The sequence below is a fragment of the Oncorhynchus mykiss genome, chromosome 4, assembly GCF_013265735.2.
Source record: "Oncorhynchus mykiss isolate Arlee chromosome 4, USDA_OmykA_1.1, whole genome shotgun sequence".
Lineage (NCBI taxonomy): Eukaryota > Metazoa > Chordata > Actinopteri > Salmoniformes > Salmonidae > Oncorhynchus > Oncorhynchus mykiss.
In genome coordinates, this window is record NC_048568.1 from 42,844,636 (window position 1) to 43,132,993 (window position 288,358).

At 45.4% G+C, this 288,358-nt stretch overlaps 5 protein-coding genes, 1 long non-coding RNA gene and 1 other non-coding gene across 9 annotated transcripts; all 7 read right to left on the bottom strand.

The window, feature by feature from the left end:
• Window positions 1-9,847: 9,847 nt before the first annotated feature.
• LOC118964503 (retinitis pigmentosa 1-like 1 protein) lies at window positions 9,848-14,035 on the bottom strand. The gene is made up of 2 exons (XM_036976488.1): window positions 13,954-14,035; window positions 9,848-13,713 (listed from the first exon to the last, which is right to left on the bottom strand). Exons 1-2 carry the CDS (start codon window positions 14,033-14,035, stop codon window positions 9,848-9,850), a joined length of 3,948 nt encoding a protein of 1,315 aa, XP_036832383.1.
• Window positions 14,036-47,416: 33,381 nt separating this feature from the next.
• On the bottom strand, window positions 47,417-47,499 carry trnal-cag. The gene has a single exon. It is a non-coding gene; the product is annotated as a tRNA-Leu (tRNA).
• A 21,182-nt stretch (window positions 47,500-68,681) lies between these two features.
• LOC110522657 (SRY-box transcription factor 7) lies at window positions 68,682-72,310 on the bottom strand. Its single transcript, XM_021601136.2, has 2 exons — window positions 71,742-72,310; window positions 68,682-69,984 (listed from the first exon to the last, which is right to left on the bottom strand). Exons 1-2 carry the CDS (start codon window positions 71,971-71,973, stop codon window positions 68,861-68,863), a joined length of 1,356 nt encoding a protein of 451 aa, XP_021456811.2. The 5' UTR covers window positions 71,974-72,310; the 3' UTR covers window positions 68,682-68,860.
• Window positions 72,311-92,696: 20,386 nt separating this feature from the next.
• pinx1 (PIN2 (TERF1) interacting telomerase inhibitor 1) lies at window positions 92,697-164,540 on the bottom strand. Of its 3 annotated transcripts, XM_036976395.1 has the most exons (8): window positions 163,626-163,767; window positions 163,425-163,534; window positions 163,040-163,132; window positions 162,659-162,740; window positions 158,451-158,549; window positions 133,694-133,782; window positions 94,904-95,233; window positions 92,697-94,729 (listed from the first exon to the last, which is right to left on the bottom strand). In XM_036976395.1, the coding sequence occupies exons 1-8, from the start codon at window positions 163,750-163,752 to the stop codon at window positions 94,256-94,258; spliced, it is 1,404 nt and encodes a 467-aa protein (XP_036832290.1). In that variant the 5' UTR covers window positions 163,753-163,767; the 3' UTR covers window positions 92,697-94,255. The 3 variants fall into 3 exon arrangements, with proteins under 3 accessions (XP_036832290.1, XP_021456812.2, XP_036832289.1); XM_021601137.2 differs by lacking the exon at window positions 163,626-163,767 and adding an exon at window positions 164,388-164,540 and having other exon boundaries at window positions 92,697-95,233; XM_036976394.1 differs by having other exon boundaries at window positions 92,697-95,233.
• Window positions 164,541-176,009: 11,469 nt separating this feature from the next.
• LOC118964484 lies at window positions 176,010-178,117 on the bottom strand. The gene is made up of 2 exons (XR_005051555.1): window positions 176,646-178,117; window positions 176,010-176,565 (listed from the first exon to the last, which is right to left on the bottom strand). It is a non-coding gene; the product is annotated as an uncharacterized LOC118964484 (long non-coding RNA).
• Window positions 178,118-179,067: 950 nt separating this feature from the next.
• Window positions 179,068-204,953, bottom strand: tdh (L-threonine dehydrogenase). The gene is made up of 9 exons (XM_036976396.1): window positions 204,778-204,953; window positions 199,074-199,269; window positions 196,961-197,003; window positions 193,485-193,555; window positions 184,929-185,078; window positions 184,628-184,800; window positions 184,314-184,404; window positions 181,837-182,106; window positions 179,068-181,224 (listed from the first exon to the last, which is right to left on the bottom strand). Exons 2-9 carry the CDS (start codon window positions 199,255-199,257, stop codon window positions 181,085-181,087), a joined length of 1,122 nt encoding a protein of 373 aa, XP_036832291.1. The 5' UTR covers window positions 199,258-199,269; window positions 204,778-204,953; the 3' UTR covers window positions 179,068-181,084.
• A 59,555-nt stretch (window positions 204,954-264,508) lies between these two features.
• Window positions 264,509-266,917, bottom strand: xkr6b (XK, Kell blood group complex subunit-related family, member 6b). Its single transcript, XM_021598543.2, has 2 exons — window positions 266,514-266,917; window positions 264,509-265,503 (listed from the first exon to the last, which is right to left on the bottom strand). Exons 1-2 carry the CDS (start codon window positions 266,824-266,826, stop codon window positions 264,533-264,535), a joined length of 1,284 nt encoding a protein of 427 aa, XP_021454218.2. The 5' UTR covers window positions 266,827-266,917; the 3' UTR covers window positions 264,509-264,532.
• Window positions 266,918-288,358: the final 21,441 nt, after the last annotated feature.

Genomic DNA, 288,358 nt, shown 5'->3' on the forward strand with positions numbered 1-288,358 from the left:
CAAATTCCCCATTTGAATGTACAGCTAGATATAAATGAAGAAATAACTGTATGTGTATACAGTAAGCCTTTTTAAACTTCCAACATCAGGGTGATCAAATTAAGATCCTACACCTGTACATAGTTCTATATACTATGAGATTCCATAGTGTTACATGGTTCTATATGCTATGAGATTCCAGAGTGTTACATGGTTCTATATACTATGAGATTCCATAGTGTTACATGGTTCTATATACATGATTCTATTTACATGGTTCTATATACTATGAGATTCCATAGTGTTACATGGTTCTATATACATGATTCTATTTACATGGTTCTATATACTATGAGATTCCATAGTGTTACATGGTTCTAAATACTATGAGATTCCATAGTGTTACATGGTTCTAAATACTATGAGATGCCATAGTGTTACATGGTTCTATATACTATGAGATGCCAGAGTGTTACATGGTTCTATATACATGATTCTATTTACATGGTTCTATATACTATGAGATTCCATAGTGTTACATGGTTCTAAATACTATGAGATTCCATAGTGTTACATGGTTCTAAATACTATGAGATGCCATAGTGTTACATGGTTCTATATACTATGAGATGCCAGAGTGTTACATGGTTCTATATACATGGTTCTATATACATGGTTCTATATACATGGTTCTATATACATGGTTCTATATACATGGTTCTATATACATGGTTATATATACATGGTCCTATATACATGGTTCTATATACATGGTTCTATATACATGGTTCTATATACATGGTTCTATATACATGGTTCTATATACATGGTTCTATATACGATCAGATTCCATAGTGTTACATTGATTGATGTGATAGTCCATATTATTAATGGGTTACTGATTTTCACCTTGAAGGTTTTCTAGAAGGCCTTATTGATTGGTTCATGGATGTCATAGAGGGATGTACAGTATTGAATATTTGGAGTGTTTTGTAGCTGTGTGATCCTTTTCTCTTGAAAAATTAGTCATAGGACAACAATAGGAAAACCATAGGTCACCCATAGGACAACCATAGAACAACCATCGGTCAGCCGCAAGACAACCATAGGACAACCATAGATCAACCATAGGACAACCATAGATCAACCATAGGTCAATCATTGGACAACCATAGATCAACCATAGGTCAACCATAGATCAACCATAGGTCAATCATTGGACAACCATAGATCAACCATAGATCAACCATAGGACAACCATAGATCAGCCGTAAGACAACCATAGATCAACCATAGGTCAACCGTAAGACAACCATAGATCAACCATAGGCCAGCCGCAAGACAACCATAGATAAACCATCGGTCAACCATAGGTCAACCATAGATCAACCATAGGTCAACCATAGGCCAGCCGCAAGACAACCATAGATCAACCATCGGTCAACCATAGATCAATCATCGGTCAGCCATAAGACAACCATAGATCAACCATAGATCAATGATAGATCAACCATAGGCCAACCATAGGACAACCATGGGTCAACCATAGGTCAACCGCAAGACAACCATAGGACAAATAAGACAAATTATTGAATGAGTAAAGTGAAAAGGACAAGAAATGAATTAATATTTGAATTAATTAATAAAAAAAGGAATCAAGAAATGAATAAAGAAAGGCTTTTTCTTAAATATATTTTATTTCATAAACCATATCAGTACATGATTAACCATCCTCAACTGTACAACTGAGAAAATATATTTTCATACAGGATACATACAGCACAGAAGAAGACACGGGGAAACATACAATAACTGAATTTGATACAAACGCTTTACAAACTATATTATATTTATATTTTAAAATATATAGATATGTATTGTGCCACTTGGTTTCTGATATCCGGTAGGTGCCGTGCCTTTTGGCTTTTCTACAATGGGAGAATCTTGGACTCAGGGTGGTGTTGCTTCTCTAGGTTTTTCTTAATATCTATCATGGACTCAGGGTGTTGTTGCTTCTCTAGGTTTTTCTTAATATCTATCATGGACTCATGGTGTTGCTTTTCTAGGTTTTTCTTAATATCTATCATGGACTCAGGGTGGTGTTGCTTCTCTAGGTTTTTCTTAATATCTATCATGGACTCAGGGTGGTGTTGCTTCTCTAGGTTTTTTAATATCTATCATGGACTCAGGGTGTTGTTGCTTCTCTAGGTATAACTTCTATTTGACGCTGGTGTTCAGTCTTGTGCAGTGAATGAATGGAAAATGGTGGTTTAAGAACCTTTCACTGATGTTAAATCAGAAGCATCTATGTTTTCAGTTTGTAGAACGCATCCAATGTGTGTATTTAATAGGTTTACACCTAAAGTGGCAATATATTATTTTAACCATAGAGTTATTCATGTCAGGGAGAATTGACAAAGATCATCATCATCATCAAGATAATCAAGTTAAACGGTCAACATTCTGGAATGGAGATGAAGTGACAAAAACAATCTGTGGGTCAACAACCTGTTTCCACTAAAAATACAAATAAAAGTGATTGTAGTTTAAATGATTAAGTATTGTAGACTATCATCAAAGTGTCTGTTAAAATATTAGGTGCAATTCCATCTCGTAAAATACATATTATCCCAAACACATGATGTTCATTTGATCATTTAAAGCCAGAGCAATCTGATTAAAATAAAACTTTAATTTAGATTAACTACATACAGTCAGCTAAAGACATATATTATTTCTTTCATACATACATACATACATACATACATACATACATACATACATACATACATACATGCATACTGTACATACATACATAGTGTACAAACATACATACATAAATAAATACTGTACATACATACATACATACATACATACATACATACATACATACATATACATACTGTACATACATACATACATACATACATACATACATACATACATAGTGTACAAACATACATACATACATACATACATACATACATACATACATACATACATACATACATACATACATACATACATACTGTACATACATACATACATACATACATACATACATACATACATACATACATACATACATACATATATACATACTGTACATACATACATACATACATACATACATACTGTACATACATACATACATACATACATACTGTACATACATACATACATACATACATACATACATACATACATACATACATACATACATACATACATACATACATACTGTACATACATACATACATACATACATACATACATACATACATACATACATACATACATACATACATATATACATACTGTACATACATACATACATACATACTGTACATACATACATACATACATACATACATACATACATACATACATACATACTGTACATACATACATACATACATACATACATACATACATACATACTGTACATAAATACATACATACATACATATATACATACTGTACATACATACATACATACATACATACATACATACATACATATATACATACTGTACATACATACATACATACATACTGTACATACATACATACATACATACATACATACATACATACATACATACATACATACTGTACATACATACATACATACATACATACATACATACTGTACATACATACATACATACATACATACTGTACATAAATACATTTGGAATGTATAGCTTCACGCTACATGATATGTGTTCAAAGTCATAGACAGGCAACAAAGATTGTTGCAAAAAAATAATTATATATATATATATATATATAATCCTGAAGTATCTACAAAATATATTTATTGTGCTTGAGGTACTTCCTATTGCATTCAGGTTTCACATAGACAGTACATAATATATATATATATATAACTATTTCTCCATTTGCAGTTAATTACGAGTAGCTCCTTAGGGCCAAGGCTTTTAATAGTGGGGTAGAATAAAAACATTTATTTGAACAATTCATTATTCTATTCATTACAATTATAGTTGATTAGTGCACTAAATAAAACCACTCAAACGTAAACTCAGCAACAAAAAAAAAGTAAATAATTGTATGAACAGATCAAGATTCAACAACTGAAACATAAACTGAGCAAGTTCCACAGACATGTGTCTAACAGAAATTTAATAATGTGTCCCTGAACAAAGGGGGGGGGGGGGGGGTCAAAAGTAATAGTTAGTATGTGGTGTGGCCACCAGCTGCATTAGGTACTGCAGTGTATCTCCTCCTTATGGACTGCACCAGATTTGCCAGTTCTTGCTGTGAGATGTTACCCCACTCTTCCAACAAGGCACCTGCAAGTTCCCGGACATTCCTGGGGGGAATGGCCCTAGCCCTCACCCTCCGATCCAACAGGTCCCAAACGTGCTCAATGGGATTGAGATCCGGGCTCTTCGCTGGCCATGGCAGAACACTGACATTCCTGTCTTACAGGATGAGCAGTATAGCTGGTTGCATTGTCATGCTGGAGGGTCATGTCAAGATGAGCCTGCAGGAAGGGTACCACATGAGGGAGGATGTCTTCCCTGTAACGCACAGTGTTGAAATTGCCTGCAGTGACAACAAGCTCAGTCCAATGATGCTGTGACACACCGCCCCAGATCATGACAGACCCTCCACCTCCAAATCGATCCCGCTCCAGAGTACAGGCCTCGGTGTAACGCTCATTCCTTCGATGATAAACGTGAATCCGACCATCACCCCTGGTGAGACAAAACCGCGACTTACCAGTGAAGAGCACTTTTAGCCAGTCCTGTCTGGTCCAGCGACGGTGGGTTTGTGCCCATAGGCGATGTTGTTGCCAGTGAAGTCTGGTGAGGACCTGCCTTACAACAGGCCTACAAGTCCTCAGTCCAGCGTCTCTCAGCCTATTGCGGACAGTCTGAGCACTGATGGAGGGATTGTGCGTTCCTGGTGTAACTCAGGCAGTTGTTGTTGCCATCCTGTACCTGTCCTGCAGGTGTGATGTTCCAATGTACCGATCCTGTGCAGGTGTTGTTACACGTGGTCCTCCACTGCGAGGACGATCAGCTGTCCGTCCTGTCTCCCTGTAGCGCTCTCTTAGGCGTCTCACAGTACGGACATTGCAATTTATTTCCCTGGCCACATCTGCAGTCCTCATGCCTCCTTGCAGCATGCCTAAGGCACGTTCACGCAGATGAGCAGGGACCCTGGGAATCTTTCTGTTGGTGTTTTTCAGAGTCAATAGGAAGGCCTCTTTAGTGTCCTAAGTTTTCATAACTGTGACCTTAATTGCCTACCGTCTGTAAGCTGTTAGTGTATTAACGACCGTTCTAGAGGTGCATGTTCATTAATTGTTTATGGTTCATTGAACAAGCATGGAAAACCGTGTTTAAACCCTTTACAATGAAGATCTGTGAAGTAATTTGGATTTTTACAAATTATCTTTGAAAGACAGGGTCCTGAAAAAGGGACGTTTAATTTTTTTTGCTGAGTTTAGTTTATATAAAATAAATAATATAAACAAGTTTCGATATTCTTCCAGAAAAATATAGATGTTCTGTTCTGTGAAAATAACAGAGTATTCGACTAATTTCAGTTTGCCTATTTCAAGTTTTAAAAGATTCCTTTTTTTGTGGCATAACTTTCTTGTACCATGTGACGTGTGCAATCACAGTAGTAGTTCGGAAATAAAGTGCTTTGATCATTATTTAATCAAGTGATGGATATCATTATCAACAATTCTATCATCCCTTTCAAACCAAGACGTTTTTCTGCCGACTTTACCATACAGCAACTGTGTTTTTCAGCTTTTCCATAAAGGTCATTGCCGATATCGAAGCCCAAAAGTTTTATTTGCTCCTAATGACCTAGTAATAATTTCTGTTCAAATTCTGCCTACGGCTTAGTATGAAATGTAGCCTTAATGCTGAGGCGGTATTGGCACGCACTACGCTCTAAAACGTTTGATAGTTGCAAGGCAGTGAACGTTAACCATCCTAACCTTTGCAAGGCATGTCATTTCAACCATCTCTTCACATGGCCCATCACTAAGCATGCACTGTTTTCTTAACCACAACGGGATGGATTCATAAATAATTACTGTGGGGATAAATCTCACTGAATGGCAACAATAATGGAATGAAGTAGGCTAAATCAATAGAAAGGCGTGTATCAAATTGTTGCTCACTAAAATCTCCCCAAAGTCATCCAATCCTTATAATACATTTAACTAGATACAGTGCATTTGACTTGTCTCTCTTGATTGGTTTGTTTAAATCCTTGACATTCCAGGAAGAAAATGTAAGCCCCGCCCTCCTCTCGTTTGTAGTTCCTATGGTGGCCTGCATAACGGGCAACTCAATAAAAAAGTATGAAAGCGCACTAAACCATCAAGAGCAGCATACAGTGCCTTCGGAAAATGTTTGTTACGTTACAGCCTTATTCTAAAATTGATTAAATATTTTTTTGCCCTCATCAATCTACACACAATACCCCATAATGACAAAGCAAAAACAGGTTTATAGATTTTTTTGGGCAAATGTATTAAAAATGAAAAAATGAAATATCACATTTACATTAGTATTCAGACCCTTTACTCAGTACTTTGTTGAAGCACCTTTGGCAGCGATTACAGCATCGAGTCTTCTTGGGTATGACGCTACAAGCTTGGCACATCTGTATTTGGGGCGTCTCTCCCATTCTTCTCTGCAGATCCTCTCAAACTCTGTAAGGATGGACGGGGAGCGTCGCTGCACAGCTATTTTCAGGTCTCTCCGGAAATGTTTGATCGGGTTCAAGCCTGGGCTCTGGCTGGGCAACTCAAGAACATTCAGAGACTTGTCCCGAAGTCACTCCTGCATTGTCTTGGCTGTGTGCTTAGGGTCATTGTCCTGTTGGAAGGTGAACCTTCTCCCTAATCTGAGGTCCTGAGCGCTCGAGAGCAGGTTTTCATCAAGGATCTCTCTGTACTTTGCTCCATTCATATTTCCCTCGATCCAAACTATTCTCCCAATTCCTGCCGCTGAAAAACATCCCCACAGCATGATGCTGCCGCCACCATGCTTCACCGTAGCGATGGTGCCAGGTTTCCTCCAAATGTGATGTTTGGCATTTAGGCCAAAGAGTTCAATCTTGGTTTCATCAGACCAGAGAATCTTGTTTCTCATGGTCTGGGAGTATTTTAGGTGCCTTTTGGCAAACACTAAGTGGGCTGTCATGTGCCTTTTACTGAGGAGTAGCTCCTGTCTGGCCACTCTACCATAAAAGCTTGATTGGTGGAGTGTTGCAGAGATGATTGTCTTTTTGGAAGGTTCTCCTATCCCCACAGAGGAACTCTGGAGTTCTGTCAGAGTGACCATTGGGTTCTTGGTCACCTCCCTGGCCAAGGCCCTTCTCCCCCGATTGCTCTGTTTGGACGGGCGGCCAGCTCTAGGAAGAGTCTTGGTGGGTCCTAACTTCTTCCATTTAAGAATGATGCAGTCCACTGTGTTCTTGGGGACGTTCAATGTTGCAGACATTTTTTTGGTACCCTGCCCCAGATCTGTGCCTTGACAAAATCCTCTTTCTGAGTTCCACGGACAATTCCTTCGACCTCATGGCTTGGTTTTTGCTCTGACATGCACTGTCAACTGTGGGACCTAATATAGACAGGTGTGTGCCTTTCCAAATTATGTCCAATCAATTGAATTTACCGCAGGGGGACTCCAATCAACTTGTAGGAACATCTCAAGGATGATCAATGGAAACCGGATGCACATGAGCTCAATTTCGAGTCTCATAGTAAAGGACCTGAATAAGTATTTAAATAGAGTTTTTTAATTCGTAATAAATGTACAACCATTTTTAAAAACCTGTTTTCGCTTTGTCATTATGAGGTATTGTGTGTTGATTGATGAGGATATTTTTAAAATCATTTTTCGAATAAGGCTGTAATGTAACAAAATGTGGAAAAAAGTCAAGGGGTCAGAATACTTTCCGAATGTACTGTATCTAGTAACTCACATTCGAATGCACTTTAGTTCCAGCACCGTTTTGATTAGGACAGTGCCAACGCATTGCTTTGAGACATGCGTTGGGATTCGTCTTGATAAATCAGTCAATGTCAGATTTGTGTTTTCACTGAATCTCCGTTTGGATATTGGTTAGGCTACCATTAGGCTGGAAAATGTTAGCTAAATTGAGGTGAGTGATGCTCATGATCCTCTAGTCTAGTTGACTGATTTATTAGGACATTTAGTCTAGTTGGCTGATTTATTAGGACATTTAGTCTAGTTGATTTATCAGAACATTTAGTCTAGTTGGTTGATTTATCAGAACATTTAGTCTAGTTGGCTGATTTATCAGAACATTTAGTCTAGTTGGCTGATTTATCAGAACATTTAGTGTAGTTGGCTGATTTATCAGAACATTTAGTCTAGTTGGCTGATTTATCAGAACATTTAGTCTAGTTGGCTGATTTATCAGAACATTTAGTCTAGTTGGCTGATTTATCAGGACATTAGTCTAGTTGGCTGATTTATTAGAACATTTAGTCTAGTTGGCTGATTTATCAGAACATTTAGTCTAGTTGGCTGATTTATCAGAACATTTAGTCCCCAATTGGCTGATTTATCAGAACATTTAGTCTAGTTGTCTGATTTATCAGAACATTTAGTCTAGTTGTCTGATTTATCAGAATATTTAGTCTAGGTGGCTGATTTATCAGAACATTTAGTCTAGTTGGCTGATTTATCAGAGCATTTAGTCTAGTTGGCTGATTTATCAGAACATTTAGTCTAGTTGGCTGATTTATCAGAGCATTTAGTCTAGTTGGCTGATTTATCAGAACATTTAGTCTAGTTGGCTGATTTATCAGAGCATTTAGTCTAGTTGGCTGATTTATCAGAGCATTTAGTCTAGTTGGCTGATTTATCAGAACATTCAGTCTAGTTGGCTGATTTATCAGAACATTCTGCCAGCATGTTATTCAGGATATGTAGTTTATCAAGTGGATTATTTTGCTCCTCACTCCTGGCCCCTAGTAGCCTTACACCCAAACAAAAGCCTGTTACTTCACTGACTTGTATCGATCAATGTGATCTGGTTGATTCTCTGGCTGGGCAAATAAGTGGAAATATAGCTCATCTATCCCTGATCTACATTTAGCATCTAATAATGTCGCCTAAATCAAGAGTAGACCTGTTACCTTGCTCGATCGCCTAAAGCCTATACGCTTTTAGAATTGTGAAATATGAACATGAGACTCACATTGCTTTTGAAAATAGGTATGCTATTATTTTCTATTGGTATCATGATGCAGATACTCTCAAGGTAAGCCCCTACGCCCCCTAACAACGTGGAGTGAGGGTAGGAAAGAGACGATGAACAAAAAGGCTTGGGCTCTGCTTCAAAATATCACTTATTTTATACCCATGACTCAAGTTGTGTGGGGGTAAATATTATTATTATTTTATTCTGTTATATTCCATTACATTCTTACCATAAAATGTGTGTGTGTTGACTGTGATCAGGTACGTGTGTCTTTAAATAACAAAATAATGAACTATTGATTTCATTAATTTGGAGGTAATTCAACTCAAAATATGCTATTCTATTCTCTTTTTTTTTAGATGTTATTAATCGTATGATATTTCTTAGTACCTACCTGAACGAATTAATAATGGATTTATTTTTGATGGTGTATATTCAATGGATTTAATAAAATAACCACCCACATCTGCACACCACTACTACCACTCATCACCGGCATTGCACACAGGAGGTATAAAAGGCATATGCAGGCAAGAATGTGGTAAAAATGGGGGGGGGGGGGGTATTTAAACATTGGCCAATTTTCTTTTCACAAGCAAAATACCGTAAATTAAGTTTGAATGGGGAAGTTTTAGAAATCAAGATCGTCTTGATCAATATCACTCTCTTTGGCCTTGCTTGACTTGACAGATCTTGCCGGAGACTTCTTTGGAGTCTTCTTCTTTGGGGAGACGACTTGTCGCTCGAGAACCTGGCTGACTCTGTGACTTCTGACACTCTGCTCTCGTTCTCTTTGTCCATGAGGTACATCTGCCTTCTCTTCACAGAGAGATGGTGGCCCGAGCCCATCTCCGACCCTGTCTGTGAACTCTTCTCGCTTGTTGGACTCTCTCTCTGCCTCTTCGTCCAGGATTTCGTCCAGCGAGCCTGGTTGGGATTCCATGGAAGATTTGGTTGGCTGGCTATGTAGGCTCGTCTCAGATGTCCCAGACGGTCCATTGCCATCACCGTCGTCTTCAGACTGTCCTTTGCTTGTGACATCATCCACCTCATCGGCTGGCTCTTCCTCAGGAGCAGCATAGTTTTCAGCCGTATCCTCATCTTCCTCCTGTTCCTCATCAGCTTCTGTCTGGTCCTCCTCAACTTCCACTTCAGCTTCCTCCTCCCCTTTCTCCTTCAGCTCCTCAACTGGAGTCTCTTCAACTGGGGTATCCTCAACGTCCTGCTCCTCTTCAGCTTCCTCTTCCACCTCCGCCTCCTCCTCAGCTTCTGCCTGCTCCTCTTCAGCTTCCTCTTCCACCTCCACCTCCTCCTCAGCTTCTCCCTGCTCCTCTTCAGCTTCCTCTTCTGCCTCCGCCTCCTCCTCAGCTTCTGCCTGCTCCTCTTCAGCTTCCTCTTCCACCTCCGCCTCCTCCTCAGCTTCTGCCTGCTCCTCTTCAGCTTCCTCTTCCACCTCTGCCTCCTCCTCAGCTTCTGCCTGCTCCTCTTCAGCTTCCTCTTCCACCTCCGCCTCCTCCTCAGCTTCTGCCTGCTCCTCCTCGGCTTCTTCTTGCTCCTCCTCCCCTTCCTCCACAACAGTAGTCTCCTCAACCTGAAGCTCAGCCTCAGCTTCTGCTTTGTCCTCTTGGGCCTCTGACTCCTCATTGTGTCGTTCAGTCTCTGAATCCTCATCGTCGGAGTAAGCACCGTCTTCAGAGTATTCTGCTCTGGCAAAGGCATCGAATGAGGTCACTGGAGTTTCCTTAACCATTTCCTCCACGTTGTCTTTCCTGATAGCTGTCTCCTCGATGTTTGACTCAACTATTGGCTCTATTTTCATTTCTTTTTCAGCTTCCTCTTTTTCTACATCCTCCTCAGCTTCAGCTTCAGCTCCATTTCCTGCTCCTTCATCTTCAGCTGCCTCTGCTTCGGCAGTCTCTTCTTCGTCTGCTGTTACAGGTTCTGGCGACTCTTCTCCTGCGTTTTCAGTCTCATCTTCTCCTGTTTCATCTCTGACTGTCTGCTCTTCTCCCTCAGCTGTCTCAGCTTCAGCACTCTCTTCCTCTCCTGCTGATTCGTCGTCAGCTGTCTCTTCCCCTGCAGTTTCAGCTTGTGCTGTTTCTTCTCCTGCAGTTTCAGCTAGTGCCAACTCATCACCGGTTATTTCAACTTCAGCTTCCTCCTCTCCTGTAGTTTCATTTTGAGCAGTCTCTTCTTCTGCTGCTTCTTCTGTTTCTTCGTCAGCTGTCTCTACTTCAGCAGTGTCTTCTTCTCCTGCTGTTTCGTCATCAGCTGCTGTCTCTGCTTCAGAAGTTTCTTCTTCTCCTGCTTCCTCTTCTACTGTCTCAGCTTCTGCTGTTTCTGCTTTAGCTTCCTCCTCTTCTTCTACTGCTTCATCTTCTGGAGTTTCTGCGTCAACAGTTTCTTCATCTTCAGCAATATCAGCATCCTCTTCTTCTCCTGCTTCATCTTTAGCTGTCTCTTCTACTGCTGCCTCAGCTTCATCAGCCATTTCATCATCCTGTTCATCATCCTCCTGTTCTTGTGATTCATCCGCCTCTTTCTTAGCCCCGTTGATAACGTTTCCAACAAGAGTTTCCGCTGCTTTTGCTTCATCTATACCTCCAGCCTCATCTGTAACATCGACTTCTTCCTGTATCTGTGGAGGATTGTCCTTTTTCAACTGGAGAATTGACTTTAAATCAAATGCATGTATAATACTAGTTTTCACTACTGTGGCTTCATCCGTAGTTTCAGTGTCGTTGGTTGCATCAACTGCTTGTGTCTTTGGAGCAGGGTTCTTTTTCAACTGGAGGATTGACTTTAGATCAAAAGCCATCATGACAGGAGCAATATGCAAAACTTCTGCAGGAAGCAGTGGTCCTAATTCCAGTTTCTTTTTTATACATGTTTCACAAGGGCAATATTCATCATCACTCCGTTGGTCGCTGAAAGAAGTGTCGGTTGCATCGTCGCTTTTCTCCTCTCGGTAATCAATAGACTGGTTGCGCACGACCTTCAGTCTTCTTCTCCTCGTCTCAGTTTGCGCACCTGATTCTCGTGACAATTCTTCTTTGGGTGGCCTAGGTCTTCCACCTCGACCGTGGATCTTCCTGAGTTCTCTGTCAATGCTTAATTGTATCCTGCTATGCACATCGTCTTTCAGTTCGGCTATCATGGCATCGAGCTGTTCGCTGTCGTCCAAATTCCAGCGAACCTTGAACTCTGCCATGGCATCCACATAATGTGTCATGAACTGCTTCTCTAGTTTGTTCAGTAACTTCAAGACCCAGACAGGATCAGGATCTAGGGAAACTTTTTTGGCTAGTTGTGCCCTTTGGACAGATGGAGGAGAGCCAGAGGTTGTGTCCTCTCGAGGGTCTGAGCTCTTGTTGGAAGACGGGGGTGTTTCTGGTAATTCTCTCACACTTTCATTTCTAATGGTGTCATCAGACGCTGGGACGTCTTCGTCTTTTTGTTTCTCTTTCTCCACTGCTGTTCTTCCTTCTCCTTCTCCTTCCTCTGTGGTCCATTGGACCTGACTGGCTACGTACGGGGTGGCTGGATCAGACATAGGGATTGAGGACTCTGGGCTTTCCTGTTCCTCTGCAGTTTCGTCAACTTCTTGTACCCTCAGCATTGCTTCCCCCTCTGCGTTCGGTGCCTGAGCCAAACCACCTGAGCCTGTTGAGCCACTGCTGACGTCCACCCCAGAGGAGGACCTTGCTTTGGTGTCACCGTCCACAGAGTGTTGATCACAGCCGTTCTGCTGTTGCTTTCCACCTTCTGCTGGGTCACACAACCAGAGTGACTGGAGGATGTTCATTAGCTCTCTGTACCTTGTGTCCTTGGCGTTTGCATCGTCGTTGGGATCAAAGTCTATCAACTGCAGCTTTGCGAGGCAATCCAGGAGACCTCTGGCTGAGGTGCTCAGTTTACGTCCGTACACCGGGGAAAATTCAGGTAAGCTGTGACACCGGTCAAGCTTGGGACTCAACAGTACTTTCATCACCTGCACTGAGGAGTGAAAGCTCTTTGATATGTACTCGTGTGGAGCGGTGCCCTCAGGTGGGGTCTCAGGTGGGGTCTCAGGTGGGGTCTCAGGTGGGGTCTCAGGTAGGGTCTCAGGTGGGGTCTCAGGTGGGGTCTCTGCTGGCTCCTCACCATCAGCCTCATGGTTGGCTGCTGTCTCTTTAGGTTCTTCCTTTTCTTTTGGAGTGTCACGCACAGAGGTGACATCGTTCCCATTCGTTTTTTCCTTTGGTGCCAGCTCCGGTGAATGGCCTCTGTCACTGAATTCGTCCCCAATGTCGTACATGGCACTGTCGGACGGTATTTTCTTAAGCCACTCATTCACCACCTCTGTTGGAGAGGCGTTAGGTAGATTGGAGGGAACCAGCTCAGAGACTTCTCCTTCCGGCAACTGTAGGGAGGAACTGCGAGAGGAAACCCCTTTCCTGTGTTTGCGCTTGCCGCTCTTGTCACTTTTGTTGTCACTGACATTCCGGTCTATTGCTTCTAAAGGACCATCACATAAGATGTTAGAGCTCTCCTTCTGAGGATCAACTGTGTTTAACTTGTTACTGTCACTCGAAAAACCAAGTAGAATAACAGGTTGTTTAATTTTTCTAGGGGTTGGAGGGCAGTGTGGTAGAGTAGGAGTGAGATGAATGTCTGATGCAATAGAGTTAGGTCTGGGAGTGTCTACATGATCTCTAATGGCAGTCTTTGATCTGTTTGTCTTCGTTGAAATATCACTCCCTTTGTCGCTTTTGGCGTCATCCGTATTGTTTTTGTCTTTTTGTCCTTTCACTTGCAGGTGGGACGACACATTGGACATCTTGCTTTTAGGTCTCTCAGTCACTTCAGCAGTTATGCTATCTGCGTGGGTTCTGTCTGATGCGTGGGTTCTGTCTGATGCGTGGGTTCCGGCTGATGCGTGGGTTCCGTCTGATGCGTGGGTTCTGTCTGATGCGTGGGTTCTGTCTGATGCGTGGGTTCTGTCTGATGCGTGGGTTCTGTCTGATGCGTGGGTTCCGGCTGATGCGTGGGTTCTGTCTGATGCGTGGGTTCCGGCTGATGCGTGGGTTCTGTCTGATGTGTGGGTTCCGGTTAATCTTGGAGACTTAGCTGACACAGCACTTGTTGCTTTTTCCACATGTTCCTCTACCTGCTCTGCAGCCTTTTCTTCGGCAGCAACTTCAGAAACTTTGGACTTCCTTGATCTTGCAGATACATGTGACTTAGCTGATAGAGTGCTGGATGCTCGCTCCTCTGTTCCATGGTCAGGTTTCTTAGATCTTTCTGAGATATTTGATTTCGCAGACATAGCGCTCGGTGCTCTCTCCTTCGTTTTCTCTTTTGAGGCTGCTGTTTCCTCAGCAGAAGCTTCAGAAAATTTGGATTTCCCAGATTTTGCAGAGACATTGGACTTAGCAAATATAGCTCTAGCTGTTATTTCGGTTTGATCCTCTTTTTTAACAGGGACTTCAGACACTGTTGACTTCCTGGATCTTGCAGAGATATGAGCGCTTGTTGCACTCACTTCAGTTTCTTCTACTTCTTCTGCATTTTCCTCAGCTGGAAATCCAGAAACTTTAGATTTTATAGATCTAGCTGAAGAATTTGACATGGCTGACTTAGCTGACATCGCACTAGCTGCTCGCTCCTCCTCTGCAGCAGGATCATCTGAAAAGTCGTATTTCTCGTGTCTTGCTGACATATTGTACTTAGCAGACATAGCACTGGGTGCTCTCTCAGGTTCTTGAAGACAAAATTCAGGCTCCTTGGACTTCTTTGATCTTGCAGGAACATTAGACTTAGCTGACTTAGCAGACATGGCACTGGGTGCTCTTTCTTCAATTTCTTCCAATTCCTCGACTCCATTTTCTTCAGGAGGAACTTCCGAAGCTTTAGACTTTGCCGATCTTGCAGAAACATTGCATTTTTGGTATCTTGATGAAACATTGGACTTAGCAGACATAGCACTGGGAGCTCGTTCCTCTGTTTCATCCTCTGGTTCAGCAGATTCCCCTACATCCTCTTCTGCATTTTCTCCAGCAGGAATTTCTGAAGCTTTAGATTTATTGGATCTTGCAGAGACATTGGACTTAGCTGACTTAGCTGAGATAGAACTAGCTGCTCTCTCCTCTTCTGCAGCAGGATCATCTGAAAAGTCGTATTTCTTGTGTCTTGCTGACATATTGTACTTAGCAGACATAGCACTGGGTGCTCTCTCGGGTTCTTGAAGACAAAATTCAGAATCCTTGGACTTCTTAGATCTTGCAGGAACATTTGACTTAGCTGATTTAGCAGATATGGCACTGGGTGCTCTCTCTCTAACGTCTTCCAATTCCTCGACTCCATTTTCCTCAGGAGGAACTTCCGAAGCTTTAGACTTTGCCGATCTTGCAGAAACATTGGACATAGCAGACATAGCACTGGGAGCTCGTTCCTCTGTTTCGTCCTCTGGTTCAGCAGAGTCCCCTACATCCTCTTCTGCATTTTCTTCAGCAGGAATTTCTGAAGCTTTAGATTTCTTGGATCTTGCAGAAACATTTGATTTTTGGGATCTTGATGAAACGTTGGACTTAGCAGACATAGCACTGGGAGCTCGTTCCTCTGTTTCGTCCTCTGGTTCAGCAGATTCCCCTATATCCTCTTCTGCATTTTCTTCAGCAGGAATTTCTGAAGCTTTAGATTTATTGGATCTTGCAGAGACATTGGACTTAGCTGACATAGTGCTCGGTGCTCTCTCTTCAGTTTCCCCTACTTCACATTCGATGGTTTCTTCAGCAGGAACTTCTGAAGCCTCCACTTCCACTTCAGGAGGAACTTCCGGAGCTTTAGACTTTGCCGATTTTGCAGAAACATTGGATTTTTGGGATCTTGATGAAACATTGGACTTAGCAGACATAGAACTGGGAGCTCTCACCTTAGCGACCTCCACTTCCTCTTCTGCGTTATCATCAGCTGAAGCTAGAGTTTCATTCTCAGGTTCAGCAGGAGCTTCAGACTTAGCAGACATGGTACTAGGTGCTCTCTCAGTTTCTTCTACTTCTTCTGCATTTTCCTCAGCTGGAACTCCAGAAGCTTTAGATTTTATAGATCTAGCTGAAGAATTTGACATGGCTGACTTAGCTGACATAGAACTAGCTGCTCGCTCCTCCTCTGCAGCAGGATCATCTGAAAAGTCGTATTTCTTGTGTCTTGCTGACATATTGTACTTAGCAGACATAGCACTGGGTGCTCTCTCAGGTTCTTGAAGACAAAATTCAGGCTCCTTGGACTTCTTTGATCTTGCAGGAACATTAGACTTAGCTGACTTAGCAGACATGGCACTGGGTGCTCTCTCTTCAATTCCTATAAATTCTTTGTCTCCATTTTCCACAGGACAAACTTCTAAAGCTTTAGACTTTGCTGACCTTGCAAATACATTGGATTTCTTTGATTTTGCAGAAGCATTAGATTTAGCAGACATAGCACTGGGTGCTCTTTCTTCAGTTGGATCCTCTCCTTCAGCAGGAACTTCAGAAGCTCTGGATTTCTTGGATCTTGCTGAAACATTAGACTTAGTTGACTTGGCAGACATAGCGCTCGGTGCTCTTTCCTCAGCTTCTACTTTTTCTTTAGCGGTTTCCTCAGCAGGAACTTCTGAAGCCTCTACTTTCACTTCAAGAGGAACTCCAGAAGCTTTTGATTTTGTCGATCTTGCTGAAACATTGGACTTAGCTGACATCGTACTAGCTGCTCGCTCCTCCTCTGCAGCAGGATCATCTGAAAAGTCGTATTTCTTGTGTCTTGCTGACATATTGTACTTAGCAGACATAGCACTGGATGCTCTCTCGGGTTCTTGAAGACAAAATTCAGAATCCTTGGACTTCTTTGATCTTGCAGGAACATTAGACTTAGCTGATTTAGCAGACATGGCACTGGGTGCTCTCTCTTCAATTTCTTCCAATTCCTCAACTTCATTTTCCTCAGGAGGAACTTCCGAAGCTTTAGACTTTGCCGATCTTGCAGAAACATTGGACTTAGCAGGCATAGCACTGGAAGCTTGTTCCTCTGTTTTGTCCTCTGGTTCAGCAGATTCCCCGGCATCCTCTTCTGCATTTTCTTCAGCAGGAATTTCTGAAGCTTTAGATTTCTTGGATCTTGCAGAAACATTGGATTTTTGGGATCTTGATGAAACATTGGACTTAGCAGACATAGCACTGGGAGCTCTCTCCTTAGCGACCTCCACTTCCTCTTCTGCGTTATCATCAGCTGAAGCTGGAGTTTCATCTTCAGGTTCATTAGGAGCTTCAGACTTAGCAGACATGGTACTAGGTGCTCTCTCAGTTTCTTCTACTTCTTCTGCATTTTCCTCAGCTGGAAATACAGAAGCTTTAGATTTTATAGATCTAGCTGAAGAATTTGACATGGCTGACTTAGCTGACATCGCACTAGCTGCTCGCTCCTCCTCTGCAGCAGGATCATCTGAAAAGTCGTATTTCTTGTGTCTTGCTGACATATTGTACTTAGCAGACATAGCACTGGGTGCTCTCTCAGGTTCTTGAAGACAAAATTCAGGCTCCTTTGACTTCTTTGATCTTGCAGGAACATTAGACTTAGCTGACTTAGCAGACATGGCACTGGGTGCTCTCTCTTCAATTCCTATAAATTCTTTGTCTCCATTTTCCACAGGACAAACTTCTAAAGCTTTAGACTTTGCTGACCTTGCAAATACATTGGATTTCTTTGATTTTGCAGAAGCATTAGATTTAGCAGACATGGCACTGGGTGCTCTTTCTTCAGTTGGATCCTCTCCTTCAGCAGGAACTTCAGAAGCTCTGGACTTATTGGATCTTGCTGAAACATTAGACTTAGTTGACTTGGCAGACATAGCGCTCGGTGCTCTTTCCTCAGCTTCTACTTTTTCTTTAGCGGTTTCCTCAGCAGGAACTTCTGAAGCCTCTACTTCCACTTCAAGAGGAACTCCAGAAGCTTTTGATTTTGTCGATCTTGCTGAAACATTGGACTTAGCTGAGATAGAACTAGCTGCTCTCTCCTCCTCTGCAGCAGGATCATCTGAAAAGTCGTATTTCTTGTGTCTTGCTGACATATTGTACTTAGCAGACATAGCACTGGGTGCTCTCTCGGGTTCTTGAAGACAAAATTCAGAATCCTTGGACCTCTTTATTCTTGCAGGAACATTAGACTTAGCTGATTTAGCAGACATGGCACTCGGTGCTCTCTCTTCAATACCTGTCAATTCCTCGTCTTCATTTTCCTCAGGAGGAACTTCCAAAGCTGTGGATTTAGTTGACATAGCACTAGGAGCACGATCCTCTGTTTCCTCTGCTTCTGTGTCTTCTTCCGGTATATTTTCTGCTGTTTGTTCTACCTCCTCTCCTGCATTTTCTTCAGTTTTTCCTTCAGCAGGAGCATCTGACATTGCACTAGCTGCTCTCTCAGGTTCTTTCACTTCTGCGTTGTCTTCAGCATTGGAAACATTGAACTCAGCAGACATAGCACTAGATGGTCTCTCGTCTGTTTGATCCTCTTCTCCATCAGAAACATTGTATTTCTTGTATCTCGATAACCGGTTGTACTTAGAAGACATAGCGCTGGATGTCCTCTCAGTGTCTTCTCCAACACAAATTTGAGAAATCTTGGTCTTTTTTGATCTGGTAGACACATTGGACTTAGCAGACATGGCACTTTGTGCTCTCTCCTCAGCTTCTTCTTTCTGTTTTACATTTTCCTCGGGTGGATCATCAGAAACATTGGATTTCTTAGACCTCGCGGAAACATTACACTTAGCTGACATAGCTCTCGGTGATCTCTCCTCAGTTTCCCCCACATCATCTACTGCTGTAGACTTTCTTGATCTTGCTGAGGTATTAGATTTAATAGACATAGAGCTGGATGCTCTCTCTTCAGTTTGTTCTGCTTCTGCCTTTTCTTCAGCGGGAACAACTATGGATTTCTTGCATCTTGCTGAAACGGCAGACTTACCAGACAAGGCACTGGCTGCTCTAAATTCTTCTTCTGGACAGAGTTTAGAAACATTGGACTTCTTTGATTTTGCAGAAACATTAGGCTTAGCAGACTTACCAGACGTAGCACTGGGTGCTCTCTCTTTAGTTTCCCCTGCTTTGTCTCCTGCATTTTCTTCAGCAGGAACGTCTGCAGCGGGATCGTCAGAAACGTCGTATTTCATCAGTAACATCGTGTTTCCTGCTGACATATTGTATTTAGCAGACGTAGCACTAGCTGCTCTCTCCTCCGCTTCATCCAATTCGTCTTCAGCGTTGTCTTCAGTAGGAACATCAGAAACTTTGGACTTCCTGGAGGCATTCGATTTAACTGACAAAGCACTTGAAGTTGTTTTTGCGTCTTCTTCTGGTGTAACGCTTTCTTCAGTTGCCACTTCTGACATTTTGGACTGACATCTTGTTGAGACATTTGATTGAACTGACATGGCACTTGAGGATCTTTTGTCTGTTTGATGTTGCTGTACTTCTACATCTTCTACAACTGAAACATTGGACTTCCTTGACTTTGCTGAAGCATTGGATTTGACTGACATGGCACTTGATGACCACTCTCCCTTCTCCTCCTGAACTCCTGAATCCCCAATTTTGGACCTCTTGGATCTGGTAGAGACATTTGATTTGACAGACAGTGAGCTCATTGCTCTCTCCTCTGATTTGGTGTGTTTGGTTTCAGTGATCTCTGAAGGGATCCCTTCTTGACCCGCTTCCTTTTCAACTGCAGTCTTAGCATTTCCGTCATCAGCGTCCGTAGAATCTCCTGCTACATCAGATGCTTCACATTTACAGTTGTTTGATTTTTGGTCATCTTGTCCTTTTGCTGGTGCCGGAGACATAGCCTTAACTGACTTAGAGCGTACAGAATATGCCTTACTACTAGGAGGCCTGGGAGATAAATGTTGCATTGGTGTTGCTGCTGTGTTCAAAACACCACTTCTGTTGGGCTCCTCCTCCTCCTCTTCGGCGTTACTATTCTGGGAACACGAACACGCTCTCGAAGCACTTGGTGGAAGGTCGTCGTCCTCATCGTCCTGGTCTTCCCTGAGCGATGCCAGGATCTGAGAGGAAAGACTAACAGCAGACACGGGTCGCTCGTCTTCTTCCGCATCAGTGATCTTGACGCTAACCTCGCTCTGAGACTCCTTAGAAGGAGCAGAGGAAGAACTATCAGCCATAGCCCCGTCGTTATCCGATGCCTGGGCTGTAATGTCAATGCTCTCGCTCTTGCCAAGGATCTCGCTCTTATCCTGGGTGGAAGCCCTACTCTTAGACTTGCCGGACGTCGTAGTCAAGCTCATCTCGCTCCTGCTGCAGCCGCGGTTGAAGGTGCAGTACTCCACAGTGGTGTCGCCCCCTTCCTCCACAGTCTGTTGGAAGCAAGCAGCCTTCTCCACCACGTACTCGGTGATCTCCTCACTGGACATGGTCTCCACCGAACCTTTTTTATGGACAATGGTGTGTGACGAGGCACTGGAGCTGGAGGAGGTGACGTGGCGGACAGTCCTCTGCCCCGCCGAAATATGGGTCTTCCTGATCTCATAGTCCTGGCAGTGGCCACAGCAGTGCTGACAGTGAGGGACGTCCAGATGCTTCTGGTGCAGTTTGGTGATGTAGGCATCGTCAGCCTCGCCTGGTGAAAGGAGCTCCGTCTCTGAACAGCTTTCCACACTACCTTGCTGAACAAAGCAATTGTCGTGGTATCCTTGGAGGTATTCGTTGGTCGTTCCTACCGACTTCTTTATTTCTGTGGACCAATGTAGGGTCTCGTCGTTCAGTAGTCGGAAACGCACTTTCATTTCCATTGACAAGCTGCCATCTTTGTTGACTAGCACCCTTTTCTCAATGTCGTCGTCCATCAAGCCTTCACGACCAACATGGGCCGGGGATGTAGAGTTGATTGGTGGGAGTGATTTGTCAGATGATATGGAGTGCCTTGCTGACTGGTTGGATTCAGATCTCGGGTGGATGACGCTTTTCGTTGTCTCAAGTCCTAAGCTGCCTGTATTAGTGAAAAGGAGAGACAAATGAATGATCAGTTAGGTTTATAAGAAGATTGACACTGACAATATTTATTTATTTTGATAATTTAAAAAAGTTTCAGCAAGTTCAATAACTTTCTTTTACAAGAATTATCAGATTTTTTTTGGGTTGAAGATTGATGATGATATTGATATCTATGATGGCCATGATACTGACAGTTCCAAACAAAATGTTTTGCGTAACACAGTAGTAGAATTGATCAAAAATTTCTTGTAATGACAGTGTAAGACGATGTTGAGTTATATTTATACCAGTTTTCCCTGATTCCTGTCCTTCACTGGCTGTGTTGGAGAGTCCAAGAGACTTTGGACTCAGTCGTGGAAGTTTGGCATCAGAGTTTTTCCGGAAGTTCTCCAGAAGGACGGTGTGGGAGGGCTCATGGCCCACACAAATCAACACACTGGGGCACTGTAAGAGACTCTGAACACTGTCGATCTGAGGAACACACAGATAGATAGGTGAGAAGAATGTTTCCGGAAAGATTCCTAGATGAGGAAACGGACAAAGAGAGAGTTAAGTCAAAATCAGTTGTGATCTAAACTAAGATTGGTAGGTCTCTCTTGCAAGAAATGATTTATCTCAATGCGACAAACCCTGAATAATGTTTACATAAAGAGTTGAAGAATTATAGAGTGTTAAAAGGATGCCTGATGATGATTAAGACCAAACAAATGGAATGGATATGGATTCAAAGTCGTTATGGATTACAGCCATCAACAACATGAAGATGTTAATGAGTTCAGGAAACATAAACATCTGCCATCTTAACTTTCCCACGCTAACATTAAGGCTAATCATTAAAACAGCATCACTTCCTTTAACTCCTGCTCCTGTTCCCACCCAAAGCCCCTCTGATATGATTAGCTTGAGTTAATTAGCCTACCATGAGAGGAAGTCTGATATAGAAAATATGTTTTAGGCATACTGCATACTGCATGCTGATTTGCCTCCATAAGACTGTAGCCCTTTCCCTGGAGTCAGTGACCAAAAAGTGCTCCCTCTTTGACCTCACAGGCGGAATGTTATTCATATTTTTCATCATTTCATAATTCATTTGAGATTATTTATTAAAAACAGACAAAAAAATCCGGTGTTTCTATGTCAAATAGGTTTTTTATATTTCAGTCTTCTGTGATTTATATAAAAGTGTAATATTGGGATGCAAACTCAAAATGGAATAAATGTCAACTCTATATCTGACATGGTACATGTGTCTTCTTCTTCTTTAAGTCCATGCGTATGAGGTGTATACGTTTGTTTAAGACTACCAATAATCACTCTGTGGTGCATTTTCCCCCCTATGGAAACGCTTTGAGCATCTGTAAAAGCATTATAGAAAATTCAAAACAATTATTTAACTTAAAGCAGTCAAATATAACGCGACTTTTGAAAAAAAAAAAAAAATCCATCTGCCTAAATTGCATCCCAATGATTACAGTAAAAAATAAAAAATAAAGATATCTTTTAATTATTTCATGTCATTGCAAACAAGTGGATTTGTTTCACCAGACAGAGCTCCTATTGTCACTAGGCAAAGAGCACCAAGCATGGCTCAGCAGCCCTAGGAGTTTTCTGAGTTTGGGTCAGAGCAGGAAGGAACTACAACAGACAAGGAAGCAGAGGTCTAGGTAGTGTGCAGTTGGCACCAAACCAGGGGGGTGGAGGGGTGGAGGGATACAGAAAACTGTGTGGAACTACTTGGATTTGTCCAATAGGAATTGGTTATTTGAGCTTTCCGTCTATTTTGTCCGTTTCCAGCCCTAGGAGTTTGCTGAATGGGCGAAAGCAGGAACCAGAGAGAGTTGTGATCACTGTAATGATCACTGTAATCCATTACAGATAGCATAATGACCTAGTGATTTATCTGCTCGGGTAACAAACTATTCTCTTCATTCTGTGTGCTGCGTGGTTCGGGTGGAATCTCCATATTATACGCTCATTGAACTTAAAATTAAGTAGTTCCAATTTACAATCCACAAATCTAACACAAATTAATCAACATGTTTTTTTTCCCTCCCCCCCACCTTTCTCTAGTTTGCAGAATAAGGTGTTCATTTGGTGAATATTTTTTAAACTTTGATTAAATATTAAATATTAAAGGTGCTATCAGAAAATAATGTACCAATGGTTTAAGTTTGGTCAGGAAACACCAGACATCAAACATGAGAAAATACATAACAGATGAAAGCTGAAGTCATACTTGGCTGATTGCCAGTGAGAGTCATCAAACTACTTATTTTATACCTTTATTTAACGAGGCAAGTCAGTTAAGAACAAATTCTTATTTTACAATTAGAGCCTAGGAACAGCAGAACGACAAATTTTGACCTTGTCAGCTCGGGGGGATTTGAACTTGCAACCTTTCGGCTACTAGTCCAACATTCTACCCACTAGGCTACACTGCTGCCACCCTCTTAGATGTAGGCACTTCTGATGTTTTGTCATCTGGTAAAACAATCGGGATATTCCCTCACACACACACACACACACACACGCACACACACACACGCACACACACACACACACACACACATTTAGACTGCAGGGATGTTTCAGTCCTCCTGCGTAACTATTAATCCTTGTTGAAACAGAGCTATTTTGAAAGACTAGAAGCAGGTCAGTGTTGAGAATACACAGGCTATTTGAAACCAAGAGTCGCTCAGAAATATGTCTTCCACTACAGCAACGATTAATTATCTTCATCCAGGCTACGTGTGACTGCGGATAAAAGCCATTTATCTGGTTCAACTGCCAGTGTGCTTTTTTACAGTTGGAAAAATAAAAAAATGCACTGTAAGCAGTAAGTACAACTGAATGAACAATAGAACAAATAAAACATTCAGAGAAATCTTGAAGTGACTCATTTGACCTTTCAGATATATGATTTTTTTGGGGGGGGGGGGGGGGGGGGGGGAGTTGCCGGTTTTGATAAACTATCTGAGGATAATCAACGGGCATGCACAGAATTTTTGGGGGGAATTCAACTATGACGGTGCCAACTTTTGCTGGAACTTTTAACTTTTAACTTGATCCATTATCACCCTATGTCTGTAGGGGTTCTGATCCATTATCACCCTATGTCTGTAGGGGTTCTGATCCATTATCACCCTATGTCTGTAGGGGTTTGGTTCTGATCCATGATCACCCTATGTCTGTAGGGGTTTGGTTCTGATCCATTATCACCCTGTGTCTGTAGGGGTTTGGTTCTGATCAATTATCACCCTGTGTCTGTAGGGGTTTGGATCTGATCCAGTATCACCCTGTGTCTGTAGGGGTTTGGTTCTGATCCATTATCACCCTATGGCTGTAGGGGTTTGGATCTGATCCATTATCACCCTATGTCTGTAGGGGTTTGGTTCTGATCCATTATCACCCTATGGCTGTAGGGGTTCTGAGCCATATCACCCTATGTCTGTAAGCGTTTGGTTCTGATCCATTATCACGCTATAGCTGTAGGGGTTCTGATCCATATCACCCTATGTCTGTAGGGGTTTGGTTCTGATCCATTATCACCCTATGTCTGTAGGGGTTCTGATCCATTATCACCCTATGTCTGTAGGGGTTCTGATCCATTATCACCCTATGGCTGTAGGGGTTCTGATCCATTATCGCCCTATGGCTGTAGGGGTTCTGATCCATTATCACCCTATGGCTGTAGGGGTTCTGATCCATTATCACCCTATGTCTGTAGGGGTTCTGATCCATTATCACCCTATGGCTGTAGGGGTTCTGATCCATTATCGCCCTATGTCTGTAGGGGTTCTAATCCATTATCGCCCTATGTCTGTAGGGGTTCTGATCCATTATCACCCTATGTCTGTAGGGGTTTGGTTCTGATGCATCCTTGGGGAGTTTCAGTAGCGGTGTTAGCGCCACTAACGGAGTGAAGTAGAGAACAGTACAGCATGTTACCTTACAGTATGTTCACCCTGGGTAGAATAGGGCAGGAGGACAGGTAGCCTAGTGGTTAAGAGCATTGGGCCAGTAAACAAAATATCACTAGTTTGAATCCACAAGCTGACAAAAGCAACAAAAATCTGTCTAAACCCTTGAGCAAGGCACTTAACTGTCATTGCTCCTGTAAGTTGCTTTAGATAAGCAAGTCTGCTAAGTTACATAAATTACTAATCGGACTGGTACAAAACAAGCCAGAGTGATCTCTGCCTCTTAAAGAGATAGGCTTTTCCTAAACAAAAGATGAAGGTTCTCGTACTGTAATTAATACAAATCGGTTTTGAATAGAAAAAATTGAATCTTAGCATATCAGGGTTGACGGGGCTTTGGTAAAGATAAAGTATTCAAAACTCCTGCCACTAGAGGCCTCTCTTTCACGCTCACATTTCCAGGCCTCTCTCACAGGCAATTGGAGAAAACTGCTCTCAAATCTCCACACTGTTGCGTAACATTTTCCAAACCAAATTATTCATGTGATGAGTAAAAACAATTCTTACACATTCTGTTTATTTCCTGGTTATTATGTCTTGTGATATATGTTATTTCATATGGTATGTATGACTGTACTTTGTGACAAAGCAAATGTCTCTACGAGATATTGAATTATTCTATTCTATTCTGTTCTATTCCATTCTGTTCTATTCCATTCTGTTCTATTCCATTCTGTTCTATTCTATTCTGTTCTATTCCATTCTGTTCTATTCTATTCCATTATATTCTGTTCTATTCCATTCTGTTCTATTCCATTCTGTTCTATTCCATTCTGTTCTATTCCATTCTGTTCTATTCTATTCTGTTCTGTTCTATTCCATTCTGTTCTATTCCATTCTGTTCTATTCCATTCTGTTCTATTCCATTCTGTTCTATTCCATTCTATTCTGTTCTATTCCATTCTGTTCTATTCAATTCTATTCTGTTATATTCCATTCTGTTATATTCCATTCTATTCTGTTCTATTCTGTTCTGTTCTATTCCATTCTGTTCTATTATATTCTGATCTATTCTGTTCTATTCTGTTCTATTCCATTCTGTTCTATTCTATTCTGATCTATTCCATTCTATTCTGTTCTATTCCATTCTGTTCTATTCTATTCTGTTCTATTCCATTCTGTTCTATTCCATTCTATTCTGTTCTATTCTGTTCTGTTCTATTCCACTCTGTTCTATTCTATTCCGTTCTATTCCATTCTGTTCTATTCTATTCTGTTCTATTCCATTCTGTTCTATTCTATTCTGTTCTATTCTATTATGCTCTATTCCATTCTATTCTGTTCTATTCTATTCTGTTCTGTTCTATTCCATTCTGTTCTATTCCATTCTGTTCTATTCCATTCTGTTCAATTCCATTCTGTTCTATTCCATTCTGTTCTATTCCATTCTATTCTGTTCTATTCCATTCTGTTCTATTCAATTCTATTCTGTTATATTCCATTCTGTTATATTCCATTCTATTCTGTTCTATTCTGTTCTGTTCTATTCCATTCTGTTCTATTATATTCTGATCTATTCTGTTCTATTCTGTTCTATTCCATTCTGTTCAATTCTATTCTGATCTATTCCATTCTATTCTGTTCTATTCTATTCTGTTCTATTCTGTTCTGTTCTATTCCATTCTGTTCTATTATATTCTGATCTATTCTGTTCTATTCTGTTCTATTCCATTCTGTTCTATTCTATTCTGATCTATTCCATTCTATTCTGTTCTATTCCATTCTATTCTGTTCTATTCTGTTCTGTTCTATTCCACTCTGTTCTATTCTATTCCGTTCTATTCCATTCTGTTCTATTCTATTCTGTTCTATTCCATTCTGTTCTATTCTATTCTGTTCTATTCTATTATGCTCTATTCCATTCTATTCTGTTCCATTCTATTATTTTCTATTCCATTCTATTCTGTTCTATTCCATTCTATTCTGTTCTATTCTATTCTGTTCTATTCCATTCTGTCCCATTCTATTCTGTTCTATTCCATTCTGTTCTATTCCATTCTGTTCTATTCCATTCTGTTCTATTCCATTCTATTCTGTTTTATTCTATTCTGTTCTATTCCATTCTATTCTGTTCTGTTCTATTCCATTCTGTTCTGTTCTGTTCTATTCCATTCTATTCTGTTCTATTCTATTCTGTTCTGTTCTATTCCATTCTGTTCTGTTCTGTTCTATTCCATTCTATTCTGTTCTATTCTATTCTGTTCTGTTCTATTCCATTCTATTCTGTTCTATTCCATTCTGTTCTATTCCATTCTATTCTGTTCTATTCCATTCTGTTCTATTCTATTCTGTTCCATTCCATTCTGTTCTATTCCATTCTGTTCTATTCCATTCTATTCTGTTCTATTCTATTCTGTTCTATTCCATTCTATTCTTTTTCTATTCCATTCTATTCTGTTCTATTCCATTCTATTCTGTTCTATTCTATTCTGTTCTATTCCATTCTGTTCTATTCCATTCTGTTCTATTCCATTCTGTTCTATTCCATTCTATTCTGTTTTATTCCATTATGTTCTATTCCATTCTGTTCTATTCTATTCTGTTCTATTCCATTCTATTATGTTTTATTCCATTCTGTTCTATTCCATTCTGTTCTATTCCATTGTATTCTGTTTTATTCTATTCTGTTCTATTCCATTCTATTCTGTTCTGTTCTATTCCATTCTGTTCTGTTCTGTTCTATTCCATTCTATTCTGTTCTATTCTATTCTGTTCTGTTCTATTCCATTCTGTTCTGTTCTGTTCTATTCCATTCTATTCTGTTCTATTCTATTCTGTTCTGTTCTATTCCATTCTATTCTGTTCTATTCCATTCTGTTCTATTCCATTCTATTCTGTTCTATTCCATTCTGTTCTATTCTATTCTGTTCCATTCCATTCTGTTCTATTCCATTCTGTTCTATTCCATTCTATTCTATTCTATTCTATTCTGTTCTATTCCATTCTATTCTTTTTCTATTCCATTCTATTCTGTTCTATTCCATTCTATTCTGTTCTATTCTATTCTGTTCTATTCCATTCTGTTCTATTCCATTATGTTCTATTCCATTCTGTTCTATTCCATTCTATTCTGTTTTATTCCATTCTGTTCTATTCCATTCTGTTCTATTCTATTCTGTTCTATTCCATTCTATTCTGTTTTATTCCATTCTGTTCCATTCCATTCTGTTCTATTCCATTCTATTCTGTTTTATTCCACTCTGTTCTATTCCATTCTGTTCTATTCTATTCTGTTCTATTCCATTCTGTTCTATTCCATTCTATTCTGTTTAATTCTATTATGTTCTATTCCATTCTATTCTGTTCTATTCCATTCTATTCTGTTTTATTCTATTCTGTTCTATTCCATTCTATTCTGTTCTATTCCATTATATTATGTTCTATTCTATTCTGTTCTATTCCATTCTATTCTGTTCTATTCCATTCTATTCTATTTTATTATATTCTGTTCTATTCCATTCTGTTCTATTCCATTCTATTCGGTTCTATTCCATTCTATTCCATTCCATTCTGTTCTATTCTATTCTGTTCTATTCCATTCTATTCTATTCTGTTCTATTCCATTCCATTCTATTCTATTCTGTTCTATTCCATTCCATTATATTCTATTCTGTTCTATTCCATTCCATTCTATTCTGTTCTATTCCATTCTATTCTGTTCTGTTCTATTCCATTCCATTCTATTCTATTCTGTTCTATTCCATTCCATTATATTCTATTCTGTTCTATTCCATTCTATTCTGTTTTATTCTATTCCATTCTATTCTATTCTGTTCTATTCCATTCCATTCTATTCTATTGCAACAGACAGCCGGTCCCTGGTGTCACCTTGTGTCCCTCCAGAGTGTACAGCTTCCTGATGTGGTACTGCATGAACTCAGACAGCTCCTCCAGAAACAGGCTCAAGCTGCGGAGAGTCCTGCGATGGAGCACGATGGTCCTCTGAACAGAGAGGTCGCTATTCTTCACCAGCACCACCTTCTTGTTGTGCCTGGTGAGGTGCTGGTGGTCAGAGGCCTCAGCAGTGGGCTCGTCAGGCCGGGCAGGTCTCCTGCGGACATACTGCTGGGGGTGGTGGTGTGGGTGGACCGGAGGGAGGTACCAGGCTGAAGGCTCTCTCTGGACCTCTCTCTGGGCCTCTCTCTGGGCCTCTCTCTGGATCTCCTGTTTGGCCTCCGTGGCCTGAGCACACAGGTAGCACCCTCGGTCCTCCAGGGGCTCCTGGTAAGTGCTACCCCCACTATGGGAAGATCTGCTGGGGGACGGCGTGGGGGCAGAACGCAACACAAAGGGGAGTGAGAGTTTGGGGTGGTGGTGGTGGTGGCCATCGTCGTCCAAGATGGCATCGAAGCACTGGAAGCTGCGCTTATAGGAAGACATCTTTATTACTTCCTGTCCAACGGCTGTTACTTCCTAGTCAGTCCCCGTCACTGGATGAAGTTATCTCAGTCGAGAGAAGGTGAGGGGCAGGTGGGTGTTGTCATGGTTACGCTGGCTGGTTGTCTAGGGGCAGGTGGGTGTTGTCATGGTTACGCTGGCTGGTTGTCTAGGGGCGGGTGGTTGTTGTCATAGTTACGCTGGCTGGTTGTCTAGGGGCGGGTGGTTGTTGTCATAGTTACGCCGGCTGGTTGTCTAGGGGCGGGTGGTTGTTGTCATGGTTACGCCGGCTGGTTGTCTAGGGGCGGGTGGTTGTTGTCATGGTTACTCCGGCTGGTTGTCTAGGGGCGGGTGGTCCACACAGTGTCTGTGTTCCTCTTATTGGCCCAACACTGGAAGAGAGGGAGGAGAGAGAAGGTTAACGATTAGCTAATGATGATGCAATCAAAAAACGTGATTCCCCTGTGTTTTATATATTTCTACAAACTGTGAGGTTGGAATAATACTGTGAAATTGTGAACATTTTGATAGTGCACTTTTAATGTAAGAGCTGTTTGAAAAGACCACCTGAAATGTCAAATAATTTAGCTGGGGGGGGGGGGGGGGGGGGGGGGGGTTGGACCTGACAACATCACCAGGTGGTATAAGTGAATAGACCAATAACAAAGAGAGTTTCTCTGCCAACAACAGCTAGTTTTCAGGTTACGTTAGACTCTTCCAATGAGGCCCGTCACTCAGACCACTCCCAGAAACAGTCCTAGCAAAAATTCTTGCTTGAGAATTTTTTTGCTAAGAAGCTATTTTTTTGGGGGGGGGGGGTTTCATTTTGACCATTTTTATTGAAAACATTCACAGTACTGGTACTTAATCGCTACGCAGAACATATGTTATATCGAAATCCAACTGGCTTCATTGAACCTTTCAAACTGGAGTCCTTCATTGATGAAACTGACACATCCATTTGGAAGTTACTGCAAAACAACGAACACAGTTTGTTTTCTTCCCCCCCCCCCTCAGACATTATTGCATGTATGGTAGAACAACAGTACTTCATTCTTGTACTTCTTGTACTTAAAAGTACTTCTCCCGTTCGGTGTTCACTGAAACGTTACGCACTGAACATATTCTGCATTAAACAGATGAATACAAAGGAAGGAGTCATACAACATACAACATACAACATACAACATACAACCACAACATACAACATACAACATACAACATACAACATACAACAACAACATACAACATACAACATACAACAACAACATACAACATACAGCATACAACAACAACATACAACATACAACATACAACAACAACATACAGCATACAACATACAACATACAACATACAACATACAACATACAACAACATACAACATACAACATACAACATACAACAACAACATACAACATACAACATACAACATACAACAACAACATACAACATACAACATACAACATACAACAACAACAACAACAACATACAACATACAACATACAACATACAACATACAACATACAACATACAACAACAACATACAACATACAACATACAACATACAACACGCCTAGTTAAATAATGGTTACATACGAGAGAGCTTGGCAGTAGGCCTCATCTCAGGTATAAACCCATTTAAATAGAGGTATTTATATTTACTGTCATTCATAAGGAACAATTGCAGGACAATGTCAAGGCTTGATACTGTGCTTGAATATGATCATGTTCATTTGTAACTTTGTCTAAAAAAACTGACAGCGTTGTTGACAACATTGGCCTTAAGTTGTTACATGAGACTGAAGCAAAGCTCAAGGACTGAAAAGGATTTTGAAAGGAACCAATAGGAAGTGACTTTGCTTTGGGATCTTTTAAGGAATGCTGTGATTTTTGCATAACATTCATGGAGGGTGAGGACAGACAGGTAGAGAGGACAGACAGGTAGAGAGGACAGACAGGTAGAGAGGGCAGACAGGTGGAGAGGACAGACAGATAGAGAGGACAGACAGGTGGAGAGGACAGACAGGTAGAGAGGACAGACAGGTAGAGAGGACAGCCAGGTAGAGATGACAGACAGGTAGAGAGGACAGACAGGTAGAGAGGACAGACAGGTAGAGAGGACAGACAGGGAGAAAGAGGACAGACAGGGATAAAGAGGACTGACAGGTAGAGAGGACAGACAGAGCTAAAGAGGACAGACAGGGTTAAAGAGGACAGACAGGTAGAGAGGACAGACAGGTAGAGAGGACAGACAGGTAGATAGGACAGACAGGTAGAGAGGACAGACAGGGTTAAAGAGGACAGACAGGGATAAAGAGGACAGACAGGGATAAAAAGGACAGACAGGGATAAAGAGGACAGACAGGTAGAGAGGACAGACAGGGATAAAGAGGACAGACAGGGTTAAAGAGGACAGACAGGTAGAGAGGACAGACAGGGATAAAGAGGACAGACAGGGTTAAAGACGACAGACAGGTAGAGAGGACAGACAGGGATAAAGAGGACAGACAGGTAGAGAGGACAGACAGGGATAAAGAGGACAGACAGGGATAAAGAGGACAGAAAGGGATAAAGAGGACAGACAGGTAGAGAGGTCAGACAGGTAGAGAGGACAGACAGGGATAAAGAGGACAGACAGGGATAAAGAGGACAGACAGGGATAAAGAGGACAGGTAGATGGAGACCAGGACAGAGAGAGTTAAAGAGGACAGACAGGTAGAGAGGACAGACAGGGATAAAGAGGACAGACAGGTAGAGAGGACAGACAGGGATAAAGAGGACAGACAGGGATAAAGAGGACAGACAGGGATAAAGAGGACAGACAGGTAGAGAGGACAGACAGGTAGATAGGACAGACAGGTAGAGAGGACAGACAGGGATAAAGAGGACAGACAGGGATAAAGAGGACAGACAGGTAGAGAGGACAGACAGGAATAAAGAGGACAGACAGAGATAAAGAGGACAGACAGGTAGAGAGGACAGACAGGTAGAGAGGACAGACAGGGATAAAGAGGACAGACAGGTAGAGAGGACAGACAGGGATAAAGAGGACAGACAGGGATAAAGAGGACAGACAGGTAGAGAGGACAGACAGGGATAAAGAGGACAGACAGGGTTAAAGAGGACAGACAGGTAGAGAGGACAGACAGGGATAAAGAGGACAGACAGGTAGAGAGGACAGACAGGAATAAAGAGGACAGACAGGGATAAAGAGGACAGACAGGGATAAAGAGGACAGACAGGTAGAGAGGACAGACAGGTAGAGAGGACAGACAGGGATAAGGAGGACAGACAGGGATAAAGAGGACAGACGGGGATAAAGAGGACAGACAGGGATAAAGAGTACAGACAAGGATAAAGAGGACAGACAGGGGTAAAGAGGACAGGTAGATGGTGACCAGGACAGAGAGAGTTAAAGAGGACAGACAGGTAGAGAGGACAGACAGGTAGAGAGGACAGACAGGGATAAAGAGGACAGACAGGTAGAGAGGACAGACAGGGATAAAGAGGACAGACAGGGATAAAGAGGACAGACAGGTAGAGAGGACAGACAGGGATAAGAGGACAGACAGGTAGAGAGGACAGACAGGGATAAAGAGGACAGACAGGGATAAAGAGGACAGAAAGGGATAAAGAGGACAGACAGGTAGAGAGGTCAGACAGGTAGAGAAGACAGACAGGGATAAAGAGGACAGACAGGGATAAAGAGGACAGACAGGGATAAAGAGGACAGGTCGATGGAGACCAGGACAGAGAGAGTTAAAGAGGACAGACAGGTAGAGAGGACAGACAGGTAGAGAGGACAGACAGGGATAAAGAGGGCAGACAGGTAGAGAGGACAGACAGGGATAAAGAGGACAGACAGGGATAAAGAGGACAGACAGGGATAAAGAAGACAGACAGGTAGAGAGGACAGACAGGTAGATAGGACAGACAGGTAGAGAGGGCAGACAGGGATAAAGAGGACAGACAGGGATAAAGAGGACAGACAGGTAGAGAGGACAGACAGGAATAAAGAGGACAGACAGAGATAAAGAGGACAGACAGGTAGAGAGGACAGACAGGTAGAGAGGACAGACAGGGATAAAGAGGACAGACAGGTAGAGAGGACAGACAGGGATAAAGAGGACAGACAGGGATAAAGAGGACAGACAGGGATAAAGAGGACAGACAGGTAGAGAGGACAGACAGGGATAAAGAGGACAAACAGGGTTAAAGAGGACATACAGGTAGAGAGGACAGACAGGGATAAAGAGGACAGACAGGTAGAGAGGACAGACAGGGATAAAGAGGACAGACAGGGATAAAGAGGACAGACAGGGATAAAGAGGACAGACAGGTAGAGAGGACAGACAGGTAGAGAGGACAGACAGGGATAAGGAGGACAGACAGGGATAAAGAGGACAGACGGGGATAAAGAGGACAGACAGGGATAAAGAGGACAGACAGGGATAAAGAGGACAGACAGGGGTAAAGAGGACAGACAGGGATAAAGAGGACAGACAGGTAGAGAGGACAGACAGGGATAAGAGGACAGACAGGTATAGAGCAGGACAGACAGGGATAAAGAGGACAGACAGGTAGAGAGGACAGACAGGTAGAGAGGACAGACAGGGATAAAGAGGACAGACAGGGATAAAGAGGACAGACAGGTATAGAGGACAGACAGGGATAAAGAGGACAGACAGGTAGAGAGGACAGACAGGGATAAGAGGACAGACAGGTATAGAGCAGGACAGACAGGGATAAAGAGGACAGACAGGTAGAGAGGACAGACAGGTAGAGAGGACAGACAGGGATAACGAGGACAGACAGGTAGAGAGGACAGACAGGGATAAAGAGGACAGACAGGTAGATGGAGACCAGGACAGAGAGGGTTAAAGAGGACAGGTAGATGGAGACCAGGACAGACAGAGTTAAAGAGGACAGGTAGATGGAGATCTGGACAGACAGAGTTAAAGAGGACAGGTAGATGGAGACCAGGACAGGCAGGGATAAAGAGGACAGGTAGATGGAGACCAGGAGAGACAGAGTTAAAGAGGACAGGTAGAGATCAGTAGAGACAGAGTTAAAGAGGACAGGTAGAGAGCAGGAGAGAGAGATTTAAAGAGGACAGTGGTAAAGAGCAGGAGAGAGGGATAAAAAGGGCAGGCAGCAACAGAGGTAAGCTTCATGTGACTTTATGTAAAGAGCTTAGGCCTGGCGAGCCGACCGCTTCAAGAACAGAGAAAGTGGACCTGACCTTGGCTTCATCTACTCTAAGTCACTGTGCTAAAGATGAAAGCATTACAAGTTATTGTTCAATATATACATTTTCCCCATAATGCCAATATCAACCAGTTCAACAAATTGTATACAATACACAAATACAGCACAGTGTATAGTACACTACATAAATACAGTACACTACATAAATACAGTACTGTGTACAGTACACTACATAAATACAGTACACTACATAAATACAGTACTGTGTACAGTACACTACATAAATACAGTACACTACATAAATACAGTACTGTGTATAGTACACTACATAAATACAGTACACTACATAAATACAGTACACTACATAAATACAGTACACTACATACATACAGTACACTACATAAATACAGTACTGTGTATAGTACACTACATAAATACAGTACACTACATAAATACAGTACACTACATAAATACAGTACACTACATAAATACAGTACAATACATGAATACAGTACAATACATAAATACAGTACACTACATAAATGCAGTACACTACATAAATACAGTACAGTGTACAGTACAATACACAAATACAGTACACTACATAAATACAGTACACTACATAAATACAGTACTGTGTACAGTACACTACATAAATACAGTACACTACATAAATACAGTACACTACACAAATACAGTACACTACATAAATACAGTACACTACATAAATACAGTACTGTGTACGGTACACTACATAAATACAGTACACTACATAAATACAGTACTGTGTACAGTACACTACATAAATACAGTACACTACATAAATACAGTACACTACACAAATACAGTACACTACATAAATACAGTACACTACATAAATACAGTACACTACATAAATACAGTACTGTGTACGGTACACTACATAAATACAGTACACTACACAAATACAGCACAGTGTACAGTACACTACATAAATACAGTACTGTGTACGGTACACTACATAAATACAGTACACTACACAAATACAGCACAGTGTACAGTACACTACATAAATACAGTACACTACATGAATACATTACTGTGTACGGTACACTACATGAATACAGTACACTACATAAATACAGTACAGTGTACAGTACACCAAATAAATAGAGTATTAATTCAGTATAGTGAAGAGACAGAATGATTGTCTCCTGCAGAACTCATTCAGTATAATGAAGAGGCAGAATGATTGTCTCCTGCAGAACTCATTCAGTATAATGGGAAATGATGTAAATATATCACTAGCCACTTTAAACAATGCTACCTTATATAATGTTACTTACCCTACATTATTCATCTCATATGCATACGTATATACTGTACACTATATCATCGACTGTATCCTTATGTAATACATGTATGACTAGCCACTTTAAACTATGCCACTTTGTTTACATACTCATCTCATTTGTACATACTGTACTCGATACCATCTACTGTATCTTGCCTATGCTGCTCTGTACCATCACTCATTCATATATCCTTATGTACATATTCTTTATCCCCTTACACTGTGTACAAGACAGTAGTTTTGGAATTGTTAGTTAGATTACTTGTTATTACTGCATTGTCGGAACTAGAAGCACAAGCATTTCGCTACACTCGCATTAACATCTGCTAACCATGTGTATGTGACAAATAAACATTTGATTTTATTTGATTTGATGAAGAGACAGAATGGTTGTCTCCTGCAGAACTCATTCAGTATAGTGAAGAGACAGAATGGTTGTCTCTTGCAGAACTCATTCAGTATAGTGAAGAGACAGAATTGTTGTCTCCTGCCGAACTCATTCAGTATAATGAAGAGACAGAATGGTTGTCTCCTGCAGAACTCATTCAGTATAATGAAGAGACAGAATGGTTGTCACCTGCAGAACTAATTCAGTATAGTGAAGAGACAGAATGGTTGTCTCCTGCAGAACTCATTCAGTATAGTGAAGAGACAGAATGATTGTCTCCTGTCGAACTCATTCGGTATAATGAAGAGACAGAATGGTTGTCTCCTGCAGAACTCATTCAGTATAGTGAAGAGACAGAATGATTGTCTCCTGCCGAACTCATTCAGTATAATGAAGAGACAGAATGGTTGTCTCCTGCCGAACTCATTCAGTATAATGAAGAGACAGAATGGTTGTCTCCTGCAGAACTCATTCAGTATAATGAAGAGACAGAATGGTTGTCTCCTGCAGAACTCATTCGATATAATGAAGAGACAGAATCGTTGTCTCTTGCAGAACTCATTCAGTATAGTGAAAAGACAGAATGATTGTCTCTTGCAGAACTCATTCAGTATAATGCAGAGACAGAATGGTTGTCTCCTGCAGAACTCATTCAGTATAGTGAAGAGACAGAATGGTTGTCTCCTGCCGAACTCATTCAGTATAGTGAAGAGACAGAATGGTTGTCTCCTGCAGAACTCATTCAGTATAGTGAAGAGACAGAATGATTGTCTCCTGCAGAACTCATTCAGTATAATGAAGAGCCAGAATGATTGTCTCCTACAGAACTCATTCAGTATAATGAAGAGACAGAATGATTGTCTCCTGCCGAACTCATTCAGTATAATGAAGAGACAGAATGGTTGTCTCCTGCAGAACTCATTCAGTATAGTGAAGAGACAGAATGGTTGTCTCCTGCAGAACTCATTCAGTATAGTGAAAAGACAGAATGGTTGTCTCCTGCAGAACTCATTCAGTATAATGAAGAGACAGAATGATTGTCTCCTGCAGAACTCATTCAGTATAATGAAGAGACAGAATGGTTGTCTCCTGCCGAACTCATTCGGTATAATGAAGAGACAGAATGGTTGTCTCCTGCCAAACTCATTCAGTATAATGAAGAGACAGAATGGTTGTCTCCTGCCGAACTCATTCAGTATAATGAAGAGACCGAATGGTTGTCTCCTGCAGAACTCATTCAGTATAATGAAGAGACAGAATGGTTGTCTCCTGCAGAACTAATTCAGTATAGTGAAGAGACAGAATGGTTGTCTCCTGCAGAACTCATTCAGTATAGTGAAGAGACAGAATGTTTGTCTCCTGCAGAACTCATTCAGTATAGTGAAAAGACAGAATGGTTGTCTCTTGCAGAATTCATTCAGTATAGTGAAAAGACAGAATGGTTGTCTCTTGCAGAACTCATTCAGTAGTGTGAAAAGACAGAATGGTTGTCTCTTGCAGAACTCATTCAGTATAGTGAAGAGACAGAATGGTTGTCTCCTACAGAACTCATTCAGTATAGTGAAGAGACAAAATGATTGTCTCCTGCAGAACTCATTCAGTAGTGTGAAAAGACAGAATGGTTGTCTCTTGCAGAACTCATTCAGTATAGTGAAGAGACAGAATGGTTGTCTCCTGCAGAACTCATTCAGTAGTGTGAAAAGACAGAATGGTTGTCTCCTGCAGAACTCATTCGGTATAATGAAGAGACAGAATTGTTGTCTCCTGCAGAACTCATTCAGTATAGTGAAGAGACAGAATGGTTGTCTCCTGCAGAACTCATTCAGAAAACAAACCTTGTCCATTAAATCCACGTCAGTCTGTGTAAATGAAAAGGAAAAAACAGATCAAAGAAGGATTTTCAAGCCTTGAGACAAACAAGACAAGGTTATTTATTAGTATTTTATAGTATTTTATAGTATTTTTAAGCCTTGAGACAAACAAGACAAGGTTATTTATTAGTATTTTATAGTATTTTATAGTATTTTTAAGCCTTGAGACATGGATTGTGTATGTGTGCCATTCAGAGGCTGAACAGGCAAGACAAAATATTTAAGTGCCTTTGAACGGGGTAGGGTAGTAGGTGCCAGGCACAACGGTTTGAGTGTGTCAAGAACTGCAACGCTGCTGGGTTTTTCACGCTCAACAGTTTCCCGTGTGTATCAGGAATCATTCACCACCCAAAGGACTTCCACCCAACTTGACATAGCTGTGGGAAGCATTGGTGTCAACATGGGCCAGCATCCCTGTGGACACCTTGACACCTTGTAGTCCATCGCTGTACGAATTGAGGCTGTTCTGAGGGAGGGCAAAGGGGGGTGCAACTCAATATTAGGACGGCGTTCCTAATGTTTGGTAGACTCAGAGTAGATCAACAAATTTACACCTGGTTCGGCTTAAAATACCTATTTTCTTAATTGTTCACAATCTAGTATCCTGTGATTGTTCACTCCTGTTGTGCATTCAGCATGAGGGAAGCTCCCTCCATTCTTAAAGAGTCACCTCTGTCACCTCCACCTAGAGTCACCTCTCCACTGTGATCACTGATGTGATTAAAAATGGCTGCCGCAAAATGGCTGCCGCAAAATGGTTGCCGTGCATCACACCCTGCTTTTTGCTACTGCTTTTAACATCTGGTAAAGTACTAAACCAATCCATTGTAAAAAAATAAAAATTAATGCCATTTTTTTTAAATGATCTCAAAATGGCCTCCTGGGGTGCTGCTGACAATAACATTCCATTGCACTTGTTTAATGTTCAAGTTAGGCATTTAGTATACACCCTCTTACCTTTCTATTAAAGATGCTATTAGATTGAAGATGACCAAGATAGCGTTCTCCTCGCCTTTCACTTTGATAACACATTAATAAAGACGAGGAAAAAAACTAAATCATTCTTGATTATCTCATCTGGCCCCACGAGATGTCACGGCTGACGATCTTGGGTCCCAGAAGGAGTGAGGGGAGGAAATTTCAAACAACGTCCTCCGACCTGGTAAAGGTCAGGAACGAAGACAGCCTTATCTATTGTAGTTTGTGACACAAATAGCACCCCTATCCCCCCTATGTAGTGCACTTCTTTAGGACCAGTGACCGTAGAGCTGGTCGACTTTCCTGCAGCCGAACGATGATGATGTGGGCTCTCGTCCAAAGTAGTGCACTGTTTAGGGAATAACTGCTATTTGTGGCCCTGGGTCTTTTCCTTTTCTGCTCCTGACCAGATCATCCATATTGTCAACATCAAGGGCACATCCACACATTATTTCACCTTGTCACCTCGGCTATCCGCTAGGTTACCTGCCACTGCCTTCGCTGCAATGAACATTGAATAAATGGAACCAGTGAAAAGAGAACAGATTGCATTGTAGCTGCAGCTAATACGTTCTATTGATTTCACCGATAGTTAAAATTGTGCACATTTTTTTACAACGTATTTTATACTATGTCTTTTCTTCAACAAAAAAACGTTGTTCTTTTGATAGCAACATTTGGTCTTTACTGAACCAATGACCAATGAGGCCATTCCCTCAACCTTTTGAGTTCTTCTCCCAACAATCTTAACTTTTGCTGCCCTGCAGATAACAGGTCATCGCTGTGTGCAACAGATAGTCTTAGTCCCAGATTTACACTACTAAGCATCTGCACCAGGTACGACGTTTAGATTACTATTTCAGTAAGGGATTTAACACCAACACAACTATCTGTGTTAGTAAGGGATTTAACACCAACACAACTATCTGTGTTAGTAAGGGATTTAACACCAACACAACTATCTGTACTAGGAAGGGATTTAACACCAACACAACTATCAGTACTAGTAAGGGATTTAACACAGAGACACCAACACAACTATCTGTACTAGTAAGGGATTTAACACAGAGACACCAACACAACTATCTGTACTAGTAAGGGATTTAACACCAACACAACTATCTGTACTAGTAAGGGATTTAACACAGAGACACCAACACAACTATCTGTGTTAGTAAGGGATTTAACACCAAGACAACTATCTGTACTAGTAAGGGATTTAACACCAACACAACTATCTGTACTAGTAAGGGATTTAACACCAAGACAACTATCTGTACTAGTAAGGGATTTAACACCAACACAACTATCTGTACTAGTAAGGGATTTAACACCAAGACAACTATCTGTACTAGTAAGGGATTTAACATCAACACAACTATCTGTATTAGTAAGGAATTTAACACCAAGACACCAAGACAACCATCTGTACTAGTAAGGGATTTAACACCAAGACAACTATCTGTACTAGTAAGGGATTTAACACCAAGACACCAAGACAACCATCTGTACTAGTAAGGGATTTAACACCAAGACACCAAGACAACCATCTGTACTAGTAAGGGATTTAACACCAAGACACCAAGACAACTATCTGTACTAGTAAGGGATTTAACACCAAGACACCAAGACAACCATCTGTACTAGTAAGGGATTTAACAGCAAGACACCAAGACAACCATCTGTACTAGTAAGGGATTTAACACCAAGACACCAAGACAACCTTCTGTACTAGTAAGGGATTTAACACCAAGACACCAAGACAACCATCTGTACTAGTAAGGGATTTAACACCAAGACACCAAGACAACCATCTGTACTAGTAAGGGATTTAACACCAAGACACCAAGACAACCATCTGTACTAGTAAGGGATTTAACACCAAGACACCAAGACAACCATCTGTACTAGTAAGGGATTTAACACCAAGACACCAAGACAACCTTCTGTACTAGTAAGGGATTTAACACCGAGACACCAACACAACTATCTGTATTCATACCTTCCCTAACATCTTGTTCTTTCTCCTAACATTTACTGTAAATATTTTGTTCTATCTTCAATGTTTAATTCCCTTTTTGAAAAAGACAGGTGCAAACTCTGGGCCCAAGTATTACCGGTATAGATGCATCAGATGATAATACTCACGCTTCCAACACTCATGATAACCAATCTCGGGAGACAGGAGACCCAAACTGCTTGAAAAACCACAAAAGGCAGGTAGGTACCAACCTGATCAACCAGATCCCTACATATAGACTCCCAACATGACAACAAACCATCAGTCTGCACGCTGTGAGCAATACCAAAGCGATCAGAGGACAGAAGGAAGTGTCAAGTCTGAAGCACCACACCTCCCCCCCCCCCCCCCCCCCCCCCCCCCATCCCATGCTCTCTCTCCTCCCTCCCTGTGAGGTCTCTTCCGCTACCTGCTAATCTGGTTGTCGTGGGTTCGGACCAGGCTAAGGATAGAACGGAAAGCCTCTCTAATCGCTAACCCTCAGATCGCTACCAAATCTGCTGAGGCTTTCGGCAGACACATGGCCAGGACTTCGGCATTGCATAATCCCAGGGGGAAACAAATTTAGCAGGTTTTCAACGGTACGCCACAGGGAGTCAATGGATGTCCATGACTAGGCATTATCTGGGGAAGCCAACCCTGTCCACGTGGGGTCTTGTGGGGTTATGCTGTTTCAGACTGATCTACAGCTAGACAACCAACATTTGCACATCTGGACTGAAGGAGAGGGTGAGGGGCATTGGAAGTGAAATCATTGTCATCATGGGCATAAGTCATAAGGCCGTCTTCAGAGAGACTTCAGAGCGACTTCAGAAAGACTTCATATAGACTTCAGAGAGACTTCATATAGACTTCAGAGAGACTTCAGAGAGACTTCCAAGAGACTTCATATAGACTTCAGAGAGACTTCATATAGACTTCATATAGACTTCAGAGAGACTTCGTATAGACTTCATATAGACTTCGTAAAGACTTCATAGAGACTTCATAGAGACTTCAGAGAGACTTCAGAGAGACTTCAGAGAGACTTCAGAGAGAATTCGTAGACTTCATAAAGACTTCATATAGACTTCAGAAAGACTTCAGACTGCCTGCTGTTTTTAGTTTTTAGTTTTTAAACGCAACAGAGACAAATCAAATGCTTCCATACGAGCTCTTTCCCAGCAATGCAGTTAAAAAGCAAGAACATTTACAAATGTAAAAATGTAAAAATAGTAAGACAGTAAAATAACAATAATGAGGCTATTTACATGCTATTTACATGCTATATACATGCTATATACATGCTATATACATGCTATATACATGCTATTTACATGCTATTTACATGCTATATACATGCTATATACATGCTATTTACATGCTATATACATGCTATTTACATGCTATATACATGCTATATACATGCTATTTACATGCTATATACATGCTATTTACATGCTATATACATGCTATATACATGCTACATACATGCTATTTACATGCTATATACATGCTATATACATGCTATTTACAAGGAGTACCGGTAATGAGTCAGTGTACTGGGGGGCGAGGTAGTTGGGGTTGGTGATGGAGGTGATTCACATGTAGGTTTGGTTTGGTAATTGATTAGAGTACTGTGTACATGTAGGTTTGGTTCGGTGATTGATTAGAGTACTATGTACATGTAGGTTTGGTTCGGTGATTGATTAGAGTACTATGTACACGTAGGTTTGGTTCGGTGATTGATTAGAGTACTATGTACATGTAGGTTTGGTTCGGTGATTGATTAGAGTACTATGTACACGTAGGTTTGGTTCGGTGATTGATTAGAGTACTATGTACATGTAGGTTTGGTTCGGTGATTGATTAGAGTACTATGTACATGTAGGTCGGGGGTGAAAAGCAGAATGTCCGGGTAGCCATTTAATTAACTGTTCAGCAGTCTTATGGCTTTGGAGAAGAAGCTGTTCATTGGCTTTTTGGTCCCAGACTAGGCGCTCCGGTACAGCTTGTAGTGTGGTAGCAGAGAGAACAGACTGTGACTTAGGTGGCTGGAGTCTTTGACAATTTTCAAGGGCCTTCCTCTGACACCGCCTGGTATAGAGGTCCTGGATGGCAGGGAGCTCGGGCCCCAGTAACGTACTGTGCCAAACGCACTACCCTCTGTAGCGCCTAAACAAGCAGTGACGCAGCCAATCAGGATGCTCTCGATGGTGCAGCTGTATACTTGTTTTTGGAGGATCTGAGGACCAATGCCAAATCTTTTCAGCCTCCTGAGGGGGAAGAGATGTTGTTGTGCCCTCTTCACGACTGTGTTGGTGTGTTTGGACCATGATTGGTCCTTAGCGATATGGACACCGTGGAACTTGAAGAACTTGTAGCTCTCAATTATTTGTTTATCAGAATCCATTCGGGTCCCCTCCCTCTGTTGGGGATATGGAGCCACACAAAATATGAAGTGGTTTTGTGGAAATATTCACATAAACTTCACCACCCCACGTGCAAGTATTAAATATGGTTTGACAGGAAACTGTTGGTAGGGTAACAACAACAAAAAAGTCCAATCATACTGCACAATCATTTTTAAAAAATGTGCACAATATAACCTATTTTCACTATAAAAATTTACACTAATCCACAGACAGTTCCAAGGAAGTTTGTCCTGTGACCAGGTTCTGTAAATACTGGGCTTAACAACGACATGGTGGGAGGATTACCAGGATGCTTAGAAAGGACGTTCTAGTCATGGTGATACTGGGACGGGGGTTCCTCGATCTCCTGTTCATTGATTTCTGATGATTCATGTATATATATATATACACAAACACCTGATCTAAAAGCTTCAAGCAGGTGACGGAGGTACAAATATGAAAATGAATGAATTTCCATCGTTCCTTTAGTCGTGAATAGACAGGGCTGGGCTCTCAATCTTTCCATATTTGATTTCTGATGATTCAGTCAGTATGAAAAGGGAGTGTACTTACTGTTCGAACAGGTGCTGGAGGTCTAAACATGAACGAATGTCCATCTACCCAATAGTGATGAATAGACAGGGGCTGAGCTCTCCATCACTCCGTCTCCGATTATACAAGTAGGCCTATGCAAAAGGGGTAGTATATCACCCTTACAGTGGCTAACATTGAGAGTTAAGTAACTGAATAGGTTATTCAACTAATTGAATAAGTAGACTAAAGCTCATCCAATCAAGTCCTTGCATCACAGAAGTCAGTTAGCCTACATGTGATTAGCATACAGGTTTGACTGCTACAGTAATGTTAGCATACAGGTTTGACTGCTACAGTAATGTTAGCATACAGGTTTGACTGCTACAGTAATGTTAGCATACAGGTTTGACTGCTACAGTAATGTTAGCATACAGGTTTGACTGCTACAGTAATGTTAGCATACAGGTTTGACCGCTACAGTAATGTTAGCATACAGGTTTGACTGCTACAGTAATGTTAGCATACAGGTTTGACTGCTACAGTAATGTTAGCATACAGGTTTGACCGCTACAGTAATGTTAGCATACAGGTTTGACCGCTACAGTAATGTTAGCATACAGGTTTGACTGCTACAGTAATGTTAGCATACAGGTTTGACCGCTACAGTAATGTTAGCATACAGGTTTGACTGCTACAGTAATGTTAGCATACAGGTTTGACTGCTACAGTAATGTTAGCATACAGGTTTTACTGCTACAGTAATGTTAGCATACAGGTTTGACTGCTACAGTAATGTTAGCATACAGGTTTGACCGCTACAGTAATGTTAGCATACAGGTTTGACTGCTACAGTAATGTTAGCATACAGGTTTGACTGCTACAGTAATATTAGCATACAGCTTTGACTGCTACAGTAATGTTAGCATACAGGTTTGACTGCTACAGTAATGTTAGCATACAGGTTTGACTGCTACAGTAATGTTAGCATATAGGTTTGACCGCTACAGTAATGTTAGCATACAGGTTTGACTGCTACAGTAATGTTAGCATACAGGTTTGACTGCTACAGAAATGTTAGCATACAGCTTTGACCGCTACAGTAATGTTAGCATACAGGTTTTACTGCTACAGTAATGCGCTGCTGAATCTACAATGGAGGAATCAAGTCCTTGCATCGCAGAAGTCAGTTAGCCTACATGTGATTAGCATACAGGTTTGACTGCTACAGTAATGTTAGCATACAGGTTTGACTGCTACAGTAATGTTAGCATACAGCTTTGACTGCTACAGTAATGTTAGCATACAGGTTTTACTGCTACAGTAATGTTAGCATACAGGTTTGACTGCTACAGTAATGTTAGCATACAGGTTTGACTGCTACAGTAATGTTAGCATACAGCTTTGACCGCTACAGTAATGTTAGCATACAGCTTTGACCGCTACAGTAATGTTAGCATACAGGTTTGACTGCTACAGTAATGCGCTGCTGAATCCACAATGGAGGACGTCAGTCTCTGACTCGACAAGAGATTTACATTTTGGAGCTTTAGTGAACACTCTTATCCAGTGTCTTACAGTTAGTGCATTCAACTAAGCTTAAGGTACAGTGGATATATAATTTTAATTATTATATTAATATATTATATTTTTATAATTATATTTTTTATATTTTTTATAAAGAACACGGCCCCCCAAAAAAAGAAAATGACATTCAGTCATTGCTGTAAAACGTTACATACTGCTAGGCCCTCCAGCGCCTGCAGGAAGAAAAAGACAAAAAACACCACAGGACGAAAGGGCTAGCAGACGGTAGGTAGGACCACCCCTGTCCCGCTCCTTTCTGGTGGCTGTGTGTTTCTGCTAAGAGAAGAAAGAGCACGTGCTTGATCGTCACCGGGCTGCCCACACCCACTCTCACTCCTTAACACAAACAAACTCTCAAAAAGATCTGCCTCCTGTCTCCTGTCTTAAGTAGCTTGTCCGGGTCGGCGTGGGGTTGGGGTGTGAGTGTGGGCTGCTCTGACTCATTGGAGACCCCTGTTGAGCCTCACTGGTTAGTCAAAGGAACTGGTGATGATGTCATCCACCCACGTCCACTGAGAAGGCTTTCCTGAGCCAATCACAGCGGAAATGGAAATGAGTGAGCAAGTTCCAGACTCCAAAAGACATTCTAACCCTCTCACCATTACAACAACACGATGAGGGAGAAAGTTCCAGACCCCAAAGACATTTTAACACGATGAGGGAGAAAGTGTTTAGAAACCTATTCTATTCTTATTTACAATCAAATTGACTCCAAAATGACACAATACATAATTTCACATTAATTTATATTGGGCGAATGCATCCAACATATTTGTAGAACACAAGCTTGATGTAAACATTGCCTGCTATGAATGTGGAACCAAATACTTCAGTTTTTACTACTTTAATACACATATAAGTGAATTTGTCCCAATACTTTTGGTTCCCTAAAACGGGGGGGGGGGGGGGGGGGGGGGACTATGTACAAAAAAATGCTGTAATCTCTAAATGGTCTAACATCACAGTCGTTGTATAATTTCAAATCCAAAGTGCTGGACCACATAGCCAAAACAGCAACAGCAAAGTCCTGCAGGCTATACAGCAACTAACAAAATCATGATCCCACAATCAAAGGTGGGAAAAAAAAAGGGCCTAAGTATGATCCCCAATCAGAGACAACGATAGACAGCTGCCTCTGATTGGGAACCATACCCGACCAACAAAGATATAGAAAAACTAGAATGCCCAGCCAAATCACACCCCGACCTAACCTAATAGAGAAATAAAAAGGCTCTAAGGTCAGGGCGTGACACCATGATAGATTAAAAAAACAAACATTCATAATAAACTTAAATTAATTAGACCAAGGTGCAGCATGGTAGGCGAACATCATACTTTTATTTAAAATGAACAACCAAAAAAAACAGGCTATAAGAGATCAATTGAAACGTTCAATTAAAATGAGTATTTTACATGTATGGTTACAGTTTATGCTTTATTAATAGGTTGAGTATAAAGGAAATGTTTACTATCACGGATTTTAGGTGAAACGGAAAGGGGGGGAAAAAAAGTATTGTCAGAAGTGGGATTCGAACCCACGCCTCCAGAGGAGACTGCGACCTGAACGCAGCGCCTTAGACCGCTCGGCCATCCTGACTTCATAGACGAAAGTGTAGTTTCATCGGCTTTTAAAGGGTTATATCGATAAAATAATCTGGAGGACATTACTTAAATACAGATTTAACAGCTAACCCTAAAATTGTTTAACACTAGCTTGCGTTAGCTTAGCTGCTATAGCATATCAATTTAGCATGCCATCTAACTAGTCATTTTAACAGGAGCTTCAGCTTGCCTGAACCACCGTGACGAATCCTTACTTTTGTCGTTGCGTATTTGTGATAAAAGGCAGCTTTCTTTAACGAAGCAGGTAAATCTAAGCAGAAATTGGTCAGAAGACGAATAAAACTATAAGGACCCTGGATTTATAAGCGCGGATATCGACTCTCCCATTCGAAAATTATTTTGTAGCCCACCCAGTCAATAGCGCGCTGGACTTCGAGCTAGAAGGTCCAGGGTTCGAGACCTGCTCCCTGCCTGTTTCATTACAATACTGTCATAAACGGCATGACCGTTGTGTCATTCTGAAGTTTTAAAAAAAAGTCCACGTAGAATAGTTTCTAAAGCCCCAGGGCGAGCTTCCTGGCCTTTTAAAAGAGCAACCCCTGTCCAAAGAAACTGTAGTTCATAAGGTGTTTTAATTGTTCCTCTTTAATTGCAATACAAGCCCATTCCATAAATCAAATATTCCCAAACTTTAATAACTATAAAATAAGTGGACTTCAGGATAATTTGGTATTGACACTGTATTACTATTACTAAACAGAGAGAGCTGAGAGTATTACTAAACTGTGAGAGTATTACTAAACTGTGAGAGTATTACTAAACTGTGAGAGTATTACTAAACTGAGAAAGTATTGCTAAACTGTGAGAGTATTACTAAACTGTGAGAGTATTACTAAACTGTGAGAGTATTACTAAACTGAGAAAGTATTGCTAAACTGAGAGTATTGCAATTCACAATATCAGACAGGGAGATGCTGTAGCAGTAACAGTCGACAACAATTCAAAGATGTCTGCCTGCGTATCACACACTCACAGACACACACACACACTCCCAGACACACACACACACTCACAGACACACACAGACACACGCACACACACACATACACACACACACACACACACACGTCCAGACACTCACAGACACACACACACACACACGCACACACACACACACACATGTCCAGACACACACAGACACACACACACATACACACACAGACACACACACACACACACACATACATACACATACACACGCACACACACACACACAGACACACACACACATACACACACATATACACACACTCACAGACACACACAGACACACACACACACACATACACACACACTCACAGACACACACACACATACACACACATACATACACACGCACACACACACACACACACGTCCAGACACACAGTTGCCATTACCATGCTGTTAAAAATAGGCTGTGCCTCTCTCACTGCAAGTCTTTTTTGCAGTGAAAAAAAAACTGGATGGTTTTTGCCATATGTTTCACTGGGATATTTCTGATTAATGAACTGGTCAGCTCCGCAGAAAATAAATGTGCCTTAAAAGACTGCTGTTACATCAGAAAATGAATCCTCTAGAAGCACAGAACTATAATTGAATTAAATTGTTATTATTACTGAAGTTATAACTTCAAGCTTTGGGGCGATTTATAATCTATAAAACAAGACAATCATGGCAAGAACATTGTTCTTCAAAACGTATTGAAAAACCAAGTCTGTTCAGCCCTAATTACATGTGAACAAACAGACCACTGCATTAGGGAGCAGCTGCTTTGCATTGTGGGGTTTGGAATCAGCTTCCTGTTATGGGTCAACGGAAGCCTAAATGACCCACTATTTCCTGTGTAGTCCGCTACGGTCCCTGGTCAGAAGTAGTGTACTGAATAAGGTTCCGTTTGGAATGCAAACAGTATTCCTTCCCTGGACTGGCAGTCATGCAGGCGTTCTTCTCTGGACTCTGGACAAACACACACACACACACAGACTAGACTCCCTCTATGTTGCTAATGACTCCAGTCTCTCTGTCTGTATCTGTTGAGAACAGGTGTGGGACCTCGTTCAGCTGCTGCATTCAGCCGTAGGTAAAGGTGGGTGGGCGCTGGCTTGCTGCTCCTAGACACAGCGCTGCGCTCCGTCCCCCAACGTTCTTCCAGGGGTCCCCATCTGTCTCCCTCCGCTCCTCCTGCCACATGGCAGCCGTCCCTCGCCGAGTCTGGTCCATTCTTCGTCCGGGCGTCGCTCACGCCTGCTCGCCACCGCATGCTGTGTCTGTTGTCTCACCACAATGAGGTCAGAGAATAGCTGCACCCATAATCCTCAGCTGTACAGGTTTTTTTTTTTGGCGAGGGTGGAAGCCAAGTACAAATTGTAAACAGGTTATTATTTCGCTGTAATGTTAGCGTTAACACACTCCAACTGGAAATGTGAAATGTACCTCAGCTCCTGCACACGTTTCATGTGGCTAGAGGTTTTATGGTGCCCCGATGGAAGGGTCTGTCTATCTTACTCCTCTTGTTCTCTGACCGACTTGACTGTTTTAAATTGTCTAGAAAGTTCATTGCACGATTAGATGCTTGCATTTGTGTCCTCCTTGTGGAAGGGTGCCACTCATCCATAAAAACAGATCTCATTCATTATGTAGTACATGGCACATTTTTTATTGTCTTTTTTTTATTAAACTTTTATTTAACCAGGTAGGCCAGTTGAGAACACCTTTATTTAACCAGGTAGGCCAGTTGAGAACACCTTTATTTAACCAGGTAGACTAGTTGAGAACACCTTTATTTAACCAGGTAGGCCAGTTGAGAACACCTTTATTTAACCAGGTAGGCCAGTTGAGAACACCTTTATTTAACCAGGTAGGCCAGTTGAGAACACCTTTATTTAACCAGGTAGGCCAGTTGAGAACACCTTTATTTAACCAGGTAGGCCAGTTGAGAACACCTTTATTTAACCAGGTAGACTAGTTGAGAACACCTTTATTTAACCAGGTAGGCCAGTTGAGAACACCTTTATTTAACCAGGTAGGCCAGTTGAGAACACCTTTATTTAACCAGGTAGGCCAGTTGAGAACACCTTTATTTAACCAGGTAGACTAGTTGAGAACACCTTTATTTAACCAGGTAGGCTAGTTGAGAACACCTTTATTTAACCAGGTAGGCCAGTTGAGAACACCTTTATTTAACCAGGTAGACTAGTTGAGAACACCTTTATTTAACCAGGTAGGCCAGTTGAGAACACCTTTATTTAACCAGGTAGGCTAGTTGAGAACACCTTTATTTAACCAGGTAGGCCAGTTGAGAACACCTTTATTTAACCAGGTAGGCCAGTTGAGAACACCTTTATTTAACCAGTTAGGCCAGTTGAGAACACCTTTATTTAACCAGGTAGGCCAGTTGAGAACAAGTTCTCATTTACAACTGCGACCTGGCCAAGATAAAGCATAGCAGTGCAACACAAACAACACCACAGAGTTACACATGGAGTAAAACAAACACAGTCAATAATACAGTAGAACAAAATCTATATACAATGTGAGCAAATGAGGTAGGATAAGGGAGGTAAAGGCAATAAATAGGCCATAGAGGCGAAATAATTACAATTTAGTAATTAAACACTGGAGTGATAGATGTGCAGAAGATGAATGTGCAAGTAGAGATACTGGGCTGCAAAGGAGCAAAAAAAATAACAATTTGGGGATGAGGTAGTACATGAAATTATTTCTGTTATGTAAGTAGATCCGGGAATAGAAACCTAAATGTAGGCGTATAGTGTGACAGGTAGTGCTTCCCAGGCTCACTTTCGCCCTGTGTACATTAATGTATGTTAACAGTCATGTAGTTCAAATTAGCCACTTCTCCTTTACCCTACAGACTAGAACGCAACACACGTCATCTGTCCCACATTCACCACAGGCCTTTAGCCAACCCAAGCTGCGACGTGATTGACTCGTCGGTCGTTGTCCACACACCTAACAACGTGACCAGACAGACAGTAAGTCTCCTGCACACCTCCGGATGTGTTCTCTGGTCAACAGTAGTGCCCTACTTTAGGGCTCTGGTCAACAGTAGTGCCCTACTTTAGGGCTCTGGTCAACAGTAGTGCCCTACTTTAGGGCCCTGGTCAACAGTAGTGCCCTACTTTAGGGCTCTGGTCAACAGTAGTGCCCTACTTTAGGGCTCTGGTCAACAGTAGTGCCCTACTTTAGGGCTCTGGTCAACAGTAGTGCCCTACTTTAGGGCCCTGGTCAACAGTAGTGCCCTACTTTAGGGCTCTGGTCAACAGTACTGCCCTACTTTAGGGCTCTGGTCAACAGTAGTGCCCTACTTTAGGGCTCTGGTCAACAGTAGTGCCCTACTTTAGGGCTCTGGTCAACAGTAGTGCCCTACTTTAGGGCCCTGGTCAACAGTAGTGCCCTACTTTAGGGCTCTGGTCAACAGTAGTGCCCTACTTTAGGGCTCTGGTCAACAGTAGTGCCCTACTTTAGGGCTCTGGTCAACAGTAGTGCACTACTTTAGGGCTCTGGTCAACAGTAGTGCCCTACTTTAGGGCTCTTGTCAACAGTAGTGCCCTACTTTAGGGCCCTGGTCAACAGTAGTGCCCTACTTTAGGGCTCTGGTCAACAGTAGTGCCCTACTTTAGGGCCCTGGTCAACAGTAGTGCCCTACTTTAGGGCCCTGGTCAACAGTAGTGCCCTACTTTAGGGCTCTGGTCAACAGTAGTGCCCTACTTTAGGGCTCTCGTCAACAGTAGTGCCCTACTTTAGGGCTCTGGTCAACAGTAGTGCCCTACTTTAGGGCCCTGGTCAACAGTAGTGCCCTACTTTAGGGCTCTGGTCAACAGTAGTGCCCTACTTTAAGGCTCTGGTCAACAGTAGTGCCCTACTTTAGGGCTCTGGTCAACAGTAGTGCCCTACTTTAGGGAATTGGGTGCCATTTTGGACATAGATGTGACTTACAAAGATCACCACCAGACCCAGGCCTCATCCACTCAACACAGCTGTCCTGGACCAGACCCAGGCCTCATCCACTCAACACAGCTGTCCTGGACCAGACCCAGGCCTCATCCACTCAACACAGCTGTCCTGGACCAGACCCAGGCCTCATCCACTCAACACAGCTGTCCTGGACCAAACCCATACCTCATCCACTCAACACAGTTGTCCTGGACCAGACCCAGGCCTCATCCACTCAACACAGCTGTCCTGGACCAAACCCATACCTCATCCACTCAACACAGTTGTCCTGGACCAGACCCAGGCCTCATCCACTCAACACAGCTGTCCTGGACCAGACCCAGGCCTCATCCACTCAACACAGCTGTCCTGGACCAGACCCATGCCTCATCCACTCAACACAGCTGTCCTGGACCAGACCCATGCCTCATCCACTCAACACAGCTGTCCTGGACCAGACCCAGGCCTCATCCACTCAACACAGCTGTCCTGGACCAAACCCATACCTCATCCACTCAACACAGCTGTCCTGGACCAGACCCAGGCCTCATCCACTCAACACAGCTGTCCTGGACCAAACCCATACCTCATCCACTCAACACAGTTGTCCTGGACCAGACCCAGGCCTCATCCACTCAACACAGCTGTCCTGGACCAGACCCAGGCCTCATCCACTCAACACAGCTGTCCTGGACAAGACCCAGGCCTCATCCACTCAACACAGCTGTCCTGGACCAGACCCAGGCCTCATCCACTCAACACAGCTGTCCTGGACCAGACCCAGGCCTCATCCACTCAACACAGCTGTCCTGGACCAGACCCAGGCCTCATCCACTCAACACAGCTGTCCTGGACCAAACCCATACCTCATCCACTCAACACAGTTGTCCTGGACCAGACCCAGGCCTCATCCACTCAACACAGCTGTCCTGGACCAGACCCAGGCCTCATCCACTCAACACAGCTGTCCTGGACAAGACCCAGGCCTCATCCACTCAACACAGCTGTCCTGGACCAGACCCAGGCCTCATCCACTCAACACAGCTGTCCTGGACCAGACCCAGGCCTCATCCACTCAACACAGCTGTCCTGGACCAAACCCATACCTCATCCACTCAACACAGCTGTCCTGGACCAGACCCAGGCCTCATCCACTCAACACAGCTGTCCTGGACCAGACCCAGGCCTCATCCACTCAACACAGCTGTCCTGGACCAGACCCAGGCCTCATCCACTCAACACAGCTGTCCTGGACCAAACCCATACCTCATCCACTCAACACAGTTGTCCTGGACCAGACCCAGGCCTCATCCACTCAACACAGCTGTCCTGGACCAGACCCAGGCCTCATCCACTCAACACAGCTGTCCTGGACCAGACCCATGCCTCATCCACTCAACACAGCTGTCCTGGACCAGACCCATGCCTCATCCACTCAACACAGCTGTCCTGGACCAGACCCAGGCCTCATCCACTCAACACAGCTGTCCTGGACCAAACCCATACCTCATCCACTCAACACAGCTGTCCTGGACCAGACCCAGGCCTCATCCACTCAACACAGCTGTCCTGGACCAAACCCATACCTCATCCACTCAACACAGTTGTCCTGGACCAGACCCAGGCCTCATCCACTCAACACAGCTGTCCTGGACCAGACCCAGGCCTCATCCACTCAACACAGCTGTCCTGGACAAGACCCAGGCCTCATCCACTCAACACAGCTGTCCTGGACCAGACCCAGGCCTCATCCACTCAACACAGCTGTCCTGGACCAGACCCAGGCCTCATCCACTCAACACAGCTGTCCTGGACAAGACCCAGGCCTCATCCACTCAACACAGCTGTCCTGGACCAGACCCAGGCCTCATCCACTCAACACAGCTGTCCTGGACCAGACCCAGGCCTCATCCACTCAACACAGCTGTCCTGGACCAAACCCAGGCCTCATCCACTCAACACAGCTGTCCTGGACAAGACCCAGGCCTCATCCACTCAACACAGCTGTCCTGGACCAGACCCAGGCCTCATCCACTCAACACAGCTGTCCTGGACCAGACCCAGGCCTCATCCACTCAACACAGCTGTCCTGGACCAAACCCATACCTCATCCACTCAACACAGCTGTCCTGGACCAGACCCAGGCCTCATCCACTCAACACAGCTGTCCTGGACCAGACCCAGGCCTCATCCACTCAACACAGCTGTCCTGGACCAGACCCAGGCCTCATCCACTCAACACAGCTGTCTTGGACCAGACCCAGGCCTCATCCACTCAACACAGCTGTCCTGGACCAGACCCAGGCCTCATCCACACAACACAGCTGTCCTGGACCAGACCCAGGCCTCATCCACTCAACACAGCTGTTAGCCTGGCGAAGGAGTGGAAAGGACAGGGTGGTGTTTGTTTGTCCGGGAAGGTGATGAGACAGAGGGGGAACAGGAAGTAGATCAGACTACCAGACAGGTAGGCTCCATACTGCTGATCTGGGACCTGTAGCTAAAAAAATAAACTAGAATGGACAACCTGACAGAGTAATTCTCCAGTACTGATCTAAGAGCTGTATGGGAGAGGAACAAGAACAGACTACCTGCCAGGCTGTTTCCTTAGACTGAGGCTCAAGCTGGAGCAAGTTCAGGGAGCGAGCAGAGAGGAAGGACATGAAAGACGCTGTTATTCCAGCTTATATCCTGTAATATCTTAAATAAATCCCCCTGCGGATGCTGATCGTCAGCTTGATGTGGAAAGGAATTAGCGATGATGTCATAGTAGCCATCAAAGCATCTTATTTAGGAGACTTTGAGTGGTTCTGGACCGGTTCCGACAGACATTTCTGTGTACAGCTCGCTCTGTGAGTGGCACAGCATTCATTCCTGTGCCACTCTGTGAAAGGTCTGGTTGTCCTGCTTCTTTACACAGTCTCTCCAACTCTTGGCTGTCACTAGTTAACACACACAGCCACTAAGTCAACATTGGCTATTGTAAAAAATGAATGAGAACAACAACAAAAAAAATAGCATTTTTCATCTTAATTTAAGGTTAGGGTTAAAGTGGAAATATGTTAACTTTTTGGGGGTGACAGACCAAATTTACATAGAAATGTGAGTTATAGCTCTTTTATTCTAACTGAAAGCAAGTCTAAGAAGCTGTCGATTTGTTCTATATGCGTTATTTCTAAGCTTCCTGTTCTTAAGTTTTGTTTTTGCATCTTATACTTTCGGTTTTGTACACCAGCTTCAAACAGCTGAAACAACAGTATTTTTGGATGAAAATATTTCATATATATATTTCAATGATTCTCTACACTATACTAGAGGATTTTGTCACATAAACTGAATTTTAGACCAACTATTTGAGTTGTAGTAACCAGGAAATTGCGGAGCGATTTCTGCATTGTGCAACTCGAAGGTTAGAAATAATCATGACTTTGTGGTTGCGGTAACGGGACGAATTTGGCCCGCGGGTGGTTTTTATTTATTTATTAAATCAGCTCCAATTGATTTTAAGTTAAGAGATCTGGTCCCAGGTATTCCCACGGATAATAGAGAGACACGACGTGATTGTATACCAATGTACACACGATTTAATTGTTGTAGTCAAACATTATATCTGTTGGGGATTCTTGCGGTCAAATTGCAGTCTACAAATTATTAGTAATTATGTTCCGGCAACCGCGATCATCCACTCAAGAATAAATCGACAAAAGTAGCCGAATCTAGTTGATGATTCCTGGTCTAGCGATTACATTAAAACCCGTCTCATCTCGCTGGATTTAGAGCTCTTAAAATATAAAATAAATACAAAATAATTGAGTATAATTGAAACAAGACCACTTTCTCTTGGTCACAGACAGACAGACAGACAGACAATCAACGTTGTGCTTAAAAGCTGACGTTGTAACGAGTCTGCAGACATTTGAATGTTGTCTCTCTCTGTCGCTTTAGAGGACGTTTGGCAGGAAACTCTCTCGTTGCCAGTCAGTCACTATGTATTTATTTTACAGTTCTAAGAAATGTGTAATCTTATAGTAAATCGTTTGTAATTTCATTGTTACTCTATTTAGAAAGCATTTGAATATTGCTTGAATAATAGAAATATATATATTGAATATTTTGATATTATTTGTTTATTGACCTTGCATCCTCTAAAGTGACTACACCTCAGAAATGTACAACGGTTTGTTTTTTAACCAGAAAAGTGAGATTTTAATCCTTCTAGAACTATGCAGCATTACTAGTTATTGTTTATGGCCATCTTGATTTTTTTTAAAACATTTGGGTATATCTAATTTAGGCAGAAATCTACATTTTGCCCACTAATGTTTTAAAACTAGTGTACCTGACATACAATCTTTCATACCCCTGAGCCTGACTAACAAGCCATGTCACACAGTATAGACAACAGGTTTTAGGACGTTTAGGGAAGATTTTAAACACAGAGCACTCTGAACTGCTGTTGGGCTGGTTTTGTTTTTTTGGTTTTTTTTTTACATCAGAGGACTGTGAACAAAGGTTGTGTAGTAAATACATCCTATAAATACATCCTATCCTAGTTATGGTGTAACACTCCTCTGCTTTAGGTCACACAAAGGGAATATTTGATGTATGATAAATATGGTAGTGCAAGAAAGAAGAGTGTATTTGTATGGGAACAAGTACACAAGAAGAGTGTATTTGTATGGGAACAAGTACACAAGAAGAGTGTATTTGTATGGGAACAAGTACACAAGAAGAGTGTATTTGTATAGGAACAAGTACACAAGAAGAGTGTATTTGTATAGGAACAAGTACACAAGAAGAGTGTATTTGTATAGGAACAAGTACACAAGAAGAGTGTATTTGTATAGGAACAAGTACACAAGAAGAGTGTATTTGTATAGGAACAAGTACACAAGAAGAGTGTATTTGTATAGGAACAAGTACACAAGAAGAGTGTATTTGTATAGGAACAAGTACACAAGAAGAGTGTATTTGTATAGGAACAAGTACACAAGAAGAGTGTATTTGTATAGGAACAAGTACACAAGAAGAGTGTATTTGTATAGGAACAAGTACACAAGAAGAGTGTATTTGTATAGGAACAAGTACACAAGAAGAGTGTATTTGTATAGGAACAAGTACACAAGAAGAGTGTATTTGTATAGGAACAAGTACACAAGAAGAGTGTATTTGTATAGGAACAAGTACACAAGAAGAGTGTATTTGTATAGGAACAAGTACACAAGAAGAGTGTATTTGTATAGGAACAAGTACACAATAAGAGTGTATTTGTATAGGAACAAGTACACAAGAAGAGTGTATTTGTATAGGAACAAGTACACAAGAAGAGTGTATTTGTATAGGAACAAGTACACAAGAAGAGTGTATTTGTATAGGAACAAGTACACAAGAATAGTGTATTTGTATAGGAACAAGTACACAAGAAGAGTGTGGAAGTGGAAGTGGAAGACAGAGTACTGCTAACACTGAACAGAGGTGTAGCTGTTAGGTACACCACAGGGAGTCTTCGATTGGAGTAGGATATAGGAGACTAGAGTTAGGCTGGGGTTAGGCTGGTGATAGGCGGGATTAGACTAGAGTTAGGCTGGGGTTAGACTGGATTAGGCTGGAGTAGACTGGGGTTAGGCTGGTGTTAGGCTGGTGTAGGAAGGTGGTTAGGCTGGTGTTAGGCTGGGGTAGGAAGGAGGTTAGGCTGGTGTTAGGCGGGATTAGACTAGAGTTAGGCTGGGGTTAGGCTGGAGTAGACTGGGGTTAGGCTGGTGTTAGGCGGGATTAGACTAGAGTTAGCCTGGGGTTAGGCTGAAGTAGGAAGGTGGTTGGGCTGGAGAAGGCTGGGGAGGCTGGACTGGGCTGGGGTTAAACTGGGGTTAGGCTGGAGTAGGCTGGGGTTGGGCTGGAGTAGGCTGGGGGAGGCTGGAGTAGGCTGGGGAGGCTGGACTGGGCTGGGGTTAAACTGGGGTTAGGCTGGAGTAGGCTGGGGTTAGGCTGGAGTAGGCTGGGGTTAGGCTGGAGTAGGCTGGGGTTAAACTGGGGTTAGGCTGGAGTAGGCTGGGGTTAGGCTGGAGTAGGCTGGGGTTAGGCTGGAGTAGGCTGGGGTTAGGCTGGGGTTGGGCTGGGGTTAGGCTGGAGTAGGCTGGGGGAGGCTGGAGTAGGCTGGGGTTAAACTGGGGTTAGGCTGGAGTAGGCTGGGGTTAGGCTGGAGTAGGCTGGGGTTAGGCTGGAGTAGGCTGGGGTTAGGCTGGAGTAGGCTGGAGTAGGCTGGGGTTAGGCTGGAGTAGGCTGGGGTAGGCTGGGGTTAGGCTGGAGTAGGCTGGGGTTAGGCTGGGGGAGGCTGGAGTAGGCTGGGGGAGGCTGGGGGAGGCTGGAGTAGGCTGGGGTTAGGCTGGGGGAGGCTGGAGTAGGCTGGGGGAGGCTGTTACGGAGCCGAGCCCTACACTCTTAGAAAAAAAAGGTGCCATCTAGAACCTAAAAGGGTTATTTGGCTGTCCCCATTGGAGAAAACTTTGAAGAACCCTTTTTGGTTCCAGGTAGAACCCTTTCCACAGAGGGTTCTACATGCAACTGAAAAGGGCTTCACCTGGACCCATAAAGGTTTGTCCTATGGGGACAGTCAAATAAACCTTTTTTTCTAAGAGTGTGTGCTCTGACCCTGTTGGTGCTGAGGCTGAGGCTGCAGTTACAGACTCCTGCCTGGGGCCAACCGTCTCCCCCGAACACAGCCGTAACGGACCTTTGACAGAGCAAAGCGAGCCTGCAGGAAGGACATCTCATGATCCCAATCCTGACAGAGGGAGCACAGTGGCCCTGCAGCTGTAAACTCTGGCATTTGATGAATGTTGTCATTCCATTGGACTTAATCAGATTCACCAGGGGCAACGTGCTGTAATGTAGTGTAGTGTAGTATAGTGTAGGGTACTGTAGAGTACTGTACTGTAGTATAGTGTAGGGTAGGGTACTGTAGTGTAGTGTAGTGTAGGGTAGTGTAGTGTAGGGTACTGTAGAGTACTGTACTGTAGTATAGTGTAGGGTAGGGTACTGTAGTGTCGTGTAGGGTAGTGTACTGTAGTGTAGGGTACTGTAGTGTAGTGTAGTGTAGGGTATTGTAGTGTACTGTAGTGTAGGGTAGGGTACTGTAGTGCAGTGTAGGGTAGGGTAGTGTAGTGTACTGTAGGGTAGTGTAGGGTGGGGTAGTGTAGTGTAATGTACTGTAGTGTACTGGAGTGTAGTGTACTGTAGTGTAGGGTTGTGTAGTGTAGTGTAGTGTAGGGTAGTGTAGTGTACTGTACTGTAGGGTAGTGTAGTGTAGTGTAGGGTAGGGTATTGTAGTGTACTGTAGTGTAGGGTACTGGAGTGTAGTGTACTGTAGGGTAGGGTAGCGTAGTGTAGTGTAGGGTATTGTAGTGTACTGTAGTGTAGGGTAGTGTAGTGTAGGGTAGTGTAGTGTAGTGTAGTGTAGTGTAGTGTAGTGTAGGGTAGGGTACTGTAGTGTAGGGTTGTGTAGTGTAGTGTAGTGTAGGGTAGTGTAGTGTACTGTACTGTAGTGTACTGTAGTGTTGTGTAGGGTAGTGTACCTTAGTGTAGTGTACTGTAGTGTAGTGTAGTGTAGGGTACTGTAGGGTACTGTAGTGTAGTGTAGTGTAGGGTATTGTAGTGTACTGTAGTGTAGGGTAGGGTACTGTAGTGTAGTGTAGGGTAGGGTAGTGTAGTGTACTGTAGGGTAGTGTAGGGTGGGGTAGTGTAGTGTAATGTACTGTAGTGTACTGGAGTGTAGTGTACTGTAGTGTAGGGTTGTGTAGTGTAGGGTAGTGTAGTGTACTGTACTGTAGGGTAGTGTAGTGTAGTGTAGGGTAGGGTATTGTAGTGTACTGTAGTGTAGGGTACTGGAGTGTAGTGTACTGTAGGGTAGGGTAGCGTAGTGTAGTGTAGGGTATTGTAGTGTACTGTAGTGTAGTGTAGTGTAGTGTAGTGTAGGGTAGGGTACTGTAGTGTAGTGTAGGGTAGTGTAGGGTGGGTTAGTGTAGTGTAATGTACTGTATGTACTGTAGTGTACTGTACTGTAGTGTAGGGTAGTGTAGTGTATGGTAGGGTAGGGTAGGGTACTGTAGTGTAGTGTAGGGTAGTGTAGTGTAGTGTAGTGTAGTGTAGTGTAGGGTAGTGTAGTGTAGTGCAGTGTAGGGTAGTGTAGTGTAGTGTAATGTACTGTAGTGTAGTGTAATGTACTGTATGTACTGTAGTGTACTGTACTGTAGTGTAGGGTAGTGTAGTGTATGGTAGGGTAGGGTAGGGTACTGTAGTGTAGTGTAGGGTAGTGTAGTGTAGTGTAGGTTAGGGTAGTGTAGTGTAGTGTAGTGTCGTGTAGGGTACTGTAGTGTACTGTAGTGTAGAGTACTGTAGTGTACTGTAGTGTAGTGTAGAGTACTGTAGTGTAGGGTAGTGTAGTGTAGGGTACTGTAGTGTAGTGTAGAGTACTGTAGTGTAGAGTACTGTAGTGTGTAGAGTACTGTAGTGTAGTGTAGTGTAGGGTACTGTAGTGTACTGTAGTTTAGTGTAGTGTAGGGTACTGTAGTGTAGTGTAGGGTACTGTAGTGTAGTGTAGTGTAGGGTACTGTGGTGTTGTGTACTGTAGTGTACTGTAGTGTACTGTAGTGTAGAGTACTGTAGTGTAGTGTAGGGTACTGTAGTGTAGTGTAGGGTACTGTAGTGTACTGTAGTGTAGAGTACTGTAGTGTGTAGAGTACTGTAGTGTAGTGTAGTGTAGGGTACTGTGGTGTTGTGTACTGTAGTGTACTGTAGTGTACTGTAGTGTAGAGTACTGTAGTGTAGTGTAGGGTACTGTAGTGTAGTGTAGGGTAGTGTAGTGTAGGGTACTGTAGTGTACTGTAGTATAGTGCAGTGTACTGTAGTGTAGGGTAGTGTAGTGTACTGTAGTATAGTGTAGTGTACTTTAGTGTAGTGTACTGTAGTGTAGTGTAGGGTAGTGTGGTGTAGTGTACTGTAGTGCAGTTTAGTGTAGTGTAGTGTACTGTAATGTAGAGTAGTGTAGTGTAGTGTAGTGTAGTGTAGGGTACTGTAGTGCAGTGTAGTGTAGTGTACTGTAGTGTAGTGTAGTGTAGTGTAGGGTAGTGTAGTGTAGGGTAGTGTAGTGTAGGGTACTGTAGTGCAGTGTAGTGTAGTGTACTGTAGTGTAGTGTAGTGTAGGGTAGTGTAGGGTACTGTTCTGTACTATAGTGTAGTGTACTGTAGTGTAGTGTAGGGTAGTGTTCTGTACTGTACTGTAGTGTAGTGTAGGGTAGTGTAGTGTAGGGTACTGTAGTGTAGTGTAGTGTAGGGTACTGTAGTGTAGTGTAGGGTAGTGTAGGGTGGGTTAGTGTAGTGTAATGTACTGTAGTGTACTGGAGTGCAGTGTAGTGTAGTGTACTGTAGTGTAGTGTAGGGTATTGTAGTGTACTGTAGTGTAGGGTAGTGTAGTGTAGTGTAGGGTACTGTGGTGTAGGGTAGTGTAGTGTAGTGTAGGGTAGTGTAGGGTACTGTACTGTAGTGTAGTGTACTGTAGTGTAGTGTAGGGTAGTGTTCTGTACTGTACGGTACTGTACTGTAGTGTAGTTTAGTGTAGTGTAGGGTAGTGTAGTGTAGGGTACTGTAGTGCAGTATAGTGTAGTGTACTGTAGTGTAGTGTAGGGTAGTGTAGGGTACTGTACGGTACTGTACTGTAGTGTAGTTTAGTGTAGTGTAGTGTATTGTAGTGTAGTGTATGGTAGTGTAGTGTAGGGCAGGGTACTGTAGTGTAGTGTAGGGTAGTGTAGGGTTGGTTAGTGTAGTGTAATGTACTGTAGTGTACTGGAGTGTAGTGTAGTGTAGTGTAGGGTAGTGTAGTGTAGTGTAGTGTAGGGTAGGGTAGTGTAGCGTAGTGTAGGGTAGTGTAGTGTAGTGCAGTGTAGGGTAGTGTTGGGTAGTGTAATGTACAAGGAGAGTCCTAACTAGTTTGTTGTACTGGGAAGGAGAGTCCTAACTGGTTTATTGTACTGGGTACTGGGAAGGAGAGTCCTAACTGGTTTATTGTACAGGGAAGGAGAGTCCTAACTTGTTTATTGTACTGGGAAGGAGAGTCCTAACTGGTTTATTGTACTGGGTACTGGGAAGGAGAGTCCTAACTGGTTTATTGTACTGGGTACTGGGAAGGAGAGTCCTAACTAGTTTGTTGTACTGGGTACTGGGAAGGAGAGTCCTAACTGGTTTATTGTACTGGGTACTGGGAAGGAGAGTCCTAACTGGTTTATTGTACTGGGTACTGGCAAGGAGAGTCCTAACTGGTTTATTGTACTGGGTACTGGGAAGGAGAGTCCTAACTGGTTTATTGTACTGGGAAGGAGAGTCCTAACTGGTTTATTGTACTGGGTACTGGGAAGGAGAGTCCTAACTGGTTTATTGTACTGGGTACTGGGAAGGAGAGTCCAACCTGGTTTATTGTACTGGGTACTGGGAAGGAGAGTCCTAACTGGTTTATTGTACTGGGTACTGGGAAGGAGAGTCCTAACTGGTTTATTGTACTGGGAAGGAGAGTCCTGACTGGTTTATTGTACTGGGAAGGAGAGTCCTAACTGGTTTATTGTACTGGGTACTGGGAAGGAGAGTCCTAACTGGTTTATTGTACTGGGTACTGGGAAGGAGAGTCCTAACTGGTTTATTGTACTGGGTCCTGGGAAGGAGAGTCCTAACTGGTTTATTGTACTGGGAAGGAGAGTCCTAACTTGTTTATTGTACTAGGAAGGAGAGTCCTAACTGGTTTATTGTACTGGGTACTGGGAAGGAGAGTCCTAACAGGTTTAATGTACTGGGTACTGGGAAGGAGAGTCCTAACTGGTTTATTGTACTGGGTACTGGGAAGGAGAGTCCTAACTGGTTTATTGTACTGGGAAGGAGAGTCCTAACTGGTTTATTGTACTGGGAAGGAGAGTCCTAACTGGTTTATTGTACTGGGTACTGGGAAGGAGAGTCCTAACTGGTTTATTGTACTGGGTACTGGGAAGGAGAGTCCTAACTGGTTTATTGTACTGGGAAGGAGAGTCCTAACTGGTTTATTGTACTGGGAAGGAGAGTCCTAACTGGTTTATTGTACTGGGTACTGGGAAGGAGAGTCCTAACTGGTTTATTGTACTGGGTACTGGGAAGGAGAGTCCTAACTGGTTTATTGTACAGGGAAGGAGAGTCCTAACTGGTTTATTATACTGGGAAGGAGAGTCCTAACTGGTTTATTATACTGGGAAGGAGAGTCCTAACTGGTTTATTGTACTGGGAAGGAGAGTCCTAACTAGTTTGTTGTACTGGGAAGGAGAGTCCTAACTGGTTTATTGTACTGGGTCCTGGGAAGGAGAGTCCTAACTGGTTTATTGTACTGGGAAGGAGAGTCCTAACTTGTTTATTGTACTAGGAAGGAGAGTCCTAACTGGTTTATTGTACTGGGTACTGGGAAGGAGAGTCCTAACAGGTTTAATGTACTGGGTACTGGGAAGGAGAGTCCTAACTGGTTTATTGTACTGGGTACTGGGAAGGAGAGTCCTAACTGGTTTATTGTACTGGGAAGGAGAGTCCTAACTGGTTTATTGTACTGGGAAGGAGAGTCCTAACTGGTTTATTGTACTGGGTACTGGGAAGGAGAGTCCTAACTGTTTTTTTGTACTGGGAAGGAGAGTCCTAACTAGTTTATTGTACTGGGTACTGGGAAGGAGAGTCCTAACTGGTTTATTGTACTGGGAAGGAGAGTCCTAACTAGTTTATTGTACTGGGTACTGGGAAGGAGAGTCCTAACTGGTTTATTGTACTGGGAAGGAGAGTCCTAACTGGTTTATTGTACTGGGTACTGGGAAGGAGAGTCCTAACTTGTTTATTGTACTGGGAAGGAGAGTCCTAACTGGTTTATTGTACTGGGTACTGGGAAGGAGAGTCCTAACTGGTTTATTGTACTGGGAAGGAGAGTCCTAACTGGTTTATTGTACTGGGTACTGGGAAGGAGAGTCCTAACTGGTTTATTGTACTGGGTACTGGGAAGGAGAGTCCTAACTGGTTTATTGTACTGGGTACTGGGAAGGAGAGTCCTAACTGGTTTATTGTACTGGGAAGGAGAGTCCTAACTAGTTTATTGTACTGGGTACTGGGAAGGAGAGTCCTAACTGGTTTATTGTACTGGGAAGGAGAGTCCTAACTGGTTTATTGTACTGGGAAGGAGAGTCCTAACTGGTTTATTATACTGGGAAGGAGAGTCCTAACTGGTTTATTGTACTGGGAAGGAGAGTCCTAACTGATTTATTGTAATGGGAAGGAGAGTCCTAACTGGTTTATTGTACTGGGTACTGGGAAGGAGAGTCCTAACTGGTTTATTGTACTGGGTATTGGGAAGGAGAGTCCTAACTGGTTTATTGTACTGGGAAGGAGAGTCCTAACTAGTTTATTGTACTGGGTACTGGGAAGGAGAGTCCTAACTGGTTTATTGTACTGGGAAGGAGAGTCCTAACTGGTTTATTGTACTGGGTACTGGGAAGGAGAGTCCTAACTGGTTTATTGTACTGGGAAGGAGAGTCCTAACTAGTTTATTGTACTGGGTACTGGGAAGGAGAGTCCTAACTGGTTTATTGTACTGGGAAGGAGCGTCCTAACTGGTTTATTGTACTGGGTACTGGGAAGGAGAGTCCTAACTGGTTTATTGTACTGGGAAGGAGAGTCCTAGCTGGTTTATTGTACTGGGAAGGAGAGTCCTAACTGGTTTATTGTACTGGGAAGGAGAGTCCTAACTGGTTTATTGTACTGGGAAGGAGAGTCCTAACTGGACACATGTGTTTAACTATAAGTCTTGTGTTCTTGGATACCAACATTCTTTCTTTTCAGAGGCCAGTTCAGACTGGGTAATAAGCCAGTGTCCGGCAAGCCGTGTGTCCACGTCCGTGTGTGTGTCTCTTTGCCTGTGTGGCTGAGGGCTGTTTAGCCAGCCAGGTCGACAAGGCACCCCGATAAACACATTGGGTGTAAGAAGGTCCTGTTTCCTACATACCGACCAATGGGTTCCCTTCCCCTCCCCTCCACTCCCCTCTGCTCCCCTGTGTGTGTGTGTGTGTGTGTGTGTGTGTGTGTGTGTGTGTGTGTGTGTGTGTGTGTGTGTGTGTGTGTGTGTGTGTGTGTGTGTGTGTGTGTGTGTGTGTGTGTGTGTGTGTGTGTGTGTGTGTGTGTGTGTGTGTGTGTGTGTGTGTGTGTGTGTGTGTGTGTGTGTGTGTGTGTGTGTGTGTGTGTGTGTGTGTGTGTGTGTGTGTGTGTGTGTGTGTGTGTGTGTGTGTGTGTGTGTGTGTGTGTGTGTGTGTGTGTGTGTGTGTGTGTGTGTGTGTGTGTGTGTGTGTGTGTGTGTGTGTGTGTGTGTGTGTGTGTGTGTGTGTGTGTGTGTGTGTGTGTGTGTGTTCCCCTCTTCACTGCAGTGGCCCAGCCGACCCAGCCAACCCCAAACATCCTGATACTCAGGTCTTATCAGTCAGGAAACACCGCTCCGCAGTCACATCCTCTTCACAGGAGCACGACTCAGCTGGTCCCAAAAAAACAACAACGTAGGAAGACCCGCCGAGCTAAAGTGCCAGACTTCAGGATTTGTCAAAAGCCCCCTGAATTCCTTTTATCATAAAGAGAGAGAAGAATTCAGGGGGGGAAACAAAAGCAAAGGGCAGAGAAATGAGGAACGTTTTAGAAACAGTCAATGATCAGAGAAATGAGGAACGTGTCAGAAACAGTCAATGATGCAGAGAAATGAGGAACGTGTCAGAAACAGTCAATGATGCAGATTTATTTGTTTATTAATTTCACTGTACAACTACAGTTTATAAAGAAGAGGGTGGGGGGAAGAGAGAAAAAGATGGATAGACAGAGGGAGGAGAAAGAGGGACAGAGAGAGGGAGAGAGAGAGGGAGGAGAAAGAGGGACAGAGAGAGAGAGAGAGAGAGGGAGAGAGAGAGGGAGGAGAAAGAGGGACAGAGAGAGGGAGAGAGAGAGGGAGGAGAAAGAGGGACAGAGAGAGGGAGAGAGAGAGGGAGAGAGAGAGGGAGGAGAAAGAGGGACAGAGAGAGGGAGGAGAAAGAGGGACAGAGAGAAAGAGAAAGAGAGAGAGAGAGAGGAGGAAAAAACAGAGAGAGAGGGGACCGAGTAACAACGAGGCTTCAGGCTTCTTGCCTGGGGCCCAGCATAGTCCGAGCAGGCATTGGTGACGCACTCCTATCAACATCACAGACCAAATAATATTACCAGTAAACAGTTTTCCTCTTGGTTACGACTTGGCAGCAAAAGAAAAACAATGCTGAGATAATTTCATAATTCACAATGCTGTTTTTTTTGTTGTTGCCCTCAATGAAATAAAATGCTTAATATAAGCAAACAGTTGTCTTTTGAAAAGTCGACGTCTTTCTCTCCTTCTTTCTTAATTAGAATATAATATTTTTAATACCAGTCAAAAGTTTGGACACAAAGTTTTTCTTTATTTTGACTATTTTCTACATTGTAGAATAATAGTGAAGACATCAAAATGATGACATAACACGTACCTTCATGACCTTCATGTCTTAAAGTAAAGATGGACTGTCGTTTGTCTTTGCTTATTTGAGCTGTTCTTGCCATAATATGGACTTGGTCTTTTACCAAATCTTCTGTATACCACTCCTACCTTGTCACAACACAACTAATTGGCTCAAACGCATTAAGAAGGAAAAGAATTCCACCATTTTTTACTTTGAACAAGGCACACCTGTTAATTGAAATGCATTCCAGGTGACTACCTCATTTAAAAAATGTTTTATTTATTTCACCTTTATTTAACCAGGTAGGCTAGTTGAGAACACCTTTATTTAACCAGGTAGGCTAGTTGAGAACAAGTTCTCATTTGCAACTGCGACCTCTGGCCAAGATAAAGCAAAGCAGTTCGACACATACAACAACACAGAGTTACACATGGAGTAAACAAGACGCCCCACTCATGAAGCTGGTTGAGAGAATGCCAAGAGTGTGTAAAGCTGTCATCAAGGCAAAGGGTGGCTACTTTGAAGAATCTCAAATATAAAATATATTTTCATTTGTTTAACACTTTGTTGGGTTACTACATGATTCCGTATGTGTTATTTTCATAGTTTTGATGTCTTCACTATTATTTTACAATGTAGAAAATAGTAAAAAATAAAGAACAACCCTTGAATGGGTAGGTGTGTCCAAACTGTTGACTGGTACTGTATATTTGAGTATTATGCAGTATAATACCAAAACTATAAAAAATATTTAGATACACCTTGATGTTAGTCTGTGCATGTCGGCGCGTGGTTATATACAAGTTGCAAATATTTTTATATAAAAGTGGAACTTTTATTTTAAATTAATTCAATTTCACAAACCATAAATCAGCATACAGTAAATAGTTATCATCGTTGCTATTTTCATTGTAAAGATTATGATTATACATGAAGTACTTCAAAAATAAAAAAAGTATATAAAGTATTTTTCTTCATGATACACTGTGGTGGCGTCCCAAAATGGCACCCTATTCCTCTTTATAGTGCAATACTTTTGACTAGAGCCCAATGGTTCCTGGGTAAACGTAGTGCATTATTTTTGGGAGCAGGGTACCATTTGTGACACCAGACAATGTTGTCTAGGAGAATTGGATAAGAAATATCCATCTAATCATCATTTTCTACTCAACTACTGAGGTAAAAACTCACCAACTAAATGTTGGGTAACAAATAATAAACATTCAAAACAGAAATAATTCATAATAACAGCATTATAATAAAGTGAAGGTGAAATTTAGGTGAAACATCAAAGTACTTCGACAAGAGATGAGAGCTCCTGAGCCTTACTGGCAACACGTTAAGACATTTTCCCTCAACGACTCAAACTGTCCCGATTGTTATTCTGTTTTGGAAATAGACAGATAGAAGTGACAAACGAGTGCTCGATGTGAGCATCCCTGAGGTCTCTTGCTCTCTCTCTCTCTCTCTCTCTCTCTCTCTCTCTCTCTCTCTCTCTCTCTCTCTCTCTCTCTCTCTCTCTCTCTCTCTCTCTCTCTCTCTCTCTCTCTCTCTCTCTCTCTCTCTCTCTCTCTCTCTCTCTCTCTCTATATATATATATATATATATATATATATATATATATATCTTTCTCTCTCTGTATCTCTCTCTCTCTCTCTAGAGGGGGGGGGGGGGGGGGGGGGGCTGATCCTAGATCATAATGAATCAGATTACATGGACCGGGGGGGGGGGGACCTGATCCTAGATCAGCACTCCTACTCTAAAACGCTTGAGACATATGTCCCCTGGTCAGTTCCAGGTGTGACGACGAGAGCGGCGGGCGTAGGCATGGCGACCAGGTAACTCGACAACCCGTCCTGTCTAAGAGATGCCGTAGTTGTTGTAGTATGCTGCCGTGGCGTCCGCCAGCACAGAGATCAGGCTGGTTTCCCCGACGACGCTGCTTTCAGAAGACGGAGCTGAGGCCGATGTCACCTGGATGTGACCGGTCACCGTCATCGTTCCTCCTCCTCCTCCTCCTCCTCCTCCCTGTTCGGAACGGAACACCCCCACCCCTGCTGCTGCAGCGCCTGCCACCGTCGAGTTCAGGTACTGGTCGAACTCATCGCGGTCGACCTCCCCTAGAAGCTCTACCTGACTCAGCTGGTCCAAAGTCTCCAGGTGACTGTGGTTCTGCTCGGGAGGAGGGGATAGCTGACCCAAGTGGTGCTGTTGGTGGTGACCTGGGGAAAGGTGCCTTAAGTGAGGGTGATTGAGGCCCGGGTGGACCTGGAGCTGGGAGGACCAGGAGGATGGGTTGTAGTAGGACAGAGGATGCCCAGGGATGAGGCCTCCGGACTGGGTCTGGGACAAGTGGGAGAGGTGGGTCAGGTGGGAGTGGGAGCCACCACAGTGAATGGAAGTCTGAGTTGGGGTGTAGTCAGGGTGGTAGGATGAAGGACTGAGGCACATGGGACCCCCACCTCCACCTCCGGGGGTCTGACCCTGACGGTGCTGGTGGCGCTCCTCGGGGGAAGAGACGGACGAGGAGGAGGAAGAGGAAGAAGGGTAGTAGGAGGGGTGGTCGTGATCCAGAGGGGACATCTCAGGCGGGGTGGGGAGGCCGTAGGGATAGGTGTCGAAGCTGTTGGAGCTGGACGGTACGTCTCTGAAGGATCTAACCCCAGGTAGAGGTCCTGGGCTGCGGGAAGAGAGGGACGAGAACCCAACACCTCCGTCACCACCACTAATCCCATCCTCGTCCTTATCCAAACCCAAGGGGTGGCAGAGGCCCCGGGGGTCGGACAAGGCATTCTGGTCGGGGCCCGCCAGGCTGCCCAGCAGGAAGCCGGGGTCCACGCGTTTACAGATGCGTTTTAGCTGCTTCTTGCGACGAGGGCGATACTTGTAGTTGGGGTAGTCCTGCATGTGTTGCACGCGCAACCTCTCGGCCTCCTCCACGTAGGGACGCTTCTGAGAGGGGGTCAGCGCCTTCCACGACTTGCCTGGCATGAAGAAACAACAGGACATAGATTCATTTATTATCTACAATAGTCTTATCAATCAATAATAATCTATCACTTATTTAATGTTGGATGGAAGATAACTTTAAAGACATATTAGTTGACTGAAACATTAGTGAAGAAAACACATAGCTGCTATTAGTTTTTAACAGCAACAAAAAGGGCTAATTGTTAAACGTAATTTGTAATCCGTTAAAATGTTTTTGGAACGGTCGAGATCAGAGAGCCACAGCTGTAACCAATGGTTACATGGTGTGTTTTGTTCATGCGTTATTACAGTTATGACACGGTCGCGTTTAAATGAAAAGCACCTTCAAATTGTTGAGAATTATCTTGAAGATAATTTATGAACGTCTAAGTGATGTCAGATCTAATTTCCAAAAGATGTCTTTACTGAAGGGCCATTTTCTTCTTTTGAAGGAATTTAACAGAAAAACATTTACCTTCCCATGGTTTATATATAAATAAAGTATAAACTCTCTCATGTTGATCAGTTAAACTCTCTCATGTTGATGATGATTTGTATATGTGTTTAATGGAAAAGGTAGTCTCATTGGTTTTGTCAATTTGAGTCCACACCAAAAAAAACTCACTGAAGAACTGGTTCCCTTAAAAATGATAAATATTTATTTTAAATCTAAAACATCACATTTTCTCAGAAGGATGGAGACTTCTAGCAGCCTAACATTGAGAAGAAAAAAATTCATAGTTTAATTCAATCTGGTTGAAACTAAATTATTCACCCTATTCCGTGGTCGGAGAGATTTGTACTAACAGAAAATAATAGCATCATAATAGCAAAGGGGATTTTGCGATAGGATACCTTATCCTGAAAACATATATTTATATAAGTCCATGTAAAAACGTGTTTTATTAACGGAATTTATTTTTTTTTAAAAAAGGAATACTGCTTTAGGGGAAAACATATTCTCTGTGTTCACACTAATACGGGCTACAATTTTTGTTGGCAAAGAGGAAAATAAAATGACTCATTCAATAATTTGAACGAAATAATGAACTACCCGCTATACCAAAAGGTAACCCAATTTTAACGAAAAGGCAACAAATAAGTCAAAATGAAAGTCTTTATTTTGAGCCTTAAAAGCTCATCCCCGCCAGTTCAATAGGAATGGATAGGGCTATGCTTTCAAAATGTATCAAAATCAGCAAATATATATTTACATTTTAACTGGCTAATATAGTTTGTCTGTTTTGATGTATTTTATGAGCGAAATATAGTTGTGAGTGACGGAAAACAGACAATAACGAAGCGCAAGGGCGCACGTTGAGATTTACGCACTAATCCAAGTGACCCACGGGCCTCTTGATAAACTACCTCAATTTAAGACAACTTTGTGCAATGAGATTGATTGCCTATAAAATCGAATTAGCGACGTCCACTCATTAATTTACTGCCACTTAAAGTTTTCGTGAGGAGTTTATTTTTAATTTATTTTAGGACATAGCCTATATAACCAATATGCTCAAGAAACTAAGAAGTTTATATATATATTTTTTTTTTAATCGATTATAGTTTCTTTATATACTTCAGGCTAAAATTGAATACATAATTTCTCATCTCAATTACCTTGAAAAGTTGTAGGCTAGGAATAGCTCTGATTTGACATAGCCCAACTGTTGGCAGAGCATGGGTATTGCGTAATAATGATAATAATAATATCATAAATATTGTATCTATAAATATTAAATATTTCCGTAAACATAAACGTTAATCTCACCTAGCATTTTACTGAGCTCTGCGTTGTGCAGGTCTGGGTTTTGGACAGCCAGGCGCTTCCTCTCATCTTTGGCCCAGACCATGAACGCATTCATGGGCCGCCTGATGCGCGGCTCCGACGCCTTGTCCACGGGAGTTCTGTGTGAGCCATGTCCGTCGGGCACGTCTCCATCTCCCGCCGAGCACTCAAAGCTCTCCGGCCAAGACGAGTACGCGCTGATCAGTGCAGCCATCCTCGCTCTCTGCGCTCTCTCCTCTCTCAACAAAACTTCACTTGCTCTCAATTTACTAGACTCTATTACAATGGGATGCGCCTTAAGAAATACGTTCCATAAGATATTTATCACTTTTTTTTAAGAGTAAAGAATTTGGGTTTGTAGCGACCTGACTCATCAACTGACTAAATTGGTTGAGCTGTAGGCTAGAAGTCTAAGCTAGACTGGATGCCACTTTTGGTTATGAGAAGCACCGTGTGTATGTGTGGTTTCTGATCTCCTCCTATGAGGTTGTGATTCAGTGTTTGCGATTCAGTGTTTGCTTGCGGTCGGGAGGCAAAACAGCTCTTTATATTTGGGCAGCAGGTTCCAACAGCAACCACAGAGGACTCTCAGCTCCTCCTTGACTGCAACTCGAAACCTGCCTTCGAGAAAAAAAAATAAGGGGGAGAGGGACATTTCAGCACCATTTACTAATAAATCACGTCATACAACAAAAACAGCTTTAATAGGCTAGGCCTAATGACAGTAATAAAAGAAGAAGTCCTAATTGGTTCTTAGCTGTCATCTTAACTGTCATTTTATAGAATATAATAACTTTTATTTTCCCCCCAATGGTATTACATTGCTTTAGATTTTTTTTTACATTATTTTTTTTCGAATTATTATATTTTTCATATTATCTTAATGTAGATTGTCTTGACAAGTGATATATTTTTCTTTAAACCTGTAAAATAAGTAATAAGACACACGGAAAAGTTTCCAACACAAGTGTGTATTTACTTTTCCACCATTGGTCTATTTATTGCCTTTACCTCCCTCATCTCACCTCATTTGCACACACTGTATATAGACTTTTTTTCTTCTATTGTAATGTTGACTGTATGTTTTGTTTATTCCATGTGTAACTCTGTGTCGTTGTTGTGTGTCGCACTGCTTTGCTTTATCTTGACCAGAGGTCGCAGTTGTAAATGAGAACATGTTCTCAACTGGCCTACCTGGTTAAATAAAGGTGTTCTCAACTAGCCTACCTGGTTAAATAAAGGTGTTCTCAACTAGCCTACCTGGTTAAATAAAGGTGTTCTCAACTAGCCTACCTGGTTAAATAAAGGTGAATTAAATAATAATGCCGAAGACACATTTCAGTTGAATGCATTCAGTTGTACAATTTACTAGGTACCCCCCCCCCCCCCCCCCCCCCCTTTCCCTTAGAAGCTTGACGCATGCACGATGATGGGGAAAGACCTATATTAGGCTGTAGGAAAGACCCTTTCCGTTCATTTTGACTTTCATGACTTCAAATGACGTAGTAAAAGGTGATCTGTCAATTTCTCCAGCCTGGTTTCTAAGGATATACCGCTGGTTTCTAAGGATATACCGCTGGTTTCTAAGGATATACCGCTGGTTTCTAAGGATATACCGCTGGTTTCTAAGGATATACCGCTGGTTTCTAAGGATATACCGCTGGTTTCTAAGGATATACCGCTGGTTTCTAAGGATATACCGCTGGTTTCTAAGGATATACCGCTGGTTTCTAAGGATACACCTCACCTGAGGACGTGTATGTAGACTAATCATACCTGCTCTTCTTCATGGCCTAAGAGACAGTTTATGCTTGATCGGAAAATGTGGTCGGAGGCGCATTGTGATGTACAGGTCATCTACAAGTCTCTGCTAGGTAAAGCCCCGCCTTATCTCAGCTCACTGGTCACCATAGCAGCACCCACTCGTAGCACACGCTCCAGCAAGTATATCTCACTGGTCACCCCCAAAGTCAATTCCTACTTTGGTCGCCTTTCCTTCCAGTTCTCTGCTGCCAATGACTGGAACAAACTGCAAAAATCACTGAAGTTGGACACTCTTATCTCCCTCACTAGCTTTAAGCACCAGCTGTCAGAGCAGCTCACAGATCAGATCTCATAGCCCATCTGTAAACAGCCAATCTATCTACCTCATCCCCATACTGTATTTATGTATTTATCTTGCTCCTTTGCACCCCAGTATCTCTACCTGCACATTCATCTTCTGCAAATCTACCATTCCAGTGTTTAATTGCTATATTGTAATTACTTCACCACCATGGCCTATTTATTGCCTTAACTCCCTTATCTTACCTCATTTGCACTCACTCTTTATAGACTTTGTTTTCTTTTTTTCTACTGTATTATTGACTGTATGTTTTGTTTATTCCATGTGTAACTCTGTGTTGTTGTTTGTGTCAAACTGCTTTGCTTTATCTTGGCCAGGTTGCAGTTGTAAATGAGAACTTGTTTTCAACTAGCCTACCTGGTTAAATAAAGGTGTTCTCAACTAGCCTACCTGGTTAAATAAAGGTGTTCTCAACTAGCCCACCTGGTTAAATAAAGGTGTTCTCAACTAGCCTACCTGGTTAAATAAAGGTGTTCTCAACTAGCCTACCTGGTTAAATAAAGGTGTTCTCAACTAGCCCACCTGGTTAAATAAAGGTGTTCTCAACTAGCCTACCTGGTTAAATAAAGGTGTTCTCAACTAGCCTACCTGGTTAAATAAAGGTGTTCTCAACTAGCCTACCTGGTTAAATAAAGGTGTTCTCAACTAGCCTACCTGGTTAAATAAAGGTGTTCTCAACTAGCCTACCTGGTTAAATAAAGGTGTTCTCAACTAGCCTACCTGGTTAAATAAAGGTGTTCTCAACTAGTCTACCTGGTTAAATAAAGGTGTTCTCAACTAGCCTACCTGGTTAAATAAAGGTGTTCTCAACTAGTCTACCTGGTTAAATAAAGGTGTTCTCAACTAGCCTACCTGGTTAAATAAAGGTGTTCTCAACTAGCCTACCTGGTTAAATAAAGGTGTTCTCAACTGGCCTACCTGGTTAAATAAAGGTGTTCTCAACTAGTCTACCTGGTTAAATAAAGGTGTTCTCAACTAGCCTACCTGGTTAAATAAAGGTGAAATATATATATATTTTTTAAATGTAATTGAGGAGCCTCCGGAGGCAGCAGAGGCCAAATTGAGCTCTGTACCTTCATCATCTCTCAAATTTTGCAACAATGCAGAGGATTCTGTATAGCTCCACATTGACATGATCGGTTGACAGTACGTGAGGACGGACAGTCCTGTAATAAACACAAACTCACTTCCTTGACAACAGTTCTGTGCTGCTTCAGTGAAGCTCAAGAAGAATGAATGCCCTGACCGTAAATGTTGTATCAACGTAAATGTTGTATCAATGTAAATGTTGTATCCCCGTAAATGTTGTATCACCGTAAATGCGGCATCACCGTAAATGTTGTATCCCCGTAAATGTTGTATCAACGTAAATGTTGTAGCAACGTAAATGTTGTATCCCCGTAAATGTTGTATCACCGTAAATGCGGCATCACCGTAAATGTTGTATCCCCGTAAATGCTGCATCACCGTAAATGTTGTATCACCGTAAATGTATCAACGTAAATGTTGTATCAACGTAAATGCTGCATCACCGTAAACGTTGTATCACCGTAAATGTATCAACGTAAATGTTGTATCAACGTAAATGTATCAACGTAAATGTTGTATCAACGTAAATGTATCAACGTAAATGTTGTATCAACGTAAATGTTGTATCAACGTAAATGTTGTATCCCCGTAAATGTTGTATCAATGTAAATGTTGTATCACCGTAAACGTTGTATCACCGTAAATGTATCAACGTAAATGTTGTATCAACGTAAATGTATCAACGTAAATGTTGTATCAACGTAAATGTATCAACGTAAATGTTGTATCACCGTAAACGTTGAGTGATAATTAATTATTCAAGTGACATCAGCCTAGTAAAATTCTGGTTCTCTCTGTAGTGCCAATAGGTCTCCCTATTCCTGTCTCAATGTCCTAAAGCCCTGGTTTAGAAACTCACATTCATTACACATTTATCACGTTGAAAGAATCCCTATAAAAAAAATATATCACTCAAGCAAAGAAGTCTACAATCTCCGACCTACACCCCAGTAGCCCCTAGAGGTAATGAAGATCGATGCGGTAAAGAGGTCAATGTGATGCAGACCGTTGGGGGGGGATAGAAGGACACAGGATTGACCTCTTATCGCATATCTATCCTCATGTACCTCTCCGATCTCTTTCCAGGAGTTCAAATACATTTTCTTGTCTACAAGGGTAGACTTCGTATATAAAGATGTCTTTTTTTTTGTGAACTTGTTCTGATAGCCTTTCATCAGAAGTTCTCCATGTTTGTTGTCAAGGATGTTTAAAGGAAGGGAGTTTGTGGTTATACAGGATGTACCCCCCCCCCCCCCCCCCTCACCTACTGTCAACCAATCATGTCAATGCGGAGATATGTGGAGGACTCAGCATTGCAAAAACAAAATGGGAGGCACAAGGCAACGTCGTACGCTCGGTTTGACCTCTGCAAGCCTCTGGAGGCTCTGCAATCGCATCACACCTTCCGTATGGAGAATCCAGATCGCATTTTCAGATGAAGAAACCATTGTCTACAAGGGAGAGATAACCTGAGGGAGAAACAGAACGTACAATGTAATTGTAAAGGACAAAATGTAAGTACACTACATGACCAAAAGTATGTGGACACGTGCTTGTCAAACATCTCATTACAAAATCACGGGCATTAATATGGAGTTGGTTCCCCCTTTCTGGGAAGGCTTTCCACTAGATGTTGGAACATTGCTGCGGGGACTTGCTTCGGTTCAGCCACAACAGCACTAGTGAGGTCGGGCACTGATGTTGTGGGTGATTAGTCCTGGCTCACAGTTGGAATTCCAATTCATCCCAAAGGTGTTCGATGGGGTTGAGGTCAGGGCTCTGAGCAAGCCAGTCAAGTTCTTCCGCACAGATCTCCACAAACCATTTCTGTATGGACCTAGCTTTTTGCACGGGGGCATTGTCATGCTGAAACAGGAAAGGGCCCTTCCCCAAACTGTTGCCACAAAGTTTGAAGCATAGAAGCATCTAGAATGTCTTTGTATACTGTAGTGTTTAGAGTCCCCTTCACTGGAACTAAGGGGCCCGAACCATGAAAAACAGCCCCAGACCATTATTCCTCCACCATAACCAGATTCGTCTGTTGGACTGCCAGATGGTGACACGTGATTCATCACTCCAGAGAACGAGTTTCCACTGCTCCAGAGTCCAATGGCGGCGAGCTTTACACCACTCCTGACGAAGCTTGGCATTGTGCATGGTGAACTTAGTCTTGTGTGCGGCTGCTCGGCCATGGAAACCCATTTCCTGAAGCTCCTGAAGAACAATTATTTTGACGTTGCTTCAAGAGGCAGTTTGGAACTCTGTAGTGAGTGTTGAAACCGTGGACAGGCGATTTTTACACCCTACACGCTTCAGCACTCAAAGGTCCCGTTCTGTGAGCTTGTGTGGCCTACCACTTCACGGCTGAGCCGTTGTTACTCCTAGACGTTTCCACTTCACAATAACAGCACTTACAGTTCACCGTGGCAGCTCTAGCAGGGTAGAAATATGACAAACTGACTTGTTGGAAAAGTGGCATCCTATGACGGTGCCACGTTGAAAGTCACTGAGCTCTTCAGTAAGGCCATTCTACTGCCAATGTTTGTCTATGGAGATTGCATGGCTGTGTGCTCGATTGTATACACCTGTCAGCAACGGGTGTGGCTGAAATAGCCGAATCCACTAATTTGAAGGGGTGTCCACATACTGTACAGTGGGGCAAAAAAGTATTTAGTCAGCCACCAATTGTGCAAGTTCTCCCACTTAAAAAGATGAGAGAGGCCTGTAATTTTCATCATAGGTACACTTCAACTATGACAGACAAAATGAGGAAAAAAATCCAGAAGATCACATTGTAGGATTTTTAATTAATTTATTTGCAAATTATGGTGGAAAATAAGTATTTGGTCACCTACAAACAAGCAAGATTTCTGTCCCCACTGTATATATAGTGTAAATGAGCCCAGGGTTCACATATTTCTCAAACTGGATTCTCCTCTTATTACTATGAACAACGCCACCACATTCACTAACATAGGCCTCTCTAATTACTATAAACAACACCACATTCACTAACATAGGCCTCTCTAATTACTATGAACAACGACACCACATTCACTAACATAGGCCTCTCTTACTACTATAAACAACAACACATTCACTAAACTAGGCCTCTCTAATTACTATAAACAACGACACCACATTCACTAACATAGGCCTCTCTAACTACTATAAACAACAACAACACATTCACTAAACTAGGCCTCTCTAATTACTATAAACAACGACACCACATTCACTAACATAGGCCTCTCTAACTACTATAAACAACGACACCACATTCACTAACATAGGCCTCTCTTACTACTATAAACAACAACAACACATTCACTAAACTAGGCCTCTCTAATTACTATAAACAACGACACCACATTCACTAACATAGGCCTCTCTAACTACTATAAACAACAACAACACATTCACTAAACTAGGCCTCTCTAATTACTATAAACAACGACACCACATTCACTAAACTAGGCCTCTCTTACTACTAGCCCTACGATATTACACCAAAGTCCTGTTTAAAAAAACAAAAACAATCTGTGGTTCAGAACCAAAAAGGGGGCAGGTCTTGACTGTTGACCAATGAATGACCAGTCATCAGCATTGGAGTGAAAAGGACACAAATCCAGATCATTGACCAAAAAGCTTGAATTTTTCTCCAGTTTTTTTTCCAACCTGGCAAAAACAAGAGCAGCCAAATTACATTCATAATATCCCGTTTAGCAATCTGCTCCGGGACGCATCTTTGCCAGAACAATAGGCTCCCTGGTGAATTCATTGATAATTTTCATGTTTCAGACAGGCCTAGTTCGGGTGGGATATAATTACATACAGTAGGTTCTACGTCAACGGTGGGTCCTGGCTATACTCTATGTCTTACAGCTGTTGCATTCCACTACCTTCAATAGTGGAATGTTTATTTCATTTTCCTAGTTAGATAAAAAAAACAAATATGGGATGAAGATGTAAAATATTCAGAGGAATTAATTAATTCAGATTTTTGTGAAGAAGAGAAGAGGCTACACGTTTTAAATCCGATCCTGGAACATCCACTGCATTTTATTTATTTATATTTAAACTTTATTTAACAAGTCAGTTAACAACAAATTCTTATTTTACAATGACGGCCTTGTTCAGGGACAGAACGACAGATTTGTACCTTGTCAGCTCAGGGATTTGATCTTGCAACCTTCTGGTTACTGGCTCATGGCTCTAACCATTAGAATACCTGCCTCCTCTAACCATTAGACTACCTGCCTCCTCTAACCATTAGAATACCTGCCTCCTCTAACCATTAGACTACCTGCCTCCTCTAACCACTAGACTACCTGCCTCCTCTAAACATTAGAATACCTGCCTCCTCTAACCATTAGACTACCTGCCTCCTCTAACCATTAGAATACCTGCCTCCTCTAACCATTAGACTACCTGCCTCCTCTAACCATTAGACTACCTGCCTCCTCTAACCATTAGACTACCTGCCTCCTCTAACCACTAGACTACCTGCCTCCTCTAACCACTAGACTACCTGCCTCCTCTAACCACTAGACTACCTGCCTCCTCTAACCACTAGACTACCTGCCTCCTCTAACCACTAGACTACCTGCCTCCTCTAACCATTAGACTACCTGCCTCCTCTAACCATTAGACTACCTGCCTCCTCTAACCATTAGAATACCTGCCTCCTCTAACCATTAGACTACCTGCCTCCTCTAACTATTAGACTACCTGCCTCCTCTAACCACTAGACTACCTGCCTCCTCTAAACATTAGAATACCTGCCTCCTCTAAACATTAGACTACCTGCCTCCTCTAACCATTAGACTACCTGCCTCCTCTAAACATTAGAATACCTGCCTCCTCTAAACATTAGACTACCTGCCTCCTCTAAACATTAGAATACCTGCCTCCTCTAACCATTAGAATACCTGCCTCCTCTAACCATTAGACTACCTGCCTCCTCTAACCATTAGACTACCTGCCTCCTCTAAACACTAGACTACCTGCCTCCTCTAAACATTAGAATACCTGCCTCCTCTAAACATTAGAATACCTGCCTCCTCTAAACATTAGAATACCTGCCTCCTCTAAACATTAGAATACCTGCCTCCTCTAACCATTAGACTACCTGCCTCCTCTAACCACTAGAATACCTGCCTCCTCTAAACATTAGAATACCTGCCTCCTCTAAACATTAGAATACCTGCCTCCTCTAACCATTAGACTACCTGCCTCCTCTAACCACTAGACTACCTGCCTCCTCTAAACATTAGAATACCTGCCTCCTCTAAACATTAGAATACCTGCCTCCTCTAACCATTAGACTACCTGCCTCCTCTAACCATTAGAATACCTGCCTCCTCTAACCATTAGACTACCTGCCTCCTCTAACCACTAGACTACCTGCCTCCTCTAAACATTAGACTACCTGCCTCCTCTAAACATTAGAATACCTGCCTCCTCTAACCATTAGACTACCTGCCTCCTCTAAACATTAGAATACCTGCCTCCTCTAAACATTAGAATACCTGCCTCCTCTAACCATTAGACTACCTGCCTCCTCTAACCACTAGACTACCTGCCTCCTCTAAACATTAGAATACCTGCCTCCTCTAAACATTAGAATACCTGCCTCCTCTAACCATTAGACTACCTGCCTCCTCTAAACATTAGAATACCTGCCTCCTCTAACCATTAGACTACCTGCCTCCTCTAAACATTAGAATACCTGCCTCCTCTAACCATTAGAATACCTGCCTCCTCTAACCATTAGACTACCTGCCTCCTCTAAACATTATAATACCTGCCTCCTCTAACCATTAGACTACCTGCCTCCTCTAACCATTAGACTACCTGCCTCCTCTAACCATTAGACTACCTGCCTCCTCTAACCACTAGACTACCTGCCTCCTCTAACCACTAGACTACCTGCCTCCTCTAACCACTAGACTACCTGCCTCCTCTAACCACTAGACTACCTGCCTCCTCTAACCACTAGACTACCTGCCTCCTCTAACCACTAGACTACCTGCCTCCTCTAACCACTAGACTACCTGCCTCCTCTAACCACTAGACTACCTGCCTCCTGTAACCACTAGACTACCTGCCTCCTGTAACCACTAGACTACCTGCCTCCTCTAACCACTAGACTACCTGCCTCCTCTAACCACTAGGCTACCTGCCTCCTCTAACCACTAGACTACCTGCCTCCTCTAACCACTAGGCTACCTGCCTCCTCTAACCACTAGGCTACCTGCCTCCTCTAACCACTAGGCTACCTCCCTCCTCTAACCACTAGGCTACCTGCCTCCTCTAACCACTAGGCTACCTGCCTCCTCTAACCACTAGGCTACCTGCCTCCTCTAACCACTAGGCTACCTGCCTCCTCTAACCACTAGGCTACATGCATTCTCTAACCACTAGGCTACCTGCCTCCTCTAACCACTAGGCTACCTCCCTCCTCTAACCACTAGGCTACCTGCCTCCTCTAAACATTAGAATACCTGCCTCCTCTAACCATTAGACTACCTGCCTCCTCTAAACATTAGAATACCTGCCTCCTCTAACCATTAGAATACCTGCCTCCTCTAACCATTAGACTACCTGCCTAATCTAAACATTAGAATACCTGCCTCCTCTAACCATTAGACTACCTGCCTCCTCTAAACATTAGACTACCTGCCTCCTCTAACCATTAGACTACCTGCCTCCTCTAACCATTAGAATACCTGCCTCCTCTAACCATTAGACTACCTGCCTCCTCTAACCATTAGACTACCTGCCTCCTCTAACCACTAGACTACCTGCCTCCTCTAACCACTAGACTACCTGCCTCCTCTAACCACTAGACTACCTGCCTCCTCTAACCACTAGACTACCTGCCTCCTCTAACCACTAGACTACCTGCCTCCTCTAACCACTAGACTACCTGCCTCCTCTAACCACTAGACTACCTGCCTCCTCTAACCACTAGACTACCTGCCTCCTGTAACCACTAGACTACCTGCCTCCTCTAACCACTAGACTACCTGCCTCCTCTAACCACTAGACTACCTGCCTCCTCTAACCACTAGGCTACCTGCCTCCTCTAACCACTAGACTACCTGCCTCCTCTAACCACTAGGCTACCTGCCTCCTCTAACCACTAGGCTACCTGCCTCCTCTAACCACTAGGCTACCTCCCTCCTCTAACCACTAGGCTACCTGCCTCCTCTAACCACTAGGCTACCTGCCTCCTCTAACCACTAGGCTACCTGCCTCCTCTAACCACTAGGCTACCTGCCTCCTCTAACCACTAGGCTACCTGCCTCCTCTAACCACTAGGCTACCTGCCTCCTCTAACCACTAGGCTACCTCCCTCCTCTAACCACTAGGCTACCTGCCTCCTCTAACCACTAGGCTACCTCCCTCCTCTAACCACTAGGCTACCTCCCTCCTCTAACCACTAGGCTACCTCCCTCCTCTAACCACTAGGCTAGCTGCCTCCTTTAACCATTAGACTACCTGCCTCCTCTAAACATTAGACTACCTGCCTCCTCTAACCATTAGACTACCTGCCTCCTCTAACCATTAGACTACCTGCCTCCTCTAACCATTAGAATACCTGCCTCCTCTAACCATTAGACTACCTGCCTCCTCTAACCATTAGACTACCTGCCTCCTCTAACCATTAGACTACCTGCCTCCTCTAACCACTAGACTACCTGCCTCCTCTAACCACTAGACTACCTGCCTCCTCTAACCACTAGACTACCTGCCTCCTCTAACCACTAGACTACCTGCCTCCTCTAACCACTAGACTACCTGCCTCCTCTAACCACTAGATTACCTGCCTCCTCTAACCACTAGACTACCTGCCTCCTCTAACCACTAGACTACCTGCCTCCTCTAACCACTAGACTACCTGCCTCCTCTAACCACTAGACTACCTGCCTCCTCTAACCACTAGACTACCTGCCTCCTCTAACCACTAGACTACCTGCCTCCTCTAACCACTAGGCTACCTGCCTCCTCTAACCACTAGACTACCTGCCTCCTCTAACCACTAGACTACCTGCCTCCTCTAACCACTAGACTACCTGCCTCCTCTAACCACTAGACTACCTGCCTCCTCTAAACATTAGAATACCTGCCTCCTCTAACCATTAGACTACCTGCCTCCTCTAAACATTAGAATACCTACCTCCTCTAACCATTAGACTACCTGCCTCCTCTAACCATTAGACTACCTGCCTCCTCTAACCATTAGAATACCTGCCTCCTCTAACCATTAGACTACCTGCCTCCTCTAACCATTAGACTACCTGCCTCCTCTAACCATTAGACTACCTGCCTCCTCTAACCACTAGACTACCTGCCTCCTCTAACCACTAGACTACCTGCCTCCTCTAACCACTAGACTACCTGCCTCCTCTAACCACTAGACTACCTGCCTCCTCTAACCACTAGACTACCTGCCTCCTCTAACCACTAGACTACCTGCCTCCTCTAACCACTAGACTACCTGCCTCCTCTAACCACTAGGCTACCTGCCTCCTCTAACCACTAGACTACCTGCCTCCTCTAACCACTAGGCTACCTGCCTCCTCTAACCACTAGGCTACCTGCCTCCTCTAACCACTAGGCTACCTCCCTCCTCTAACCACTAGGCTACCTGCCTCCTCTAACCACTAGGCTACCTGCCTCCTCTAACCACTAGGCTACCTGCCTCCTCTAACCACTAGGCTACCTGCCTCCTCTAACCACTAGGCTACATGCATTCTCTAACCACTAGGCTACCTGCCTCCTCTAACCACTAGGCTACCTCCCTCCTCTAACCACTAGGCTACCTGCCTCCTCTAACCACTAGGCTACCTCCCTCCTCTAACCACTAGGCTACCTCCCTCCTCTAACCACTAGGCTACCTGCCTCCTCTAACCATTAGACTACCTGCCTCCTCTAAACATTAGACTACCTGCCTCCTCTAACCATTAGAATACCTGCCTCCTCTAACCATTAGACTACCTGCCTCCTCTAACCATTAGACTACCTGCCTCCTCTAACCATTAGACTACCTGCCTCCTCTAACCACTAGACTACCTGCCTCCTCTAACCACTAGACTACCTGCCTCCTCTAACCACTAGACTACCTGCCTCCTCTAACCACTAGACTACCTGCCTCCTCTAACCACTAGATTACCTGCCTCCTCTAACCACTAGACTACCTGCCTCCTCTAACCACTAGACTACCTGCCTCCTCTAACCACTAGACTACCTGCCTCCTCTAACCACTACTCTAACCACTAGGCTACCTGCCTCCTCTAACCACTAGACTACCTGCCTCCTCTAACCACTAGGCTACCTGCCTCCTCTAACCACTAGGCTACCTGCCTCCTCTAACCACTAGGCTACCTCCCTCCTCTAACCACTAGGCTACCTGCCTCCTCTAACCACTAGGCTACCTGCCTCCTCTAACCACTAGGCTACCTGCCTCCTCTAACCACTAGGCTACATGCATTCTCTAACCACTAGGCTACCTGCCTCCTCTAACCACTAGGCTACCTCCCTCCTCTAACCACTAGGCTACCTGCCTCCTCTAACCACTAGGCTACCTCCCTCCTCTAACCACTAGGCTACCTGCCTCCTCTAACCACTAGGCTACCTGCCTCCTCTAACCACTAGGCTACCTCCCTCCTCTAACCACTAGGCTACATGCATCCTCTAACCACTAGGCTACCTGCCTCCTCTAACCACTAGGCTACCTGCCTCCTCTAACCACTAGGCTACCTGCCTCCTAAATCAAGTCAGGTACATATACACATACACATATATGCCTGACTTGATTTACTCTTAAAATGCTCGATTTGGACTTGACTAGAAACTCGACCCGTTCTACTTGGGATTACAGAGGGGCGTGATGGTTAATCTCAGCCAGGTTACAGAGGGGCGTGATGGTTAATCTCAGCCAGGTTACAGATGGGCGTGATGGTTAATCTCAGCCAGGTTACAGAGGGGCGTGATGGTTAATCTCAGCCAGGTTACAGATGGGCGTGATGGTTAATCTCAGCCAGGTTACAGATGGGCGTGATGGTTAATCTCAGCCAGGTTACAGATGGGCGTGATGGTTAATCTCAGCCAGGTTACAGAGGGGCGTGATGGTTAATCTCAGCCAGGTTACAGAGGGGCGTGATGGTTAATCTCAGCCAGGTTACAGATGGGCGTGATGGTTAATCTCAGCCAGGTTACTGAGGGGCGTGATGGTTAATCTCAGCCAGGTTACAGATGGGCGTGATGGTTAATCTCAGCCAGGTTACAGAGGGGCGTGATGGTTAATCTCAGCCAGGTTACAGATGGGCGTGATGGTTAATCTCAGCCAGGTTACAGAGGGGCGTGATGGTTAATCTCAGCCAGGTTACAGATGGGCGTGATGGGTAAAAACAGTGAGCAATTGATGGGAGCCACATTTTATTGGGATGGGAGCCACACTTTCTTTAACAAATTCTTATTTTCAATGACGGCCTACCAGGGAACAGTGGGTTAAACTGTATATACAGTGCCTTGCGAAAGTATTCGGCCCCCTTGAACTTTGCGACCTTTTGCCACATTTCAGGCTTCAAACATAAAGAGATAAAACTGTATTTTTTTGTGAAGAATCAACAACAAGTGGGACACAATCATGAAGTGGAACGACATTTATTGGATATTTCAAACTTTATTAACAAATCAAAAACTGAAAAATTGGGCGTGCAAAATTATTCAGCCCCCTTAAGTTAATACTTTGTAGCGCCACCTTTTGCTGCGATTACAGCTGTAAGTCGCTTGGGGTATGTCTCAATCAGTTTTGCACATCAAGAGACTGACATTTTTTCCCATTCCTCCTTGCAAAACAGCTCGAGCTCAGTGAGGTTTGATGGACAGCTTTTTTGAACAGCAGTTTTCAGTTCTTTCCACAGATTCTCGATTGGATTCAGGTCTGGACTTTGACTTGGCCATTATAACACCTGGATATGTTTATTTTTGAACCATTCCATTGTAGATTTTGCTTTATGTTTTGGATCATTGTCTTGTTGGAAGACAAATCTTCGTCCCAGTCTCAGGTCTTTTGCAGACTCCATCAGGTTTTCTTCCAGAATGGTCCTGTATTTGGCTCCATCCATCTTCCCATCAATTTTAACCATCTTCCCTGTCCCTGCTGAAGAAAAGCAGGCCCAAACCATGATGCTGCCACCACCATGTTTGACAGTGGGGATGGTGTGTTCAGCTGTGTTGCTTTTACGCCAAACATAACGTTTTGCATTGTTGCCAAAAAGTTCAATTTTGGTTTCATCTGACCAGAGCACCTTCTTCCACATGTTTGGTGTGTCTCCCAGGTGGCTTGTGGCAAACCTTAAACGACACTTTTTATGGATATCTTTAAGAAATGGCTTTCTTCTTGCCACTCTTCCATAAAGGCCGGATTTGTGCAATATACAACTGATTGTTGTCCTATGGACAGAGTCTCCCACCTCAGCTGTAGATCTCTGCAGTTCATCCAGAGTGATCATGGGCCTCTTGGCTGCTTCTCTGATCAGTCTTCTCCTTGTATGAGCTGAAAGTTTAGAGGGACGGCCAGGTCTTGGTAGATTTGCAGTGGTCTGATACTCCTTCCATTTCAATATTATCGCTTGCACAGTGCTCCTTGGGATGTTTAAAGCTTGGGAAATCTTTTTGTATCCAAATCCGGCTTTAAACTTCTTCACAACAGTATCTCAGACCTGCCTGGTGTGTTCCTTGTTCTTCATGATGCTCTCTGCGCTTTTAACGGACCTCTGAGACTATCACAGTGCAGGTGCATTTATACGGAGACTTGATTACACACAGGTGGATTGTATTTATCATCATTAGTCATTTAGGTCAACATTGGATCATTCAGAGATCCTCACTGAACTTCTGGAGAAAGTTAGCTGCACTGAAAGTAAAGGGGCTGAATAATTTTGCACGCCCAATTTTTCAGTTTTTGATTTGTTAAAAAAGTTTGAAATATCCAATAAATGTCGTTCCACTTCATGATTGTGTCCCACTTGTTGTTGATTCTTCATAAAAAAATACAGTTTTATATCTTTATGTTTGAAGCCTGAAATGTGGCAAAAGGTTGCAAAGTTCAAGGGGGCCGAATACTTTCGCAAGGCACTGTATATATATATACATACACTGCTCAAAAAAATAAAGGGAACACTTAAACAACACAATGTAACTCCAAGTCAATCACACTTCTGTGAAATCAAACTGTACACTTAGGAAGCAACACTGATTGACAATGCATTTCACATGCTGTTGTGCAAATGGAATAGACAACAGGTGGAAATTATAGACAATTAGCAAGACACCCCCAATAAAGGAGTGGTTCTGCAGGTGGGGACCACAGACCACTTCTCAGTTCCTATGCTTCCTGGCTGATGTTTTGGTCACTTTTGAATGCTGGCGGTGCTTTCACTCTAGTGGTAGCAGGAGACGGAGTCTACAACCCACACAAGTGGCTCAGGTAGTGCAGCTCATCCAGGATGGGACATCAGTGCGAGCTGTGGCAAGAAGGTTTGCTGTGTCTGTCCACACTATTTTTTTTGTAAGTAGTTATTCCTAACTGTCCTCTCCAAGTTCAGCTTCAGTGTATAACGTGTTCACGTTGGAACTAAGAAACTCTGAAAATGTCCGACCTGAACGTGGCACGTGTAACACTACAACCGGTTAGTTATTTTGAGTTTCCTAGTTCCAACTAGCACTTGAACAGGGCTTAAGGATTTGAGAAATGTTATTGGTTGACGATAGACCAATGTCATAAGCCTACGTCTCGCCTTGCTCATAGGATCAGATCTCAACAACGATTGGAGAAGTGTTTAACATCCTGATGATATACACACCGGACAGTTTGAGGTACAGCCATCCTAGTACCGGGCCGGGCCGGACCCCCCTCCCAGAACAGCCTCCAGAACAGCCTGAATTCTTCAGTGCATGGATGTACAAGTTGTAAACGCACTACATGGATTTTGGTTCTTGCTGACGCGATACCATCACACAGGTGCTTCAGATTGGATGGACCTACACCACCGTCAACAGCCTGTACCGTTGACACCAGGCAGGATGGGGCCATGGACTCATGCTGTTTACGCCAAATCCGGACTCTGCCATCAGCATGACGCAACAGGAACTGGGATTCGTTGGACCAGGCAGTGTTTTTCCAGTCCTCAGTTGTCCAGTGTGGGTGATGGCGTTGCCCACTGGAGCTCCGACTTGTTTTTAGCTGAGAGGATTGGAACCCGGTGTGGTCGTCTGCTTCAATAGTCCATCCGTGACAAGGACAGACGAGTTGTGAGAGTTGTAGTAAGACGCCCTTCTGCACACCACTGTCGTACTGGGCCGTTATCTGCCATTTCCCTTCGATCTCTATCATCAAGGACGGCCATGTCTGAGATACTGGAAACGGCGTGCCTGGCACCGACGATCATACCACAGTCGGTCACTGGTTTTGCCCATTCTAACGTTCAATGGAACAGTAACTGAATGCCTCGATGCCTGTCTGCCTGCTTTATATAGCAAGCCACGGCCTCGTGACTCACTAGCTGTTGGAGCGATCCATTTTCGAGAACGGGTAGAGTAAACTGTTACGGTGTAAAGTACTTAAGTAAAAATACTTTAAAGTACTACTTAAGTAGTTTTTGGGGGGTATCTGTACTTTACTATCTATATTTTTTGACAACTTTTACTTTTACTTCACTACATTCCAAAATAAAATATGGTCGAATTCACACGCTTATCAAGAGAACATCCCTGGTCATCCCTACTACCTCTGATCTGGAGGACTCACTAAACAGAGAACATCCCTGGTCATCCCTACTGCCTCTGATCTGGTGGACTCACTAAACAGAGAACATCTTTACTGCCTCTGATCTGGAGGACTCACTAAACAGAGAACATCCCTGGTCATCCCTACTGCCTCTGATCTGGAGAACTCACTAAACAGAGAACATCCCTGGTCCTCCCTACTACCTCTGATCTGGAGGACTCACTAAACAGAGAACATCCCTGGTCATCCCTACTGCCTCTGATCTGGTGGACTCACTAAACAGAGAACATCTTTACTGCCTCTGATCTGGAGGACTCACTAAACAGAGAACATCCCTGGTCATCCCTACTGCCTCTGATATGGAGGACTCACTAAACAGAGAACATCCCTGGTCATACTGCCTCTGATCTGGTGGACTCACTAAACAGAGAACATCCCTGGTCATCCCTACTGCCTCTGATCTGGAGGACTCACTAAACAGAGAACATCCCTGGTCATAACTACTGCCTCTGATCTGGAGGACTCACTAAACAGAGAACATCCCTGGTCATCCCTACTGCCTCTGATCTGGAGGACTCACTAAACAGAGAACATCCCTGGTCCTCCCTACTACCTCTGATCTGGAGGACACACTGAACAGAGAACATCCCTGATCATCCCTACTGCCTCTGATCTGGAGGACTCACTAAACAGAGAACATCCCTGGTCATCCCTACTGCCTCTGATCTGGCAGACTCACTAAACAGAGAACATCCCTGGTCATCCCTACTGCCTCTGATATGGAGGACTCACTAAACAGAGAACATCCCTGGTCCTCCCTACTGCCTCTGATCTGGTGGACTCACTAAACAGAGAACATCCCTGGTCCTCCCTACTGCCTCTGATCTGGCGGACTCACTAAACAGAGAACATCCCTGGTCATCCCTACTGCCTCTGATCTGGAGAACTCACTAAACAGAGAACATCCCTGGTCCTCCCTACTGCCTCTGATCTGGTGGACTCACTAAACAGAGAACATCCCTGGTCCTCCCTACTGCCTCTGATCTGGCGGACTCACGAAACACAAATGCTCTGTTTATAAATCATGTCAGAGAGTTAGTGGCTATCATTAAATAAAAAATTAAAAAAGATTAAATTGTGCCGTCTGGTTTGCTTAATATAAGGAACTTGAAGTATATTTAAAACCAAATACTTGTAGACTTTTATTCAAGAGGTATTTGGCTGGGTGACTTTCACTTTTACTTGATTCATTTTCTATCTTTACTTTTACTCAAGTATGACAATTGGGTACTTTTTCCACCACTGATAAACCATCTGGTGAGTGTATATATTTTCAAGAGCACAATGTGACGAGTTGGAAAGTCTAACTTAAATACGGGACAAAACCTCCCCCACAAAAAAAAATAGTGGTGTTTGAATTTGTTGATAAAATGCAGGACATTTATTGTTTGGTTGTAGGATGTGAGGCAAAGGGCCAACATGCAGGACTGTTTTCGCACAATCTGGGACAATGGTGGTCACCCATTCAACTGATTTAATAAACAGCTGGAGAAATGTTATACACACACACACCTCTCAAAAAAAGCTCATGAGGCATTTATAAATTATATTCTTCAAGAATCAATGGGTATACAGTACATCATTCGTTGAAAAGTCCCAAAATGGATGTAACAACCACAGATTGTATATTTAAGGTGCCAGTGTGGCTGTCAAGTTGATGACTGCTTATTGTTTAAAATCAAACTGCACATCAACTTTTACCACCCTAACGGCTAGATGGTTTCGGTACGGTGTTACGGTAGATGGGTACGGGTAGATGGTTACGGGTAGATGATTACAGGTAGATGGTTTCGGTACGGTGTTACGGTAGATGATTACGGGTAGATGGTTACGGGTAGATGGTTTCGGTATGGAGTTACGGTAGATGGTTACGGCTAGATGGTTTCGGTACGGTGTTACGGTAGATGATTACGGGTAGATGGTTTCGGTACGGTGTTACGGTAGATGGTTACGGGTAGATGGTTACGAGTAGATGATTACGGGTAGATGGTTACTGGTAGATGGTTACGGGTAGATGGTTACGGGTAGATCGTTACGGGTAGATGATTACGGCTAGATGATTACGGGTAGATCGTTACGGGTAGATCGTTACGGGTAGATCGTTACGAGTAGATGATTACGGGTAGATCGTTACGGGTAGATCGTTACGGGTAGATGATTACAGGTAGATCGTTACGGTAGATTGTCACGGGTAGATCGTTACGGGTAGATCGTTACGGTAGATGATTAAGGGTAGATAGTTACGGGTAGATCGTTACGGTAGATGATTAAGGGTAGATGATTAAGGGTAGATTGTTACGGGTAGATCGTTACGGGTAGATCGTTACGGGTAGCTATTGATGACGCCTGTTGTTTCAACGACTAGACAAACACAGACCGCAGTGAAACGGCTGATTTTTAATGGAATATCTACATAGATGAACAGAGGTCCATTATCAGCAACCATCACTCCTATGTTCCAATGGCACGTTGTGTTAGCTAATCCAAGTTTATTATTTTAAAAAGGTTAATTGATCATTAGAAAACCCTTGTGCAATTATGTTAGCACAGCTGAAAACTGTTGTGCTCATTAAAGAAGCAATAAAACTGGCCTTCTTTAGACTAGTTGAGTATCTGGAGCATCAGCATTTGTGGGTTCGATTACAGGCTTAAAATGGCCAGAAATAAATAACTTTCTTCTGAAACTCGTCAGTCTATTCTTGTTCTGAGAAATGAAGGCTATTCCATGCGAGAAATTTCAAATAAACTGAAGATCTGGTACAACGCTGTGTACTACTCCCTTCACAGAACAGCGCAAACTGGCCCTAACCAGAATAGAAAGAGTGGGAGGCCCCGGTGCACAACTGAGCAAGAGGACAAGGACATTAGAGTGTCTATTTTGAGATACAGACGCCTCACAAGTCCTCAACTAGCAGCTTCATTAAATAGTACCCGCAAAACACCAGTCTCAATGTCAACAGTGAAGAGGCGACTCCGGGACGATGGCCTTATAGGCAGAGTTGCAAAGAAAAAGCCATATCTCAGACTGGCCAATAAAATGAAAATATTAAGATGGGCAAAAGAACACAGACACTGGACAGAGGAAGATTGGGAAAAAAAGTGTTATGGACAGACAAATCTAAGTTTGAGGTGTTCAGATCACAAAGAAGAACATTCGTGACACAGAAAAAATGAAAAGATGCTGGATGAGTTCTTGACACCACCAACATGGTGGAGGCAATGTGATGGTCTGGGGGTGATGGTCTGGGGGTGCTTTGGTGGTGGTAAAGTGGGAGATTTGTTCAGGGTCAAAGGGATCTTGAAGAAGGAAGGCTATCACTCCATTTTTCAACGCCATGACATGCCCTGTGGACGGCGCTTAATTGGAGCCAATTTCTTCCTACAACAGGACAATGACCCAAAGCACAGCTCCAAACTATGCAAGAACTATTTAGGGAAGAAGCAGTCAGCTGGTATTCTGTCTATAATGGAGTGGCCAGCACAGTCACCGGATCTCAACCCTATTGATCTGTTGTGGGAGCAGCTTGCCCATCAAGCCAGTCCAACTTGTGGGAGGGGCTTCAGGATGCATGGGGTGAAATCTCTTCAGATTACCTCAACAAATTGACAACTAGAACACCAAAGGTCTGCAAGGCTGTAATTTGATGAAAGCAAACGTTTGAAGGACACAATTATTATTTCAATTAAAAATCATTATTTATAACCATGTCAACGTCTTCACTATATTTCCTGTTCATTTTGCAACTCATTTCATGTATGTTTTCATGGAAAACAAGGACATTTCTAAGTGATCCCCAAACTTTTGTCACGGTAGTGTACATATAGACAAGTCATGTCCTGTTCAACAAGTTACACCCTGACACGTGTTTAAACTATTTATTTTAGTAGCCAACTGAAAGACAACTGTAGCGGATCAATATAAACACGAGACGAGGCAGTTCATGGATTGATAAGGTGATTGGAGTTTCAGAGAAATCAGTAGAAACACTACATACATACGTTAATGTCCTAGGTTCTGGATGTATTTCATGTCAGATTGATTGGCAAAAAGCCAATCTAGAAATTCTTCAACAGATAAAAAATAAATAAAAAAAAAACAGTTTTCATTTGAGTTTGATTTATTGATCGGGAACATTGACAGCTTGATTTCATCTGATTAAAAAGAGAACACGTTATTATGAAATCAAACACACATCAATTCATTTCTACAAGACCCCCTGTCCTGTTTTAGAATGGCCCCCTGTCCTGTTTTAGAATGGCCCCCTGTCCTGTTTTAGAATGGCCCCCTGTCCCGTTTTAGAATGGCCCCCTGTCCTGTTTTAGAATGGCCCCCTGTCCTGTTTTAGAATGGCCCCCTGTCCCGTTTTAGAATGGCCCCCTGTCCCGTTTTAGAATGGCCCCCTGTCCCGTTTTAGAATGGCCCCCTGTCCTGTTTTAGAATTCGCCCCCGATCCTGTTTTAGAATGGCTGTCTAATACCAATTCATCAAAGATCATCATACACAGACTACAGGGAGACTTTAGGGAGACTACAGGGAGCAGAGACTACAGGGAGACTACTGGGAGACTACAGGGGGCAGAGACTACAGGGAGACTTTAGGGAGACTACAGGGAGACTACAGGGAGCAGAGACTATGGGGAGACTACAGGGAGACTACAGGGAGACTACGGGGAGACTACAGGGAGCAGAGACTACGGGGAGACTACAGGGAGCAGAGACTACAGGGAGCAGAGACCACAGGGAGACTACAGGGAGACTACAGGGGGCAGAGACTACAGGGAGACTTTAGGGAGACTACAGGGAGACTACGGGGAGCAGAGACTACGGGGAGACTACAGGGAGACTACAGGGAGACTACGGGGAGACTACGGGGAGACTACAGGGAGCAGAGACTACGGGGAGACTACAGGGAGCAGAGACTACAGGGAGACTACAGGGAGCAGAGACCACAGGGAGACCACAGGGAGACTACAGGGAGACTACAGGGGGCAGAGACTACAGGGAGACTTTAGGGAGACTACAGAAGGCAGAGACTACAGGGAGACTACAGGGGGCATCCAGAGAACATAGAGTCACAATGATCATTCTAAAAGTGTATCTCTGGGAAAGCACCAAACTCATCCTGAATGGCTCCAGAAACGTAGGACCACCTAGATTCTTTACAGCAGATATTCAGTCCAAAACTACCCGATGAGAATCACTCTGTGCATAGACCCAGTTCTTTCATGTATGAACAGAGGCCTACTGTACTGTAACACAGAAACCCGAGGACTATTGTGCATCCCAAACGGCACCCTATTCTCTCTCTATAATAATATATAGTGCACTACTTTGTATCAGAGCCATATGGGAGTAGTGCACTACAAAGGGATTAGGGTGCCATTTGAGACGACCGTTCAAGAGAAGACGGTTCTAATAGTTCTACAAAGAATGTAGATCTGTTCTCTTCTTCTTCTTCTTCTTGTCCTTTTTAGATTTCTTCTCTTTTACCGCGATCACCTCATCCTCCACGACAACCACCTCCTCCCCCCATTTCTTATTTACAACCTCACACTCCGTTGTTAAGTCTACTATTTGGCGGTCCTGGTAGTTCTGCTCCACGCCAGTGGTGGCGCTGCAGTCTTCAGCCAACACCTCTTTCTCCGCCCGCTTTCTCTGTCTCTTCTTCTCGCGCCCCTCCGACACGGGAGCTACGACACACTCTTCCTTCACCACCACCACCACGTCATCCTCTTCCCTCTCCCCCTTTCTCTTCTTCTCGCGCCCCTCCGACACGGGAGCTACGACACACTCTTCCTTCACCACCACCACGTCATCCTCTTCCCTCTCCCCCTTTCTCTTCTTCTCGCGCCCCTCCGACACGGGAGCTACGACACACTCTTGCTTCACCACCACCACGTCATCCTCTTCCCTCTCCCCCTTTCTCTTCTTCTCGCGCCCCTCTGACACGGGAGCTACGACACACTCTTCCTTCATCACCACCACGTCATCCTCTTCCCTCTCCCCCTTTCTCTTCTTCTCGCGCCCCTCCGACACGGGATCTACGACACACTCTTCCTTCACCACCACCACGTCATCCTCTTCCCTCTCTCTCTTTCTCCTCTTCTTCTTCTTCTTCTTCTTTGACGTGAGTTCCTCTGTGTGGTCAGGGACAAAATCAGCCGGGACTTGCTGCGTATCACTGGTCTCTGGTGATGAGGTTGCAGTGGGAGCCTCGCCACGACCCCTTTTCAGCTGAGCCATCCGCTGGGCAAAGTACTCCTGCATGGAGAGGTTGCTGGTGACTGTCTTGGTGATGGCCTCTACATCAGGTTCAGGGGTCGTAACCTTTGTAGCTGGTGCTGTAACTGCCCTGGTCTCCTTCTCGTTCATTCCCTGGGAGTCTGGCCCACTGCTCTCCTACAGATACAGAGACATATAGAAACACATTAGAAATGTAAAAGTAAGAATAGTTTTATGTCCCCCTACTGTCTACCACTTTACATAATCACTGGTATGTCTAATAAAATCACTGTGTGCATTTATTTCATGAAAAATAACAAATAAATATATACTTGTAATAATAGATTTCCCCTGAGCCACCTTTTGCCATTAAATGCTCAGGTCTGATTGGGTGAGAGTGTTGACACAAATGTAAATATATTTACATACACGGCCCTGATTGGCGGATAGCATTGTGTAGACTCTAAAAGCAGACTCTTCATTTTGACGAGATGAAAACATAAGTTATTTGTTGAAGTGAAATGGGGGGGGGGGGGGGGGGGGGGTCATTAGAATTAAAAAATGTTTGAATACAACTGTTCTAGTAACTACCACCCGTCATATGCAAATTAAAGATGACTGGTCATTCATTGGTCAGAATAATCCGATTGTGATGTCATGCTCTGGTCCAAAAACTCCATCCCACCTGCCCAGGCTGAAATTACAACCTTTTCCCACCCCACCAAAAAAGCTCTTACACTAAAAAGGCCCTGACAATAATTTCCACAATTTCAAAGTGTTGTTTTCAACCTCCGGGTGGAAATATATGTATATTTTTAAACAGGGGGGGAAAAAAAACAAGTGTTTGTCTGCACTGACCCTTTAAAACAGTCAACACCTCCCCAGTCTCTACATCTCACCTCCACAACCACTGACGGTCAATGAACTGGTCTTCTGTACATGTCCCAGTGACATCGTCACATTGCAGCACTGTTGGGCTTTCAGAACAGCTCACCAGTGTACAACACAAATAAAATAGAGAATGTGAGATCTTGACAGTATAGTTCCCTGAAGCTTTCGGCTTCTATTGGTTTCAATTAGAAGACAAGTTTTTTTTTTGGTGTTGCTAAGGGAGTTGCTAAGGGAGTCTTTGCACCCCGTCTATGGTAGGTGCCAGGCACACCGGTTTGAGTGTGTCGAGAACTGCACCTCTCCTAGGGTTTACACAATCAACTGTTTCCCGTTTGTATCAAGAATGGTCCACAACCTGAAGTACATCCAGCCAATGGGACACAACCTAAAGTACATTCAGCCAATGGGACACAACCTAAAGTACATCCAGCCAATGGGACACAACCTAAAGTACATCCAGCCAATGGGACACAACCTGAAGTACATCCAGCCAATGGGACACAACCTAAAGTACATCCAGCCAATGGGACACAACCTAAAGTACATCCAGCCAATGGGACACAACCTAAAGTACATCCAGCCAATGGGACACAACCTAAAGTACATCCATCCAATGGGACACAACCTAAAGTACATCCAGCCAATGGGACACAACCTAAAGTACATCCAGCCAATGGGACACAACCTAAAGTACATCCAGCCAATGGGACACAACCTAAAGTACATCCAGCCAATGGGACACAACCTAAAGTACATCCAGCCAATGGGACACAACCTAAAGTACATCCAGCCAATGGGACACAACCTAAAGTACATCCATCCAATGGGACACAACTGCGAGAAGCATTCGAGTCAACGATGGGCCACTACCCCAGTGGAACGTTTGACACCTTATAGAAGTCCCCTGACGAATTGAGTCTGTCCTGGAGGGCAACGCAATATCAGAAAGGTGTTCCTAATGTTTTGTAACCTCACAGGGTTCTTTCTCCTCTGATATTTGCAGGGGGGGGGGGGGGGGGGGGGGAATGACATTCCCATTTCCTCTGGCTCTGAAGTCAGCTTCACTCCCTTATGTTAATGTATTCATATACATACAGCAATATATATTATCCGTGTCTCAATCCCAAATAGCACCCTATTCCCTAAATAGTGTACTACTTTTGACCAGAACCTGGTGCACTATATAGGGTACAAGGCCAGTATGGTTATTTTTTCTTTCTTCGCTCTTTGTTCATGCAGCTGGTTAACTTAAGCAATTCGGGAATATTGCAAGATTTACAGATACCTCTTGGTTAGGCCACATGGGATTAAAGCAAGCATTCTACTGGTCATTAATCTCTGTCCTCGACCAACCAGAACACAGATTATGGTCGATACTATCCCACACAGGAAAGGGAGGGTAGTGTTCTGAGGACGTATACATTGATCCAACGGACAAAAACAAATAAATGATTTGAGCTGAACAATGGGATGTTTGATTTTTTTTGGGGGGTTGGTATTTTGATATTATGTAAATCGGGATGAGTCCTGAGATGATTAAATATTTAAAATCATTAAACCTCTCACTTAAAGCTTCACCCTATACAAAAGTCCCACTTCAAACCAAAACGATTCTCCAGTAGATTACTAAGAAACGCCGATTCCTTGTTCAAAGTATCTCTCTTTCTCAAACATGCAATTTTATTTATTTTATCTTTATTTAACTAGGCAAGTCAGTTAAGAACAAATTCTTATTTTCAATGACGGCCTAGGGAACAGTGGGTTAACTGCCTGTTCAGGGGCAGAATGATAGATTTGTACCTTGTCAGCTCAGGGATTCGAACTTGCAACCTTTCGGTTACTAGTCCAACGCTCTAACCACTATGCTACCCTGCCGCCTCTCCACTCTAACCACTAGGCTACCCTGCCGCCTCTCCACTCTAACCACTAGGCTACCCTGCCGCCTCTACACTCTAACCACTAGGCTTCCCTGCCGCCTCTACACTCTAACCAATAGGCTACCCTGCCGCCTCTCCACTCTAACCACTATGCTACCCTGCCGCCTCTCCACTCTAACCACTAGGCTTCCCTGCCGCCTCTACACTCTAACCAATAGGCTACCCTGCCGCCTCCACACTCTAACCACTAGGCTTCCCTGCCGCCTCTACACTCTAACCAATAGGCTACCCTGCCGCCTCTACACTCTAACCAATAGGCTACCCTGCCGCCTCCACACTCTAACCACTAGGCTTCCCTGCCGCCTCTACACTCTAACCACTAGGCTACCCTGCCGACTCTACACTCTAACCACTCGGCTACCCTGCCGCCTCTACACTCTAACCACTAGGCTTCCCTGCCGCCTCTACACTCTAACCACTAGGCTACCCTGCCGCCTCTACACTCTAACCACTAGGCTACCCTGCCGCCTCTACACTCTAACCACTAGGCTACCCTGCCGCCTCTACACTCTAACCACTAGGCTACCCTGCCCCCTCTACACTCTAACCACTAGGCTACCCTGCCGCCTCTACACTCTAACCACTAGGCTACCCTGCCGCCTCTACACTTTAACCACTAGGCTACCCTGCCCCCTCTCCACTCTAACCACTAGGCTACCCTGCCGCCTCTCCACTCTAACCACTAGGCTACCCTGCCGCCTCCACACTCTAACCACTAGGCTACCCTGCCGCCTCCACACTCTAACCACTAGGCTACCTGCCACCTCTACACTCTAACCACTAGGCTACCCTGCCGCCTCCACACTCTAACCACTAGGCTACCCTGCCGCCTCCACACTCTAACCACTAGGCTACCCTGCCGCCCCTCCACTCTAACCACTAGGCTACCCTGCCGCCTCTCCACTCTAACCACTAGGCTACCCTGCCGCCCCTCCACTCTAACCACTAGGCTACCCTGCCCCCTCTCCACTCTAACCACTAGGCTACCCTGCCGCCTCCACACTCTAACCACTAGGCTACCCTGCCGCCTCCACACTCTAACCACTAGGCTACCCTGCCGCCTCCACACTCTAACCACTAGGCTACCCTGCCGCCTCCACACTCTAACCACTAGGCTACCCTGCCGCCTCTACACTCTAACCACTAGGCTACCCTGCCACAATAAAGAGCTGGTTACAATTGTTTCAATATCATCCACTAGAAAAGACAGAATAAATATTACAACAAATATTATGGTAGAACTCAAAATGTTGATAAAATACCTGCGTTTATGGGAAATACGTTTGAAATAGGTACTTTCTTTTTAAATGATATTGTAAATTGTAGAGTGACAGAACCTTCAGAAAGTATTCAAACCCCTCGACGTATATACAACAGAACAGGACTGTAGGTGAGTTAGACACAACAGAACAGGACTGTAGGTGAGTTAGACACAACAGAACAGGACTGTAGGTGAGTTAGACACAACAGAACAGGACTGTAGGTGAGTTAGACAACAGAACAGGACTGTAGGTGAGGTAGACACACCATAACAGGACTGTAGGTGAGTTAGACACAACAGAACAGGACTGTAGGTGAGTTAGACAACAGAACAGGACTGTAGGTGAGTTAGACAACAGAACAGGACTGTAGGTGAGTTAGACACAACAGAACAGGACTGTAGGTGAGTTAGACACAACAGAACAGGACTGTAGGTGAGTTAGACAACAGAACAGGACTGTAGGAGAGTTAGACACAACAGAACAGGACTGTAGGAGAGTTAGACACAACAGAACAGGACTGTAGGTGAGTTAGACAACAGAACAGGACTGCAGGTGAGTTAGACACAACAGAACAGGACTGTAGGTGAGTTAGACACAACAGAACAGGACTGTAGGTGAGTTAGACAACAGAACAGGACTGTAGGTGAGTTAGACACAACAGAACAGGACTGCAGGTGAGTTAGACAACAGAACAGGACTGTAGGTGAGTTAGACACAACATAACAGGACTGTAGGTGAGGTAGACAACAGAACAGGACTGTAGGTGAGTTAGACACAACAGAACAGGACTGTAGGTGAGTTAGACACAACATAACAGGACTGTAGGTGAGGTAGACAACAGAACAGGACTGTAGGTGAGTTAGACACAACAGAACAGGACTGTAGGTGAGTTAGACACAACAGAACAGGACTGTAGGTGAGTTAGACACAACAGAACAGGACTGTAGGTGAGGTAGACACAACAGAACAGGACTGTAGGTGAGTTAGACACAACAGAACAGGACTGTAGGTGAGTTAGACACAACAGAACAGGACTGTAGGTGAGTTAGACAACAGAACAGGACTGCAGGTGAGTTAGACAACAGAACAGGACTGCAGGTGAGTTAGACACAACAGAACAGGACTGTAGGTGAGTTAGACAACAGAACAGGACTGTAGGTGAGTTAGACAACAGAACAGGACTGTAGGTGAGTTAGACACAACAGAACAGGACTGTAGGTGAGTTAGACACAACAGAACAGGACTGTAGGTGAGGTAGACACAACAGAACAGGACTGCAGGTGAGTTAGACAACAGAACAGGACTGTAGGTGAGTTAGACACAACAGAACAGGACTGTAGGTGAGTTAGACACAACAGAACAGGACTGTAGGTGAGTTAGACAACAGAACAGGACTGTAGGTGAGTTAGACACAACAGAACAGGACTGTAGGTGAGTTAGACACAACAGAACAGGACTGTAGGTGAGTTAGACAACAGAACAGGACTGTAGGTGAGTTAGACACAACAGAACAGGACTGTAGGTGAGTTAGACACAACAGAACAGGACTGTAGGTGAGTTAGACAACAGAACAGGACTGTAGGTGAGTTAGACACAACAGAACAGGACTGTAGGTGAGTTAGACACAACAGAACAGGACTGTAGGTCAGGTAGACACAACAGAACAGGACTGTAGGTGAGTTAGACACAACAGAACAGGACTGTAGGTGAGTTAGACACAACAGAACAGGACTGTAGGTGAGTTAGACACAACAGAACAGGACTGTAGGTGAGTTAGACAACAGAACAGGACTGTAGGTGAGTTAGACACAACAGAACAGGACTGTAGGTGAGTTAGACAACAGAACAGGACTGTAGGTGAGGTAGACAACAGAACAGGACTGTAGGTGAGGTAGACACAACAGAACAGGACTGTAGGTGAGTTAGACAACAGAACAGGACTGTAGGTGAGTTAGACAACAGAACAGGACTGTAGGTGAGGTAGACACAACAGAACAGGACTGTAGGTGAGTTAGACACACCAGAACAGGACTGTAGGTGAGTTAGACACACCAGAACAGGACTGTAGGTGAGTTAGACACAACAGAACAGGACTGTAGGTGAGTTAGACACAACAGAACAGGACTGTAGGTGAGTTAGACACAACAGAACAGGACTGTAGGTGAGTTAGACAACAGAACAGGACTGTAGGTGAGGTAGACAACAGAACAGGACTGTAGGTGAGTTAGACAACAGAACAGGACTGCAGGTGAGTTAGACAACAGAACAGGACTGCAGGTGAGTTAGACACAACAGAACAGGACTGCAGGTGAGTTAGACAACAGAACAGGACTGTAGGTGAGTTAGACAACAGAACAGGACTGCAGGTGAGTTAGACAACAGAACAGGACTGCAGGTGAGTTAGACACACCAGAACAGGACTGCAGGTGAGTTAGACAACAGAACAGGACTGTAGGTGAGGTAGACACAACAGAACAGGACTGTAGGTGAGTTAGACAACAGAACAGGACTGTAGGTGAGTTAGACACAACAGAACAGGACTGTAGGTGAGTTAGACACAACATAACAGGACTGTAGGTGAGTTAGACACAACAGAACAGGACTGTAGGTGAGTTAGACACAACAGAACAGGACTGTAGGTGAGTTAGACAACAGAACAGGACTGTAGGTGAGTTAGACACAACAGAACAGGACTGTAGGTGAGTTAGACACAACAGAACAGGACTGTAGGTGAGTTAGACAACAGAACAGGACTGTAGGTGAGGTAGACAACAGAACAGGACTGTAGGTGAGGTAGACACAACAGAACAGGACTGTAGGTGAGTTAGACAACAGAACAGGACTGTAGGTGAGTTAGACAACAGAACAGGACTGTAGGTGAGGTAGACACAACAGAACAGGACTGTAGGTGAGTTAGACACACCAGAACAGGACTGTAGGTGAGTTAGACACACCAGAACAGGACTGTAGGTGAGTTAGACACAACAGAACAGGACTGTAGGTGAGTTAGACACAACAGAACAGGACTGTAGGTGAGTTAGACACAACAGAACAGGACTGTAGGTGAGTTAGACAACAGAACAGGACTGTAGGTGAGGTAGACAACAGAACAGGACTGTAGGTGAGTTAGACAACAGAACAGGACTGCAGGTGAGTTAGACAACAGAACAGGACTGCAGGTGAGTTAGACACAACAGAACAGGACTGCAGGTGAGTTAGACAACAGAACAGGACTGTAGGTGAGTTAGACAACAGAACAGGACTGCAGGTGAGTTAGACAACAGAACAGGACTGCAGGTGAGTTAGACACACCAGAACAGGACTGCAGGTGAGTTAGACAACAGAACAGGACTGTAGGTGAGGTAGACACAACAGAACAGGACTGTAGGTGAGTTAGACAACAGAACAGGACTGTAGGTGAGTTAGACACAACAGAACAGGACTGTAGGTGAGTTAGACACAACATAACAGGACTGTAGGTGAGTTAGACACAACAGAACAGGACTGTAGGTGAGTTAGACACAACAGAACAGGACTGTAGGTGAGTTAGACAACAGAACAGGACTGTAGGTGAGTTAGACACAACAGAACAGGACTGTAGGTGAGGTAGACACAACAGAACAGGACTGTAGGTGAGTTAGACAACAGAACAGGACTGTAGGAGAGTTAGACAACAGAACAGGACTGTAGGTGAGTTAGACAACAGAACAGGACTGTAGGTGAGTTAGACAACAGAACAGGACTGTAGGTGAGTTAGACACAACAGAACAGGACTGTAGGTGAGTTAGACAACAGAACAGGACTGTAGGTGAGGTAGACACAACAGAACAGGACTGTAGGTGAGTTAGACAACAGAACAGGACTGTAGGTGAGGTAGACACAACAGAACAGGACTGTAGGTGAGGTAGACACAACAGAACAGGACTGCAGGTGAGTTAGACACACCAGAACAGGACTGTAGGTGAGTTAGACAACAGAACAGGACTGTAGGTGAGGTAGACACAACAGAACAGGACTGTAGGTGAGTTAGACACAACAGAACAGGACTGTAGGTGAGTTAGACACAACAGAACAGGACTGTAGGTGAGGTAGACAACAGAACAGGACTGTAGGTGAGTTAGACACAACAGAACAGGACTGTAGGTGAGGTAGACAACAGAACAGGACTGTAGGTGAGTTAGACACAACAGAACAGGACTGTAGGTGAGTTAGACAACAGAACAGGACTGTAGGTGAGTTAGACACAACAGAACAGGACTGTAGGTGAGGTAGACACAACAGAACAGGACTGTAGGTGAGTTAGACACAACAGAACAGGACTGCAGGTGAGGTAGACACAACAGAACAGGACTGTAGGTGAGGTAGACACAACAGAACAGGACTGTAGGTGAGTTAGACACAACAGAACAGGACTGCAGGTGAGGTAGACACAACAGAACAGGACTGTAGGTGAGGTAGACACAACAGAACAGGACTGCAGGTGAGTTAGACACAACAGAACAGGACTGTAGGTGAGTTAGACAACAGAACAGGACTGTAGGTGAGTTAGACACAACAGAACAGGACTGTAGGTGAGGTAGACACAACAGAACAGGACTGTAGGTGAGGTAGACACAACAGAACAGGACTGTAGGTGAGGTAGACACAACAGAACAGGACTGTAGGTGAGGTAGACACAACAGAACAGGACTGTAGGTGAGGTAGACACAACAGAACAGGACTGTAGGTGAGTTAGACAACAGAACAGGACTGTAGGTGAGTTAGAGACAACAGAACAGGACTGTAGGTGAGGTAGACAACAGAACAGGACTGTAGGTGAGTTAGACAACAGAACAGGACTGTAGGTGAGGTAGACAACAGAACAGGACTGTAGGTGAGTTAGACACAACAGAACAGGACTGTAGGTGAGTTAGACACAACAGAACAGGACTGCAAGTGAGGTAGACACAACAGAACAGGACTGTAGGTGAGGTAGACAACAGAACAGGACTGCAGGTGAGTTAGACACAACAGAACAGGACTGTAGGTGAGTTAGACAACAGAACAGGACTGTAGGTGAGTTAGACAACAGAACAGGACTGTAGGTGAGTTAGACAACAGAACAGGACTGTAGGTGAGTTAGACACAACAGAACAGGACTGTAGGTGAGTTAGACAACAGAACAGGACTGTAGGTGAGTTAGACAACAGAACAGGACTGTAGGTGAGTTAGACACAACAGAACAGGACTGTAGGTGAGTTAGACAACAGAACAGGACTGTAGGTGAGTTAGACACAACAGAACAGGACTGTAGGTGAGTTAGACACAACAGAACAGGACTGTAGGTGAGTTAGACAACAGAACAGGACTGTAGGTGAGTTAGACAACAGAACAGGACTGTAGGTGAGGTAGACACAACAGAACAGGACTGTAGGTGAGTTAGACACAACAGAACAGGACTGTAGGTGAGGTAGACAACAGAACAGGACTGCAGGTGAGTTAGACACAACAGAACAGGACTGTAGGTGAGTTAGACACAACAGAACAGGACTGTAGGTGAGGTAGACACAACAGAACAGGACTGTAGGTGAGTTAGACAACAGAACAGGACTGTAGGTGAGTTAGACACAACAGGACTGGACTGTAGGTGAGTTAGACAACAGAACAGGACTGTAGGTGAGGTAGACAACAGAACAGGACTGTAGGTGAGGTAGACAACAGAACAGGACTGTAGGTGAGGTAGACAACAGAACAGGACTGTAGGTGAGTTAGACACAACAGAACAGGACTGTAGGTGAGTTAGACACAACAGAACAGGACTGTAGGTGAGTTAGACAACAGAACAGGACTGTAGGTGAGTTAGACAACAGAACAGGACTGTAGGTGAGTTAGACAACATAACAGGACTGTAGGTGAGTTAGACACAACAGAACAGGACTGTAGGTGAGTTAGACACAACAGAACAGGACTGTAGGTGAGTTAGACAACAGAACAGGACTGTAGGTGAGTTAGACACAACAGAACAGGACTGTAGGTGAGTTAGACACAACAGAACAGGACTGTAGGTGAGTTAGACAACAGAACAGGACTGTAGGTGAGTTAGACACAACAGAACAGGACTGTAGGTGAGTTAGACACACCAGAACAGGACTGTAGGTGAGTTAGACACAACAGAACAGGACTGTAGGTGAGTTAGACACAACAGAACAGGACTGTAGGTGAGGTAGACAACAGAACAGGACTGCAGGTGAGTTAGACACAACAGAACAGGACTGTAGGTGAGTTAGACACAACAGAACAGGACTGTAGGTGAGGTAGACACAACAGAACAGGACTGTAGGTGAGTTAGACACAACAGAACAGGACTGTAGGTGAGTTAGACAACAGAACAGGACTGTAGGTGAGTTAGACACAACAGAACAGGACTGTAGGTGAGTTAGACAACAGAACAGGACTGTAGGTGAGGTAGACAACAGAACAGGACTGTAGGTGAGGTAGACAACAGAACAGGACTGCAGGTGAGTTAGACACAACAGAACAGGACTGTAGGTGAGTTAGACACAACAGAACAGGACTGTAGGTGAGTTAGACACAACAGAACAGGACTGTAGGTGAGTTAGACACAACAGAACAGGACTGTAGGTGAGTTAAACACAACAGAACAGGACTGTAGGTGAGTTAGACACAACAGAACAGGACTGTAGGTGAGTTAGACACAACAGAACAGGACTGTAGGTGAGTTAGACACAACAGAACAGGACTGTAGGTGAGTTAGACAACAGAACAGGACTGTAGGTGAGTTAGACACACCAGAACAGGACTGTAGGTGAGTTAGACACAACAGAACAGGACTGCAGGTGAGTTAGACAACAGAACAGGACTGCAGGTGAGTTAGACACACCAGAACAGGACTGCAGGTGAGTTAGACAACAGAACAGGACTGTAGGTGAGGTAGACACAACAGAACAGGACTGTAGGTGAGTTAGACAACAGAACAGGACTGTAGGTGAGTTAGACACAACAGAACAGGACTGTAGGTGAGTTAGACACAACATAACAGGACTGTAGGTGAGTTAGACACAACAGAACAGGACTGTAGGTGAGTTAGACACAACAGAACAGGACTGTAGGTGAGTTAGACAACAGAACAGGACTGTAGGTGAGTTAGACACAACAGAACATGACTGTAGGTGAGGTAGACACAACAGAACAGGACTGTAGGTGAGTTAGACAACAGAACAGGACTGTAGGAGAGTTAGACAACAGAACAGGACTGTAGGTGAGTTAGACAACAGAACAGGACTGTAGGTGAGTTAGACACAACAGAACAGGACTGTAGGTGAGTTAGACAACAGAACAGGACTGTAGGTGAGTTAGACACAACAGAACAGGACTGTAGGTGAGTTAGACAACAGAACAGGACTGTAGGTGAGGTAGACACAACAGAACAGGACTGTAGGTGAGTTAGACAACAGAACAGGACTGTAGGTGAGGTAGACACAACAGAACAGGACTGTAGGTGAGGTAGACACAACAGAACAGGACTGTAGGTGAGGTAGACACAACAGAACAGGACTGCAGGTGAGTTAGACACACCAGAACAGGACTGTAGGTGAGTTAGACAACAGAACAGGACTGTAGGTGAGGTAGACACAACAGAACAGGACTGTAGGTGAGTTAGACACAACAGAACAGGACTGTAGGTGAGTTAGACACAACAGAACAGGACTGTAGGTGAGGTAGACAACAGAACAGGACTGTAGGTGAGTTAGACACAACAGAACAGGACTGTAGGTGAGGTAGACAACAGAACAGGACTGTAGGTGAGTTAGACACAACAGAACAGGACTGTAGGTGAGTTAGACAACAGAACAGGACTGTAGGTGAGTTAGACACAACAGAACAGGACTGTAGGTGAGGTAGACACAACAGAACAGGACTGTAGGTGAGTTAGACACAACAGAACAGGACTGCAGGTGAGGTAGACACAACAGAACAGGACTGTAGGTGAGGTAGACACAACAGAACAGGACTGCAGGTGAGTTAGACACAACAGAACAGGACTGTAGGTGAGTTAGACAACAGAACAGGACTGTAGGTGAGTTAGACACAACAGAACAGGACTGTAGGTGAGGTAGACACAACAGAACAGGACTGTAGGTGAGGTAGACACAACAGAACAGGACTGTAGGTGAGGTAGACACAACAGAACAGGACTGTAGGTGAGGTAGACACAACAGAACAGGACTGTAGGTGAGGTAGACACAACAGAACAGGACTGTAGGTGAGTTAGACAACAGAACAGGACTGTAGGTGAGTTAGACACAACAGAACAGGACTGTAGGTGAGGTAGACAACAGAACAGGACTGTAGGTGAGTTAGACAACAGAACAGGACTGTAGGTGAGGTAGACAACAGAACAGGACTGTAGGTGAGTTAGACACAACAGAACAGGACTGTAGGTGAGTTAGACACAACAGAACAGGACTGCAGGTGAGGTAGACACAACAGAACAGGACTGTAGGTGAGGTAGACAACAGAACAGGACTGCAGGTGAGTTAGACACAACAGAACAGGACTGTAGGTGAGTTAGACAACAGAACAGGACTGTAGGTGAGTTAGACAACAGAACAGGACTGTAGGTGAGGTAGACACAACAGAACAGGACTGTAGGTGAGTTAGACAACAGAACAGGACTGTAGGTGAGTTAGACAACAGAACAGGACTGTAGGTGAGTTAGACAACAGAACAGGACTGTAGGTGAGTTAGACAACAGAACAGGACTGTAGGTGAGTTAGACACAACAGAACAGGACTGTAGGTGAGTTAGACAACAGAACAGGACTGTAGGTGAGTTAGACACAACAGAACAGGACTGTAGGTGAGTTAGACACAACAGAACAGGACTGTAGGTGAGTTAGACAACAGAACAGGACTGTAGGTGAGTTAGACAACAGAACAGGACTGTAGGTGAGGTAGACACAACAGAACAGGACTGTAGGTGAGTTAGACACAACAGAACAGGACTGTAGGTGAGGTAGACAACAGAACAGGACTGCAGGTGAGTTAGACACAACAGAACAGGACTGTAGGTGAGTTAGACACAACAGAACAGGACTGTAGGTGAGGTAGACACAACAGAACAGGACTGTAGGTGAGTTAGACAACAGAACAGGACTGTAGGTGAGTTAGACACAACAGGACTGGACTGTAGGTGAGTTAGACAACAGAACAGGACTGTAGGTGAGGTAGACAACAGAACAGGACTGTAGGTGAGGTAGACAACAGAACAGGACTGTAGGTGAGGTAGACAACAGAACAGGACTGTAGGTGAGTTAGACACAACAGAACAGGACTGTAGGTGAGTTAGACACAACAGAACAGGACTGTAGGTGAGTTAGACAACAGAACAGGACTGTAGGTGAGTTAGACAACAGAACAGGACTGTAGGTGAGTTAGACAACATAACAGGACTGTAGGTGAGTTAGACACAACAGAACAGGACTGTAGGTGAGTTAGACACAACAGAACAGGACTGTAGGTGAGTTAGACAACAGAACAGGACTGTAGGTGAGTTAGACACAACAGAACAGGACTGTAGGTGAGGTAGACACAACAGAACAGGACTGTAGGTGAGTTAGACAACAGAACAGGACTGTAGGTGAGTTAGACACAACAGAACAGGACTGTAGGTGAGTTAGACACACCAGAACAGGACTGTAGGTGAGTTAGACACAACAGAACAGGACTGTAGGTGAGTTAGACACAACAGAACAGGACTGTAGGTGAGGTAGACAACAGAACAGGACTGCAGGTGAGTTAGACACAACAGAACAGGACTGTAGGTGAGTTAGACACAACAGAACAGGACTGTAGGTGAGGTAGACACAACAGAACAGGACTGTAGGTGAGTTAGACAACAGAACAGGACTGTAGGTGAGGTAGACAACAGAACAGGACTGTAGGTGAGGTAGACACAACAGAACAGGACTGTAGGTGAGTTAGACACAACAGAACAGGACTGTAGGTGAGTTAGACACAACAGAACAGGACTGTAGGTGAGGTAGACAACAGAACAGGACTGTAGGTGAGTTAGACACAACAGAACAGGACTGTAGGTGAGGTAGACAACAGAACAGGACTGTAGGTGAGTTAGACACAACAGAACAGGACTGTAGGTGAGTTAGACAACAGAACAGGACTGTAGGTGAGTTAGACACAACAGAACAGGACTGTAGGTGAGGTAGACACAACAGAACAGGACTGTAGGTGAGTTAGACACAACAGAACAGGACTGCAGGTGAGGTAGACACAACAGAACAGGACTGTAGGTGAGGTAGACACAACAGAACAGGACTGCAGGTGAGTTAGACACAACAGAACAGGACTGTAGGTGAGTTAGACAACAGAACAGGACTGTAGGTGAGTTAGACACAACAGAACAGGACTGTAGGTGAGGTAGACACAACAGAACAGGACTGTAGGTGAGGTAGACACAACAGAACAGGACTGTAGGTGAGGTAGACACAACAGAACAGGACTGTAGGTGAGGTAGACACAACAGAACAGGACTGTAGGTGAGGTAGACACAACAGAACAGGACTGTAGGTGAGTTAGACAACAGAACAGGACTGTAGGTGAGTTAGACACAACAGAACAGGACTGTAGGTGAGGTAGACAACAGAACAGGACTGTAGGTGAGTTAGACAACAGAACAGGACTGTAGGTGAGGTAGACAACAGAACAGGACTGTAGGTGAGTTAGACACAACAGAACAGGACTGTAGGTGAGTTAGACACAACAGAACAGGACTGCAGGTGAGGTAGACACAACAGAACAGGACTGTAGGTGAGGTAGACAACAGAACAGGACTGCAGGTGAGTTAGACACAACAGAACAGGACTGTAGGTGAGTTAGACAACAGAACAGGACTGTAGGTGAGTTAGACAACAGAACAGGACTGTAGGTGAGGTAGACACAACAGAACAGGACTGTAGGTGAGTTAGACAACAGAACAGGACTGTAGGTGAGTTAGACAACAGAACAGGACTGTAGGTGAGTTAGACAACAGAACAGGACTGTAGGTGAGTTAGACAACAGAACAGGACTGTAGGTGAGTTAGACACAACAGAACAGGACTGTAGGTGAGTTAGACAACAGAACAGGACTGTAGGTGAGTTAGACACAACAGAACAGGACTGTAGGTGAGTTAGACACAACAGAACAGGACTGTAGGTGAGTTAGACAACAGAACAGGACTGTAGGTGAGTTAGACAACAGAACAGGACTGTAGGTGAGGTAGACACAACAGAACAGGACTGTAGGTGAGTTAGACACAACAGAACAGGACTGTAGGTGAGGTAGACAACAGAACAGGACTGCAGGTGAGTTAGACACAACAGAACAGGACTGTAGGTGAGTTAGACACAACAGAACAGGACTGTAGGTGAGGTAGACACAACAGAACAGGACTGTAGGTGAGTTAGACAACAGAACAGGACTGTAGGTGAGTTAGACACAACAGGACTGGACTGTAGGTGAGTTAGACAACAGAACAGGACTGTAGGTGAGGTAGACAACAGAACAGGACTGTAGGTGAGGTAGACAACAGAACAGGACTGTAGGTGAGGTAGACAACAGAACAGGACTGTAGGTGAGTTAGACACAACAGAACAGGACTGTAGGTGAGTTAGACACAACAGAACAGGACTGTAGGTGAGTTAGACAACAGAACAGGACTGTAGGTGAGTTAGACAACAGAACAGGACTGTAGGTGAGTTAGACAACATAACAGGACTGTAGGTGAGTTAGACACAACAGAACAGGACTGTAGGTGAGTTAGACACAACAGAACAGGACTGTAGGTGAGTTAGACAACAGAACAGGACTGTAGGTGAGTTAGACACAACAGAACAGGACTGTAGGTGAGGTAGACACAACAGAACAGGACTGTAGGTGAGTTAGACAACAGAACAGGACTGTAGGTGAGTTAGACACAACAGAACAGGACTGTAGGTGAGTTAGACACACCAGAACAGGACTGTAGGTGAGTTAGACACAACAGAACAGGACTGTAGGTGAGTTAGACACAACAGAACAGGACTGTAGGTGAGGTAGACAACAGAACAGGACTGCAGGTGAGTTAGACACAACAGAACAGGACTGTAGGTGAGTTAGACACAACAGAACAGGACTGTAGGTGAGGTAGACACAACAGAACAGGACTGTAGGTGAGTTAGACAACAGAACAGGACTGTAGGTGAGGTAGACAACAGAACAGGACTGTAGGTGAGGTAGACAACAGAACAGGACTGCAGGTGAGTTAGACACAACAGAACAGGACTGTAGGTGAGTTAGACACAACAGAACAGGACTGTAGGTGAGTTAGACACAACAGAACAGGACTGTAGGTGAGTTAGACACAACAGAACAGGACTGTAGGTGAGTTAGACACAACAGAACAGGACTGTAGGTGAGTTAGACACAACAGAACAGGACTGTAGGTGAGTTAGACACAACAGAACAGGACTGTAGGTGAGTTAGACACAACAGAACAGGACTGTAGGTGAGTTAGACAACAGAACAGGACTGTAGGTGAGTTAGACACACCAGAACAGGACTGTAGGTGAGTTAGACACAACAGAACAGGACTGCAGGTGAGGTGCCATTAGGACAAAACTTTCCAACTTCCAACCCAGAGAAAATCTATTCAGTCTGTTACTGGACAATGGTCTCTCTCTTCTCTGGTCTATAGACAGGCTTAGTGTTACACAGGTGATAGAGTCTAACTACATGACGGCTCGCCGGGACTGGGGGATGACGGCTCGCCGGGACTGGTGGATGACGGCTCGCCGGGACTGGGGGATGACGGCCATCTGGGACAGGTGGATGACGGCCACCTGGGACTGGTGGATGACGGCCACCTGGGACTGGGGGATGACGGCCACCTGGGACTGGGGGATGACGGCCACCTGGGACTGGGGGATGACGGCCACCTGGGACTGGGGGATGACGGCCACCTGGGACTGGGGGATGACGGCCACCTGGGACTGGGGGATGACGGCCACCTGGGACTGGGGGATGACGGCCACCTGGGACTGGGGGATGACGGCCACCTGGGACTGGTGGATGACGGCCACCTGGGACTGGTGGATGACGGCCACCTGGGACTGGTGGATGACGGCCACCTGGGACTGGTGGATGACGGCCACCGGGGGTAGGTGGATGACGGCCACCGGGGGTAGGTGGATGACGGCCACCTGGGGTTGGTGGATGACGGCCACCTGGGGTTGGTGGATGACGGCCACCGGGGGTAGGTGGATGACGGCCACCGGGGGTAGGTGGATGACGGCCACCTGGGGTTGGTGGATGACGGCCACCTGGGGTTGGTGGATGACGGCCACCTGGGGTTGGTGGATGACGGCCACCTGGGGTTGGTGGATGACGGCCACATGGGGTTGGTGGATGACGGCCACCTGGGGTTGGTGGATGACGGCCACCTGGGGTTGGTGGGGCCACTGAGATGACTCTCAGGAGAGAGATGGAGGGAGAAGGAGATAAGTAAAGTCATGATGGTGTGTGGCTCTTCTCTCACCACGCCTGGGGACCACCATTAGGCTCATCTCTGTTACTACTGCTGCGCCGAGCAGACTGGACACACACACACACACACACAGGAAAACTTCTCCGTCACAACCCAACAACAACAGTGGCAGAGAAAGGCACAACACCAACAGACACTAGCCTGCAACACCAACAGACACTAGCCTGCAACACCAACAGACACCAGCCTGCACCACCAACAGACACGAGCCTGCAACACCAACAGACACTAGCCTGCAACACCAACAGACACTAGCCTGCAACACCAACAGACACTAGCCTGCAACACCAACAGACACTAGCCTGCAACACCAACAGACACCAGCCTGCACCACCAACAGACACGAGCCTGCAACACCAACAGACACTAGCCTGCAACACCAACAGACACTAGCCTGCAACACCAACAGACACTAGCCTGCACCACCAACAGACACTAGCCTGCAACACCAACAGACACTAGCCTGCAACACCAACAGACACTAGCCTGCAACACCAACAGACACTAGCCTGCAACACCAACAGACACCAGCCTGCACCACCAACAGACACGAGCCTGCAACACCAACAGACACGAGCCTGCAACACCAACAGACACTAGCCTGCAACACCAACAGACACCAGCCTGCAACACCAACAGACACCAGCCTGCAACACCAACAGACACCAGCCTGCAACACCAACAGACACCAGCCTGCAACACCAACAGACACCAGCCTGCACCACCAACAGACACGAGTCTGCAACACCAACAGACACAAGCCTGCAACACCAACAGACACGAGCCTGCAATAGTTGACTTGCAATTGTCAACTCTTTTTCACGTTGTGTGTTCATGATTAAATGCTGGATACAGGAGAACATACGAGAGGGTCTGAGGAGGAGGGTTTTGAAGACAACGCCTATAGCCAACGACCAGCTCCTCCACAGAGCCACAGGAAGAGGATGTGATGTGTGCAGTCCTGAGATAAGGCTCCTTCTGCAGAGGAGCAGTCTGGCAGGCTATCAGCCCTCTTCCTGCCCTCTCCGTCTGCTCTCCCCTGGCGAGGCCAGGGAACACTGGGAGGTGAACAGAGAAACAGAGAAAGAGAGAGGGGGGAGAAGAGTGAGAGAGGGGGGAGAAGAGAGAGAGGGGGGAGAAGAGAGAGAGAGAGGGGGAGAAGAGAGAGAGGGGGAAAAGAGTGAGAGAGAGGGTGAGAAGAGTGAGAGAGAGGGTGAGAAGAGAGAGAGGGGGAGAGAAGAGAGAGAGGGGGAGAGAAGAGAGAGAGGGGGAGAGAAGAGAGAGGGGGGAGAGAAGAGAGAGGGGGGAGAGAAAAGAGAGGGGGGAGAAGAGAGAGGGGGAGAGAAGAGAGAGAGGGGGAGAGAAGAGAGAGAGGGGGAGAAGAGAGAGGAGGAGGAGAGAGAGTGGGAGAAGAGAGAGAGAGTGGGAGAAGAGAGAGAGAGTGGGAGAAGAGAGAGAGAGTGGGAGAAGAGAGAGAGAGTGGGAGAAGAGAGAGAGAGGGGGAGAAGAGAGAGAGAGGGGGAGAAGAGAGAGAGGGGGAGAAGAGAGAGAGTAGTAGAGGGGTAAAGGGACAGTGGGAGAAGAGAGAGAGGGGGAGAAGAGAGAGAGAGGGGGAGAAGAGAGTAGTAGAGGGGTAAAAGGACAGTGGGAGAAGAGAGAGAGGGGGAGAAGAGAGAGAGAGTAGTAGAGGGGTAAAGGGACAGTGGGAGAAGAGAGAGAGGGGAGAAGAGAGAGAGAGGGGGAGAAGAGTGAGAGAAGAGTGAGGGGGAGAGGTGTAAAGGGACGGGTGGAGAAGAGAGAGAGAGAGAGAGAGAGAGAGAGAGAGAGAGAGAGAGAGAGAGAGAGAGAGAGAGAGAGAGAGAGAGAGAGAGAGAGAGAGAGAGAGAGAGAGAGAGAGAGAGAGAGAGAGAGAGAGAGAGAGAGAGAGAGAGAGAGAGAGAGAGAGAGAGAGAGAGAGAGAGAGAGAGAGAGAGAGAGAGAGAGAGAGAGAGAGAGAGAGAGAGAGAGAGAGAGAGAGAGAGAGAGAGAGAGAGAGAGAGAGAGAGAGAGAGAGAGAGAGAGAGAGAGAGAGAGAGAGAGAGAGAGAGAGAGAGAGAGAGAGAGAGAGAGAGAGAGAGAGAGAGAGAGAGAGAGAGAGAGAGAGAGAGAGAGAGAGAGAGAGAGAGAGAGAGAGAGAGAGAGAGAGAGAGAGAGAGAGAGAGAGAGAGAGAGAGAGAGAGAGAGAGAGAGAGAGAGAGAGAGAGAGAGAGAGAGAGAGAGAGAGAGAGAGAGAGAGAGAGAGAGAGAGAGAGAGAGAGGTTTGGGGCTCTGAAGGCCTCTCCTTCAAAACATTCCATCTCTAGCCTCTGAACAGAGCCAACAGTGAGACGTGGCTGCTGAAGCCAGGACATTACCGTAGATGCCAAGCCAGTTCAGTGTATGAATCAATCAAGCCAGGAATGGATGGCGGTTCAACAGAATGCATTAGCCACCTTTCCACTTGTCCTGCGGTAGACTAGTGTTTGGTCCAGGGTGTGTACTCACAACGCCTTCGGGAAAGTATGCAGACACCTTGACTTTTTACACAATATGCTACAGCCTTATTCTAAAAATAGATTTTTTAAACACAAATCCTCAGTAATCAACACACAATATCCCATAATAATTTGTTGTAGTAAAAATGAAATAAATACCTTATTTACCTAAGTATTCAGATCCTTTTGCTATGAGACTTGAAATTGAGCTCAGGTGCATCCTGTTTCCATTGAACATCCTTGAGATGTTTCTACAACTTGATTAGAGTCCACCTGTGGTCAATTCAATTGATTGGACATGATTTGGAAAGGTACAACACCTGTCTATATAAGGTCCCACAAGTTGAAAGTGCATGTCAGAGAAAAAACCAAGCCATGAGGTCGAAGGAATTGTCCGTAGAGCTCCGAGACAAGATTGTGTCGAGGCACAGATCTGGGGAAGGGGTACCAAAAAAATTCTGCAGCATTGAAGGTCACCAAAAACACAGTGGGCTCCATCATTCTTAAATGGAAGAAGTTTGGAACCACTAAGACTCTTCCTAGAGCTGGCCGCCCGACCAAACTGACCAATCGGGGTAGAAGGGTCTTAGCCAGGGAGGTGACCAAGAACCCGATGGTCACTCTGACAGAGCTCCAAAATTCCTCTGTGGAGATGGGAGAACCTTCCAGAAGGACAACCATCTCTGCAGCACTCCACCAATCAGGCCTTTATGGTGGAGTGGCCAGACAGAGGCCACTCCTTAGCAAAATGCAAATGACAGCCCTCTTGGACTTTGCCAAAAGGCATCTAAAATACTCTCAAGGCCATGAGAAACAAGATTCTCTGGTCTGATGAAAACAAGAATGAACTCTGACCTGAATGCCAACCGCCACGTCTAGAGGAAAACTGGCACCATCCCTACGGTGAAGCATGGTGGTGGCAGCATCATGCTGTTGGGATGTTTTTCAGCGGCAGGGACTGGGAGACTAGTCAGGATCGAGGCAAAGATGAACGGAGCAAAGTACAGAGAGGTCCTTGATGAAAACCTGCTCCAGAGTGCTTAGGACCTCAGACTGAGGAGAAGGTTCACCTTCCAACAGGACAACAACCCTAAGCACACAGCCGAGACAACGCAGGAGTGGCTTCGGGACAAGTCTCCGAATGTTCTTGAGTGGCCCAGCCAGAGCCCTGACTTGAACCTGATCTAACATCTCTGGAGACCTGAAAATATCTGTGCAGCGACGCTCCCCATCCAACCTGACAGAGCTTGAGAGGATCTGCAGAGAGGAATGGGAGAAACTCCCAAAACAAAGGTGTGCCAAGCTTGTAGCGTCATGCCCAAGAAGACTCAAGGCTGTCATTTCTGCCAAAAGTGCTTCAACAAAGTACTGAGTAAAGGGACTGAATACTGATGTAAAAGTGATATTTCAATTTTTTTTCCTTCGTTATGGGGTATTGTGATGTCATTATGGGGTATTGTGATGTCATTATGGGGTACTGTGATGTCATTATGGGGTACTGTGTGTAGATTGATGAGGGGAAAAAAACATTTAAATCCATTTTAGAATAGATCTGCAAAATTTGGGTAAAAAAAAAAAAATCAATGGGTCTGAATACTTTTCTCAGGCTGTAAACAGTGGGGCAAAAAAGTATTTAGTCAGCCACCAATTGTGCAAGTTCTCCCACTTAAAAAGATGAGGCCTGTAATTTTCATCATAGGTACACTTCAACTATGACAGACAAAAATGAGAAAAAAAATCACATTGTAGGATTTTTAATGAATTTATTTGCAAATTATGGTGAAAAATAAGTATTTGGTCACCTACAAACAAGCAAGATTTCTGGCTCTCACAGACTTGTAACTTATTGTTTAAGAGGCTCCTCTGTCCTCCACCCGTTACCTGTATTAAAGGCACCTGTTTGAACTTGTTATCAGTATAAAAGACACCTGTCCACAACCTCAAATAGTCACACTCCAAACTCCACTATGGCCAAGACCAAAGAGCTGTCAAATGACACCAGAAACAAAATTGTAGACCTGCACCAGGCTGGGAAGACTGAATCTGCAATAGGTAAGCAGCTTGGTTTGAAGAAATCAACTGTGGGAGCAATTATTAGGAAATGTGAGACATACAAGACCACTGATAATCTCCCTCGATCTGGGGCTCCACGCAAGATCTCACCCCGTGGGGTCAAAATGATCACAAGAACAGTGAGCAAAAATCCCAGAACCACACGGGGGGACCTAGTGAATGACCTGCAGAGAGCTGGGACCAAAGTAACAAAGCCTACCATCAGTAACACACTACGCCGCCAGGGACTCAAATCCTGCAGTGCCAGACGTGTCCCCCTGCTTAAGCCAGTACATGTCCAGGCCCGTCTGAAGTTTGCTAGAGAGCATTTGGATGATCCAGAAGAAGATTGGGAGAATGTCATATGGTCAGATGAAACCAAAATATAACTTTTTAGTAAAAACTCAACTCGTCGTGTTTGGAGGACAAAGAATGCTGAGTTGCATCCAAAGAACACCATACCTACTGTGAAGCATGGGGGTGGGAACATCATGCTTTGGGGCTGTTTTTCTGCAAAGGGACCAGGACGACTGATCCGTGTAAAGGAAAGAATGAATGGGGCCATGTATCGTGAGGTTTTGAGTGAAAACCTCCTTCCATCAGCAAGGGCATTGAAGATGAAACGTGGCTGGGTCTTTCAGCATGACAATGATCCCAAACACAAACGCAAAGAAGGAGTGGCTTTGTAAGAAGCATTTCAAGGTCCTGGAGTGGCCTAGCCAGTCTCCAGATCTCAACCCCATAGAACATTTTTGGAGGGAGTTGAAAGTCCGTGTTGCCCAGCAACAGCCCCAAAACATCACTGCTCTAGAGGAGATCTGCATGGAGGAATGGGCCAAAATACCAGCAACAGTGTGTGTGAACCTTGTGAAGACTTACAGACAACGTTTGACCTCTGTCATTGCCAACAAAGGGTATATAACAAAGTATTGAGATAAATACTTATTTTCCACCATAATTTGCAAATAAATTCATTAAAAATCCTACAATGTGATTTTCTGGATTTTATTTTCTCATTTTGTCTGTCATAGTTGAAGTGTACCTATGATGAAAATTACAGGCCTCTCTCATCTTTTTAAGTGGGAGAACTTGCACAATTGGTGGCTGACTAAATACTTTTTTGCCCCACTGTATATCAAACTGTCTCTGGCTCGGACAAGGCTTACATACCTTTTCAATAACTAAACTACATCAGAACACTTTCCCTGTACACTACACTGCTGGTGATCAAAGTTTCTCAGAGAGTGAATAGTTATTTAGGGAAACCAAACTAAAAGCAGGTGTTCTTAAGTTTTAGATAGTCTCCCATATTTCCAGTACTACTTTTTATTTCTGCTTGGGGGGGGGGGGGGGGGGGGGGTAAAAAAAAAAAATCCCTATCAAACAATTACTCCGATCAGAAGTCAACATTGGAATAATATTCAAATCAATATTTAATGTACAGTACCAGTCAAAAGTTTGGACACACCTACTCATTCCAGGGGTTTTCTTTATTTGTACTATTTTCTACATTGTAGAATAATAGTGAAGACATCAAAATGATGAAATATCACACATGGAATCATGTAGTAACCAAAAGAAAGTTAAACAAAATGTAAATCTATTTTATATTTGAGATTCTTCAAAGTAGCCACCCTTTGCCTTGATGACAGCTTTGCACACTCTTGACATTCTCTCAACCAGCTTCATGAGGTCAGTCACCTGGAATGCATTTCATTTAATGTGTGCCTTGTTCATTAAAAGTTAAAAATGGGGGATTTTTTTCCCTTCTTATTAATGCGTTTGAGCCAATCAGTTGTGTTGTGACAAGGTAGGGGTGGTATACAGAAGACAGCCCTATTTGGCAAAAGACCAAGTTCATATTAAGGCAAGAACAGCTCAAATAAACAAAGGAATGACAGTCCATCTTTACTTTCAGACATTACTTTTTTCCCCAACTCCTCCATCCTTCTTCTGTCTCCTCCTCCTGCCACCCCGCCCCTCCTCCTGCCCCCCCCGCCTCCTCCTGCCTTTCCTCCCCCCCGCCTCCTCCTGCCTTCTCCCCCCCGCCTCCTCCTGCCTTCTCCCCCCCCTCCTCCTCCTGCCTTTTCCCCCCTGCCTCCTCCCGTCTCCCCAACCGCCTCCCTGTCTCCTCCTCCTACCTTCTACCCCCCACCTCCTCCTGCCTTCTCCCCCCTGCCCCCCTCACTCGCTTCCTCCTGCCTCCACCCCCCCCTGCCTCCTGCCTTTTCCCCCTGCCTCCTGCCTTCTCCCCCCTCGCCTCCTCCTGCCTTTTCCCCCCCTGCCCCCCTCACCTGCCTCCTCCATCTTCCCTCACCACAAGAGAAATCACATGCTCTTGCTTCTGGTATCATAGAGGACTTCTGGTCACTTCTAAATGAAGGTGCGTTGGCTGCTGTAATGTAGCTTCCAGTTCTCCCCATCCTCCCGTCTCTCACCCACCCCAATGCTCCCTGTGCTTTTCAGCAGGCAAGCAGTGCCCCTGGCACCCCCCCTCCTCCTCTACCCCACACCACCAAGACCACCACCCCCAGCCTCTCTCTTCTCTGTCCATCTCCCCAGCCTGGTTGATTTATTTCTCCTTCCCCTCCAGCCACTCTGCCTATCCCCCTCCCCGCCTGGCCCCCTCCCCGCCTTGCCCCCACCCCGCCTGGCCCCCTCCCCGCCTGGCCCCCTCCCCGCCTATCCCCCACCCCGCCTGGCCCCCTCCCCGCCTGGCCCCCACCTGGCCCCCAGCCAGTCCAGTCCCGGTCACTACGTAAGCGTGAAATAGCCGACGAGGCTGCAACGACTCCAGTGGCTACAGAGCCACACGGCATTAGCTGGAGTAAACCTTCCTGCCGCTGTCGTCGCCCGGCGACCGGTGAAAAATGTCCTGTGATTGGCTAATTAATCAGTCAAAAGGGGGAGCGATGCGGCCTGTTACTTGTGGGACCGGAGCGGGTGCCCGCAGAGGGCCTGCTGATAAATAGTCTCCCTGCCGATTCATACATCAACAAAAGTTAGTCATTTTTCTAAAGCCCAAGGCTGGCTGTGAAAGGTAGGGGAAGGAAGAGGTATCGCCGCCGAATCATACCAAACCAGTTTTCATTTCTCTCTTTCGCTCACTTTATAGATTTTATTTTTTTTTGATTGTGGAAAAAAGGGGGCTTCTCTACTCGACAGACAATTTTGTTTTGAAAATGTCTCACTTTTTTAAATCTTGTGTCATTTCTCTCTTTGAAGAGAGCGCTCTCCTTTTTTTTTTGCTGAGCCTAGTCTTGGAATAAAAAAGCCTGCTGAATGGAAAATCTCCAGGATTTCATCTATGTGTGGGAAACCAGCCCCGTGTGGTTCATGCAGATTAGGGGAGGCAGGTAGCCTAGTGGTTAGAGTGTAGGGGAGGCAGGTAGCCTAGTGGTTAGAGTGTAGAGGAGGCAGGTAGCCTAGTGGTTAGAGTGTAGGGGAGGCAGGTAGCCTAGTGGTTAGAGTGTAGGGGAGGCAGGTAGCCTAGTGGTTAGAGTGTAGGGGAGGCAGGTAGCCTAGTGGTTAGAGTGTAGAGGAGGCAGGTAGCCTAGTGGTTAGAGTGTAGGGGAGGCAGGTAGCCTAGTGGTTAGAGTGTAGGGACGGCAGGGTAGCCTAGTGGTTAGAGTGGAGGGGCGGCAGGGTAGCCTAGTGGTTAGAGTGTAGGGGAGGCAGGTAGCCTAGTGGTTAGAGTGTTGGGCCAGTAACCGAAAGGGTTGCTAGATCGAATCCCCGAGCTGACAAGGAAAAAAATCTGTTGTTCTGCCCCTGAACAAGGCAGTTTATTTAACCCACTGTTCCCCAGTAGGCCGTCATTGAAAATAAGAATTTGTTCTTCACTGACTTGCCTCGTTAAACTAATAAAAACATGTCTGGGATGTATTTAAACTGCCTTTTGACTGTTGTTGATCTACCTGCAGGTGTCTTACAGACCCGTTGGTTGTTTCAGCGCGGGGGGTAAACAGTACACCCCCATAGGGTCATGAATAACACAAAGAAACCCTCACTGCTCTGTCTGAATTCATTTAAAAAACAAATGAGGGTTATAGAGTCTTGGCTAGGCGCCTGCATTCCCATATTCATTCTGGCCTTGTTTTCCTCAATCAGCAAACTCCTCCAGCATTATAGAAATGGTCATCAAGAGATAGATATATATAGCTTGTATACAGAACAGGTTAGAATTGACACGGTTGATGGCACCCCCCCCCCAAAAAACAAAAAAAAAACTAAACATCATTGGACTTTGAAACGGCGAACCCATCCATCATTTCGGACTCATCTGTATTTTTGAGGTAAACAACTACCTGGCAATATCAACGTTTTATCATCATGTAACAGAATATAGAATGCCCATGGTCGATGGTAATGAATAGGTCTAGCAGTTAGTTAGTTAGTTAGTTAGTAGGCTGGCTGCGTGCATTGGCCTGGTTCCTAGGGTCAACTAGGTTCCAGCCAGGCGGCCGGTACGGAGTACTTCTCTTGGGGTTGAGTCGACCTCCCTGCCCTCTCCCACTCCCACTCCCTGCTCCGCCACAACGAGGCCAGGCTCCAGCCCTGTCGCTGGTCACCTGTTGGCTGGTTATTCTGCCCACGCCTGTCCACATGACGGATCACGCGTCAGCGTGGAGGGGAGGGGTCCCTGGTGACGTTGTCTTCAGAAAAAAGGAGGATAAGGACCGGATGGTGTAGGGGTGTGTGAGGCAGAGCAGGTTGGGGGTTCAGGGACTACGGGCAGAGCGGGAACAGGGTACGGGGCATTTGGCAGATGCTGTCGGTGTGGCATGCAGGGCGTCTGGGAACGGACAGGCGGAGTCTACAGAGACGCAGAGCTGCTGGGAACGGACAGGCGGAGTCTACAGAGACGCAGAGCTGCTGGGAACGGACAGGCGGAGTCTACAGGACAGGCGGAGTCTACAGGACAGGCGGAGTCTACAGAGACGCAGAGCTGCTGGGAACGGACAGGCGGAGTCTACAGGACAGGCGGAGTCTACAGAGACGCAGAGCTGCTGGGAACGGACAGGCGGAGTCTACAGGACAGGCGGAGTCTACAGAGACGCAGAGCTGCTGGGAATGGACAGGCAGAGTCTACAGAGACGCAGAGCTGCTGGGAACGGACAGGCGGAGTCTACAGGACAGGCGGAGTCTACAGAGACGCAGAGCTGCTGGGAACGGACAGGCAGAGTCTACAGAGACGCAGAGCTGCTGGGAACGGACAGGCAGAGTCTACAGAGACGCAGAGCTGCTGGGAACGGACAGGCGGAGTCTACAGGACAGGCGGAGTCTACAGGGACGCAGAAGCCTTTGTCTTTTTCCTCCACTACAGCAGAACTACCCAGAGTCCTCCACTACAGTAGAACTACCCAGAGTCTTCCACTACAGTAGAACTACCCAGAGTCATCCACTACAGCAGAACTACCCAGAATCCTCCAATTCAGTACAACAACCCAGAGTCTACCACTACAGCAGAACTACCCAGAGTCCTCCACTACAGTAGAACTACCCAGAGTCCTCCACTACAGTAGAACTACCCAGAGTCTACCACTACAGCAGAACTACCCAGAGTCTACCACTACAGTAGAACTACCCAGAATCCTCCACTACAGTACAACAACCCAGAGTCCACCATTACAGTAGAACTACCCAGAGTCTACCACTACAGTCTACAGCATAACTACCCAGAGTCCTCCACTACAGTAGAACTACCCAGAGTCTACCACTACAGCAGAACTACCCAGAGTCCTCCACTACAGTAGAACTACCCAGAGTCTACCACTACAGTCTACAGCATAACTACCCAGAGTCCTCCACTACAGTAGAACTACCCAGAGTCTACCACTACAGCAGAACTACCCAGAGTCCTCCACTACAGTAGAACTACCCAGAGTCTTTAGTCCGTCTGGTCCGGTCCAGGGTTCAGTCCAGGGTTCTGTCCGTCCGGTCCAGGGTTCAGTCCAGGGTTCTGTCCGTCCGGTCCAGGGTTCAGTCCAGGGTTCTGTCCGTCCGGTCCAGGGTTCAGTCCAGGGTTCTGTCCGTCCAGTCCAGGGTTCTGTCCGTCCGGTCCAGGGTTCAGTCCAGGGTTCTGTCCGTCCGGTCCAGGGTTCAGTCCAGGGTTCTGTCCGTCCGGTCCAGGATTCTGTCCGTCCGGTCGAGGGTTCTGTCCGTCCGGTCGAGGGTTCAGTCCGTCCGGTCCAGGGTTCAGTCCAGGGTTCTGTCCGTCCGGTCCAGGGTTCAGTCCAGGGTTCTGTCCAGGGTTCAGTCCAGGGTTCTGTCCGTCCGGTCCAGGGTTCTGTCCGTCCGGTCCAGGGTTCAGTCCAGGGTTCAGTCCAGGGTTCTGTCCGTCCGGTCCAGGGTTCAGTCCAGGGTTCTGTCCGTCCGGTCCAGGGTTCTGTCCGTCCGGTCCAGGGTTCAGTCCAGGGTTCAGTCCGTCCGGTCCAGGGTTCAGTCCAGGGTTCTGTCCGTCCGGTCCAGGGTTCAGTCCAGGGTTCTGTCCGTCCGGTCCAGTCCAGGGTTCTGTCCGTCCGGTCCAGGGTTCAGTCCAGGGTTCTGTCCGTCCGGTCCAGGGTTCAGTCCAGGGTTCTGTCCGTCCGGTCGAGGGTTCTGTCCGTCCGGTCGAGGGTTCAGTCCGTCCGGTCCAGGGTTCAGTCCAGGGTTCTGTCCGTCCGGTCCAGGGTTCAGTCCAGGGTTCTATCCGTCCGGTCCAGGGTTCTGTCCGTCCGGTCGAGGGTTCTGTCCGTCCGGTCGAGGGTTCAGTCCGTCCGGTCCAGGGTTCAGTCCAGGGTTCTGTCCGTCCGGTCCAGGGTTCTGTCCGTCCGGTCGAGGGTTCAGTCCGTCCGGTCCAGGGTTCAGTCCAGGGTTCTGTCCGTCCGGTCGAGGGTTCAGTCCGTCCGGTCCAGGGTTCAGTCCAGGGTTCTGTCCGTCCGGTCCAGGGTTCAGTCCAGGGTTCTGTCCGTCCGGTCCAGGGTTCAGTCCAGGGTTCTGTCCGTCCGGTCCAGGGTTCAGTCCGTCCGGTCCAGGGTTCAGTCCAGGGTTCTGTCCAGGGTTCAGTCCAGGGTTCTGTCCGTCCAGTCCAGGGTTCAGTCCAGGGTTCTGTCCGTCCGGTCCAGGGTTCTGTCCGTCCGGTCGAGGGTTCTGTCCGTCCGGTCGAGGGTTCAGTCCGTCCGGTCCAGGGTTCAGTCCAGGGTTCTGTCCGTCCGGTCCAGGGTTCAGTCCAGGGTTCTGTCCAGGGTTCTGTCCAGGGTTCTGTCCGTCCGGTCCAGGGTTCTGTCCGTCCGGTCCAGGGTTCAGTCCAGGGTTCAGTCCAGGGTTCTGTCCGTCCGGTCCAGGGTTCTGTCCGTCCGGTCCAGGGTTCAGTCCAGGGTTCTGTCCGTCCGGTCCAGGGTTCTGTCCGTCCGGTCGAGGGTTCAGTCCGTCCGGTCCAGGGTTCAGTCCAGGGTTCTGTCCGTCCGGTCCAGGGTTCAGTCCAGGGTTCTGTCCGTCCGGTCCAGGGTTCAGTCCAGGGTTCTGTCCGTCCGGTCCAGGGTTCAGTCCAGGGTTCTGTCCGTCTGGTCCAGGGTTCAGTCCAGGGTTCTGTCCGTCCGGTCCAGGGTTCAGTCCAGGGTTCTGTCCGTCCGGTCCAGGGTTCTGTCCGTCCGGTCGAGGGTTCTGTCCGTCCGGTCGAGGGTTCAGTCCGTCCGGTCCAGGGTTCAGTCCAGGGTTCTGTCCGTCCGGTCCAGGGTTCAGTCCAGGGTTCTGTCCGTCCGGTCCAGGGTTCTGTCCGTCCGGTCGAGGGTTCAGTCCGTCCGGTCCAGGGTTCAGTCCAGGGTTCTGTCCGTCCGGTCCAGGGTTCAGTCCAGGGTTCTGTCCAGGGTTCAGTCCAGGGTTCTGTCCGTTCGGTCCAGGGTTCTGTCCGTCCGGTCCAGGGTTCAGTCCAGGGTTCAGTCCAGGGTTCTGTCCGTCCGGTCCAGGGTTCTGTCCGTCCGGTCCAGGGTTCAGTCTAGGGTTCTGTCCGTCCGGTCCAGGGTTCTGTCCGTCCGGTCCAGGGTTCAGTCCGTCCGGTCCAGGGTTCAGTCCAGGGTTCTGTCCGTCCGGTCCAGGGTTCAGTCCAGGGTTCTGTCCGTCCGGTCCAGGGTTCAGTCCAGGGTTCTGTCCGTCCGGTCCAGGGTTCAGTCCAGGGTTCTGTCCGTCCGGTCCAGGGTTCAGTCCAGGGTTCTCTCCGTCCGGTCCAGGGTTCTGTCCGTCCGGTCGAGGGTTCAGTCCGTCCGGTCCAGGGTTCAGTCCAGGGTTCTGTCCGTCCGGTCGAGGGTTCAGTCCGTCCGGTCCAGGGTTCAGTCCAGGGTTCTGTCCGTCCGGTCCAGGGTTCAGTCCAGGGTTCTGTCCGTCCGGTCCAGGGTTCTGTCCGTCCGGTCCAGGGTTCAGTCCAGGGTTCTGTCCGTCCGGTCCAGGGTTCAGTCCGTCCGGTCCAGGGTTCTGTCCGTCCGGTCGAGGGTTCTGTCCGTCCGGTCGAGGGTTCAGTCCGTCCGGTCCAGGGTTCAGTCCAGGGTTCTATCCGTCCGGTCCAGGGTTCAGTCCAGGGTTCTGTCCGTCCGGTCCAGGGTTCTGTCCGTCCGGTCCAGGGTTCAGTCCAGGGTTCAGTCCAGGGTTCTGTCCGTCCGGTCCAGGGTTCAGTCCAGGGTTCTGTCCGTCCGGTCCAGGGTTCAGTCCAGGGTTCTGTCCAGGGTTCTGTCCGTCCGGTCCAGGGTTCAGTCCAGGGTTATGTCCGTCCGGTCCAGGGTTCAGTCCAGGGTTCTGTCCGTCCGGTCCAGGGTTCAGTCCAGGGTTCTGTCCGTCCGGTCCAGGGTTCTGTCCGTCCGGTCGAGGGTTCTGTCCGTCCGGTCGAGGGTTCAGTCCGTCCGGTCCAGGGTTCAGTCCAGGGTTCTGTCCGTCCGGTCGAGGGTTCAGTCCGTCCGGTCCAGGGTTCAGTCCAGGGTTCTGTCCGTCCGGTCCAGGGTTCAGTCCAGGGTTCTGTCCGTCCGGTCCAGGGTTCAGTCCAGGGTTCTGTCCGTCCGGTCCAGGGTTCAGTCCGTCCGGTCCAGGGTTCAGTCCAGGGTTCTGTCCAGGGTTCTGTCCGTCCGGTCCAGGGTTCAGTCCAGGGTTCTGTCCGTCCGGTCCAGGGTTCTGTCCGTCCGGTCCAGGGTTCAGTCCAGGGTTCTGTCCGTCCGGTCCAGGGTTCAGTCCAGGGTTCTGTCCGTCCGGTCCAGGGTTCTGTCCAGGGTTCTGTCCGTCCGGTCCAGGGTTCAGTCCAGGGTTCTGTCCGTCCGGTCCAGGGTTCTGTCCGTCCGGTCCAGGGTTCTGTCCAGGGTTCTGTCCGTCCGGTCCAGGGTTCAGTCCAGGGTTCTGTCCGTCCGGTCCAGGGTTCAGTCCAGGGTTCTGTCCAGGGTTCAGTCCAGGGTTCAGTCCGTCCGGTCCAGCGTTGAATTTGTGTGTGTGTGTGTGTGTGTGTGTGTGTGTGTGTGTGTGTGTGTGTGTGTGTGTGTGTGTGTGTGTGTGTGTGTGTGTGTGTGTGTGTGTGTGTGTGTGTGTGGCTGTGATAAGCTGAAATACATGGGAACATGGCTGAGAGTGACTGGTAGCAGGAATATAGAAATACTAATGGTAATATTTACAGTTGAAGTGGGAAGTTTACATACACTTAGGTCATTAAAACTCGTTTTTCAACCACTCCATGCATACTTTACAACTATACAACTATAGTTTTGGCAAGTCGGTTAGGACATCGACACATTTTTTCAACAATTATTTCACTTATAATCCACTATATCACAATTCCAGTGGGTCAGAAGTTCACATACACTAAGTTGACTGTGCCTTTACACAGCTTGGAAAATTCCAGAAAATTATGTCACGGCTTTAGAAACTTCTGATAGGCTAATTGACATAATTTGAGTCAATTGGAGTTGTATCTGTGGATGTATTTCAAGGCCTACTTTCGAACTCAGTGCCTCTTTGCAAGACCTCAGAAAAATAATTGTAGACCTCAAGTCTGGTTCATCCTTGGGAGCAATTTCCAAACGCCTGAAGGTACCACGTTCATCTGTACAAACAATAGTACGCAAGTAAAAACACCATGGGACCACGCAGCCGTCATACCGCTCAGGAGGGAGACGCGTTCTCGCTCTCCTAGAGATGAACGTACTTTGGTGCGAAAAGTGCATATCAATCCCAGAACAACCGCAAAGGACCTTGTGAAGTTGCTGGAGGAAACAGGTACAAAAGTATCTATATCCACAGTAAAACGAGTCCTATATCGACATAACCTGAAAGGCCGCTCAGCATGGAAGAAGCCACGGCTCCAAAACCGCCATGGGGACAAAGATGGGCACATGGGGACAAAGATTGTGCTTTTTGAGAGAGGCTTGCAAGCCAAAGAACACCATCCCAAACTTGAAGCATGGGGGTGGGAACATCATGTTGTGGGGGTGCTTTGCTGCAGGAGGGACTGGTGCATCAAGAGGAGGAAAATTATGTGGATATGTTGAAGCAACATCTCAAGACATCAGTCAGGAAGTGAAAGCTTGGTCGCAAATGGGTCTTCCAAATGGACAATGACCCCAAGCATACTTCCAATGTTGTGGCAAAATGGCTGTGCGAGCAACGAGGCCTACAAACCTGACTCAGTTACACCAGCTCTGTCAGGAGGAATAGGCCACAATTCACCCAACTTATTGTGGGACGCTTGTGGAAGGCTACCCGAAACATTTGACCCAAGTTAAACAATTTTAAAGGCAATGCTACCAAATAGTAATTGAGTGTATGTAAACTTCTGACCCACTGGGAATGTGATGAAAGAAAAAGCTGAAATAAATAATTCTCTCTACTATTATTCTTAAAATAAAGTGGTGATCCTAACTGACGTAAGACAGGGAATTCCTACTAGTTCTAACTAGGATTAAATGTCAGGAATTGGGATAAACTGAGTTTAAATGTATTTGGCTAAGGTGCATGTCAACTTCCGACTTCAACTGTACACGGAAACAGGGCTGATCGTGACAGGTAGCAGGAAATATAGAAATACTTCAAAGTACTTAAAAGTATTTAAAAGTAATATACTAAAAACCGTCCTACCTCACTGCTACCAACACATCTCCTGGCCACTAGGGGGAGCTAAAACTTTAGACCACTTTTATTCGACCCACAGAAACACATACAAGCCCCTCCCTCCTTCCTCGCTTCAGCAAATCTGACCAGGACTCCATTCTCCTGCTTCCTGTTTTACAAACCAAAAGTTCAAACAGGAAGTACAGAGTGATGCGCTCAATACGGAAGCAGTCGGACAAAGCAGACGCGAGGCCACAAGTCTGTACCGACTGGGGATATTTCCTGGGATTCATCCGATAACGAATTTCATCAATAGACGATGTCGTCCCCACAGTGACTATAAGAACGTATCCCAACCAAAAACCATGGATCACAGGCAATATCCGCGCTGGGCTAAAAGCTAGCGCTACTGCTTTACAAGGAACGGTACTAGGGCTGACCCCAATTAGTCGACTGGTCAATTGTTTGGACACCTCTACTCATTCAAGGGTTTTTCTTGCTTTCTATATTTTTTACTTTTTACCCTGCCTTCGTGTACACATCTATCTCAAATACCTTATTATTATTATCTATCCTGATGTCTAGTCACTTTACCCTGCCTTCGTGTACACATCTATCTCAAATACCTTATTATTATCATCTATCCTGATGTCTAGTCACTTTACCCTGCCTTCGTGTACACATCTATCTCAAATACCTTATTATTATCTATCCTGATGTCTAGTCTCTTTACCCTGCCGTCATGTACACATCTACCTCAAATACCTTATTATTATCTATCCTGATGTCTAGTCACTTTACCCTGCCTTCATGTACATATCTACCTCAAATACCTTATTATTATCTATCCTGACACCTAGTCTCTTTACCCTGCCTTCATTTACATATCTACCTCAAATACCTCGGTAACAGGATAAATACGGTCATATTTACAGTAATCAATAGAGAGCAGTGTAGGTGTGTGTGTGTGGGGGGGGTGTATGTGAGTGTGAGTGAGGGTTTATGTGAGTGTGAGTGAGGGTTTATGTGAGTGAGGGTTTATGTGAGTGAGGGTTTATGTGAGTGTGAGTGAGGGTTTATGTGAGTGAGGGTTTATGTGAGTGTGGGTTTATGTGAGTGTGAGTGAGGGTTTATGTGAGTGTGAGTGAGGGTTTATGTGAGTGAGGGTTTATGTGAGTGTGGGTTTATGTGAGTGTGAGTGAGGGTTTATGTGAGTGTGAGTTTATGTGAGTGTGAGTGAGGGTTTATGTGAGTGAGGGTTTATGTGAGTGTGAGTGAGGGTTTATGTGAGTGAGGGTTTATGTGAGTGTGAGTGAGGGTTTATGTGAGTGTGGGTTTATGTGAGTGTGAGTGAGGGTTTATGTGAGTGTGAGTTTATGTGAGTGTGAGTGAGGGTTTATGTGAGTGAGGGTTTATGTGAGTGTGAGTGAGGGTTTATGTGAGTGAGGGTTTATGTGAGTGTGAGTGAGGGTTTATGTGAGTGAGGGTTTATGTGAGTGTGAGTGAGGGTTTATGTGAGTAAGGGTTTATGTGAGTGTGAGTGAGGGTTTATGTGAGTGAGGGTTTATGTGAGTGTGAGTGAGGGTTTATGTGAGTGTGAGTGAGGGTTTATGTGAGTGAGGGTTTATGTGAGTGTGAGTGAGGGTTATGCGAGTGACAGTGAAGGTGTGTGTCTGACCGGGTAGAGACTTGTGGATAGGCAGAGTCAGGTAGACAGTGTGTATAGTCTGTGGGAGAATGAGCGCGACACTTCTTAGCCATTTAACTTACAGCCAGGGGGGACAGAAGCTGTTTAGGGGCCTGTTGGTCTGAGCACCAGGTCCATGTTCTGTTACTGTAGAACGGCTTACTGGATCGGGGTGTTTTGCCCCGTTGGCTGTGTTAGGAATTTGTTATGTAATTCAGACGAAAATGCCCAATGTACTGTAGTTTCTGTTTGGGGTTAGTAAAGCAGGCGATGCTTGTGGTGTGGACTGCATTGTTAAGCAGCCAGTGTGTGTGTGTGTGTGTGTGTGTGTTTGGGCAGTGTTGTGTTTGTTGTGAAGGCTAGGAGCTCTAATTTGCTCTCAGATTGCAACTAATTGCGTGAAACAAAAGGACAGCCTCTCCCGAGTGTGTCCATTGACAGGGCCCTCCGAGCACCTCGGAGAACAAGAGCCTGTGACCCCCCCCCCACCCACCCACCCACCCACCCACCACCACCAGCTCTCTCGGTGGCACCCACCAAACTGAGCCAACTCTCTGACACATACAGATTAGCCCCGGGGTAAAAGAGAGAAAGAGAAAGCGTTTGTCTCTTGGTTACTGGTCTAAAATGTAATGCAAAGGGGGTAAGGTAATTACAGACACGGAGATGCAGCGAACAGCCTAACGACGATCATCGAGATCCCATTGGTTGGTTACACACACACACACACACACACACACACACACACACGTCTAATCACTGCCTTTTTGATGTAATCAATCACAGAGGGTAATGTAAACACTGGGGAGTATTTTTTTTGTCTGTGCCCTATTTGTGGGGGAAAACTCATCCCGACCTGCTGGACCTGGCTCCCCAGTGTCTGCGCTTAGGCCCTCCCAGGCCCACCCGTGGCTGCGCCCCTGCCCAGTCATGTGAAATCCATAGATTAGGACCTAATGAATTTATTTCAATTGACTGATTTCCTTATATGAACTGTAACTCAGTAAAATCTTTTAAAATTGTTGCGTTACATACAGTAGCAGTCAAAAATTGACACACCTACTCATTCAAGGGTTTATTTTTTTAAACTATTTTCTACATTGTAGAATAATAGTGAAGACATCAAAACTATGAAATAACACATATGGAATCATGTAGTAACCAAGAAAGTGTTGAACAAATCTAAATATATTTAAGATTCTTCCAAGTAGTCACCCTTTGCCTTGATGACAGCTCTGCAGACTTGGCATTCTCTCAACCAGCTTCATGAGGTAGTAACTACCTCATGAAGCTGGTTGAGAGAATGCCAAGAGTGTGCAAAGCTGTCATCAAGGCAAAGGGTGACTACTTGGAAGAATCTTAAATATATTTAGATTTATTTAACACTTTCTTGGTTACTACATGATTTCATAGTTTTGATGTCTTCACTATTATTCTACAATGTAGAAAATAGTAAACATTTAAAATAAACCTTGAAATGCACTCGGAACCTCAAGAGTTAACCAATCCTGTCAACGGGTTAGGTAACTCAGGTGTCCCATCCGGTCAACGGGTTAGGTAACTCAGGTGTCCCACCCTGTCAACAGGTTAGGTAACTCAGGTGTCCGATCCTGTCAACGGGTTAGATAACTCAGGTGTCCCACCCTGTCAACGGGTTAGGTAACTCAGGTGTCCCACCCTGTCAACGGGTTAGGTAACTCAGGTGTCCCATCCTGTCAACGGGTTAGGTAACTCAGGTGTCCCACCCTGTCAACGGGTTAGGTAACTCAGATGTCCCATCCTGTCAACGGGTTAGGTAACTCAGGTGTCCCATCCTGTCAACGGGTTAGGTAACTCAGGTGTCCCATCCTGTCAACGGGTTAGGTAAGTCAGGTGTCCCATCCTGTCAACGGGTTAGGTAACTCAGGTGTCTCATCCTGTCAACGGGTTAGGTAACTCAGGTGTCCCACCCTGTCAACAGGTTAGGTAACTCAGGTGTCCCACCCTGTCAACAGGTTAGGTAACTCAGGTGTCCCACCCTGTCAACGGGTTAGGTAACTCAGGTGTCCCACCCTGTCAACGGGTTAGGTAACTCAGGTGTCCCACCCTGTCAACGGGTTAGGTAACTCAGGTGTCTCATCCTGTCAACAGGTTAGGTAACTCAGGTGTCCCATCCTGTCAACAGGTTAGGTAACTCAGGTGTCCCACCCTGTCAACAGGTTAGGTAACTCAGGTGTCTATACTTTAACAGCCAAGGTCCCATTCTAAATTCAAATCTGCTGCTGATGGACCTTATGAGCTGGACTGGTCTGACTGGTCCGACTGGTCCGACTGCTCCGACTGCTCCGACTGGTCCGACTGGTCCGACTGGTCTGACTGGTCAGACTGGTCAGACTGCTCTCTGTGTTTTGATATGAAATCCACATCACCCACTAAATGAACTTATCATTTTTTTCATGTTTCAAGCTAGTAATGTATAAATATTTATCTTTAAAATGTAATTATGACATAGCCAATGAATATATAGCACCATTTTGGATTTCACCTCCCCCCATCTCATAACCAAATGGTTTTGACCGTTTAGAAGTTTGCACGGAGTGAGGAAGTCTCCCCCCCCCCACCCCCCCCCGCAGTGGTTTTACCCAATCATCTTCCAGAGGACACAATCATATTTCTCACCAGAAACGGATTCGTGGCAAAAGAAGCAAATCCCATACACTGTGTAGGTCTAACTGAAGGAGAAGGGGCGGGGTGGGCGCAGGTTTTCCTGTCCTCCCACGCCAGGCCTATGAGGGATGGGCTGGCGACCCTTCTCTCCTCTCCCGGCGACCCTTCTCCACTCATCAGGGACAGACAGCTGGGCCGAGCGGCTCTGATCCATACGCCACGGCTATCGCCAGATTTATTATCAGGACAGGACAATGAGGCCACAGTCACATAATTAACCAACCTCCCCAATATTGGCCAGACATTATTGGAAAATGACCCGTACTGCTGGCTTCTTATTATTTATTTTTTTTAAATACAAAAAAATAACTAAATTTGTCAGTCTTTTAACTGACCTGGGACCAACAGGCAAATTGGGGGAATTCAGAATTAACTGAAGGCCGTCTGCATTGAGGTTGGGACTGATGGAAATCAGAATAGAAGACAGTTCTCATTAATTAATTAATTAACCATTAACATCATCGCTAACGGCGACACAAAGTGGAGAGACAAGCGCGCGCGCACACACACACACACGCACGCACACACACACACACACACACACACACACACGTTCCAGAAAGTTGGAGGTAAATATTATATCACTGATGCATTTTTGTCATGCCTTATGATTACCTCGAGCAAAAAAATAAAAAGTTCAATACATATTTGTCGACTTCTGTTTTTAAATGTCTGGATTCAGTGAGTCCACGTTCTCCATAAAGCAGATTTTATAGGGTCCTTATTAGCGCGCTATATAGCGAATACGTTTTCATTTAGGGCGGGCCTCTACCGACCTGGCCTTGGCTCTAGGAGGGGTCACGGGACATGGGGAGGAGACGGTGGTGGTGTTGCCGGTGAGTTTTAGGGTTAGATGTAGATACGGGCTGGTTAGGGTTTCAGTCACAACGCTGTAGCTGTATGTATCTGTATCTGTGAGGTGGATGACTTATTGGGACTATATAGGGTCTTACCTCTTCCTGGTCCTCGGCTATGCGCTTCGTCCCCCTCTTCCCAAAGATACAGGCCAGGTCTGTCTGGCTGCGGCTGGACAGGTCCTTCCCTAGAAGGAGCAGGTTAGGGTTAGATACAAAGAGACAGAGATACACAGAGAGACAGAGAAAGAGACAGAGATACACAGAGAGACAGAGAAAGAGACAGAGATACACAGAGAGACAGAGAAAGAGACACACAGAGAGACAGAGAAAGAGACAGAGATACACAGAGAGACAGAGAAAGAGACAGAGATACACAGAGAGACAGAGAAAGAGACAGAGATACACAGAGAGACAGAGAAAGAGACAGAGATACACAGAGAGACAGAGAAAGAGACAGAGATACACAGAGAGACAGAGAAAGAGATACACAGAGAGACAGAAAGAGACAGAAAGAGACAGAAAGAGACAGAAAGAGACAGAAAGAGACAGAGAGAGAGAGAGAGAGAGAGAGAGAGAGAGAGAGAGAGAGAGAGAGAGACCGAGAGACCGAGAGACCGAGAGAGGTAACGTCCACAAAGCTGTGAACGATCTGAGAGATAAGGCAAGAAGGGCCTTTATGCCATCAAAAGAAACATAAATTTCAACATACCAATTAGGATCTGGCTAAAAATACTAAAATCAGTCTTAAAGCCAATTGCCCTTTATGGTTGTGAGGTCTGGGGTCCGCTCACCAACCAAGACTTCACAAAATGGGACAAACACCAAATTGAAACTGCATGCAGAATTCTGCAAAAATATCCCCCGTGTACAACGTAGAACACCAAATAATGCAGAGCAGAATTAGGCCGATACCCACTAATTATCAAAATCCAGAAAAGAGCCGTTAAATTCTATAACCACCTAAAAGGAAGCGATTCCCAAACCTTCCATAACAAAGCCATCACCTACAGAGAGATGAACCTGGAGAAGAGTCCCCTAAGCAAGCTGGTCCTGGGACTCTGTTCACAAACACAAACACACCCTACAGGACAGCAACACAATTAGACCCAACCAAATCATGAGAAAACACAAAGATAATTACTTGACACATTGGAAAGCATTAACAAAAAACAGAGCAAACTAGAATGCTATTTGGCCCTAAACAGAGAGTACACAGTGGCAGAATACCTGACCACTGTGACTGACCCAAACTTAAGGAAAGCTTTGACTATGTACAGACTCAGTGAGCATAGCCTTGCTATTGAGAAAGGCCACCGTAGGCAGACCTGGCTCTCAAGAGAAGACAGGCTATGTGCTCACTGCCCACAAAATGAGGTGGAAACTGAGATGCACTTCCTAACCTCCTGCCCAATGTATGACCATATTAGAGAGACATATTTCCCTCAGATTACACAGATCCACAAAGAATTCGAAAACAAATCCAATTTTGATAAACTCCCATATCTACTGGGTGAAATTCCACAGTGTGACATCACAGCAGCAAGATTTGTGACCTGTTGTCACGAGAAAAGGGCAACCAGTGAAGAACACACACCATTGTAAATACAACCCATATTAATGTTTATTTATTTTATCTTGTGTCCTTTAACCATTTGTACATCGTTGCAACACTGTATATATATATATAATATGACATTTGTAATGTCTTTATTGTTTTGAAACTTCTGTATGTGTAATGTTTACTGTTCATTTGTATTGTTTATTTCACTTTTGTTTATTATCTACCTCACTTGCTTTGGCAATGTTAACACGTTTTCCATGCCAATAAAGCCCCTTGAATTGAATTGAGAGAAAGAACACAGTGAGAGAGAGAGAGAGAGAGAGAGACAGACAGACAGATACAGAGAGAGAGAGACAGAGAGAGACACAGAGAGAGAGAGAGAGAGAGACACAGAGAGAGAGAGAGAGAGAGAGAGAGAGACAGAGACAGAGACAGAGAGACAGAGAGAGAGCGAGAGAGAGCGAGAGCGAGAGAGACAGAGAGCGAGGGAGAGAGAGAGCGAGGGAGAGAGAGACAGAGAGTGAGAGAGAGCGAGGGAGAGAGAGAGAGAGATAGCGCGAGGTAGGGAGAAAGAGACAGAGAGAGAGAGAAAGAGAGCGCGAGGTAGGGAGAAAGAGACAGAGAGAGAGAGACAGAGAGAGCGAGGGAGAGCGGTCGATAAGGCTGAGGCATTACATTAGACAGAGGAGAGGTGTTTTATAAGGCTGAGGTATTACATTAGATAGAGGAGAGGTGTTTTATAAGGCTGAGGTATTACAGACAGAGAGAGGAGAGGTGTTTTATAAGGCTGAGGTATTACATTAGACAGAGAGAGGAGAGGTGTTTTATAAGGCTGAGGTATTACATTAGACAGAGAGAGGAGAGGTGTTTTATAAGGCTGAGGTATTACAGACAGAGAGAGAGGAGAGGTGGTTTATAAGGCTGAGGTATTACAGACAGAGAGAGAGGAGAGGTGTTTTATAAGGATGAGGTATTACAGACAGAGAGAGAGGAGAGGTGTTTTATAAGGCTGAGGTATTACAGACAGAGAGAGAGGAGAGGTGTTTTATAAGGCTGAGGTATTACAGACAGAGAGAGGAGAGGTGGTTTATAAGGCTGAGGCATTACAGACAGAGAGAGAGGAGAGGTGGTTTATAAGGCTGAGGTATTACAGACAGAGAGAGAGGAGAGGTGGTTTATAAGGCTGAGGTATTACAGACAGAGAGAGAGGAGAGGTGGTTTATAAGGCTGAGGTATTACAGACAGAGAGAGAGGAGAGGTGGTTTATAAGGCTGAGGTATTACAGACAGAGAGAGAGGAGAGGTGGTTTATAAGGCTGAGGTATTACAGACAGAGAGAGAGGAGAGGTGGTTTATAAGGCTGAGGTATTACAGACAGAGAGAGAGGAGAGGTGGTTTATAAGGCTGAGGTATTACAGACAGAGAGAGAGGAGAGGTGGTTTATAAGGCTGAGGTATTACAGACAGAGAGAGAGGAGAGGTGTTTTATACATTTCATATGCATATACCAGGGCCATTATTCTAGCTATTTAGTCTGACTTCTGACTCCCTTCCCTCCAAAGTGTCTTGTTTTGCTAAAGGCGTTTGAGAAAAACACAAGTCAAATATAGATGCTACTCTCGTTGATACGGCCAGATCCTTTCCTGTTGTCAGGAAAACACGGACGACATTCCTCCCCCTCCCCCCCTTTACCTCACCTGGCTTGGGAGCGTCGTCTGTCGTCACCCAGTACCTACTTCCTGTTTTCTCTCCTCTAGCCTCCATCTGACACCCTACTTCCTACATAAGTGCACATTACCCATAGGGAATCTTGTCAAAACAAGTGCACTACGTAGAGAATAGTGTGCCATTTTCATTTTCGTAGCCACACTTACGTCAAATCAGGAGCTACTTCCTATTTGGTCCATCTGGCATGTCCATTTACAGCCCCCCCCACCCCTTTACACAACCCTACCTAATAACACCAGACCCTAATCTCTCCACCAGGCCCCAAACGCTCCCAAATGGCACCCTAACCTCTGTATAGTGCACTATAGAGTCAAAAGAAGTGCACTATGTAGAGAATAGGCTACCATTTGGAATATAAACCCCATTTACTCCCGTTGAGCTCCTAATATAGCCGCGAGCGGAAGGCCGTGCTCCTGATAGATAAAAGCGGGGAGATGGATAGGATGGAGCAGATTGGGAATGCGTCCACAGTAGTACCACGTTCCAAATATATAGTGCACTACTTTATCAGATCAGAACCTTTATAATCAGTGCACTACAAAAGGAATAGGGTGCCATTTTGTACATAGCATGGGATGCTCTCCCATAGCCGCCCCCCCCCCCCCCCCCCCCCCCAGACAGCCTGTTGCTGTTGTTGACCTTTCACCCCAGTTCTTAAAGAAGAAACTCATTAACCCTCAGACGGAGATGGAAGAACGATCACACAATTCTTCCAACATGCTGTTGTTTCCTCCTCAGTCCTCAGGACAACCTCGTTGACCCCAGATGAACCATCAGAGTTTACCCTCCTCTTCCTCCTCCTGTCTGATGAACAGTTTGCCAAGCGTGGAACAACTGGTTAACGATTTCATTTAACCGTTTAGTAATTAAGAATTGAGGCTGTGTTACCTAACCACTTGTTAGTTGGCTCAATCCATGAGTGCCCGTACACACACACACACACACACACACACACACACACACACTAAGCTTAACAGCAGCTATAATGTGCAGCAGGAATGTTGACCCGAGTGTGTTGCCATGGCCACCTGAGGGACGCTCTCCTGTCACTGGCTGGACCACATGCTCCTCCTACAAAACACCGCCTCTCTGAAACGTGATAGGTCCATTCCGAACCTGCCTGCTTGAATTGACGCTTGACGGGTATGTTACTGGCTGCATCAAGCTGCCTCTCAATAGAAACAGGAGACAGACTAGTGTCCTGTCCAGGGGGTGTCCTGTACAACAAGCTGTCTCTCTACAGAAACAGGAGACAGACTAGTGTCCTGTCCAGGGGGTGTCCTGTACAACAAGCTGTCACACTGCAAAAACAGGAGAAAGACTAGTGTCCTGTCCAGGGGGTGTCCTGGTACATCAAGCTGCCTCTCAATAGAAACAGGAGATAGACTAGTGTCCTGGTACATCAAGCTGTCTCACTACAGAAACAGGAGATAGACTAGTGTCCTGTCCAGGGGGTGTCCTGTACAACAAGCTGTCACACTGCAAAAACAGGAGAAAGACTAGTGTCCTGGTACATCAAGCTGTCTCACTACAGAAACAGGAGATAGACTAGTGTCCTGTCCAGGGGGTGTCCTGGTACATCAAGCTGTCTCACTACAGAAACAGGAGACAGACTAGTGTCCTGTCCAGGGGGTGTACTGGTACATCAAGCTGCCTCACTACAGAAACAGCAGACAGACTAGTGTCCTGTCCAGGGGGTGTCCTGGTACATCAAGCTGTCTCACTACAGAAACAGGAGATAGACTAGTGTCCTGTCCAGGGGGTGTCCTGGTACATCAAGCTGTCTCACTACAGAAACAGGAGATAGACTAGTGTCCTGTCCAGGGGGTGTCCTGGTACATCAGAAACAGCAGATAGACTAGTGTCCTGTCCAGGGGGTGTACTGGTACATCAAGCTGTCTCACTACAGAAACAGGAAATAGACTAGTGTCCTGTCCAGGGGGTGTCCTGGTACATCAGAAACAGGGGATAGACTAGTGTCCTGTCCAGGGGGTGTCCTGGTACATCAAGCTGTCTCACTACAGAAACAGGAGATTGGCTCATATGGGCTGCTGTGGCTCAGACAAGGCTACTAGGGGTTGGGGACAGAGCTGGACCAATCACAGACCTAGCTTGCACCAAATGGCACCCTAATACCTATTTAGTGCAGTACTTTGACAAGGGCACAGAAAGAATATGGTGCTATTTGGGACGCTCAGTCAGTTTGGATCGCCAAGACGATCGCCACGACGATCCAGACATCGAGCCACACCTCTTTGCATGTTACTGGTTTCTCTTTGCCTGTGGAAGCGTCCTCTTGTCAGGGGTTTGAAACATTGGCAGCTTAATGTTAAGGCTAGGTAATGGATTAGGAAGAGTTGAGCTGTTTATATCTGAAGTTGAAAAGGTTGCTGCTTCCTTCCTGCCTGCCTTCCTGTCTGCCTTCCTGTCTGCCTTCCTTCCTGCATGCCTTCCTTGCTGCCTTCTTTCTTTCCTGCATGCCTTCCTTCCTTCCTTCCTGCATGCCTTCCTTCCTTCCTTCCTGCATGCCTTCCTTGCTGCCTTCCTTGCTGCCTTCTTTCTTTCCTGCATGCCTGCCTTCCTGTCTGCCTACCTTCAAGTAAGCCTTCATGTCTGTCTGTCTGTCTGCCTACCTTCATGTCTGTCTGTCTGCCTACCTTCATGTCTGTCTGTCTGTCTGCCTTCATGTCTGTCTGTCTGCCTACCTTCATGTCTGTCTGCCTGCCTGCCTTCATGTCTGTCTGTCTGCCTGCCTTCATGTCTGTCTGTCTGCCTACCTTCATGTATGTCTGTCTGCCTTCATGTCTGTCTGTCTGTCTGCCTTCATGTCTGTCTGTCTGTCTGCCTTCGTGTCCGTCTGTCTGTCTGCCTTCATGTCTGTCTGTCTGCCTACCTTCATGTCTGTCTGTCTGCCTACCTTCATGTCTGTCTGTCTGTCTGTCTGTCTGCCTACCTTCATGTCTGTCTGTCTGCCTGCCTTCATGTCTGTCTGTCTGCCTACCTTCATGTCTGTCTGCCTGCCTACCTTCATGTCTGTCTGCCTGCCTACCTTCATGTCTGTCTGCCTGCCTACCTTCATGTCTGTCTGCCTGCCTATCTTCATGTCTGTCTGCCTGCCTACCTTCATGTCTGTCTGCCTGCCTACCTTCATGTCTGTCTGCCTGCCTACCTTCATGTCTGTCTGCCTGCCTACCTTCATGTCTGTCTGCCTGCCTACCTTCATGTCTGTCTGCCTTCATGTCTGTCTGTCTGCCTGCCTACCTTCATGTCTGTCTGCCTACCTTCATGTCTGTCTTTCTGCCTGTCTGCCTGTCTGTCTGCCTGCCTGCCTGCCTACCTTCATGTCTGTCTGTCTGCCTGCCTTCATGTCTGTCTGCCTACCTTCATGTCTGCCTTCATGTCTGTCTGTCTGTCTGCCTACCTTCATGTCTGTCTGTCTGTCTGCCTCCCTTCATGTCTGTCTGCCTGCCTACCTTCATGTCTGTCTGCCTGCCTACCTTCATGTCTGTCTGCCTGCCTACCTTCATGTCTGTCTGCCTGCCTACCTTCATGTCTGTCTGCCTTCATGTCTGTCTGTCTGCCTGCCTACCTTCATGTCTGTCTGCCTACCTTCATGTCTGTCTGTCTGTCTGTCTGTCTTTCTGCCTGTCTGCCTGTCTGTCTGCCTGCCTGCCTGCCTACCTTCATGTCTGTCTGTCTGCCTGCCTTCATGTCTGTCTGCCTACCTTCATGTCTGCCTTCATGTCTGTCTGTCTGTCTGCCTACCTTCATGTCTGTCTGTCTGTCTGCCTCCCTTCATGTCTGTCTGTCTGTCTGCATACCTTCATGTCTGTCTGTCTGCCTACCTTCATGTACGTCTCTGCCTTCATGTATGTCTGTCTGCCTTCATGTCTGTCTGTCTTCATGTCTTTCTGTCTGCCTACATGTCTGTCTGTCTGCTCACATGTCTGTCTGTCTGCCTACATGTCTGTCTGTCTGTCTGTCTATCTACCTTCATGTCTGTCTGTCTGTCTGCCTGCATTCATGTCTGTCTGTCTGCCTACCTTCATGTCTGTCTGCCTGCCTGCCTTCATGTCTGTCTGCCTGCCTACCTTCATGTCTGTCTGCCTGCCTGCCTATCTTCATGTCTGTCTGCCTGCCTACCTTCATGTCTGTCTGCCTGCATACCTTCATGTCTGTCTGCCTTCATGTCTGTCTGTCTGCCTGCCTTCATGTCTGTCTGCCTGCCTGCCTTCATGTCTGTCTGCCTGCCTGCCTTCATGTCTGTCTGCCTGCCTGCCTTCATGTCTGTCTGTCTACCTTCATGTCTGTCTGCCTGCCTACCTTCATGTCTGTCTGCCTGCCTACCTTCATGTCTGTCTGCCTGCCTACCTTCATGTCTGTCTGCCTTCATGTCGGTCTGCCTGCCTGCCTTCATGTCTGTCTGTCTGCCTGCCTTCATGTCTGTCTGTCTGCCTGCCTTCATGTCTGTCTGTCTGCCTGCCTTCATGTCTGTCTGTCTGCCTGCCTTCATGTCTGTCTGCCTGCCTTCATGTCTGTCTGCCTGCCTACCTTCATGTCTGTCTGTCTGTCTGCCTGCCTATCTTCATGTCTGTCTGCCTGCCTACCTTCATGTCTGTCTGCCTGCCTACCTTCATGTCTGTCTGCCTTCATGTCTGTCTGCCTGCCTGCCTTCATGTCTGTCTGTCTGCCTGCCTTCATGTCTGTCTGTCTACCTTCATGTCTGCCTGCCTGCCTTCATGTCTGTCTGCCTTCATGTCTGCCTTCATGTCTGTCTGCCTACCTTCATGTCTGCCTTCATGTCTGTCTGCCTACCTTCATGTCTGTCTGTCTGTCTGTCTGCCTACCTTCATGTCTGTCTGCCTACCTTCATGTATGTCTCTGCCTTCATGTATGTCTGTCTGCCTTCATGTCTGTCTGCCTACCTTCATGTCTGTCTGTCTGTCTGCCTGCCTGCCTTCATGTCTGTATGTCTGCCTTCAGGACAAATATGGGATTTCAGGACCCCTATGGCGACGGACTGGTCGGGGCGTTGAACAGAGAGACGGACTGGTCGGGGCGCTGAACGGAGAGACGGACTGGTCGGGTCGCTGAACAGAGAGACGGACTGGTCGTTGAACAGAGAGACGGACTGGTCGGGGCGTTGAACGGAGAGACGGACTGGTCGGGGCGTTGAACGGAGAGACGGACTGGTCGGGGCGTTGAACGGAGAGACGGACTGGTCGGGGCGTTGAACGGAGAGACGGACTGGTCGGGGCGTTGAACGGAGAGACGGACTGGTCGGGGCGTTGAACGGAGAGACGGACTGGTCGGGGCGTTGAACGGAGAGACGGACTGGTCGGGGCGTTGAACGGAGAGACGGACTGGTCGGGGCGTTGAACGGAGAGACGGACTGGTCGGGGCGTTGAACGGAGAGACGGACTGGTCGGGGCGTTGAACGGAGAGACGGACTGGTCGGGGCGTTGAACAGAGAGACGGACTGGTCGGGGCGTTGAACAGAGAGACGGACTGGTCGTTGAACAGAGAGACGGACTGGTCGGGGCGTTGAACAGAGAGACGGACTGGTCGTTGAACAGAGAGACGGACTGGTCGTTGAACGGAGAGACGGACTGGTCGGGGCGTTGAACAGAGAGACGGACTGGGCGTTGAACAGAGAGACGGACTGGTCGGGGCGTTGAACAGAGAGACGGACTGGTCGGGGCGTTTCTCTCCTAGCTGGGCCGTTGAGGCCAAACACAATTTTTTATGATTATTTACGCAATACTGACCAAAATACTGACCATTTCGAATCCCACCTTCTCTGTATATATCTATGATCTCGCTCTTGCTGCTGGTGATTCTCTAATTCACCTCTACGCAGACGACACCATTCTGTATACATCTGGACCTTCTTTGGACACCGTGTTAACTAACCTCCAAACGAGCTTCAATGCCATACAACACTCTTTCTGTGGCCTCCAACACTGCTCTTAAATTAGAGCTAGGGTCTATTTTCCTGAATTTCCGCCTGACTGACGTGCCCAAAGTAAACTGCCTGTTACCCAGGCCCAGAAGCCAGGATATGCATATAATTCGTAGCATTGGATAGAAAACACCTTGAAGTGTCTAGAAATGTTAAAATAATGTCTGAGACTATAACACAATTGATATAGTTAGTTCAAACCACCGAGCTGACAAGGTACAAATCTGTCGTTCTGCCCCCTGAACCAGGCAGTTAAACCCACTGTTCCTAGGCCGTCATTGAAAATAAGAATTTGTTCTTAACTGACTTGCCTAGTTAAATAAAAGGTAAAATCAATTAAAATAAATTAAAAATAAATTAGAATATGGCAGGGGAAATTCCAAAGCAAAACCAACCACAAATGTTTTGGGGGAGGGGGGGGGGGGGGGTGGGCTCCCAGACTCTTGTAATGGAAAGCTATGTAATTCCAGCTCCCAGATTGCAATTCCTATGGCTTCCACTAGATGTCAACAGTCTTTGTTCATTGTTTCAGGCTTGTTTCTTCAAAAATGAGTTTTGAAGATGTTTTGGTACAAAGACTCCCGGTTGAAAATCAGTCTTGTTGGCGCGCAGTGAAGAGCGCTTACTAATTTTACTTTTCTATTGAACATACTTCTTTCCGTATGAAATATTATAGTTAATTTACATTTTAGGATACCTGAGGATTAGATAGAAACATAGTTTGACTTGTTTGAACAAAGTTTAGCGGTAGCTTTTTGGACTCCTTTGTCTGCATGTTGAACGAGTGGATTACTGAAATCGACGGCGCCAAGTAAACTTTTTGGGATATAAAGACGGATTTTATCTAACAAAACTAACCATTCATGTTGTAGCTGGGACCCGTGGGATTGCAAACAAAGTGATTTATTTAATCGCCATTTGTGATTTTATGAAAAATTTGTTGATGTGGAGCGCCGTCCTCAAACAAAGGGCAAATAAAAATGAAATAAAAAATAAAAAAAAACAGTCCATAATAAATTGCTATCTGGGTCAGTTGGGCATCATTTGAAAGCTTGTTCCACTGCCAACATGACTAGTTAAGTTATAAAATACGATAGTGTTCGGTTTTCACAATACAATTCCGGGAATCATCAATTGCGGTGCGCATAGAAAGGTCATAGTCAATCAAATGTATTTATAAAGCCCTTCTTACATCAGCCGATGTCACAAAGTGCTGTACAGAAAGCCAGCCTAAAACCCCCAAACAGCAAGCAATGCAGATGTAGAATCACGGTGGCTAGGGACAAAAAAAATTAAATTTAACTACAAAAGCTGGAAGTTAGGAAGAAACCTAGAGAGGAACCAGGCTCTGAGGGACGGCCAATCCTCCTCTGGCATTCAGGTGTGTGTGTGTGGTGCTACAAATGTCCTTCACAGTAGACAAACAGGCTCATTCTGCTCAGAATAACCCGGGGTATGATGCCCCGTCATCCATGTTTTATGATATGGAAATGTGAAGTGCGCATTTGAGCGGGTGTTTGGCTTGTTTGTATGACATCACCGCACTATTTATTACAATCTTCAACGTCTAAATCTTTCAGAATACACTTAGTCCTATTAAATTTATAACATTTTCCTCATTTAGTCAACAATTATTTATTTATTTTTTGCAAAAAATTCTGATCAAATACTTATGTCATGCAATAAAATACAAATTAAAAATGCTAATTAATTAATTTTTGCTTTTAATTCCGTCTCTCACAGTTGAAGTGTACCTATGATAACAAATCACAGACCTCTACATGCTTTGTAAGTAGGAAAACCTGCAAAATCGGCAGAGTATCAAATACTTGTTTTCCCCACTGTATTTGGCTGCCAAAACTGCACATTCTGGCTTTTCACCCAATAAATCACAGTGTAATAGGAAATGCAGCTCTGTCTCTACCCTGGTGCAGAGCGAGCACAGACTGTCCTCTCTGGGCAGCCAGGTTGGTCTGTGACAACCGGTCTCTATAGCCAGACTGTCCTCTCTGGGCAGCCAGGTTGGTCTGTGACAACCGGTCTCTATAGCCAGACTGTCCTCCCTGGGTAGCCAGGTTTGTCTGTGACGACCGGTCTCTATAGCCAGACTGTCCTCTCTGGGCAGCCAGGTTGGTCTGTGACAACCGGTCTCTATAGCCAGACTGTCCTCTCTGGGCAGCCAGGTTTGTCTGTGACGACCGGTCTCTATAGCCAGACTGTGCTCACTGGGCAGCCAGGTTTGTCTGTGACGACCGGTCTCTATAGCCAGACTGTCCTCTCTGGGCAGCCAGGTTTGTCTGTGACAACCGGTCTCTATAGCCAGACTGTCCTCTCTGGGCAGCCAGGTTTGTCTGTGACAACCGGTCTCTATAGCCAGACTGTCCTCTCTGGGCAGCCAGGTTGGTCTGTGACGAACGGTCTCTATAGCCAGACTGTGCTCACGACCGGTCTCTATAGCCAGACTGTGCTCTCTGGGCAGCCAAGTTGGTCTGTGACGACCGGTCTCTATAGCCAGACTGTGCTCACGACCGGTCTCTATAGCCAGACTGTCCTCTCTGGGCAGCCAGGTTGGTCTGTGACGACCGGTCTCTATAGCCAGACTGTGCTCACGACCGGTCTCTATAGCCAGACTGTCCTCTCTGGGCAGCCAGGTTTGTCTGTGACGACCGGTCTCTATAGCCAGACTGTGCTCACGACCGGTCTCTATAGCCAGACTGTCCTCTCTGGGCAGCCAGGTTTGTCTGTGACGACCGGTCTCTATAGCCAGACTGTGCTCACTGAGTCTGTTCCTAGTCAATGTTTTCCTCAGTTTTCTATCAGTCACAGTGGTCAGATAGTCTGCCACCATGTACTGTCTGTTTAGAGACAAATAGCATTGAAGTTTACTTTGATTTTTTGTGGTCTCTCTCATCACCATACTTGTGCAGATATATGCATTGTGATTCTCATGATTCTATATGCATTGTGATTCTCATGATTCTATATATATAGTGATTCTAATGATTCTATATGCATTGTGATTCTCATGATTCTATATGTATTGTGATTCTATATATATAGTGATTCTCATGATTCTATATGCATTGTGATTCTCATGATTCTATATGCATTGTGATTCTCATGATTCTATATGCATTGTGATTCTCGTGATTCTATATGTATTGTGATTCTATATATATATATATATATATATATAGTGATTCTAAATGCATTGTGATTCTCATGATTCTATATGCATTGTGATTCTCATGATTCTATATGCATTGTGATTCTCATGATTCTATATGCATTGTGATTCTATATATATAGTGATTCTAATGATTCTATATGCATTGTGATTCTCGTGATTCTATATGTAGTGTGATTCTATATATATATAGTGATTCTAATGATTCTATATGCATTGTGATTCTCATGATTCTATATGCATTGTGATTCTCATGATTCTATATGCATTGTGATTCTCATGATTCTATATGCATTGTGATTCTCGTGATTCTATAAGTATTGTGATTCTATATATATATATATATATATATATATAGTGATTCTAATGATTCTATATGCAGTGTGATTCTCATGATTATTTTTGTATTGCGATTCTCGTGATTCTATATGCAGTGTGATTCTCGTGATTCTATATGCAGTGTGATTCTCGTGATTCTATATGCAGTGTGATTCTCGTGATTCTATATGCAGTGTGATTCTCATGATTCTATATGCAGTGTGATTCTCGTGATTCTATATGCAGTGTGATTCTCGTGATTCTATATGCAGTGTGATTCTCGTAATTCTATATGCAGTGTGATTCTATATGCAGTGTGATTCTCGTGATTCTATATGCAGTGTGATTCTCGTGATTCTATATGCAGTGTGATTCTCGTGATTCTATATGCAGTGTGATTCTCGTGATTCTATATGCAGTGTGATTCTCGTGATTCTATATGTAGTGTGATTCTATATGCAGTGTGATTCTATATGTAGTGTGATTCTATATGCAGTGTGATTCTCGTGATTCTATATGCAGTGTGATTCTCGTGATTCTATATGCAGTGTGATTCTCGTGATTCTATATGCAGTGTGATTCTCGTGATTTTATATGTAGTGTGATTCTATATGTAGTGTGATTCTATATGTAGTGTGATTCTCGTGATTCTATATGTAGTGTGATTCTATATGCAGTGTGATTCTCGTGATTCTATATGCAGTGTGATTCTCGTGATTCTATATGTAGTGTGATTCTATATGCAGTGTGATTCTATATGTAGTGTGATTCTCGTGATTCTATATGTAGTGTGATTCTCGTGATTCTATATGCAGTGTGATTCTCGTGATTCTATATGCAGTGTGATTCTATATGCAGTGAGATTCTCGTAATTCTATATGCAGTGTGATTCTCGTGATTCTATATGTGGTGATTCTCGTGATTCTATATGTAGTGTGTTTCTCGTGATTCTATATGCAGTGTGATTCTCGTGATTCTATATGTAGTGTGATTCTATATGCAGTGTGATTCTCGTGATTCTATATGCAGTGTGATTCTATATGTAGTGTGATTCTCGTGATTCTATATGTAGTGTGATTCTATATGCAGTGTGATTCTCGTGATTCTATATGCAGTGTGATTCTATATGCAGTGTGATTCTCATGATTCTATATGTAGTGTGATTCTATATGCAGTGTGATTCTTTATGCAGTGTGATTCTATATGCAGTTTGATTCTATATGTAGTGTGATTCTATATGTAGTGTGATTCTATATGCAGTGTGATTCTATATGCAGTGTGATTCCATATGTAGTGTGATTCTATATGCAGTGTGATTCTATATGCAGTGTGATTCTATATGCAGTGTGATTCTATATGCAGTGTGATTCTCATGATTCTATATGTAGTGTGATTCTATATGCAGTGTGATTCTATATGTAGTGTGATTCTATATGTAGTGTGATTCTATATGCAGTGTGATTCTCATGATTCTATATGCAGTGTGATTCTATATGTAGTGTGATTCTATATGTAGTGTGATTCTATATGCAGTGTGATTCTCATGATTCTATATGTAGTGTGATTCTATATGTAGTGTGATTCTCATGATTCTATATGTAGTGTGATTCTATATGTAGTGTGATTCTATATGCAGTGTGATTCTCATGATTCTATATGCAGTGTGATTCTATATGTAGTGTGATTCTATATGTAGTGTGATTCTATATGCAGTGTGATTCTCATGATTCTATATGTAGTGTGATTCTATATGTAGTGTGATTCTATATGTAGTGTGATTCTATATGCAGTGTGATTCTATATGCAGTGTGATTCTATATGTAGTGTGATTCTATATGCAGTGTGATTCTATATGCAGTGTGATTCTATATGCAGTGTGATTCTATATGCAGTTTGATTCTATATGTAGTGTGAATCTCATGATTCTATGATTCTATATGTAGTGTGATTCTATATGTAGTGTGATTCTATATGCAGTGTGATTATCGTGATTCTATATGTAGTGTGATTCGTTACTGTGATTTAAAATGTGATGTTCAACATATTGTTCACATTCATGGAGAGATAAAAGACCTGAAAACATGTTGGCTCACTATTTAAAAAGATGGAGAACAATCTATAGGATGAAAAATACCAGCGTTTTGGCGCAGTTACATCTGAACTAGCGCTAGCTAACGCTGCCTACAGTAGAAAAACGTATCTTGCTGGTCTGTTGTTGATGCCCTGTCCTGGCTGAGCTGGGCTGGATTGTCCTGGCTGGACTGCCCTCCCTCACGGTTTCAACCCAGTGTTCAGGATCAATGGCCTTTGTTTCATTTGTGGGGAAAGGTACCGGCGCGTCTCTGCTATATCAACCGAGCCTCTACTCACATCCAGGCACAGTGTATCTGAGCCCACAGGCTACGGAGAGATTCTTTATGACTACACTCCCTGGCTTCAAAAAGCTGTCTCTCCGGTCTGTTGTTATTGATGTCTTGTCCTTGTTCGGGATTGATGGCCTTCGTTAGCGGAGAAAGGCAGCGGCCACTCCTCTCCTCTGCCCAGACCCAGGCTCTCTGCTGCACAGGCCATTTAGGACACTCCAGCTCCAGGCCTAGTGTGTCCGACCCCACAGCATAAACCAGTAACCCACTTTTATCATTTGTCCAACCATTTATCAGCTGTCAGGCTGTGGAGGTGACTGATATGAGAGTGTAACTGCAATACTGGCTTCACCTGGCCTGGCTTCACCTGGCCTGGCTTCACTTGGGCTGACCTGGCTTCACGTGGCCTGGCTTCACCTGGCTTCACTTGGCCTGGCTTCACTTGGCCTGGCCTGGCCTCACCTGGCTTCACCTGGCTTCACCTGGCCTGACCTGGCTTCACCTGGCCTGACCTGGCTTCACCTGTCCTAACCTGGCCTCACCTGTCCTGACCTGGCTTCACCTGTCCTGACCTGGCTTCACCTGTCCTGACCTGGCTTCACCTGTCCTGACCTGGCTTCACCTGGCCTGGCTTCACCTGGCCTGGCCTGGCTTCACCTGGCCTGGCCTGGCCTGGCTTCACCTGGCCTGGCTTCACCTGGCCTGGCCTGGCTTCACCTGGCCTGGCCTGGCTTCACCTGGCCTGGCCTGGCTTCACCTGGCCTGGCCTGGCTTCACCTGGCCTGGCCTGGCTTCACCTAGCCTGGCCTGGCTTCACCTAGCCTGGCCTGGCTTCACCTAGCCTGGCCTGGCTTCACCTAGCCTGGCCTGGCTTCACCTAGCCTGGCCTGGCTTCACCTAGCCTGGCCTGGCTTCACCTAGCCTGGCCTGGCTTCACCTAGCCTGGCCTGGCTTCACCTAGCCTGGCCTGGCTTCACCTGACCTGGCCTGGCTTCACCTGACCTGGCCTGGCTTCACCTGACCTGGCCTGGCTTCACCTGACCTGGCCTGGCTTCACCTGACCTGGCTTCACCTGACCTGGCCTGGCTTCACCTGACCTGGCCTGGCTTCACCTGACCTGGCCTGGCTTCACCTGACCTGGCCTGGCTTCACCTGACCTGGTCTGGCTTCACCTGACCTGGTCTGGCTTCACCTGACCTGGCCTGGCTTCACCTGACCTGGTCTGGCTTCACCTGACCTGGCCTGGCTTCACCTGACCTGGCCTGGCTTCACCTGACCTGGTCTGGCTTCACCTGACCTGGCCTGGCTTTACCTGACCTGGCTTCACCTGACCTGGTCTGGCTTCACCTGACCTGGCCTGGCTTTACCTGACCTGGCTTCACCTGATCTGGCTTCACCTGACCTGACCTGGCTTCACCTGACCTCACCTGATCTGGCTTCACCTGACCTGGCTTCACCTGACCTGACCTGGCTTCACCTGGCCTGGCCTGGCTTCACCTAGCCTGGCCTGGCTTCACCTAGCCTGGCCTGGCTTCACCTAGCCTGGCCTGGCTTCACCTAGCCTGGCTTCACCTAGCCTGGCCTGGCTTCACCTAGCCTGGCCTGGCTTCACCTAGCCTGGCCTGGCTTCACCTAGCCTGGCCTGGCTTCACCTAGCCTGGCCTGGCTTCAGCTAGCCTGGCCTGGCTTCACCTGACCTGGCCTGGCTTCACCTGACCTGGCCTGGCTTCACCTGACCTGGCCTGGCTTCACCTGACCTGGCCTGGCTTCACCTGACCTGGCCTGGCTTCACCTGACCTGGCCTGGCTTCACCTGACCTGGCCTGGCTTCACCTGACCTGGCCTGGCCTCACCTGACCTGGCTTCACCTGACCTGGCTTCACCTGACCTGACCTGGCTTCACCTGACCTGACCTGACCTGGCTTCACCTGACCTGACCTGGCCTGGCTTCACCTGACCTGACCTGGCCTGGCTTCACCTGACCTGACCTGGCCTGGCTTCACCTGACCTGACCTGGCCTGGCTTCACCTGACCTGGCCTGGCTTCACCTGACCTGGCCTGGCTTCACCTGACCTGGCCTGGCTTCACCTGACCTGGTCTGGCTTCACCTGACCTGGCCTGGCTTCACCTGGTCTGGCTTCACCTGACCTGGCCTGGCTTCACCTGACCTGGCCTGGCTTCACCTGATCTGGCTTCACCTGATCTGACCTGGCTTCACCTGACCTGACCTGGCTTCACCTGACCTGACCTGGCTTCACCTGACCTGACCTGGCTTCACCTGACCTGACCTGGCTTCACCTGACCTGACCTGGCTTCACCTGACCTGACTTCACCTGACCTGGCTTCACCTGACCTGACCTGACCTGACCTGGCTTCACCTGACCTGACCTGGCTTCACCTGACCTGACCTGGCTTCACCTGACCTGACCTGGCTTCACCTGACCTGACCTGGCTTCACCTGACCTGACCTGGCTTCACCTGACCTGACCTGGCTTCACCTGACCTGACCTGGCTTCACCTGACCTGACCTGGCTTCACCTGACCTGACCTGGCTTCACCTGACCTGACCTGGCTTCACCTGACCTGACCTGGCTTGGCTGCCTAGTTGACAGACACACAGTGTTGTAGAGGAGGCTATACGCTGTATACCCACGTATCCTCCTTAAACCCCACGGGTGCGTAGCGAAGTAGTGTGTCCAATAATAATGTTTAGAAATAATCCTCTACGGAAACCAAAATGGTCCAAACCTCATGTCTCGATCGTAATCCGTCCAAAAGTTAAGAGTTTAACCCTTGTAGGGGTTAAGACAACTACAATCAATGGAGGCCAGAGGAATTTTAATTTAATTATTTAAAAAAATATAAAAAAATAGGAAACCAATTAGTTTTCGAGCACTTTTATTTCCATGATTGTCGACTCATTTTCTCATGGCTCGCGTCCCAGAAGACAAATGGTAAGCTATACGTTTGGACCATCGAATCGCAATACATATCGTATCGCCAAGTATCGTGAGCTCCCTGAAAATTCCCAGCCCTTCTGGATTCTGTGGATCAATAATTAAATTAAATGAAAGGAATCCTTATTAAGAACACAACTCTCTCCAGCCGCACACTGTCTTCGTGTTAAAATGTGTGACAACACCTGGGGCTCCATCCTAAATGACACCCTATTTTGGGAGGTAGCCTAGTGGTGAGGGCATAGAGCTAGTAAACCGCAAGGTTGCTGGATCGAATCCCCGAGCTGACAAGGTACAAATCTGTCGTTCTGCCCCCTGAACAAGGCAGTTTATAGGCCGTCGTTATAAATAAGAATTTGTTCTTAACTGACTTGCCTCGTTAAATAAAAGACTTCATGTCATCCGGCCATTAATTTGTTAGTTGTCAGATTAGTCCATCTGTCTGGGGGTAAACCCATGGTGATTGGCTGAGTGGTTTAAAGCCATGGTGATTGGCTAATCTGTTTCTTTTTTTGTTGGCAGGAGTCACTCTGATTGGCACTCAGCTGTTTCCATATCGACAGTGACCTTGGCACCCACTAGGTATTCCATAACACTTCCTTGGCAACCTGCAGTACCTGCCTAACGATAGATCCTGCCATGATGTTGAAACATTTAGAAAGGGAGTGGAAAAATAGAAAACTATAAATATTTTTCTTTATCTCAACTAAGGGGCTACTTCCCAAATAGCACCCTTTGCCCTATACAGTGAACATTATTTGACCAGGGCAGGGCTCATAGGCCCAAAAGCAGTGTACTACGTAGGGAAATAGGGCGTGATTTTAGTCTAGGTCTCACACGTGTCTTTTTGTCGAGCAAAAGGGAAGGTACTAAGCGGTGCACAGACCCCCTTACGCAATCAACTTCGTGGAGATACGGTGACTTTTCTTGTAGGCCTATTTGGCAGGGGAACTGTGAAGCCAGCTGTTTAACCTGTTGTCTGAGTCTTTCATGAAATCAAGTTATTTTCATGAAATCACGTTCTTTTCAGGAAATCACGTTCTTTTCATGAAATCACGTTATTTTCATGAAATCACGTTCTTTTCATTAAATCATGTATAGCTAGCTATATGACCAATTCAGAATATTATTTATATATTATATCTATATATATAGATAATATATAGATATCTATATATATATATAATTTGATCAGTTCTGAAAATGAACCATTTAATGTGGTGGGGAAAACATCTGGTAAAAGGCTCGACGTTTCAGTTAAAACCAACTGTCAAATTATTACAAAATGGAACCGTTGTGATTTATATAGAGACACAAAGGTAACAACAGCCTCTGACTAAAGGGCTCTCTACTGGGCCACACTGGGCTCTCAGTCATCATTATTCACAGAATTCCAGATTCAAATCAAGGCACAATTATCAGCTTTGGTATTGACATCAGTGAGCAGGCTTTCCCATTGGAGGAGAGAGCAGGCTTTCCCATTGGAGGAGAGAGCAGGCTTTCCCATTGGAGGAGAGAGCAGGCTTTCCCATTGGAGGAGAGAGCAGGCTTTCCCATTGGAGGAGAGACATGGGTAGGCTTACCAACAGAAAACATCTATAAAACAAAAATTATGAAAATTTGGACCACGCAAATCCAACGTTTATATAAAATGTCTGCCATTTCCTCCTCTACATTTTAACAGTCTAAGTAAATGTAATATAGGACAACATTACAAAATCCATTTGTCCTATGTCGTTTCATTTAGTCTCATTATCATACGGAAAATGCAGGCCATTACAAAAGAACAGAATACCACATTGTAAGTTGACTGTGTAGGCTATTCTATTAAAGATAGGCTATTCTATTAAAGATAGGCTATTCCATTAAAGATAGGCTATTCTATTAAAGATAGGCTATTCTATTAAGGTCAAAGGGCATCTTTTAAAACTATTTTTGATACTCTCCTCATGTCTTGATAATTATGAATGAGAATGTAGTCTGTTTGAATGATGAAAATATTATAGTATTTGTCCATCTCTCCCATTGGCTCCCATTTTCATTCCAAAAAAAAGATGCACCAGAGACTCACAAGACCATAACAGTGGAATGACGCAACGTGCTGCTTCGCCCTACCTGGCGAGGACACAAGACCATAACAGTGGAATGATGCAACGTGCCGCTTCGCCCTACCTGGCGAGGACACAAGACCATAACAGTGGAATGATGCAATGTGCCGCTTCGCCCTACCTGGCGAGGACACAAGACCATAACAGTGGAACGATGCAACGTGCCGCTTCGCCCTACCTGGCGAGGACATAAGACCATAGCAGTGGAATGAGCCTGTATAGTTTTGGACTATCCTTTTCGTAATGTATGAGACTTCAAAACCCTCTAGAAAAACCTTGTACCTAAACTTTGCTGGACTCCAGGAAGAGTAGCTGCTTAATGTGGATCCATAATATATACAACAGCTGTTCACTTTACCGTCACTCCTCCCCCCCTCCCTAAATCTGAATCTCCTGATTGGGTTCAAGATCAATGTCTAATTTCACAGGTAAATACTTCTTATATTGAAACACTGTCCTTAATACAGGGAACGAAAAGTTTGTGTCACATAATTTTGGACAAGTAGAATGTTAATAAAATAATTTTTTTTTTTTTAAAAGGTGCAATACGCAGAAATCTCTCAGCTATTTCCTGGTTGCAAAAGTTGTTATTAGTTTGCCTAATCAAAGTGTACAGAATCGTCGTACCATCTAAACCACTGTGAAATATCTTTTCACTAACTAAAAATATTGTATTTTCAGCTGTTTGAAGCCAGTGTACAAAACCCAAAGTAAAAAGAAGCAAAAAAACAAACAAAAAAATTATGGGAAGCATAGAAATAGAGTATATAGAACAGATCTATCGCTTCTTAGACTCAATGGAGTGACGGATCTAAAAACTCACATTTCTATGTGAATTTGGTCAGGTGGCAGCTTTAAAATACTGCAGCTTTATTGCAGCTTCAAAAAATAAAAATTAACAGTGACACCCAAAAGACAGTTCTAGTTTTAGGTCATACTTAAAATGTCAAATAAAAATAGGCACACAAACTAAAAAGTATGTTGCTAATGAACAATAACTAGGCCCAATGGATTGTCTTTGAACTGCCGGATCTGAATAAATACGTTGGATGGATGGCTTCGACAGCCTTTTAAGTCTTTAATATGCCAAATCATACAAACATTCTGCTTAAAAATGATTATGCATTGCTACCCCTCTTGCTCTTAGAGGAACAAGCTAGTTAGCTGGTAGTTGATCAACGGCGCTGGTCCCAGATTTGTGACAACGTTGTCTTAACCTGTATATTAGCGACCTAGCTCTAACCGTGGCAATTTGACTGGTGAAACTCATGGGCACATTCCCAATGGCTGCCTGGTATTGTGATGCAATCATTTCCTGGGTCATTTTGGAATGTTCATTCAAATGATGCGGCTCATGCAACGGAATGTTTATTCAAATGATGCGGCTCATGCAACGGAATGTTTATTCAAATGATGCGGCTCATGCAACGGAATGTTTATTCAAATGATGCGGCTCATGCAACGGAATGTTTATTCAAATGATGCGGCTCATGCAACGGAATGTTTATTCAAATGATGCGGCTCATGCAACGGAATGTTTATTCAAATGATGCGGCTCATGCAACGGAATGTTTATTCAAATGATGCGGCTCATGCAACGGAATGTTTATTCAAATGATGCGGCTCATGCAACGGAATGTTTATTCAAATGATGCGGCTCATGCAACGGAATGTTCATTCAAATGATACGGCTCATGCAACGGAATGTTTATTCAAATGATGTGGCTCATGCAACGGAATGTTTATTCAAATGATGCGGCTCATGCAACGGAATGTTCATTCAAATGATGTGGCTCATGCAACGGAATGTTCATTCAAATGATGCGGCTCATGCAACGGAATGTTTATTCAAATGATGCGGCTCATGCAACGGAATGTTCATTCAAATGATGCGGCTCATGCAACGGAATGTTTATTCAAATGATACGGCTCATGCAACGGAATGTTATTTTTTTTTGTAGTGTCAGTTGAGCTGACTGAACAAATCACAGCACAGATGGAATGGTACACTTCCTGCTTTTACTTCCTGGCATGGGTCTAGGTCGAAAATATACAGGTTTAGATAACGCCGTCACAAATCTGGGACCAGCGTCGTTGCAAACTAGCTTAGCTGGTCCGCAGACACGCTCGCAGACACGCTCGCACTCGCAGACACGCTCACAGGAGTGTTTAGCGTGTGTGTCTTGAGAGCAGGCCTGATGGAGGCTTTGAAAGCCAGGACAGGAGGGGAAAGGTTTAAAGCAATAAATAACCAGTGTTATCAGGAGCCTGCTGGAGGAAGAGGATACAGCTGTAGGAACATAAATGGAATGGGGCCTGAGACGGCCAACTGGAGGGGAGGTAGCTGTAGGAACATGACTGGACTGGGGCCTGAGACAGCTGTCTTGGGGGGGGGGGGTGTAGCTGTAGGAACATGACTGGACTGGGGCCTGAGACAGCCAACTGGGGGGGAGGAGGGGAGGTAGCTGTAGGAACATGACTGGACTGGGGCCTGAGACAGCTGTCTAGGGGGGGGGGGGTAGCTGTAGGAACATGACTGGACTGGGGCCTAAGACGGGCCAACTGGGGGGTAGGAGGGGAAGTAGCTTTACTTTAGGAACATGACTGGACTGGGGCCTGAGACAGCTGTCTGGGGGGGGGTAGCTGTAGGAACATGACTAGACTGGGGCTTGAGATGGTTGGGGGAGGCACGAGGGACGCATGAAGAGGCTAGGCGGGGAGGAGGTAGCTGTAGGAACATGACTGGACTGGGGCTTGAGATGGTTGGGGGAGGCACGAGGGACGCATGAAGAGGCTAGGCGGGGAGGAGGTAGCTGTAGGAACATGACTGGACTGGGGCTTGAGATGGTTGGGGGAGGCACGACGCATGAAGAGGCTGGGGGGGGGGGGGGGGGAAGCTAGTTGGGGGGGGGGGGGGGAGCTAGTTGCTCCTGAAGGCTTTGAGCCTGGAAAACCGTCTGGGAACCCAGAGGCGTGGCAGCGACAGGTCCAGCAGTTGTTTATTTATCTTAGCTGTTTGGTCTTCTTATCCCGACGCAAACGTCCTTTTGCTCTTTCACTACTTCAATAAAATGTCCCCCCCCACCCCAGCCCCCGCTCTCAACCTCCTTGGCAGGGGCTCAAAACAGTGTTCTGATGTTATCAATGTTTTAGTCTGATAAATAAATAAAAAATATAGTTTTTGTAAGGTCGGGACTGTTAAGAAATGCGAGTTGTCATTCTTCTGAGAACCTGCATCTTTTGGACATCTGATCAGTTTAAGTTAGCCGAAATACGAATAGATATCGGATCGGATTAAATGCAAAGAAATGGAATGAATAGAACCCCCCCACCCCCCATTCAAGTCAATGATTTGTCCCTTCTATTCACTGTATTTCTATGTATTTAGTACAACACGAAAGATCAAGTCCAGATAAATAACTGGCGCCTGGACACGTTTGGAAACTGCGTTAGTGTCAGAATAATATGTCGGGCTGTATAACGGTACGCTTCGGGTTTCCTGTTCAAATGTTTAAGAGACGAGTGTGTCGGTCTGCCGGACACTAAAACCCATCTAAAACGTAACATGGTCACCAAACGCATTCTCAAATTACTTTCTTTCTACCTGAAAATACCTCTCGTCTTTCGGTGACCACTGTCTCCTCTCCTTCCGTGTTGAACTAAGCATGTCGTCTAATTATACTGCCGGTCATTGGTCGTCTAATTATGTTGCCGGTCATTGATCGTCTAATTATGTTGCCGGTCATTGATCTAGAAGTCATTCTGAATGCTGGACAACTCCAACGAGACGATCTCTGCAAACTGCACAGGTGCGTGACGCGATGCACCGACTAATGAGAGGTAGGCCTAGATTATTTCCTGGCAACATAATTAGGCGACATGCTTAGTTCAACACTGGAGGACACAGTGGTCACCAAAACAACAACAACAAAAAGTTATTTTCAGAAGGCAAGAAGAACGTAATTTGAGCTTAAATTATTAGGCGGCGATTCGTACCGTTGGAATCGATTTCCTGGTCGACCCCCCATGTAACCTTCAGCCTCCTGGACCACAGGCAATTTGACTGTCATGTGACAGGGTCTGACATTGCACCCTATTCCCTATATAGTGGTACTACTTTAGACCAGAGCCCTAATTCCCTACATAGTGCACTACTTTAGACCAGAGCCCTAATTCCCTACATAGTGCACTACTTTAGACCAGAGCCCTAATTCCCTACATAGTGCACTACTTTAGACCAGAGCCCTAATTCCCTACATAGTGCACTACTTTAGACCAGGGCCCTATTCCCTATATAGTGCACTACTTTAGACCAGAGCCCTATTCCCTACATAGTGCACTACTTTAGACCAGAGCCCTATTCCCTACATAGTGCACTACTTTAGACCAGAGCCCTATTCCCTACATAGTGCACTACTTTAGACCAGAGCCCTATTCCCTATATAGTACACTACTTTAGACCAGAGCCCTATTCCCTATATAGTGGTACTACTACAGACCAGAGCCCTATTCCCTACATAGTGCACTACTTTAGACCAGGGCCCTATGGGGAAGGGAAACAACGGAGGTGAAAACGCCACTCCATCAGTGTTATCACTAGGATGCCTTTTCAGATGAAACCATGTCCATCTCAAAGTGACTTCTCTGGTTAAATAAAACATTTCATAAAAACCTTTGGTGAACTTCATGTAGTGGACCCTCTTCCTGGACGTCTTTGACTTCTCCTCCAGGCTGAAGGACTTCTCCTGCTGTTTCTCCTCCGATGGGGCTTCTACAAACAAAACGACAACGATCAAAACCTTTAAAACCTCTTAGATGTTAGGTCTCCTACATTTATTTTTCTTTCATTTTTACCTTTATTTAACTAGGCAAGTCGGTTAAGAACAAATTCTTATTTTACAATGACGGCCTAGGAACAGTGGGTTAAACTGCCTTGTTCAGGAGGCAGAACGACAGATTTGTACCTTGTCAGCTCGGGGATTCGATCTGACAACCTTTCGGTTACAAGTCCAACGCTCTGACCACTAGGCTACGCTGCTACCTGACGTTGAGCGGTTCTGACTGACATTTTAGTGTACAAAGTGCTCTGTGAACATCGTAGAGTCCCGGTCCTTTGTAATGCCAGAAAGACCCATTGTGTCTGCTCTGAAACTCACAGCGACGCTGGCAAAGAGCAAACGAAAACAGGAGAGTACAGTAGTTTCATCTTAATGTGATGTTCTCAGTCAGATTTAGGGGTGCTATCAACAGGAAGAAGAAGAACAAAAATACCAAATAATTTTATGGGATTGAAACAAAACCCACTCTCTCTTGGTCACATACGAACGAAAGCACTTTGTGATTAAAACTGTGATGAGTTTGCAGACATGGTGTTTCTGTGCCGCTCAGCGGACATATAGAATTTTCTTCTATGTTGTCAGTATATGAAAAAGTGCCAACATTGTACTGTCACTAAGTATATATATATATATATATATATATATATATATATATATATATATATATATATATATATATATATATATATATATATATATATATATATAATTATTTTTAAGCATTTGTCATTTCAAGCCCTATTTCCACTTTTGTTGAGTAGGGGAGAAAAAAAAAATCTTATAATTATTTTTATTTTTTTTTCATAGTATTTGTACTGTATACTTGAGCTTGTGTTCTCACAAGTGACGACACCTCAGCAATTTACAACGATTTTTACCAGAAAGTTCCAGACCTTTATAAAAGTACGCAACATTACCAGTTGTTTATGGCCATCTCATGAAAAATAAAGTTGTTTGGGTATGTCTATTTAGGCGGAAATCTATATTTTGGCCGACCATTCTAGCTTGTCTAGCCAACCATAACTACACTAGCTTCTGTACGTGGCTTTAGGTACACATGTCTGCTAAATATGGCTTACATTAACTATTTTATGTAATGAATGGTGTCAACATGTGCCAAGGAATCTACAATCTCACTCTTCTCATCCATCTCTGCACCCAATTGACCAGTTAAAAGTGGATTGAAAACCAATAGCCCCATTGTCTTACAGTGACATTTAACCTCAACTACCTTTCTGTGAATGGTGCAATAGCACCCCCTAGTGGGCTACTACTTCCCAGTGAATGGTGCAATAGCACCCCCCAGTGGGCTACTACTTCCCAGTGAATGATACTGGGGGCTACATGTGGGCTACATCTATCCTGTAAGTGTTACAAAGGCACAGTAGCACCCCCTATGTACATAATCACGGAACACCTGGTCACTTTTCCAGCAGTATATCCCACGGTTGGCTTGCCTCTGAAGCTAAGCAGGGTTGGTCCTGGTCGGTCCCTGGATGGGAGACCAGATGCTACTGGAAGTGGTGTTGGACAGCCAGTAGGAGACACTATTTCCACTGGTCTAAAATAAAATATCCCAATGCCCCAGGGCAGTGATTGGGGACATTGCCCTGTGTAGGCTGCCATGTTTCGGATTAGACGTTAAATCCCCCTCTCCCCTGTAACTACTCTCTGTTTATTTTAAACTAGGCAAGTCAGTTAACAAATTCTTATTTACAATGACAGCCTACCCCGGCCAAAACCTATGTGATACAGCCTGGATTTGAACCAGGGCCTGTAGTGACGCCTCTAGCACTGAGATGCAGTGCCTTAGACCGCAGCGCCACTCGGGAGGCCTTTCATATGTATATACCTGTACATATCTAGTCAAGGCCTATTGCTGTATGTACACTACTCTATCCTACAGATACACTACATTTTCTATCTACATACTGTCCATAATATATACTAGAGGGTGAGCGATTAATTGGAATGGCTGATTAATTAGGGCCGATTTCAAGTTTTCATAACAATCGGAAATCGGTATTTTTGGAAACCGATTTGGCCAATTTTTATTTTACACCTCTATTTAATCTTTATTTAACTAGGGTGAGTCAGTTAAGAACACGCTCTTATTTTCAATGACAGCCTAGGACTGGTGGGTTAAATGCCTCGTCCAGGGGCAGAACGACAGATTTTCACCTTGTCAGCTCGGGGGATTCAATCTTGCAACCTTATAGTTAACTAGTCCAACGCTAAAACCACCTGCCTCTCATTGCACTCCACAAGGAGCCTGCCTGTTACGCGAATGCAGTAAGCCAAGGTAAGTTGCTAGCTAGCATTAAAATGATCTTATAAAAAACAATCAATCATAATCACTAGCTACTACACATGGTTGATGATATTACTAGTTTATCTAGCGTGTCCTGCGTTGCATATAATCGATGCGGTGCGTATCGTTGCTCCAATGTGTACCTAACCATAAACATCAATGCCTTTCTTAAAATCAATACACAGAAGTAGATATTTTTAAACCTGCATATTTAGCTAAAAGAAATCCAGGTTAGCAGGCAATATTAACCAAGTTAAATTGTGTCACTTCTCCTGCGTTCATTGCACACAGTCAGGATATATGCAACAGTTAAAACGCCTAATATGCCAGAATTTTACGTAATTATGACATAACATTGAAGGTTGTACAATGTAACAGGAATATTTAGACTGATGGATGCCACCCATTAGATGAAATACAGAACAGTTCCGTATTTCACTGAAATAATAAACGTCTTGTTTTTGAGATGATAGTTTCCGGATTCGACCATATTAATGACCAAAGGCTCGTATTTCTGTGTGTTATCATGTTATAACTAATTCTATGATTTGATAGAGCAGTCTGACTGCGCGATGGTAGGCACCAGCAGGCTCATAAGCATTCATTCAAACAGCACTTTAGTGCGTTTTGCCAGCAGCTCTTCGTTGTGCGTCAAGCATTGCACTGTTTATGACTTCAAGCCCATCAACTCCCGAGATGAGGCTGGTGTAAACGATGTGAAATGGCTGGCTAGTTAGCGCGCGCTAATAGCGTTTCAAACGTCACTCGCTCTGAGACTTGGAGTAGTTGTTCCCCTTGCTCTGCATGGGTAACACTGCTTCGAGGGTGGCTGTTGCCGATGTGTTCCTGGTTCGAGCCCAGGGAGGAGCGAGGAGAGGGACGGAAGCTATACTGTTACACTGGCAATACTAAAGTGCCTATAAGAACATCCAGTAGTCAAAGGTTATTGAAATACAAACGGTAGAGAAAGAAATAGTCCTATAATAACTACAACCTAAAACTTCTTACCTGGGAATATTGAAGACTCATGTTAAAAGGAACCACCAGCTTTCATATGTTCTCATGTTCTGAGCAAGGAACTGAAACGTTAGCTTTCTTACATGGCACATATTGCACTTTTACTTTCTTCTCCAACACTTTGTTTTTGCATTATTTAAACCAAATTGAACATGTTTCATTATTTATTTGAGGCTAAATTGATTTTATTGATGTATTATATTAAGTTAAAATAAGTGTTCATTCAGTATTGTTGTAATTGTCATTATTACAAATACATTTAAAAATATAAATATATATATTTCTTTTTTTAAATCGGCAATTAATCGGTATCGGCTTTTTTGGTCCTCCAATAATCGGTATCGGCATTGAAAAATCACAATCGGTCGACCTCTAGTCTTGTTACCATATTGTAACCATCAGGTACATCGACCTCTAGTCTACACATTCCAACACGTGTACACACACTCTCTCTGGACTGACATTGCTAGTCCTAATATTTATACATTTCTTAATTGTTGTGAATCGTTAGATATTACTGCACCGTTGGCGCTAGGAACACAAGCACTTTGCTACAATCACATCTGCTAAATGTGGACCACTACCTTCCACTGAATGGGACAACAGCACCACCTAGTGGGTCAGTCACGCATATATGACGAGTGAGTTTATGAACACAGTAATTAATGCACGTTGTATCCTGTATTCTGTCCTTCTGTTTGTCTGGGTATTTACCATTGGCAGTGTTTTGACCATGGCAGTTGTTGAGGTCTGCCAGGAGCTGGTTAAAGTCATCCTGATGGGCGATCCAGTTGTCCTGGAAACAGAACAAATTAGATCAAAACTAGGACATAACTTGGGAGGACACATTCCTTGATAAAACACTGTACATCACTGCAGTCTTGAGTATTCTGGGTCGTATTAACTAGAAGCCAAAAAAGAAGAAAAATAACTGACTTGAACTATAAAGGACTACCTGAACTTGATAATGATCATTTTCTGTTGAAAAAACGTTTTGCTACAATGTGCACTAATGAATAAAACCCTGAACTTCACCCATAAGGAAACAGTTGTTGACAGTGTGCCTTAATGAACACAACCCAGTTGTCCACTCACCTCGTGGCTGGCAGTGGTTCCCAGCCCCAGCTGGTTGTTCTTAACTTTGACTTTAATGTGCTCTGTGGAGCCCTGCTCAGTTCTCCCCAGGCCCTGGTAGAGACAGATGAACATGTCATTCCCGAATGACGCCAAAACAGTTAGATACAGGCTCTTTAATTTGTATCGCCTCGATTCCTCTCTCCTCGCCTCCTTTTCCAAACGCATTGGAGAGGGTGGGACCTTGGACCTTCTCCGCCAATACAGTTGAAAAGGAAGCGAGGAGAGAGGATGCAAGGAGGGAAGCCCAGGAAGACGAATTGTCTTGAGATAGAGCTACAGTGGCATACCGTCACTAGTATACTGTTAGTTAATCAGTGGTTTGCTAAGACAAACCCCACAGTACCTTTCCCTTGGACCAGCCCATTCGCTCCAGCATCTTCTGGCCGAACTTGGACTCGTCTTTACTCCACGCGCTGTTCCGTGGGTCAACAGACCACTTCTGTTTTCTCCGGGCTAAAAACAACAAACCATGTTAGAATTGTTTTAAATACAATACCTACTTTATTGGTTCATTTGCACGGACATTTTAGGCGGTCAACAGTACCCAAACTAACAACACACGTCACAGGCTGGGAGCAGTTCGGACGTAAAGTGCCTTGGTTATTAAGGACACAACCGCGGTACGTAGCGTATAGAAAAATGAATCGGTCTCGCTTGTAGATCTGATCCATGCTTTTGCCCACTATCATCCGATGCATTCGCATGGACCCAGGGGTAGTTTAGCGGTAAACCCCGAAACAAACTGCTTTTGACCACTTGAACTTGAGAAATTGCCAACAAAGACAAGTTAGTCAGCACTCAATCAAGTAAGATATATTTACTTCGGCGAGTAACGATAGTATATTAAAACCAGTCACTAAACAACATCGGGGGAAAAAAAGCAACATTCTCGACCAGAACTAGTTAGCTGGCTGGGTAACGTTAACTGGCTGTCAAAAGGTCGCAACATTATATAACTAATCACATTGGTGATGATCAGAAATGAGACAAGACACCGTAAATATACCAACACATTTAGCCCTAATAAAAACACGTTATTTATTAAGGTTGCACTCAACTTGTTGAGCTAGTTGAGGTTTACTAGTAACTTGCTAGTTACCGGTAATTAAATGTGATTGTGGTTAGCATTATGCTAGCTAGCTCGACAGACTTTCGAACCGCACATATGTACTGAGGCACTTTTAAAGACATAACTTGCACTAAATCGATGTTGACTTCTTCAGACAACATGACACATCCAAGTATTTGTGTTTCTCTAATGTATGAAACACAACATTTTGGCTAAAACATTCGAAGTAGCACTTACGTTCTGCAAGCATGGACATGATGGGGTCTTTAAACACGTTGACGGAAGTCCGCAAGGGTGCTCTAAAAGTGCCTGTATAAAATGTTACCTACTTTTCATCTCTGTCGAGAACTAAATGCACACACTGTGGATTCATAATACTTCGATTGTCATTTAGCTATCTACATAGCTACAATCGATTATTTTTCTCTCTTCTAATAACAAATGTATGTTTGTTTTTTTACCTGAGTGAAGTGTAAATGGTGTTTTAAAACACGAGGTGGCGACAAGGCGTCGCTATACAAATACCTATCAAATTGCAGTGCAATCTGGGCTCCTTGGGACGTCCATACCCTCCCTCAACGTTAACTATAACCTAAACTATTTTAAATGTAAACTTCAATGAGGGGTAGGGACATCCCAAAGATCCCGAATAGCCTGGATCAAACCAGAGGGAAAGAGGTCAAGTTTTACTCAACCCAGGTTTCCATCTGACCTTTTTATGCAAGCGAAGTTCATGTTGGATAGAAAATATAATGACAGGCCTGATGGAAACAGCACATGTGTCAGTTATGAATGTTCAGTGCCACTTAGGCAACGCGCAACGTGACGTTGTGCCTGCGATGGAGATAGATAGGACTCATCATGGCTATAACCTGTTTTAGCATGGACATTGACATTGGGGCTTCCACCATTTTAAAGTAGTCAACTGGGTGGGAATTCCTATGAGTTGGGAGCAATCAACCAATGAAGTTGAACAAAATTGACTACTTTGATAGCCTCAATGGTGCTGCCCGTGCTGTCACAGAAACTACAATGGCACAGATACAAAAATGAGTCCTCTATCTAGCTCTATGGCCTGTTGTTCACACGTGTATCTGCCCTTTCATTGGCTAGAATGGTCACACCTAATCTCCGCCTCCTCATTGCCTGCCTTTCATCTTTGAGGAAGTGTACAGTGTTTCCATTGTTAAAGCGGTCACTTGTCCATCTTGTCACGATAATAGACTATCTTTGCTCAAACCTATCGTAAATGCCGAGAGACTGAAATAATTGTTTGACTAGAATGTAAATAGCCTGCAGCAGCAGCAAAAGCATAAAAAAAAAAAAAAATTATACAACAAATTATACCATAAAGATATGTGTTATCTAGAAACAGCTCCCACATACACCATGAATCATTCCAATCTCTGGAGGTTGAAATTGCTGCATACATTGTGTAGGCTAGGATGACACTTTAAACATGGGTTAAATTGGTTGATTCAACCCACAACAATCATTTACATTGTGTGGCTAATGGGCTATAGGCTACTGTAATGTATGGGCTACTGGATTGTAATTCTATGGAGAGCACTTTATGAGAAGCGACTATTGGCTACCGTGCAAATTAATATTAATGTTCTGTTATGTAACGGGCCTTGCCAGCAGATACCATCAATCAACAAATTATATTTACCACCAGTCCCCTTGCAGGCAACTCAATGTAACTTAGCTCAGTGCAACTCAGTGCAACTCAGTGCAGCTCAGTGCAACTCAACTCAGTGCAACTCAGTGCAGCTCAACTCAGTGCAACTCAGTGCAGCTCAACTCAGTGCAGCTCAACTCAGTACAGCTCAACTCAGTGCAGCTCAACTCAGTGCAGCTCAACTCAGTGCAGCTCAGCTCAGTGCAGCTCAGTGCAGCTCAACTCAGTGCAGCTCAACTCAGTGCAGCTCAGTGCAGCTCAACTCAGTGCAGCTCTGTGCAGCTCAACTCAGTGCAGCTCAGTGCAGCTCAACTCAGTGCAGCTCAGTGCAGCTCAACTCAGTGCAGCGCAACTAAGTGCAGCTCAACTCAGTGCAGCTCAACTCAGTGCAGCTCAGTGTAGCTCAACTCAGTGTAGCTCAACTCAGTGCAGCTCTGTGCAGCTCAACTCAGTGCAGCTCAGTGCAGCTCAACTCAGTGCAGCTCAGTGCAGCTCAACTCAGTGCAGCTCAACTCAGTGCAGCTCAACTCAGTGCAGCTCAACTCAGTGCAGCTCAGGTCTTCAGTCTATGGTGAGTCAGTCTATGGTGTAAGATAGAATCCTAACTCTAAGAGTATAGGGTTAGATAGTAAAGGGTTAGATAGTATAGGGTTAGATAGTATAGGGTAAGATAGTATAGGGTTAGGTAGTATAGGGTTAGATAGTATAGGGTTAGGTAGTATAGGGTTAGGTAGTATAGGGTTAGGTAGTATAGGGTTAGATAGTATAGGGTTAGGTAGTATAGGTTTAGATAGTATAGGGTTAGCTAGTATAGGGTTAGATAGTATAGGGTTAGGTAGTATAGGGTTAGGTAGTATAGGTTAGGTAGTATAGGGTTAGGTAGTATAGGGTTAGATAGTATAGGGTTAGGTAGTATAGGGTTAGGTAGTATTGGGTTAGGTAGTATAGGGTTAGATAGTATAGGGTTAGGTAGTATAGGGTTAGGTAGTATAGGGTTAGGTAGTATAGGGTTAGGGTTAGGTAGTATAAGGTTAGGTAGTATAGGGTTAGGTAGTATCGGGTTAGGTAGTATAGGGTTAGGGTTAGGTAGTATAAGGTTAGATAGTATAGGGTTAGGTAGTATAGGGTTAGGTAGTATAGGGTTAGGTAGTATAGGGTTAGATAGTATAGGGTTAGATAGTATAGGGTTAGGTAGTATAAGGTTAGGTAGTATAGGGTTAGAGTTAGGTAGTATAGGGTTAGATAGTATAGGGTTAGGTAGTATAGGGTTAGGTAGTATAGGGTTAGATAGTATAGGGTTAGATAGTATAGGGTTAGGTAGTATAGAGTTTGGTGATAATTGAGCGTACGATAATGTGTCAGAAGGTGTGATGGCATAGGGTCGAAGGTCACAGGGGATTTTTCCAACACCAGAGTTTCTCAACACCGGAGTTTCTCAACACCAGTGTTTCTCAACACCAGAGTTTCTCAACACCAGAGTTTCTCAACACCAGAGTCTCTCAACACCAGAGTTTCTCAACACCAGAGTTTCTCAACACCAGAGTCTCTCAACACCAGAGTTTCTCAACACCAGAGTTTCTCAACACCAGAGTCTCTCAACACCAGAGTCTCTCAACACCAGAGTTTCTCAACACTATTTGGGCTATCTGCCTTTTGATCAAAAGATAAATAATGGTTCCGTAAGATGGGCCTCGCCCTGAAAGCTTTCTATTTAGGTGAATGAACAAAGACAGAGAGGGGGAGGGGAGGGAGGGGGGGGTGGGCAAAGAGAAAGAGATGAGTGAGGGAAAAAGAGAGAGAGAGGCAAACTCCAAAGGATTATTTTGTTTTTTTATTCAGTTGACTTGAAGCCGGATAGAGGGAAGACACATCGCTGTAGCATAATAGCTAGGACCCTCCTGACTTGTAAAAATGACTAACTAAAATCGAAAACTGACCCTAACCCTAAATAAATTTGATCAAATTCTGAAGCTAAATATAAGTTTGCAGTTCAGGAGTGTCCCTATACCCGTTTCCATCATAATATCCCTACAAGCTTGGCTTGAGTTCCCATAGCAACAGGTTACCATGTGAACAACAGCTGCAGCACAGTGATATGGCATGTCTACATCAGTTTGATTGTCAGTGGCTACGTTCCAAATGGTCTCAAATGGCATTCTATTTCCTATATAGTGCACTACTACATAGGGCTCTGGTCAAAAGTAGTACACTATGTAGGGAATAGGGTGCCATTTGGGATTCAGAAGTTTTCCCCCTGTAGCCCCTCCTCTCTACCTACAGCCTCCTGCGTAGCCCCTCCTTTCTACCTAAGCCCTCCTCTGTAGTTCCTCCTCTATACCTAGCCCCTCCTCTCTACCTAGACCCTCTACACCTAGCCCCTCCCCTGTATAGCCCCTTATCTCTACCTAGACCCTCATCTATACCTAGCCCCTCCCCTGTATAGCCCCTTATCTCTACCTAGACCCTCATCTTTACCTAGCCCTCCCCTGTATAGCCCATTATCTCTACCTAGCCCCTCCTCTCTACCTAGCTCCTCCTTTCTACCTAGACCCTCCTCTCTACCTAGCCCCTCCCCTGTATAGCCCCTTATCTCTACCTAGACCCTCATCTCTACCTAGCCCCTCCCCTGTAGCCCCTCCTCTCTACCTAGCCCCTCCTCTCTACCTAGCCCCTCCCCAGTAGCCCCTCCTCTCTACCTAGTCCCTCCTCTCTACCTAGTCCCTCCTCTATACCTAGCCGTTCCTCTCTACCTAGCCCCTCATCTCTACCTAGCCCCTCCTCTCTACCTAACCCCTCCCATGTAGCCCCTCCTCTCTACCTAGTCCCTCCTCTATACCTAGCCATTCCTCTCTACCTAGACCCTCCTCTCTACCTAGCCCCTCCCTGTAGTCCCTCCTCTATACCAGCCATTCCGCTCTACCTAGCCCCTCCTCTCTACCTAGCCCCTCCCCTGTAGCCCCTCCTCTCTACCTAGTCCCACCTCTATACCTAGCTGTTCCTCTCTACCTAGACCCTCCTCTCTACCTAGCCCCTCCCCTGTAGCCCCTCCTCTCTACCTAGTCCCTCCTCTATACCTAGCCATTCCTCTCTACCTAGACCCTCCTCTCTACCTAGCCCCTCCCCTGTAGTCCCTCCTCTATACCAGCCATTCCGCTCTACCTAGCCCCTCCCCTGTAGCCCCTCCTCTCTACCTAGACCCTCCTCTCTACCTAGACCCTCAGCTCTACCTAGACCCTCATCTCTACCTAGCCCCTCCTCTCTACCTAGACCCTCCTCTCTACCTAGCCCCTCCCCTGTAGCCCCTCCTCTCTCTACCTAGTCGTTCCTAGCCGTTCCTCTCTCCCTAGGACAGATTTCCATCGGTCTAATGTCCATTGCTTGTGTTTCTTGGCCCAATCAAGTTTCTTCTTATTGGTGTCCTTTAGTAGTGGTTTCTTTGCAGCAATTCGACCATGAAGGCCTGATTCACAGTCTCCTCTAAACAGTTGATGTTGAGATATGTCTGTTACTTTACCTCTGTGAAGCATTTATTTGGGATGCAGTCTGAGGTGCAGTTAACTCGAATGAACTAATCCTCTGCAGCAGAGGTAACACCGTGTCTTCCTTTCCTGTGGCGGTCATCATGAGAGACAGTTTCATCATAGCGCTTGATGGTTTTTGCAACTGCACTTGAAGAAACTTCCAAAGGTCTTGACATTTTCCGGATTGTCTGACCTTCATGTCTTAAAGTAATGATGGACTGTCATTTCTCTTTGCTTATTTGAGCTGTTCTTGCCATAATATTACCAAATAGGGCTATCTTCTGTATACCAACCCTACCTTGTCACAACACAACTGATTGGCTCAAATGCATTAAGAAGGATAGAAATTCCACAAATTAACTTTTAACAAGGCACACCTGTTAATTGAAATGCATTCTAGGTCTGTCATGACGTGGCCCTTTCTGGGTATAGATTGTGGCATCCCAATCTCTCCCTCCAACACCCAGGTTCTGTTATCTCAGGCCATAAATTCCTGGAGGAGACTCTCTCCCCCTGGTCATGCAGAAAGAGAGACACATAGAGAGAACAAAGGATTTCACATGGCCAAACTCCTAAATCCCCAAAATGGGAATTTGATACAAAAGGTCCACTTGTGAGAAGGTGGGAATGGTCCGTGGACACTTAAGGGACGGGTTGACGAGTGTGTTTCATTTGGTGACCTCAGAGAGCACAGGAAACACAGATAACTATATCTCTGAATATGTACATTTCTAAAATATGAGGTTTGCATCTAATTCTTGTACAAAATGAATGAGTAAAGATTAAACTATTTGTGAAATGATGTAAGGTGATGTTAAACCTTTAATGAAAGAGATCTTAGATCTCAGGGCAGCAGGTAGCCTAGTGGTTAGAGCGTTGGTTGCAAGATATATGCATAGTCACTTTAACTATACATTCATGTACATACTACCTCAATTGGGCCGACCAACCAGTGCTCCCACACATTGTCTAACCGGGCTATCTGCAATGTGTCCCACCACCCACCAACCCCTCTTTTACGCTGCTGCTACTCTCTGTTTATCATATATGCATAGTCACTTTAACCATATCTACATGTACATACTACCTCAAAAAGCCTGACTAACAGGTATGTTGCCTCGCTACTTTTATAGCCTGACTACTGTATATAGCCTCTCTACTGTATATAACCTCTACTGTATATAGCCTCTCTACTGTATATAGCCTCTACTGTATATAACCTCTCTACTGTATATAACCTCTCTACTGTATATAGCCTGTCTTTTTACTGTTGTTTTATTTCTTTACTTACCTATTGTTCACCTAATACCTTTTTTGCACTATTGGTTAGAGCCTGTTAGTAAGAATTTCACTGTAAGGTCTACTGCACCTGTTGTATTCAGCATTTCACTGTGAGGTCTACTGCACCTGTTGTATTCAGCATTTCACTGTAAGGTCTACTACACCTGTTGTATTCAGCATTTCACTATAAGGTCTACTACACCTGTTGTACTCAGCATTTCACTGTGAGGTCTACTACACCTGTTGTATTCAGCATTTCACTGTGAGGTCTACTACACCTGTTGTATTCAGCATTTCACTGTGAGGTCTACTACACCTGTTGTATTCAGCATTTCACTGTAAGGTCTACTACACCTGTTGTATTCAGCATTTCACTGTGAGGTCTACTACACCTGTTGTATTCAGCATTTCACTGTAAGGTCTACTACACCTGTTGTATTCAGTATTTCACTGTAAGGTCTACTACACCTGTTGTATTCAGCATTTCACTGTAAGGTCTACTACACCTGTTGTATTCAGCATTTCACTGTAAGGTCTACTACACCTGTTGTATTCAGCATTTCACTGTAAGGTCTACCTACACCTGCTGTATTCGGCGCACGTGACAAACTTTGATTTAAAGATAGAATCCACGAGCTGACAAGGTAAACATCTGTCGTTCTGCCCCTGAACACGGCAGTTTAACCCACTGTTCCTAGGACGTCATTATAAAATAAGAATTTGTTCTTAACTGACTTGCCTAGTTTAAATAAAGGTAATTTAAAATAAAAAAAAAAACAACATCACAAGACATGAGGGAGGATTAGGGTTGTGTAATTTATATGGAGGGATTTGGCCCCCCGGAGTATTTACAAATACCCCCCTCTTTTGTTTTTACACTGTCTAACAGCTATGCATAGTCACTTTACAAATGACCTCGACTAACCTGTACCCCCCCCCCCCCCCCGCACATTGACTCTGTACCGGTACCCCCTGTATATAGCCTCCACATTGACTCTGTACCGGTACCCCCTGTATATAGCCTCATTACTAACCTGGACCCCCCCGCACGTTGACCCGGTACCGGTACTCCCTGTATATATCCTCATTACTAACCTGGACCCCCCCGCACGTTGACCCGGTACCGGTACCCCCTGTATATATCCTCATTACTAACCTGGACCCCCCCGCACGTTGACCCGGTACCGGTACCCCCTGTATATATCCTCATTACTAACCTGTACCCCCCCCCCGCACGTTGACCCGGTACCCCCTGTATATAGCCTCATTACTAACCTGTACCCCCCCGCACGTTGACCCGGTACCGGTACCCCCTGTATATATCCTCATTACTAACCTGGACCCCCCCGCACGTTGACCCGGTACCGGTACCCCCTGTATATATCCTCATTACTAACCTGGACCCCCCCGCACGTTGACCCGGTACCGGTACCCCCTGTATATATCCTCATTACTAACCTGGACCCCCCCGCACGTTGACCCGGTACCGGTACCCCCTGTATATATCCTCATTAATAACCTGGACCCCCCCCCCCCCCCCCCCCGCACGTTGACCCGGTACCGGTACCCCCTGTATATAGCCTCATTACTAACCTGTACCCCCCCGCACGTTGACCCGGTACCGGTACCCCCTGTATATATCCTCATTACTAACCTGGACCCCCCCGCACGTTGACCCGGTACCGGTACCCCCTGTATATATCCTCATTACTAACCTGGACCCCCCCGCACGTTGACCCGGTACCCCCTGTATATATCCTCATTACTAACCTGTACCCCCCCGCACGTTGACCCGGTACCGGTACCCCCTGTATATAGCCTCATTACTAACCTGGACCCCCCCGCACGTTGACCCGGTACCCCCTGTATATATCCTCATTACTAACCTGTACCCCCCCGCACGTTGACCCGGTACCGGTACCCCCTGTATATAGCCTCATTACTAGCCTGTACCCCCCCGCACGTTGACCCGGTACCGGTACCCCCTGTATATATACTCATTACTAACCTGGACCCCCCCGCACGTTGACCCAGTACCGGTACTCCCTGTATATATCCTCATTACTAACCTGGACCCCCCCGCACACTGACTCGGTACCCCCTGTCTATAGCCTCATTACTAACCTGGACCCCCCCGCACGTTGACCCGGTACCGGTACCCCCTGTATATATCCTCATTACTAACCTGTAACCCCCCCCCCCCCCCGCACGTTGACCCGGTACCGCCTGTATATTTCCTCATTACTAACCTGGACCCCCCCGCACGTTGACCCGGTACCGGTACTCCCTGTATATATCCTCATTACTAACCTGTACCCCCCCGCACGTTGACCCGGTACCGGTACTCCCTGTATATATCCTCATTACTAACCTGGACCCCCCCGCACGTTGACCCGGTACCGGTACCCCTGTATATATCCTCATTACTAACCTGTACCCCCCCGCACGTTGACCCGGTACCGGTACCCCCTGTATATAGCCTCATTACTAACCTGTACCCCCCCGCACGTTGACCCGGTACCGGTACCCCCTGTATATAGCCTCATTACTAACCTGGACCCCCCCCCCCCGCACGTTGACCCGGTACCGGTACTCCCTGTATATATCCTCATTACTAACCTGTACCCCCCCGCACGTTGACCCGGTACCCCCTGTATATAGCCTCATTACTAACCTGGACCCCCCCGCACGTTGACCCGGTACCGGTACCCCCTGTATATAGCCTCATTACTAACCTGGACCCCCCCCCGCACGTTGACCCGGTACCGGTACCCCCTGTATATATCCTCATTACTAACCTGGACCCCCCCGCACGTTGACCCGGTACCGGTACCCCCTGTATATATCCTCATTACTAACCTGGACCCCCCCGCACGTTGACCCGGTACCCCCTGTATATATCCTCATTACTAACCTGTACCCCCCCGCACGTTGACCCGGTACCGGTACCCCCTGTATATAGCCTCATTACTAGCCTGTACCCCCCCCGCACGTTGACCCGGTACCGGTACCCCCTGTATATAGCCTCATTACTAACCTGGACCCCCCCGCACGTTGACCCAGTACCGGTACTCCCTGTATATATCCTCATTACTAACCTGGACCCCCCCGCACGTTGACCCGGTACCCCCTGTATATAGCCTCATTACTAACCTGGACCCCCCCGCACGTTGACCCGGTACCGGTACCCCCTGTATATATCCTCATTACTAACCTGGACCCCCCCGCACGTTGACCCGGTACCCCCTGTATATATCCTCATTACTAACCTGGACCCCCCCGCACGTTGACCCGGTACCGGTACCCCTGTATATATCCTCATTACTAACCTGTAACCCCCCCCCCCCCCCCGCACGTTGACCCGGTACCCCCTGTATATTTCCTCATTACTAACCTGGACCCCCCCGCACGTTGACCCGGTACCGGTACTCCCTGTATATATCCTCATTACTAACCTGTACCCCCCCGCACGTTGACCCGGTACCGGTACTCCCTGTATATATCCTCATTACTAACCTGGACCCCCCCGCACGTTGACCCGGTACCGGTACCCCTGTATATATCCTCATTACTAACCTGTACCCCCCCGCACGTTGACCCGGTACCGGTACCCCCTGTATATAGCCTCATTACTAACCTGTACCCCCCCGCACGTTGACCCGGTACCGGTACCCCCTGTATATAGCCTCATTACTAACCTGGACCCCCCCCCCGCACGTTGACCCGGTACCGGTACTCCCTGTATATATCCTCATTACTAACCTGTACCCCCCCGCACGTTGACCCGGTACCCCCTGTATATAGCCTCATAACTAACCTGGACCCCCCCGCACGTTGACCCGGTACCGGTACCCCCTGTATATAGCCTCATTACTAACCTGGACCCCCCCGCACGTTGACCCGGTACCGGTACCCCCTGTATATATCCTCATTACTAACCTGGACCCCCCCGCACGTTGACCCGGTACCGGTACCCCCTGTATATATCCTCATTACTAACCTGGACCCCCCCGCACGTTGACCCGGTACCGGTACCCCTGTATATATCCTCATTACTAACCTGGACCCCCCGCACGTTGACCCGGTACCGGTACCCCCTGTATATATCCTCATTACTAACCTGGACCCCCCCGCACGTTGACCCGGTACCGGTACTCCCTGTATATATCCTCATTACTAACCTGGACCACCCCCCGCACGTTGACCCGGTACTCCCTGTATATATCCTCATTACTAACCTGGACCCCCCCGCACGTTGACCCGGTACCCCCTGTATATAGCCTCATTACTAACCTGGACCCCCCCGCACGTTGACCCGGTACCGGTACTTCTTGTATAGAGTTTTTTTTTAAACTTTAGTTCATTTTGTAAATATTTGATTAACTCTCTTTCTTGAACTGCATTGTTGGTTAAGGGCTTGTTAGGAAGTATTTCACTGTAAGGTCTACCTACACCTGTTGTTGGTAGAGTAGAGGTAGCTGGTAGTCGAGGTAGCTGATAGTCGAGGTAGCTGGTAGTCGAGGTAGCTGGTAGTCGAGGTAGATGGTTGTAGAGGTAGATGGTAATTTTTGTAGATGGTAGTAGAGGTAGATGGTAGTAGAGGTAGATGGTAGTAGAGTAGAGGTAGATGGTAGTAGGGTAGACTGTAGAATATTATTCTCTCATGTAAATTAGGTAGAATTTAATGAAATACTTTTTTTATTTTTTAAAGGCCAATTAGAATGTTCAGCATGTGTGGAAATCCTAGAAAACCCCTCTGCTCAACTTTAGCCTAATGCCTCATCGCAAATGTTATTATGGCTTTATTACAAAGGGTATTTCTCTTCCACAGTACATTTACAACGCGTCAAATTGCGTCATGGTGCACGGATTTATTTACAGAAAATGATGGTGTCTGGGAATAGTGTGTTTGCTGGGGGGGGGGGGGGGGGGGGGGTGCTATCATAAAACAGCCCCGGATTTCTTCATCTGGTCCCGACCTTCACCGGTATCATGTTTAGCTGAGCTGACATCGTTCAGGTCAATAAAGGTGACGTCATTAAAGAGCATTATGCAAAGTTGTCATACAACATCGGCACAATGAACAAGACGATTGGCTAACCCAGTCTTGGTGGCTTTATTTTTTTCCATCTTCTCAAATTCTGATCAAAATAGCCCCGTTTTGATTTCAGGACATCGTAATGGAGAACAGGTGTAGATGATTTGGCTCCGAGGATGTTGACGGTCTGCCAGAGATAATAACCCCGCGTTTCACAAGAGAACCCACTTTCACCCTTTTTTTGTCGGTTCAACCCAATCCAAAAACGCAGTAGCTACCCAGTCTTGGGAGGCCAAACCAAATTGTAATCAAATAAATACCTCGTGATTCCAGTGAAGTAATGAATTCATAGATATTTTAATATGCATCAAACCTTAAAAAAAGGCATGAGGAGTTGGATTACATTTTGTACTGAACACATGTTATAAACAAAGCCTTATAAAACACCTCCGGTAGTAATGTGGCTTTACTAATACTGCCTTATAACACTTCTTGTCATGTCAAAGCTGGAAACGTACAGGAAACTTAGGAATATAGTTTTTTTTTAATCATTGTATCAGTGAGGAGGCAGAATAACAATATATAGAAACAGAACGAGGCACAAAATAAGAGAAACAATGACTGAGATAGTTGAGAGAGAAAATAAAGTCTTTAATGACAAAAGGAGATTTTGTGATTGAAAGAACACACATTTGTTCCAACTTTCACATAGAAAAGATGCATTCACACTGCACCTTAACTCGGGGCTAAGAGCCTCGTCAGGCCTGGGCTATGGGAGATTTTAGCCCAGGCCTAAGCGAATATTCACACCAACCTTAGCCCAGGGCTAAGCGCCTCGTCAGGCCTGGGCTATGGGAGATTTTAGCCCAGGCCTAAGCGAATATTCACACCAACCTTAGCCCAGGCCTAAGCGCCTCGTCAGGCCTGGGCTATGGGAGATTTTAGCCCAGGCCTAAGCGAATATTCACACCGACCTTAGCCCAGGGCTAGCTGGGCCCTGTTCCGGAGCAGGGTTAGAGCCGACTTTTCAGGGCCCCAGAAACACGGTGCCAAAATAGCCAGTGACCAAAACGGGTCAAGAACAACGCATAGAATCTTTACTGTCCAATCACAAAAGCTGCACATTCACTTAACTTACATACGCTTGTGATGCGTTCTGCCATTTTAATAAATACATTTATACTATTTCATCCTTCTATCAGAGGACAAAAATAAAAACTAAAAATAAATAAAAACAAAATTTTCATCTATGCAAAAAACATTTGGTTTCTATGGCTAAGAAAAATAATAATAAAATTAATAATAAAATTGGTTGCTCTACCGGCTGGCTAACTTCTTCTCACTTAGCTAGCCAACCGAAGCCACAAACTCTACAGCTGGAAGGGCATCAAGCTCTTTCCTCTGTTTTCATATTAGACATGTACTTGGATTATGGCTATCCATGACAATAAAATATTGTTGCATGTTTTCGCCTGGATCAGAAAAGTGGATGTCTCGTCTGTGCACAGAATTCTCTGTACAGGGGAGCGCGAGATCGCATTTCAAAAGTGAAACAGTTTATCCCCCCCGAGGTCAGGCAGGCGGACAGCGAGGTTTAAACAAGTCATCACTAAAAGCTTGTGTGAACCGTGAAGACAGGATAAGCTAGTCCAGGGGTCAGTCTTAGCCTGGGGCTAAGATCACTGCAGTGGGAAAAAGCTTATAGCATTGGATTCATTAACAACAATAGCATCTGAAAAGAAAAACATATAACCAGCAGAAATGGCTTTTATATATATATATATATATATATAAAACATCCACAACACTCACCCCTTTGAAGAACAGAGTTAGAGGGTGAAAACGTGCATCCCTGACGCCTAAATTACCAACTAAAGCAAACCGTCCATATTTAACCAGTCAAACTGTGCATCCCAAATGGGACCCTATTGGCACTATAGGGGAATAGAGAATATGGGAAAATAAGGAACAGGGTGCCACTATATAGGGCATAGGGTGCCATCATATAGGGCATAGGGTGCCACTATATAGGGCATAGGGCGCCATCATATAGGGCATAGGGTGCCACTATATAGGGCATAGGGTGCCACTATATAGGGCGCCACTATATAGGGCATAGGGCGCCATCATATAGGGCATAGGGTGCCACTATATAGGGCATAGGGTGCCACTATATAGGGCATAGGGCGCCATCATATAGGGCATAGGGCGCCATCATATAGGGCATAGGGCGCCACTATATAGGGCATAGGGCGCCACTATATAGGGCATAGGGTGCCACTATATAGGGCATAGGGCGCCACTATGTAGGGCATAGGGTACCATCATATAGGGCATAGGGTGCCATCATATAGGGAATAGGGTGCCACTATATAGGGCATAGGGTACCATCATATAGGGCATAGGGTACCATCATATAGGGCATAGGGTGCCATCATATAGGGCATAGGGTGCCACACTATAGGGCATAGGGTGCCATCATATAGGGAATAGGGTGCCACCATATAGGGCATAGGGTGCCATCATATAGGGCATAGGGTGCCATCATATAGGGCATAGGGTGCCACACTATAGGGCATAGGGTGCCATCATATAGGGCATAGGGTGCCATCATATAGGGAATAGGGTGCCATCATATAGGGAATAGGGTGCCACCATATAGGGAATAGGGTGCCATCATATAGGGAATAGGGTGCCACCATATAGGGAACAGGGTGCCATCATATAGGGAACAGGGTGCCACCATATAGGGAATAGGGTGCCACCATATAGGGAATAGGGTGCCATCATATAGGGAATAGGGTGCCATCATATAGGGAATAGGGTGCCACCATATAGGGAATAGGGTGCCACCATATAGGGAATAGGGTGCCATCATATAGGGAATAGGGTGCCACCATATAGGGAACAGGGTGCCATCATATAGGGAATAGGGTGCCACCATATAGGGAATAGGGTGCCACCATATAGGGAATAGGGTGCCATCATATAGGGAATAGGGTGCCACCATATAGGGAACAGGGTGCCATCATATAGGGAATAGGGTGCCACCATATAGGGAATAGGGTGCCACCATATAGGGAATAGGGTGCCACCATATAGGGAATAGGGTGCCATCATATAGGGAATAGGGTGCCATCATATAGGGAATAGGGTGCCATCATATAGGGAATAGGGTGCCATTTGAGATACAACCAAAGGATTCCAGAGGAACGGAGGTCTATTCATTCACACTTTACATACAAGTGCCAGAAACACATGGAGTCACCATGACTCCCAGTCAGTGGTTCCCAGTCAGTGGTCCCCAGCAGACAGAGTACATAAAATAATGTAGAATCAGTGGGCAGAGAACAACTTGTACTCAATGTGTTCCTCCACACCTCAATGTATGTTTGATGATTTATTTAAAAAGGGTTTAAAATCATTTTCCTCTCATACTCTAAAGTGCATCAAACACAACGCTTATATTAAATAAACCTCTTCAATCTAAAACTTGTGTGATTATGACTGTAAATGTAGGGCCTTTTGAAACCTGAATTCCCAGCTTTTGGCTAAATACTTCTACAACAGCGAACCCCTTTGCAATAGCTTTACGTACATAGAAGGTGACCTTTATAACATCAGCTCTCCCACAGAGAGAAGAAGGATTCTTTAGGTTGACCAATGCGCCATTCTTTTGTTTGTTTGTTTGCCTGTTAAAATGTTAAATCATAATTTATAGCCACGCGAGTCAACCCCGTGGAGTCAACCCCGTGGAGTCAACCCCGTGGAGTCAACCCCGCGGAGTCAACCCCGCGGAGTCAACCCCGCGGAGTCAACCCCGCGGAGTCAACCCCGCGGAGTCAACCCCGCGGAGTCAACCCCACGGAGTCAACCCCACGGAGTCAACCCCACGGAGTCAACCCCGCGGAGTCAACCCCGCGGAGTCAACCCCGCGGAGTCAACCCCGTGGAGTCAACCCCGCGGAGTCAACCCCGTGGAGTCAACCCCGTGGAGTCAACCCCGTGGAGTCAACCCCGCGGAGTCAACCCCGCGGAGTCAACCCCGTGGAGTCAACCCCGCGGAGTCAACCCCGCGGAGTCAACCCCGCGGAGTCAACCCCGCGGAGTCAACCCCGTGGAGTCAACCCCGTGGAGTCAACCCCGTGGAGTCAACCCCGCGGAGTCAACCCCACGGAGTCAACCCCGCGGAGTCAACCCCGCGAAGTCAACCCCGCGAAGTCAACCCCGTGGAGTCAACCCCGCGGAGTCAACCCCGTGGAGTCAACCCCGCGGAGTCAACCCCGCGGAGTCAACCCCGTGGAGTCAACCCCGCGGAGTCAACCCCGCGGAGTCAACCCCGTGGAGTCAACCCCGCGGAGTCAACCCCGCAGAGTCAACCCCACAGAGTCAACCCCACAGAGTCAACCCCACAGAGTCAACCCCACAGAGTCAACCCCACAGAGTCAACCCCACAGAGTCAACCCCGCGGAGTCAACCCCGTGGAGTCAACCCCGTGGAGTCAACCCCGCGGAGTCAACCCCGCGGAGTCAACCCCGTGGAGTCAACCCCGCGGAGTCAACCCCATGGAGTCAACCCCATGGAGTCAACCCTATGGAGTCAACCCCATGGAGTCAACCCTATGGAGTCAACCCTATGGAGTCAACCCCATGGAGTCAACCCTATGGAGTCAACCCTATGGAGTCAACCCTATGGAGTCAACCCTATGGAGTCAACCCCACGGAGTCAACCCTATGGAGTCAACCCTATGGAGTCAACCCCATGGAGTCAACCCCATGGAGTCAACCCCATGGAGTCAACCCTATGGAGTCAACCCCATGGAGTCAACCCCATGGAGTCAACCCCATGGAGTCAACCCCATGGAGTCAATTTATGGAGTCAACGCCTCCGATGTTTTATCTCAACATGTTCTCAGACCCCTGTGTTCCAACCTCTCCTCCTTCCTGAGAGGGAGGGAGGGAGGGAGAGAAGGAGGGGAATCGGCCCGCTACTTCTCACACGACCACGTTCTAGTAACTTGTTCAGACAGACACCGACAGACCCCGAGACAGACACACAGACCCCGAGACAGACACACAGACCCCGAGACAGACACACAGACCCCGAGACAGACACACAGACCCCGAGACAGACACACAGACCCCGAGACAGACACACAGACCCCGAGACAGACACACAGACCCCGAGACACACAGACCCAGAGACACACAGACACACAGACACACAGACACACAGACAGATTGAGAGCCCTTCCAAATGACAGAGAAAACGACTATTTACACACCACGTGTCTCCCTCCTATAAAACAACAGTCTTTACAGTATGTACAAAGAAACACTGCTCCAGCATCACGTCACCCAGCATCACCCCCACCCAGCATCACGTCAGCCAGCATCACGCCACCTCTGGCCCCCTCAGTTGGCCTTTGCGATGCGCGAGTCTGAGCCGATGTAGTTGAGCATGGTCTGGACGAGCTCCGGGAGGTCGTAGTCGTGTTTCCAGCCCCAGTCGTTCCGCGCGTTAGAGTCGTCAAAGTTCATTGGCCAGCTGTCGGCTGTAAAGGGAGAGAAGAGGGGGGACATCGTCAATGTCTTTGACACTTTTGGTTTTTTTTTTGTCGGTCAAATGGTCACAAGACTTTGTTGTTGTTCGTTTCTACATTAAAACTTCATCAAAATCTTAAAATGCATGTATGTTTGGAGAATCTCAATGACGAGGCCTCGTGTGGCGCATTTAGACTGGTCTTCCTCGTTCATTGATCCTTGATCTCAGATGGTATCATCCACCAGTATTATGGTTGCTAATTCCCAGCTTTTCAAGAAATCCCCGGGTTAGAGGATTCCCGGAATCAGAAGGGAATCTTCCCGGAATCAGTAGGCAATCTTCCCAGAATCAGTAGGGAATCTTCCCGGAATCAGTAGGGAATCTTCCCGGAATCAGTAGGGAATCTTCCCGGAATCAGTAGGGAATCTTCCCAGAATCAGTAGGGAATCTTCCCAGAATCAGTAGGGAATCTTCCCAGAATCAGTAGGGAATCTTCCCAGAATCAGTAGGGAATCTTCCCAGAATCAGTAGGGAATCTTCCCACTAGAATTTTCAGGAAAACATTAGGAATTTTGCTACTCCAAACCAAGATAAATAAAAGCATCAATAAAAATGATCTTACCGATGGCCTGTCTGACTTGGTCGATGTCGTAGGTGACCTCCAGGTCCGGCAGCTGTTTCTGGACCTCCTGAGCCAGCTCTTCAGGGGAAAAGCTCATGGCGTTGATGTTATAGGTCCTCATGGAGAGGGTGTCTGCGGGCGCTTCCATCATCTCCACGGTGGCACGCAGACAGTCGTCGATGTACATCATGGGCAGCCGCGTGTCTGGCTTCAGGTTGCACTCAAACTTCCCCGTCTTTACGGCGTCGTGAAAGATGGCTACCGCGTAGTCTGGAGAAAGGGAGGCAGGAGATAGATGTGTTTACATCACACCGTCTCACTACAGAAACAGGAGACAGACTAGTGTCCTGTCCAGGGGGTGTCCTGTACATCAAGCTGTCTCACTACAGAAACAGGAGACAGACTAGTGTCCTGTCCAGGGGGTGTCCTGTACATCAAGCTGTCTCACTACAGAAACAGGAGACAGACTAGTGTCCTGTCCAGGGGGTGTCCTGGTACATCAAGCTGTCTCACTACAGAAACAGGAGATAGACTAGTGTCCTGTCCAGGGGGTGTACTGGTACATCAATCTGTCTCCCTACAGAAACAGGAGACAGACTAGTGTCCTGTCCAGGGGGTGTCCTGTACATCAATCTGTCTCACTACAGAAACAGGAGACAGACTAGTGTCCTGTCCAGGGGGTGTCCTGTACATCAAGCTGTCTCACTACAGAAACAGGAGACAGACTAGTGTCCTGTCCAGGGGGTGTCCTGTACATCAAGCTGTCTCACTACAGAAACAGGCGACAGACTAGTGTCCTGTCCAGGGGGTGTCCTGTACATCAAGCTGTCTCACTACAGAAACAGGAGACAGACTGGTGTCCTGGTACATCAAGCTGTCTCACTACAGAAACAGGAGATAGACTAGTGACCTGTCCAGGGGGTGTCCTGGTACATCAAGCTGTCTCACTACATAAACAGGAGATAAACTAGTGTCCTGTCCAGGGGGTGTCCTGTACATCAAGATGTCTCACTACAGAAACAGGGGATTCAGGAAATTGTGTCCTGGACAAGGCTAACTCCCTTCAGTTACAGACGCCACCTCATCAGCCCCAAAGTGAGGGAATGCCATTGGATAACCAGGCATGGGGTGAGGGGTGTGTCACAAAGGGGAGGGGTTGAGACATAGGTAATACTACTACAGTATTACCTAACATCCTAGCATTATCACCCTGGTAGTAGGAGCATTACCTAATGTCTTAGCATTGTCACCCTGTAGCAGCATTAGCTAGTGTCTTAGCATTGTCACCCTGTAGCAGCATTACCTAATGTCTTAGCATTGTCACCCTGTAGCAGCATTACCTAGTGTCTTAGCATTGTCACCCTGTAGCAGCATTACCTAGTGTCTTAGCATTGTCACCCTGTAGCAGCATTACCTAGTGTCTTAGCATTGTCACCCTGTAGCAGCATTACCTAATGTCTTAGCATTGTCACCCTGTAGCAGCATTACCTAGTGTCTTAGCATTGTCACCCTGTAGCAGCATTACCTAATGTCTTAGCATTGTCACCCTGTAGCAGCATTACCTAGTGTCTTAGCATTGTCACCCTGTAGCAGCATTACCTAGTGTCTTAGCATTGTCACCCTGTAGCAGCATTACCTAGTGTCTTAGCATTGTCACCCTGTAGCAGCATTACCTAATGTCTTAGCACTGTCACCCTGTAGCAGCATTACCTAATGTCTTAGCACTGTCACCCTGTAGCAGCATTACCTAGTGTCTTAGCATTGTCACCCTGTAGCAGCATTACCTAATGTCTTAGCATTGTCACCCTGTAGCAGCATTACCTAATGTCTTAGCATTGTCACCCTGTAGCAGCATTACCTAATGTCTTAGCACTGTCACCCTGTAGCAGCATTACCTAGTGTCTTAGCATTGTCACCCTGTAGCAGCATTACCTAATGTCTTAGCATTGTCACCCTGTAGCAGCATTACCTAATGTCTTAGCATTGTCACCCTGTAGCAGCATTACCTAATGTCTTAGCATTGTCACCCTGTAGCAGCATTACCTAATGTCTTAGCATTGTCACCCTGTAGCAGCATTACCTAGTGTCTTAGCATTGTCACCCTGGCAAAAGATACTGAAGGCCATAAGCACAAGGACCATGTTCTGTTGTTACATAACCCCAATGACATGTTGAAGTCAGGAGGCAGAACACAAATAGAGTTTCGATAGTGAAGGGACTGGTGTTACGCTATGTGTGTGTGTGGGAGGACAGAGGTGTGTGTGTGTGTATGTGTGTGGGAGGACAGAGGTGTGTGTGTGTGTGTGTGGGAGGACAGAGGTGTGTGTGTGTGTGTGTGTGTGGGAGGACAGAGGTGTGTGTGTGTGTGTGTGTGTGTCTGTGTGTGTGTGTCTGTGTGTGTGTGTGGGAGAGAGAGAGAGCGTCTTAGGGAGGACAGGTGCGTAGGTGTTCTGCTACAGTGCGTGTCTCTAACTCACCTGTCGTTCCTCCTCCAGGCTGCGAGTCAGCAGAGATGATGCCTGGGTAGCGCAGACAGCGGAAGTCAAGGCCGTAGCGGTGGTGGTAGTACTGTTGGAGGGAAGACGGCCAATAAGGGTTCGGATGTTTCACTTATAGCGACGTTACAAACCAATGATTTCAGACGACTGAAGGGGTCAAATTCACCAGGTCAGATTCCTGAGTAGCCAGGGGCAGTGTGGCCTGAGGCTGAATGCTCATTGTCAATTGATCCCCAATTTTGCTATATATTTTGTATTTCTTACAATATTGTATATATATTTTTCTCTCTCACCTCTCCCATGAGCTCTGCGTGGACTTTGGAGACCCCATAGATGGTCCTGGGTCTCTGGACACAGAGGTCAGGGGTCGGGTTCCGGGGAGAGGTGGGCCCGAAAGCTCCGATGGTGCTGGGGACGAACAGACGCAGTCCGTGCTCCGCTGCAATGTCCAGGACGTTGTGGAGCCCTGACGAACAGGAAGTTCACAATTACTCCCCGTGGACACCTTCCAGGCTTGGTTATAAAAAATATATAAAACAACTGGTGTGTTGTGGATCTAAGTTGAGCCAAGATGGCGGATTCTCTATGGCTCACCAGTGATGTTGACGTCCCGTGCCAGAGCTACATTGGACTCTCCCACAGCACTGAGCAGGGCACTGTAATGAACCAACCAGGTGATGCGGTTGTTGACAACGATCTCACGAAGGTTTTTATAGTCCAGGATGTCAGAGTAGATGAAGGGTCCTGTAGGGGGAGGGGGGGGGGGGGGGGTAAAACAGGAAATAAAACATTAAAACCTGCAACAGGTTCTCTCTCCGCCAACAAGAGGGGTGCGAACAGTTTGTGTCATGAACAGTGCTTGTTACCATAGAAATAGACATGGCGCGTGCATGTGGGAAGGGGGGGGTCCCCAAATATTGGAACGGGGGGGGGGGGGGGGTCTGAGTGAAAGAGTTTGGGAACCCCTGGTCTAAGGTTTCTAGCCACTCTTCCATTTAGCTCATCGGCAGCTACAGTATTATCTAGGGTGTCTAAAAGGCGCTTTTGGTGATGAAATTACACTTCCTTATGTTATTAAATACATTTGACTAAAGACAAAACATGATTCTTCATGTTATGAATCATTCAGTGGGGTCATTCTCTTAACATGATATATATATTTATAAATATTTTTATAAAAGTCAGATTTCATTAACATAATTTAATTAACATAATAAGCACGGAGATCTGTCGACAGAACGGTGCCGCTTTCTCGCAGCGTCTTTTTAGGATTGTTCAAGTCCCCCCCAAAAACTCCAAATGAACACGACACGAGCTGATTTAAAAGGTTCTGAAAATAACAACGCTTGCGGTACACTCAGAGCTCCGTTGACATTTCAGAGATACGCTCGGTTAACAGGGCTCTAGACAGTATTCTCGGTTAACAGGGCTCTGGACAGTATTCTCGGTTAACAGGGCTCTGGACAGTATTCTCGGTTAACAGGGCTCTAGACCGTATTCTCGGTTAACAGGGCTCTGGACAGTATTCTCGGTTAACAGGGCTCTAGACAGTATTCTCGGTTAACAGGGCTCTAGACAGTATTCTCGGTTAACAGGGCTCTAGACAGTATTCTCGGTTAACAGGGCTCTAGACAGTATTCTCGGTTAACAGGGCTCTAGACAGTATTCTCGGTTAACAGGGCTCTAGACCGTATTCTCGGTTAACAGGGCTCTAGACAGTATTATCGGTTAACAGGGCTCTAGACAGTATTCTCGGTTAACAGGGCCCGAGACCGTATTCTCGGTTAACAGGGCTCTAGACAGTATTCTCGGTTAACAGGGCTCTAGACAGTATTCTCGGTTAACAGGGCTCTAGACCGCATTCTCGGTTAACAGGGCTCTAGACAGTATTCTCGGTTAACAGGGCTCTAGACAGTATTCTCGGTTAACAGGGCTCTAGACAGTATTCTCGGTTAACAGGGCTCTAGACCGTATTCTCGGTTAACAGGGCTCTAGACCGTATTCTCGGTTAACAGGGCTCGAGACCGTATTCTCAGTTAACAGGGCTCTAGACAGTATTCTCGGTTAACAGGGCTCTAGACAGTATTCTCGGTTAACAGGGCTCGAGACAGTATTCTCGGTTAACAGGGCTCGAGACAGTATTCTCGGTTAACAGGGCTCGAGACAGTATTCTCGGTTAACAGGGCTCGAGACCGTATTCTCGGTTAACAGGGCTCGAGACCGTATTCTCGGTTAACAGGGCTCTAGACAGTATTCTCGGTTAACAGGGCTCTAGACCGTATTCTCGGTTAACAGGGCTCTAGACCGTATTCTCAGTTAACAGGGCTCTAGACAGTATTCTCGGTTAACAGGGCTCTAGACAGTATTCTCGGTTAACAGGGCTCTAGACCGTATTCTCAGTTAACAGGGCTCTAGACAGTATTCTCAGTTAACAGGGCTCTAGACTGTATTCTCGGGTTAACAGGGCTATAGACTGTATTCTCAGTTAACAGGGCTCTAGACAGTATTCTCGGTTAACAGGGCTCTAGACCGTATTCTCAGTTAACAGGGCTATAGACCGTATTCTCGGGTTAACAGGGCTCTAGACCGTATTCTCGGGTTAACAGGGCTCTAGACAGTATTCTCGGTTAACAGGGCTCTAGACCGTATTCTCGGTTAACAGGGCTCTGGACAGTATTCTCGGTTAACAGGGCTCTGGACAGTATTCTCGGTTAACAGGGCTCTAGACAGTATTCTCGGTTAACAGGGCTCTAGACAGTATTCTCGGTTAACAGGGCTCTAGACAGTATTCTCGGTTAACAGGGCTCTAGACAGTATTCTCGGTTAACAGGGCTCTAGACAGTATTCTCGGTTAACAGGGCTCTAGACAGTATTCTCGGTTAACAGGGCTCTAGACAGTATTCTCGGTTAACAGGGCTCTAGACAGTATTCTCGGTTAACAGGGCTCTAGACCGTATTCTCGGTTAACAGGGCCCTAGACCGTATTCTCGGTTAACAGGGCCCTAGACAGTATTCTCGGTTAACAGGGCCCTAGACAGTATTCTCGGTTAACAGGGTTCTAGACAGTATTCTCGGTTAACAGGGCTCTAGACAGTATTCTCGGTTAACAGGGCTCGAGACCGTATTCTCGGTTAACAGGGCTCTAGACCGTATTCTCGGTTAACAGGGCCCTAGACAGTATTCTCGGTTAACAGGGCTCTAGACAGTATTCTCGGTTAACAGGGCCCGAGACCGTATTCTCGGTTAACAGGGCTCTAGACAGTATTCTCGGTTAACAGGGCTCTAGACAGTATTCTCGGTTAACAGGGCTCTAGACAGTATTCTCGGTTAACAGGGCTCTAGACAGTATTCTCGGTTAACAGGGCTCTAGACAGTATTCTCGGTTAACAGGGCTCTAGACAGTATTCTCGGTTAACAGGGCTCTAGACAGTATTCTCGGTTAACAGGGCTCTAGACAGTATTCTCGGTTAACAGGGCTCTAGACAGTATTCTCGGTTAACAGGGCTCTAGACAGTATTCTCGGTTAACAGGGCTCTAGACCGTATTCTCGGTTAACAGGGCTCTAGACCGTATTCTCGGTTAACAGGGCTCTAGACAGTATTCTCGGTTAACAGGGCTCTAGACAGTATTCTCGGTTAACAGGGCTCTAGACAGTATTCTCGGTTAACAGGGCTCTAGACAGTATTCTCGGGTTACCAGGGCTCTAGACAGTATTCTCGGTTAACAGGGCTCTAGACCGTATTCTCGGTTAACAGGGTATCTGGACAGTTTATATGTTAATAGGTCAGTTAGACTTGGTTGGCATTCGTCACTGCAGTACTGGCCAGCCAATCACCATTCATCAGGTATTGATCATGAGGTCTGTGACCTTAGTTATCAATTAACCTTAGCAGAACACATCCACTTCCTGGTGCCCTGTACAAGAAGCTTTTCACAGGGATCAATATATCAAATCAAATTGTATTTGTCATATGCGCTGAATACAACAGGTGTAGTAGACCTCACAGTGAAATGCTGAATACAACAGGTGTAGTAGACCTCACAGTGAAATGCTGAATACAACAGGTGTAGTAGACCTCACAGTGAAATGCCGAATACAACAGGTGTAGTAGACCTCACAGTGAAATGCTGAATACAACAGGTGTAGTAGACCTCACAGTGAAATGCTGAATACAACAGGTGTAGTAGACCTCACAGTGAAATGCTGAATACAACAGGTGTAGTAGACCTCACAGTGAAATGCTGAATACAACAGGTGTAGTAGACCTTACAGTGAAATGCCGAATACAACAGGTATAGTAGACCTTACAGTGAAATGCTGAATACAACAGGTGTAGTAGACCTTACAGTGAAATGCTGAATACAACAGGTGTAGTAGACCTTACAGTGAAATGCTGAATACAACAGGTGTAGTAGACCTCACAGTGAAATGCTGAATACAACAGGTGTAGTAGACCTCACAGTGAAATGCTGAATACAACAGGTGTAGTAGACCTTACAGTGAAATGATGAATACAACAGGTGTAGTAGACCTCACAGTGAAATGCTGAATACAACAGGTGTAGTAGACCTTACAGTGAAATGCTGAATACAACAGGTGTAGTAGACCTCACAGTGAAATGATGAATACAACAGGTGTAGTAGACCTTACAGTGAAATGCTGAATACAACAGGTGTAGTAGACCTCACAGTGAAATGCTGAATACAACAGGTGTAGTAGACCTCACAGTGAAATGCTGAATACAACAGGTGTAGTAGACCTTACAGTGAAATGCTGAATACAACAGGTGTAGTAGACCTCACAGTGAAATGCTGAATACAACAGGTGTAGTAGACCTCACAGTGAAATGCTGAATACAACAGGTGTAGTAGACCTTACAGTGAAATACTGAATACAACAGGTGTAGTAGACCTCACAGTGAAATGCTGAATACAACAGGTGTAGTAGACCTCACAGTGAAATGCTGAATACAACAGGTGTAGTAGACCTTACAGTGAAATGATGAATACAACAGGTGTAGTAGACCTCACAGTGAAATGCTGAATACAACAGGTGTAGTAGACCTCACAGTGAAATGATGAATACAACAGGTGTAGTAGACCTCACAGTGAAATGCTGAATACAACAGGTGTAGTAGACCTCACAGTGAAATGCTGAATACAACAGGTGTAGTAGACCTCACAGTGAAATGCTGAATACAACAGGTGTAGTAGACCTCACAGTGAAATGCTGAATACAACAGGTGTAGTAGACCTTACAGTGAAATGCTGAATACAACAGGTGTAGTAGACCTTACAGTGAAATGCTGAATACAACAGGTGTAGTAGACCTTACAGTGAAATGCCGAATACAACAGGTATAGTAGACCTTACAGTGAAATGCTGAATACAACAGGTGTAGTAGACCTTACAGTGAAATGCTGAATACAACAGGTGTAGTAGACCTCACAGTGAAATGCTGAATACAACAGGTGTAGTAGACCTCACAGTGAAATGCTGAATACAACAGGTGTAGGTAGACCTCACAGTGAAATGCTGAATACAACAGGTGTAGTAGACCTTACAGTGAAATGCTGAATACAACAGGTGTAGTAGACCTCACAGTGAAATGCTGAATACAACAGGTGTAGTAGACCTCACAGTGAAATGCTGAATACAACAGGTGTAGTAGACCTTACAGTGAAATGATGAATACAACAACAGGTGTAGTAGACCTTACAGTGAAATGCTGAATACAACAGGTGTAGTAGACCTCACAGTGAAATGATGAATACAACAGGTGTAGTAGACCTTACAGTGAAATGCTGAATACAACAGGTGTAGTAGACCTCACAGTGAAATGCTGAATACAACAGGTGTAGTAGACCTCACAGTGAAATGCTGAATACAACAGGTGTAGTAGACCTTACAGTGAAATGCTGAATACAACAGGTGTAGTAGACCTCACAGTGAAATGCTGAATACAACAGGTGTAGTAGACCTCACAGTGAAATGCTGAATACAACAGGTGTAGTAGACCTTACAGTGAAATACTGAATACAACAGGTGTAGTAGACCTCACAGTGAAATGCTGAATACAACAGGTGTAGTAGACCTCACAGTGAAATGCTGAATACAACAGGTGTAGTAGACCTTACAGTGAAATGATGAATACAACAGGTGTAGTAGACCTCACAGTGAAATGCTGAATACAACAGGTGTAGTAGACCTCACAGTGAAATGATGAATACAACAGGTGTAGTAGACCTCACAGTGAAATGCTGAATACAACAGGTGTAGTAGACCTCACAGTGAAATGCTGAATACAACAGGTGTAGTAGACCTTACAGTGAAATGCTGAATACAACAGGTGTAGTAGACCTCACAGTGAAATGCTGAATACAACAGGTGTAGTAGACCTTACAGTGAAATGCTGAATACAACAGGTGTAGTAGACCTCACAGTGAAATGCTGAATACAACAGGTGTAGTAGACCTCACAGTGAAATGCTGAATACAACAGGTGTAGTAGACCTCACAGTGAAATGCTGAATACAACAGGTGTAGTAGACCTCACAGTGAAATGCTGACTAACCGGCTCTAACCAATAGTGCAAAAAAGGTATTAGGTGAACAATAGGTAGGACAGCAGTAAACCAGGAGGCTCAGATCGGTAGTTAGATAACACCAGTCTACTTCAGTAGGACAGCAGTAAACCAGGTGGCTCAGATCGGTAGTTAGATAACACCAGTCTACTTCAGTAGGACAGCAGTAAACCAGGTGGCTCAGATCGGTAGTTAGATAACACCAGTCTCCTTCAGTAGGACAGCAGTAAACCAGGTGGCTCAGATCAGTAGTTAGATAACACCAGTCTACTTCAGTAGGACAGCAGTAAACCAGGAGGCTCAGATCGGTAGTTAGATAACACCAGTCTACTTCAGTAGGACAGCAGTAAACCAGGTGGCTCAGATCGGTAGTTAGATAACACCAGTCTCCTTCAGTAGGACAGCAGTAAACCAGGTGGCTCAGATCAGTAGTTAGATAACACCAGTCTACTTCAGTAGGACAGCAGTAAACCAGGAGGCTCAGATCGGTAGTTAGATAACACCAGTCTACTTCAGTAGGACAGCAGTAAACCAGGAGGCTCAGATCGGTAGTTAGATAACACCAGTCTACTTCAGTAGGACAGCAGTAAACCAGGAGGCTCAGATCGGTAGTTAGATAACACCAGTCTACTTCAGTAGGACAGCAGTAAACCAGGAGGCTCAGATCGGTAGTTAGATAACACCAGTCTACTTCAGTAGGACAGCAGTAAACCAGGAGGCTCAGATCGGTAGTTAGATAACACCAGTCTACTTCAGTAGGACAGCAGTAAACCAGGAGGCTCAGATCGGTAGTTAGATAACACCAGTCTACTTCAGTAGGACAGCAGTAAACCAGGAGGCTCAGATCGGTAGTTAGATAACACCAGTCTACTTCAGTAGGACAGCAGTAAACCAGGAGGCTCAGATCGGTAGTTAGATAACACCAGTCTACTTCAGTAGGACAGCAGTAAACCAGGAGGCTCAGATCGGTAGTTAGATAACACCAGTCTACTTCAGTAGGACAGCAGTAAACCAGGAGGCTCAGATCGGTAGTTAGATAACACCAGTCTACTTCAGTAGGACAGCAGTAAACCAGGTGGCTCAGATCGGTAGTTAGATAACACCAGTCTACTTCAGTAGGACAGCAGTAAACCAGGAGGCTCAGATTGGTAGATAGATAACACCAGTCTCCTTCAGTAGGACAGCAGTAAACCAGGTGGCTCAGATCGGTAGTTAGATAACACCAGTCTACTGCATAAAGCCTAAAGTCTCACCTCATATTCAGAACAGACCAATGGAGTAATACTCTAAAGAGCATAGGATGGAGGGAACATCCTGGAAAGCTCAGGACCTGGAGCCGTATGTGTCAAGTAGGGTTGAATGGCGGGAACCCGGTTACCGAGATTTACCGCCCAAAACCACTCGGCATTTCCCCCCCATTGATAAATAACTGCGAGAAACCGGCGAATTACAATAAATTATATAAATGAAGAGCGTAGTGTGAAATGGAAAGTGACAGACGGCCCACCTCAGGGCTGGGGGGGGACGGGGACAGACGGCTCACCTCAGGGCTGGGGGGGACGGAGACAGATGGCTCACCTCAGGGCTAGGCGGGGGGGGGGGGGACGACAGACGGCCCACCTCAGGGCTGGGGGGGACGGGGACAGACGGCTCACCTCAGGGCTGGGGGGGACGGGGACAGATGGCTCACCTCAGGGCTGGGCGGGGGGGGGGGGGGGGGGGGGACAGACGGCCCACCTCAGGGCTGGGGGGGAGCAGACGGCCCACCTCAGGGCTGGGGGGGGGGGGACAGGGACAGACGGCCCACCTCGGGGCTGGGCGGGGGGGGGGGGGAACAGACGGCCCACCTCAGGGCTGGGCGGTGGGGGGGGGAGACAGACGGCCCACCTCAGGGCTGGGGGGGACGGGGACAGACGGCTCACCTCAGACGCATTTCCGCAATTTTTAAACCAATCGACTATTCGAAGTGGGATGCAGGAGCCAATAGAACTCCTGGGTAGTTTCAAAGAAGACCGATCAAATCCAGACATATTTATATGCTTTCTAATGCTTTCTAAATGACACTTCCGGATTTGACGGGGAAAACCGGGTTACCCGGGAGACACGCGTTTCATTCTCGGGATGGAACATCTGTAAAAAATACCGGGAAAATATTCAACCCTAGTGTCAAGTGTGTCAGAGTAGGAGCGCTGATCTAGGAACAGGTCCTCCCCTCTCCATGTAATCTGATTCATTATGATCTAAAAGACTAAACGGATCCTAAATCACTCCTATGGTGAGATGCTTGATACATGGGCCAATGGCCTTGTGGTCAGGTCAGAGATGCTTGATACATGGGCCAATGGCCTTGTGGTCCGGTCAGAGAAGTTTGATACATGGGCCAATGGCCTTGTGGTCAGGTCAGAGACGTTTGATACATGGGCCAATGGCCTTGTGGTCAGGTCAGAGATGTTGGATACATGGGGCAATGGCCTTGTGGTCCGGTCAGAGATGCTTGATACATGGGCCAATGGCCTTGTGGTCAGGTCAGAGATGTTATTTCGTGTCTACATGTTTTGTATCACTCACCGCTGTGAAAGATGTGACTTGGAGGCTTCCTGATATCCGACAGGATCACGTTGTTGTTTCCGAACCGCTTCCTGTGAAACAGGATGTTACATTTAAACACAGGAAGATGAAGCTCGACTAACCCCCCCCCCCCCTTAAGGCTACATTTCAATGGTTGGTTGTTGAGTACAGGGTTGCCACAAGTGCTATGAATAATGTTCCCTCGTTTTTTTTTGGCACAGAGCAAATATCAGGTCTGCTGAGGGCAAACATGAATGTTGTTCAAATTCAGTGCAACTTCCAGCTTGCCTTTAATGTGAACACTGAGGTTGTATCCACTTTAAGTTACACTTTTAACTAGGCATGCACGATATATATATACAAAAATAAAAAATAAACAATTAAAAATGTAAAAAAATAATTAAAAAAACAAATAATAATAAATAATTACAATTTAAAAAAATACAAATAATAATTTAAAAAAAGAAATCGGTGAACATATCGGAATCGGACGATATTAGCTAAAAAATGCGAACACCGGTGTCGGCACGATGTCAAAGCGTAATGACGTCATGTGATATTTTACACCACACGTGCAACACAGCGTTCCTAACCTGCGCCCACAATGTCTGCTGCGTGGATCGAGCAGTCAACAAGTCCAGCAGTCATTTGAAAAAGAGTAAGAACATTTCGGCGAGACGACTCAAAAAATGCGAAATCCAATTAACGCCAAGATAATGGAATTCGTTGCCCTTGACAATCAACCGTTCTCTGTCGTGGGTGATGTTGTTTTTTCGCACCGGTACACACTACTAAGTGGGCTATTTTTCAGATGTTGCCCTACAGGAGTTACACAGTAATAGCGCCACTGCTTTTAGCTTCACGACGCACTATGGAACGCCGTTTGGGTCTTTGCGCGTCTTAAAAGAGACGTCAAATAACACTATTTGATGCGTTAAATAAGCTTTTAAAAGTCAAAAAACACTATTTATATAATAATAATAATAATAATAAATAAGCTTTTAAAAAAGTTTAAAAAAACAGTTCCTTTATATAATGTTGTGTGTTCTAAATTTGCACGTGCAAGCCAAGCGCCACCACTACTATCAGTAGCACTGTCAAAGCTGTACAGAAAAAAGTCTGTAAACAAGCAACCACAGGCCACGAACGATGTGTTTACAATACCGCGTTGGTAATAAAGACTCATTTGTTCGACAGCAACTTCTAGGGTAGCTAGCTTTAGCTTGGTACCTAGCTAGCACCAATACAACCATTCCTGAAAACAATGACCGGTAGAACCTGCAGTCATTTTCACTATTCTTAGCAATGATTTAGGAATCCATGTGAGTAATTAGCTAGGTAGTCACTTGTTGTTCGCCTATTGATATTGAACTTCAGTTCATGAAAATAAATAGCTAGCCAGCTACATAACTCTGTTGCCCAAAGCTAACGTTATAAGCAGCCAGCTAGCTTCATCTGGCTAGTGAGGCTCGACCTGACCGGGTTATGTGTTGTGAAGCTAGCCACAATAAGGATTAGGCACAATTGTGGAATTTGCGGTTTGCCTTCACATAGATGGGTCCCAACCACCAATAAAAATAAGAACTGTCTTATAAATTAGGCCGTCATTGTAAATAAGAATTTGCTCTTAACGGACTTGCCTAGTTAACTAAAGGTTAAATAAAGGGCATGCAGCTCTTGCTTTGATCTCAAAACAAGCTGCATCTATCTACTCATGACCACTCATGCTGTAAACACGGTCCAGTTCAAAGTAAATGTGTAAAATACAGGTTGAGTCGTGCGCAAATAGAATCCTACTCCGATGCATTCTGCCTAGTTCATTTTGTTTCGGGTATGTTGCATTGAAAGTGGCTAATATATTGGCGTTTGATCACAATTGCCACAGTAAAAGTGAAACGTTGACAGTGTTAACTAAACAGGGGAAACCTCAAGAACAGTTGAATGAAGTTCAATCTCCTGCTTTTTCTCCTTGGGCTGATAGTGCCTCTGTGCAGCTTAGAGGAAACATTGGCACTGAAGCCTTTCTGTATGCTATATAAAGCTTTTTGCAAATTGTTGTTTGTTTTAAGTGGTACCTAGATTATATAGTGTTGGGGATGCCACTCTTAAAATATAGCTTACCAAGCTACCAATTACTTCACACTGGAAGAAGTTAAGCTACACTTAAGAAAAATATAGTTTTCTTTACAGAAGTTACTTTTGAAAAAGTAGTTCACTCCACCCAAACTACTCAATGAAAAAGTATCATGTGTAAACATCTGAAATGTCAGAGTACAAATTGGTAGAACGGACGGATCACTCTGGAGTCAAGATGTCGAACATACTTGTCATTTTAAACCACAAAAAAAGTGAGAATTAGGCAGATCTGATGCTGAAAAAGAAAGGATATTCTAGCCTAGCAGTAGTGTGTAGTTCCATTAGTTAGCTACACCGCTACATGGTAAAACAGTAGTGTGTAGTTCCAGTAGTTAGCTACACCGCTACATGGAAAAACAGTAGTGTGTAGTTCCAGTAGTTAGCTACACCGCTACATGGTAAAACAGTAGTGTGTAGTTCCAGTAGTTAGCTAGACCACTACATGGTAAAACAGCAGTGTGCAGTTCCAGTAGTTAGCTACACCGCTACATGGTAAAACAGTAGTGTGTAGTTCCAGTAGTTAGCTACACCGCTACATGGTAAAACAGTAGTGTGTAGTTCCATTAGTTAGCCACATCGCTACATGGTAAAACAGTAGTGTGTAGTTCCAGTAGTTAGCTACACCGCTACATGGTAAAACAGTAGTGTGTAGTTCCAGTAGTTAGCTACACCGCTACATGGTAAAACAGTAGTGTGTAGTTCCAGTAGTTAGCTAGACCACTACATGGTAAAACAGTAGTGTGTAGTTCCATTAGTTAGCCACATCGCTACATGGTAAAACAGTAGTGTGTAGTTCCAGTAGTTAGCTACACCGCTACATGGTAAAACAGTAGTGTGTAGTTCCAGTAGTTAGCTACACCGCTACATGGTAAAACAGTAGTGTGTAGTTCCAGTAGTTAGCTAGACCACTACATGGTAAAACAGTAGTGTGTAGTTCTAGTAGTTAGCTACATGGTAAAACAGTAGTGTGTAGTTCCAGTAGTTAGCTACACCGCTACATGGTAAAACAGTAGTGTGCAGTTCCAGTAGTTAGCCACATCGCTACATGGTAAAACAGTAATTAAATACTGAAAAAAAAAGACCAATATTTCAATTTAGTTTAACTACCACCAAGCTACTGCAAAATGTAGTTCAATTACTAATCAAACTACATATAGATCACTACTCCCCAACACTGATTATGTCCTAATAAGAAGTTCACTACTCCCCAACACGGATTATGTCCTAATAAGAAGCATCCAAAAATGGTCCTAAACGAATGTATTCCATTTAAATGTTAAGCAGCAACACTTAGAGAGAAGAAATGCTTGTCTTTCTACAACAGAACACACTGCTCTTACCTCAACATTGTAGCCAGCCCTACGCCCAACTGTCCAAGGCCACCTGAGAGTGAGAGAGAGAGAGAGAGAGAGAGAGAAGAGAAGAGAAGAGAAGAGAGAGAAAACATACAGTGCAACATTAAAAAGAGGTGGAGAAAAAAAAACCATTAAAACAATGCATTCGGAAAGTATTCAGACCCATTGACTTTTCCACATGTTGTTACGTTACAGCTTTATTCTAAAATGGATTAAATAGTTTTTCCCCCCCCCTCGTCAATCTACACACAATACGCCATAATGACATCACAATACCCCATAATGACATCACAATACCCCATAATGACATCACAATACGCCATAATGACATCACAATACGCCATAATGACAAAGCAACAACAGGTTTTTAGAAAATGTTTGCAAATATATAAAACAAAACACTGAAATATTACATTTACATAAGTATTCAGACTTTTTACTCAGTACTTTGTTGAAACACATTTGGCAGCGATTACAGCCTCGAGTCTTCTTGGGTATTGACGCTACAAGCTTGGCACACCTGTATTTGGGTGGTTTCTCTCATTCTTCTCTGCAATTCCAATCAAGCTCTATCATGTTGGATGTGGAGCGTTACTGCACAGATATTTTCAAGTCTCTCTAGAGATGTTCAAGGCTCTGGCTGGGCCACATAAGGACATCCAGAGACTTGTCCTGAAGCCACTCCTGCGTTATCTTGGTTGTGTGTTTAGGATCGTTGTCCTGTTGGAAGGTGAACCTTCTCCTCAGTCTGAGGTCCTGAGTCCTCTGGAGCAGGTTTTCATCAAGGACCTCTCTGTATTTTGCTCCGTTCATCTTTCCCTCGATCCTGACTAGTCTCCCAGTCCCTGCCACTGAAAAACATACCCACATCATGATGCTGCCACCACCATGCTTCACCGTAGGGTTGGTGCCAGGTTTCCTCCAGATGTGACGATTGGCATTCAGGACAAAGAGTTCAATCTCTGTTTCATCAGACCAGAGAATCTTGTTTCTCATGGTCTGAGAGTTTAGGTGCATTTTGTCAAACTCCAAGAGGGCTGTCATTTGCCTTTTACTGAGGAGTGGCTTTCGTCTGGCCACTCCACGATAAAGGCCTGATTGGTGGAGTGCTGCAGAGATGGTTGTCCTTCTGGAAGGTTCTCCCATCTCCACAGAGGAACTGGGTTCATGGTCACCTCTATGACCAAGGCCCATCTCCCCTGATTGTTCAGTTTGGCCGGGTGCTCAGCTCTAGGAATAGTCTTTGTGGTTCCACACTTCTTTCATTTAAGAATGATGGAGGCCACTGTATTCTTGAGGTCCTTCAATGCTGCAGAAATGTTTTGGTACCCTTCCCCAGATCTGTGCCTCGATACAATCCTGACCCGGAGCTCTACGGACAATTCCTTCAACCTCATGGCTTGGTTTTTGCTCTGACATGCACCTGTCAACTGTGGGACCTCATATAGACAGGAATGTGCCTTTCCAAATCATATCCAATCAATTGAAATGTACCACCTGAGCTCAATTTTGAGTCTCATAGCAAAGGGTCTGAATACTTTTGTAAATAAAATTTTATTTTTAATACATTTGCAAAGAATGTGAGAAACAGAGTAGCAGAGGGTGTGAAAAGGAGAGGGTCAGGGCCCTCACTACAGTGGTTCTATCCTATTGATCCTGCTTGTGAACACTGTGATGATCCCTTCACACAACAAACCAAGCACTTTATAAATCCAGCCATCTGTTGCTTGGGAGCCTCGTTTAGGTTCACTTAGACAAAGCTTCTTTACCTTAGACAGAGGTCCTATTGTGTGGTATTGAGGTTGTGAGGTTAGGGTTCACTTCCCATAAATAGAGTTATATCCTACTGTGTCTGTTGCTTGAGAATCCTTCTTAATGTTCAGTTAGACAAAGTTCATCTTCTTCAGAGAGAGAGATTGTGTTATTGAGGTTCGTCCCACAGAATACAGCGAGCTGGAGAGTCGTTAGAGAAAGGTTTGTTTCTTCACATAATTTTGAATAGATCCTATTGTGGTAAGTTGTAACTGGGATTCCTCCCCCAGGTGATGATGTCTCTCTGAGCTTTTACCTGATTGAGTGATTCATTGATTGGTCTTACCTGTGATGAGCACCTTGGGGTGGTCCGTCTCGGAGAAGGACACGGAGTGGAAACTGGCGTCTGAGGTGACCTGGCGAGGTGAGAAGCTGATGGTCCGTACGGCCACTGTGATTGGCTGACAGCCACATCCTGGGCTCAGGAGGGCCTGCTTAGCCACCTTGCTGAATGCTCTGATAAAAGGCATCTTCACAGTCACCTAAAGGAGGAGGAAGAGGACAGTGTAAGGACCCTTCACCTGAATACTTTACAAATAGGTAGAATGATATACATTGCCTATAATAATAATAATATTAATAAATGTCTTAGTTTTTTTTCACTACAAGGTTGGTCATTGCCAGCTTGGCTACGTCTAGGCCCAAGACAGGAAGCATTGAGACTTTCTATCGTCGTGGCGACTAAGTGTCAATTATGCAGCAGCTGTGTCTCATGGCAGTAGACATCCCCCCGGGGGGACTCAAGAGGTGCCAAGAAATGAGACGTGAAAAGAAGAACGGGACCCACTAAACCCCGGATTGGAATGAATGACGGAGCGCCTCGCTTGCTCAGCAGTTTCGTTGCTTCGTTTGGTCTGCGAAACACAGGCTCTCTCCTAAAAATAATAAAGGTCATTTATCCCCTTTGTAGTACACGTATTATTTATCTTTACCAGAGCCCGGTCAAAAGTATTGCATTGTGGGAATTGGGTGCCATTTTGGGACGAAGCGACACTGTCTGACTACATAAATGACAGACCTGTCCTCATATTACAGTAGCCTAGGCTACCATTCTTGGCACGGTTTATTACAGCGTCTCAGACGTTGCCTAGGCTAACAGTAATTTGAGTAACTTGGAGAGGGGAAGGGAGGAGGGGGGGGGAGGAAAGTTAGAAAATGGATCTCTTCCTAGATGTTATTATTCCTTCATTCTCTCAGTGAAAATAGGCTTTCCGTCATTAAAGAGTTGTCATTCTATACAAATGTATTTAAAAAAATAATAATAATAATAATGAATTAACACTGATGATGGAACTTACTACACATTGTGTTCTAAGCCCGTTTACTTTTGTGAGCTGGCAATGTGTACACACGTGAGACAGAGCATATTATCAAACAAAAACAACACCCATCATCCATCCATCATCCACCCATCATCATCCATCATCCATCCATCATCCATCCATCATCCATCCATCATCCACCCATCATCATCCATCCTCCATCCATCCTCCATCCATCCTCCATCCATCATCCACCAATCATCCACCAATCATCCATCCATCATCCATCCATCCTCCACCCATCATCCACCCATCATCCACCATCATCCACCATCATCCACCATCATCCACCCATCATCCACCCATCATCCACCCATCATCCACCAACATCACGTCTATCATACTGTGTGGACATCCGTCATTCAATCATTCACACGTCTAATTATTGCTCTAAAGAAAAAACATTTACCTTAACGTCGGATAAAGCTTCTGAAAGAAATTAAAAGTGAACTTAAGTAACCTTATGATAGTGTGTCTCTCTCTCCCCCCCTCCCCCCTCCCCCTCGCTCTATTACCCAATCAGGGAACAGAGGAGTTGATATGAGGGTGGATGAAAATAGTGCCAGACAGACAGTCTGTAGCTGAATGGTGACATTAGCTACAAGCTGTTCCAAGGTTTGCCAGGAGCAGCAGATAAGACACATATGAAATGATTTTAGGGCACTGGGTTTAAAATGTTCCCCACTCTCAGAACTGACTTGTACGTGAACTGGGCCATATGAACTAATGTAGGCTGGCGTAGGCCTACTCTATAGGCCCGTAGTCACATGAGTGATGCAGCTATAGTACTGTAAGGTACTGTAATATCACAGCAGTAGGCTAGGCCAGTTCAGCAGTAGACTATACTCCAGGCCTACTGTACTGTTCAGCAGTAGACTATACTCCAGGCCTACTGTACTGTTCAGCAGTAGACTATACTCCGGGCCTGCTGTACTGTTCAGCAGTAGACTATACTCTGGGACTACTGTACTGTACTGCTCAGCAGTAGACTATACTCCAGGCCTACTGTACTGTTCAGCAGTAGACTATACTCCAGGCCTACTGTACTGTTCAGCAGTAGACTATACTCCAGGCCTACTGTACTGTTCAGCAGTAGACTATACTCCAGGCCTACTGTAATGTTCAGCAGTAGACTATACTCCAGGCCTACTGTACTGTACTGTTCAGCAGTAGACTATACTCCAGGCCTACTGTACTGTACTGTTCAGCAGTAGACTATACTCCAGGCCTACTGTACTGTTCAGCAGTAGACTATACTCCAGGCCTACTGTACTGTTCAGCAGTAGACTATACTCCGGGACTACTGTACTGTTCAGCAGTAGACTATACTCCAGGCCTACTGTACTGTTCAGCAGTAGACTATATTCCAGGCCTACTGTACTGTTCAGCAGTAGACTACACTCCGGGCCTACTGTACTGTTCAGCAGTAGACTATACTCCAGGCGTACTGTACTGTTCAGCAGTAGACTATACTCCAGGCCTACTGTACTGTTCAGCAGGACACTACACTCCGGTCCTACTGTACTGTACTGTTCAGCAGTAGACTATACTCCGGGCCTACTGTACTGTTCAGCAGTAGACTATACTCCAGGCCTACTGTACTGTTCAGCAGTAGACTATACTCCAGGCCTACTGTACTGTTCAGCAGTAGACTATACTCCAGGACTACTGTACTGTTCAGCAGTAGACTATACTCCGGGCCTACTGTACTGTTCAGCAGTAGACTATACTCCAGGCCTACTGTACTGTTCAGCAGTAGACTATACTCCAGGCCTACTGTACTGTTCAGCAGTAGACTATACTCCGGGCCTACTGTACTGTTCAGCAGTAGACTATACTCCAGGCCTACTGTACTGTTCAGCAGTAGACTATACTCCAGGCCTACTGTACTGTTCAGCAGTACACTACACTCCGGTCCTACTGTACTGTTCAGCAGTAGACTATACTCCAGGCCTACTGTACTGTTCAGCAGTAGACTATACTCCGGGCCTACTGTACTGTTCAGCAGTAGACTATACTCTGGGACTACTGTACTGTTCAGCAGCAGACTACACTCCAGGCCTACTGTCAGATAAAAAATAATCACGGGCAGTTGTTCATTTATTTTTAGCTTAGTAAATGTTCTTAGCTTATCCAAGTCATTAATCAAATGTATCGAAGGCTGTTCATTTGGTTATGTGTCTGCAATAAATCTTCAAACAGATAGCCATGCAGTCATTGGCCTCAGAGTGATTTTTACGACAGTTACTAACGTATGAAACTGATTTTACACACTGACCCAATTCCTCTTTTAAAAATGAGCTCCCTCGTCAATCACCATGTGTTGAGCCAAAACCAAGAAGATGCGCCAACACACCAAGATGATGAGCCAAAACCAAGATGATGAGCCAAAACCAAGATGATGCGCCAACACACCAAGATGATGCGCCAACACACCAAGATGATGCGCCAACACACCAAGATGATGCGCCAACACACCAAGATGATGCGCCAACACACCAAGATGATGCGCCAACACACCAAGATGATGCGCCAACACACCAAGATGATGAGCCAACACACCAAGATGATGCGCCAACACACCAAGATGATGCGCCAACACACCAAGATGATGCGCCAACACCCCAAGATGATGCGCCAACACCCCAAGATGATGCGCCAACACCCCAAGATGATGCGCCAACACCCCAAGATGATGCGCCAACACCCCAAGATGATGCGCCAACACCCCAAGATGATGCGCCAACACCCCAAGATGATGCGCCAACACCCCAAGATGATGCGCCAACACCCCAAGATGATGAGCGAACACCCCAAGATGATGAGCCAACACCCCAAGATGATGAGCCAACACCCCAAGATGATGAGCCAACACCCCAAGATGATGAGCCAACACCCCAAGATGATGAGCCAACACCCCAAGATGATGAGTCAACACACCAAGATGATGAGCCAACACACCAAGATGATGAGCCAACACCCCAAGATGATGAGCCAACACCCCAAGATGATGAGCCAACACCCCAAGATGATGCGCCAAAACCAAGATGATGAGCCAACACCCCAAGATGATGAGCCAACACCCCCAAGATGATGAGCCAACACCCCCAAGATGATGAGCCAACACCCCCAAGATGATGAGCCAACACCCCCAAGATGATGAGCCAACACCCCCAAGATGATGAGCCAACACCCCCAAGATGAGCCAACACCCCCAAGATGAGCCAACACCCCCAAGATGATGAGCCAACACCCCCAAGATGATGACCCAACACACCAAGATGATGACCCAACACCAAGATGATGAGCCAACACACCAAGATGATGAGCCAAAACCAAGATGATGAGCCAACACACCAAGATGATGAGCCAACACACCAAGATGATGAGCCAACACACCAAGATGATGAGCCAACACACCAAGATGATGAGCCAACACACCAAGATGATGAGCCAACACACCAAGATGATGAGCCAAAACCAAGATGATGAGCCAAAACCAAGATGAGCCAACATTGTTTGACTCTCACATCATGTCGTCCTAAACCGCTTACATAATTTCCTTGGGCTCCTCTTAAATGTTTGTTTTAATTTGGCTAGTCCAGTCAGTGGCCTATTTCATCTGGGTGTGGGTGGCATGATATATCAAATTTTAAAAAGTCAGATTCACATGGTGATTGATGAGGGTGCTATTTTTTAAGAATCTGAAATTATATATATATAATTCATTTTAAAACAGGTTGTTGCTCTATCATGTGGCTATTTTAGTACGTCTGCTAAATTATATTACTGCTTTAGCAATCTTGTCTTGGCTATATTCCCGGAGAGATGACAGCTTTCTCGCTCCTCCTCATTCCATATGCTGATCCTCATCATATAACAAGGTTTGTAACCGCAGCACGTCTCTCTCTATAGGCCCAGACAATGCCCGTTTTTTTTTTTTTTTTTTTTGCAGAATCACGATGATGTTCCATTTCTGCCTCTTCCTTAAATCAAAGGGAGCTTCCGGTCCTGTGCCCCTAATGTTTCAATTGACCGCGTTGCCTCTTTTATGATGAAATAATTGAATCATCCTACTCGGCACAGTTCATTTTAATGTACACGGTGTCCTGGGACCGATTGGAGTGTACATAGTAATATTATATGCCAAAACCTATCCAACCTCTGGTGTACCAAACAAAGGTTAGGAACATGCCACATAATGAATGGATCTAGGCTCAAACACATGGGATTATTCCGTTCTCGTTGCATCAGGATATTATACTGGCAGTAGGATCGCGGAGTCTCGCTCTCTTTTTTTGCCACTCTGCAAAGACACGCTAAACGTTGCATTGTAGTACGGTACAACTGTTTTGCACAGCATTTGTAACCACATTTTTAATTAGCTGTTATATCTCCTGTGTGTTTTCCTATTTGCTTAAAATACATGTTGCTCAAAGGATAGGTGTGCCAACAGTAGAATCAATCTGAGTGTATAGGCTATATAACTAGATTGGCGACAGTCTTTAATAAAATACATCCCAATTTGCGTCTGTAATAAATAACTAAATTCTCGCATTAGATAATTCTCCATTCTTCTGCTTCAGACATTTGAGTAAAATCCCGATTCACTTTACAGAAAACATTCGTTTTAACTCAATGAATTCCAATGAATAATGATTTACTCACCAGATAATTAGCTGGGTGATCTTTATAAAACTCGGAAGATACGAGTGTCCCTTGTTTCTTGGCGCCTTGGTTAGTTACAGAGAAAGGATGTTTGTCTTTAATAGCTGGTGAAGCTGACGACACGTTCCGTCTTCTTGAAGGATTGCATCAGCCCCAGACATGAGGGTTATATATCAGCAGGAGCCATCTGGGTTCAACACAACCCGGCTTCCTCTCTGATTGGCAGAGCCTCGGAGGTGTGGTTCCTCTGTCGCATACACGTGGTAACCTATCTTTTTATTTATTTATTTATTATTTAACCTTTATTTAACTAGGCAAGTCAGTTAAGAACAAATTCTTATTTTACAATGACGGCCTACCAAAAGACAAAAGGCCTCATGCCGGGACTGGGGCTCGGATAAAAAAAATTAAAAAAAATAAAAAAATAAATAAATATATATATATATATATATATATATATATATATATATATATATTTATATATATATATATATTTATATATATATATATATTTATATATATATATATATATATATATATTTATATATATATAAGACAAAAACACACATCATGACAAAAGAGACACCACAGCACGACATAAGCAGTGACCTAAGACAACAACACAGCATGGCAGCAACACATCATGGTAGCAACACAAAACATGGTACACACATTATTGGGCACAGACAACAGCACAAAGGGCAAGAAGGTAGAGACAACAAGACATCACACAAAGCAGCCACAACTATCAGTAAGAGTGGCCATGATTGAGTCTTTGAACTGTCCAGTCTGAGTGTTTGTTGCAGATCGTTCCAGTCGCTAGCTGTAGCAAACTGAAAAGAGGAGCGACCCAGGGATGTGTGTGCTTTGGGGACCTTTAACAGAATGTGACCGGCAGAACGGGTGTTGTATGTGGAGGATGAGGGCTGCAGTGGAGATCTCAGACAGGGGGGAGTGAGGCCTAAGAGGGTTTTATAAATAATCATCAACGAGTGTGTCTTGCGACGGGTATAGAGAGATGACCAGTTTACAGAGGAGTATAGAGTGCAGTGATGTGTCCTATAAGGAGCATTGGTGGCCGAATGGTAAAGAACCTCTAGCCGCTCGAGAGCACCCTTACCTGCCGTCCAATTATTATTATTTTTAACCAGGTAGGCCAGTTGAGAACAAGTTCTCATTTACAACTGCGACCTGGCCAAGATATAGCCATACGTTTCCTGACTGGTTAAACATAATGTTTTTGGAACTTTCTGTGAACAGAAGTGAACATTTTGCCTGTTCTGGGAACTTAACTTTTTTGGTTGATGGGAGGTTCTGAGAATGTTTTACTATGGTTCCAGGGAGGTTCTGAGAACGTTTTACTATGGTTCCAGGGAGGTTCTGAGAATGTTTTACTATGGTTCCAGGGAGGTTCTGAGAACGTTTTACTATGGTTCCAGGGAGGTTCTGAGAACGTTTTACTATGGTTCCAGGGAGGTTCTGAGAATGTTTTACTATGGTTCCAGGGAGGTTCTGAGAACGTTTTACTATGGTTCCAGGGAGGTTCTGAGAACGTTTTACTATGGCTCCAGGGAGGTTCTGAGAACGTTTTACTATGGTTCCAGAGAGGTTCTGAGAACGTTTTACTTTGGTTCCAGGGAGGTTCTGAGAACGTTTTACTATGGTTCCAGGGAGGTTCTGAGAACGTTTTACTTTGGTTCCAGGGAGGTTCTGAGAACGTTTTACTATGGTTCCAGGGAGGTTCTGAGAACGTTTTACTATGGTTCCAGAGAGGTTCTGAGAATGTTTTACTATGGTTCCAGGGAGGTTCTGAGAACGTTTTACTATGGTTCCAGGGAGGTTCTGAGAACGTTTTACTTTGGTTCCAGGGAGGTTCTGAGAACGTTTTACTATGGTTCCAGGGAGGTTCTGAGAACGTTTTACTATGGTTTCAGAGAGGTTCTGAGAATGTTTTACTATGGTTCCAGGGAGGTTCTGAGAACGTTTTACTATGGTTCCAGAGAGGTTCTGAGAATGTTTTACTATGGTTCCAGGAAGGTTCTGAGAACGTTTTACTATGGTTCCAGGAAGGTTCTGAGAAAGTTTTACTATGGTTCCAGAGAGGTTCTGAGAACGTTTTACTATGGTTCCCTGAAAGTTTTTACTGGGACGTTTTATTAATGTTATTTTGTTTATGAAAATTATTGGTGATTTGGAGATTTTCTAATAACTTTCTTCAAAACTTTCACTTGAATGTTTCAATAATACTTTTAATAACACTGTTTTATAACTCCAAGGACAGATAGGACACAAGGGAATTAATGTGCTTGGCATTAATCATGCAAACACATTACTTTTTAAAAAATTCTGGCACGGCATCAGTGAGTTTAAAATCTACAATCTTCTGTTCTCTATCCATGGAATTAGTCCACTGTGCCACCAGGATGGAGCTAGCAGGCCATGTTTTTTCTTTATTTTTTACTCATACGAAGCTGTTAATTTTAGTCTATTCAAACAGACCCCATTTCAAAGGAAACAAATTCTTAAAAAGAGTTGTTGTGGCCAATTAGTGGTGCAGCCAACACACCTGAACACACTTAACAAGATAGAGGCCAGAGAGAGTTTTGTTGACTCTGAGAACGGAATGTACATGTTTTTAAATAACATTCTTAGAATGTTCTGTGAACGTTACTAATATTTTATTGTGGTTTATATGGAACGTTTTCCTAATGTTCTCAGAACATGACTTGAGGTGTGTTCGTAAATTCAATCTGGAGTGCCAGAGTGTGCTGAGAGTGAACTATTTGAGAACATTCCCAATGTCAAACCAGTTGGAGAACGTTCCTAAAACATTACCAAAATTTTAACTAAACGTAACCATGTTTGAACTTTTAGGAAACGTTCTGTTAAAGCAAGAAAATACCAAGTTCCTTAAAATGTGCTGAGAATGTTCCAAAGCAACTATCCTGCACCATTCCCAGAAAGTTGTGGGAATGTTGTGTACAAAATAACCATAGGACAACCACGTTTCCCACCGAGCTCTGAGAAATATATGGTTCTCAGAACGTTAAGTGCTAGCTGGGAGAGGTGGCTGGTGCCAGTGGAGAGCTGAGACCACTCCCACCAGAAGCCACCTACTGGAGAGAGCCTCCTCCCAGCAATGGAGTGTTCTGACACACTGGCATATTGACTGAGGCAGCCGACTTGTGGCTTCATGCCTCACATGAAGCCCCAAGCCCCCCCCCCCTCCCCCTGTCCTAAATACTGTGTGCCAGTGGTACAGTAGTAGGGAGGTATGCAATAGGTCTTGTTGAGGAGGGGAGGAGGTGGGAGAAGGTTGAGGGAAAGCAATGCCTTGTGGGCTTTGAGATTCATTGCCCCGAAGCAACTTGATTGGTCTTTTATTATACAGTAATGACTATTTATTAGTGAACTAATCTGAGGTCAGACGTAGGCTAATTGGGTCTGTTTCTGCTCTCCCTGTGGAAAATGGAGTAGTCAAAAGCACAGACAGGTCTGGGACCAGGCTGGGCTAATTGGGTCTGTTTCTGCTCTCCCTGTGGAAAATGGAGTAGTCAAAAGCACAGACAGGTCTGGGACCAGGCTGGGCTAATTGAGGTAGGAGGTGATTGTCTATTAGTGTCCTCTTGATCAAGAAAAAAGCATTGTTGTTGTGTGTGTGTGTTGAGACAGAAGTGAAATCTGAAAAAAAGTGAATATTGTCTAATTTCTTTTTTTTTTTAAAGCCCGCTAAACATTTGGGAAGCCAAATTGCTAACTCAGAAACGTCCGGCTTCGTGGGCTTTTCACGGGTCTAGGGTTTACCGGGAGAATGGTGTGACAAACACAAAACATCCAGTCAGCTTCAGTCCTGTGGGTGAAAAACAGCTCGTTGATGAAAGGTCGAAGGAGAAGGACAATAATTGTGCAAGCTAACAGGCCCGGCTGCAAACAGGCAAATAACGGCGCAGTACAACAGTGGTGTGCAGAACGACATCTCGGAACTCACAACTCGTCGGACCTTGTCACGGATTGGCTAGTGCAGCAGAGGACCGGTTTCCACTCCTATCAGTTAAAAACAAGCCTGTTAGCTTCCACAATTCTTCCTATCAGTTAAAAACAAGAGGAAGTGGCTCCGTTGGGCAGCGCTATCACCAACACTGGACAATTGAGGAGTGGGAAAATGTTGCCTGGTCCGACGAATTCTGGTTCCTGTTGCGTCATGCTGATGGCAGAGTCAGGATTGGAGTTAAGCAACTCACAACTCGTCTGTCCTCGTCACGGATGGGCTATTGCAGCAGAGGACCACACTGGGTTCCAATCCTATCAGCTAAAAACAAGAAGCCGCTCCAGTGGGCACGTCATCACCATCGCCTGATCCTGTTGCGTCAGTATTTGGCGTAAACAGCATGAGTCCATGGACCCGTCCTGCCTGGTGTCAACGGTACAGGCTGGTGGTGTAATGGTGTGGGGAATATTTTCCTGCCCCTTGATACTAATTGAGCAATGTTTCTATGCGCTGAAGAATTCAGGCTTTTCATTTTTAATTGTATTTTAGTAATTTAGCAGACACTCTTATCCAGAGCCCATACAAATCAAATCAAATTTATTTATATAGCCCTTCGTACATCAGCTGATATCTCAAAGTGCTGTACAGAAACCCAGCCTAAAACCGCCAAACAGCAATGCAGGTGTAGAAGTACGGTGGCTAGGAAAAACTCCCTAGAAAGGCCAAAACCTAGGAAGAAACCTAGATTTTCTTACTGGTCCCCGATGGGAATTGAACCGACAACCCTTGCATTGCAAATGCTTAACTGAGCCACACGGGCAAAAGGGGGAGGGGTTTGAACCCAGTTCTAGATGGGTGTACCTAATATACTGGCCACTGAGTGTAGAGATGCCCCACAAAAATCTGTCGTTCTGCCCCTGACCAAGGCAGTTAACCCACTGTTCCTAGGTCGTCATTGAAAATTAAGAATTTGTTCTTGACCGTCTTGCCTAGTTAAATAAAAAAATATATATTGTTCATTTACGTGTAAATGATTTACATATACACCTAAATAATCTGCTATACAACATGCAGTACGGAAAACACTGGAGAGATAGAGTAACTGTATTCAAAGTCAATGTTGTCTACTTTCTGACCATATTCTGTCCCACTGTTCAGCAGCCTGGTAATAACTACTGTCTGACCATGTTCTGTCCCACTGTTCAGCAGCCTGGTAATAACTACTGTCTGACCATGTTCTGTCCCACTGTTCAGCAGCCTGGTAATAACTACTGTCTGACCATATTCTGTCCCACTGTTCAGCAGCCTGGTAATAACTACTGTCTGACCATGTTCTGTCCCACTGTTCAGCAGCCTGGTAATAACTACTGTCTGACCATTTTCTGTCCCACTGTTCAGCAGCCTGGTAATAACTACTGTCTGACCATGTTCTGTCCCACTGTTCAGCAGCCTGGTAATAACTACTGTCTGACCATGTTCTGTCCCACTGTTCAGCAGCCTGGTAATAACTACTGTCTGACCATATTCTGTCCCACTGTTCAGCAGCCTGGTAATAACTACTGTCTGACCATGTTCTGTCCCACTGTTCAGCAGCCTGGTAATAACTACTGACTGATCATGTTCTGTCCCACTGTTCAGCAGCCTGGTCCTAACTACTGACTGATCATGTTCTGTCCCGCTGTTCAGCAGCCTGGTAATAACTACTGTCTGACCATGTTCTGTCCCGCTGTTCAGCAGCCTGGTAATAACTACTGTCTGACCATGTTCTGTCCCGCTGTTCAGCAGCCTGGTAATAACTACTGTCTGACCATGTTCTGTCCCGCTGTTCAGCAGCCTGGTAATAACTACTGTCTGACCATGTTCTGTCCCACTGTTCAGCAGCCTGGTAATAACTACTGTCTGACCATGTTCTGTCCCACTGTTCAGCAGCCTGGTAATAACTACTGTCTGACCATGTTCTGTCCCGCTGTTCAGCAGCCTGGTAATAACTACTGTCTGACCATGTTCTGTCCCACTGTTCAGCAGCCTGGTAATAACTACTGTCTGACCATGTTCTGTCCCACTGTTCAGCAGCCTGGTAATAACTACTGTCTGACCATGTTCTGTCCCACTGTTCAGCAGCCTGGTAATAACTACTGTCTGACCATGTTCTGTCCCACTGTTCAGCAGCCTGGTAATAACTACTGTCTGATCATGTTCTGTCCCACTGTTCAGCAGCCTGGTAATAACTACTGTCTGACTATATTCTGTCCCACTGTTCAGCAGCCTGGTAATAACTACTGTCTGACCATATTCTGTCCCACTGTTCAGCAGCCTGGTAATAACTACTGTCTGACCATATTCTGTCCCACTGTTCAGCAGCCTGGTAATAACTACTGTCTGACCATGTTCTGTCCCGCTGTTCAGCAGCCTGGTAATAACTACTGTCTGACCATGTTCTGTCCCACTGTTCAGCAGCCTGGTAATAACTACTGTCTGACCATTTTCTGTCCCACTGTTCAGCAGCCTGGTAATAACTACTGTCTGACCATGTTCTGTCCCACTGTTCAGCAGCCTGGTAATAACTACTGTCTGACCATGTTCTGTCCCACTGTTCAGCAGCCTGGTAATAACTACTGTCTGACCATATTCTGTCCCACTGTTCAGCAGCCTGGTAATAACTACTGTCTGATCATGTTCTGTCCCACTGTTCAGCAGCCTGGTAATAACTACTGTCTGACCATTTTCTGTCCCACTGTTCAGCAGCCTGGTAATAACTACTGTCTGACCATGTTCTGTCCCACTGTTCAGCAGCCTGGTAATAACTACTGTCTGACCATGTTCTGTCCCACTGTTCAGCAGCCTGGTAATAACTACTGTCTGACCATGTTCTGTCCCACTGTTCAGCAGCCTGGTAATAACTACTGTCTGACCATGTTCTGTCCCACTGTTCAGCAGCCTGGTAATAATAGTTTGCTTCAGTTGTCAATAGTTGTCCTTCTAACTTTGAACATCCAATCCATTCCCATCCTGTTATTAGTCCTACAGAGAGATCTACACCCTGTTATTAGGCCTACAGAGAGATCTACATCCTGTTATTAGGCCTACAGAGAGATCTACATCCTGTTATTAGGCCTACAGAGAGAACTACATCCTGTTATTAGTCCTACAGAGAGAACTACATCCTGTTATTAGGCCTACAGAGAGATCTACATCCTGTTATTAGGCCTACAGAGAGAACTACATCCTGTTATTAGGCCTACAGAGAGAACTACATCCTGTTATTAGGCCTACAGAGAGAACTTTCGTTTTGACTTTGAGGTGTGTTTGTATTAGAGGAGCGGCGGTCAGGGCCAAACAGGAAGTGATCAGAGGGCATGGCTAAACAGGAAGTGACCAGAGGGCAGGGCCAAACAGGAAGTGACCAGTGGGCAGGGCCAAACAGGAAGTGACCAGAAGGCAGGGCCAAACAGGAAGTGACCAGTGGGCAGGGCCAAACAGGAAGTGACCAGAGGGCAGGATCATCACTCAGCTGACCTGTGATTGGTTGACAGGTGCACCCCCGTCCCGTCCGTCATCAGGGGTCACCTCCCTAATGGAACTCTATCCCCTACGAAAATAAAATAAAACCCTACGTGTTTCATTCACATATTTAGCCGATGTTATTGAGGGTGTAGCAACATGTTTTTGTTCCTAGCTCCAACAGCTCAGTAATATCTAACAATACACATCAATAAAAAACAAATCTAAACGTAAAAGAACGGAATTAAAATATATTAATATTAGATCGATCAATGTCGGAGTGGCATTGACTAAAACACAGTAGAATAGAATACAGTATATACATATGAGATGAGTAGCAGTATGTAAACATTATTAAAGTGACTAGTTAGTAAATACAGTAGGATAGAATACAGTATGTACATATGAGATGAGTAAAGCAGTTTGTAAACATTATTAAAGTGACTAGTTAGTAAATACAGTAGAATAGAATACAGTATATACATATGAGATGAGTAAAGCAGTTTGTAAACATTATTTAAGTGGCTAGTTAGTAAATACAGTAGAATAGAATACAGTATGTACATATGAGATGAGTAAAGCAGTTTGTAAACATTATTAAAGTGACTAGTTAGTAAATACAGTAGAATAGAATACAGTATATACACATGAGATGAGTAGCAGTATGTAAACATTATTAAAGTGACTAGTTAGTAAATACAGTAGAATAGAATACAGTATGTACATATGAGATGAGTAAAGCAGTTTGTAAACATTATTTAAGTGGCTAGTTAGTAAATACAGTAGAATAGAATACAGTATGTACATATGAGATGAGTAAAGCAGTATGTAAACATTATTAAAATAACCAGTAATTCCATGTACATATACTCTACAGTTCAAAAGTTTGGGGTCACTTAGAAATATCCTTGTTTTTTGGAAAAAATAAAGCACATTTTTTGTAGATTAAAATAACATCAAATTGATCAGAAATACAGTGTAGACATTGTAAATGTTGTAAATGACTATTGTAGCTGGAAACGGCTGATTTTTAATGGAATATCAGTCCTGTGTTCCAATGGCACGTTGTGTTAGCAAATCCAAGTTTATCATTTTAAAAGGCTAATTGATCATTAGAAAACAATTTTGCAATTATGTTAGCACAGCTGAAAACTGTTGTTTGGCAGCTTCATTAAATAGTACCCGCAAAACACCAGTCTCAACGTCAACAGTGAAGAGGCGACTCCGGGACGATGGCCTTCTAGGCAGAGTTGCAAAGAAAAAGCCATCTCTCAGACTGGCCAATAAAAAGAAAAGATTAAGATGGACAAAAGAACACAGACACTGGACAGAGGAACTCTGCCTAGAAGGCCAGCAAAAATAAAAAAATAACCACATAACGCAATTTTTTGTCTTTAAAAAAAAACATGAATTGAACGAAGTAATTCCCCTCAATACGCTCTGGACATTTAATTCTTCAATTCTCCCGATTTTTTAAAACATTTATTCAAAATAGCTTATAAAGTTTCTTAATTATACGTTTGTTAATAGTTAAATGGTAGTTTTTCGTTTTGGAGATACAGAGTTTTATTTCAACAGAGATAATGATGTTTTATTTGTTCAACATTTAATTCTTCAATTCTCCCGATTTTTGTAATGTAAGAAATCACAAGTTAGTGTAATCGACATCGCAATGATTTCATAAATCATATTAAACATTTTGTTCACAACTAAATCTACATTGCAAAGTGGTCAGTGTGTGACCATGGCTACTAGTCTTTGATGACTGTGTGTGTGTGTGTGTGTGTGTGTTTGTGTGTGTGTGTTTACTAAAATGGTATTTCCTTCAGTCAGTGTGTGTACATAACGTAGCTACTGGCACGTGTTGCCATGGTTACTCAGGCTAGTGCCTATAGAGTCTCCTTACATCCAGCAATAAGAACCTCATTCATAATCTGTTTTAGGTGTGTGTGTGTCTATTTTTTTTATTTTTTTTAAAATGTGGGCTGGTGGGGTTACTAAGGTTACACAGGTTTGGTAGCTGCTGGCTGTACAGGCAGGTGACTGGGGTTATAGCATGAGGAACATATAGGTAACTACCAAACTAATGGAAACACTTGAGTAAATGAGGAATACAAAGTTTATTGAATGTAGGTGCTTCCACACAGGTGTGGTTCCTGAGTTAATTAAGAAATTAACATCCCATCATGCATAGGGTCATGTGTAAAATATGCTGGGCAGGCCATTATTTTTGCTGCCATGGCTACGCCCCCATAGGATGGATAATGCCCCCATCCACAGGGTACTGAACGGTTCGATGAGCATGAAAACGATGTAAACCATACGCCATGGCCGTCTCAGTCACAGTTGAACATTTATTTGAGATTATTATTTAAGATTCTAGAGCCGCGCCTGAGACAGCGTTTTCCACCACCACGCGCCTGTCATGACTTCTGCCCGAAGTCATTGCCTCTCCTTGCCTCTCCTTGTTCGTTGTTCTTCCTACACACCTGTTTTCAATCCCATTCATTACCCGTTGTGTATTTAACCCTCTGTTTCCCCTCATGTCTTTGTCAGAGATTGTTTTATTGCCGGTGTTGTTTATTTGTTGTGTTGGTGCGCGACGGGTCCTCGTACCCATGTTTGATCATGTCTGTACTTTTTAGTGTTATGTAGCATGTTCTGTGGACATTTATTAAAAGACTCCATTTACAGTCCGTTTTGACTCGCCTGACTTCCGTGCCACCTATACACACGACGCTGACAGCGCCTGCGTTTTCCACCACCATTAACAAAACACCAAAATTATGGAATTTCTCAGGGAAGAATGGTGTCACGTCCCTCCAATAGAGTTCCAGACACCTGTAGAATCCATACCAAGGTGCATTGAAACTGATCGTGGTGGTTTATGAAGACTCTGTTGGTGTATCCTTTATTTGTTGGTATTTACCTGTATCTATACATATAAATATAGATGTATGCAGACTGGCTGGGGGAGGGGCGGTGGGCTTTAGAGAAACTCTTGTTTCTTCGTCTTCCTTCCTGTCTCCCTCTCTCTCTCTCTCTTTCCTCCCTGTCCAGAAATGTTTAATTTTCAGGTTGTTTCTGGACAAGGACATAGTGTAGCCGCTATGAATGGTGATCAGTGTTTACCGCTATATCAGTGGTTACCACTCCACTGTCTCTCCTCTATGGTGTCTGCAGTAGAGGGGTCCTCAGTTTTCAGCTTTTCTCCTGAGGTTGTGTACTTTAATCTGCAGTGTTTTTGTTGTACTCTTTGAAAGAGACAGAGGTACACAGAAACAGACATACATAGAGAGATAGAGACATAGAGAGAGAGAGCAATTTTTTATTTTACCTTTATTTAACTAGGCAAGTCAGTTAAGAACAAATTCTTATTTTCAATGACAACCTAGGAACAGTGGGTTAACTGCCTGTTCAGGGGCAGAATGACAGATTTGTACCTTGTCAGCTCGGGGATTTGAACTTCAACGCTTTAACCACTAGGCTAGGGAGAGAGTGAGAGGCAGACAGACAGACAGAAAGAGAGAGAGAGAGAGAGAGAGAGAGAGAGAGAGAGAGAGAGAGAGAGAGAGAGAGAGACAGACAGACAGACAGACAGACAGACAGACAGACAGACAGACAGACAGACAGACAGACAGACAGAGACAGCACGAGAGACAGAAGGAGAGAGAGTGACAGACAGACAGACAGACAGACAGACAGACAGACAGACACAGGGGTTAGTTGACACTGAAGGGTTGATCCCGTATGCTCCCTGTGAAACGTAACACCTAGAGAGTGAGAGAGTGAAAGGGAATATATCAATGGAGGCTCCTCCTCAGAGGAAGAGGAGGACCATCCTAAAAATAGTGACACATAAAAAAAGTTATCCTTTTTAGATAAAACTTTAATAACTATATTCACGTCACCAAATGACTGGTGAAACTGATTAAAACACACTGTTTTGCAATGAAGATCTACAGTAGCCTCAACAGCACTCTGTAGGGTAGCACCATTGTGTAGCCTGAGGACAGCTAGCTTCAGTCCTCCTCTGGGTACATTGACTTCAATACAAAATGTAGGAGACTCATGGTTCTCATCCCCTTCCATAGACTTACACAGTAATTATGACAACTTCCGGAGGATGTCCTCTAATCTATAAAAACAAGGCGGTATTGAACGTGTCACTGTCTGTCCACGTGTCACTGTCTGTCACCTCAAAATTTTCTCCCCACCTGTGTGCACCTACATTATAAACTTTCATTCATAGGCTTTCATTAGCTAGCCTGTTACGGATGATGCGAATTCTCGCAGCTTTTCGCAACTTTTTTAAAAAATCGCGCAACATTTCAACGTCCTGCTACTCATGCCAGGAATATAGTATATGCATATGATAAGTATGTGTGTATAGAAAACACTCTGAAGTTTCTAAAACGGGTTAAATCATGTCTGTGGCTATAACAGAACGTGTTCAGGAGTAAAAATCCCAGGGAAAACTAAGGCGATAGAAAATAGATGAGGTTCCGTTTACAATGCCTACAGCTTCCACACGATGTCGCCAGTACTGGCATTTAATTGCAAGTTTATCCTTGGTGGGATGACGTATAGGGACTTCCTGTCTTGGGGTGCACCCAGGAAATTATGAAAGTGAAAAAAATGGACAATGATTTCAAGACTTGCTGCTATCGAATACAGATCGCCCCGTGATCAATTTGATCGATTATTAACGTTTATTAATACCTAAAGTTGGTTTACAAAAGTAGTTTGAAGTGATTTGTAAAAGTTTATAGGAAACTTTTTTAATTTTAAAAAGTGACGTTGCGTCTTGTAAAGGTGAAACTTCCTTGGATCAGACGGCCTTCATAAATTGACATTTTGGGCATACTTTGACGGATTTAATCGGGAAAAAGACCCAATTGTGATGTTTATGGGACATATAGGAGTGCCAACAAAGAAGCTCGTCAAAGGTAATGAATGTTTTATATTTTATTTCTGCGTTTTGTGTAGCGCCGGCTACCGCTAAATCTTTTGTTTAGGTCTCGTTCAGGTATTTCGGGGGGTGCATGCTATCAGATAATAGCTTCTCATGCTTTCGCCGAAAAGCATTTTACAAATCTGACATGTTGGCTAGATTCACAACGGGTGTAGCTTTAATTGAGTACCTTGCATGTGTGTTTTAATGAAAGTTTGAGTTTTATCGAGTACTACAGGTGGCGCTCTGAAATTTCCGCTGATTTTGGTTCCTGTACAGGAACAACAATACGTAAGAGGCTAGGCTAGGTTGTAGCAACCTCATGATGGGTACAGGGAACATTCTAGTATCATGTAGTAACCTAAACCTATCAATGTTACATTGAACAGGGTGAATGGAATATGAATGACAGTCATCCCAATATGCTGTAATAGAAATAAGGCCATGCTCGTAAATAAATATAAACGTCCTCCCAAATATTAAATGACACCAACCACCACTGGAATATCTCTTCTGGTTCCTGTTTTAGTGGGTCTTTAGGGGGATATGGTGTGGATGGAACGAAATAATAAGGAGGTACAGTAGCTGGCCACTTCAGATGACACATTTTTCCAATAAGTATTTAATCCGGCACTAAGTAGCTGTCATATTTCGCTAACAACAGAGTCTCTTTTTCATTTGTCAATGAAAATGAGGGTCCTGTCCATTTTGTTCCAGAATTGTAGACGGGATACGCGAAAGTTCTGACTCCTTCAGAGACTTTGATGGTAGAACAACCGGACATGTTAAAACAAATCATTCAATAGATTTAAACTATTTTACACAATTTTACACAATTTTACACTATTTCAAACTATTTCAAACTATTTTACACTATTTTACAACATTTTAAACTATTTTACAGTATTTTAAATAATTGTACAGTATTTTACACTATTTCAAACTATTTTACACTATTTTACAACATTTTAAACTATTTTACACAATTTAAAACAATTTTACAGTATTTTACACTATTTAAAACTATTTTACACTATTTTAAAATCTTTTACACTATTTCAAACTATTGTACACTATTTTACACTATTTTACTCTATTTTAAAGTCACAGATTCAGGAGTGGAACTGGAACCAGCCGGGTTTAGGAATGGATCTCTTATGACCCAGACAGTGAGTGAGGATACCTAGGGTGCAATAACTCCTATAATAAGCCAGCCATGCAGGACACTTTGGACGGGCCAGGTAGAGTCAACATGCCAAAGATAGCTACCATCACAGCTATGGAGAGAATGTGTGGTGTGTAATTCAGTGATATCTGATAACCCATATGAGTATCATAATTCAGTGATATCTGATAACCCATATTTATTTTTTTTATTTATTTTTTTATTTCACCGTTATTTAACCAGGTAGGCAAGTTGAGAACAAGTTCTCATTTACAATTGCGACCTGGCCAAGATAAAGCAAGGCAGTTCGACACATACAACGACACAGAGTTACACATGGAGTAAAACAAACATACAGTCAATAATACAGTATAAACAAGTCTATATACGATGTGAGCAAATGAGGTGAGATAAGGGAGGTAAAGGCAAAAAGGCCATGGTGGCAAAGTAAATACAATATAGCAAGTAAAACACTGGAATGGTAGTTTTGCAATGGGAGAATGTGCAAAGTAGAAATAAAAATAATGGGGTGCAAAGGAGCAAAATAAATAAATAAATAAAATACAGTAGGGGGAGAGGTAGTTGTTTGGGCTAAATTATAGGTGGGCTATGTACAGGTGCAGTAATCTGTGAGCTGCTCTGACAGTTGGTGCTTAAAGCTAGTGAGGGAGATAAGTGTTTCCAGTTTCATATGAGTATCGTAATTCAGTGATATCTGATAACCCATATGCGTAAGCCAATCATATGAGCACCGTAACATGGTCACATGAGCTTCCTAAGCCAACCATATGAGCTTCATCTGTGTTTGTAACTACAGGTTGACGCTGGTGCTAGTGATGGGCATTCCGGTTCGTTTCAGGGAGCAGGCTCGTCCTGCTCAACTCACCAAGAAAGAGCCTGCTCTTTTGACTCCCAAACGGATCTTTAAAAAATATGTTTTATATTTATTCAAGTCAAACAGTTTGCAGATAGTTTGACTCTGATTGGTGTTAAAACATTTCTAATTAAATTATTAAATGAAATGACACACTACCTTAACCACAATGTATTTAAAAATGCATTGGTTTGTTATGAAAAAGTTTTTCCCGTTTTTCGAGAAGATCCTGTCAGAGGGAACGGATGTGGCCACTATGCAAAGTCTCCCTGTAATGACCTTAGTAAGCCGTGGGTAGACAGAGGCCTTGTTCTTCCACCAGCTCAGAGGATCTGCAGATCTTTGGGACGGACTCCTCCAAATAGGATCGGACCTCCATTATGGCATCTGCTTAGGGATTCCTTCCTGCTGCATCCCCAGTTGCTCTCTCGTCAAACAGCATCCATTTGTTCGGTGAATTAGTTAATTATATTCATTTAAATCTTTTGATTATTAATATCTTCATTTTGAAAATATTTTTATAAATGGATTCGGCTCTTCTGATATGCGAGCAGGCTCCCAACGTTCACCTACAAGAGCCGGCTCTTAGCGCCGACTCGTTCGCGGTCAAGCTGGTGTTGTTTGTGAACATTTCTGTAAAAAAAAACTTTTTTAATGTTATGCCTCAGAGTGAAAACATATTTGACAGGCTCTGGTCATAGGTAGTGCACTAAATAGAGAATATGATGTCCTGTTGGACGTAATTTACTGGGTTTGTCCATTCATCTGATTCAGTGGTTTCAAAACGCAGTTGCGCTTCAGACAATCGCTCTATCATTCCACATGAACTATACTGCCCCCTCTTGGTGAAGATATGTAATGGACACACTGTGGCGGAGTGGTGAAATACTGGGAGAAGACATGGAGGAAGAGACGAAGAGGGAAAACAAGGTACAAAAAGATGGTAACCAGAGAGGTGGAGGAAGTGGAGAAGAAGAAGAAGGAGGAGGAGAAAGAGAGTGAACGCTCTAAGAGAGAGAAAGGACAAGAGAGGGAAGGAGAGGAGCGCAAGACAAGAGGAAAGGGAGTGCCTTCGCCGGAATAGAGGTTAGAGGGTAGGATAAGTTTCACGTTTTATTAGTCGTATCTACGGGATACGTATGGTATACCTTGTCCAACAAAAATGCTTACTGGCAGGGTCCTTCTCGACAACAACAATAAGAAACAATAAAAGATAAGATTACGAACAACAAAGTAAATTAGCAGTAGAATACGATACATTTTTTAGCACAAGTATAACACAGGAAGGAACGATACACCTGTTTTTGGGAAAGGGATACAGGGTGGGTGTCATTTCAATCATAGAAATAGAATTCATAGAATAGACCTATCCTGCATTTTAAGCTGATACACCATTGAAATTTAAGTTGAATTTACATTTTTTTTTTTTTTTAAACTTCTAATTACTACCAACAAAGATGGTCGCCGGTCCTCCCACTGTTGAATGTCAACTTAAATTATCGCGCCCTATTCTATTCTATATACAGTATATTTCTACGATTTCAATCAGTATCCTACGGAGGATTGACGGGTATAATTTAAAACAACAGATATTTCCCATTCAAGTCAGCAATTCTCTCGTCTTTGTTGTGCCCCAATAACATGACACCCTGTAATCAAGAGCATGTCACCGTCTCAAACGATGAAGGTCACAAACACCTCAGATGATGTAAAATAGCATCTAAGCTACAACATTGATGTTAAAGGTTTTATTTAAAAAAAACAAAAAACATGGGTACGGTGGGGTAGGGTGGGGTAAGGTGGGGAAATGTGGGGTACGGTGGGGTAGGGTGGGATACGGTGGGGTACGGTGGGGTAGGGTGGGATACGGTGGGGTAAGGTGGGGTAGGGTGGGGTACGGTCGGGTACGGTAGGGTAGGGTGGGATACGGTGGGGTAAGGTGGGGTACGGTGGGGTAAGGTGGGGTAGGGTGGGGTACGGTGGGGTACGGTGGGGTAGGGTGGGGTACGGTGGGGTAGGGTGGGGTAGGGTGGGGTACGGTGGGGTAAGGTGGGGTAGGGTGGGGTACGGTCGGGTACGGTGGGGTAGGGTGGGATACGGTGGGGTAAGGTGGGGTACGGTGGGGTAAGGTGGGGTAGGGTGGGGTACGGTGGGGTAAGGTGGGGTAGGGTGGGGTACGGTGGGGTACGGTGGGGTAGGGTGGGATACGGTGGGGTACGGTGGGGTAGGGTGGGGTACGGTGGGGTAAGGTGGGGTAGGGTGGGGTTCGGTCGGGTACGGTGGGGTAAGGTGGGGTACGGTGGGGTACGGTGGGGTAGGGTGGGGTACGGTGGGGTACGGTGGGGTAAGGTGGGGTACGGTGGGGTACGGTGGGGTAGGGTGGGATACGGTGGGGTACGGTGGGGTAGGGTGGGGTAGGGTGGGGTAGGGTGGGGTAGGGTGGGGTACGGTCGGGTACGGTGGGGTAGGGTGGGATACGGTGGGGTAAGGTGGGGTACGGTGGGGTAAGGTGGGGTAGGGTGGGGTACGGTGGGGTAGGGTGGGGTACGGTGGGGTACGGTGGGGTACGGTCGGGTACGGTGGGGTACGGTGGGATACGATGGGGTAAGGTGGGATGGGGTAGGGTGGGGTACGGTGGGGTAAGGTGTAGAGGGGGACGGTTGGGTACGGTGGGGTAGGGTGGGGTACGATGGGGTACGGTGGGGTACGGTGGGATACGCTGCGATACGGTGGGGTACGGTGGGATACGCTGCGATACGGTGGGGTACGGTGGGGTACGGTGGGATACGCTGCGATACGGTGGGGTACGGTGGGATACGCTGCGATACGGTGGGGTACGGTGGGATACGCTGCGATACGGTGGGATACGGTGGGGTACGGTGGGGTACGGTGGGATACGGTGGGGTACGGTAGGGTACGGTGGGGTACGGTGGGGTACGGTGGGGTATGGTGGGGTATGGTGGGATACGCTGCGATACGGTGGGGTACGGTAGGGTACGGTGGGGTACGGTGGGGTATGGTGGGATACGCTGCGATACGGTGGGGTACGGTAGGGTACGGTGGGGTACGGTGGGGTACGGTGGGGTACGGTGGGGTATGGTGGGATACGCTGCGATACGGTGGGGTACGGTGGGGTACGGTGGGATACGCTGCGATACGCTGCGATACGGTGGGATACGGTGGGGTACGGTGGGATACGGTGGGGTATGGTGGGGTACGGTGGGGTATGGTGGGGTACGCTGCGATACGGTGGGATACGGTGGGGTACGGTGGGATACGGTGGGGTATGGTGGGGTACGGTGGGGTATGGTGGGGTACGGTGGGGTACGGTGGGATACGGTGGGGTATGGTGGGGTACGATGGGATACGGTGGGATACGGTGGGGTACGGTGGGATACGCTGGGGTACGGTGGGATACGCTGGGATAAGGTGGGGTACGGTGGGATACGGTGGGATACGGTGGGGTACGGTGGGATACGGTGGGGTACGGTGGGGTACGGTGGGATACGCTGGGATACGGTGGGATACGATGGGATACGGTGGGGTAAGGTGGGGTAGGGTGGGGTTCGGTCGGGTACGGTGGGGTAAGGTGGGGTACGGTGGGGTACGGTGGGGTAGGGTGGGGTACGGTGGGGTACGGTGGGGTAAGGTGGGGTACGGTGGGGTACGGTGGGGTAGGGTGGGATACGGTGGGGTACGGTGGGGTAGGGTGGGGTAGGGTGGGGTAAGGTGGGGTAGGGTGGGGTACGGTCGGGTACGGTGGGGTAGGGTGGGATACGGTGGGGTAAGGTGGGGTACGGTGGGGTAAGGTGGGGTAGGGTGGGGTACGGTGGGGTAGGGTGGGGTACGGTCGGGTACGGTGGGGTACGGTGGGATACGGTGGGGTAAGGTGGGATGGGGTAGGGTGGGGTACGGTGGGGTAAGGTGTAGGGTGGGGGACGGTTGGGTACGGTGGGGTAGGGTGGGGTACGATGGGGTACGGTGGGGTACGGTGGGATACGCTGCGATACGGTGGGGTACGGTGGGGTACGGTGGGATACGCTGCGATACGGTGGGGTACGGTGGGATACGCTGCGATACGGTGGGGTACGGTGGGATACGCTGCGATACGGTGGGATACGGTGGGGTACGGTGGGGTACGGTGGGATACGGTGGGGTACGGTAGGGTACGGTGGGGTACGGTGGGGTACGGTGGGGTATGGTGGGATACGCTGCGATACGGTGGGGTACGGTAGGGTACGGTGGGGTACGGTGGGGTATGGTGGGATACGCTGCGATACGGTGGGGTACGGTAGGGTACGGTGGGGTACGGTGGGGTACGGTGGGGTATGGTGGGATACGCTGCGATACGGTGGGGTACGGTGGGGTACGGTGGGATACGCTGCGATACGCTGCGATACGGTGGGATACGATGGGGTACGGTGGGATACGGTGGGGTATGGTGGGGTACGGTGGGGTATGGTGGGGTACGCTGCGATACGGTGGGATACGGTGGGGTACGGTGGGATACGGTGGGGTATGGTGGGGTACGGTGGGGTATGGTGGGGTACGGTGGGGTACGGTGGGATACGGTGGGGTATGGTGGGGTACGATGGGATACGGTGGGGTACGGTGGGATACGGTGGGGTACGGTGGGATACGGTGGGGTACGGTGGGATACGGTGGGGTACGGTGGGATGGGATACGGTGGGGTACGGTGGGGTACGGTGGGGTACGGTGGGGTACGCTGCGATACGGTGGGGTACGGTGGGATACGCTGCGATACGGTGGGGTACGGTGGGGTACGGTGGGGTACGGTGGGGTAAGGTGGGATGGGATACGGTGGGGTACGGTGGGGTACGGTGGGGTACGGTGGGGTACGGTGGGATACGGTGGGGTACGGTGGGGTACGGTGGGATACGGTGGGGTACGGTGGGATACGGTGGGGTACGGTGGGGTAAGGTGGGATGGGATACGGTGGGGTATGGTGGGGTACGGTGGGGTACGGTGGGGTACGGTGGGATACGGTGGGGTACGGTGGGGTAAGGTGGGATGGGATACGGTGGGGTACGGTGGGGTACGGTGGGATACGGTGGGGTACGGTGGGATACGGTGGGGTACGGTGGGGTACGGTGGGATACGGTGGGGTACGGTGGGATACGGTGGGGTACGGTGGGGTAAGGTGGGATGGGATACGGTGGGGTATGGTGGGGTACGGTGGGGTACGGTGGGATACGGTGGGGTACGGTGGGGTAAGGTGGGATGGGATACGGTGGGGTACGGTGGGGTACGGTGGGATACGGTGGGGTACGGTGGGATACGGTGGGGTACGGTGGGGTACGGTGGGATACGGTGGGGTACGGTGGGATACGGTGGGGTACGGTGGGGTAGGGTGGGGTACGGTGGGGTACGGTGGGGTACGGTGGGGTACGGTGGGGTACGGCGGGATACGGTGGGGTACGGTGGGGTACGGTGGGGTACGGTGGGATACGCTGCGATACGGTGGGATACGGTGGGGTACGGTGGGGTACGGTGGGATACGGTGGGATACGGTGGGATACGGTGGGATACGCTGCGATACGGTGGGATACGGTGGGATACGCTGCGATACGCTGCGATACGGTGGGGTACGGTGGGGTACGGTTGGGTATGGTGGGATACGCTGCGATACGGTGGGGTACGGTGGGATACGGTGGGGTATGGTGGGATACGCTGCGATACGGTGGGGTACGGTGGGGTACGGTGGGGTACGGTGGGGTAGGTGGGATACGCTGCGATACGGTGGGGTACGGTGGGGTATGGTGGGATACGCTGCGATACGGTGGGGTACGGTGGGGTAGGTGGGATACGCTGCGATACGGTGGGGTACGGTGGGGTACGGTGGGGTATGGTGGGATACGCTGCGATACGGTGGGGTTCGGTGGGATACGCTGCGATACGGTGGAATACGGTGGGGTACGGTGGGATACGCTGCGATACGGTGGGGTACGGTGGGGTATGGTGGGATACGGTGGGATACGGTGGGATACGGTGGGGTATGGTGGGGTACGGTGGGATACGGTGGGATACGCTGCGATACGGTGGGGTACGGTGGGGTATGGTGGGGTACGGTGGGGTAGGTGGGATACGCTGCGATACGGTGGGATACGGTGGGGTACGGTGGGATACGGTGGGGTATGGTGGGATATGCTGCGATACGGTGGGGTACGGTGGGGTATGGTGGGATACGCTGCGATACGGTGGGGTACGGTGGGGTACGGTGGCGTACGGTGGGGTAGGTGGGATACGCTGCGATACGGTGGGGTACGGTGGGGTATGGTGGGATACGCTGCGATACGGTGGGGTACGGTGGGGTACGGTGGGGTACGGTGGGATACGGTGGGGTACGGTGGGATACGGTGGGGTACGGTGGGGTAGGGTGGGGTAGGGTGGGGTAGGGTGGGGTACGGTGGGGTACGGTGGGATACGGTGGGGTACGGTGGGGTACGGCGGGATACGGTGGGGTACGGTGGGATACGGTGGGATACGGTGGGATACGGTGGGATACGGTGGGATACGGTGGGATACGGTGGGGTACGGTGGGGTACGGTGGGATACGGTGGGGTACGGTGGGGTACGGTGGGGTACGGTGGGATACGGTGGGATACGGTGGGGTACGGTGGGATACGCTGGGGTACGGTGGGATACGCTGGGATAAGGTGGGGTACGGTGGGATACGGTGGGATACGGTGGGGTACGGTGGGATACGGTGGGGTACGGTGGGGTACGGTGGGATACGCTGGGATACGGTGGGATACGATGGGATACGGTGGGGTATGGTGGGATACGCTGCGATACGGTGGGGTACGGTGGGGTATGGTGGGATACGCTGCGATACGGTGGGGTACGGTGGGGTACGGTGGGGTAGGTGGGATACGCTGCGATACGGTGGGGTACGGTGGGGTATGGTGGGATACGGTGGGGTACGGTGGGGTACGGTGGGGTAGGTGGGATACGCTGCGATACGGTGGGGTACGGTGGGGTACGGTGGGGTATGGTGGGGTACGCTGCGATACGGTGGGGTACGGTGGGATACGCTGCGATACGGTGGGATACGGTGGGGTATGGTGGGATACGGTGGGATACGGTGGGATACGGTGAGGTATGGTGGGGTACGGTGGGATACGGTGGGATACGCTGCGATACGGTGGGGTACGGTGGGGTATGGTGGGGTACGGTGGGGTAGGTGGGATACGCTGCGATACGGTGGGATACGGTGGGGTACGGTGGGATACGGTGGGGTATGGTGGGATACGCTGCGATACGGTGGGGTACGGTGGGGTACGGTTGGGTATGGTGGGATACGCTGCGATACGGTGGGGTACGGTGGGGTACGGTGGGGTATGGTGGGATACGCTGCGATACGGTGGGGTACGGTGGGGTATGGTGGGGTACGGTGGGGTACGGTGGGATACGGTGGGGTACGGTGGGGTAGGTGGGATACGCTGCGATACAGTGGGGTACGGTGGGGTACGGTGGGGTATGGTGGGATACGCTGCGATACGGTGGGGTATGGTGGGATACGCTGCGATACGGTGGGATACGGTGGGGTACGGTGGGATACGCTGCGATACGGTGGGATACGGTGGGGTACGGTGGGATACGCTGCGATATGGTGGGATACGGTGGGGTACGGTGGGGTATGGTGGGATACGCTGCGATACGGTGGGGTACGGTGGGGTACGGTGGGGTATGGTGGGGTACGGTGGGATACGGTGGGGTACGGTGGGGTATGGTGGGATACGGTGGGGTATGGTGGGATACGGTGGGGTACGGTGGGGTACGGTGGGATACGGTGGGGTACGGTGGGGTATGGTGGGATACGGTGGGGTACGGTGGGGTATGGTGGGATACGCTGCGATACGGTGGGATACGGTGGGGTACGGTGGGGTACGGTGGGATACGCTGCGATACGGTGGGATACGGTGGGGTACGGTGGGGTATGGTGGGATACGCTGCGATACGGTGGGGTACGGTGGGGTACGGTGGCGTACGGTGGGGTAGGTGGGATACGCTGCGATACGGTGGGGTACGGTGGGGTATGGTGGGATACGCTGCGATACGGTGGGGTACGGTGGGGTACGGTGGGGTACGGTGGGATACGGTGGGGTACGGTGGGATACGGTGGGGTACGGTGGGGTAGGGTGGGGTAGGGTGGGGTAGGGTGGGGTACGGTGGGGTACGGTGGGATACGGTGGGGTACGGTGGGGTACGGCGGGATACGGTGGGGTACGGTGGGATACGGTGGGATACGGTGGGGTACGGTGGGATACGGTGGGATACGGTGGGATACGGTGGGATACGGTGGGGTACGGTGGGGTACGGTGGGATACGGTGGGGTACGGTGGGGTACGGTGGGGTACGGTGGGATACGGTGGGATACGGTGGGGTACGGTGGGATACGCTGGGGTACGGTGGGATACGCTGGGATAAGGTGGGGTACGGTGGGATACGGTGGGATACGGTGGGGTACGGTGGGATACGGTGGGGTACGGTGGGGTACGGTGGGATACGCTGGGATACGGTGGGATACGATGGGATACGGTGGGGTATGGTGGGATACGCTGCGATACGGTGGGGTACGGTGGGGTATGGTGGGATACGCTGCGATACGGTGGGGTACGGTGGGGTACGGTGGGGTACGGTGGGGTAGGTGGGATACGCTGCGATACGGTGGGGTACGGTGGGGTATGGTGGGATACGGTGGGGTACGGTGGGGTAGGTGGGATACGCTGCGATACGGTGGGGTACGGTGGGGTACGGTGGGGTATGGTGGGGTACGCTGCGATACGGTGGGGTACGGTGGGATACGCTGCGATACGGTGGGATACGGTGGGGTATGGTGGGATACGGTGGGATACGGTGGGATACGGTGAGGTATGGTGGGGTACGGTGGGATACGGTGGGATACGCTGCGATACGGTGGGGTACGGTGGGGTATGGTGGGGTACGGTGGGGTAGGTGGGATACGCTGCGATACGGTGGGATACGGTGGGGTACGGTGGGATACGGTGGGGTATGGTGGGATACGCTGCGATACGGTGGGGTACGGTGGGGTACGGTTGGGTATGGTGGGATACGCTGCGATACGGTGGGGTACGGTGGGGTACGGTGGGGTATGGTGGGATACGCTGCGATACGGTGGGGTACGGTGGGGTATGGTGGGGTACGGTGGGGTACGGTGGGATACGGTGGGGTACGGTGGGGTAGGTGGGATACGCTGCGATACAGTGGGGTACGGTGGGGTACGGTGGGGTATGGTGGGATACGCTGCGATACGGTGGGGTATGGTGGGATACGCTGCGATACGGTGGGATACGGTGGGGTACGGTGGGATACGCTGCGATATGGTGGGATACGGTGGGGTACGGTGGGGTATGGTGGGATACGCTGCGATACGGTGGGGTACGGTGGGGTACGGTGGGGTATGGTGGGGTACGGTGGGATACGGTGGGGTACGGTGGGGTATGGTGGGATACGGTGGGGTATGGTGGGATACGGTGGGGTACGGTGGGGTACGGTGGGATACGGTGGGGTACGGTGGGGTATGGTGGGATACGGTGGGGTACGGTGGGGTATGGTGGGATACGCTGCGATACGGTGGGATACGGTGGGGTACGGTGGGGTACGGTGGGATACGCTGCGATACGGTGGGATACGGTGGGGTACGGTGGGGTATGGTGGGATACGCTGCGATACGGTGGGGTACGGTGGGGTACGGTGGGGTATGCAAAATGGGTCCAACTTTGAGCACTACCTATTGAATGTCACTTTCTGAGCTCTTCTACAATGGGCAAAACAAATATGGAAAGTTTAGTTGAAATCAAAAGGGGAGCAGTCAAAAAGTTCACAACTCAGTGCAGTGTTTCCCCTACCATTCTCTAGCCAGGGCGAGAGAAATAAGTCTCAGTTGTAATGATCTGGTGATGTTGAGGCACTCCTCCATGCCAGGGATGTCCAGCTGAATCTCCCTCAGGTCTTTACGCTTGAGTATGATGGTCCCCATAGACGCCAGAGAGCTGCACCGAGTAGGAGAGGGTTAAAACAACAAGTTATTTTCTAGTCTGTTTCTCCTTTCCCCTCGTGTCTTCCTCTGAAGAAGCCCTACACAGGTGAAATGTCAGGAGCTCTTTAAACCTAGCCTCTTTGGGCCGTTTCAAATTACTATTGGTTTTAACTAGGGGAAACATGGTTGGACGGTTGGATGACAAAAAGACGCTTGAGATTGAAGTAGAAAATTATGTAGTAATTAGAAGAGAATGCAATCGCCAAGGCGATGGGAGTTTGTATTTATGTAAGATCAGACATTGGGTTCAACTATAGATCAGATATTGGGTTAAACTATAGATCAGATATTGGGTTAAACTATAGATCAGATATTGGGTTAAACTATAGATCAGATATTGGGTTAAACTATAGATCAGATATTGGGTTAAACTATAGATCAGATATTGGGTTAAACTATAGATCAGATATTGGGTTAAACTATTGATCAGATATTGGGTTAAACTATAGATCAGATATTGGGTTAAACTATAAATCAGATATTGGGGTAAACTATAGATCAGACATTGGGTTAAACTATAGATCAGATATTGGGTTAAACTTGGGGCACCCCAAGGGAGTGTGCTGGGTCCACTTTTATTTGTATTGTATATAAATGATCTGAAATCTGCCTTTACAGGTGACCTTTTCCTCCATGCAGATGATTCTGCACTGTTGGTTTCCTACAAAGACAAAGATGTGGTTGAGAAAGCCCTCAGTGCTGAACTTCTGAATGTCAGTAAATGGTTATATAACAATAAGCTGTCACTTCACTTTTGGAAAAACAGAGTCCATCTTTTTCAGGACCAAAGTGAAACTGAGGAAATCCCCAGATTTTTAAAGGTGGTAGTAGGTGACATAGTAGTCGTAGAAAAATACTGTGTTAAGTATCTTGGATGTGTGCTAGATAACCATCTGACAGGGGGAGAGCATGGCACAACATGTTATCGCCAAAGTGAACCATAAAATTAGGTTCCTGGCTAGAACCTCCACATATCTGGATAAGAATGCAATGGGGGCCATTGGCAGGGGCTCTTGTTCAGTGCCACTTGGACTATGCATGCTCTTCCTGGTACAACAGTGTCACGTTCTGACCTTAGTTATTTTATTATGTCTTTGTTTTAGTATGGTCAGGGCGTGAGTTGGGGTGGGTTGTCTATGTTCCTTTTTCTATGATATGGGATTTCTGTGTTTGGCCTGGTATGGTTCTCAATCAGAGGCAGCTGTCTATCGTTGTCCCTGATTGAGAACCATACTTAGGTAGCCTGGTTGTCCCTGATTGAGAACCATATTTAGGCAGCCTGGTTGTCCCTGATTGAGAACCATATTTAGGTAGCCTGGTTGTCCCTGATTGAGAACCATATTTAGGTAGCCTGGTTGTCCCTGATTGAGAACCATATTTAGGTAGCCTGGTTGTCCCTGATTGAGAACCATACTTAGGTAGCCTGGTTGTCCCTGATTGAGAACCATATTTAGGTAGCCTGGTTGTCCCTGATTGAGAACCATATTTAGGCAGCCTGGTTGTCCCTGATTGAGAACCATACTTAGGTAGCCTGGTTGTCCCTGATTGAGAACCATATTTAGGTAGCCTGGTTGTCCCTGATTGAGAACCATACTTAGGTAGTCTGGTTGTCCCTGATTGAGAACCATACTTAGGTAGCCTGGTTGTCCCTGATTGAGAACCATATTTAGGCAGCCTGGTTGTCCCTGATTGAGAACCATATTTAGGTAGCCTGGTTGTCCCTGATTGAGAACCATATTTAGGTAGCCTGGTTGTCCCTGATTGAGAACCATACTTAGGTAGCCTGGTTGTCCCTGATTGAGAACCATATTTAGGCAGCCTGGTTGTCCCTGATTGAGAACCATATTTAGGTAGCCTGGTTGTCCCTGATTGAGAACCATATTTAGGCAGCCTGGTTGTCCCTGATTGAGAACCATACTTAGGTAGCCTGGTTGTCCCTGATTGAGAACCATATTTAGGCAGCCTGGTTGTCCCTGATTGAGAACCATACTTAGGCAGCCTGGTTGTCCCTGATTGAGAACCATACTTAGGTAGCCTGGTTGTCCCTGATTGAGAACCATATTTAGGTAGCCTGGTTTCCCTGATTGAGAACCATATTTAGGCAGCCTGGTTGTCCCTGATTGAGAACCATATTTAGGTAGCCTGGTTGTCCCTGATTGAGAACCATATTTAGGTAGCCTGGTTGTCCCTGATTGAGAACCATACTTAGGTAGCCTGGTTGTCCCTGATTGAGAACCATACTTAGGTAGCCTGGTTGTCCCTGATTGAGAACCATATTTAGGTAGCCTGGTTGTCCCTGATTGAGAACCATACTTAGGTAGCCTGGTTGTCCCTGATTGAGAACCATATTTAGGTAGCCTGGTTGTCCCTGATTGAGAACCATATTTAGGCAGCCTGGTTGTCCCTGATTGAGAACCATACTTAGGTAGCCTGGTTGTCCCTGATTGAGAACCATATTTAGGTAGCCTGGTTGTCCCTGATTGAGAACCATACTTAGGTAGCCTGGTTGTTCCTGATTGAGAACCATACTTAGGTAGCCTGGTTGTCCCTGATTGAGAACCATATTTAGGCAGCCTGGTTGTCCCTGATTGAGAACCATATTTAGGTAGCCTGGTTGTCCCTGATTGAGAACCATATTTAGGTAGCCTGGTTGTCCCTGATTGAGAACCATACTTAGGTAGCCTGGTTGTCCCTGATTGAGAACCATATTTAGGCAGCCTGGTTGTCCCTGATTGAGAACCATATTTAGGTAGCCTGGTTGTCCCTGATTGAGAACCATATTTAGGCAGCCTGGTTGTCCCTGATTGAGAACCATACTTAGGTAGCCTGGTTGTCCCTGATTGAGAACCATATTTAGGCAGCCTGGTTGTCCCTGATTGAGAACCATACTTAGGCAGCCTGGTTGTCCCTGATTGAGAACCATACTTAGGTAGCCTGGTTGTCCCTGATTGAGAACCATATTTAGGTAGCCTGGTTTCCCTGATTGAGAACCATATTTAGGCAGCCTGGTTGTCCCTGATTGAGAACCATATTTAGGTAGCCTGGTTGTCCCTGATTGAGAACCATATTTAGGTAGCCTGGTTGTCCCTGATTGAGAACCATACTTAGGTAGCCTGGTTGTCCCTGATTGAGAACCATACTTAGGTAGCCTGGTTGTCCCTGATTGAGAACCATACTTAGGCAGCCTGGTTGTCCCTGATTGAGAACCATACTTAGGCAGCCTGGTTGTCCCTGATTGAGAACCATACTTAGGTAGCCTGGTTGTCCCTGATTGAGAACCATACTTAGGCAGCCTGGTTGTCCCTGATTGAGAACCATACTTAGGTAGCCTGGTTGTCCCTGATTGAGAACCATACTTAGGCAGCCTGGTTGTCCCTGATTGAGAACCATACTTAGGTAGCCTGGTTGTCCCTGATTGAGAACCATACTTAGGCAGCCTGGTTGTCCCTGATTGAGAACCATATTTAGGTAGCCTGGTTGTCCCTGATTGAGAACCATATTTAGGCAGCCTGGTTTCCCTGATTGAGAACCATATTTAGGTAGCCTGGTTTCCCTGATTGAGAACCATATTTAGGTAGCCTGGTTGTCCCTGATTGAGAACCATATTTAGGTAGCCTGGTTTCCCTGATTGAGAACCATATTTAGGCAGCCTGGTTGTCCCTGATTGAGAACCATATTTAGGAAGCCTGGTTGTCCCTGATTGAGAACCATATTTAGGTAGCCTGGTTGTCCCTGATTGAGAACCATACTTAGGTAGCCTGGTTGTCCCTGATTGAGAACCATACTTAGGTAGCCTGGTTGTCCCTGATTGAGAACCATACTTAGGCAGCCTGGTTGTCCCTGATTGAGAACCATACTTAGGCAGCCTGGTTGTCCCTGATTGAGAACCATACTTAGGTAGCCTGGTTGTCCCTGATTGAGAACCATACTTAGGCAGCCTGGTTGTCCCTGATTGAGAACCATACTTAGGTAGCCTGGTTGTCCCTGATTGAGAACCATACTTAGGCAGCCTGGTTGTCCCTGATTGAGAACCATACTTAGGTAGCCTGGTTGTCCCTGATTGAGAACCATACTTAGGTAGCCTGGTTGTCCCTGATTGAGAACCATATTTAGGTAGCCTGGTTGTCCCTGATTGAGAACCATACTTAGGTAGCCTGGTTGTCCCTGATTGAGAACCATATTTAGGTAGCCTGGTTGTCCCTGATTGAGAACCATATTTAGGCAGCCTGGTTGTCCCTGATTGAGAACCATACTTAGGTAGCCTGGTTGTCCCTGATTGAGAACCATATTTAGGTAGCCTGGTTGTCCCTGATTGAGAACCATACTTAGGTAGCCTGGTTGTCCCTGATTGAGAACCATACTTAGGTAGCCTGGTTGTCCCTGATTGAGAACCATATTTAGGCAGCCTGGTTGTCCCTGATTGAGAACCATATTTAGGTAGCCTGGTTGTCCCTGATTGAGAACCATATTTAGGTAGCCTGGTTGTCCCTGATTGAGAACCATACTTAGGTAGCCTGGTTGTCCCTGATTGAGAACCATATTTAGGCAGCCTGGTTGTCCCTGATTGAGAACCATATTTAGGTAGCCTGGTTGTCCCTGATTGAGAACCATATTTAGGCAGCCTGGTTGTCCCTGATTGAGAACCATACTTAGGTAGCCTGGTTGTCCCTGATTGAGAACCATATTTAGGCAGCCTGGTTGTCCCTGATTGAGAACCATACTTAGGCAGCCTGGTTGTCCCTGATTGAGAACCATACTTAGGTAGCCTGGTTGTCCCTGATTGAGAACCATATTTAGGTAGCCTGGTTTCCCTGATTGAGAACCATATTTAGGCAGCCTGGTTGTCCCTGATTGAGAACCATATTTAGGTAGCCTGGTTGTCCCTGATTGAGAACCATATTTAGGTAGCCTGGTTGTCCCTGATTGAGAACCATACTTAGGTAGCCTGGTTGTCCCTGATTGAGAACCATACTTAGGCAGCCTGGTTGTCCCTGATTGAGAACCATACTTAGGCAGCCTGGTTGTCCCTGATTGAGAACCATACTTAGGCAGCCTGGTTGTCCCTGATTGAGAACCATACTTAGGTAGCCTGGTTGTCCCTGATTGAGAACCATACTTAGGCAGCCTGGTTGTCCCTGATTGAGAACCATACTTAGGTAGCCTGGTTGTCCCTGATTGAGAACCATACTTAGGCAGCCTGGTTGTCCCTGATTGAGAACCATACTTAGGTAGCCTGGTTGTCCCTGATTGAGAACCATACTTAGGCAGCCTGGTTGTCCCTGATTGAGAACCATATTTAGGTAGCCTGGTTGTCCCTGATTGAGAACCATATTTAGGCAGCCTGGTTTCCCTGATTGAGAACCATATTTAGGTAGCCTGGTTTCCCTGATTGAGAACCATATTTAGGTAGCCTGGTTGTCCCTGATTGAGAACCATATTTAGGTAGCCTGGTTTCCCTGATTGAGAACCATATTTAGGCAGCCTGGTTGTCCCTGATTGAGAACCATATTTAGGAAGCCTGGTTGTCCCTGATTGAGAACCATATTTAGGTAGCCTGGTTGTCCCTGATTGAGAACCATACTTAGGTAGCCTGGTTGTCCCTGATTGAGAACCATACTTAGGTAGCCTGGTTGTCCCTGATTGAGAACCATACTTAGGCAGCCTGGTTGTCCCTGATTGAGAACCATACTTAGGCAGCCTGGTTGTCCCTGATTGAGAACCATACTTAGGTAGCCTGGTTGTCCCTGATTGAGAACCATATTTAGGCAGCCTGGTTGTCCCTGATTGAGAACCATACTTAGGTAGCCTGGTTGTCCCTGATTGAGAACCATACTTAGGTAGCCTGGTTGTCCCTGATTGAGAACCATATTTAGGTAGCCTGGTTGTCCCTGATTGAGAACCATACTTAGGTAGCCTGGTTGTCCCTGATTGAGAACCATACTTAGGTAGCCTGGTTGTCCCTGATTGAGAACCATATTTAGGCAGCCTGGTTGTCCCTGATTGAGAACCATATTTAGGTAGCCTGGTTGTCCCTGATTGAGAACCATATTTAGGTAGCCTGGTTGTCCCTGATTGAGAACCATACTTAGGTAGCCTGGTTGTCCCTGATTGAGAACCATATTTAGGCAGCCTGGTTGTCCCTGATTGAGAACCATATTTAGGTAGCCTGGTTGTCCCTGATTGAGAACCATATTTAGGCAGCCTGGTTGTCCCTGATTGAGAACCATACTTAGGTAGCCTGGTTGTCCCTGATTGAGAACCATATTTAGGCAGCCTGGTTGTCCCTGATTGAGAACCATACTTAGGCAGCCTGGTTGTCCCTGATTGAGAACCATACTTAGGTAGCCTGGTTGTCCCTGATTGAGAACCATATTTAGGTAGCCTGGTTTCCCTGATTGAGAACCATATTTAGGCAGCCTGGTTGTCCCTGATTGAGAACCATATTTAGGTAGCCTGGTTGTCCCTGATTGAGAACCATACTTAGGTAGCCTGGTTGTCCCTGATTGAGAACCATACTTAGGTAGCCTGGTTGTCCCTGATTGAGAACCATACTTAGGCAGCCTGGTTGTCCCTGATTGAGAACCATACTTAGGCAGCCTGGTTGTCCCTGATTGAGAACCATACTTAGGTAGCCTGGTTGTCCCTGATTGAGAACCATACTTAGGCAGCCTGGTTGTCCCTGATTGAGAACCATACTTAGGTAGCCTGGTTGTCCCTGATTGAGAACCATACTTAGGCAGCCTGGTTGTCCCTGATTGAGAACCATACTTAGGTAGCCTGGTTGTCCCTGATTGAGAACCATACTTAGGCAGCCTGGTTGTCCCTGATTGAGAACCATATTTAGGTAGCCTGGTTGTCCCTGATTGAGAACCATATTTAGGCAGCCTGGTTTCCCTGATTGAGAACCATATTTAGGTAGCCTGGTTTCCCTGATTGAGAACCATATTTAGGTAGCCTGGTTGTCCCTGATTGAGAACCATATTTAGGTAGCCTGGTTTCCCTGATTGAGAACCATATTTAGGCAGCCTGGTTGTCCCTGATTGAGAACCATATTTAGGAAGCCTGGTTGTCCCTGATTGAGAACCATATTTAGGTAGCCTGGTTGTCCCTGATTGAGAACCATACTTAGGTAGCCTGGTTGTCCCTGATTGAGAACCATACTTAGGTAGCCTGGTTGTCCCTGATTGAGAACCATACTTAGGCAGCCTGGTTGTCCCTGATTGAGAACCATACTTAGGCAGCCTGGTTGTCCCTGATTGAGAACCATACTTAGGTAGCCTGGTTGTCCCTGATTGAGAACCATACTTAGGCAGCCTGGTTGTCCCTGATTGAGAACCATACTTAGGTAGCCTGGTTGTCCCTGATTGAGAACCATACTTAGGCAGCCTGGTTGTCCCTGATTGAGAACCATACTTAGGTAGCCTGGTTGTCCCTGATTGAGAACCATACTTAGGCAGCCTGGTTGTCCCTGATTGAGAACCATACTTAGGCAGCCTGGTTGTCCCTGATTGAGAACCATATTTAGGCAGCCTGGTTGTCCCTGATTGAGAACCATACTTAGGCAGCCTGGTTGTCCCTGATTGAGAACCATACTTAGGTAGCCTGGTTGTCCCTGATTGAGAACCATACTTAGGTAGCCTGGTTGTCCCTGATTGAGAACCATACTTAGGTAGCCTGGTTGTCCCTGATTGAGAACCATACTTAGGCAGCCTGGTTTCCCTGTTGAGTGGTGGGTGGTTATTCTCCGTGTCAGTGTTTGTTACCTCACGGGACCGTTTAGTTTGTTTCACTTGGTTATTTTTTATTTGTTGTAGTGTTCAGTTTGTCTGATTAAAATGGACACTTACCACGCTGCAAACTGGTCCGGCCTCTCTTACTCCTCGTCAGAGGAAGAGGGCGAGCGTTACAATGGCACAACATGTTATCGCCAAAGTGAACCATAAAATTAGGTTCCTGGCTAGAACCTCCACATATCTGGATAAGAATACAATGGGGACATTGGCAGGGGCTCTTGTTCAGTGCCATTTGGACTATGCATGCGCTTCCTGGTACAACAGTGCCCCCAAGATATTAAAACATTAATTGCAGACATCTCAGAACAAATTAGTCAGGATTATTCTTAAACTTTGAGCATTTACACATCTGGACTATTCCCACTTTGAAAGCCTTCAGATGGCTTACATTGGAGGAGAGAGTCGCTCAGATTAAATTTGTGTCTTGTACATCAGATTGTCCACAGTATGGTCCCCAGATACGTATACAACTACTATAACTTAGTGAGGGATAACCCATAACTATTCAACTAGAAGGAGTGAAACTGTTCCTTTTAGATTTAAAAGTGGTATGGGGGAAATATATATATATATATATTTTTAAAACTCGGCTGCCATTCTTTGGAATAATCTTCCAAAGAATTTGAAAAGTATAACTTCCACAGGTAGTTTCAAGTTCTCACTGAAAAAATGGCTAAATAGTAGCATGTCTCAAAGGGGGAGTGGTTAGATTAAAGTAGGTGGCGGAGAGGGAAATGCCCGGGGTAACAGATGGTCTGCCTTTTAGGTGCCTGTTGTTAATTATAATGTGATTGTCTTGTTTGTATATATATATATATATATATATATATATGTTAGGGATTGATTGTTTGTATATTAAGGGTATGTGAGACAAGGAAGATGTACCATAGTTGTTTATTAGGAAGGGAAATTGTATTAATTATCAGATGTTGTGAAACAAACAACAATTGTGTCTGTCATTGTCTGTTGTCATTACAATCGCTGTCTAACCTTGTTGTATTCCCTCTTCCCCCTACCCTCTTTTAAAGGACGTAAATGGAAATAAGCTGTTAAGCTTTATTGTGTTATCGTTGATGATTTTCTTAAATTGTATGTGGAGGCGTCACCAGCTGTAGCGTCCTTATGTATGTATGTATGAATTTTACAAATTGTCAAATATATTCAATCATTCAATCAACCAGCACATCCAACACCAACACATCCAACACCAGAACATCCAACACCAACAGCACATCCATCACCAACAGCACATCCATCACCAACAGCACATCCAACACCAACAGTAAATCCAACACCAGCACATCCAACACCAGCACATCTAACACCAGCACATCCAACACCAGAACATCTAACACCAGCACATCCAACACCAGAACATCCAACACCAGAATATCCATCACCAACAGTAAATCCAACACCAGCACATCCAACACCTCCAGAATATCCAACACCAGCACATCCAAAACCAACACATTCAACACCACCAGAACATCCAACACCAACACATCCAACACCACCAGAACATCCAACACCAACACATCCAACACCAACACATCCAACACCAGAACATCCAACACCAACAGCACATCCATCACCAACAGCACATCCATCACCAACAGCACATCTAACACCAGCACATCTAACACCAGCACATCTAACACCAGGACATCTAACACCAGGACATCTAACACCAGGACATCTAACACCAACAGTAAATCCAACACCAGCACATCCAACACCACCAGAATATCCAACACCAGCACATCCAACACCAGAACATCTAACACCAGCACATCCAACACCAGAACATCCAACACCAGAATATCCATCACCAACAGTAAATCCAACACCAGCACATCCAACACCACCAGAATATCCAACACCAGCACATCCAACACCAACACATCCAACACCACCAGAACATCCAACACCAGAACATCTAACACCAGCACATCCAACACCAGCACATCCAACACCAACACATCCAACACCAGCACATCCAACACCAGCACATTCAACAGGACAGAAAGTATCTAGGGGATATTTAAAATTACCTGCTGTACACCATTCAGAGATTGTTAATAGAGTCATAGCTTCCAATTCTTTTCAGACATGCATGATGAGACAGGTGAATAAGCTCACTACATTCAGCAAACCATCTTCTCCTAATTCAGACAGGCATGATGAGACAGGTGAATAAACTCACTACATTCATCAAACCATTTTCTCCTAATTCAGAAAGGCACGATGAAACCCAGGTGGTTCCAGTCCAGCATGACTCTGGCTGTTTCTGACACCGGCCTTCATCCTGGTCACGTGACTCAGAGCCCTGTCCTGGGACCTTGCCCGGTCTCCAATGTAGATGACCTTAGAGCCCTGTCCTGGGCCTTGCCTGGTCTCCAATGTAGATTACCTTAGAGCCCTTTCCTGGGACCTTGCCTGGTCTCCAATGTAGATTACCTTAGAGCCCTGTCCTGGGACCTTGCCTGGTCTCCAATGTAGATTACCTTAGAGCCCTGTCCTGGGACCTTGCCTGGTCTCCAATGTAGATTACCTTAGAGCCCTGTCCTGGGACCTTGCCTGGTCTCCAATGTAGATTACCTTAGAGCCTTGTCCTGGGACCTTGCCTGGTCTCCAATGTAGATTACCTTAGAGCCCTGTCCTGGGACCTTGCCCGGTCTCCAATGTAGATTACCTTAGAGCCCTGTCCTGGGACCTTGCCCTGTCTCCAATGTAGATTACCTTAGAGCCCTGTCCTGGGACCTTGCCTGGTCTCCAATGTAGATTACCTTAGAGCCCTGTCCTGGGACCTTGCCTGGTCTCCAATGTAGATTACCTTAGAGCCCTGTCATGGGCCTTGCCTGGTCTCCAATGTAGATTACCTTAGAGCCCTGTCCTGGGACCTTGCCTGGTCTCCAATGTAGATTACCTTAGAGCCCTGTCATGGGCCTTGCCTGGTCTCCAATGTAGATTACCTTAGAGCCCTGTCCTGGGACCTTGCCTGGTCTCCAATGTAGATTACCTTAGAGCCCTGTCCTGGGACCTTGCCTGGTCTCCAATGTAGATTACCTTAGAGCCCTGTCCTGGGACCTTGCCCTGTCTCCAATGTAGATTACCTTAGAGCCCTGTCCTGGGACCTTGCCTGGTCTCCAATGTAGATTACATTAGAGCCCTGTCCTGGGACCTTGCCTGGTCTCCAATGTAGATTACCTTAGAGCCCTGTCCTGGGACCTTGCCTGGTCTCCAATGTAGATTACCTTAGAGCCCTGTCCTGGGACCTTGCCTGGTCTCCAATGTAGATTACCTTAGAGCCCTGTCATGGGCCTTGCCTGGTCTCCAATGTAGATTACCTTAGAGCCCTGTCCTGGGACCTTGCCTGGTCTCCAATGTAGATTACCTTAGAGCCTTGTCCTGGGACCTTGCCTGGTCTCCAATGTAGATTACCTTAGAGCCCTGTCATGGGCCTTGCCTGGTCTCCAATGTAGATTACCTTAGAGCCCTGTCCTGGGACCTTGCCTGGTCTCCAATGTAGATTACCTTAGAGCCCTGTTCTGGGGCCTTGGGTAGACATCAGACACTTCTTTGAGGTGTGTATGGGGCCTCTTCTCATCTCACTTCAGTCTCCCTGTTGACCTATTCTCCCCAATTAGACTCCCACTCGCCACTATAATTTAATTTACAAGGTAATACAAACTGACCAAAGTACTTAAATGGCAGTCAATATGTCCAATAACATAATGAGTGGTGTAAAATACTGAAGTAAAAATACTTTAAAGTACTACTTAAGTACTTTTTTGGAGGTATCTGTACTTTACTTTACCATTTATATTTTGTGACTAATTTTACTTTTACTTCTTTACTCCTAAAGAAAATAATGTATTTTTTACTCCGTACATTTTCCCTGACACCCAAAAGTACTCGTTACATTTTGAATGCTCAGCAGGACAAGAAAATGGTCCAATTTACACACGTATCAACAGAACCTCCCTGCTCATCCCTACTGCCTCTGATCTGGAGGACTCACTAAACAGAGAACATCCCTGGTCATTCCTACTGCCTCTGATCTGGAGGACTCACTAAACAGAGAACATCCCTGGTCATCCCTACTGCCTCTGATCTGGAGGACTCACTAAACAGAGAACATCCCTGGTCATCCCTACTGCCTCTGATCTGGAGGACTCACTAAACAGAGAACATCCCTGGTCATCCCTACTGCCTCTGATCTGGAGGACTCACTAAACAGAGAACATCCCTGGTCATCCCTACTGCCTCTGATCTGGAGGACTCACTAAACAGAGAACATCCCTGGTCATCCCTACTGCCTCTGATCTGGAGGACTCACTAAACAGAGAACATCCCTGGTCATCCCTACTGCCTCTGATCTGGAGGACTCACTAAACAGAGAACATCCCTGGTCCTCCCTACTGCCTCTGATCTGGAGGACTCACTAAACAGAGAACATCCCTGGTCATTCCTACTGCCTCTGATCTGGAGGACTCACTAAACAGAGAACATCCCTGGTCATCCCTACTGCCTCTGATCTGGAGGACTCACTAAACAGAGAACATCCCTGGTCATCCATACTGCCTCTGATCTGGAGGACTCACTAAACAGCGAACATCCCTGGTCATCCCTACTGCCTCTGATCTGGAGGACTCACTAAACAGAGAACATCCCTGGTCATCCCTACTGTCTCTGATCTGGAGGACTCACTACACAGAGAACATCCCTGGTCATCCCTACTGCCTCTGATCTGGAGGACTCACTGAACAGAAAACATCCCTAGGTCATCCCTACTACCTCTGATCTGGAGGACTCACTAAACAGAGAACATCCCTGGTCATCCCTACTGCCTCTGATCTGGAGGACTCACTAAACAGAGAACATCCCTGGTCATCCCTACTGCTTCTGATCTGACGGACTCTCTAAACACACAGGCTTCGCCTGTAAATTATGTCTGAGTGTTGGAGTGTGCCCCTAGCTATCTGTAAATTATGTCTGAGTGTTGGAGTGTTCCCCTGGCTATCTGTAAATGATGTCTGAGTGTTGGAGTGTGCCCCTGGCTATCTGTAATGATGTCTGAGTGTTGGAGTGTGCCCCTAGCTATCTGTAAATGATGTCTGAGTGTTGGAGTGTACCCCTAGCTATCTGTAATGATGTCTGAGTGTTGGAGTGTACCCCTAGCTATCTGTAAATGATGTCTGAGTGTTGGAGTGTACCCCTAGCTATCTGTAAATGATGTCTGAGTGTTGGAGTGTGCCCCTAGCTATCTGTAATGATGTCTGAGTGTTGGAGTGTGCCCCTAGCTATCTGTAAATGATGTCTGGGTGTTGGAGTGTGCCCCTAGCTATCTGTAAATGATGTCTGAGTGTTGGAGTGTGCCTCTAGCTATCTGTAATGATGTCTGAGTGTTGGAGTGTGCCCCTAGCTATCTGTAATGATGTCTGAGTGTTGGAGTGTGCCCCTGGCTATCTGTAAATGATGGCTGAGTGTTGGAGTGTGCCCCTGGCTATCTGTAAAAGATGTCTGAGTGTTGGAGTGTGCCCCTGGCTATCTGTAAATTATGTCTGAGTGTTGGAGTGTGCCCCTGGCTATCTGTAAATGATGTCTGAGTGTTGGAGTGTGCCCCTGGCTATCTGTAAATGATGTCTGAGTGTTGGAGTGTGCCCCTGGCTATCTGTAAATGATGTCTGAGTGTTGGAGTGTGCCCCTGGCTATCTGTAAATGATGTCTGAGTGTTGGAGTGTGCCCCTGGCTATCTGTAAATGATGTCTGAGTGTTGGAGTGTTCCCCTGGCTATCTGTAAATGATGTCTGAGTGTTGGAGTGTGCCCCTGGCTATCTGTAAATGATGTCTGAGTGTTGGAGTGTGCCCCTGGCTATCTGTAAATGATGTCTGAGTGTTGGAGTGTGCCCCTGGCTATCTGTAAATGATGTCTGAGTGTTGGAGTGTGCCCCTAGCTATCTGTAATGATGTCTGAGTGTTGGAGTGTGCCCCTAGCTATCTGTAAATGATGTCTGAGTGTTGGAGTGTGCCCCCAGCTATCTGTAATGATATCTGAGTGTTGGAGTGTGCCCCTAGCTATCTGTAATGATGTCTGAGTGTTGGAGTGTGCCCCTAGCTATCTGTAAATGATGTCTGAGTGTTGGAGTGTGCCCCTAGCTATCTGTAATGATGTCTGAGTGTTGGAGTGTGCCCCTAGCTATCTGTAATGATGTCTGAGTGTTGGAGTGTGCCCCTGGCTATCTGTAAATGATGTCTGAGTGTTGGAGTGTGCCCCTGGCTATCTGTAAATGATGATGTCTGAGTTTTGGAGTGTGCCCCTGGCTATCTGTAAATGATGTCTGAGTGTTGGAGTGTACCCCTAGCTATCTGTAAATGATGTCTGAATGTTGGAGTGTGCCCCTGGCTATCTGTAAATGATGTCTGAGTGTTGGAGTGTGCCTCTAGCTATCTGTAATGATATCTGAGTGTTGGAGTGTGCCCCTGGCTATCTGTAAATGATGTCTGAATGTTGGAGTGTGCCCCTGGCTATCTGTAAATGATGTCTGAGTGTTGGAGTGTGCCTCTAGCTATCTGTAATGATATCTGAGTGTTGGAGTGTGCCCCTGGCTATCTGTAAATGATGTCTGAGTGTTGGAGTGTTCCCCTGGCTATCTGTAAATGATGTCTGAGTGTTGGAGTGTGCCCCTGGCTATCTGTAAATGATGTCTGAGTGTTGGAGTGTGCCCCTGGCTATCTGTAAATGATGTCTGAGTGTTGGAGTGTTCCCCTGGCTATCTGTAAATGATGTCTGAGTGTTGGAGTGTGCCCCTGGCTATCTGTAAATGATGTCTGAGTGTTGGAGTGTGCCCCTGGCTATCTGTAAATGATGTCTGAGTGTTGGAGTGTGCCCCTGGCTATCTGTAAATGATGTCTGAGTGTTGGAGTGTGCCCCTGGCTATCTGTAAATGATGTCTGAGTGTTGGAGTGTGCCCCTAGCTATCTGTAATGATGTCTGAGTGTTGGAGTGTGCCCCTGGCTATCTGTAAATGATGTCTGAGTGTTGGAGTGTTCCCCTGGCTATCTGTAAATGATGTCTGAGTGTTGGAGTGTGCCCCTGGCTATCTGTAAATGATGTCTGAGTGTTGGAGTGTGCCCCTGGCTATCTGTAAATGATGTCTGAGTGTTGGAGTGTGCCCCTGGCTATCTGTAAATGATGTCTGAGTGTTGGAGTGTGCCCCTAGCTATCTGTAATGATGTCTGAGTGTTGGAGTGTGCCCCTAGCTATCTGTAAATGATGTCTGAGTGTTGGAGTGTGCCCCTAGCTATCTGTAATGATATCTGAGTGTTGGAGTGTGCCCCTAGCTATCTGTAATGATGTCTGAGTGTTGGAGTGTGCCCCTAGCTATCTGTAAATGATGTCTGAGTGTTGGAGTGTGCCCCTAGCTATCTGTAATGATGTCTGAGTGTTGGAGTGTGCCCCTAGCTATCTGTAATGATGTCTGAGTGTTGGAGTGTGCCCCTGGCTATCTGTAAATGATGTCTGAGTGTTGGAGTGTGCCCCTGGCTATCTGTAAATGATGATGTCTGAGTTTTGGAGTGTGCCCCTGGCTATCTGTAAATGATGATGTCTGAGTGTTGGAGTGTTCCCCTAGCTATCTGTAAATGATGTCTGAGTGTTGGAGTGTGCCCCTGGCTATCTGTAAATGATGTCTGAGTGTTGGAGTGTGCCCCTGGCTATCTGTAAATTATGTCTGAGTGTTGGAGTGTGCCCCTGGCTATCTGTAATGATGTCTGAGTGTTGGAGTGTGCCCCTGGCTATCTGTAAATGATGTCTGAGTGTTGGAGTGTACCCCTAGCTATCTGTAAATGATGTCTGAATGTTGGAGTGTGCCCCTGGCTATCTGTAAATGATGTCTGAGTGTTGGAGTGTGCCCCTGGCTATCTGTAAATGATGTCTGAGTGTTGGAGTGTGCCCCTGGCTATCTGTAAATGATGTCTGAGTGTTGGAGTGTTCCCCTGGCTATCTGTAAATGATGTCTGAGTTTTGGAGTGTGCCCCTGGCTATCTGTAAATGATGTCTGAGTGTTGGAGTGTGCCCCTGGCTATCTGTAAATGATGTCTGAGTGTTGGAGTGTGCCCCTGGCTATCTGTAAATGATGTCTGAGTGTTGGAGTGTGCCCCTAGCTATCTGTAATGATGTCTGAGTGTTGGAGTGTGCCCCTAGCTATCTGTAAATGATGTCTGAGTGTTGGAGTGTGCCCCTAGCTATCTGTAATGATATCTGAGTGTTGGAGTGTGCCCCTAGCTATCTGTAATGATGTCTGAGTGTTGGAGTGTGCCCCTAGCTATCTGTAAATGATGTCTGAGTGTTGGAGTGTTCCCCTAGCTATCTGTAATGATGTCTGAGTGTTGGAGTGTGCCCCTAGCTATCTGTAATGATGTCTGAGTGTTGGAGTGTGCCCCTGGCTATCTGTAAATGATGTCTGAGTGTTGGAGTGTGCCCCTGGCTATCTGTAAATGATGATGTCTGAGTTTTGGAGTGTGCCCCTGGCTATCTGTAAATGATGATGTCTGAGTGTTGGAGTGTTCCCCTAGCTATCTGTAAATGATGTCTGAGTGTTGGAGTGTGCCCCTGGCTATCTGTAAATGATGTCTGAGTGTTGGAGTGTACCCCTAGCTATCTGTAAATGATGTCTGAATGTTGGAGTGTGCCCCTGGCTATCTGTAAATGATGTCTGAGTGTTGGAGTGTGCCTCTAGCTATCTGTAATGATATCTGAGTGTTGGAGTGTGCCCCTGGCTATCTGTAATGATGTCTGAGTGTTGGAGTGTGCCCCTGGCTATCTGTAAATGATGTCTGAGTGTTGGAGTGTGCCCCTGGCTATCTGTAAATGATGTCTGAGTGTTGGAGTGTGCCCCTGGCTATCTGTAATGATGTCTGAGTGTTGGAGTGTGCCCCTGGCTATCTGTAAATGATGTCTGAGTGTTGGAGTGTACCCCTAGCTATCTGTAAATGATGTCTGAATGTTGGAGTGTGCCCCTGGCTATCTGTAAATGATGTCTGAGTGTTGGAGTGTGCCCCTGGCTATCTGTAAATGATGTCTGAGTGTTGGAGTGTGCCCCTGGCTATCTGTAATGATGTCTGAGTGTTGGAGTGTGCCCCTGGCTATCTGTAAATGATGTCTGAGTGTTGGAGTGTACCCCTAGCTATCTGTAAATGATGTCTGAATGTTGGAGTGTGCCCCTGGCTATCTGTAAATGATGTCTGAGTGTTGGAGTGTGCCCCTGGCTATCTGTAATGATGTCTGAGTGTTGGAGTGTGCCCCTGACTATCTGTAAATGATGTCTGAGTGTTGGAGTGTGCCCCTGGCTATCTGTAAATGATGTCTGAGTGTTGGAGTGTGCCCCTGGCTATCTGTAAATGATGTCTGAGTGTTGGAGTGTGCCCCTGGCTATCTGTAAATGATGTCTGAGTGTTGGAGTGTTCCCCTGGCAATCTGTAAATGATGTCTGAGTGTTGGAGTGTGCCCCTGGCTATCTGTAAATGATGTCTGAGTGTTGGAGTGTGCCCCTGGCTATCTGTAAATGATGTCTGAGTGTTGGAGTGTGCCCCTGGCTATCTGTAAATGATGTCTGAGTGTTGGAGTGTGCCCCTAGCTATCTGTAATGATGTCTGAGTGTTGGAGTGTGCCCCTAGCTATCTGTAAATTATGTCTGAGTGTTGGAGTGTGCCCCTAGCTATCTGTAATGATATCTGAGTGTTGGAGTGTGCCCCTAGCTATCTGTAATGATGTCTGAGTGTTGGAGTGTGCCCCTAGCTATCTGTAAATGATGTCTGAGTGTTGGAGTGTTCCCCTAGCTATCTGTAATGATGTCTGAGTGTTGGAGTGTGCCCCTAGCTATCTGTAATGATGTCTGAGTGTTGGAGTGTGCCCCTAGCTATCTGTAATGATGTCTGAGTGTTGGAGTGTGCCCCTGGCTATCTGTAAATGATGTCTGAGTGTTGGAGTGTTCCCCTAGCTATCTGTAAATGATGTCTGAGTGTTGGAGTGTGCCCCTGGCTATCTGTAATGATGTCTGAGTGTTGGAGTGTACCCCTAGCTATCTGTAAATGATGTCTGAATGTTGGAGTGTGCCCCTGGCTATCTGTAAATGATGTCTGAGTGTTGGAGTGTGCCCCTGGCTATCTGTAAATGATGTCTGAGTGTTGGAGTGTTCCCCTGGCTATCTGTAAATGATATCTGAGTGTTGGAGTGTGCCCCTGGCTATCTGTAAATGATGTCTGAGTGTTGGAGTGTTCCCCTGGCTATCTGTAAATGATGTCTGAGTGTTGGAGTGTGCCCCTGGCTATCTGTAAATGATGTCTGAGTGTTGGAGTGTGCCCCTAGCTATCTGTAATGATGTCTGAGTGTTGGAGTGTGCCCCTAGCTATCTGTAAATTATGTCTGAGTGTTGGAGTGTGCCCCTAGCTATCTGTAATGATATCTGAGTGTTGGAGTGTGCCCCTAGCTATCTGTAATGATGTCTGAGTGTTGGAGTGTGCCCCTAGCTATCTGTAAATGATGTCTGAGTGTTGGAGTGTGCCCCTAGCTATCTGTAATGATGTCTGAGTGTTGGAGTGTGCCCCTTGCTATCTGTAATGATGTCTGAGTGTTGGAGTGTGCCCCTGGCTATCTGTAAATGATGTCTGAGTGTTGGAGTGTGCCCCTGGCTATCTGTAAATGATGATGTCTGAGTTTTGGAGTGTGCCCCTGGCTATCTGTAAATGATGATGTCTGAGTGTTGGAGTGTTCCCCTAGCTATCTGTAAATGATGTCTGAGTGTTGGAGTGTGCCCCTGGCTATCTGTAATGATGTCTGAGTGTTGGAGTGTACCCCTAGCTATCTGTAAATGATGTCTGAATGTTGGAGTGTACCCCTGGCTATCTGTAAATGATGTCTGAATGTTGGAGTGTACCCCTAGCTATCTGTAAATGATGCCATCTGGTTTGCTTAATAGGAATTTGAAATTATGTTTTACTTTTACTTTTTGATACTTTACTATATTATAACAATTACAATTAATTTTGATACTTTAGTATATTTAAAACCAAATACTCTTAGACTTTTACTCAAGTAGGATTTCACCGGGTGCCTTTCACTTTATACTTGAGTCCTTTTCTAATAAGGTATTTTTTACTTTTACTAAAGGTTGACAATTGGATGCTTTTTCCACTAGTGGACATAATCCACAGATGTTTGGTACATTAGGAGTTGGCATCTAAAGACCTTAAAAGATCCAGCGCCTCCAAGTACTTTGCATTATGTTTTATATATATATATATATATATTTATATTTATTTCGTAGTTTTGATGTATTCACTATTCTTCTACAATATAGTAAACAGTAAACAATTAAGAAAAACCCTTGAATGAGTAGGTGTGTCCAAACGTTTGACTAGTACTGTATATTTAATCAATTTTTAGAATAAGGCTTTAACGTAACAAAATGTGGAAAAAGTCAAGGGGTCTGAATACTTTCCGAATGCACTGTATATATAGAAAGGTATGTGGACACGCCTTCAAATGAGTGAATTCAGTTATTTCAGCCACACCCGTTGCTGACAGGTGTATAAAATTGAGCACACAGCCAATGCAATCTCCATAGATACACATTGGCAGTAGAATGGTCCGTACTGAAGAGCTCAGTGACTTTCACATGCCGACTGCGAGCCAGACCTAATCGCTCAAACTCGGTGCCTGAGTGCCTGCTCTTGTGGCTGAATGGAAGCAAGTCTCTGCAGCAATGTTCCAACATCTAGTTGAAAGTCTTCCCAGAAGAGTGGAGGCTGTTATAGCAGCAATGTTCCAACATCTAGTGGAAAGCCTTCCCAGAAGAGTGGAGGCTGTTATAGCAGCAATGTTCCAACATCTAGTGGAAAGCCTTCCCAGAAGAGTGGAGGATGTTATAGCAGCAATGTTCCTACATCTAGTGGAAAGCCTTCCCAGAAGAGTGGAGGCTGTTATAGCAGCAATGTTCCAACATCTAGTGGAAAGCCTTCCCAGAAGAGTGGAGGCTGTTATAGCAGCAATGTTCCAACATCTAGTGGAAAGCCTTCCCAGAAGAGTGGAGGATGTTATAGCAGCAATGTTCCTACATCTAGTGGAAAGCCTTCCCAGGAGAGTAGAGGCTGTTATAGCAGCAATGTTCCAACATCTAGTGGAAAGTCTTCCCAGAAGAGTGGAGGCTGTTATAGCAGCAAAGGGTGTCCACATACTTTTGGTCATGTGGTGTATTTTGAGATGAAAACGCAACAGGGGAGAAATGGTCGACAACGCTGGTCATATCAATGTATTACATTTGGACGTTTCTGAAGTTATATTTGGCTGTAAAGGCTAGCATGAGGGACAAGAAGTAGCTAGCCACAATCAGGTTTGTTTTGAGAAAAGTCAGCTAACCTTGTAAGCTACCTAGGTATAACCAACTAACTAGCTAGTAATTAGTTAAATTTATCTCACGATTATAAAGCGGTGACCTAGAAATATTGAGATAGATTTGCATGATTCACACCGGTCTAGCTACCTGCATATGCGCTACATCAGAAAGTGTAGCCAAATTGACGATGTTATCTTTGCAAAACAGATGCATAATTTAAACACTACATAAAAATTCATCCGCAAAATGGATTTAAATTGACGCTAAAATATTATACCTGAAGGCTCCACTGATGTTTGACAGATTTTACTGGTAGAGCGAGAAGGAAGTGCGATTACAAAAACACGTGCCCAGTGGATGTAAATCTGAGATTAAAGGTTCCCGAGCAAATTGTGTGAAATACCTGGAGCAATTGCAAATCAAGGAAAAAACGATTCATAATTCACGACGACACTATAGATGATACATGTATTCATCTAATCTAACTGTTCTAATTAAATATTTACTCGTGTGTTTTTTTGACATTCATTATCCAGTTGCGGTTTCCCCCTGAAACTGAAGTGTGACAAAGCAGCCGCCAGGTGGTACCCATGAGTCGTTGTCATGGTAGTGGAGGCAGCGTCTACCTGTTTTATAAACCCTTATAGTGTGTGTATATATTTATAGCGTGTGTATTATAATTTGTCCTTTTTTGTTTTGTGTTATGAATTGCCAGTGCCTGTCAATGTAGGCTATCATATGTGAAATACACAAATTTAGTTTTTATTATATATATATATATATATATATATATATATATATATACACATATATATATATTTATTGAAACAGAAATAGGTGATAATAATCAGATATGTTTTTCCATAACAGCACAAAGGGAAGCCTATAATGAAGTATGATGTCACTACTTCACTAGATACAGTAGCCTGGCGTTTATACCACTATACCAATATTTCAAGTAAAGCCTGTATGTGACTGACCACCTCTTTCTGGGCGTTTGTCGCCTCACTGTATCTCCTGTCCAACATCTATATCTCTGGATGCCTTCCAAATGGCACCCTATTCCCTATATAGTGCACTACTTCTGACCAGAGCCATGTGGACCCAGTACACTGTAATAGGGAATAGGGTGCCACAGGGCTCTGGTCAGAAGTAATGCACTATATAGGGAATAGGCTGCTATAGGGCTCTGGTCAGAAGTAGTGCACTATATAGGGAATAGGGTGCCACAGGGCTCTGGTCAGAAGTAGTGCACTATATAGAGAATAGGGTGCCACAGGGCTCTGGTCAGAAGTAGTGCACTATATAGGGAATAGGGTGCCATAGGGCTCTGGTCAGAAGTAGTGCACTATATAGAGAATAGGGTGCCATAGGGCTCTGGTCAGAAGTAGTGCACTATATAGGGAATAGGGTTCCATAGGGCTCTGGTCAGAAGTAGTGCACTATATAGGGAATAGGGTGCCATAGGGCTCTGGTCAGAAGTAGTGCACTATATAGAGAATAGGGTGCCATAGGGCTCTGGTCAGAAGTAGTGCACTATATAGGGAATAGGGTGCCATAGGGCTCTGGTCAGAAGTAGTGCACTATATAGGGAATAGGGTGCCATAGGGCTCTGGTCAGAAGTAGTGCACTATATAGGGAATAGGGTGCCACAGGGCTCTGGTCAGAAGTAGTGCACTATATAGGGAATAGGGTGCCACAGGGCTCTGGTCAGAAGTAGTGCACTATATAGGGAATAGGGTGCCACAGGGCTCTGGTCAGAAGTAGTGCACTATATAGAGAATAGGGTGCCATAGGGCTCTGGTCAGAAGTAGTGCACTATATAGGGAATAGGGTGCCACAGGGCTCTGGTCAGAAGTAGTGCACTATATAGAGAATAGGGTGCCATAGGGCTCTGGTCAGAAGTAGTGCACTATATAGGGAATAGGCTGCCACAGGGCTCTGGTCAGAAGTAGTGCACTATATAGAGAATAGGGTGCCACAGGGCTCTGGTCAGAAGTAGTGCACTATATAGGGAATAGGGTGCCATAGGGCTCTGGTCAGAAGTAGTGCACTATATAGAGAATAGGGTGCCATAGGGCTCTGGTCAGAAGTAGTGCACTATATAGGGAATAGGGTGCCACAGGGCTCTGGTCAGAAGTAGTGCACTATATAGGGAATAGGGTGCCATAGGGCTCTGGTCAGAAGTAGTGCACTATATAGGGAATAGGGTGCCATTTCCAGATGCGAACTCTGACATAATAATTTCCAACGTTTAAAAAAAAAACCAGTGTGATAATAATAAGTCTTAATGAGAACAACTTTAGTAACAACTTTAGTAATAACTCTTTAATACACAGGGAAAAACTATCATTACTGTTTTATATCATACACCACACACATCAGTACATATACATGTTTGATCTGTCAAAAAAAGGTGAATACAGTATACAATATCATCTGGTATATTTGTCTTCACTTTCAAAGACTTATTTTCTCTTCTGGGATGATGAACAGTCTGATCTACAGTAAGGCTTTTGACATGACATTTCTCCGCATAATATTCTGTATATTATATATTTTTTTCTTTAAATCTAAAACCCAGAACACACACCAAAACTTTTAGCACCATGTGTTTCAGGAATATTCAGATTATTTCCACAAAAAAATAAGAGTTTAGTGGACATCCGTTTTTTTTTTTTTTTTTTTTTTCAAAAGAACGGGGATTCTAAGGAAACAATTTACTACATTTTATTAAAAATATTTAACAAATAAATCATTCTGTATCATCTCAACATGAGTTGTTTCATTTAATTTTTCATAATAATTCTGCTAGGCTTGTAGCAAAGGTTTTTAATATAACTGACATAGTTCAACCTTTTTGAATACCCCCTAGGACAAATGATATAGGCGTATCCTAATAAAATTGTGAAATATATTAAAGAGCGACTGCCCCGAAAAAGCAACTTCTCATTTTGAAAGCCGCCCTATGTGGCGTTGATATGAGTCAAAATCATTTATTCTATTGTGATTTCGGTCATAAAGTCAGTCTCGTCCAAAACAGAAATGTGCGATACGATAGAACACAATGGTATGCTCACTGAATGATGGGTACTATACATGTTTTCTGTGGGTTGGGATTATTTGAATCCACAGCTGGCAGCACCCAAGCAATCATCAATTCGGAGCACAGCTGCTTTGGACCCCATCATAATGCCCATGGTCAATTTAGTTTGACACTGGATATCGCTATGTGGTTAGTTAGAGACCATCAATAAATTACACAATGTACACGGGACAATATCTTTTTTTTAAGTCAATAGCTCCAAATTTCGATTACTTAAAAAAGCTCAAATCAGCTATACAGTTTTGTAATTCATATACACATATTCAAAGCATTTAATGAGATAACTAAAATATGTGTAACAATAAAATATTGTCCCATTTACATTGTGTTTATTGACGGTCCCCTAACTATCCCAAGAGAACCCATCCAAAGTCAAACCAATTTTGCCACTGTCGCGCACACACACCAGCCTGCTGAAGCTAAATTGCAAAATAATTTGGCTAACTCTTCCCATTGGTGAACACACACCTCAAACCACACCCCCCAAAACCAACTCACGTTTGAATTCAGTCGTGACCGTGAGCACTTCTCCTTAATGATCCAAATCTAAAAGAGGCCAAATCAGGAAGTGCAGTCGCCTTTTAACAATCTATCACAAAAAAAAAAAAAAAAAAATCAATATTTAACTAACCATTATTCCCCAATAGCATCGATAATAAATGTCATAAAATCAGCAGCAATTCATACCTTAATTGATAACATTAGTCGCCTTGATTGGAATATTAAAATCCATCTTTTAAACAGAATATTACAACCAATTCTACAGTAACAACAGAAATAGATACGTACAGGTTTAGGACACAGAGATGACAGGAGTAATACACCACAGCAATCGCGTTCTATACTTTTATGAGCTTTATGCCTCTGGCCTGGGGTGCTTGCCCCCCCCCCCAAAAAAAAAAATTAAATTATGCATTTTGTTACTTGTTTGATTATTTAATTTAACCTCTCAAAGCAAAAAATAAATCATCCTAGTGCAGATTGGATCATTTACAATTGAAATGAAAGCTTAAAAAACATTATGATAATAAAACATTACATTAACTTAAGACAGCTGTTTGTTGTAGTTTTTTTGTGCAGATTGATTGAGAAATTCTAAAATGGTGGCACCTTGTTTAGAGAGAGAGAGAGAGAGAGAGAGAGAGAGTTGTGTTTCACTGTAAACTGTGAGGGGTTGAGGTGCCTGCTTGTTCTCCCCGAGCATTGAGTGTTTTTGGAGACAGGCAGGTCCCTCAGATGGCGGAGGGACTGACGGAGGACAAGGCCATGCTCTGAGAGAGAGAGAGAGAGAGAGAGAGAGACCCGTGGGCGGGAGGGAGGCAGAGAGACTCAGCAGTCTCTGTGATGGTAGCACCTCTAGATCAGCGTTCAGCACCAGGTTCATTCATTTATTAACAAACTAAAATGCACCTTTTTTTGTTGTTATCTGAGCATTTTGGCTCTAATTGAGAACTGATGATGGCCATGATACAAATACACAGAACTAAACCGAATGGAACCAAATATATAAATGGCCTGCTACACATCAATGCATTCAGAGATTTCAGAAAGAGAGAGAGAGAGAGAGAGAGAGAGGGGACATTGTACAGAAAAAGAGAGAGAGAGAGAGAGCGTTAACATGCTTATATGTTTTCGGGGGCCACCTCACGATGAGCTCTAGGCATGCTGGGAAAATGGCGTGAGAACCAGTTGAATGAGGTGTTCACAGTCTGCGTTTACCGCTTCTCCAGTAGAGCTGTTTTGGAATCTATTATGACGTCATCCTCCAATCAGATGATGGAGATATATATGACGTCATCCTCCAATCAGATGATGGAGATATATATGACGTCATCCTCCAATCAAATGATGGAGATATATATGACGTCATCCTCCAATCAGATGATGGAGATATGACGTCATCCTCCAATCAGATGATGGAGATATGACGTCATCCTCCAATCAGATGATGGAGATATATATGACGTCATCCTCCAATCAGATGATGGAGATACGTGGAACTATTCAACGCTGTCATGGAACACTTTGTCAAACATTTGCCTTCGCTCTGGTATTATACCTGGTATTATACCTGGTATTATACCTGGTATTATACCTGGTATTTCTTGTCTCCTTCCACTTTATTTGTTCAGGTATTTTTCCATTTAGCTAGACATTTTGTTCACAAGACTAACTACAGGCAGGAAAAAGGTTAGCATTGTTGGCACTACAAATCATTCATCTGGCAAGACATTAGAATAATCAGAAGGCATAGACAAAAGTACATAACAATCATAGACCACATTATCCCATCTCTACAGAGCACATTATCCCATCTCTACAGAGCACATTATCCCATCTCTACAGAGCACATTATCCCATCTTTACAGAGCACATTATCCATCTCTACAGAGCACATTATGCATCTCTATAGAGCACATTATCCATCTCTACAGAGCACATTCTCCATCTCTATAGAACACATTATCCATCTCTACAGAGCACATTATGCATCTCTACAGAGCACATTATCCCATCTCTACAGAGCACATTATCCCATCTCTACAGAGCACATTATCCCATCTTTACAGAGCACATTATCCATCTCTACAGAGCACATTATGCATCTCTATAGAGCACATTATCCATCTCTACAGAGCACATTATCCATCTCTATAGAACACATTATCCATCTCTACAGAGCACATTATGCATCTCTACAGAGCACATTATCCATCTCTACAGAGCACATTATCCATCTCTGTAGGACACATTATCCATCTCTACAGCGCACATTATCCATCTCTACAGAGCACATTATCCATCTCTGTAGGACACATTATCCATCTCTACAGAGCACATTATCCATCTCTACAGAACACATTATCCATCTCTACAGAGCACATTATCCATCTCTACAGAGCACATTATCCAGCTCTATAGGACACATTATCCATCTCTACAGAGCACATTATCCATCTTTACAGAACACATTATCCATCTCTACAGAGCACATTATCCATCTCTGTAGGACACATTATCCATCTCTACAGAGCACATTATCCATCTCTACAGAACACATTATCCATCTCTACAGAACACATTATCCAGCTCTATAGTAGCTGTGTCCAGCTGACATCTGTACAGCTGTCTCCAACACACCTAGTCTGTGTCCCAATGGCACCCTATTCTCTACGTAGTGCACTACTTTTGAAGAGGGCCAATAGGGCTCTGGTCTAAAGTAGTGCACTATGTAGGGAATATGGAGCCATTTTGGATGCTCCGCAACAACCCCATGATGGTATTGAGGACATTCACCACAGTATCTATTCTCTTCTGATTCAAAACCAACCGACCAGCGTTCCAGTTTGCTTCAAACAAAGAAGAAGGGTGAACCACCCCACCCAACCCAGGCACAACCCAGGCTTAGGTACAACCCAGGCTCAGATACAGCTGATGTTCACATACCCCAGCCAACCCAGTCTCAGGTACAACCCGGTCTCAGGTACAACCCGGTCTCAGGTACAACCCGGTCTCAGGTACAACCCAGGCTCAGGTACAACCCGGTCTCAGGTACAACCCAGGCTCAGATACAGCTGATGTTCACATACCCCAGCCAACCCAGGCTCACATACAACCCAGTCTCAGGTACAACCCAGGCTCAGGTACAACCCGGTCTCAGGTACAACCCGGTCTCAGGTACAACCCAGGCTCAGACACAGCTGATGTTCACATATTACCTTGTTTTTATTTCCCCTGTTATCTGTCCTCCTCAGAAGGAGAGATTGAGTCTCACAGACAAAGTACCCAACCTCTGGTTCTGGTATAGAATCGGCTTCATCGTCACAGGAACTACAACTGTTATTATTATTATGATTATATACCAGTTTCACTCTTTATGTTGTTATTGGTTTATGTCAAATAGGTTGTTTGGTGTTTAGTCTCTGACATGCGTCCGAAAAGGTACCCTATTCCCTATATAGAGTGCACTACTTTTGACCCGGGCATGTATAGTGTACTAGTGTCTGGGCCCTTGTAGTGCACTACATAGGGAATAGGGTGCCATTTGGGACATACACTTGGTTATTGTACTGGGCACAAGATACAGAAAGACAACGGTATCTGGTGTAGTAGTTGTTGTTAGTGAAGCTGGCTGCCGTGGCTGGACAGGAGCACCCGGAGGAACAACAGCTAGCCCACCGTTGCTGTTCTCCTCTCTTGTTACCCTTGATGTGGGTCGTGGCTTTGGGGTGGACGTATTGGGGAGTCTTACATGTTTCCTCAGCTAGTCTCTACCTGGGTGAAAGTTTGTGACCATGTACTGTGTATTCATGATCAATGTAATATAATAATAATATATAATAATATATAATATGAAATAATAATATATAATAATATATAATATAGTATATAATATATAATATAATCATATATAATAATATATAATATAGTATATATAATAGTATAGTATATAATATATAATATAATCATATATAATAGTAGATAAATACACTATGCTATAATAATATATAATATAATAGTATATAATATATAATATAATCATATATAATAGTATATAATATATACTATACTATAATAATATATAATATAATAATATATAATAATACATAATATAATAATTATTATAAATAATATAATAGTATATAATATATAATATACTATAATAATATATAATATAATAGTATATAATATATAATATAATCATATATAATAGTATATAATATAGTAATATATAATATCATAGTATATAATATATAATATAATCATATATAATAGTATATAATATAGTAATATATAATATCATAGTATATAATATATAATATAATCATATATAATAGTATATAATATATACTATACTATAATAATATATAATATAATAATATATAATAATACATAATATAATTATTATTATAAATAATATAATAGTATATAATATATACTATACTATAATAATATATAATATAATCATATATAATAATACATAATATAATTATTATTATATATAATATAATAGTATATAATATAATAAAATATAATGTAATAATATAATAATATATAATAATACATAATATGTGATATAATATAATAATATATGCTACTACATAATTATAATAATATAATATAATAATATATAATAATACATAATATATAATACATAATATAATAATATATAATATAAATAATATATCTATAATATATATAATAATATATACATAATATAATAATATATAATAATACATAATATAATAATATATAATATATTATACTATAATAATATATGCCATTTAGCAGACACTTTTATCCAAAGTGTCAAGTGTACATACCTTTTATATGTACTGGGTGGCGCCCGTGGGAATCGAACCCACAACCCTTGGCATTGCAAGTGTCATGCCCGCGAGCCACAAGACTACGTTTGGCCTCTGAGCTAAAGCCTATTCTGAAATGTGTCATTAGAAGAGCTGCATGAGTTAAATAATGATTCAACTACCCTGGTTTAAGGTGATGATATAAGCACCATAGAATGAAGAGTAACATAGCCATGCCATCTAGCGTTGAGTGGCAACAGGCTATGATGGCATACGGAGGGAATCACAGTGTATTCATCACCTGATGTTGATGTACATGCCTACAGTATATATCCCTAATTTAGACCTGAAGACACAATGTCACATATCCCTACAGTATACATCCCTAACCTACATGCCTTCATATTAGATACACCTAAAGGTTAGAGTGTTTAAGTTTTGTTTTTACAGGGTAAGATGGATGCACCATGGAATCAATGCCTACCAGGCAGCCAACTCACACAAAACACAACTCACACAAAACACACAGCCTCACACACGTGAGAGAAAAATCTAATAAAACATTTGGCGGTATCCCAGAAGACAACAGCTTACCAGAATGCATTGCAGTATGAGGAAGGATGGAGACCCGTGAGGACATGCTGTGTTTGTGTCCCAAATGGCACCCTATTCACTACGTAGTGCACTACCCCTATAGGCCCTGGTCAAAACTAGTGCACTACCCCTATAGGCCCTGGTCAAAACTAGTGCATTACCCCTATAGGTCCTGGTCAAAACTAGTGCACTAGTCCTATAGGTCCTGGTCAATACTAGTGCACTACCCCTATAGGTCCTGGTCAAAACTAGTGCACTACCCCTATAGGCCCTGGTCAAATCTAGTGCACTACCCCTATAGGCCCTGGTCAAATCTAGTGCACTAAATAGCCCATGACTGCGTCGAGAGACCCCTGAGTCAGCTGGTTCAGTGGTCATGATCCTATTGGTCCTGAAAAACCAATCCCTGGTTTGTCTTGTTTGTTGATTTATTGTTGTTTTTGTTTACTACGGTGTAAAAGCTTGACTCTTCATTCTATTCTATTCAGACAACATAAAAGCAAAAAGGATCACTGACTTTCAGAAAACATAAAAGAGGAAGTTGCACACCGACAGGAAGGAGTATTATACGGAGATTACCGAGTCTGACATTTAGCTGATCCAGTCACTCAATAATCATGGCTGAATGCTTTCAACCTTAGCCCTACACACCAAGATGGTGAATGGTTGTAGTCTTATAGCCCTACACACCAAGATGGTGAATGGCTGTAGTCTTATAGCCCTACACACCAAGATGGTGAATGGTTGTAGTCTTATAGCCCTACACACCAAGATGGTGAATGGCTGTAGTCTTATAGCCTACACACCAAGATGGTGAATGGTTGTAGTCTTATAGCCCTACACACCAAGATGGTGAATGGCTGTAGTCTTATAGCCTACACACCAAGATGGTGAATGGTTGTAGTCTTATAGCCCTACACACCAAGATGGTGAATGGCTGTAGTCTTATAGCCAGCCCTACACACCAAGATGGTGAATGGCTGTAGACTTATAGCCCTACACACCAAGATGGTGAATGGCTGTAGTCTTATAGCCCTACACACCAAGATGGTGAATGGTTGTAGTCTTATAGCCAGCCCTACACACCAAGATGGTGAATGGCTGTAGTCTTATAGCCCTACACACCAAGATGGTGAATGGTTGTAGTCTTATAGCCCTACACACCAAGATGGTGAATGGCTGTAGTCTTATAGCCCTACACACCAAGATGGTGAATGGTTGTAGTCTTATAGCCCTACACACCAAGATGGTGAATGGTTGTAGTCTTATAGCCCTACACACCAAGATGGTGAATGGCTGTAGTCTTATAGCCCTACACACCAAGATGGTGAATGGCTGTAGTCTTATAGCCCTACAAACAGATATTTCAGCACCTCATTGCATGTCCTCACTTCAGTATCTCCAGTCATTCAGAGCCTGCCCCCTCTGGTTAGTAACCAGGAAGTGAAGGTTGGCATGGCAACCCCTCTGTTCAGCATCCAGGAACAGAAAGTGAAGGTTGTCATGGGAACGGCACCATAGGAGGGGTGAAAGGGCAGAGCAGCAACCAGGGGTGGAGCCAAACCGTTGGCAAGACAACAGGGCTGTGTGAATGGGCTGGGGAGAAACACACACACACCCCCACACACACACACACACACACACACACACACACACACACACACAGACAAACAACAACAAAAAACACACACGCACGCACACACACCCTTCCCTGTCACACACTGTCTTCATATTCTTTTCCACCCCTGGCAAGACCCTCTCACCCCGTCAGTCTCCTCTCTCTCCACCCCGCTTGACCTCTAAACCTCAGCAGGTCACAGAGGGGTCAGAGTCAGAGAGAGGCCAGGTAGGTATCCCCCCATGACTAAGTCAGTACAGTACTAATACTTACTTAACACTATTATCATGCCACACTGACACACAATGTTAAAACACACGTTATACCCAGACAACTGGTCAAGTAAATGAACTAACTGGCAAACTATATGCATTCATTCACCTTTTCCCATTTTTTTGTGCAGTAGCCCTCTCTGGAAATTAGTGTCGAGCTCCTATAGACCATAGACTGAGGAGTAGCTAGCTCCTATAGACCATAGACTCAGGAGTAGCTAGCTCCTATAGACCATAGACTCAGGAGTAGCTAGCTCCTATAGACCATACTCAGGAGTAGCTAGCTCCTATAAACTCAGGAGTAGCTAGCCCTTATAAACTCAGGAGTAGCTGGCCCCTCTAGACTCAGGAGTAGCTAGCTCCTATAAACTCAGGAGTAGCCAGCTCCCATAGACTCAGGAGTAGTTAGCCCCTGGAGACTCAGGAGTAGCTGGCCCCTATAGACTCAGGAGTAGCTAGCCCCTCTAGACTCAGGAGTAGCTAGCCCCTATAGACTCAGGAGTAGCTAGCTCCTATAGACCATAGACTCAGGAGTAGCTAGCTCCTATAAACTCAGGAGTAGCTAGCCCCTATAAACTCAGGAATAGCTGGCCCCTATAGACTCAGGAGTAGCTAGCCCCTATAAACTCAGGAGTAGCTAGCCCCTCTAGACTCAGGAGTAGCTGGCCCCTATAGACTCAGGAGTAGCTAGCCCCTCTAGACTCAGGAGTAGCTAGCCCCTCTAGACTCAGGAGTAGTTAGCCCCTGTATACTCAGGAGGGAACATGGCACACCTGTATGTATTGTATTGACTAGTCCTAGAGGTCAAGGAGCTAGGAGCTAGGAGCTAGGAGCTAGGAGCTAGGAGCTAGGAGCTAGGGGAGACAGTACTATATGACATGTGATTTGGCTTTGTTTTGAACTGCTCTAGCAGTAGCCTGCACCGTTGACCTGTACTCCCTCGGCAGTATACCACCGTATACAGTTTAACACTCACTGCAAAGACGAGTATACCGTTTAACACACACACTGCAAAGACGAGTATACCGTTTAACACACACACTGCAACGTGTTGAGTAAAAAAAATAATCACAAATAAAATATGGTGCATTCAGGCAAAGTATCATCATCATCAGCAGCGTTTTAACGAGTACGAAAAGAAAAGGACAACAACAACAAGAGTGGTAGTATAACAATATGATAGAAATATGAACACGTGCTTGGCAACGTTTCTGTTTTTTGGAAAACCTTCCGACACGTATTTGCACCCAATGAGCTTATTGTTCAACCTCATACCTCCATGGTAAAACAAAGGTGAGGTAGAGAGAATGAAAGTGTGTGGAGGAGAAAGAGGGAGGGTGTGGTAGAGTACAGAACACTGATAGTATCTCTCCAGCAGCAGGGAATGCTGGAGGAATAGTGGAGCAGCAGGGAATGCTGGAGGAATAGTGGAGCAGCAGGGAATGCTGGAGGAATAGTGGAACAGCAGGGAATGCTGGAGGAATAGTGGAACAGCAGGGAATGCTGGAGGAATAGTGGAACAGCAGGGAATGCTGGAGGAATAGTGGAACAGCAGGGAATGCTGGAGGAATAGTGGAACAGCAGGGAATGCTGGAGGAATAGTGGAACAGCAGGGAATGCTGGAGGAATAGTGGAACAGCAGGGAATGCTGGAGGAATAGTGGAACAGCAGGGAATGCTGGAGGAATAGTGGAGCAGCAGGGAATGCTGGAGGAATAGTGGAACAGCAGGGAATGCTGGAGGAATAGTGGAACAGCAGGGAATGCTGGAGGAATAGTGGAACAGCAGGGAATTCTGGAGGAATAGTGGAACAGCAGGGAATGCTGGAGGAATAGTGGAGCAGCAGGGAATGCTGGAGGAATAGTGGAGCAGCAGGGAATGCTGGAGGAATAGTGGAGCAGCAGGGAATGCTGGAGGAATAGTGGAGCAGCAGGGAATGCTGGAGGAATAGTGGAGCAGTAGGGAATGCTGGAGGAATAGTGGAGCAGCAGGGAATGCTGGAGGAATAGTGAAACAGCAGGGAATGCTGGAGGAATAGTGGAACAGCAGGGAATGCTGGAGGAATAGTGGAACAGCAGGGAATGCTGGAGGAATAGTGAAGCAGCAGGGAATGCTGGAGGAATAGTGGAACAGCAGGGAATGCTGGAGGAATAGTGAAACAGCAGGGAATGCTGGAGGAATAGTGAAACAGCAGGGAATGCTGGAGGAATAGTGGAACAGCAGGGAATGCTGGAGGAATAGTGAAACAGCAGGGAATGCTGGAGGAATAGTGGAACAGCAGGGAATGCTGGAGGAATAGTGAAACAGCAGGGAATGCTGGAGGAATAGTGAAACAGCAGGGAATGCTGGAGGAATACTGGAACAGCAGGGAATGCTGGAGGAATAGTGAAGCAGCAGGGAATGCTGGAGGTGAAACACTGTCTTTACACCACTCTGTTCTGTTCATCATCACATCCCATTGCTGTTTGATTCTTGCTCTTCGACAGTCTCCCCCCGTGACATCCAAACTTATTTCATGTATTTTTCACATTTGCCTTATTCCTATTCAGAATTTAGTTTGTTTGTTAAAAAAATAAAAAAAAACGAAAGCAAAGTTCTTTGGAATGTCATAACTCTGGGTTTTCTGGAAAGAAAGACACGTTTCACCCGGTTGTGCTGTAAGTGCAGAAACACCTCTAAACGTTGTCTTCTGTGCTAGAGGAATTCATAGCCTATGATTAGTGTCAAAACGAAATGCCTGTCTCATCTGGATCCAACTGAATTCACTGCCAGACAGGCATGTACCATAGATTAGGGTTTCCCAACTCCGGTCCCCCAGTATCCCCCAAACAGGACACGTTTGTAATGAACCCCCCCCCCCCCCCCCCCCCCCCCACAAAAAAAACATGATTCAACTTGTCAAGAGCTTGAAGATCAGTTGACAAGTAGAATCAGTTGTGCTTGTCCGGGGGCCACAGCCAAAATAAGTTCAGTTGGTGGTACCAGAGTACTGGAGCTGAGAAACGCTGCCATAGCTAGGCCACATCTAGCACGCTGTGACCGACTGCTACCCGCAGAGGCCCCTGTTTGTCGCTGTATCGGTGGAACTTATAAGCTCTGATTCAAGGTCAGTTTAACCTTTTCGCCCGTCAAACAACTGGAAGTGAGGATTTGGCGAAGAGAGAGCTGGTCCAAAGACCTGTGCTTAGGGATAACCCGCTGCAGAAGGAATGGCATGATACGCCACATTGTCCAAGGCTGGGGAGGCGATGGTCAACGTTCATCGTAGCATGTTGTGCAGACATTAAAAAATAAATGTCTAATTGTACCTAATGTGTTCCTTTTGTAATCTGACACCTGTGTGCTTCTCGACTGTAAGGGCTTCTTTATTTGGTCTGATAGTCTGTCATCTATGTTCATCCGTTTTTAAGAGTTAAATTCTCTAAAGATATGGCAGTAAGCTTAGTGTCGTGGTGCAGCTTCAACCCTCCTCCATCATTCCCATCAGGCATTGCACCGGGTCACATGACAGGAACAACACGTCCCCCGCCCACCCACCCCACCACCACACAGGTAATATCATCATCATCATCAACACAGTATATGAAAACACTTGGTAGTTATAGAGTCATACACTCTCAGACAGACACACAGACAGATAACGGGTTGATAACCGAGGACTTAAGAAATCAGATAGATCTCTTTCTCTGCATGTTTTGTTTTCCTAAAATAAAGTATGATTGTATTGTATTGTATTGTATTGTATAGTAGTCTTGACAGTTTCTTGGTAGAGTTCACAACACACACGCGCACACGCGCACACGCACACACACACACACACACACACACACAGGGTTCCTGCAGGGGATTGGATGAGGGACGGTAAAGAGTAAGAGCACCAAATGAAGACGTGGGGAGAAGATCCAATGAAAGAAAGAACAGAGAGAGAGAGAGAGAGAGAGAGAGAGAGAGAGAGAGAGAGAGAGAGAGAGAGAGAGAGAGAGAGAGAGAGAGAGAGAGAGAGAGAGAGAGAGAGAGAGAGAGAGAGAGAGAGAGAGAGAGAGAGAGAGAGAGAGAGAGAGAGAGAGAGAGAGAGAGAGAGAGAAGGAAGGAAGAGTTTTCCTTCAGAGAGAGGACTCGTACTGCAGTAACTCATAGAGAAGCGGTCCATCCCTATACCTGATGCCCACCGCGTTGGGGCTGATGTACTGCAGTACGTTTATGGTCCTGCGCAGTCGCCGGTCCACAAAGTGTGCGTCCCAGGCCGGGTAGCGCTTTCTGGGCATGTCTATCTTGATGAGGGGCCCCTCTGGCCGGATGGGTCTCCCGGCCGCGTCCACCGGTTCTGTGGACCTCACCTGGAACACAGGCAGACAGGTGTCTGTAGCCGCTTCATACTCTCCTTCATAGTCCCCTGCCATGGCCCGTGTCGGGGTGGCCTGGGAGCCTCTGGGACCCGGGGTGGGGGCCATGGGTTCGGCCTCAGGGGGCAGGGGGAGCCCCCACAGCAGTTCAGCGCAGCAGGAGGAGGCCAGGACCCGGAGCCCTGGGCCCATGGGGTGCAGCACCCCGTAATACAGCACCATGCAGGCCACGCCCGAGGCGAAGCACAGGAAGACGCTGCAGAGGGCGGAGCCGGCGTAGGCGTCGGTGGTGGCGGGGTCGCGGTAGGCGTACCAGAGAGCGGTGAGCACGGCGTTCTCCAGTAGCACCACGGTGTAGTAGGTGACCATACGGTAGCGCGTCCGACCCTCTCTCACGTTGAACCAGCAGAACACATAGACCACACCCACAACCATGTTAAACAGGACTTCCTCCCACTTGGACATGCAGAAGTCGGTGCCACCGTGGATTACCCAGAAGGCCATGGCGCACCAGTGCAGCACCACGAAGATGCCGAAGTAGAGATGGAACACGGAGGCGAACAGGGCGAAGGAGAGGACCCGGGAAGAGATGGTGAAGAGACGCCAGAACAGGTGTACCAGGGCCCCACGGTAGCTCAGACTCTTCTTGTCGTCACGGGAGTCACGCAGGAGCTTGTGATAGGAGGCCAGCACCCAGGACAGAGACAGCAGAGAGGCAAGCACAGACATACCTGGGGGAGAGGAGAGGGGGAGAGAGAGAGAGACAGAGAGAGAGAGACAGAGAGAGGGAGAGAGAGACAGAGAGAGGGAGAGAGAGACAGAGAGAGTGAGAGAGAGAGAAAGAGTGGCAGAGCAGAAAAAAGTAATGAACAGAGAGAACAATTAAGAGAGAGAGAGAGGGGGGGGGGGGAATAGAGAGAAGACAAGGTGATCATTTCTGTCTGAGAGAAAGGAAGAATCAGTGTCTGCAGGACAGTCAAACTGTTTGATGATAAACTGGCGATAAATCATTTATGTAGAAAAATGCTGATTTATTCCTAGCCTTGACTCAAAGAATAATCACATTAAACACATAATGCCATTTTAGCTAAATATTCTAATAAACTATTTAATGAAATATTGAACTAGCAAAACGTAAATTTGAATATGCATATTCATTGCAGTGAACGAGTGAATCAAACTGTTACGTTCTAAAATAGTGTGATATTCAGAAACATTATTGATGGTTAAAACACACTACTTTCCCATATTAGATTATTATTATTATTATTATTATTATTATTATTAGTATTTCTTGTTTACTACACCAGTCCATGTTGATCGAGACATCAGCATTGACATCAGCAATAACATCGGCATAGCAGTCGATGCTCTGCTATCACCCTGCAACATGAGAATTGGTCTGGCATTTACAGCTCCCGTCGATTGAGCTCCACAATAAATAAACCGCTGTGATAATATATATAATATATACTTCAACATTCAGGAAACTCCACGTTTGTTATTTGTTGTAATATTCCCCATATTATTTTTTCACACACGAAACAGTTTAAATCAAAATGGCACTTAATGTCAAATTTCCAAGTTTTGTGTCGAAATCGGAGAATGGGATATTCAGGAGTATTCTTTTATACCTACAATCAGAAAGAATGAATGTTGAAAGTTTGCTAACAAATATCAGTAATAATAATAATGATATTTAACCCAACACAGAGCCCTGTGGAACCCCTATTCTTCTTACATTGCAGGGTCTCGGCCCGGTTCCTCTGGATCATGATACAGAGCTGCAGGACCAGCTGAGGAGCTGACTCCAGGAAGGTCTCCAGCAGACGCAGCATGTTGACGTCAGCGTACTCATACATCATGGCCCAGTAGAACCGCCTCTGGTTCTCCTTCCGACGATGACTCTGGATGCCCAGGTACATGGTACGGATGTACCTGACAGAGGAGACGTGGAGAGAAAGAGAGAGAAAGATATTTAACCCAACACAGAGCCCTGTGGAACCCCTATTCTTCTTACATTGCAGGGTCTCGGCCCGGTTTCTCTGGATCATGGGACGTGGAGAGAAAGAGAGAGAGAGGAAGGAAGGAAGGAAGGAAAGAAGAGGGGAGATTAAGTCTAGTTCAGAGGTTTTCAAACTGGGGTCTGCGGTCCACCAAGGTATGCAGGGGTTCCACATTTTTTTTTATTAACATTTTTTGGGGGAAATATTTTGTGGAATTTTTTTATGTGAAAAATATTTTTTTTTTTTAATATCGCTAGCTGACACAGAATACCATCGTGGATACCGTTGCAGAGCAAAGGGGGAACCACTACTTCAAGGTCTCAGAGCAAGTGACGTCACCGATTGAAACGCTATTTAACGCGCACCACCGCTAACTAAGTTAGCCGTTACACATCCGTTACACTTGCTCAGCCCTCCGTTTCCCGTAGTCCACAATCAGCTCCTTTTGTCTTGTCAATAAATTGAACTTGAATTTCTTGATTTGAAACTGTGTCTGATGTGTTGACGATTAATGACAGTGATCAAACAAACGTCTCACTTTCCCCTTTTGCTGCATGTGAGTGCACACACACACACACACACACACACACACACACACACACACACACACACACACACACACACACACACACACACACACACACACACACACACACACACACACACACACACACACACACACACACACACACAGGCCAAGACAATACACAGAGTGTACAAAACATTAGGAACACCTGCTCTTTCCATGACAGACTAACCAGGTGAATCCAGGTGAAAGATATGATCCCTTATTGATGTCACTGGTTAAATCCACGTCAGCCAGTGTAGATGAAGGGGAGGAGACAGGTTAAAGAAGGATTTTTAAGCCTTGTGCCAATTGAGACGTTGATTGTGTATGTGTGTGTCATTCAGAGGGTGAATGGGTAAGACAAAAGATTGAAGTGCCTTTGAACGGAGTTTGGTGGTAGGTGCCAGGCGCAACGGTTTGTGTCAAGAACTGCAACGCTGCTGGGTCTTTTACGCTCAACAGTGTAACATTGTAACAGGGTAACATCGTAACAGGGTAACAGGGTAACAGGGTAACAGCGTAACAGGGTAACAGGTTAACAGCGTAACAGGGTAACAGGTTAACAGGGTAACAGCGTAACAGGGTAACAGGGTAACAGCGTAACAGCGTAACAGGGTAACAGCGTAACAGCGTAACAGGGTAACAGTGTAACAGGGTAACAGGGTAACAGCGTAACAGCGTAACAGGGTAACAGCGTAACAGCGTAACAGGGTAACAGGGTAACAGCGTAACAGGGTAACAGCGTAACAGGCTAACAGTGTAACAGGGTAACAGGGTAACAGGGTAACAGCGTAACAGTGTAACAGGGTAACATTGTAACAGTGTAACAGGGTAACATGGTAACAGGGTAACAGAGTAACAGGGTAACAGCGTAACAGCGTAACAGGGTAACAGCGTAACAGCGTAACAGGGTAACAGCGTAACAGCGTAACAGGGTAACAGGGTAACAGCGTAACAGGGTAACAGCGTAACAGGCTAACAGTGTAACAGGGTAACAGGGTAACAGGGTAACAGCGTAACAGTGTAACAGGGTAACATTGTAACAGTGTAACAGGGTAACATGGTAACAGGGTAACAGAGTAACAGGGTAACAGCGTAACAGCGTAACAGGGTAACAGCGTAACAGCGTAACAGGGTAACAGGGTAACAGGGTAACAGTGTAACAGGGTAACATTGTAACATGGTAACAGTGTAACAGGGTAACAGGGTAACATGGTAACAGGGTAACAGCGTAACAGGGTAACAGGGTAACAGCATAAAGGGTAACAGGGTAACAGGGTAACAGAGTAACAGTGTAACAGGGTAACAGTGTAACAGGGTAACATCGTAACCGGGTAACAGCGTAACAGGGTAACAGCGTAACAGGGTAACAGCGTAACAGGGTAACAGGGTAACAGCGTAACAGAGTAACAGTGTAACAGGGTAACAGGGTAACAGGGTAACAGCGTAACAGGGTAACAGCGTAACAGGGTAACAGGGTAACAGCGTAACAGGGTAACAGCATAACAGCGTAACAGGGTAACAGCATAACAGGGTAACAGTGTAACAGGGTAACAGTGTAACATTGTAACAGGGTAACAGGGTAACAGGGTAACAGTGTAACAGGGTAACAGCGTAACATTGTAACAGGGTAACAGGGTAACAGGGTAACAGTGTAACAGGGTAACAGCGTAACAGGGTAACAGCGTAACAGGGTAACAGGGTAACAGCGTAACAGGGTAACAGCATAACAGCGTAACAGGGTAACAGCATAACAGGGTAACAGTGTAACAGGGTAACAGTGTAACATTGTAACAGGGTAACAGGGTAACAGTGTAACAGGGTAACAGCGTAACATTGTAACAGGGTAACAGGGTAACAGGGTAACAGTGTAACAGGGTAACAGCGTAACAGGGTAACAGCGTAACAGGGTAACAGGGTAACAGCGTAACAATATAATGTAATCTGTTACTCGTTCATTCACCAGTCTGTTCGGTTTAGTTCGACATTCACTGAAGTGATTTCAGTGCCAACAGAAATCGTATTTGAATTCCATCATTTAGAATTTGTATTAGGATATTGAATATTTATTGAATATTTTTAATTTGTAATGCCCACACGGAATAATTTTATTTCATGATTGGAAACTGAACTGAATGAATATCGCACTCAGTTAAAACATAACATTTCAATTGAATTGAATATTCAAATTGAATATTTATATATTCAGTTTCAATATAGTAGATATTACATTAAGTGTCTGTGTATCAAGTTTACAAACATTCCAAGTTGATCAAAGTTTCATATATTCAACTCTCAGATGCGTTCAGATTCAGTTTTCAAATTAAATTCTCGAAATTCAGATTCAAAACCAGACACAACATCCTGGTACTTTGCCAGCCAGGAAAGAGAAAGAGAGAGAGAGAGGGAGAACAGATAGAATCGAACTCTCTCTGTGGTAAACAGTAGCTTTTGGATGATTTAAGAAGCCAATGTGGCATGAATTTATTTTCTTCCTATGAATTTGGCTCTAGCGTTTAATATACAGTTAACCTCTCATGACCTTTTGAGAATATTCTGGAAGCTTCTATTGTCCATAACTTACAGTTGAAATACTACTCTGACTGGGTATGCAAAAATATAATGTTTAATAGTATGTTTAAATGCCAGGATGTCATACTCATGGTTAGTAGTGTAGCTCCATTTGGTAGTGTCTTTAGAATCCCCTCCACCTAGTAGTGGAGAGAGCTGCATGTCTGGCCAACTAGCTGGCTGGCTGGCCTAGCAACAATCTCTGTCTGCCTAACTGAGCTGGCACAGTGTCTAAATGCATCTACCCTTGATGTGAAGCCATTCAAGCGAGGACAATAGCGTGGCAGGGACAGAAATAGCTTTTTCTCTAACTCCCCCTCCCCTCCCCCCCCCCCCTCCCTCCTCTGTGTCTCTCTCTCGCTGTCTCTCTCTGTCTCCCCCCCCCCCCTCTCTCTCTCTCTCTCTCTCTCTCTCTCTCGCTGTCTCTCTCTGTCTCCCCCCCATCTCTCTCTCTCTCTCTCTCTCTCTCTCTCTCTCTCTCTCTCGCTGTCTCTCTCTGTCTCCCCCCCCCCCCCTCTCTCTCTCTCTCTCTCTCTCTCTCTCTCTCTCAAAACAAACAGTGAAGTGAGGACGTAGTTGTACTTCTAAATACAGAGTGCTATCACAGAGTGTCTTAGTCATTGAGAATCACGCTGGTTTGCTTTCCAGACATCACCACAGTTGTAATGGGAGGGGAGGGGAGGGGACGGGAGAGGAGAGGAGGGATGTTGTTGTTTGTGTCTAAATTAAGAGTCGGTTATGCACAGTTCAGTGTTAGGCATAAAGGGGTCATGTTAGGTTCCGATGCTCATGGCTGTTGTTTTGTCTGGCTGGCGTGAGGGCAGTGGAATACTACTTACTATTTACCTCTAAATCTATTCTAAATAACCCAAAATTGGACCATTGGGGGTATTCCAGAAAGCATTATTATTATTAAGGTAGCCAGCTAACTTTGATGTCAGCTCATCATTACCAGTCAAACCAACCTGGACCCAGGGGTAGACGTCACACAATAAATGTCAATCTGAGACGCTCCAACTAGATATGTATTCATTTGTGGATGTCCATCAATCATTTTGGTATGATACGTTACGCTTTACAATTGCAAGTTGTACAATATGTTAGGAATTTGACAAACGTATGATATGTTTACGAATTACAATTTGTTGTAGCTAACGCATGCTAGGTGGCTAGGTTGCTAATGCTATCGTTATCTAGGTGTCTAGGTAGATAATGCTATCGTTAGCTAGGTGGCTAGGTTGCTAATGCTATCGTTAGCTAGGTGGCTAGGTAGATAATGCTATCGTTAGCTAGGTGGCTAGGTAGCTAATGCTAACATTAGCTAGGTGGCTAGGTAGATAATAATATCGTTAGCTAGGTGGCTAGGCAGCTAATGCTATCGTTAGCTAGGTGGCTAGGTAGCTAATGCTAACGTTAGCTAGGTGGCTAAGATTAGCTAGGCTAGGGGTTAGTGTTAGGTCTTAAGGGTTCAAGTTAAAGTTACGGTTAAACCTCTTAAATGTAACTACATATCCTCTCAAATGTGATCTATGTATTTAGTTATTTATCATGAGAGGACTTTAAACAATAACTAGCAATACTGCATACTCCAAGAATGATTCAAATCTCACCTTTCTGATCTTTTTTTTGTATGTAAATTGCTGAGGTGTAGTCACTTTTGAGGACACAAGCTCAAGTGTACAGTACAAATATGCTAAAAATATGAAAATATGAAATATTTTATACAACGTATTTCCTATTCAACAAAACTGCATGAATAAGGCTTGAAATGACTTATATGCTTTCTAAATATATTATAATGAAATTATAAAACTGCTAACTATAAGATTTCACCTTCCTTATAACTGTAAAATACATATTTGAATGTTTAGTGTTAGAGAAAATGTGCATATTTTCTAAACGTCTCTCTTGATCAAAACATCTGCCCCTAATCTTCTACATTTATGACAATCAGAAAGTGTTTTTTTTTTGTTTAAAATCTATGAATAATTTTAGATTAATGGCTATAAATCGATCTCTGAATGTGCTATAGTGATAATTGCACTCTCTCCTTAGATGTAAGCATGGCAGGCATGTGCTTTGTCAGTGGCTGTGACGTAGGGTTCAGAACAAGGAGTTGATGGACAGTCAGAGGAGCGAATGAAAATGGTAGGAGGGACATCCCAGTTTCAAGTGGTGTCAGATTACACTACTGTGTCCGTGGGAACCAGTACCAGAAATAAACAATTAAAAATGAACAGTGACCATCACACTCCAAAAGAGTGTAAGTTGCAAAAGAATATAAACATTTGAAATGTCATATTATGTCTATATACAGTGTTGTAATGATGTGCAAATGGTTAAAGTACAAAAGGGAAAATAAATCAACATTAATATGGGTTGTATTTACAATGGTGTTTGTTCTTCACTGGTCTCTCTCTATTTCTCAGTGCATGCTGGGAGTCTTTTGTTGTTGAGAAGCCATGTGGAGGGCTCCATCCTTACTTCAAATCAAACCAAATGTATTTATATAGCCCTTCGTACATCAGCTGATATCTCAAAGTGCTGTACAGAAACTCAGCCTAAAACCCCAAACAGCAAGCAATGCAGGTGTAGAAGCACGGTGGCTGGGAAAAACTCCCTAGAAAGGCCAAAACCTAGGAAGAAACATAGAGAGGAACCAGGCTATGTGGGGTGGCCAGTCCTCTTCTGGTTGTGCCGGGTGGAGATTATAACAGAACATGGCCAAGATGTTCAAATGTTCATAAATGACCAGCATGGTCGAATAATAATCACAGGCAGAACAGTTGAAACTGGAGCAGCAGCACAGTCAGGTGGACTGGGGACAGCAAGGAGTCATCATGTCAGGTATTCCTGGGGCATGGTCCTAGGGCTCAGGTCCTCCAAGAGAGAGAAAGAAAGAGAGAATTAGAGAGAGCATATGTGGGATGGCCAGTCTTCTTCTGGCTGTGCCGGGTGGAGATTATAACGTAACATGGCCAAGATGTTCAACTGTTCATAAATGACCAGCATGGTCGAATAATAATAATCACAGGAGAACAGTTACTTATTTTCTTTTTTTTTACTTAGTGTTTTCTTTCAATTGTTATTATCTATGGTGGAGGGTTAACGCACTGTTAGCTTAGCGGTACCCACTGGTTAATTTCAAAGTTACGGAGGAAGAGGACAGAGGTTTAGTTTCCTGGGGTTTGCGTGATGGCTTCGCAGCCTAGCACGGAGGAGATGCTGTCATTATACGGCATGGATTCAGGTGTGCTCCTGATATTGGAGTTAAGGTGGAGGAGGTTTCTCCTCTTTCGACTCCTTCGACTAGGGTGGTAGTTGCGAATCTACATGATTCAGATGATCAAATCGGGAAAGAACGGAATCGGTTTGGTAGGTTTGCTAACGGTCTTCATGTACTGTCGGCAGGTTTTCAGGCAGATGCCGTTAACCACGGCAGGGTAGCCTAGTGGTTAGATCGTTGGACTAGTAACCGGAAGGTCTAGTCAGGTTATAGATGGTGGTATAAATGAGTCTGGGTCTAGTCATGTTAGTCATGAAAGGAGGTGGGAGGGGAGGGGCTGAGGGGGGAGAGGAAAGGAGGTGGGAAGGGAGGGGGTGAGGGGGGGAGGTGGGAGGGGAGGGGCTGAGGGGGGAGAGGAAAGGAGGTGGGAGGGGAGGGGTTGAGGGGGGGGGGGGCTGAGGGGGGAGAGGAAAGGAGTTGGGAGGGGAGGGGTTGAGGGGGGAGAGAAAAGGAGGTGGGAGGGGAGGGGCTGAGGGGGGTGAGGAAAGGAGGTGGGAGGGGAGGGGCTGAGGGGGGGGGGGCTGAGGGGGGAGAGGAAAGGAGTTGGGAGGGGAGGGGTTGAGGGGGGTGAGGAAAGGAGGTGGGAGGGGAGGGGCTTGTGTGGTCTAAGGCACTAAGGAACCTTTGCCTGGTGCTGGGGGGGAGGTCCCGACTAGAGAGAAAGGGCAGATGGTCAAGATGGGCAATGGAGATGAGGAGGAGGATGGTGAGTCTGAAAAAGAAGACGATGAGGAGGCTTTCTTATTCAGACTCCTCCTCAATGGGTCCAGAGCTGACAGCCAGTCAGGCAGAGGGGTCAAAGTTCACGGTGAGGGAACCGTCAAGGTTCCTGAATGAGACTTAACAGAAAAAAAAGGTTGATCTTGAAGCTCTTTTTTTTTTGCGATCAGGAAAAGTTTGTAAGATCAGTGCAACACGCTATGAAAAAATGAGGGGCATGGTGTCCTCTCACCCAGGAAACGTTTAAGGTTGAGGAAGTGGGTCACAACCATGCGCAAGCCTCTACCGTCCTATGCTGTTTAGATTAATAGTTGTCTTCTGGCATTGGTGCTTTTTGAGCTTTCCTATTGGTCTCTTTCTCTGCTATTGGTCTCTTTCTTTGCTATTGGTCTCTTTCTTTCCTATTGGTCTCTTTCTCTGCTATTGGTCTCTTTCTTTCCTATTGGTCTCTTTCTTTCCGATTGGTCTCTTTCTCTGCTATTGGTCTCTTTCTTTGCTATTGGTCTCTTTCTTTCCTATTGGTCTCTTTCTTTCCTATTGGTCTCTTTCTTTCCTATTGGTCTCTTTCTTTCCTATTGGTCTCTTTCTTTCCTATTGGTCTCTTTCTTTCCTATTGGTCTTTTTCTGGTGGAAAGGGGCAAGTGTGCCGAGCCATAGCACAGATCTTAGTGCAGGGGTGGCAGTCCTTTAGCACCGGGGCTGTCTGTGTGTTGAGCCATAGAACAGATCTTAGTGTAGGGGTGGCAGTCCTTTAGCACCGGGGCTGTCTGTAAAACCTCCTCAAAGGAGGAGTGTAAACGTAGGCTGCTTGTTGTTAAAGCAGAAATTAACAACATGGGTTTTGTCCTTATAAATGTGTATGCGCCTAACATAGGGAGAGAAAGAGGGGGTTCTATTTGGGTGTCTTAGACAGGAACTCTCACAGGTAACGCCTGAGGAGACGCTGGTGGTCGGCGGGGACTGGAACTGTACCATGGATTTTTCTAAAGATAGAAATGGGGAGGAGCCTCATTCAGTCTCAGTGGGGGGTGATAAAGGACACAATTAATCAGTTTCATCTATTGGGTGTTTGGAGAACGAGACATCACTAGACTGTATACGTGGGTAACGGTCTTTGGGTCTAGGGGTGAGTGCAGCCCGACCCCATCAGTTTTACATGTCCAGGAATCGGATCAATAGGCTGTTGGGCGCTACCATTCTCCTGGTGGGGATTTCACCACATAACCATGGCTGGGCTGTCTATTTCCCCAGGGCCTCGGCAGGCATCCTGTTGGAAGTTTAATGTAAAGCTCTTACAAGATGCCACTTTTTGCTCAGGTTTCCAGACTTTTTTGGGGGAAAGGTGGGGAGAGGAGAATGAGTCTCTGAGTCAATGGTGGGATGTGGGAAAAGTCCAAATTTGGCTTTTCTGTCAACAGTATACAGCTCTCTCATCCTCAGAGGCTAGGAGAGTATTGGGGGAACTAGAGCGTAGTATTAGTGAGATGGAGGTAGAGATAGTGGGGCAAGGAAATGTAGGCCTCCAGGCTAATTTAGCCGAACTACGTAGGGACCTGGGTAGTTTTTTCCAGGTTAAAACAAAGGGAGCACTTGTAAGAGATCGGTTCTCCATGCTCAAGGAGATGGATGCTCCCAGCTCCTTCTTTTTGGTTTGGAAAGACAGAGTGGTGAAGCCGAGGATATGCATTGTCTACGGCTGTCTGATGGGCGGGTGACCTCTGTGGGGGAGAGATGCAGGAGTGAACTGTGGAGTTCTATAGTGAGTTGTTTAGGGCAGAACTGCGTGATCCTATGTGTGCTCAGGTCTTGTTCGCAGAACTCCCTAAGCTCTCTCTGGCAGGGATGAAATGGACATTGCTCTGTTGTCCCATGAACTGGCAGAGGCCGTAACCCAGATGTTTTAGTGGAGTTTTATAAAGAATTCTGGGGAATAATCGGACTGGAATTCATTTGCGTGGTGCGCGAGTGCGTCGGTATAGGAGAGTCGTGTGGCATTGCTCTGTGTGGACTACAAGATATTTGCCAAGGTCCTCGCTAACAGTACACAAGGGCCAGACATATTGTGTACCGGGACGCTCAATCACGTACAACTTGTTCTTAATCAGGGACGTGTTGGACTTGTCGAGAGTATCAGTGTCGACGTATGCAGGTTACGTTTCTGTGATGGTCAGGGATGGGCAGGATATGCAGGCACTAGAGACCAGTCTGAAGGTGTACGAGGGAGCTTCGTCAGCTAAGGTGAACTGGGGCAAGAGCAAAGGAGGACAGGGCCTGGTGGAACTGGAGAGCAGGATGGCTGCTTTCCGACTAAAGACGACGCAGAGACTGATGTACCATTCTGATGTCGGCTGGAGGGAACCAGCATGCGCGCTGCTGAGGAGAGCTGGTGGATTAGGGTTGGACCGGCAACTGTTCCTCATGAAGCCGGAGAGGCTGAGTACAGCAGGTCTCTCTGATTTCTACTCTGCAGTGCTGAGGGCCTGGCAGCTGCTGAGGCCCACACGAGAAGGGGGTGGAGCCTGGGTTGTGGGAGGAGCCTATCCTCCACAATCCAGCCATCCTTTTGAGATCGGTTCAATCGGCCACCGTGCAGAAGCGACTGTGGGCACAACCAACAGGAATAACGTCTCTTAGGCTGCTGGAGAGATTCCTTGGGAATGTCCAGGAGACACTGTCTGAGCTGGTAAGGAGGGTGTTTGAGCGGCTAAAGGGGGATGGGCCACCAATATTTACGCCACTGCAGGTGATAGAGACTGGCAAGGGGATATGGAGGACTTGTTGGACCAGGGATGTTCTCTGTTTAGTTAGTCCTCCAGATCAGAGGTAGTAGGGATGACCAGGGATGTTCTCTGTTTAGTGAGTTCTCCAGATCAGAGGTAGTAGGGATGACCAGGGATGTTCTCTGTTTAGTGAGTCCTCCAGATCAGAGGCAGTAGGGATGACCAGGGATGTTCTCTGTTTAGTGAGTCCTCCAGATCAGAGGTAGTAGGGAGGACCAGGGATGTTCTCTGTTTAGTGAGTCCTCCAGATCAGAGGCAGTAGGGATGACCAGGGATGTTCTCTGTTTAGTGAGTCCTCCAGATCAGAGGCTGTAGGGATGACCAGGGATGTTCTCTGTTTAGTGAGTCCTCCAGATCAGAGGCAGTAGGGAGGACCAGGGATGTTCTCTGTTTAGTGAGTCCTCCAGATCAGAGGCAGTAGGGATGACCAGGGATGCTCTCTGTTTAGTGAGTCCTCCAGATCAGAGGCAGTAGGGATGACCAGGGATGTCCTCTGTTTAGTGAGTCCACCAGATCAGAGGCAGTAGGGATGACCAGGGATGTTCTCTGAGTACATTTGGGTATCAGGGAAAATGTATGTAAAAAAAAAAAGTACATTAATTTCTCTAGGAATGTAGAGAAGTAAAATAAGGTAAAAATATCAATTGTAAAGTACAGATACACTAAAAAAGTAGTACTTTAAAGTATTTTAAGGACTTTACACCACTGCCCATCAGCGCCTATCAACAAGATCTAACACACACTCCCTTTACGGTCCCACTTTCCCCCTGGAGAGGATTCCAATTCTTTTAGACCTCCTTACCCTTCCCCTCTCCCTTCTCCTCTCCCTCCCCCTCTCCCTTCTCCTCTCCCTCCTCCTCTCCCTTCCCCTCTCCCTTCCCCTCTCCCTTCCCCTCTCCCTTCTCCTCTCTCTTCTCCTAACCCTCCTCCTCTCCCTTCTCCTCTCTCTTCTCCTAACCCTCCCCCTCTCCCTCCTCCTCTCCCTTCCCCTCTCCCTTCCCCTCTCCCTTCTCCTCTCTCTTCTCCTAACCCTCCCCCTCTCCCTTCTCCTCTCCCCCCTCCTCTCCCTTCCCCTCTCCCTTCCCCTCTCCCAACCCTCCTCCTCTCCCTTCTCCTCTCTCCTCTCCTAACCCTCCTCCTCTCCCTTCTCCTCTCCCTCCTCCTCTCCCTTCTCCTAACCCTCCTCCTCTCCTCTCCCTCCTCCTCTCCCTTCTCCTCTCCCTTCTCCTAACCCTCCCCCTCTCCCTTCCCCTCTCCCTTCTCCTCTCCCTCCTCCTCTCCCTTCTCCTAACCCTCCTCCTCTCCCTTATCCTCTCCCTCCCCCTCCTCCTCTCCCTTCTCCTAACCCTCCTCCTCTCCCTTCTCCTCTCCCTCCTCCTCTCCCTCCTCCTAACCCTCCTCCTCTCCCTTCTCCGCTCCCTCCCCTCTCCCTTCTCCTCTCCATCCTCCTCTCCATTCTCCTAACCCTCCTCCTCTCCCTTCTCCTCTCCCCCTTCTCCCTCCTCTTCTCCCTTCTCCTCTCCCTCCCCCTCTCCCTTCTCCTCTCCCGCCTCCTCTCCCTTCTCCTCTCCCTTCTCCTCTCCCTCCCCCTCTCCCTTCTCCTCTCCCTCCTCCTCTCCCTTCTCCTAACCCTCCTCCTCTCCCTTCTCCCTCCTCCTCTCCCTTCTCCTCTCCCTCCTCCTCTCCCTTCTCCTCTCCCTCCCCCTCTCCCTTCTCCTCTCCCTCCTCCTCTCCCTTCTCCTCTCCCTTCTCCTCTCCCTCCCCTCTCCCTTCTCCTCTCCCTCCCCCTCTCCCTTATCCTCTCCCTCCCCCTCTCCCTTCTCCTCTCCCTCCCCCTCTCCCTTCTCCTCTCCCTCCTCCTCTCCCTTCTCCTCTCCCTTCTCCTCTCCCTCCTCCAATCCCTTCTCCTCTCCCTCCCCCTCTCCCTTCTCCTCTCCCTCCCCCTCTCCCTTCTCCTCTCCCTCTTCTCTTACTTACAGCCTGAAATTCAAACCTCTCTCTATCCCCCCCAACTCTCTCTGCCCTCACAGCTCAATTCAATTTAAGGGATTTATTGGCATGGGAAACATATGTTAACATTGCCAAAGCAAGTGAAATAGATAATAAACAAAATAAACTGGTTGCCCTTTTCTTGTGGCAACAGGTCACACATATTGCTGCTGTGATGGCACACTGTGGTATTTCACTCAATAGATATGGGAGTTTTTCAAAATTGGATTTGTTTTCGAATTCTTTGTGGAGTTGTGTAATCTGAGGGAAATATGTCTCTCTAATATGGTCATACATTTCGCAGGAGGTTAGGAAGTGCAGCTCAGTTTCCACCTCATTTTGTGTGCAGTGTGCACATAGTCGGTCTTCTCTTGAGAGCCAGGTCTGCCTTCGGTGGCCTTTCTCAATAGCAAGGCTATGCTCACTGAGTCTAGTCAAAGCTTTCCTTGAGTTTGGGTCAGTCACAGTGGTCAGGTATTCTGCCACTGTGTACTCTCTGTTTAGGGCCAAATAGCATTCTAGTTTGCTCTGTTTTTTTGTTAATTCTTTCCAATGTGTTAAGTAATTATCTTTTTGTTTTCTCATGATTTGGTTGGGTCTAATTGTGTTGCTGTCCTGGGGCTCTGTAGGGTGTGTTTGTGTTTGTGAACAGAGCCCCAGGACCAGCTTGCTTAGGGGACTCTTCTCCAGGTTCATCTCTCTGTAGGTGATGGCTTTGTTATGGAAGGTTTGGGAATCACTTCCTTTTAGGTGGTTGTAGAATTCAACAGCTCTTTCCTGGATTTTGATAATTAGCCGGTATCGGCCTAATTCTGCTCTGCGTGCATTATTTGGTGTTTTACATTGTACACGGAGGATATTTTTGCAGAATTGCAGATTCTGAATTTGGTGTTTTACCTCTCTTTCTACCCCCCTCCTTTCTCTCTCGCTACCCCCACCTCTCTTTCTCTCTACCCCCAACTATCTCTCTACCCCCAACCATCTCTCTACCCCCCCAACTATCTCTCTACCCCCCCACCTCTCTCTTTCTACCCCCCACCTCTCTCTCTACCCCCCACCTCTCTCTCTATCCCCCCACCTCTCTCTCTCTACCCCCCCAACTCTCTCTTTCTCTACCCCCCACCTCTCTCTCTCTACCCCCCACCTCTCTCTCTCTACCCCCCACCTCTCTCTCTCTCTACCTCCCACCTCTCTCTCTACCCCCCCACTTCTCTCTCTCTACCCCCACCTCTCTCTCTCTCTACCCCCACCTCTCTCTCTCTCCACCCCCCCACCTCTCTCTCTCTACCCACCCCCACCTCTCTCTCTCGCTCTACCCCCCACTTCTCTCTCTACCCCCCACCTCTCTCTCTCTCTACCCCCCACCTCTCTCTCTCTCTACCCCCCACCTCTCTCTCTCTCTCTACCCCCCACCTCTCTCTCTACCTCCACCTCTCTCTCTCTCTCTACCCCCCCACCTCTCTCTCTCTCTCTACCCCCCACCTCTCTCGCTCTACCCCCCACTTCTCTCTCTACCCCCCACCTCTCTCTCTCTCTACCCCCCACCTCTCTCTCTCTCTCTACCCCCCTCCTCTCTCTCTCTCTCTCTACCCCCCACCTCTCTCTCTACCCCCCACCTCTCTCTCTCTCTCTACCCCCCACCTCTCTCTCTCTCTACCCCCCCCCCACCTCTCTCTCTCTACCCCCCACCCCTCTCTCTCTCTCTCTCTACCCCCCCACCTCTCTCATCATCCTCCTTTAAATCACTTCGACTAATACAACAGCATCCTTCCTGTAAACACTCCCATCCATTAGCATCACAGCTGCAGACCACCACAAACTGTCGTAGAAGAAGCCTGCATGTCGGGAGAAGTTTTCATTGGCTGAAGGGATGGAGAATTACAAAAAAAATAAATAGAAAACGAGTGGAATTCTCCCACTTCCACTCACCCCTTTTCACACGTGTCCCAATGCTGAGGGAGTGAACATTTTTCGAGGGTGTAATTAGAACCACACCAATCACTACCAAACCCGTAGCACTCTTGTCTTGTAGCCATGAAGTGCTTTGAAAAAGACTGGTCATGGCTCACATCAACACCATTTCCCAGAAACCCCTAGACCCACTCCAATTTTTTTTTATACCGCCACAACAGATCCACAGATGGCGGAATCTCCATTGCACTCCACACTGCCCTTTCCGACCTGGAAAAAACTAACACCTAGGTGAGAATGCCGTTCGTTGACTACAGCTCAGCGTTCCACACCATAGTACCCTCAAAGCTCAGGACCCTGGGACTAAACACCTCCCTCAGCAACTGAATCCTGGACTCCCTGACGGGCCGCCCCTCAAGTGGTAAGGGTAGGTAGGCAACAACACATCTGTCACGCTGATCCCTACACGTGGGCCACTCAGGGATGCGTACTTAGTCCCCTCCTGTACTCCCTGTTCACCCATGACCGCATGGCACGACTCCAACAACATCATTAAGTTTGCTGACAACACAACAGTGGTAGGCCTGATCACCAACAATGATGAGACAGCCAATAGGGAGAGACCTGTCAGTTCCAGGACAGCAACCTCTCCCTCAATGTGAGCAAGGCAAAGGAGCTGACTGTGGACTATAGGAAAAGGAGGGCCGAGCACGCCCCCATTCTCATCGACATACACATTACCTCAATGACCTCGACTAACCGGTACCCCCTGTATATAGCCTCCACATTAACTCTGTACCAGTACCCCGTGTATATAGCCTCCACATTGACTCTGTACCGGTACCCCCTGTATATTGCCTCCACATTGACTCTGTACAGGTACCCCCTGTATATAGCCTCCACATTGACTCTGTACCGGTACCCCCTGTATATAGCCTCCACATTGACTCTGTACCGGTACCCCCTGTATATAGCCTCCACATTGACTCTGTACCGGTACCCCCTGTATATAGTCTCCACATTGACTCTGTACAGGTACCCCCTGTATATAGTCTCCACATTGACTCTGTGCCGGTACCACCTGTATATAGCCTCCACATTGACTCTGTACCAGTACCCCCTGTATATTGCCTCCACATTGACTCTGTACAGGTACCCCCTGTATATAGCCTCCACATTGACTCTGTACCGGTACCCCCTGTATATAGCCTCCACACTGACTCTGTACCGGTACCCCCTGTATATAGCCTCCACATTGATTCTGTACCGGTACCCCCTGTATATAGCCTCCACATTGACTCTGTACAGGTACCCCCCTGTATATAGTCTCCACACTGACTCTGTACCGGTACCCCGTGTATATAGTCTCCACATTGACTCTGTACAGGTACCCCCTGTATATAGCCTCCACATTGACTCTGTACCAGTACCCCCTGTATATAGTCTCCACATTGACTCTGTACAGGTACCCCCTGTATATAGTCTCCACATTGACTCTGTACAGGTACCCCCTGTATATAGTCTCCACATTGACTCTGTACAGGTACCCCCTGTATATAGTCTCCACATTGACTCTGTACCGGTACCCCCTGTATATAGTCTCCACATTGACTCTGTACAGGTACCCCCTGTATATAGCCTCCACATTGACTCTGTACCGGTACCCCCTGTATATAGCCTCCACATTGACTCTGTACCGGTACCCCCTGTATATAGCCTCCACATTGACTCTGTACCGGTACCCCCTGTATATAGCCTCCACATTGACTCTGTACCGGTACCCCCTGTATATAGCCTCCACATTGACTCTGTACAGGTACCCCCTGTATATAGCCTCCACATTGACTCTGTACAGGTACCCCCTGTATATAGCCTCCACATTGACTCTGTACAGGTACCCCTTGTATATAGTCTCCACATTGACTCTGTACCGGTACCCCATGTATATAGCCTCCACATTGACTCTGTACAGGTACCCCCTGTATATAGTCTCCACATTGACTCTGTACCGGTACCCCCTGTATATAGTCTCCACATTGACTCTGTACCGGTACCCCCTGTATATAGTCTCCACATTGACTCTGTACCGGTACCCCCTGTATATAGTCTCCACATTGACTCTGTACCGGTACCCCCTGTATATAGTCTCCACATTGACTCTGTACAGGTACCCCCTTTATATAGTCTCCACATTGACTCTGTACCGGTACCCCCTGTATATAGCCTCCACATTGACTCTGTACCGGTACCCCCTGTATATAGCCTCCTCATTGACTCTGTACCGGTACCCCCTGTATATAGTCTCCACATTGACTCTGTACAGGTACCCCCTGTATATAGCCTCCACATTGACTCTGTACCGGTACCCCCTGTATATAGCCTCCACATTGACTCTGTACCGGTACCCCCTGTAAACTTAAGTTTATTTAGTAAATATTTTTCGTAACTCTTATTGTTCTTTAAACTGCATTGTTGGTTAAGGGCTTGTAAGTAAGCATTTCAAGGTAAGATCTACTACACCTGTTGTATTCAGTATTTCAAGGTAAGATCTACACCTGTATTAATCACCTCTCCACTCTCTGGAAGTCCCCCTCTGAGTTTAGTCAGCAACATGACAGCTGAGGGCCCTCTGAGTTTAGTCAGCAACATGACAGCTGAGGGCCCTCTGAGTTTAGTCAGCAACATGACAGCTGAGGGCCCTCTGAGTTTAGTCAGCAACATGACAGCTGAGGGCCCTCTGAGTTTAGTCAGCAACATGACAGCTGAGGGCCCTCTGAGTTTAGTCAGCAACATGACAGCTGAGGGCCCTCTGAGTTTAGTCAGCAACATGACAGCTGAGGGCCCTCTGAGTTTAGTCAGCAACATGACAGCTGAGGGCCCTCTGAGTTTAGTCAGCAACGTGACAGCTGAGGGCCCTCCGAGTTTAGTCAGCAACGTGACAGCTGAGGGCCCTCCGAGTTTAGTCAGCAACGTGACAGCTGAGGGCCCTCTGAGATTAGTCAGCAACACGTAACAACGAAAGGCGCCCAACAGACTAAATATGTTAAGATTTGGTTGACATTTGAGAAAGCAAGAAATGGTAGTTACGCTGAGCTTCTAAAAATGTACCTCTTCAATTTTACCTCTCCAAATGACTTTAGGACCGTCGACTGGCCGAGTCCCCCAGGAGGTATCCCATCTAGCAGAACCACCTTTTGCTGCGATTACAGCTGTAAGTCGCTTGGGGTATGTCTCTATCAGTTTTGCACATCGAGAGACTGAATTTTTTTCCCATTCCTCCTTGCAAAACACCTCGAGCTCAGTGAGGTTGGATGGAGAGCATTTGTGAACAGCAGTTTTCAGTTTTTCCCACAGATTCTCGATTGGATTCAGGTCTGGACTTTGACTTGGCCATTCTAACACCTGGATATGTTTATTTTTGAACCATTCCATTGTAGATTTTGCTTTATGTTTTGGATCATTGTCTTGTTGGAAGACAAATCTCCGTCCCAGTCTCAGGTCTTTTGCAGACTCCATCAGGTTTTCTTCCAGAATGGTCCTGTATTTGGCTCCATCCATCTTCCCATCAATTTTAACCATCTTCCCTGTCCCTGCTGAAGAAAAGCAGGCCCAAACCATGATGCTGCCACCACCATGTTTGACAGTGGGGATGGTGTGTTCAGGTGTGTTGCTTTTACGCCAAACATAACGTTTTGCATTGTTGCCAAAAAGTTCAATTTTGGTTTCATCTGACCAGAGCACCTTCTTCCACATGTTTGGTGTGTCTCCCAGGTGGCTTGTGGCAAACTTTAAACAACACTTTTTATGGATATCTTTAAGAAATGGCTTTCTTCTTGCCACTCTTCCATAAAGGCCAGATTTGTGCAATATATGACTGATTGTTGTCCTATGGACAGAGTCTCCCACCTCAGCTGTAGATCTCTGCAGTTCATCCAGAGTGATCATGGGCTTCTTGGCTGCATCTCTGATCAGTCTTCTCCTTGTATGAGCTGAAAGTTTAGAGGAACGGCCAGGTCTTGATAGATTTGCAGTGGTCTGATACTCCTTCCATTTCAATATTATCGCTTGCACAGTGCTCTTTGGGATGTTTAAAGCTTGGGAAATCTTTTTGTATCCAAATCCGGCTTTAAACTTCTTCACAACAGTATCTCGGACCTGCCTGGTGTGTTCCTTGTTCTTCATGATGCTCTCTGCGCTTTTAACGGACCTCTGAGACTATCACAGTGCAGGTGCATTTATACGGAGACTTGATTACACACAGGTGGATTGTATTTATCATCATTAGTCATTTAGGTCAACATTGGATCATTCAGAGATCCTCACTGAACTTCTGGAGAGAGTTTGCTGCACTGAAAGTAAAGGGGCTGAATAATTTTGCACGCCCAATTTTTCAGTTTTGGATTTGTTAAAAAAGTTTGAAATATCCAATAAATGTCGTTCCACTTCATGATTGTGTCCCACTTGTTGTTGATTCTTCACAAAATAATACAGTTTTATATCTTTATGTTTGAAGCCTGAAATGTGGCAAAAGGTCGCAAAGTTCAAGGGGGCCGAATACTTTCGCAAGGCACTGTATGCCAACAATTCATGCCCCCTTTTGTCAAGCTCCACCCACTTCCCTTCATTGAATGGGGCTCTGTTGTTTCATCACCCCCAAAACATGTTCAAAGGATCATGGCCGTTTGAGACTGAAAAGCCCAATACTGATTGACCATGCCTCTGGCTCCAGTTCAATGCGTGTTTCCAGAAGGATGCATAGCCAACCATGGTTCACATTCTGAAGGACCCTAGTATGAGAAATAGGGGTTTGGAGTTTGTCGGTCCCCAGGTCTGCACCAGTTACTACACAACATGCCGTATTACCAAAGAGTCTTATAACTAAACCAAGATAGACCACAGCCTGTCATTTCCAATGGGAACAAATGAGTCAGAGTGGACAGAACAAGCAAAGGAGGGGGGCAGAGCCAAGCACGAGCTAGCGAGATCCTATTGGCGTTTCTTATCATCATCTGCATATTTTCGTTAGGGAACGCCTCCTCTGTAAAATGGGCGTGTGCAATAACTAAATTCTCCTTCTAAACAATAAAAAAAAAAAACGTTAAAAACGTTTGCAAAGGTTAAAGTTCGGTTCGCAACAAATGTTAGTTTTGGGAACAGAAAACTGTATTGAGATCAAATGTTTCGTCGATGAGGAAAATGTGCAAAATGTCGGCCAAAATCCATCTCGTTCCATCTTCTCCCAAATGCCAGTGGGCTTCCTCTCACTACCATATCTGCCGAGCGGATGCTTGACAATTAAACATCCACTGTAATATCCGTCTCATTGTTCAATCTGTGGTGTTATTTTCTTAGCTACAGCATACATATCTCCCTAACATCATTTATGCTGCAGCATACAGTACATTTTTTGACTCACCTTGTTACTTTGCTGTGCTCACGGCACGGCGGTTCCTTCTTTTGGCCAAACTTTGTCATCAAAAGTGTTTCTGGATTTATGCTGCTTTCAAGACAACTGGGAACTCGGGAAAAAAAAGTTAGATCATGACGTCGGTGTTCAGGTCGGAACTCTAGAAGGAGGTCCGAGTTCCCGACTTGGGATTCCGAGTTGGATGACTGTTCAAAACGTATTTTCTCAGTCGGAGCTTGTTTTTTTTTCTTGAGTTTCCAGTTGTCTTGAACTCACTGAAGTCTGAGATTTCCCAGTTTCCAGTTGTTTTGAATGCGGCAGAAGTCATGCTGGATTGACAGCATGGCCAATGTATTCAACCTTTCCTGTCCCATGGTGTTGCATGTGAATGTTTATTCTGTTAAGGTTGGAAAAGAGACCCCTTAAACCCAGACTCGGACCACACACCCACTCCACTGAATAGCAGGCTAATGATTGCTTTGCAACTCTTGCAGTTAGCCATTGATTTCCTTCCAAACCACTCATTTTTTTAATTTGCGATTTCCAACTTGTTGTGGAATGTTTATGTTGTGTAATGTTTATGGCCGATCACTATTTTATCTATAATTTCTCTTCACATGACAAGGATTCATATTCAACTGTTTGTTTGTTGTGATTGAGTGGGGGGGGGGGGGGGGGGGGAACAGCTGCAGGCAAGGTTCTGTCAGCCACAGTCCCTCTGGCTGCCATCGATACCGTGCCTCCTGATTGGCTCTTATCGGCCCTTGGGGGAAGGGTGACCATGGAATGGCCCATCTGCAGTCGGCCGATGGCCTCCTTCATGGTGGGGAAAGAAGAGAGGTCAGAGAGCAAGAGGCACAGCGATAGGATTTACTCGAAACAAAATCAGTCTGTGTGGGAAAACTATATATTTTTTTGTATGGAGGTCTATGAGAAAGTGTTGAATTACTTGAGTCTTATTTGGATGGAATAGAAGCGTCATAAATATTTAGGCTGGTACCAACGTACTGATATAAGTGGATGCACCTGGCATTCCCTCAACTTGGAGAAAAAATGACTTGGTTGTGCCTGGGTTTTTTTTTTTTTTTCACGCGCGTTATCTGCCCTCTCATTGGCTAGAATGGTCCCACCTGATCTCGCCTGCCTTCAATCATTGAGGACATGTAATTCCATTGTTTAGAGATGTTGGCATCTCTGTAAAAACAAACAAACAAACAAACAAACAAACAAACAAACAAACAAAAACATAAACGTAACATGCAACAATATATTTGTTTTACTGAGTTACAGTCCATATTAGGAAATTAGTCAGTTGAAATAAATGTATTAAGCCCTAATCTATGGATTTCACATGAATACAGATCTATACAATCGTATGGAGAAGTTTGGGCATCCCTCTGAGGCTGCGTAATAATTTACTCTGTCGTCACAGAAAAATGAGCACAGTGGCATGCCATTCATTTTCTAATAAAAAGCTGAGTACTGGGGTATCGTGCGAGACAAAGATTTTTAGTGTAGCAATATTAAGTGTGAAATTAAATCAGATGTGAAAAAATAGGCTATGCAAAAATGTGGGCACCCTTGTCATTCTGTTGATTTAAATACCTGTAACTACTTAGCACTGATTAATTGGAACACACAATTGGTTTGGTGAGCTCATTAAGCCTGGAACTTCATAGACAAGCGCATCCAATCATGAGAAAAGGTATTTAAGGTGGCCAAATTGCAAGTTGTTGGTCTCTTTGACTCTCCTCTGAAGAGTGGCAACATGGGGTGGGGGGGGGGCCTCAAAACAACTCTCAAGTGACCTGAAAACAAAGATTGTTCAACATGATGGTTTAGAGGAATGCTACAAAAAGCTATCGCTGAGATTGAAGCTGTCAGTGTCCACTGTGAGGAACACAGTGAGGAAATGGAAGACCACAGGCACAGTTCTTGTTAAGGCCAGAAGTGGCAGGCCAAGTAAAATATTGGAGAGGCAAAGGGTAAAGGGCAAAGGGCGAAGGATGGTGAGAAAGGTCAAAAACAGCCCACAGACCACCTCCAAAGACCTACAACATCATCCTGCTGCAGATGGTGTCACTGTGCATCGTTTCAACAGTTCAGTGCACTTTGCACAGGGAGAAGCTGTATGGGAGAGGGATGCGCAAGAAGCCTTTTTCTGCACACACGCCACAAACAGAGTCGCTTGAGGTAACGCAAACGCACATTTGGACAAGCCAGCTTCATTTTGGAATAAGGTGCTGTGTACTGATGAAATAAAAGATTGAGTTATTTGGTCATAACAAGGGACGCTTGTCTATGTCTTTGCTGCTCCAGTTTCAACTGCTCTGCCTTATTATTATTGG

What these genes read in the sequence shown, in the direction of transcription:
- tdh (XM_036976396.1), bottom strand. Translation starts at nt 199,257, where the DNA reads ATGCCTTTTATCAGAGCATTCAGCAAGGTGGCTAAGCAGGCCCTCCTG. An exon ending in CCCCAAGGTGCTCATCACAG is followed by an intron (nt 197,004 to 199,073) that starts GTAAGACCAATC and finishes TCTCACTCTCAG; the next exon opens with GTGGCCTTGGACAGTTGGGC. An exon ending in GCCTGGAGGAGGAACGACAG is followed by an intron (nt 182,107 to 184,313) that starts GTGAGTTAGAGA and finishes CCCTTTCTCCAG; the next exon opens with ACTACGCGGTAGCCATCTTT.
- LOC118964503 (XM_036976488.1), bottom strand. Translation starts at nt 14,035, where the DNA reads ATGTCCAATGTGTCGTCCCACCTGCAAGTGAAAGGACAAAAAGACAAA. An exon ending in CGCCAAAAGCGACAAAGGGA is followed by an intron (nt 13,714 to 13,953) that starts GTGATATTTCAA and finishes ATGGTCCTTTAG; the next exon opens with AAGCAATAGACCGGAATGTC.
- xkr6b (XM_021598543.2), bottom strand. Translation starts at nt 266,826, where the DNA reads ATGATCCAGAGAAACCGGGCCGAGACCCTGCAATGTAAGAAGAATAGG. An exon ending in CCGGGCCGAGACCCTGCAAT is followed by an intron (nt 265,504 to 266,513) that starts GTAAGAAGAATA and finishes CCTCTCCCCCAG; the next exon opens with GTATGTCTGTGCTTGCCTCT.
- LOC110522657 (XM_021601136.2), bottom strand. Translation starts at nt 71,973, where the DNA reads ATGGCTGCACTGATCAGCGCGTACTCGTCTTGGCCGGAGAGCTTTGAG. An exon ending in AGAGCTCAGTAAAATGCTAG is followed by an intron (nt 69,985 to 71,741) that starts GTGAGATTAACG and finishes TCTTCATGCCAG; the next exon opens with GCAAGTCGTGGAAGGCGCTG.
- pinx1 (XM_036976394.1), bottom strand. Translation starts at nt 163,752, where the DNA reads ATGGATCAGATCTACAAGCGAGACCGATTCATTTTTCTATACGCTACG. An exon ending in TGGGCTGGTCCAAGGGAAAG is followed by an intron (nt 163,133 to 163,424) that starts GTACTGTGGGGT and finishes TGTCTCTACCAG; the next exon opens with GGCCTGGGGAGAACTGAGCA. An exon ending in GAACCACTGCCAGCCACGAG is followed by an intron (nt 162,741 to 163,039) that starts GTGAGTGGACAA and finishes TTCTGTTTCCAG; the next exon opens with GACAACTGGATCGCCCATCA.